The 222679-nt window shown below is 42.4% G+C and overlaps 3 protein-coding genes across 3 annotated transcripts; all 3 read left to right on the top strand.

Annotated features, from left to right (window-relative positions):
* Nucleotides 1-20117: 20117 nt before the first annotated feature.
* Nucleotides 20118-82256, top strand: LOC130479490 (cytosolic phospholipase A2 epsilon-like). The gene is made up of 20 exons (XM_056851889.1): nt 20118-20162; nt 31728-31803; nt 43201-43337; nt 45234-45359; nt 46261-46301; nt 46898-46956; nt 53431-53490; nt 55728-55897; nt 55996-56082; nt 59233-59270; nt 60942-61089; nt 62990-63126; nt 63820-64042; nt 65815-65929; nt 70698-70835; nt 77255-77362; nt 78285-78476; nt 79399-79565; nt 80233-80419; nt 82041-82256. Exons 1-20 carry the CDS (start codon nt 20124-20126, stop codon nt 82253-82255), a joined length of 2463 nt encoding a protein of 820 aa, XP_056707867.1. The 5' UTR covers nt 20118-20123; the 3' UTR covers nt 82256.
* Nucleotides 82257-89567: 7311 nt separating this feature from the next.
* Nucleotides 89568-137900, top strand: LOC130479489 (cytosolic phospholipase A2 epsilon-like). Its single transcript, XM_056851888.1, has 18 exons — nt 89568-89627; nt 100554-100626; nt 101313-101449; nt 104435-104566; nt 111772-111829; nt 112795-112964; nt 113083-113169; nt 115007-115044; nt 115589-115724; nt 119412-119548; nt 122739-122961; nt 127505-127619; nt 128178-128315; nt 130605-130712; nt 130947-131138; nt 133925-134094; nt 135573-135759; nt 137665-137900. Exons 1-18 carry the CDS (start codon nt 89568-89570, stop codon nt 137898-137900), a joined length of 2397 nt encoding a protein of 798 aa, XP_056707866.1.
* Nucleotides 137901-162287: 24387 nt separating this feature from the next.
* On the top strand, nt 162288-222004 carry LOC130479488 (cytosolic phospholipase A2 epsilon-like). The gene is made up of 21 exons (XM_056851887.1): nt 162288-162314; nt 163669-163755; nt 165832-165904; nt 186629-186765; nt 187161-187289; nt 191204-191244; nt 194216-194258; nt 195295-195367; nt 195959-196128; nt 196245-196340; nt 198194-198231; nt 208062-208197; nt 209127-209263; nt 209969-210194; nt 211516-211630; nt 212014-212151; nt 215127-215234; nt 216373-216558; nt 216994-217160; nt 217809-217992; nt 221739-222004. The coding sequence occupies exons 1-21, from the start codon at nt 162288-162290 to the stop codon at nt 222002-222004; spliced, it is 2577 nt and encodes an 858-aa protein (XP_056707865.1).
* Nucleotides 222005-222679: the final 675 nt, after the last annotated feature.

The raw sequence follows: 222679 nt of genomic DNA, 5'->3' as shown, positions 1-222679 counted from the left end.
CTGGTATTGGTTGCAATGTGGCATTGCTCTTGGCCATGGACTGTCTGACTTGCCACATGTGACCTTTGTTGTCCTTAATCTTTGTTAGGAGGCATAATTTGAGATTGCTTTGGCTATGAAATGGCTGAATTGCACTGCTGGCTGCTGCTACACGTTGGGCTTAACTTGGAACTGGTCTCAGGTCTGGCATCAGCATTAATTGCATGGATTTGTTTAACCTTAGTTGCATTAGTTTGTGCTATACCATCAATTGGGGAGCATGCTGCTCACACTTTTAGTGTGGGCATGATCCTGATTACAGCCAGGCTTGTTTTGCCAGGGCAATCATCAATGGGTGAGTATCTGATCTATAGTGTATAAGGTATGTATTCTCATTCTGATATGTGTCATTTTTTCAGGTGTGAGATGTGCAATGACTTCCATTAGGATGTTATATTGCAATGACTTGTGTTTTCAGGCTAGAGGAGGGTGCATTGTCCCAGCACTGGGTCTCAGCTTGACATCAGAGAGCTGGCCAGTATTGTAACATCATTGGCATGACAAGAGGGGCATGAGGTAGAACCCAGCTCATGCCCTGTCTCCACAAATGCCTTGGAGTGGGCTGCACCCACAAATCCTTGTTATCCTCCTTGGGAGTAACAGTCTAGGCAAAGTTACACTACGGCCCTTTTCCTCCAGATTTGCAAGGATCTGCAGTTATTCAGAGCTGTCAATCAGGATTACATCTGTCTGGCCTGACACAGTCAAATGAAGATTAGACAGGGTGCTGTTCATCCAGCCTGCATGGATGGTGCCAGGCACAGGGTTATGGGGACTTGAGGACAATGGACCATCGAACAATCAACATTTCCCTTCAGCACCTATATAGTGAAAATGAGGCACATCTATCTGGGAACGACTGTGACCTCTTCCTAGGAGATCTGAGCTCTGCCCTGTGGGATTTAATTGTAGGCAGGGGAAATAAGGAAAACAAACCCCATCCTGTAGGTAGAACAGTGTGGTCCTTTCCTTTGCTTAAGTTAGGGGTGTCTTGGCAAGCATCTTGACACACTTCTTGATGGGGGGAAGTTTCCTCAAATGGCCTCTTATGACTTACCAGTCAGTGGGGTTCTAACGGGTGAGCCTAGGGCTTGTGCTTCAACAGTTTGATTCTGAATGTTTTCCAGCATGGAATGGAGTTACAGCTCCCCTTGGCACAATATTGTATGCAGACTAGAATAAGCAAAGGGAAGTTTTAGGCCACCTTGCACATGGAGCCAGGGTGGGATAACCCTTAATGCTGGCATGTCTCCAGCAGCCTGTTAGGCAAGGTGCCCACTAGGGCTCCCATGTCTCCCCTGGCCACCAGTGGGGGATGGGAGGTAATGTTGCCAGATCCAGGTTGGGAAACTCCTAGAAATTTGAGGATGGAGCCTGAGGAGGTCAGGGACCTCAGTGAGGTACAATGCCATAGAGTCCATCCTCCAAAGCATCCATTTTCTCCAGTGGAACTGATACCTGTAGTCTGGAGATGAGCTGCAATTCTGGGGGATCCCAGGTCCCACCTGGAGTCTGGCATCCCTGGTGCCCACACTGATGAAAAGGCTTGGATTAGTTGCTAATGAATAAAATCCAGCTTTAAGTCAACACTTAAGTATCTTGAATTGGGTCTGCATGCAAAAAAGTATTTGTTTGTTTGTTTGCATTATTTATAATCTGCCTTTCTCACTTGGATTTAAGGCAGATTACACAGAGTGAGTCAGTACAATCTACAAGATAGGACATTCAGTGAACAATGAAATAGAATTAAGTTTATAATACCAACCAGAAGTCTAAAAACAGAAACTTAAACAAAGCAAAAGTGTTAATATGACACATTAAATGATGCAAAACTACACAATGGCTCCAACTCACAGCAAACTATACACATTAGTACAAATGACAGTCACCAATAATTTATCCAAGTAACTCCATGATGTGCAGTGCTATTCCCTAAGGCCATTCCATAAGGTGGGGGCCCCAACAGACACATATACGGGCAGTTGTTGATTTTGCCCATTTGCAGGTTGACACTTGCAGAAGGCCCTGCTGACAGTGGATCAGTATGGAACTTACTGCATAGTCAGTTCGAAAGAAAAATCAAACTACCACATTGTGGACTACTTGAAGTTTCTGAACTGTTTTCAAGAACAGACCCACATACAGCAAGTTACAGTAGTTAAACCAAGAGCTTGAGCATGCAAAAAGTGGCCAAAATATGCTTTCCTTGGCAATTATGTCACCTGAGCTTCCAAATATTAGGATTAAGAATACTCCTAAACTGTGAACGTATTCTTGTGGTGGTAATACAAAGAACATGTGTATCCTTTATACTATTCAGGATCTTTTGGAGAGACATATGCCCGCCTACGGTTGTCTTACCTGGATTGAGTTTCAGTTCATTTTCACTTAACTGAACTCAAATAGTCTTTCATGGAGGAACCTGCTGCCACACCTCAATACAGGGGAGTGAACACATTAATAACACTGTGCTCCAAACCCCCACATGACTTTGCATGACACTTTCATGTAGATGTTTAAAAAAACAAGGGTGTTGAGATAGAACTCTACAAGATAATGTCTACGGACTGAAGTAGTCTCCCAGCTCCACCTACTGGAAGCATCCTGCAAGAAAGGAAAAGAATCACTTCAAAGCAGTGCCCTCTGCCAGCTCACACAGACTGCCAGTCAGGATACCATGGGAGATGGTATCAGAACTGCCAAAAGATTTGTCAGGAGTACACTGCCCCATCCCTTTCCTGTTACATGTCATCTTCCAAGATAACCGAAGCAGTTTCTGTCCTGAATCCCAGACAGAAGCCATACTGCAATGTATCTACATGATACATTTTATCCTAGACTGTTTGGAACCAATACTTTTATTTATTTATTTATTTATTTACAATATTTATATCCCACCTTTCTGCCTGATCAGAGTCACCAAATATCTCCCCCCCCCCCTCAAAGAGGACTAGGGCAAGAGGTTTTAGGAGCAAACTTAACGTTAGCAACCTTGAGGGTAGATGGCCTTATTCTCTCGCAAAAAGATACACTCACAAGAGCTGTGATTGAATTTAGCAGTTGCCATGTGTGAAGACAGTTATGGGGCAGGGGATGATGGGCCCAAGAATCTGAGTAGAAGTAGTCATAAACCCACTCTGGGTCTATGTGTGTTTGCATGCATATTGTGTGTTTGTGTGCATGTAACATGTGTTCCTCTTCATTTTGCCATAACCTCAAGTGAAGAACCCAGCCTCCTACATTACCAGTGACTTGGGAACACTGGTATGCCTTTGAGCAAATACAAAGGGCATAGTTTCCCAGTTACTTCAGCCTGTCCCCTGCGCAGGTGTGTGTGTTTAGCGTGTTTAAGTCTAAGCAAGTGATCTAAGGCAAGCAAGGAGGATTCGAATCACAGTCTGCTCTCTTAAACAGGAAAAGCGCTGCTACAAACTGCGCCACCTTCTGAGTGGTTTGTAGCAGTGCAGCAGGGATTCCCCCCCAAGCCCTGTGAAAGCGTTTCACGGGGCTACCCAATGATTTTTGCAGGCACAAGTTCGTGTCTGCAAAAGGGCCATTCCCAGGACAAAAGGGCTTAGGGAGCTGACTGAAGACAGTCCCACCCCAGGAATGCCCCCCTGTGGCACTGGCGGGAAGACCTGCACCCGAGATACGCTGCTGGTGAAGGTCCACCAGGGCCCCCTCACTCACGCTGCCCCACCACTTCCTAGTAGGGCTGTCAAAAAAAAAATTCGGTACAGTTCGGATTCGGCCGAATTTGGCCCTTGTGGGTTCAGTACGTGCCGAAGTCCGAACTCCCCCACTTCGGATCCGTTCAATTCGGCGGGAATTCAAAGTTCGGAAAAAAATTCGGCCGAATAAAGCCATTAAAAACACAATCGTGCCTTTCCGCGGCTCTGGGGGGGGCATTTTTGGGGTTAGAGGTCCCAAACTTATGGCAGAGCTTCAAAGGACGTTTATTGAAAGACTCCCCAAGTTTTGTAAAGATTGGGTCAGGGGGGGCTGAGATATGGGCCCTGAAAGGGGTCCCCCCACCCTTAATGTGCATCTCTCAGCAGAGCTTGCCGCCCACACACAAAGCTCCCAGCCCCGACAACAGCTGACAGGTTTGCAAAACAAAACAACCTTGTTAAACAACACCTTTGCAACACACAACTGAAACCTCCCCCCTCAAACCAGGGAGCGAGAGACTCGAGGGGGAACACACACCCCATGCAGAACCGACGAAAGCCCCCTTTGGCTTCCCCCCCACCCACAGAAACTGCTCCCTCCCAACACACACACAGACTCTGCTTTCCCCCCCACACACACACATACACAGGAGAAAAATTATAGATTAAAGCCCCCAAAGGGGTCTTACTGTGGCTGTCTTCTGTTCCATCAAGAGGGGCTGAAGAGAGGACTTGTAAATAATCCAAGATGATTCCAATTAGGCACGGAACGTTTTGCTCTGGAGAAGATGCACAGGATCGGATCCATTCATCCCAATAGGGAAAAGGGGAAAGGGGAAAGGGGAAAGCCCATATCTCGGGACCCCCTGACCCAATGTTCACAAAACTTGGGGGGTATCTTAAGAACACTGGTCTGAAACTCCGCTCAAAGTTTGGGATCTGCACCCCCAAAAATGCGCCCCCTGCAGCCATGGAAAGAGAAAAGGGGGGAGGCGATATTTCTGCCCCCACTGAACCCATCTTTACCAAACTTGGGTAGTATCTTAAGAATAATTCACTGAAGCTATGCTAAAAGTTTGGGGGCTATATCCCCCAAAAAGCGCCCCCTGCAGCCACATAAATGGAAAAAGGGGGGAGGGAAAAGGGGGAGAGCCCATATCCTGAGACCCCCTGACCCAATGTTTACAAAACTTGGGGGGTATCTTAAGAACACTGGTCTGAAACTCCGCTCAAAGTTTGGGATCTGTACCCCCAAAAATGCGCCCCCTGCAGCCATGGAAAGAAAAAGGGGGAGCCCATATCTCGGGACCCCCTGACCCAATGTTTACAAAACTTGGGGGGTATCTTAAGAACACTGGTCTGAAACTCCAGTGAAAGTTTTGTGTCTGTACCCCAAAAAATACGCCCCCTGCAGCCACAGAAAGGAGCGAATGTGCACAAGCACCCCCACACACACACACGAGGATTTCGCTCTCTCTCTCTCTCTCTCTCTCCCTGGCCGGGCCGCACATCAGCTGATTCCTCCAGTACTCAATCCTGACTGATTGGCCAGAAGAAGACCCAGCTTGCCCACCGATTGGCCGGGGGAGGAGAATGCTGCTTACTGACGGTTATGCTGCTTACTGATGGCCGAATTTGCCGAATTTATTCGCGAACTCCCGAACTCGCTGAATTCGGCCCCCCCGGTTGCCCGTCAGTTTTGAGTTCGGTTCCTCCCGAACTAAAAACCACCGAATCAGGGGAAATTCGGCTGATTTTCAGTTCGGGCCAAACCGAATTGACAGCCCTACTTCCTAGCACTGGTGTAAGTGGCCCAGCACCAGCATCAGTGCCAGTTTTGCTGGTGCAAGTGGCACTAATGCCAGTACAAGGGTCACACTGGCTCCTAAGGGCATTCACCCCTCTTTGTGGATTGCTTCGCCCATTTTGTTTGTACTCCCAAGCATTCAGTGATGGCTGTTGGCTTTTCCTTCTGTGTTGTCTCATAATCGTAACTGCAGCCATCTTGTGTCTTAAAAGGATTTCTGCATGTCAGAATAAATTCCACTGAAATTCCCAGGGCTATCTTGGCCCAACCACATGCAATTAATTGGCTAAAGGGCTTCAAAAAGGTTGAGCCTAAGCTATCAACCAGATATTGCGGGGGGGGGGGGGGGTTGAAAACAAAACCAATTTATCAGCTAAATATAAAGCAAAACTCCAAACAACAAAAAGCAACTTGGAAACTTAATCCTGAATTACTGGAAGAACATATTTGTCAGAGAGCTGGAGTAATATTTTTGGAATGCTGGAGGAACATGGCAATGATACACTACAGAGCAATGCTGTACCTTATCTTTTATGTGTGGGTTGGTATATGTTTGACTATTTTATACATATATTTTGTATTTTCTCAACAATACACATTTTAACTAAACAATTAAATTTAACTAAACAGTTTAATCTCTAACCTAAGAACCAGTTTGGTTGGAGGAAGTGGGACATGATGGGCTATTTTGTGGCACAGGGAAAGAAGGAAATCTAACAGCAGACAAGAATTTCAGATCTATGCTTGGGTTAAATAGGACTGGATTTCACCTTCTTGTTAACTGGGAGGATTTTTTATGTCCATATTGATTTTAGACTTGGCAATAGACAGATTACTGTTTGGAGGCTAAATAGAATTTTGAGAACTATTATAATGAAGATGAAATGTAATTGTGTATAAGTAACACATTGGGTTGAACAAACAACACATTTTCCATTAATGGAAGTCACTTTGTGGGGAATGGAACTTTTCTGCCTCCCCCATTGCAGCTGATGTTCCTGAAACCCTGTTTTTCGGCAGTGGGCAGCCATTTTGGGGAGGCCAGTGTGCTGCAGAGGAAGGAGGGAGGTACAAAAGTTCCATTCAATCGATGCAAGTGCCGTCCATTAATAGAAGCTAAACTTTGGATTCAACCCAGTGTCTTTTATGAAGGTATTGACTGAAAGAAATCCATGTTGTAATATATTCAAATATTTTCAACTTTCTGTTTGCATGCCACTCTTTCTTCTTCTTTTTTCTCCTTTAGTGAAATGATGATTATTGCAAAAGCTGTTGCTTGGCCTTGTTTTTCGGTGTTGTTCTGCAGTAAACTGCAGAGTTCCCTCTGGTATAGCATATCTTGAGATTTCCTACTTTGCAGTTGTGATATACTGTGACCTGGGCAACATGGGCTAAAGCATCAGGAATGTTTAGGTGTGAGATACCATGCTGTAATGTTGGAATTTGGAAAAGAAGCAGGTCTAGTCTCATCTTCAGAGGTTCAGTTATTCTATGACTTGCAGGTGAGTCGTGCATGATATGCTAACCAATTCATATTTGAAATTAACATCTTATTATACAAACTGTTGGAAGTGAAGGACTTTGCGCTGTCTCTTAACCTCAGACTCCAGAGGGGGACAAGACTAGTGAGTCAGAGAGATAGAGGGGACAAGACACTGGGGCATCCTTTCTCTACTGCTCTGACCTATCCCTTTGATATGTAGATTGCTACTCTTAGGGAAACTTCCTTCCTGTTTCTTCCCCACCTCCTCACACACACTGGCACTTTTCTCCATTTTGCCACCATGAGGGAAGGACGCATGTCCTGGATCTCCCTCCATCCTAGTTAGTTAGAATAGATAGGCAACTATACTTTATCCTATCCAGAAATGGATTTCCTACAATAAATGAAGTATATTAGTTAAATAGACAAAAGGCTCCTAGCAGTTTTGTTCCCAAACAGAGGTTTGGATGGGCTTCTCTGCGCACAACAGCCTTTGTGCACTCTGCTAATTTAACAGGGATTTGGGCATAACAAAGCCCTCACAATCCAACACAAACTCTATCAATTATTCAGAATGAATCTGATGTATTTTAACAACAATAAATCAGAAATTGTCATTAGGTAGCTGCACTTGCAATTGAGATATATCTGGTAAATCTCAATTGCAAGTTGGTATAGTAGGTAGATTGAGTGGTATAGTAGGTGAAATAGGTGCTAGGGCTGGGGAGAATCAGGTTCAAATTTCCATGCAGCCATAAAGCTCACAAGATTACCTTAGGTAGGAAAACCAGGTTTCCCGCAATAGTGAAGGACCTCCTGCCTCCAGCTTCTGACCTCCCATTGCTGCCCAGTGCAACAGTGGAAGCAAAATAGAAAGGGAAGTGCCGTTGTGAAGACGCCATGATGTCACTTCCAATCACATAACTATAAGTTATATCAGAGCATTGCCACAATGCTCTAGTAATTCCCTAAATCTCTATGGTAAAACCAAATATTTCAGGAGTTGCTATTGGCCAACTGTCTTTCTGTCAAACCTACCTACAGGATTGTTGTGAGGATAATGGGAGGACAGTATATACTGTACTGAGATACTTGGAAAATGGGTATGATAAAAATGTGATAGACTGAAATAAAGAGAACACTTTTCAATCAGCCAACTTTCACTACAAAGACGCAAACCTGCGGAAGCTGGCTGATTGAAAAGTTCTCACAATAGGAAACAAAGGGGATTTTTCGCAAAGCTCCTGTGGGGGCATTTTTGGGGGCAGAGGTCCCAAATTTTCAGGGTAGCTTTCAGGCACTCTCCTTGCATGAACCACAAAGTTTGGTGAAGATTGGGTCAGGGAGTCTGGTGTTATGGGCTCTGGATAGGTCGCGTTAGCCGATTAGCAAACAAAGAGAGAATCTGACTCTTACCTTCCTGCTTGTGTATGGAGGCGGGAGGAGGCGACCTCTTCCAGACCCCATAACTTTGGACCCCCTGACCCAATCTTCACCAAACTTGGGGGGTTCTTGCAAGGAGAGTCCCTGCAAGCTACTCTGCATGTTTGGGGGCTCAACCTCAAAAATGCCCCCCCAGGGCTGAATTATTTTTGGGAAACCTGAAAATAAACCCAATTCCCATATTAACCGGTATGGGGATGTGGCTTATTTCAGGTTTCCTGAAAAAAATCGGGCCCAATAAACCCGAACCTGAATTTTACTGGATTTCTTTGGGGGGGGGGCACACTTCTAGGTATAAGGGCAGGAAGTTGTAATGGACAGGCAGGAATAAACAGAATAATCATGTAGAGACCACACATATTACAGAAATTACACTTTTATGCCACAATACTAGGAAAAAGTCATAAATTGGCTGCTTGAAAATTGAAGGTGTCATGGGGAAAGAGCAAGCGTACTTCAGGTTGCCACCAACATCACCTGAAAGCACAATAATAATTGCATGCATGATTGATAGCAGTTGTGCCACATTTGCCAGGTGTGGAACAATCCTTAAACACTTTATGTCACTGTAGTACCAACATATTTCTTGAGTGACAGCCACTTGTTTTAACCACACACTTGATTGTACTGTTGCATTTGACTCACACCTACCAGAAGAGTGCCCTCTGCAATGTTCCTCATTGACCTTCTGGAGGCACTGTTAGGCAATCATTTGAAGAAGTTGTGGCAGATACAGAAGAAGTGTTTAGAAAGTACAGGGGAATAGAAATACAGAAATGCAATAGTAAAGAGACGTAAAGGAAAGGGAATTCTGAGGAGCTGAGCTTTTTAAAAAGAATAAGGTAGAATGGGGCTATGACCATCACTCTTTTATTGAATTCGGGTAAAATTGAGGATATTTGTGACTGCCTCGCAAGAGCATGACTGTGTTGCAAGGTGGTGCAATGAATGCTGAAAATGATGAATGAGAAATTGGGAGAGGCAGAGATGAAAGAGAGTGATAGGAGAAATGAGAGCGGCGTCACTTCCATGAAGTGCCACTTCTATTGGGTGAGAACAAGTTCTTCATCCAGTATATTGCTGTGTCCCAACAGTGGCTAGATAAGATGGCTTGGGGAAAATGTGTTTTCACCTTCATCTGTGAAAATATGTTTTCACCATCATCTGTTTTCACCTTACATGTTTTCATATTTAAGGACATGCCAGAACCTATGTCCTCTGTGTTTACTGTTTTGTTTCTTGATTGAAGCCAAAGGAATGGAACTTTCCTGCTTTTTCCTCTCCCACTGCATCCCACTAAGATCCTCAAAATGCAGCTCCTAGGGAACATCGGGCCCTCAGAGACAGCACGAAGGGCAAACTGGGGATTTGTGGTGAGAAGGGGAAATCTGAAGGACTGCCCTCTCCCATATGAACCTACCTGTCCACTCCAGTCATCTTTGGAGCCCTGCTTCAGGTACCCCTGCTATCTGAGGCTGGATGGGTGACAACCTGAGAAAGGGCCTTCTTGGTCATAGCACCAAAACTTTGGAACTCCTTCCCCAAGGAGATTAATCTGTCTCCCTCTAGCATTGTCCTCTGCCAGAGGGTGAAGACTTTTTTCTTTTGTTTGGCACTCCCTCATAAAACTCTTATTAGCCCCCTCCATGTTTGTGTGTTTGTATGGGTTTTGGTGACATCCAACTCCATCATGGAGATACATTCTGACTTGGAGTCTAGTACATCTTCAGTGTTCTGTTGGCCTCCTGGTGTTGTGGGCCTGAGCTAAGAGTTAATAAGATGAGCTCAGAGTTAATGGGTAAAACTTTTAGAAGCAGATGAAAGAACCTTCAGATGTAAAAACTTCAGATGCTGCTGTAGAAGGCAAAAGATACCTAATGAATAATATCAGTAGTCTCCCACATATCTTGTTCAAGGCACACACTGTCTTTGTAATTTGCAGAGCCTAGCCAAGGACAGAGCTCGAGGCGTTACTTCATTAGAATAGTAAATTGCCCACCCTAAAGGGGAAATCACTTCCATTTTCTGAACATGCGATGTGTGAAGAGGTATGTTGTGGGTGTAACAGGGCAAAGTATGTACAAGGTGGAGAAAGAATGATGTATGTAATGATTGACAGCCTGATGAATATCTTAACCTTACGCTGAACTAAAAATAGTTGCTTCTGCTTTTGGACCAGAGCCTGTTATTCAGCTGAATAATAATTCTTTAAATAATTCTCCTGCTTGGTGTGCTTAATTGGGCTGGGGCACCAAGGAACGATCCTGTTTTAGAACCAACAGGATCGTCATTGGCCAACAGTGCCATATGCAAAAGAGAATGGGTGAATGTAGTATGTTCCTGGTTGTTCCCAGGAACTGCAGCTGCCTTCTCTGGTGGGCTATGCTGCTATCCTCTAGGTTTGCATCTGATAATGCTGCTACCTCCCCAATCTGTGCCAGGTTCCTTGGAGTTTCATAGGTCTTCTCTTAATGCACCCAGAGGTTAATACTGGGTACCACACAGGGGCCTGTATATAATATTGCCCCTCTTGTGACTTGCTGGATGGGGCTTTGTCAGTTTTGTGTACATGCTCCTTTGGGTATTTTACAGAAGAGGCAGGAGTGACTCCTGTATCTGTGGCCGTTACCGCATTAGGTATTCCGAGCGATGTTTCAAGAGTTTGGAAATGTTGTAAAAAAATCTGTTCGCACTTTCAATGTTTTCCCACCAATTTATTAAGAGTTTGAAATTGTTGCAAAAAATGGTGTTCGCACTTACTTTGGCCCCTTCAGCTGTGAAGACATCTTCCAACCGTTTATTGGCCGTGGTATCCAAAAACCCTTTACAAGCGGTGTATTGGTTTGCTCCGTTTAAGTGACGTCACTAACAACCCACGAGTCCAGCGGGAAGCCCTACTGCCCCCCTCCCAGCCCAGCCAGCCGCCCTTCTCCGGGGCACTTTTTGGCATGGCGGCAGGCCCCGGGAGTCCGGCAAGAAGACCCCCCGCCCCCCCGCGATCCCAGCCAGCCGCCCTTCTTTGGGGCGCCTCTCGGCATGGCAGCAGGACCAGCGAGTTCGGCAAGAAGCTCTCCCGCCCCCCCTCCATTCAACGTTTCGGAAATCCTATACCGTGCTGGAGTAGAAAGAATGAGGTAGGGAACACTATTTATTATATAACGTTGACCAACTTTAAAAAATGCCCTAGAAGGCTGAGTGCGGTAACCCTCTGTGTCTTGTGTAAAGAGAGGATATCACTGTGTCACCAACAGGGAATGCACATTCTTCCCATATGGGAACAGAACATACATCTTCCATCGGGGAAGGTGTGCAGTCCACCAACATCCCCTTTTCTGTAAGACGGGGAATTTTGCCTCATTTATGTTTCCACTCTCATCACTTCAGAAGAATATTCAAAGTAACCTAATGTTTTGGCAAAGGTTATTTTAGTGAATGCTGGTTGCCAAAGACAGGGGTTTCCAATCTACCACATCCTTGCAAGGATGATTTGATTCCATTCTCCCCAAACCTGGGACCCTGGAATAAATCTCTTTCTGATAGTTTGACCAGAACTAGGCATGGACTCTCACAGGAGCAGTAGAACACACCAATAAAAGCAACAGGCTTTATTGAAAAGATGAAAGAAAAGATTCAGGCTTAAGCATAAGGCAAAGGACAAGCAGGTTCAATAAAATAACAAAATCTAGTTTCCTGACATACACTCACATACTTGTAGGCAAGCAGGTTACAACATCTTCAAATCAACATTGGTAGCAAAGCAGCAGGAGATGCCGCAAGATGGTCCCTGGCCCATTACTTGTCCTGGGGGTATTACTGATACATGCTTGGAAAAACTTGTGCCAGATGGTTATAGGTGAACTTTATAGGAAACTGGACCACTGAACCCCTGACCAGTGTAAGCCAATCAAGAACATGATCCAAAAGATGATTCTCAAAGAGGAGCAAGATTCTCCCTTTCATCTGACATTGCTGAGAGCAGTTAAGTCAAATCGCTTTGACATGCAAAGATGCAATCTCAGGATCTTCATCTTATCTTGGGAACAGCAGAAGATTTTGTAAGCATTTGATATGGAACTTTCCCTGTGTTATTGTTTAACACTTGGACGACACTTCAGAAAATAGGCTATCGCTTTAAAGTTATGACATGGCCAATCGCTGATGTTTATAAACTGTCATGTTAATTGTTACAGAGGTGACCATTTCTCTTGAAATTGGAATAAGAAGTAACAAGGATATAAATATTTACTGTTGCAGACAATGAAGTTCTAGTCATACGGTAATACAGTGGCTTTCAGATTTCATACTATAGAATTTTTGAGATTGTTTTGGCTGTTCAGGAACCCAGATACATCAGCCATAGAACACATGCCTATTGCAGTGGATTTCGGGGAGTGTTCTTGGGTGCATTTGATTAATACAGGACACCAGACAGGCTTATTGGCATTACTTACAGTTTCACATGACTGAGAGTACACAACAGAATACATGTAAAACTCTCCAGTAGCTGCTCATTTGGGTAGGAAAGCTATTTTTCACACATATTTTCCCAGTGGCTTATGATACTCTAGGACCAAGCGGACAGAGCTAGGCAGAGCATTCAGATTACTCCAATTCTGCCATCACTCTATTGGCTGTTCATTAGTTAATGGGCACGGTTCAAGATAAAAGGTAAAGGTCCCCTGTGCAAGCACCGGGTCATTCCTGACCCATGGGGTGACGTCACATCCCGACGTTTTCTAGGCAGACTTTGTTTGCGGGGTGGTTTGCCAGTGCCTTCCCCAGTCTTCTTCCCTTTACCCCCAGCAAGCTGGGTACTCATTTCACCGACCTCGGAAGTATGGAAGGCTGAGTCAACCTTGAGCCGGCTACCTGAAACCAACTTCCGTTGGGATCGAACTCAGGTTGTGAGCAGAGCTTTTGACTGCAGTACTGCAGCTTAACACTCTGCGCCACGGGACTCACCCCCTTTTTTCTCATATACAACTATATTCAGATTCCAGTAAGGCAAGAATCCAACTTATATTAGACCAGGAAATAAAACATCAAAATAATACCTGGCTGTCACAAGATTTACAATGCAATATAATGCAATGCTTAGCACATAGCACATCTGTAGCAACCATCTAGCCATCCTCTTGAATCAATCATCATAGCAAACTCATATCCCGCCACTGTTAACTCTGTCCAAACACTCCCCATAATGTAATTTTGACTCTAGAAACTATCAAATAAGGTAACTTATTTCTCGGGTGTATTTGATTCTTAGAATGATCATATGACACCCCTAGCCAAAGGGCAGAATATAAACAATATACAATCCAGGACTGAGCCATGCAGGTTAGGTTTTCCTCTGGACCTTGCTTCTTCTGCCAGGCCAATACATAGGCTTCTTAATCAGGCAGAACATGACCTAAGATGTGTGTGTGTGTCTATCTCTGTCTCTGTCTCTCTCTTTTCCCCCTTTACAATCCTCCTTCTTGGCACCCTAGCCACTCCACCAGCCTAGTGATTCTATCCTTCTTCAACGCCCAGCCCTTTCTTCTACATTCACTGGGTCCATCTCAAAGCATCATCTTTCAGACCTCTTTCTCCCCTCTAAACCAAAGTCCAATGGTTCACTCAGCCTTGGAATCCCATCTCCAAATCCCAGAATACTGCCATACCTCTTCCCTACACCTACTCCTCCCCCTTTCCCACAATCTCAGCAAGGTCCTACCCCAAGCATCCCTAACTATTACCACTGTTTCATTTCTTTCTCACTCCCTCTCTCCCCCACATGGCATCTCATTCCTTTCAGTCCCTGCCAGGACCCCTCACATACTCCCCTTCACAAGGGAATTTAATGACGGTGTAACACTTGTCTAAACTACTGGGGAATGATCACCCTGGGATTGCATTTGTAATTGATTGCTTTTATTGATTGAATGTTAATGATGGCCACATATGATTGCCAGCCCAGAGAGAGCAACCCCCAGGAGACTCAGAGGGAAGAGTCCAGATTATGGATGTGCACTCAGATATATCAGGTCCAAATACTGTATATACCCCAAGAATACCTTATTAGTATTTTTTTGGATAATTTGGGATCCAGATCACTATATGGCAATATTGGCAATACCAGTAACCCAATCCCAAATATCCCAAGAGATATTTGGGAATACCTGAGGATGGTGTTTTAAAGCTCCAGTCATAGGGGGTGGCTTTTTGCAGGTTTTCCTGGCAACAGGAGGAGAGAGGCAGCCGTCACAGGCAAATGGGATCCCATGTTAAGGGGAGCTTGCCAGCATATTGGTTCTGCTGAGATTCTCTAGTTTGACAATGGTTCTTTTGGGCTTATGCTGCCACACTGATCTTGGTTTCTGCTTGGCTTCTGTGGTTTGCCATTGGTTCCATTGGGCTGGGAATATTGTCCTGTCCCTTTCTTCAGTTGGTTTGTTTTAGATTCTCTGGTTTGAAATGGGGCCTAAATAGTTTTAGAATAAAACCCAAATGTAAAAATAAACCCAAATGTGAACACTGAACTGGTATTGGAGAACCAAATAATCTGGAATACTGATAATGATGCCCTCCCTGAAACCCAGATTTTTTAAAAAAACAAACAGTTTTTTTGCTGTTGTACATCTTTAATCCAAATGATTGGCATCGCGCCAACACGACAACATCACTTTCACTGCCAACCCAGAAGTGACATTGTTGTATCAGGGCAATGATATAGGATTCACCCTAAACTCCATGGTTTTACCATAGCATTTCAGGTGAATCCTAGAGCATTGCCTTGATGTGGTGACATCACTTCTGGGTTCATGCTAGAAGTGGTATTGTGGTGTGGGCACATCATCAATTCTCCCCCACTCCACTGTTTGCTACTGCTGCTCTGAAGAGCAGTAGCAGAAGCCCAGAGGTCAAGAGCTGGAAGTGTCTTGCCAGAGTATGAGACCTAGCACCTCTATGGCCATTGAATCATAAAATTCTGTGGATGTATATGCTTCTACTTTCCTTTCTCTATCCACTTATTATTAATAAAAAAAAGTTCACCTTGATTTATTAGAAGTATCCTTCTTTCCTTTACCATTGGGGAAAGGGCACTCCAAACTAGCCAATGTATACATGATCCCAAAGACCCATATCACAGTGTGCACATGTGTGGAGACCTGCACGTGTCTACCCCAGGTTCTTGGTAACAGGAACGCCTGAGAAGCTTCCACTGTTCCCAAAACACTCTTCGAGAACCACATTAAATGCGCAGGCTACAAAACATTGATAAGGAGCATGTCACTTCCTGATGGTTCTTTCAGGAGGGAGTATAACTATTACCATCTTAAAAAGGTGATACATTAATGACTCATACCACCACGCACAATCTCTTTGCTAATCTTAACTAGCTGTGGTGGAAAAGGTTCCCAAGAGTATGGACTATTTCAGCCTGCAGGACCTACTCTGGATGACATTCTACAGTCATAATGACCACAAGAAAAAACTTCTTCTGCTCTGGACACTAGAACATTGTTCAATGAATAGTGCCAAACTTTCCTAAGTAGAGAAAGGGAAAGAAGTATTGACTGATTATACAAACACTCTTTTCTTCTTAGTTAATTGAGGCAAGGCTGTACTCTTGATGCCATCTTTGGTTTAGTTCTTCTTACTGAGGTGCTGTTTAAAGGGTTGCCAACCCCACTTGGGAAATTCCTGGAGATTTGGGAGCAGTGCTTGGGGAGAACAGTGTTTGGGGAACATGAAGAGCTCAGTGGAGATGTGATGCCATGGACTCCACCCTTCAAAGCTGCCTTTTCCTCCAGGGGAACTGATTCCTGTAGTCTGGAGATGAGTTTTAATCCCAGGAGATCTTCAGGCCATACCTGGAGGTTAGTAACCGTAGGTATTAAACTGGTTCTGGGTTGCACTTTGGGATCTTATGACTGAATGTTGCTGGTGCACACAAACATACAAAAATCCAACATAGAAAATTAGATGTCAGGAAGAAGGATTTAAGCATAGCTTTCACCTTGATATCTGTTTTTCGACATTTTGGGAATTCTTTTTGTACAGCGGAATATCCAATCTTTTGACCACTTTCCTGAAATTTGAAATGGTACACCAGAGGCATAGATTTACTGTGGAAATTAGTTTTGCTCAAATGCCAGCATCCCTGGCATCCCCAAGTGATGCCTGGACTTCAATTCTGGGTGCATGGGGGGTCACATCAGTGCATTGCCAGCAGGGGCCCCACCTGGCAATAGGGATAAGTCCTCCCATTGATTCCCAGGCCCCATCTGGCAATAGGGTTGCAGGCCCCTCTTCACCATTGGCAGGAGGTTTTTGGGGTGAAGCCTGAGGAGGGAGGGGTTTGGGGAGGGGAAAGACTTCAATGCCATAGAGTCCAATTGCCAAAGCGGCCATTTTCTCCAGGTGAACTAATCTCTATTGGCTGGAGATCAGTTGTAATAGCAGGAGATCTCCAGCTAGTACATGGAGGTTTGGAAATTAGTACAGGAGCGAAACACTACTTAAACAAAGTGCAAAATAGATTTATAAATAGCTACGTGCAATTACATACAATATGAGACATTATGTACACAAAAAGACCTACAAAAAGTCATTCATAGACATTCATATTTTTAAATGTCCCAAAAGCAGGGTACAAATTCTTCTTCCACAGACTAATCTCATGTAGTACAATGGATGCCAATAGTAATGGAGGATACGGCCGTTTCAAATTCTTGGCAATTTAACAATTCTTCTTCAGTCCTTCAAAAGGCATCCTGCAGCATTTTCTACCTAGTTTTCATTTCCAAATTGTAGGTTGTAATGTATGTCCCGCCACAGGTAACATTCAAATGCCGGTCCCAAGAAGGGTAAGGAAGCTCAGTGTGGAAATCATTGCCAAGAATTTGAAACTGCCGTATCCTCCATTACTATTGGCATCCATTGTACTACATGAGATTAGTCTGTGGAAGAAGAATTTGTACCCTGCTTTTGGGACATTTAAAAATATGAATGTCTAGGAATGACTTTTTGTAGGTCTTTTTGTGTACATAATGTCTCATATTGTATGTAATTGCACGTAGCTATTTATAAATCTATTTTGCACTTTGTTTAAGTAGTGTTTCTCTCCTGTACTAATTTCCAAATCTGTTGATAATTGTACAGTGGTGTCTATTTTTTCCTCCAGTACATGGAGGTTGGCAACCCCTCCTGACAACCCTATGTTCATCATGCCATTTTATTTGAAGTTTCAAGAAAATAGCCAAGACTATCTATTTGAGAGGCATGGAGGGGTAGGGAGAGGGGCACTAAAGACAAATTATTTTAATTAAACTTTACTTAGGAAGTGGCATTGCTGATTTTATGTTGATCATGTCTGTTTATTGTGTTCATTTGTATTTTTAAGTGCAGCCCACAATCAAATAACCCCCCATGTTTTAAAGTAAGGAGGGAGAAAACAAAAATGGCTGAACACTATGATCTTAGTCCAGTATTGTACAAATATCCATTTTCCCACAAATATGTCTATCTTTAGATTAGACTAGAGTACCTCTAATTTTAATTTAATTACAGATAATCCTAAACAGAGTTACACCCTTCTAAACCCAGGGCGTAACTCTGTTTAGGATTGCACTGTTAGATAGCTTTATCATACCTGTATTAATTTTTGAAGTTGCCTCAGGTGTCCCGTTGAGTCATGTGGCAAAGTAAAAAGTTTAAAAATAAACACAAAAGTGAGTGTTTTCATTCAGGAAAATAATAATAACTGTGTTCTAATTATCCAGCATGGATTCCAAGTTTCTTGGGATCTGTTGCCCCACTGCAGGCTCGTAGAGACACAACCCGGTTCCTCTAGGCAACGTGTCTCATTATTTTGCAGTTTACTGTAACAGGAATTACACAGTAGTAGGTGAGAAATGGGCTGGTATATCTTTTCCTGAAATCCTTCGCAATACAAAAGGGCGGGCCTTGAGTATAGTTTTTAAGACACCTTCTTAATGACTGCTGTCAGCATAGTTGCTGCAAGCATGTTCCAGGACCATCTGCCGATTCAACTGCCTTTTGTAAAAACACACGACTTGACTGCGGTTACAGCATCATGTTCCTCTTATTGCTGGGTAAGAAATGTTTTATGGCAAAAGGATATGTGGTTTTTCTAAATGGCTGTGAACAGATATAGCTTGGCAGGGTTGTTTTGTATTATTAGTTATTTCCCAGGCTATGCTCTTATTGGGCACTCAAAAGATAGCAGAGATCAGTGATGCCAGGAAAGAAAGTGGCTGTGAATCTGAGTTGTCAAGAACTTATACATCTGAGAAACAATTAGATTCTGAGGAAAGAAAAGGGAGGGAAATAGAAAATCAACTCTTCACTGAATAAATATCTCCTCAGTGCCATTTTTTGATTCATGCTCTTCCCACTTCAAACTGGGAACAGGTACCATCATAAAGTTGTGGTACAGCCAAACAATGAGTAAATGGGCAAAAAGGAAACAGGAGATGGACTCTTAATGTGAGGAAGAGATTGCTTCTTTTGGTACAAAAATGTCTCCTCAATGAGTGCCATGCTTTTTTATTCATGCTTTTCCTGAGTCTAAATAGAAACTTTAAAAAAGAAGAGTGATAAAAACAGGCACATGTATTTTTATATATTTATTTGAAAAGCCCCTTCCTCATTCATTATTTCAACAAGTGTAATGTCCATTTTGAGGGGGGTGGGATTTCTTGTCCTATAACTCATTGTTCAAGAACATATGTCTAAACTACTCTTCGTTGGCTTTTAAAAAAAATATTTATTTATTTAAGATAGGGGATACAGAAGGAAAAGAGTGGGATAGGGGATCCATCTGCAAATTATATATTATATATGTGTGTGTGTGTGTGTGTGTGTGTGTGTAAAGTGCCGTCAAGTCGCAGCCGTATATATATATATATATATATATATAAATTACAACATAGTTGCAGCATCTATATTTCTAATTAGTCAAGCAGACTCTCTCTTAACATTTTCTTTTTGACTTTTCTAACTTTTCTACTAGGAGTTAACTTCACTATGACTACCCCTATGTTTATAACATTTAATCTGCTACTATCAATATAAAGTTTCAACCATCAATTTCTATATATCTGTAATAGTTTCCATTTTTCATTAAACTGATTGAGGGTCTCCTCATTGGCTGTATTAATCATGTGAGTCATTTTGGCCATTGTAGCATATTCCATCATTTTGTCTTTCCAGTCATCTACATCTGGCAAAGCTGGTTGTTTCCATTTTCTTGTGATAGCAACTCTTGCCGCCGTTGTGGCGTATTTAAATAAATCTTTTAGTTGCAGGGACAGTTCCGGTGGCATTATACCAAGCAGAAAACTCTTAGGGTTCAAATTGAATTTTTGCTGAAACATGTTTTGTAATTCATTGTGGATCTTTTTCCAGTATGATTGCAGCTTCGGGCAGGTCTACCAAACGTGAAAATAAGAGCCATCTGACTCTTGGTTTTCCAAGGCTTTTTAAGTTTCGACTTCCATGTGTTATTTAACTGTTCTGCTTCAGAGTTTATATGTAGCAAATGATTACAGCATGATAATAATTAATAATATTGGTTTACATTTTAATAATAATATATTTTGTCCCTTTTTCCTTCTCCCCATCCCCCCAGAACCGCGGCATAAATATACTTCCTGTGGACATCCGTCAGCCAATGAATTTGCATGAAGCACAGAGCAATTCTCAAAACAAGGTAATATGAACTTTCATAATGAACCTAGTTTACTGGATCTAACACTTGTTAGAAGAAGTGTTAGAACAAGTATTAGAAAGATTTTGCTGATTGTCAAATTATGTGAGTAAATCATTAATGAAGTCAAGACCAGTAATGCTGTTTAATGTGTTTCCTTTGTTGATGCAAATGTCAGTTGCTAATACTCTCCAGAGTAGGCCTACAGCTGAACACATTTCTTTTCCTTTTGTTGTGAAATGTCTCTCATTCTCGTTCTCATCCATTGTGCCAGAATGTCTTGGCACCTATCCCAGAAATCAAAGGCGGCAAAACAAGTTCATAGACTTGCTTTGGGCATGTGCTATGTATATATAATTTAGGTGGTTAAAGATGTTACAGACTGATAGGGAGTTTAGTTTTTACCTTCATTCAATACAAGCTCATGAGCAAAGTATGGACTTCAATAGCAAAGGAAAATAAATGTGTCCTCCCAAATTCTCATGAAAAAAAATATTTTCCATTATAGATGGTGAATATTTCCAGGTGAATATTTGGAAAATCTATACTACATTAGAAAAGACTGTGCAAAATTAGTTCTGGAAGCTGTTTCATACGTTTCTGAATTAATAAAGCTGAGTAACCATGGGTTGCTCCAATATGTTTGCATGTGTATTGTGCCGTCAAATCACTTCTGACTCAAGGTGAATTTATGAATTAATGATATCTAAAATGTCTTATTGTTAATAGCCTTGCTGAGATCTTGCAGTCAATCCATCTCATATTGGGCCTTCTTTGCTGTCTGCCTTCCACTTTTCCTAGCATTAGTGTATTTTCCAGTGACTCTTGTCTTCTCATAATGTGACCAAAGTATGATAGCCTCAGTTCAGTCATTTTAGCTTCTAGAGAGAGTTCAGATTGATTTGATGTAGAATCCACTGATTTGTCTTTTTGACAGTCCACAGTATCCATAAAACTCTCCTTCAACCCCACATTTCAAAGGAATTAACTTTCTTTCTTTCTTCATTGCCCAACTCTCCCACCCATACAATATACGGATCAAAAAATCCTCACAAGGGGATAATCGAGGGGAAACACCAGGTTTGCAAAACAATAGAAAAACATGTTAAAAATGTAGTTTTAAAAACATGAAAAGCAGATAGATACCCCTAAAAGAAAGAGTTTGGGCTGTATTTTGGGTTGCTAAAGCAACCAAAATGACACTAACACTAAAGCAGTGGTGCTAGACAGCATCGGGGGGGGGGCGGGGAGATGGCGAGATGACAGAACAGAGGAAACTAGGACAGAAACATTGGCCATTTATGCAGGGTCGATTCTCCTCCTCACTCAATGCTGTTTTTTTAAATCCAGCCTTTAAAATGACTATTCACGGTCCCGATGCAAGAGGAGAAAATCAAACAAATTCCACCCCCAACTCGCCTGCTCCTTTGTTTGCATAGCCATTAGCATTAGCAATATTCGTTTGCATAGCTAAGTGGCGGCTGGGATTCTGCATGCTTCCTGCAGTGAATGCTTCGATGCAGGGGCGGAGCAAATACAAAAGGTCATGTTAAAGGGGCTCTTAAGAAATGCGAAACAGGTATGCACCAGCATCACAGTGACGTCTGGAATGACGGTTCAGCATGAAGAAATTAAAAAACATATGTGGGGCACTTCAGCCTGGAACCGCTGCTAATTACCAAACATAAACGGCCAGTAAGTAGTGGTTGGGAAACAGTGAAACCAAGAACAGAGAGATGGAAGGGAAGGAAATGGACCTGGACACAACTGGGGGGGGGGGGAAGGGTGCAAACAGCAGCTAAGGGATAGGATTTTGAGGGTGGAATGGAGACAGAGGGAACTGTAAAGGGACAGTGAAATAGCAGCTGCTAGAAGAGCTGGAAGAGTAGGAAGAGCCCTGTGGCGCAGAGTGGTAAGCTGCAGTACTGCAGTCCAATGCCTAGACTTAAATCTTTTGATTTAATTTCAACCCGTTGGTTCTGTTCCAACCTTCTGGGGCAATAGAAAACCACTTGGCACCCTCCAAGTTGACAGCCCTTCAAGTACTTGAAGATGGTTATCATATCCCCTCTCAGTCTTCTCCTCTTCAGGCTAAACATACCCATCTCCTTCAACCTTTCCTCATAGAACTTTGTCTCCAGACTGCTCACCATCTTTGTTGCCCTCCTCTGGACACGATGTACCCAAACTGAAAATATACCAAAAATTAGCCATTTTGGCAATATTTGGGTTTTGTCTCAGCTGAATATCAAAACCTGGGTATCTAATTAAAGCCAAATAGGCAATTCCTGAAAAGCCAAATAGATATTCAGCTTTTTTGGATTTTGGCTATTCACTCAGATGCAAGGCTCTGTGCTTTCTCCCATTTTTCTATCTTAGACTGGTTTGAGGTAGGGATTGTGTAACCTTCCAGGTTACATTACCCAACAGAAAACGAGTCTGCAGAGCATAAGAATAATTTTAAAAAACGGGGCTCACCCAGTCCCGTCCAGAGGGATATACCCTCCAACTAAAAAGCACCCCCTTCTATATCTTCTTATTAGGCTTCTGAAGACTTCTCACCTGCGCTGATGAGCAATCTCTTTCACAAGAGCTGCCTTGGTCATGACTTCGGCTGGCTCCAATATCATCCCTCGCCTCGAAAACCTGCTCTCAAACTGAGGGTCACCCCGAATAGTGGCTTCATTTCCCCACACCAGGACCATGTCTTGAAATCAGATTTTTTATGACTATAATAAAGGACAGTTCACAGGATGTCATTCACCACCCAAAGAAATGTTTTCCATGCCTTATTGCTCTTGCATTTAAATCATTTTCCTCAGTTTGGAAGCCAATTTGCATGGCCATCATGTTATGCACCTCAGATATGGAGCCCCCAGTCTAGTTTGGGGCACCAGCCTGCCAACTAGCTCTTTCTTCCAGTCCTTGGCAACGCTGACTGTCTGAACCTGAAAACTGACAGCTCAGCTCTCACAAATGCCTGGCGGATGGGGGCCTTTTCAGGCCCATAAAATTGGACCCCCTGTCCCTAACTTCACCAAACTTTGGTGTCTGTCTAAGGAGAGTCCCTTGCAGCTATGCTACAAATTTGGTGACTGTACCTTGAACCCCCCCATAGGAGCTTAAAAAAAAATCCCATAGACTATAATGGGCCCATAGACTATAAAGGGGAGAGATATAACGTGATCAGAGTTCCTCATAAAAGTGGCATTTCAAGAGGGCATGAGCTAATGAATCAATAGAGCCAGAAGAGCAAGGACAGGTCCTGTCTGGGTATGGTATATTCAGAATTCTGCCCTGCATAACCATAGAGGGGTTAGCATTCAATCTAGCTAAACAGAGGGCTCTAGAAAGACAAGGAGTTGTCAAATAATAAGTATAGGCGGGCAAACAGCGTGGTGGTGGTATTCCGAAAAACTGAGATGAACAAACACGGTGAGCACGAAAAGTAGTACTGTTATAATCAAGCTCTTTAATGCACTTTTTAATTTTGGTGAAAGTTTTAAGTTGAAAACCTGAATAGCCCCTGGGATATATTTGCCGCCTTTGGTATGGAAAAATTAGACAATAGCTCCAGCCCCAGGTTTAATTTTGTTGGACACTGCTTTTGATGGGCATTCCAATTTAGGTTATTGGAGAAAAGAATGCCAAGATAAACAAACTCCTTGACTTGGTCAACCTCAAAGCAGTCTAATACCCAGCGAAACGGAGGCTTTTTTCTCCACTTAGAGAAGATCATAAGCTTATATTTGTGATGGTTTATTTTAAGATCTTCCCATAGCAGTACTCAGAAAAGGTTTGTAAGGATCTTTTCAAACCAATTATTGTGCAGGACAAGAGAACAGCATCATCTGCATAGAGTAGCATTGGGGTGGGACGACTTGCAAGCTTTGGGGGATGACAAGACACTGAGAAATTGGTTGCCATATTGTTCAGATATAGATTAAACAAGAGAGGAGCAAGGAGGCAACCTTGTCTAACTCCCTTGGCCAGTTCAAAGGGCTCAGTTAGTTCTCCTTGGTTGCCACAGTGAACCTGAGCTGTAAGGTCAGTATGAAATTGTTGATTGAGCCATAGTAACCTCCTATGCTAGAATTTGATAGTTTCAACCATAGCCTCTCCCTTGGGATGGCATCAAAGGCTCCCTTAAGATCCATAAAATCCGCATAGAGGGTGCCATTTTTGGGGGAGGAATATTTCTCAGCTAAGTGAGAGAGCACTAAACAATGGTCCGCAACAGACCAACCCCTTCTGAAGCCAATCCCTTCCCAGCCAAGGATGTCATTACTCTCAACCCAATCCAACAGCCTCTTTAATAAGTAGGAGGGATAGTTTGCCTAAGCAAGACAAAAGGCTAAATAGGCGATAACAGCTTGGGTCAGAGCACTGACCCTTTTTGAAGATTGGGACAATTATAGTATGTCTCCAAGATTTTGGAATGGCTCCTGATGCATTAATTTGTGTAAATATAGGAGCAAGAATGTAGGCCCAACATTTACTATTCACCTTAAAGAGTTCGTAGGGGATTAGATCAGGACCTGGGGCTTTGAAATGTTTTAATTTTTTACATGTTTTGATGTTCACCACCCTGGGGGCCCTGAGTTGGGTCAAAAGGTGAAATAGAAATGTTTTAAATAACAACAACAACAAAGGATTTTGTCCTTTTATAAAACGTCTGATGGATTAAACTTGGTTAAAAAACAGAAAACAGAAGGCTAGGCGTGAATGACTAGGCTAGGCCTAAGGACTGGTACTGGGGCCAGTGCTATTTAATTTGTTCATAATTTATTTGGAATTGAGCAGAGAGCAGTATAATGGCCAACTTTGCAGAAGATATCAAATTATTCAGAATGCTGAAAACCGAGGCAGATTGTGAAGAGCTACAGGAGGATCCTTTAAATGGGCAAGGTGATTAACATTGGAACAAAAAATCCTAACTTTAGATATATATTGATGTGGTCTGAACTGGCTGACTGAGGCAATTAATGCATCTCTGTTTTGTCCAGTGAGTCTCCCGGGCATGTAGCGATTCTTGTCAGTCCACATGCATGACCGTCTCCATCTTGCGTGTTCGACCCACCCACTTCCGATACTTCCCCATGTTTTTCTGTTCTTGGTATGTCCCGACTTAAAGCTAAAGCACACTGCAAAAGTTAATTTGCCAGATCGTTTAGCATCCGGGCCGACTTCCTACCTGGATGACTTCCCGGCCGGAGGTAGCTACTTGACCGCATAATGGTGGCAGCAGCTACAGCGGCACCCTTCTGTCCCCCAAACCCCGTGCCCTCAATCTCCCCCTCTCTGATCCACCCACTCCACATGCTGCTGGCTTCCCCTCATCTTGCTGGGGCAATGGCAGAGCGATACCAGTCCCCATCGCCTCCACCTGGCTTCCCCTCACCTTGCCAGGATGACGGCAGAGCAACGCCAGTCACTGTCTTCACCTGGCTTCCCCTCACTTCTGATGCCAGTCACCACCACCTCCATCTGGCTTCCCCTCACCTTGCCGGGGCCACAGCAGAGCAACGCCGGTCACCACCTCCACCCGGCTTCTCCTCACTTCTGATGCCAGTCGCTGCCGCCTCCACCCGGCTTCCCCTCACCACTTTGCCTCTTGACTGTGGAGCTTCGGGCGGGCATGCTGCAGGCTGTTAGGTGGGCTAAAACCCTGGCTAGTGATGGGGGAAGGCAGAGGAGGGTGTGAGGGAGAGGGGGAAAGAGAGGTGTGGGGGGAAAGGAGCTACTGCTGCTGCCCCTTCTCATTCGTTTGTCCCTGTCCCCTCTCCCCATGGAAGGCGTGAAATAGGACAGGGAGAAACAAATTTGAATACAGCCATGTGTTAATAGCCTGAGATTGAAAAAGATCTTGGGGTTGTAGTGGATAGCTTGATGAAAATGTTGACCTAATGTATGGTGGTGGTGAAAAAGTCAACTAAATGCTGAGGAATATGAAGAAAGGGATTGAAAATTAAAAGGTGGGGTTGCTATTATAAAATGCTGCATGGTGTGGAGAAAGTTAACAGGGAGAGCCTTTTCTCCCTCTTCCATAATGCTAGAACGTGAGGTTACTCATGCAGGGGAAGTTTGTGTTTGGTTTGCTGCACAGTTTCTTGTTCCAAATTCTCAAACATATCAATGAGGGCTTCCCCCCGCTGAAGAAATTCCAGGAGTACCTTGTGATTAATTATGCATCCCCAGTGGATCCCCTGTTGAATCCTTCCCCCTGAAAGCACAGCCTTGTTGCAGTTCATTTGGAGGGGGCAGATCAGCTTTTAAAGGGACTGCTCCCTGTCTGTGCGTGTGCTTTTGCAAAACTGGGTATTCCTCTCTTCCTTTCTTCAACAGCTCCCTGCCAGGAGCTGCCTTCCAGCCTTTGCCGCCTATCTCTGATTGGTGTCTTCCTGCACATTTCATGAAGATTTCACTCCCGCTTTTGTGCTTCACTTTGAAGGAAGGGGTTGGATGGGCGGGCAGACACATGGGAGGGAGAAGCCAGAATGGGTGTGGGGAGAGAAACCTGAAGATGCATGGAACCTGAAGATGCATGGAAATGGCAGCGATTTGCCTTGCTCTTGCCTCGAAGCAGAATTTAAGTTCGTTATAAAACAGCATCCTTGAGCTGCGGGGAAAGAACAAGGTGGGAGCAAAGTCACTTCTGAAGGTCGGTAAAGTCATCAATAATGTCAAGGAAGCCTCAAAGCAGTACCGCAGGGATCGCGAGCTAAATACCCCTGCATAAATGGCCAGTGAATTAGTGGACAATAGGTTCAAGACAGAAAAAAATACTTCTTCACACAACAAGTAATTAAATTGTGTAATTTGTTGCTGGTGGGTGTAGTAATGGCCATGAGCACAAATGGCCACTGTGTGAAACAGAATGCTGGACTAGGTGAACCTCTAGTATGATTCAGCAGGGCTCTTCTTATGTTTTTTATGATGTTTCTCTGTTAAATGTAGCCACTTCCTGCAATGACTGAACCATTTCACTGGCTGTGAAAAGAATGTTTGATTCTGATTCTGTAAAAGTGCATGCCCTGTGTTTGCATGAGCCATTTCATTCTCTGGAACTGTAGCAGCTAGGCAATGACAAAGGTTTTCCTCGTACTTACTGGCATAGAGATAGAGAGACAAAGGGGGAAGACAGAGGTTACAACTTCCTCCTGATTGCCCTCCCCCATGTACCTCTTTGCTTTGTAAACAGAGTAAGGAAGAGGTAGAGGCAGATGCTCTCTTAGGAGGGATTCCGAGGATATGGGATGCCTTCACACAAACAGGTGACACCTTTCTTTCTTTCCTACAGGGGCAGAAATAAAAGCTTTGCTTCTACATGGAAGGCAATGCTGCAGCATTTTTTCAGGGGGCGGGATAGAGGGAGAAGTCCAGGCTTTATTCCTTAAAATTAGGCAGCCAACAGCCTGTCCTGCAGACTGGGAAGATAAATGTTGAGAAGTAAAGACGCCCATCCACATGTGATAGCGAAGAACAAACACACATACATACTTAGGACATAGGCACAAGACAGGTCTTTAATGACAAAGGATCAGATCATCTTTGTGTGTGAAACACCTGCTGATTCACAATATGAGATCACTCAGACATCTTTTGTATTTCAAGACTCTGGTGAAAGAACCCAATGTTTGTGAGAGCCAAAGTACACGTCAGGGCTACAGACAGTGACCCCCAGTGCCATTTCAGCTTTGGAAAACAGCATGGGGGTGGGAGCAGGACCCCCTGCTTCCCTGTGCTGTGGTCCAGATCCAAATAGGGCTCCCAAGTCATCTTTAAATGAAGTTCCCATGCTGGAATATGGCTGTGAGTAACATGTAGTTTGGCCTGAGTCTGCCCATTCGTACATAAAGCAGCATGTGCATTCTATTTTTAATGAAATCAAAACAATACACAGATGAACATATATGGACACATGAAGCTGCCTTATACTAATCAGACCCTTGGTCCACCGAAGTACCAATATTGTCTACTCCGACTGGCAGCGGCTCTCCAGGGTCTCAGGCAGAGGTCTTTCACATCACCTACTTGCCTAGTCTCTTTAACTGGAGATGCTGGGGATTGAACCTGGGACCTTCTGCATGCCAAGCAGATGCTCTACCACTGAGCCGCTGCCCCTCCTCAGGTGATAAGATTATGCCCCACTGCTTCCTCAGCTAAACTTGCTATGTTCTGCTCTTTGAAGCACATTTTCACCAAATGTGCTCCAATATCTGAGGTCAGCTGGAGAAATTGCATGCAGCAAGACAAGGTGCAGAATGAGCAGGGTTTAGTTCTACATCCACCTCTAGCACCCCCTGCTGCCCCCTAGCCTCCTAGTGCCCCCCTGGGTAATACCACCGCCCCAGGGGGTGGAACTGCCCACTTTGGGAATCACTGGTCAATATGGTAACAGTTGGTCATAGGCTTTGTCAGTAGTAGGTCTAGGGATGCCAGGCCGCTGTCTGTTACCCCTGGGAGGATTTGGGAGGTGGGGACAGGTGTGCTGGCATTGCACCAGCATGTGATATCACTTCTAGAGAAAAAGTGGAAGTGATGTCATGACATCAGGGGCAACACTTTAGGATTCACCAAAACTCTGTGATGAAACTGGAAGTCATGTGAAGCACTTGTGCATCTCATTTCCCCCTATTTGTTTCTCCCACCAGCCTTTGAGGAGTTGGCAGACAATGCAGGTAGGGGGGGATTGTCAGGTGGTCTCCCACCATTTCAGGAGACCTGGCATCCCTAGAAAGGTCCAGTCCTTTGAAGTGGCTTACCAAAATGGGTTCAGAAGGTGCCTTCGCTATCTGTATTCAGGAAGAGGTGTAAAACTGTTTTATTACAGAGGGTGTTTAATGGAGGGCAAACTGCTTCAGCAATTTTAGCAGTTTTTATCTTGCCATTAAGTTATCTTGTGTTTTTATCTTGTGTGCAATGTTAGCCACCTTGAGTCTAAGGAAAAAAAGGTGGGATATAAATATGAAAAATAAATAAATAAAATGCCTACTGTGTGGGAATCGGAAAGAGCGAGGCAAGGCAGTCAGTATGATACAAGCAGACCTGGCATGTATAGCCAGCTGTCTTTTATTTATATCCTAACCAAAGCAGCAGAATTCAGTGCAACAGGCAAAGTCAGCAATTAGAATAGCTTGTACACTGTAATGGTACAATGTTGCAGATAGAGTACAGGGAGGAAGAAGCCTTTCCTTTGTTTAAGCCCTCTAAACAAAGGCAGTTTGAAGTGACTTGGTTTCCCAGCGCCGCTTGACTGACTGAGGAATGATGCAGAGGTTTCACCCGAGATGACGTGGGGGATGAAATCCCTACACTACTGTGGTATCCATTGTGCAAAATACTGTCTCTAATTTTCAGATCCTCACATGTAGCTGAGTGGCCTACTTCATAGTTATCAGGACAAACCAGATACTGACTGTAAAGCATTTTTCCTCTTAGCAGTTAGATGATAAGCAACAATTAGATAATGGGAACACACCTGTTATCTTCCATGCAGTTAGAAACCCCACCCACAGGAAAGAGGTATGGAAAGATCATAGAGGTGCCTTATTCTACTAATGACTAAATATACTGATCATAGGAAATGATGGTTGCCATAGTAGCATTTCACCAACATGACTAGAGAATCGGCAGGGTTTTTTTAAAAAAAAGTTTGCACATTCATGAGTTGAATTGTTTCACATGACATTTAGTCACACTTTCAATTAAGTTCCACATGAAAATGTAATTAGAGGTGATTAGATGTGAATGGAGATGAAAAAGAATGTCTCGGCTCCTCGAATGGTACACCCTGACAATTGCAACATTTGTGATGTCCAACTAAGTTCAAAAAAGTTGTGCAAGCTCATGGAACCTTTTGATTCCTTTTAGCCAAGAAATGTAGGTTAATACCCAGGTGTTTCTAAACCACTAAGTCCAGGAAATGTAGAATGAATTATAGTGAGAAGGAGCATTTCATAAATGCCATCTTGGAAACTACTAGCAGCCTTAGGTTAATAAAATGAATGCCATGAGCTCAAATTCATGTCATATTCAAAGGAATGATATAAAATTTCTTATAGTTGAATCTACCTTGTCTAACTTAACTTCACAGTGCATTATTTTAAGTAATCGGGAAGGAAGTTGTCCAAATAGTGGGTACACTCTGGAAATTAAAGGTGTGTGTGTGTGTGTGTACGTAAAGTGCTGTCAAATCATAGATGACTAGGGGTGTGCACAATTTCCTCCTGACATTTTTCAGATTTGGGTTTAATACACCTGAAGTTTTGGGGGAAATCTGAAAAAAAGCAGAATTCCCATACTGATATAGCTTTTTTTTGGCTATCCGACAATTTTGGTGACCATTATACCCTATGAGGAATCTTTCCAGGGCAATATTTTAAGATAGAGGCACCACATTTTCAGCATAGCTGCAGGTAGGGTTGCCAGGTCCCTCCTTGCAACCAACGGGAGGTTTAGGGAGGCGGGGTGAACCAGAGTTTGGTGAAGATTAGGTCAGGGGTCCAATTGTATAGGCCTCTACATGGAGGGGAAATGGGTACTCATTAAATTGGACCCACTGATCCAAACTTAACCCAACTTGGGGGTTTTGTAAGGAGAACCACCAGCAGCTACACTGAAAATTTGGTGCCTCTACTTTGAAAACCCACCCCTCCCCCAGAGCCCAGAAAGAACTATTTCTTTCACACTTATTGATGTTATACACATCCTGAGGAGCTTGATATCATATACAAGGTGTGAGCTGGCAACCATGTTTTAACACACATAGACTAAATATTTCTATATAAAGCCACACAAAACAAAAGGCTTTTATATATTTCTATATAAAGCCACACAAAACAAAAGGCTTTTATATATCTTTTACCTTGTATAACGTTTATATAGATGTCAGGATGTGTATTATAAAAAATGTTTTGTGTATGACCACTGAGGAAGGCCTACATAAGGCCAAAATGCGTTTGATCTAAGTTTGGTCATTTTATGTATTGACATCAACTGAGTTTGTGTTGTTAATATTTGTTCAGGCTTTTCAGGTAGCCTACATTGTAGGCCCAGTGTTTTTAACATATATTTGTGCACTATATAATAAAAATAGATTTATTTGTTTATATTTTATGTAGTATTTAGCTCAACCGGTTTCCTTTGACTCCCAGGTTGAGTATTTTCTTCCCCTCCCCTTTTTTTCCATTTGTTTAAATGGCACCTTTTTTGGCGTCTTGGTATGCATACCCCGACAGCCAACTTATGGTGACCTCAGCAAGGGGCTTTCAAGGCAGGTGAGAAGAAGTAGTCTGCTATTGCCTTCCTCTGCAGACCCTTCCTTGGTGGTCTCACTTTTAAGAACTGACTCTGAAAAGTGTTAGTGTGATCTGAGCACTGACCTGGAAAATGTGTATTTTCATTCTGTAGCCTAGACAAGTATTTAAATGTCGTTCTGCAAAGTGACTAATGGTTTAGTTAATTTTCTTGACAGGACTCTTACTTTCTTGACAGGACTCATACTTACTCCTCTGAACAATTTAACATTTACTATTGTCTTCTAAACCGTGTCCATTGTTTTTCCAGCCAATGGACACATTTCCTTGCCACTTGCTTACGGTGCGAATAATACGAATGAGAAATCTCCGCAAAGCTGATGTCTGTAAGTGCCCTTCCCTTTCATAGCGACAATCTAATAATGCAATGTGCCACAGGATTTCATCATTAACTAGATTATTTCATAACAAACCTTATCCCATTGATCAAGTTGTTTTATTTGTTGCTGGGATGTTGCTGGGAAGTTGATTTTAAATATGTATTGTTTGTAGTTAGAAAAAGGAATTCAGAAACATCAGTGAATTGACAAGAATCATGTGAAACAGAAAAAAATAGGGTGCTAGGAATTGATTTGACTTTCTTCACAAGTCTACTAGATCCAATACATTAGCATCAAAGAAATTAAGGAGGCAATATTTACATACCAAGTTTACATTGTTTACATGAACCATGTTGAAATCCCAAGAAGCTTCTTTCAATGAGGAAATGTCTCGTTATAGGAGGTTTTTACTAATACATCTTTACTTGCACTAGTCCAATAACATGAACAAATTCATTTTAGTTCAGTACAGGAATGTTGAGAGTTTCACAGTGAACTTCTTTGGAAACCAAAGAGATGCTCACAATCAGACCATATGCCAAGCAGGGAGATGCTCAGCCTGTACCCAATAACTGACTACTGAACAGTATTGCAGCTAGCCTGTTGGTCAGAAGCCAGCTCTAAGCCAATCAAGGGACCCGCTGGGAGTTCGGTTCTGGTTGCTAAGCTCTTCCCTGAGATCCAGGCTTGCTGATGGACAGCAAAGTTTCGGAGGAGAACTAGAAGCTGACTCCCAGCTGATCAGAAGATCAGCTGGTAGTGGGCTTCTAACCCACCCACATCCAAGAAAAATTGCCACATAGCAAAGCTGAGAACAGAAGCTGTAGTTTTGGCCTCTGGCTTTGATGTTCTTAGCCATGCTGGGACCCAGTGATGGGGGCTGGGGTGTTTTCTGAAAAATCACTATATTCCCCTGTAAAAAAAAATCACTGCATCCATGCAAGATTGAGAAGCATGGGGAGATGATCCACGTTATATATCCCTACTTGGAAAAGGGAAATGAGATGCTGATTCCTTGTGTCCCCCTCCTCATCTTGGAGGAGGGAATGGCAATGAACTTCTCATCTCTCTATGCCAGTAGTGAGATGAGAAGCCTATTATTAATGATCTTTCCCCAACTGGGGTGTGTGGGTGGGGGGGAGGACAAAAGCAATTCATTTGTGTTCTCACCTCAAATTTCTTCCTGTGTCCTGCAAGGCAGGGACTCAGAAGCTTGGGGGGAGTGATCAGCTGAAAGTCAGAGTCTCTTCTATGCGACATGCTTCTCTCTGCAATACCAGCATACACAGACAAGTTTCGTTCATGCCAAACAGGCAAAAATAGCTAAATGGATTGACAAAAATCAGCTCCTTGGTCACTGCTGGTTGTCAGAAGGTGAACTGAACTGATAGGTGTTTAGGCAATCCTAGTTCTGCAAATTCCTAGGAGCCCCTGGAATGACAACTGCATGCAATCAAGCCCATACCCAAAATAATAGGACTACAAATGAGGCAAAATGTGCAGAACTAGGCACCCAACCCTGCTACCACATGGAACATCACCCATATGGTCGCGGGCTTGGGTGCCCATTATGAGAGGGTTATAATATTCAGCTCTATATGTCTACAAAGTTTCCTGAATCCTTAATTTTAATAAATTATTACAAGTTACACTGACATTGTCAGCCATGGTCATGCTTTGTTAAATTATCATACCTCAAGTTCTAACCTAAATAATAAGTACCTCATACATTTTGTATGTAGGAGGATACAAATCTGAGAATGGAAACAGGATAGGTTAGTTCAGATGAAAGTATCTCTTCACCGCTATAGTTTCCTTTGGATTATGAAACAAATCCTAACTGAATCAGATGGTATGATTTTATCACAAATAAAGAGGGTTGTGGAAACAGGTTACACAGGTCTTTTATGCATGGTTGTTTCAGTCGCCATCACCCCTATGACAACTTCAGGTCTTAGTTTGGATTATGCATGCCACTTCCAGCCCTGGCTCTCCCCCTGCATTTCCCCAAGTTTTGCCCTCATTTTCAAATTCGAGATAAAATGCAAGCAAAACGTGGGGAAATGCAGAGGGAGAGTGACCTCTGGGTGAGGCAACCTCTGAGGGTCGGAAACTGCATGCATAATCCAAACAAAGACCCAAAGACATCAGAAGGGTGAAACAGCCATGCATAAAACATATATATTGAGGCAGATTTGCTGGTTTGCTGACACCTCCATAAATCTTAGAAAAAGCATAGTCATTGTGTAGCAAGAGACAGGGTCGCTAGAACAAAAGGCTAGAAATTTGGAGTATTATAAAGGAAGTGTTACAGGGAGGGGTATTTGGGCTCTAGTAGCAGGAGATAGAAGGTGGGGGAGGGGTATTACATGCAGCAATGGAGAAGGAGTCAGAGGAGCAGGAGATCAGGAATGGTGCAATCTTAAAAACACTTTCCTGTGAGTAAGTCGCATCGAATAGACCTGTGTATGATTCTGGGTAGACTTGCTAAGGATTCCTCTCTAAGAAACAGCATGATGTTTACAAGACTACAAAACAGAAGGATTACATCTAAATAGGATTGGCAACTGGTCTGAAGAAAAATATCCTGACTTTTTAATAGAGGCATTAACATCCTATTAAGCTTCTATTAAAGGGGCAGGGCATTGTTCTCCAGGCCAGCTAACAATGTTACTGCTAAGAGAAAAGCCCACCCAGCTGCGGTAGAGCCATGCTTAGTTTATTAAAAGCCTGAATGAGCCACTGGCCAGAATTTCAGGAAGTGAGGCTCCATAGGGCACAGTAAGACACTGCTGTTACTGGACCAGAGACAGCAATAGTTTCCCAGCAAGGAGATTCTAGTGTGTATCTTCTATGTATAAATTAGTCCGGCACAAGCTGACCCTATTAAATTTTACTCTTCCTGAATAAAGTAGGATGTCTAGGTCAGATGCTACGAATCAAAGTTTCTTGAGGGGATGAAGGAAAGAGGACTCTTATTTGAAAAGTAATATACGTACTCTTCTAAATCTGGAACTTGTAGTCCATTAATTCTGATGAACATTGTTTACCATTTTTTACAGTCATAATAACTTAGTTATGTCTGAATGCATTCTTCCAGATACATTGGGCTTTATCATAGGAAAACATTCTTGGATAGCACTAGATGTGGGTGTGTTAAGTGCCATCAAGTCGCTTCCGACTCATGGTGACCCTATGAATCAATGTCCTCCAAAATGTCCTATCTATGACAGCCTTGATCAGGTCTTGCAAATTGAGCACTAGATAGGCTTACACTATTATGAACTGGGCACTGGTTAAGAAAATTTTTTTTTTAATATGCATAGATATGGGGAAAGCCTTTGACAAGATAGAGAAGCAATTCTTATGAAGATATTCAATATAAAAGGTGTATTTTCAAATATTGTGAAATCAGCTGAGAGTATACCTACAAACATATAATCTCTCTGGGTTCTTCACAATATCATGAGACATAACAGGGATATCCTTTATCTGCATTGCATTTTACAATCTGTATAGAACATCTTGAAGTGATATTAAGATTGACAAAAGATATTCAAGGAGTTGGATATGGAGTTAAACTTTATAACATCTAAAACACTATAACATCTATAACATCTAAAACACTGAACTCTCCAAGATTGTATTATCATAATACAAATTAGTATATTTATTACAAACAAAGTTAGTCACCATTAAGCAATGAACGTGTCTTAGTTTTGGTCTTGCCAAGAATTTCCACACATGTAAAGAAGAGGAAATGTTTCACTGATGTCCACCCTCCTACAGCAGCCTAGAACATCCCTGGAATGTTGATCCTGAAGGAATGGGGGACCCCTAGAAATAGCTTGGAAGGGTTTAGAGGTCTCTCACAGGAAGTATGAATCTGCAAAAATTCTGCACCCATGAAAATACTAGGTAGGATCCAAGCCATTGTATATGTTTATGGTGTACAAAGGAATGAGTATTATCTTATGCTGTAGATTGTAGGGGTGTGCATTCGACAAATCCAAACTAGGGCTGTTTGGGGGGAAAAATTAGGAAAATTCGGGTTTATTGGCCATTCCCCCCCCCCCATGCCGAATTCCCTATACTCGTAAAGGTAGGAATTCGGCTTTAAATTTGGGATTCCTGAAACATTCGGCCATTTAAACCCATTAAACCCATTTTGCAGCTTTTTGTGGCTCCTGGAGGGCATTTTTATAGGTAGAAGTCCCAAATTTTCAGGGTAGCTTGAAGGGACTCTCGCAAGAACCCCCAAGTTTGGTGAAGATTGGGTGAGCGGTTCCGAAGTTATGGGGTCTGGAAGAGGTCACCCCCCTTCCTCCATTGGAATGCATTGGTTCGAATGGAGAAGGGGGCGACCCTTTCCAGACCCCATAACTTCAGACCCCTCACCCAATCTTCACCAAACTTGGAGTTCTTGCAAGGAGAGTCCCTTCAAGCAACCCTGAAAATTTGGGAACTCTACCTGCAAAAATGCCCCCCCTCAGGAGCTTCGCAAACAAATAAGCCTATTATGCAGATACGTGAGAGAATTGTAATTTTCTGTGACCTAGTTTTCAGGGAGCGGGAGGAAACCACCAACTAATTGCTTTTTTTCCTCCAAACTTGGGGGTTTGTGAACAGAGACTCAGTAGCAGCTTTGCTGAAAATTTGGTGCCTCTACCTTAAAAAAACAGTCATCCAAGAGCCTCAGAAAGATTTCCCATAGGCTATAATGGAACTGGGTTTTTTTCGGGGTTCCTGAAAAAACCCATACCGGTATGGGTATTTGGGGAAATTCAGGAATCCTGGAAATTTTTGGATCCAACATACCCAAATCCGAAATTTCCTGAATTTTTTGCATACCTCTAGTAGATTGTCCTACATTAAAATCTTCCTGCTACACATTTTGAGTAACACTTGGTCCTAAATAATTTTTAGGTCCTAAATTTGGTCCTAAATTTCACTCATTCCAATACAGAAAAATATTGTGTGGATTTCTTGGTCAGAGTTCCCCAAAATTTCCAATTTTCTATTGTAAATTTTTGGGGAGGGAGGCCTTGGGGTAAAAATGTAGGTTTCCCCCTTAAATTTTCCACTCCACCACCCAGACCCTCACATCTTGAATGATATTACACAGATTGTTATAAGCACTCCACTTCACCAGTTGACATGAAGTTCTTGGGGCCAGTGCTTATGTACAGTTCTGGGGGTTAGTGGGTTGGTTGCCCTTGAAAGAGAAAACACTGGAGGTTTATGCCATTTTTTTTGGTAGTATTTCGTTTTCTTTTTGACTATATAGGTAAAGCTCAGCTAGAGGCCAGAGGCACTACTATAGATTAGCAGATCTGCCACCCTACATTAGATCCACAGAGAGAAAGACCCTGCACCAGCAAAGTGCTTCAGTCCACTCCATCTGTACCTCTCTCTCTGTCTCTTGCCAGCATCCCAGTGCTGTGCTTTCTTTTCACACAAATCTACACAATTGCTTCCTCCTTTCACTGGGAAGGGGGCCATTTCCTTGGTTTTAGGCCAACTGCAGGGGATTTCCTGGGAAATGTTGCTCCATAACATAATATGTCATCTTGTTCTCAACCTTTGTTGCTGAGCAATAATTATTGAGAAGACATCACAATGCCATGCAGATTTGCCACCTCTAAGGGCAACTGAAGTAAACTGAATGAGGGTTGTGTTTCCTGGATGTTTTGCTAATTTCTTAATAGTAACTGTTTGACAGCCCCATTCCTGAGCTGAAAGAACAAAAGTCCTTAGGAGGCCAAGAAGGGGCTGCGCTGGCGTTTGAGTATTTTCATTAGCAATCAGATTTAGTTATACAGTGATGGCAAAGAATGTTAACAAGAAAAAGAAAGAGCAATGTAAATAAATTTATGAAAAATAAAATTTCAACTGCCAGAATTGTAATGAAGCAAAGCAGAACAGATTGTTATGAGATGCATTTGTCAGCATGTCAGAAGAGGTCATATGAAGCAGAAGTTGCAGAGCCAGTTGGTTTGACACCTCTTAATTTGAGGTTACAAAGTTTATGGTGCATCTCTCTATAATTGTCTGTTCAAATGGTTTTGTACTAATTTTAGGGTGAACCAAAGGCATTCTAATGTGCCTGTCTAATTCCTTAATTTTATGATATATTGGATATGGTCAGTGACCCTAGAGATCTCAGTCAATTCAACAGTGACAAAACAAATTTGCAAAAACTATTGGCATATATCCTACCACTCCATTCAACAAAGTTTGAAGCCTTTCTCCAGCCTAAGGAGCACACTTCCAAATTTAAGTGGTTCTTCTAGAGGCAGAAGTTGGTTGAAGCCTCCTTATGTTGGAAGAAGACTTCAGACTTTGCTGATTGAAATGGGACAATGCATACCACAGGGAAGAGGGGGAAGAAGAAGAACAGTTGGTTTTTATATGCCAACGTTCTCTACCACTTAAGGCAGAATCAAACCAGCTTACAATCACCTTCCCTTCCCTATCCCACAACAGGCACCCTGTGGGGTAGGTGGGGCTGAGAGAGCTCTATCAGAGCTGTGACTTGCCCAAGGTCACCCAGCTGGCTTCATGTGTAGGAGTGGGCAAACAAATCCAGTTCTCCAGATTAGCCTCCGCCGCTCATGTGGAGGAGTGGGGAATCAAACTCGGTTCTCCAGATTAGAGTCCACCGCTCCAAACTGCACCACGCTGGCTCTCAACCTTGTCTAATATCTGAAGCTTGTGAGATAGTGTCACTTCTATGCAATCAGTTCCTCTGCTACCATACTATGTAACATATACATTAAAATAGCCTAACACTTCTTGTTGGTTAGGGTTGCCAACCTCCAGGTAGTCAGAGAACAAAAATTGCACTCGTACTAATATAGTCAAGCTGTGGAAAAGAATAGTACAAGGCTCACAGCTTACTGCAAAAACATATATTGAATAGTGAAAAGGTGAACGTGTCGACATACATCAAAGGAAACTTATCAAAAACTAAGGTAGACCGGGTATAGCAAACAAAGTAGCCAAGGGCTACAAGAGTTACAAAAAGCTACTATATACAAAGATTTGTAAACACGTTCACCTTTTCACTATTCAATATATGTTTTTGCAGTAAGCTGTGAGCCTTGTACTATTCTTTTCCACAGCTTGACTATATTAGTACGAGTGCAATTTTTGTTCTCTGTCTAACTTTATTGCACTATGGCTCAGAAAATACCAATGTTTTTTTTTTCAAATGCCGAAAGAGATAGAATACTTACCATGACTTCTTTGCATGATGCTGGTACAACAAAATTACCTGATTTTGACAAGATGTTTAATTTGAGCAAAAAGAAAATTCGATATGAGCATCATGGCTCTTCCTTAAGTGACTATGCCAAAGCTATGATTATTCCTAGAGGGCTCCGCATCCAAAAAGCCCCACCCCTTTTCTCAGACAATGCTTCCTTTAAAGAGAAACGGGCTGCAATATTAAATAAGTGCTCAATGGACCTGATGCTTTTAATAATTGATCAAGCTTCCAATGAGATAACATCTGTTGCCCAAAAGATAGATGAGGTCAGCAATGAATTATAAAAGGATCTTTTTGACCAGAAATTTAAAAACCACATTGACAAGCTAGAAGCAGATCTTAAATCTTATTCTGCCAATATCAAATCCTATAAGATAAAAAAGTTCAACAGAGACAAGGATGATTACGCGGGAAAAAAAGGGTATATCATTGGGAATATGCTGGAGATCTCCTGCTATTACAACTGATCTCCAGCTGATAGAGATCAGTTCACCTGGAGAAAATGGCCATAGTGGCAATTGGACTCTATGGCATTGAAGTCCCTCCCCTCCCCAAACCCCACCCTCTTCAGGCTCTGCCCCAGTGGCGAAGAGGGATCTGGCAACCCTATTGTTGGTAGAGATACAAGTTTAAGGGTTGGTATTAGGGTTGCCAGGTTCCCACTGGTGGCAGAGGATCACCTGCCCCCAGCAGGCCACCCCTGCTGCCACTCAGCTGGGCAGCTGTTAAAAAATAAGGGGGAAATGGGGCCAACAGGCACCACCTCAATGTTCTGAAATCACTTCCTGTGCAGCAAGACGTGATATTGATGTGTTACCTGGGATGCTGTAACATTCAGGCAAAACTCTATGATTAAATCACAAAGTTTTACCTGAATGCTACAGTGTCCCTGGCAATGTGCTGACATCATTTCTGGGTGTGCCAGAAGTTACATCAGCATGTCACTGCCAAAGTCATTACATCACTGTTGATGGCCCCCACCTCCTCTTGAGCCTGCTGCTGGTTGCCAGCCTTGTGCTGACAGCCCTAGTTGGCAGATATAAGGTGGCTGCCATGTAAAGGCTGCTTTAAATTGCTATCTGTGGCATCTGTCTCCAAAGGTAAGGCATTCATGGCCATGGTTGCTATGGGAATTGGAAGGGCCCCTCAATGCTGCACAAATTGGCAAAACAAAGAAAAAACTCTGAGCTGTTGCACACAAATGGCTTTTGCTATATAGAGGAAGCCACCTCAAGAGAACTTGTGGAGATTTTCTCTAAGAATTCTCCAAGAATGTTCGGAAAGAACAATTCCAGAGGGGCAGCTGTATTAGTCATTTATAGTAAAATAAATCAGAAGTCCAGAGGCACCTTAAAGGCAAACAACATTTATTTTGGCATGTGTTTTCATGAGTCAGAGCTCATTATGGCAGAGGGAATCGTTTGGGAATTTTTATGAGGAAAATTATAGAGGCAAGAGTAGAGACCGAGAGGGACGGTGTGAATCCCATCATATATTTCTCAGCGTCTACAGGACTGGAATAGATTTGGATGTAACACATAATAGATGATGCATGAGATCAGAGGTTTCAGCCTCTCGTGGGGTATAAATGAAGTAATTAAGTAATAAATGCAACTATTCAGGAAGAAGCAGTCTGAATCATAAGAAAATTAACTGACATCAGTAAAGCGTTGTTGCATGATGCGACATATTACGATGAGCCAATTCAAGTTCCTAAAAAGTGTATCTTGTTGAGCTATTAGAAGTTGTAATGAGTAAGCAAATCCAAGTCTCTATTTAAGCCAGGATGATAGGTAGCATTTAATCCGGTTCAGCAATTTCATGTTGTGTATTTCCTTTGAAGTTTGAAGACTGAAAAATCAGCCAGTTCTAAACAGGGATGCTGGGAATGTCATATCACACCTGTTTGATAGTTAAACTCACCATGTTTGAAGGTGTCAATCAGATGTGAGCCCGTCAAGCAGCCTGTTTGATTGTTGATGATTGACCATAAACAACTGCTGAACAGGTTTGGAGATTTCCCCCCACCCCCACCCCCAAAAACCCCTGAGTGTGTCCAAATGCTGTCAATCCAAACAGATTGGCCATAAACTAAGGACTACTTAGAGGAACTCCAAAGGATAGAATGTTTTTAAAACATAGCATTTATTTATGAGTGATTTATATGATTTGGGCCTTTTTAAACTATCCATGGATGAATCCATGCAGCAAGCCTCTGTTTCCCCTGCAATTTTTGCCTTTTGTGCCACCAGAAGGCTTTTGGAGGTTTTTCGAAATCTGCAATTGCCATTGCAATATTGCAATCGAATGTTGTAACAGTCTCTTGCCTTGATAGCTGAAGTTGCCTGCTTTTATTTTTTTTAATGTAAATCTCGAATACCTTCTATTGCAAACTCATAAGGAAAAAATGTGCTGCCCATACCTTTCCGCCTTATAATTCCACAAAAAAGGGGTAGAGACATACCTTTATTCTGAATGACAGCTGGGATTTTGGCAAACCATGGCAATAGATCATTCAAATGTTATATGGTGACAATTGCCAGTTTAAAAAATTCCAGAAAGCCTTCTAGTGGCATGCCTGGGAAAAGGGCAGCCATGGTTGAAGGAAAAACTGATTGTGCTCTATTAGGAAGGAATTCAGTGAAGCAGCCTAGTTTCAGGAAGGGAATCATGTTGGTCTGCAGTAGAAGAGCTAGATTTGAGTCCAGTAATACTGAGGTTGCCAGGTCCTTCTTCGTCACCGGCAGGAGGAGGAGGGTGGGGTTTGGGAGGGGCTTCAATGCCATAGAGTCCAATTGCCACTGTGGCCATTTTCTCCAGGGGAACTGATCTCTATCAGCTGGAGATCAGTTGTAATAACAGGAGATCTCCAGCTACTACCTGGAGGTTGGCAGCCCTAAGTAGCACCTTAGAGACCAACACAATTTTCAGGGTATACGCTTTCAAGAGTCAACGCTCCCTTAATCAGACAGTGAAGCAGCCCACTGAACACCTACAAACAGGTCAACCGTCAAAACAATCTTTGAAAAAATGGCTTCCTGTTTGCAACACGCGAAGAGGGTGTTAGCTGAATATGTGGGTGTTCAAGTATTCCTTGTTCCAAATTGAGATGGAGGCTTTCACCCATCACTAGTGCTGCACCCAGTCTTTGAGATGTTCAATTTTTTATATTATAAGTGGGCTTCTGAGAAATACAAAAATATCTTGGGAAAACCCTCTACCTTGCCTTTGCATTTATAACACCGTGTAGCTTCAACACTGATGTTAGGGTTTCTTTCTTCTTCACTTCATGACTCCATCCAGCCAGGGATCATGAAGTGAACATGATGACATGTGCCATGTGGCCAGTCAGATTAGGTTAGATGACCTCTCTGGGGATAAACAATGCTTTCCCCTAGCTCTCCCTTTGAAAAGAAGGAAAAGAAGAACATGTCTCGTTCTTGGGCAGCTGAGACAATACTCCCTGCCATGATCTAGTACATGGTATGAATAGTTCCATGACTGCATTAAGGCCCCGCACACTGAAAACAATGCAGCACCGATGGATTCTGTCCACATATAAATGTGTATCTGCACAACCTCTGTGAGTTAGGTTAGGCTGAGAGAGAAATCAACTGATTCATGAAAGAATGCGGTTTGAACCCAGATCTTAATTCAACACTCTAACCACTACACTACATCGGCTATTTAATGAATTAGACATGACTTAATAGAGGAAGGTGGCCTGGGTCTGGTAGACTTGACAATGGGGAAAGGTTCCATTTTCTCTCTGGCACCTGCCCCCTCACCAGCATTTGTACTCATTCTCAAAGGGGAGTAAAAGATAATCAAATGAAGGAACATTACAGAATGATCAAAAGGAAAGAAAGAAAGAAAGAAAGAAAGAAAGAAAGAAAGAAAGAAAGAAAGAAAGAAAGAAAGAAAGAAAGAAAGAAAGAAAGAAAGAAAGAAAGAAAGAAATCCTTCACATGGCCTGATCCCGTGCATTAAAAATCAGCAGGTGAATTTTTAATTGCCTAGAGATATTCCTTATTACCTGCTCTTTATTTCAGATCCAACTGTTGTTTAAAGGGGAAATCACAAGGGCTGGTTCAAAGAAGTCAATACTAGTTATTCTATTATTCTTTATACAGTAAGCCAATCTGACTGTTATGTGACCCTCTGGTTACCAACTGCTACACATGAAGAGCAGCAGACCAAAACTATTAACAATTGCAAGGACCCTGTTTGGAATGAAAGCTTCTATTACAGGATTCAAAGACAGGTCAAGGTGAGAAAATGATTGATACTCTTTTAACTGCTATTAGTCAGCACTGCTCCACCATTGACTTTTGACATGGCTTCCTTAAAGGGACAATATCTGTGCTCCATTATCTAATGTGCATACCAGTATAACTGCTTGCCTTCAACTTTGCCAGACCTTTCCTTGCTAGACCACTGTTGGCTGATGCATCAGCTGCCTCTGTTTCTGGATCAGTTAGATCTAGCTGCAGTGATCCATGCCTTAGTTACATCTAGACTGGACTACTGCAGTGCACTCCACTTAGGTCTACCCTTGAAGAGTGTTCAGAGGCTGTAGCTAGTGCAGAATGATGTTGCTAGATTGCTGGTTGGGACCAGCAATCAGGAGCATGTGACCCCAATATTACAGAAATTACACTGGCTACCAGTCCACTCCTGAGTCGAGTTTAAGGTGTTGGTTTTGACCTTTAAAGCCCTACATGGCTTGGGACTTCATGGCTACCAGTCCACTCCCGAGCCGAGTTTAAAGTGTTGGTTTGACTTTTAAAGTCCTACATGGCTTGGGACTCGAGTTTCAGAAGGACTGTCTTCTCTGATATGCTTTTGCCCAGGTATTAGGATCACAGGGTGAAGCCCTCCTGACTGTCCCATCAATCAAAACATTTATCTGTTGGGCACATGAGAGAGGGCCTTTTAAGTGGCTACTCCACAACTATCGAAAAACCTCCCCGGGAGGTGCACCTGGCCACCTCCTTGCCAATCTTTAGGAGGCAGCTAACAATGGTTTTACTTAGAACTGCATTTGGTTAATAGCAGCACTGAGTTGTGATTTTAAATTTTGACTTTTATATTTTAATGTACTTTATTTTATGTGTTTTATTTATGTTGGAAGCCACCTTGAGTTCTATAAGGAAGAAAGGCAGCTAATAAATGTTTTAAATAAATTAGACAAAACTTTATTTGTGCTTTTTCATGTTCACATGCAAGAAGAAGTAGTTTACTCTAGCAGTCACTTCAGTGGCAAAGTACTCCACTTTGTACCACTGAGTAAAGTACTTACACTTCTCAAGTGACTGTTTGAGTTAACTACTGATCTTTCAGAGTGAAGCTGGGCAAACCCTAAGGGAACACTGATCCAGACAGTCTTTCCCTTGAAATGAAATTAATAGGGGAATGTGAGAGGCATCCTATCCAGCCCCTCTATCATCCTGCCTGTCTGTTGCCCTCCGCTGCTGGACACTGGAGCATCCTCCATGTTGAAAGAGAAGCGGGTTGCCATTGGCTTGTGCCTTCTCCTCTGCGGCCTGGAGAGACACCAGAGGCACCTCCTCATTGGCCAGTTTCTCAGCCCTTTTGGAGACTGTGTGGCAAGCCCTGCATACCCCATTGCTGCTGCTTCCTCCTCACAAGGGCTGGCCGTCCTGTGAGATCTGAAGCCATGCAAACCACTTCTACTTCTCCCAGAGCCTCCCAGATGCTGCCAGTCAGCTGTGGAGGTGGTCATTTGTCTCCCACCACCAGGCTAGTGCCTGGCAAGTCCAGGGAGCTCTTTGCCCCCAGATGTAAGGTAGGTATGATGAAGGTCCTGGCTCGCACCACATGAACTGTTGTAAAATTGCACCCAAACTTCTAAGTTATAACTCCTACATTATCACTATAGCTCTGAACCTTGTAAAAGTCATCTACACCAATGAGACATGGAACATAATAAATGTAATATAACAAGTGCACTCATTAACATCAAAGTGTCCTATGGTATGTAATTAGATTAATATACTTCTCTATCCAATAGTTCTACATTTTTGTCTTCTTATTCCTATTGTCTTTTTTGCATGGACAGAATAAGAACTGTTCATTACAAGGCTCCTCTGCTTTTGTAAACACATTAGAGTTGGCATCTAATATACTTCTCTGGTCTTCACAGAATGTGCTGGAGATAACAGTGTGCGACGAAGATGTCACTTCAGATGACCACCTCTTCACTATACAATTTGACATTTCTAGGCTTCCAGATGGTGAAAGTTTCATGACCTTTAAGTGTGATCCTCAGGTGAGCTCTGGAATATGATGTCAAGAAGATGTGTAAGAATGACATATTCAAATGCAGACCTTCAGAAATTATGACAAATGAGCCAAAGACAGACCACCAATGATATCTGACGGTCCCAAAGGGTCTTGGCTAAACCTTCTCTATTTGCTCCCTGCCCAAGCTTGCAAAACCTGGGGGCTGGAGATCAACTCTATAGGTATTACCTTGTCCATATATTGTGTTATTCACTAGACCTACAATTTCTTTTTAAAAAATATATTGTTAGCAGATTGTAAGGCTATTCTATTTCCATTTCATGCATCCTGTGTAAGAGCCTGCCAGAATTTAACAAATGTTGGGGAAAGGTTGTATTGCTTTGGGTACTACAAGGTGACTCATTCAGGCTACCAAATAACCTCTGATTTCTAGGATATTTCCATTAACATATTACTTTTCCAGTTCTTGCTTTATATTGACATAGAAACTGATGGTAGTCGTGCACTATTTGTACACCTTTGAACATTGTATAGATCTCTCTTTGAGTTACTTACCTATCAACATTTTTAAAAAACACAATACCCTCCTGACACTACAAAAGTAAAAATTATAAAATAATTATGACAGTAATTCCTATTTAGAAAACTGGGCCAAAAGATCATCTAGAAAACTGCCATCTTACTTGTTCTTTATTGTTCTTAGGTCAGCCATAAAACTATCTTATTTGTGATTATTGTTGATGCAACTACAAGAAGTGTTGAGTAGGAAAACAAATAGTTTTGTTTAACAACTCATCTTTATACCCAGTCTGGTTTATTAACATGTGCCCTCTAGCAACTTTTAAAGAGATTTTTTTTCACAGAGAAGGAATTATCATGTGATCATCTCAATTTTTTGTTTGTTTGCTTTGTCTTCTTGGTGGTAGACACAAGAAGAACTGGATGTTGGATTTGTAATAGAACCTGCGTAAGTAAAATCTAATTATGAGATGCAGAATTAGCAGAACAGTAAATCAGAAAAAAGAACCATAATGTCTATCTTCTCTTGAAATAAAAGGACTGTTGGTGTCTTTTGTTTCCTGAATGCAATAAATCCCCTGTTAATCAAAGAGCTGAAAAAATGCTTTCCCAAAATAATTTTTTAAAATATTTTCAAACACAGAATCTTCTTTTATTATTGAAACATATTTCCATATGTGACCAACTCTTGTGAATTGCCTCCCTCTATACACAGTTAAGAAAGAGGGGTGCCTCAGTGGGAAAACATTTGGTTCTCTCAATGCTGATCAGTTGTTTGAGGGGCACTAAATTTTGGTCCTCACATTCTTTCTCCTAAAGAGATGAGCAGAAGCAATGATTTGATTGGCTAGGAGTACCTTTGCTGATGCATGTGAAAAGACCCTTTGATTGAGGGGAGGGAGATTTCCACTTTCCATTTTTACTAAGAAACATTTCTGGTCCTTATAATACACTTCTAGTCCTCACTATTACAATATAAGTTTACAACAGTTGTATAAAACCCAGAGGCATATAGATACATTCATGTTTCCCTTTTCTTTTTAGGCCAGGTCCTCCTGAAAGCATTATTACAAATGGAGTTCTAGTGGTAATTATTATTTTATGTAATATTTCTGCCATTTATTACTACTGATAGTATTTGTGTGATCTTGGAAACTGAGTTTGTATTGGGACACAGGAACCTTGGGGAATGGAAATGCTGTGGTTACAGTGCCTTTTTAATATTCCCTGAACCCAGAGGAAGAGGAGGGAGAGGTTGTGCCTACCCTGCCACAGAATAGGTTAAAGGGAAGAAAGGGGACAGTTGAAGGTGAGGTGAAGTGCAGCAGAATCATAGAGACTTTTTTTTTTTTTGCTAGCTTTTATGCAAGTGCTTCCCAAACTTGAGGAGATTTTTTAACACTCTCAAGATTGCAAAAAGTGAGTGTAAATCAAGCTGTGCTGAGGGGTTTTGCCCATCATTACTTGAAATCCCTGTCTGAAATCTGTATAATTGGATGAACAAATTAACCAGCCCTAAGGGTATCTGCTTTATGTGGTTGCCTTGAACTTGAGTTTTGTCTTCTGAACATGGGACACAATACAAGAATAGTTAGCCACTTTGAAGACCCTAGGTCCCTGTTGACTTCAAGTGGGAGAGTTGCCAACTTTGGGTTGGGAAAATCCTGAACAATTGTGAATAGAGTCTGAGGAGGTAAGAGTTTGGGGAGGGAGGGACTTCAGTGGGGTATAATGCCAAAACGTCCACCCTCCAATGCAGCCATTTTCTCCAGAGGAACTGATCTCTGTAGTCTGGAGATCAGCTGTAATTCAGGGAGATGTCTATGTCTCAACTGGAGGTTGGCAACCCTACCCTCTGCCATTGAAATCTATGAGACCTTAAAGCACCAATGGATTCAGCTACAAAGGGGACTGCTTGCAATAGTTGCTATCTGTCACAGTTCCTCCATAATTTATTCTGACTGGTGGTAAGGTCTTAACCTCTTGCAAAATGTTTGAGCTAGGGAGGCAAGCGGAAGCCTATTCCATATGGATAGTATTATATCTTTAGTATCTCACAAGTCTGCACCATCTTTTCTTCAGCAACAGTTTTTTATGCAACTTTCTAATTCCTTTCTGTAAGAGTTGAATGCACTCTATCGCCTCCTGTTGTAGTCTGAGAGAATGCGTTTTTAATTTGTTCTACACCAGGGGTGTCGAACTCATTTGTGAGGAGGGCCTTGTGGAGAGAATTCTTTTATATTAAACATTGGTTTGGCTTAAGAAGAACCAATTTTATTAATCTGTAGCTTATTAATCTGTAGCGTAGAAGCCATATGAAGACCTGACTTTTAGCTGACCCCAGCTCCAATTAGGATCCTGACCCTAAAGGGCCTAGGAGATTACATTACTTGGAGTTAATCACCCAAAACACATCGGATGCCATAAACTATGTTTGTGATAACAAGGTCATTTGAACAAGCAACAAATTGTCTGCTTACCTGGGGGGGGGGGTTGTTTTCCGTACACTGGTTGAGGGACGGAACAAGATTTATCAGAGACCTGGACATGGGAAACTTATTATGGAACAGGATATTTCCAAACAACTTATAGCCATGATTTGTGAAAATCATCTCCTGAAAAATTTGGGAGGAGGGGGCCGTTTGAGACCCTCTTTCTCATGATTAAACCTATAAAAGACTAGCCCGGCTGTCCAGTCGTCGTCCTTCTCAAGGAGAGACTAGGCTCCCCAACTGGTGGTGGCCTTTTCCTGTCTTTTCTTTTGAACGACCTCAGAGCGCTCTGATAAATTGTTTGTTGGTGTGTCAATTGTGTGTAGGTTTGTTAAGTTCTGTCTTATATATTTTCATAAACAGTGTTGTTTTCTTCTTTGCTTTATATTCTCTTGTAAGTACAATAAACTGCATGTTTTTACTGGTACATGTTTAATGTGATGTTTGAGCAAAGTGTGTGTGAAAGGTCTGTCTTTCCTATCACATTCTCTGGTCCTCGCTTTTGGTGAGTAAAGCAGGCAGAGAAATTCCAATTATAAAAAGAACCGAGAAAAGGGAGAAGCAGGGAAAATTCTCCCATCAGGCCTGATATAACATAAACATCATTTGGTCGGGCCGACCATGTGTACAAAATAAATAAATAAATACCTAGTCCCTTACATTATTTTTTTTTACATTTTAAACTGGGGGGGGCTGCCTTGGTTGGGGGGCTTAGATCTGGACGGGGTGGTGGCAGCTGCCTTGGCTGGCGAGCTCGCAGTGGGCTCGACAGCCCAGAGCTGGACGGGGGGGGGGGGGTTTGCCTTGGCTGGCAAGCCTGCAGTCCTCCCTCAGTCCAGAAAGACAGGGAGAAAGAAAGAATGAGAGAAAGAGAGGAGGAGAAAGAGAAATAGACAGAAGGAATGAAACAGATGAGAGAGAGAGAGAGAGAGAGAGAGAGAGAGAGAGAGAGAGAGAGAGAGAGAGAGAGAGAGAAAGAAAGAAAGAAATAGAGAGATAAAAAGAGAATGAAAGAGAGGGGGAGAGAGGGAGGGGAAAAAAAAGACAAAAGAGGTATGGAGAGGGTAGGTGGCTGGGCTCATGGGGCATTGTGGCCCTGCTGCACCCAGAACGGGAAAGGGAGTTGCTGGGGGGGGGTGAGCAAGGCTGAATGGGCCTCATTGCACCTGGGATACACAGGGGGAGGTGGCTGGATGGGGCGGTGAGGCTGTGGGGGCTTCACTGCCCCTGAGATGCACGGGGAAGAACGAGGGGAGGTGGCTGGACGGGGCAGTGAGGCCTCGCGGGCTTCGCTGCGCCCTTGATGGGGGGGAGGTGGCTGGATGGGGCAGCAAGGCCAGAGTGGCCCTGCTCAGCCCAGAATGGGACGGTGGAGGGTCGCTGGTTGGGCGAGCGGGGCCACAGTGGCCCCAGGAAACCCATAAAAGGAGGGGAGAGTGGGGGCTGGCTGCCTCAGCTTGTGGGCCGGAGAAAAGCCCTCTGGGGGTTGGATCCGGCCCGTGGGCTGTATGTTTGACACCCCTGTTCTACATATTAGAAACAAAACACATGGGCAGACAGATAGGTCCTCATAATGGTTTCTGTTATTAATATCTAAGTGTTCTGTAACACGCAGGCTGTTGGTTCTTCCAGTTACACATTTCCCTGATTATGTATGTTCAAAGTAATCTGGCAAATGATGCCAAAACTTGTTATCCTTGCTAATTTTGTCCCTTATATCTGTTGCAGTGTCGTGAGGTTTGCAAATTGGAAGCTGAGGTGAACCTGTCAAAGCAACACAAGTCAAGTTAGTTTATGGATTCTTTTACTATTTGCATTCCAATGATTATATTATGGTGTAGATATTATGGTGTAGATATGCCCTCTACTGATTTTTAAAATGGAGCTTTAAAAAGTTGTCCTGTAACAGCTGGGATAAAGTATATGGTTTGTATTGTTAAGTACATTGGCTACAGAACATACAGAATTAAAAACTCTAAACTAAAGATTGCTTTAACAACAAATAAATATTTAGGATAGGGTATGCAAATCACTTGTCAGTGTAGCAGAGGTGTTGTAGATCAATACATCCAAAGAAATGGTTCCAAGTATGAGGTAGACATCTGACTGTAATTTTGGAATCCTTTTGGAATTTTACTATATAACCAAAGACTTTGAAATTAAATCACTCAAGCCCTCCCAGTAAATTTTTGCATGTGTGAAAACTCAAATAATACATGAAGAATTGAAGGTATAAGAAGAGGATAGTTTCATGCACACAAGCTAGTTGTTAAAGGACCATTGTGTCAGCATCAGAACAAGAATTGGGGAACACCAGCAGTGTCTTGAGTTTGGCTTTAGTTTCATTTTTAGCATGACTATTAAAGAACTGATGACCAACATTGTACTTGCTGAAACTTGTACTTGAAAATTTAACAACTGAATATCTCCTGAAGGTTTCCTGTAGCTCCAGTAAGTTTATATTTCACTTCAATAACAGAAAAGTAGTAGAGTTACTTTAACAATAGTTTGTAGGCCTATTCAGACACTACATCCAAGCATACCAGGAGCCCAGGAGCTAAAAATATCAGGAGCGTGCACTAGCCACAGTGCTCTTGACATACAGTTGCTATGTTGTCTGAACAGGAGTGATGCATGTACTTTGCATGTGCATACAGCTTTGGTGAGAGAGAATCAGAACCCTGGAAAATCCAGTGGTCGGTTCACATGTACCAAAGCTGTATGCATATGCAAAATATCGGGGTCACCCGGCCTAATCAGACAATCTATGCATTTTGGGATGATATACAAAAAATTGTTGAGCTCCCAGTATGCATGGGAATAATGTCTGAAAAGGGCATGTGTCCGTTGTTGTTTTCAATTTCTGGGCATTGTTGTTTTCAATTTCTGCTTCTGATCTGCTTGTTTTTGAAAACTTGGGATGATAGTAATAAGGTTATGGAGTCATAGTATTAGAGTTCAGAGACACAGAAAAGATGATTATATGAGGCAGGTCACATTTACTACGAAGAAATTAATATCTAAGAAAGGGGCTGAAAAGTAATGAGGAAAGAAATGTTCAGCCCCTGTGAGAATGGAGTCAGAGTTGGGGTTTCTCCTGTCCTTCTGTACCAATGGGAGCAAGTCAGAGTCAGTATGAAGCTTGTTACTGGTTTGTGGTGATCCAGCGAAAAACTTTGTCCATTCTTGTAAAGCACATGCAAAAAGTTGTATTTGAATTCCTTCCTTATCCACTAGTTCAATTCCATGCAACAATTTATAGGTCAGTTCCACATTGTGTGGGTCAGGAGATGAAGCATCGTTTGCCACCGGCTCAGATGGATCAGCAAAGGCAAGAATTTTGGTGGCATTAACTCTGGTTAGGTGAGAACTCAACATAGGTCAGAAGCTAAGCAGGGTCAGTACTTTGAATGGAGACCACCAAGAAAGGCTCTGCTGAGAAAGGCAATGGCAAACCACCTCTGCTTCTCACTTGCCTTGAAAGCCCCTTGCTGGGGTTGCCATATGACAGCACTTTACACACACACAGGTGATTAGTGAATGGAGGAAGAGAAAGCAGAGTCCCGGGACAAGACAGAAGTACCATGCCCACAGTGCCCTAGGCTACATTCTCCACCTCCCACTGAGCACAGCTGTGAGGTGGGAGTAGATAATGGGAAGCAGCAATTATGCCACCTCCATACAACTAGAGATGCTTTGTGATGCAGTGGGGGTGGGGCATTTTAAACCTCTTATAGGAACCATACAAGATAAACCAGACTTCAATTTTTTTATCATAACGTTCAAATGGCTCAGTGCATACAAACTACTCCCCCTCAATGGCTTCCCTGGCAAAAACAGGAAATGTATTGTCAGAAAGCTTGATAGGGGCAAGAAACTAATAGACTGTGTTTGGAATCTGTCTCCTGGCAGGAAACCACTCAGTACCACATCTGTCTAAGTACAACAGAAAGGGGGGATCTTCTGTACAGAGTGAATGCAGTTGCAACATCACAAGCCAAGTGGACCATGAGTTTCTCGTTTCCCCATTTACAGGTCTCAAAATGCCATGCTCCATGTCTAGGGTTGCCAGGTTGCTGGAACCGGTGGACAATTGTCTGCCAATCCAGTAGGCTGCTCAGGGTGGTGACAGCGTGCAATGTGCTTACATCACTGCTGGGCTTAGTCCTGGAAGCGCCGCATCACGACAGAACACTTTACCACTCAAACCCCCAGGGTTTGAATGGTAAAGCGTCCTGTTGCAATGTAGCGCTTCTGGGAGTAAACTTGGCAGTGATGGAGAGGGAGGACCTGGCAACCCTATACATGTCCCAAGTGCCCCATGCTACAGATTTCAAAATGGATGTAGTATTACATTTCAGCCAGTGAGGCACTTTTAAGAGGCCTAGAACAACTGCTGGGGGTGGAGGGGGAGAGATGAAAAACTAAAGTGAGCAGAACACCTGTGAAAGAAAGCTGGGGCCCACAAGGCTGCCAAGGGGGTGGGATATAAAATTCCCAGGGACCAAGTCAGCTTGAGGTCTCAGTGAAGCTATAATCACAAATGCATTACAGGGAGTTTTTGTTTTGTTTTGCTTTGCTTTGCTTTTAGTGAAGTTCTGCACTGCAGCCATTAGGGGCATATGGGCAAGGCAGAGCAGAGCAAATAATGGGACTAACTGATGCTGTTGGCTTCAGTTCTGACTAACTGATGCTGTTGGCACCGTATTTTACAAGTGATTTTTATTTTAGAAAGCTCTGTATGCAAGCTGAGGAATTTCTTTTCCTATCGGGAGTTGTTCCTAAGCCCATCAACCAACCTAGTATGCCTTTATTTCATGCCAGCGTGGTATAGTGGTTAAGAGCAGTGGACTCTAATCTTCTGCTATTACCTGGAGGTTGGCAACACTAGTGATCCCTCTTCTTCCAGAACTCAGCCCATGCGCAGAACAAACTCTTAGGCTAAGCCCTAGTGAGATCTTTGCACAAACTGAGTACCTAGATAGGACAAATTCTACAGGGGTGGCCATGCTAGTCTGTTGTGGCAAAACCAATAGAGAATCTTAACATGTAATTCTAGCTTTCATGGTTACAATCTTTCATCAGATACTGCAGGAAGAAAAACAGATGTAACTGCTGACCAAGCGCTCAATTGGAGAGCAGCTGGTGAGGATGAATGAGTGGGGAGGCGAGTGAGGTCCCAAAGCAGGGAGCCGAGCAAGGGCCAAATATATATCCGGCTGGCGGATCCAAGTGAAGTCTGCCGGCTAGGCCCCGCCCCACCAGGCTGCCCCCAATTGGCCCCTTTGAATAGGAGCCAGTACAGAGAGGCAAATGGCCCGGCAGGAAGGTTCCTGCAGGGGAGCCTATGCAGCCACAGCAGGTTCCCCAGATGGCTGCCACCACTGGGGGGAGTGCCCTGCCAGACCCAGGGGAGCCAGGTACACTACCATGCTGCCCAGGTTGGCCTGATTCACCTTGTCCCTGCCCAGCACCTTCTCCAGCCACTCCCCATGCAGGCCAGCAAAGTGAGTCCCGAGCCCACGCTTCCCATGAAAACACATGCTATTGAGCTATGATACCGTCTAATTATTTCATATTAGATGTTTATGAAGAAGCAAATCCCATTGACTTCACTGAACTAACTTTGAAGTAAAACAGGCCTAGGAACTGGGCAACAACCAAGCAAAATTTGAAAGCACTTAATAATGGCAATTGGTTGTGCCCTTAAAGCACCGGAAGTTATTGTTACTTCCTGGAGCACTTTCCTGTCATTATGTTATTAATCTTGTCATTATCTTATTGTTACTAGACATTATCCTGCAAATTTAATGTGGTTGTGAGCCAATCAGATCATTATATCATTACCATTCAGAGATGATGGAGAATTACTAAGGCTGAAAGACATGAATCAGTGACATGAATAAAGCCATTGCCAAGCTGATCAGGATACTTATGGTATCCCAGGCAGGAATCAAAGTCATTCAGTTTATCGGATTTTTCTTGCCTTTAACAACCTTTCCTGCACTTTAAGGAATCTGACAAACTTTAAAGTATTTGAAGCCTATCAGCCTACCCCAGAACATTCATGTCTCAAGACAGCCTTCACAATGGTAGTTACAGAACAAAAGAACAAGAGAGAGATCACAACAGAACAAGAGAGAGTTAAAGAGGTCATGATTCCATGGGCAACAGATATAGGACATAATATTCATCTGGAAAATTGGGAAAGACTTTGGAAAAAAGAATTTAAATTTACAATTGCTAGTAGTATAAGAGGGAACATGTACAAGATGTTTTATAGATGGTATATAACCCCAGAGATATTGGCCAAAATTGACAAATCTATTTCTGATAAATGTTGGAGATGTAAAGAACAGAAAGGCACATTTTTCCATGCTTGGTGGACCTGTAAATTAGTTTTTAAAATTTGGAAAAAGGTTATAAGAGAAACTAACAATTTGATTAACGGAAACACAAAACTGGAACCGGAACCCTGCCTAATAGGCCTGTTACCAAAAGGAAAGGAGAAGGGAGACAAGATAATTTGCCATTATAGTTTTTCGTCTGCAAGAATAATAATAGCTAAAACCTGGAAGGGAGAAACAAGGCTTCTTTTAAAGGATTGGAGAGATAAAATATTTTATTTTGTACAAATGGCCAAATTAACTAATAGTCTATATGGAAATGATGTAGAAGAGTTTAAAAGGGACTGGAATAAGGCCTTTGTACATTGGGCTAACACGGCAAAGATTGATTTTACGAAGATTGTGAAAGAGTTGTAAATAAAATATTGTAGTAAAGGGAAACATAATAAATAATGGATTATATAAAGCTTAGGGGTACTTTTCCGGAAGTCACAACGGGGGGGGGGGGCACTTGAAAAGAGGGAGAGAAGGGGACTTGCACTTTCAATTCTATATTATTTTTCCTTTTTTTGTTAACTTGTTTGAATTTTGTTTAAGATTTTTTTCTTTTTTACTTTTCTTGTAATATCTTTATTGTTAAAAATTTTCTTGTCAATAAAAATTCTATAAAAAACCCAGTAGTATTTAAGATTTTGTGTTTGTTTAAATAGAGCATGCATGTGCCCTTAAATACCCATGTGATGTCTTCCTTCCCCTACAGAATTTGCTTTCCTACGTAGTAATGCTAGGCATCATTATGGCTGCTCTGCAGTTAGAAGCTCTTTGAAATCTGTTCTGATTTGGTTCATGGGTAGTTAATATGTGGCTGGGAAATTACCCCCCCCCCCCGAGGGTAACGTTTATCATGATTTACCAAGTGATTTGGAGCACAATATTTCCTGTAATGAAAACTAAGATTTTAAAATAATGTATTTTTTATGGGCACACATATACAAATGGTTACGTTTCTGTCTATGTTTTGATTTCTGTCCTTAGAGAGAGACCTTGCACTTACAGTAAAAGGATCCTGTGAAGGCAGTCACTGTTTTAAGCTGGGCTCTGATGCCATCATCATGCCCCCATGTCCCACTAAATTCCATTACATCAAATACAACGAGCCATCCTTGGATGTTATCCTGCCAAAGAAGAAACCACGTTTCAATCCTGTATGTTAACTGACTTTAATAATCATAAAACTAATACAGCCTAACCTTTATTGTGAAACCAGGCAATCCTTTTAACTGGAATTCTTTCTTCTCCTTAGTGTACTTGTTCTTATAAAACTCAACCAGGTGTTCCAAGTGTGATGCTGAATTCACTGCCAAAGGGAGAGAGAGTGCCAATAGTGGAGGTGAGAGCCGCGATTACCTAGCTTCAGTATGTGTTTGCTGTCACCCAGTGGCCAAGAGACAGATTCATTTGTGTCAGGCTGAGCATGCTTTTGTAGTGGAAGCAGAGCCTTTTTTTTCCTGCTCCCAAGAATGCCAAGTGTGGTTTTTTTGAACTGCAAAAATGAAATCCATTTTCATGTAGGCATGCTGGTAAGGGCTGCATGTGTTACAATAATATACTATGTTGTAAACATTAAATCAGTAATAAAAGATGGAGCACAAAAGGATCATATAACTGTAACTATAGTTCCATGTGGAGGTCCAAGATGGCCAACTGGTGCCTGTGATCCCTGAAAGCCTGAATGATCTAGCTATCACTGTAATGGTTCGGTACTGGGAAAGCTACTTTTTCCTTCTATAACAAAAACCTTTTTTTATCAAGCATGAACGATTAACTTCTACTCACCCACTGTTAATCTCAGGCCCTTCTGTGAGAAGGACCTAAGGCATCTCTTAGGAACTGTGTATGAAATGGTTCTCAAGTAATAAAAATATACAGCATCCTGGACTCAAGAAATTGGCCGCAATAGGTTGTTTATTGCCCCTTGTACTGGCCAGAAGCTGATTCTGAAATGGAGTACCAGTTAAGGTCATGCCCAAATCCATGATTAGATGGAAGTCTCATTCTAAAGTTTTATGTTTTGGATCATAAACTTGTGAGCTCTTGTTACCAACTTCAAGGTGGGTCCAGGAGTTCTCCTGGAATGATAAACTGATCGCAAGACTACAAAGATCACTACTGCTGGAGGAAATAACAGCTTCAGGGGATGGACTCTACAATATACAATAGAGTCTAGGAAAGGGGTGTCAAACTCAATTGTTACGAGGGCTGGATAAGACATAAATGTCACTGGGTCAGGCCGGGCCATGCCTCGCCAGCCCAGATCGAGAAGGGTGGTAGTGGCTGTTTCAGCTGGATTGCGGGCCGGATAAGAGCTCTCAAGGGGCCGAATCCGGCCCTCGGGCCTTATGTTTGACACCCCTGGTCTAGGAGAAACAGAAATCCTACAGTGGCTACAGAAGGTAGATACTCTAGGACTTCAGTTTCCCCTATGATAAACTATAGAGAACAGGAGAAAATTATTGTCACCCAGAGGCCAGTTGGCTGTTGAGCGAGATGGGACTGTTGTTGGGTGACATCCTCCTTTGGGCCTTCGAAATGGATTTTTCTGCTTAACACTGAGGAAAACCTAGAGAGGTTTTTTTTTTTTTTTAGGATGAATGGAACTTAATTGAATAGTAGCCAGTTAAACTAGCACAAATGACGGAACACAGACAGACAAAAGACTGCATGTGCTTTAAAGTGAGGGAAAGGGTGGGGAGAAGTGATTGGAGATAGGAAATTCCAATTTTAGGTTTGCATTTTGGTGGGAGGAGGCGACCTCATAGGAAGGGGAGAGTTGGAGGAGCCGAGCTTTGAAATGGATGCCACATTACAGGATGTGACATCCCTGCTGAGCTCTCTCCCTGAACTCTGCCCTCTCTAAATCTCTCCCTCCAAACCTCCAAGCCAGAGATGGAACCCAAGCTATATCACTGAGGTTGTTACAAATTACTATTTATAAGGCTATTACAGTATTCTAGGAGAGCTACAGGATATATATTTTGAAGTTTGCTTCTTCTTTTTCATTCATATCTACAAAGAGCTTTTGACTCTTTGAGAGGAATATTTGCATTGGACTATGAAAATGGAAAATACTGAATGCTATCAGTTAGTAGCATTTTAGCTAGATCAGGATATAGTGCATTTTATGCTGTTAAAATAGTAGAGTTGTGCCGGTAATTATTCTCAAAATGCCATTCTACAGATATTGTATTATATAGAAGAAAAAGGTAGGTTCCATGCTATGACCCACTATAGTGCCTCCCCCATTCTGTGATCCCAATAAGGGATTTTGGGGGAGGCCTAGATATGTATTGGAGAAAGCCCACCTCAGGGGGCTGCCAGAGACAAGCCCAACTCAGGGGCTGTCGAGGGACTTGCTCAGCTTGGGGGCTAGAGGCTTGTCCTCCTTCTAAGTGGCAGGGAACCACACAGCTGGCTTCTGTCCACATGGATTCCAGGTACTGCCATCTCATTATGCTCCCAGCAAGCTGGCTGGGAGGTCTGCCACACTGGCCTGCACCGGGTGAGCTGATGTTAAGGATCATGCCCCAATACCATGCCAATGTTTACTGCTGTAACAATAAAGTTGTGGCTATTTTCATCCAGCTATTTCGCTGTGCCTTAATGCAAAAGGGTCCCGGGAGCTGGGCTGGTGCTACCATTAGGCAAACTAGGGCGCAGGCATCAGAGGGGTGCAGAACTGGCCTGATGGGCACAGTTTTAAACAGATTAGTTTCTTGAAAAAAATGCAACTGACAATTTATATTTTTTATTTTAAGTTAAGTACCAGAACACTGCTATGGAATATAATTAATTATAATGTCTTATAAAAAGTTTTGTAGGAATGCATCAGGCTTTTACTTTTTTCTACAAGACATCTGTTTTTGAAAATTGGTTAGCAATTGGGGGGCACAAGTAGTTAGTCTTGCCTAAGACGCAAAAAAGACTGGCACCGGCCCTGCCTGGGAGCGGTTGCAGAGAGGCTCGGCCATTGCGGGGTGTCTAGTTTTGGGAGATGGCGGGCAGGCTCTGCCCTGCTCCTCATAAGCACTAGGCCAGCAACATTACTGCTAAATATGGATGTTATTCAAGATGTTTGGCTTAGCACAGGTACTGTGTGTAGCAATATAAAGTAACCTCTGTGGTATCTGTGATGTATATATTAAGCCTCAGAAAAATTGAATGGATAAAATTTAATTTTCCATTCCATCTTCTTGACTCCATTGTTCCTTCATATTTCTATACTTACACCTCAACTGTACAGCTAGTGAGTCATTCAGCATTAACAGATTTGCAAATCAGCCTAAACTGGAAAGTACATCCTGTTGGGACATAGTTCTAAATAAGTGTGTAGGATGGAGATGTCATATATAATTAGTTTCCTGGGTTCAACGTAAAGAGGAGGGTATTTAGAAATCAGGAAGCACCCCCTCCGTATTTGAATTAATGAAAATATGTTACTTTCTGATTGCCTTGTATGATATTTACTTCCTATTTTTTTTAGAAAAAAAAGTACAATTTGCACGTGACAGTGAATGACTGGTAAGAGCCTTGAATATTCCACCTCTTTGTTGTTTTCTTAGTGACAATGTCACTAGCTCTCATGGAATCATAGAGTTGAAAGGGGCCATACAGGCCATACAGTCCAACCCCCTTATCAATACTGGATCAGCCTCGTTGTTTTGTGAATCCCGGTGAATTTTTGGCTACGGCTTTTATACATCACATCATCGTTTACCATAGGATTTGACCAATTACTTACATTATAATTTATATACTTCCTTCTTGTTCTGAAAGGCAGAAATAGATCACCATATAGGATAATTTTAGTATTTATTTTAAAAAAAACAACCCCGATATTGTTGAGTAAAATGAAGAAGGATGAAAGTGATTTGTGTTGGAAGTGTGGAGCTCAAAAGGGTACATTTATGCATGCCTGGTGGTATTGTAAGAAAATTAGAAAATTTTGGAGGTTAATTATATTGAAAACTAATAAGTTGTTAAATACAGAGATTAAAAAAGATCCCGCATTTTGTTTACTGGGAATTCCAAAAAAGAATATGGATAAATCTGATAGAGTGGTATGTCAATATAGTTTTGCAGCAGCAAGAATTACAATTGCAAAGAAATGTAAACAAGTAAATAAACCATTAATAAAGGACTGGAGAGAGAAACTGTGGATGTAAATGCAGATGGCCAAATTAACAGATTCTTTACATGGTAAAGATATGGAACAGTATAAAATAACTTGGTCAAAGGCCATCGCATTCTGGGATGAACTGGCAAAAATGAATTTTAGTAGAATAGTTAATGAATTATAGTTAACATATTTTATATAGATAAAAATAGTATAAGTTTAAATACTGCCAGACTACTTCTCCGGAAGTCAACTGGTGGTGGGTTACACGAATAAGGTGGATGGAAGGTTCAGGGCACTGGTTAAGGCATAATATTATAATAGTAGATGTAGAACTGGAATATATGTGCTCTATTGTTATATTTGTTGTATTTTATAATGTTTTTTATGTTTTATGTTAAGTTTTATGTTATGTTATATGTTTTATGTTTAACAAAAATAATAAAAAATTATAAAAAAACAACAACAACTAAGTGACAGTGACATCATCTGCCTGGATCACAACTTCACCTAGTTGTCTGAATGGGCATGACTGCAGCGACATCAAGGCCTAACAGAGGCCCTTTTATGGTACCTGTTGCATGTTCTTTCCCCATCACTTGCAGGTACATTTGCAAAAAGGAAGGGAAGATGAGTGTATGTGTGTGTTTGGGAGAGGTCATAGCAGGAGGGGGGGAGAAAATTGGATGCCACCTTGTGCTCCTAATGATATCATAGGGCCACAGTTTGGAACATGGCATAATTCCATGGCATGAAAGTAACTATTTACAAATATTTGTGTATTTGAACCTCACAAAAATAATTCTTTATATCAGGCCCCATTCCTATTCAGAACTGTGGAGAACACCCTTCACTAGAGGCAACCATCCAACATAGCCCATTTAGTACTTTAGCTGAACTGACAGCTTAACAATGGATTTTAAAAATATTTTCTCGGTCACTATATAAATATTCTCCAGTTATTTCACCATATTGAATGTTCATACTCAGTTCTATTTCCTACTAATTTTTTGTACAATATAATCCTATACTTCTCTGTAAAACATATAATATGTGTTTGTATGTGTTCCCTTAAGTCATTGTTCCTGCCCAGGAGACCTAGATGTGCGCTTGGGATATGACCTGTGTCCACAGGAGCAAGATTTCTTATGTAAGCGAAAGAGGTGCGTGGCTCAAGCTCTGAAGAAAGTGCTCCATCTAAATTATGATTTGAAAGAACATGAGGTATGTGACATACCAGAGTGAATTAACTTTTTATTATAGGAAAAAGACATGGCATCTTTTTTATAGTTCTCCAATGGGAAAGCTTTCTCTGAATGTACCTTTTCTGACACAAACAGGACACAGGGTCTTATTCCAAGACACTGAAAGACTGGACAATTCTACCAACTATTTTGACAGATTGCACAGAGAAGCCATTGAAATTCATAAACATCAGCACAACTTTAACAGAAAAGAAGAGAGTTTAAGAATGAATAAGGCTTGGCTTCCTGCCCTGAAAAACCTCCAGACTAACAAAGGCTACAGTCAACAATAGCCATGCAGATTAGCTTTGGATTTCACACATTACCAGATCATTCCAGGATACAATGCTTCCATATTAACATACCACACTCTCATTAGTACATTATCTTGATACTTACAGGACAATGATTAGCACATTACGTCTGCAGGACAGTACTCAGCTCAAACCCAACCCCTCTCTGACTCTTCCTACACACTTGACACTGAGAGACACTGTCCTTCAGTGTTACTACTCTGAAGATGCCTGCCACAGCTGCTGGCGAAACGTCAGGAAAGAAAATTCCAAGACCACGGTTACACAGCCCGGATAACCTACAAGAACCAATACCTTTTCTTTGTTTGAGAAAAGGAGCCAGCGTGGTGTAGTGGTTAAGAGAGGTAGAGTCTGATCTGGAGAACTGGGTTTGATTCCCCATTCCTCCACATGAGCGGCAGAGGCTAATCTGGTGAACTAGATTTGTTTCTCCGCTCCTACACATGAAGCCAGCTGGGTGACTTTGGGCTAGTCACACTCTCTCAACCTCACCTACCTCACAGGGTGTCTGTTGCGGGGAGGGGAAGGGAAGGTGATTGTAAGCCAGTTTGATTCTTCCTTAAGTGGTAGAGAAAGTCAGCATATAAAAATGAACTCTTCTTCTTCCTCTTCTTCATTGCAGACTCCCTCTGAGGACGTCCAGACCCCCATAGGCTCAATGTGTGTGTGTGTGTGGGGGATACACATGCACACTGCGCCAGTCATGCAACATATTTATTTATTGTTTCAATTTAACATATTTATTTATTTAACATATGTATTTATTGTTTCAATTCAATTGTTTCAACATAGTATTCACCACTGTGAGAATATTGGTCTATGACATGGGTGGGGAACCTTTTTTCTGCCAAAGGCCATTGGGATATTTATAACATCATTCGCGGGCCATACAAAATTAGCAACTTAAAAATTAGCCGACCAAGCTTCAAGCAGGCAGCTACCCCAGATGACCCCCCCATGTGTGCAAGCAGGCAGGTATCCAACCGGTGGTGCACTCGCCCACCTGGTGGCACAGGATGGTCTGTTGCACCAACCGGGCATAGCCGTCCAGCCACACGCCGAAGTTCCTCCTGGTCCACATGGTTGGGGCCGGATTCTACAGCCGGCTCCTGCTACCTCCACCTGCAGGGATGAAATGAGGGCACACTGGCTAAGAACTCTCCCCCCCTGCGCATTCTGGCCCTGCCCCCTTTAACCCCTCCATTGTCGCCACTTCCGCCCCCAGCCCTCTTGTACAGAGGGAATACGTTTCTCCACGGCCCAGGTGGGAAAGGGTTAACACGGTTTCTTGGGCGGTCCCAGCAGCTCCATAGCTAATGCTGCAAGGGGGGGGGAGTTCCTTTTCTCAGCAAAACAAACACACATCCGCCTTGAATAGAGGCTATTCCTGTCCGCGGGAGGGGGCGGATCGCCATTCTTAGATCCTTCTGAGCTAGAGATCTGCCAGGACCGATGAAGGGCCAGACTAAATGATTCTGTGGGCCTTAAATGGCCCCCGGGCCTGACGTTCCCCACCCCTGGTCTATGACAATATTGTGCAATTTCTTATACTGATGTGTTATACAGGTTCCTGTGGTGGCAATCATGACAACAGGAGGTGGGACAAGATCATTCACAACAACATTTGGAAGTTGTAGGGGTCTTCAAAAATTAAATCTACTTGACTGCGTTACATATATATCTGGTTTGTCTGGCACATGCTGGTAAGTGGCGCTTAATGTGGATTTTCAGTAAAGATACTATTGCTGGGGGCAGCAGTGTGCTGATAATATCTCTTTAATGATAAAGAACATTTCATCTATTACTCCTATAAAGTTGAAACCTGCAAACACCTTTCAGTGGTTTGAGCTCCTCAGTGAGAGATGCTTCACACTTTCCATTTTTTTCAAGGTACACTCACAATAATTTACATGTCTTAAATGGTGGCCTTGCGTGTTTCCAGTTATGTGCTGTACACATGTACATGCTAGTAAGTTAAGATGCACGTTTGCTGCCCTTTAACTCGTGAAACCGTCCTGAGCTGTAAAATCATATTTATCAGAAAGATTTCTAAAAAATACTGTTGGCGATCAAAGGGAAAGATTGTCTACCCTTGCTCCCTGTACATGTTCATGCTACACATACAAGATGACCACAAGCCTGTTGGTAATTTGTATGAGACAGCTGCTTCATAGGGTAAAGAAAGGTGGATATATAAAGTATTTTGATGCTTTGCCTTTTGTACGCATGAGCCCCCTTTGGGATCGCCTCTAAGGAAACATGTGGGGGAAAGCTTGAAGGCCCGCTTGCATCTTTTGTTCTTTTGAATTCAAAATGGCAGGACTGTTGTTATGGGGTATTTTGTATTTTTGTTTTTATGCTTATTCTTTTTTCATTAATATATTGTGCTTCTTCAGGGCCATGGCACACATGTACAAAAATGCTTACTGGTCCCATAGGAATCTGGATGAGCTCATATGTGAGGCAAAGAAGCATGTAACCAAGAGCAAGATGGGTATTTTTTCCATCGATCGTATAAAATATTACCATCAGCAGTTGGATCAACGGAAACAAGAAGGATACAAAACATGTTTTATAGATCTCTGGGGACTCATGATTGAATATTTGTTAAACGATGAGGTACAGTATCAAATCTTTTTATTCCAAAGAACTGCAGGTATTTATTTAATTGAAATATTTATATTCCTGCCCCTTCTCTAAGGAAACCAAGATCCAAGATATGTAACAAAACAGAGCAATTCAAAACAATTGATAAAAAGGAACAATGTAACATTAAAACACCTATCGAAACAGCCAATAGAACACACAAATAACATCCCATTTAAAAGTAAGGACAGTATTAGGGGCAGAGGCCCCCACAGCCCCAAATGGGAGCAGTTGCTGAAGGTGGGAAGAATTGTTGACTTCACAGGGGGAGGCAGCAATAGCCTGGCCTTTTAAGGGCTTGCCATCTGCTATAAAGAGGTAGGGAGCAGACTGATGAAGAAGCATTGGTTACTTGTTCCTAAGCTTACAGTCAGAGTGCCAAAGACAGCAGAAGGTTCCAGGTTGCCTTGCCAATCCCCTTCCCTCTTCCTCCAAGGCCACATTGGACCCCCCCTCCCACACACACACACTAAGCCAGTGTGCACTCATAGGCACACTGACCCCTTGAAACACTGATAATGTTAATTATTATTCCACATGGGCCACACAATTATTCCACATGGGCCATACAATCCTGGGAATAAAGCTAGAAATACTGGCAAACAGGAGGGGATTTATCACTTGCTTTTACTGGCAATATCTTCTTATACTTCTCAAGAAAAGGAGAACAAATGAGAGAATTTGCAAAGGGGTTGGTACATAGCAGAGAATGATTTAAATTGGCCCCGTTTTGTTGGTGATCATGGGTGCAGTTTGTAACCTCTGGATTTTCACTTCATTGAAGTGGGCTGGGACCAGGTGTTTGTATACAGTACAAATGTAGAGAGTACACACATCCCGGAATCTGCATCTGACATTAAAATACATTGGGGGTTAATGCCACTAAATAATAGAAGCAGCGCCTATAGCTCTAAGAGATGTATGCCCTCAGTGACCACTGCTCGAAAACCACACAATATTGCCAGGTTTTAAGCATTTATTTCTGTCCATAAAAAGCAGGGAGAGGGGTAGGGCTCTTTCCAGAGATGTTTTGACCTATGAGGGAGGACTCACTGAGGCCGGGCATATCAGCATCCTTCAGGCGACTTGATACCATGTGGCATGACTCACAAGCCAGGTTGCTCACTATGGTTCAACAGCAGCCACCCTACACTTTTATTGGCATATAACCTAGGGGAAAATGAGATGCCCCTGCAAGTCCTTGTGGGTCCCCACTTATCCTTGTATATAAGATGAACTACTCGCCAGTCTTGAAAGGCCTGTAGATGGCACAGCCAGTCTTCATTAGTATGTGCATGGACTTTTACAGATAAGCAGAGTTTGGTGAGATTCGTGTTTTTCTCAATCATGGTAATTATTTGACTACAAAGGGTCTTCCCCCCCCCACATAATGAATTTGCACTGGAAAGATACATGAGGAATTCACCTTTTGCCTGTGTAACCTGCCCCATACGAAGCATTTGCAATTTGATTTCCTTACATATCTGAAGATGTGAGTGGAGTCTCACAAAAGCTCATATTGAAATAAATGTTGTTAGTCTTTAAGATGCCACTGGACTTTTATTAAAGTTCAAAACTACTCATGGTACATTCAGTCCTGTTTTTACTCATATAATGCTTGTCCTGGAATAATGAAACATCACTTAGATAAGCTTATACAGTCAATGAATTTTCCTACTTTTTGCTTATATGTCCATTTCATGGATTTCCCAATAACATTCGCCTTCTTTTTTCTTTACATACAGATAGATAACCACAAACTCTCAGATCAGAGAGAAGCTTTGACAGAAGGTCAGAACCCACTGCCAATCTATGTAGCTCTTAATATCAAAGAAAAGTACAGCACTGATGACTATAAAGGTAAAGGACAGACAACAAGGAAAGAGGATACAAATATTTATCTTTCATAGCAATGAAATTAATTTTGTATTAGAATTTGGTTAGACTCCACTATTTTTGAATTACAAAATTATATTAAGATGTAGGAGTCTTAGGGCTTCAGGCTTCCCTCCTACACCATTTCTGCTAGCAAAACTGACATGGGAGGGAAGTCTGAAGCCGCTTATCCCCTCTCACAGTGCTCTGGAGGCAAATGGATTGATGGAGCACTTTTAAGGTGAGTTCTCCAGTTTTAAAAGTGACTGTGAATTAGGTCAGATACCCTGACACAACTCATGTCACATGTAACATATAGTTTGACCCATGCTCTTCCCAGAACCAACTAAGAAGAAACAGAAAGGGAGTGTCTCTTATAGTGGTGTGCATTTCGGAAAGCTGAACTGGAAAAAATAGCAGTTTAAGCTGTAAACAGCAATCCTGATCCCAAAGAAGAAGAAAAAAATCAGCTTTTTTCCAGGATCATTTCAGGATCCCCAGCTACAGCAGTGGAAAGGGAAGAGATCCCTTAAAAAAAAAATCCCGCTTCAGCACATTCGTGCCGGCTTCGGCAGGGGTTTTAACCCCCCCTCAGCTCCATTATAGTTTATGGGGAATCTTTCTGGGGCTCTGGGGGGCTGTTTTTTAAGGTAAAGGCATCACATTTGCAGCATAGTTGATGGTGACTCTCCTTAGAAGAGCCCCCAAGTTTGATAAAGATTGAGTCAGGGGGTCCAATTTTATGGGCCCACAATTTTCCTCCATTTGGATGCCCATAAAATTGGACCCCCTGACCCAATCTTTACCCAGCTTGGGGGTTCTTCTAAATATCAGTGAGATATTCTTTGGCTATTTTTTTGGTTTGGCTTTCCCAAATGCACATCACTACAAGAGATAGGACAAGAGCTGTATTTTTTTCAGATTCCCTGAAATAAATGGGGGTGGGGGGACGACTCAAACTGTTATGGGAGTTCGTGAATATTTGGAAATCCCGAAAGTTTCCGGTCCAGTATACTCAGATCCAAATTTCCCTGAATTTTTTTGCACACCCTTAGTCTCTTGCCTAATTCTTGGCTTCCCTCAGGAACTACAACAGAACCATTATTTTCCCGCATTGTTACAGACTAGAGCCCATTTCATCAGTTGCATGCTCTTTGTCTGATGCAAGCTGCAGACCCCAAGCTCCTAGGGTAGAATAAAAACGTGTTAATCTTTAAGGTGCCACAAAACTGTTTATTTTTACCTAAAACTATATTAGAATAATCAGAATCTATATATTAATTTTGGGTTGAAATTTTACCATTGAAATCTGTACTTACCTTTTAAAATTCAGTACCATGTCCAGTACAAAATCCAGTAACATTGGCCATCTTAAAATGCCAATAAATATTATTCTGTTTGCTTAATTTCAAATTTAAAAGATTCAGATTTTGACTTTCAAAGTAGATCATCCATAGCATTCTTTGTTGGCCTCATAAACCACTTTTTAAAGATTTCATATAGATTTCATGGATGCATATATAAATTTCATATATGCAAACATAAGTCTGAGAAAAAAAATTAAAAAATAAGGCAGGCTCTATTTGTTCATGTAAATAAAGTCCATTGGGTCAGGCTAGCTATCAGTGGGTTGAATTGCTCACTGATTTTTTATGGTATTGTTGAGTGCTGGCTATAGTGGGTTTTCATTGCTTTGTAATTTTTTTAAAGATACATGGAAGTGGATTTTTGGAAATGTAATCTAAAAATAAGTATATAAACAAATAGTTTAATAGAAAAAGGGCTTTGAGTTGGATGGTTAACTGATACAGTATAGGAACCTAAATGATTTGTGTACATTATTTTTTATTGAGGTGATATTTTAGTTACATTGTGTCAAGCTCAGGTGTCCACCTCTCGATCTATGTAAAGGACTCACTCAGATAGATGTGGTCTGAAGTAAAACGCTTTATTCAAAGACAAGCAGGCTAAGACTAAGACTTGACCGCTCTCAGGCGTAGCAAAGCAGGCAATACTTTCCTAGGAAAGTCTACTAGACTATAAGCTCTTCTTCTGGGGGCCTGGGCCTGCATTGTCCGGCAATGACGGAGATAAGGATTCCCATGGTTGAAGACTCAACACGGCCCAGGTGCTTGGCCAGGCTAAACCAAAAGCACAAACACCAGAGAGGCCCTGGGAAGCGAGCCCAGGCCAAAGCCCTGACACATTGTTTACATTTGTATTTTATAGCTTGGTTTTAAGCTCTCTTTCTATTAACTGTATTCAGTAGTATCATGGCAATAGCAAAAAAAAAAAAATATTTTCTGAACTCTCCACAAGAGGTCTATGCACTGTTAAGTTTGCCCAGCTCTTCTAGTTAGGTAATTAGTAATAAAATGGTAGCTAGCGTTAAATAATTAATAAGAGGGGAATAATAGTATGTTTTGCTTTCGTTAGCAAATACCATCGTTATGGTATTACCATAATCCTTTTAAATGGTTCTTCATGTACTTTGGGCCTATTTGTATCTAGGGTTGCCAACATGCAGGTACTAAGTACAGGAAAGGCTGATGATATTCAATCAATCAATCACAAATTTACAAAAACAAGGTGTATTAAGTGCAGTGAATGACATACAACACACAAATCTATATACAATCCTATGTTAACAGTTCTAAAGGGTACAAGTCTCAAAAGTTCCACTATGAGTAATCTTCATAGAAGAATGGCGAGGGAATATGGTATAAACAGTCCCATACAGGTACAAGTATCCAACAATGAACTGCAACAAATCTTCATAGAAGAGTAGCAAGGGGGACAATCGTTTCTGTTCTTCCTCAGCCCCGTTTAGTCAAATGGGGAACACTACAAGATTTATTTGACATAGCTGCTTTTTTCATCCCTATGGGAGAAAGGAAATAATATGAGAGTTTTGAATGCATACAAATTGGCTTTGACTAAACGGGGCTGAGGAAGAACAGAAACGATCGTCCCCCTTGCTACTCTTCTATGAAGATTTGTACTTTCCTGTACTTAGTTCCTTACCTGTGGTAGTAGTACAGAGGTGTTTATTTTGGTTGCTTAACATCCAGGTACTATCTGGAGATCTCCTGCTATTACAACTGATCTCCAGCCGATAGAGATCAGTTCACCTGGAGAAAATGGCTGCTTTGGCCATTGGACCCTATGGCATTGAAGTCCCTCCCCTCCCCAAACCCCGCCCTCCTCAGGCTCCACCCCAAAAACCTCTCGCTGGTGTCAAAGAGGGACCTGGCAACCCTACTTGTATCACTAGAAATTCAGTTTATTTTCAGTCAGTAGCTGTTTCTCTGTTGGGACAAAGGACATGTTAATGAAACAAAGAACCATTTTTGTGGCAAACGGTCCACTGATATAATTATGGAGACGTGATGTAATTAAAGAAGGCCTTAATTAGGATCCAATCATGTTTTTGGTTTCTTGATAAGGTGTTCCCTTATCATACCTTCCTCAAGGTCTTTCTAGATATGGCCTGTTCTCTGGCCTGTGTGATCTGATTTGGTGCTACCCTTTCTCCATCTTTACTCCCTTTGTCCTCTGCAACCTAGATACTTTTTGTATTGCCTACACCATTAATGTGCCTTTACTGCATATGAAGGATGGTGAAGGCCTCAGTACCAGAACTGAATGTTGTGGTTAATGGTTCATTTAAGTTACTGAATAATTCCAAAATGGGTTGTCTACAAACAAACACCTTTTATTTTAGTATGCTAAGCTATATTATTTTAGTGTATTTCTGTGTTTATAATGTGACCTGTTTACTAGCTGTTTCGCCAAACTAGTGTGGGGTGAGATTATTTTAACAATACTGTAACATTATAACTATAATAACAATGAGATTATACAATTATAACAATGTAGTGCAAAAGGATTACTTGAGAGATTATGCCACCCTTCCTCCAGCAGACTGTCATTTGCCTAGAACTACCTTTCCATCTTCTATTAATATTTTTGCCATGAATTTGTAGAAGCTTTAATAATGGTTTGCTTTGCAACTTGCTCCTAATGAAGAAGCAAGAACAGAGAAAACCCCATTACCTCCTTTTGTGTGGTTCATTCTTTCACAGTTCCACAGAGTTTTCTGTTATTAAAATGATGAACTGCCCAAATACGCACACAGAGACAAGAGACAGGAGTTTGGAACTGAATTTTTTGCTCCATGCAAAACCCATAAACCAGAACGAAATTCAACATTTATGAGGATTATTTAAGACTAACTAAATTGACACAAATATGCTTTTGAGCTTTTCACCAGGCTGTATGTTACAAAATTTTAAAAAGACAGAAGAGTGAGAAACCTATTTTTCATGCCATGATGATCTGATCTTGCAGGAATCCTCTGTGAGATGCAAGTGGGCAGTTAGCTTAATTTTGTTCCTGGTGTTAAATTTACAGCACATTCTATGGGGAAGCTATATTCAATCCATGTCACCACAGAATAGAGAACAATGTATGCTTAGCCTCCTGGAGGAAAGGTGGAAAAATGTGACAGATACCAATGGGATGATTACTTCCTAGCGCTGACCCCATCCGATTGCTGCTGTCATAAAGGCAGCACACCAGGGTTCACAGGGAATGGAATACATGATCTCACTCTTCCTCTTTGCATGATGCACTTTTTTTTCTTTTTTCTTTTTTTGATGCGCATTTCTTGAGTTTCAGAGTTTCAGTTAAAATGTCTTTATTACATAAAACATCACTTAACGCTGAAATCTCTTACTGTCTCTGTTTATAGAATGGGTGGAATTTACTCCCTATGAGGTTGGGTTCCTGAAATATGGAGCATTTGTGTGTCCAGATAATTTTGGAAGTGAGTTCTTTATGGGTCGCATGATCAAAAAGCTCCCAGAGTCTCGGATAAGCTATCTTCATGGTAATGTATTAAATTATCCTATGGAACCAACTAGCAGGAGTACTCCCCTGTCGCAGTGTCCCTGACCTGCTTCCCTAGCCTTTCATAAGGAAATGGTTGCCTGACAGAGTTTGGAGGTGGGGGAGGAGTGAAGGAAACCTTCCTATCTGTTGATGAATGCTTAAATATATCAAGAATTCCAGCTAGGCCTAGGAGATGGATCTAATTCATGCATGTTGCATATATGAACCATATTTGCATGGAAGAAATGTTATGTATAGGCTTCATGATGCAGTCAGGTTCAAGTAAGTACCATGGCTAGGGTTGCCAACCTCCAGGTAAATTACAATAATGAGGAACACCTGTGCCAAGGTTAACGTAGTTGAAGAAAATGGTAGCACGAGGGCTCAAAAATATAACACCACACTGGGTAAAAAATACAAAATAATGATACAATCAATGAACATGCAAACTGTGCAAAAAATCATATAAGCACTTCTGAATGTGTAGACAATATTTATAGGCATAAAGTCAACAAGCACAATAATAAATGAAATGAAATGAAATGAAATGAAAAGAAATGAAAAGCATTACATCATGCAGTGGAGCAAGCAAATATATGGCACAAATTAGTGCTCTAGACTAAATACAATCCACAACGGGTATAGGAGTATCCAGTCCAAAACATAAAGTCAAACATCAACAAAAGGTTATAAGCTGTACCTAGGGAATGCGTCTATGTGGAATTCAAAAGCGCATGTATCCTCATGTGAGCGGTACTGCAAACAGGAGGTGGGGCATTTTTATAGCAGTCTGATAGCAGAAGGTGCATATTTAAAGAGATGGTACAATTATAAGTAAGATGGTACAGTTTTAGATAAAGCAGGACAAATCAAACTCATTATTGAGACCCAGGGGGGTAAGGGTCCGAAAGGCATAGATTAGACGAGCTTCTTGTTGCAATAAAAGTTTTTTGGCATCCTGAAGATGAAATGGTTTAGGTTTGAACTGCCATAAAACAAAAAATAGAATGTCAGTGTCAGATGATGAGAATTAATGAAATGTTGAACAAGCGGTGCCTCTAAATTGCGCGCCCTGATGCGCGTTCGGTGCTCACCGATCCTAAGGCGGACAGGACGAGATGAACAGCCGATGTACATCAAACGGCACGGACAGAGGACCGCGTAAACAGACATGGCCGTGCCGCAGTTGCTAAATTGTTTGAGAGTGTAAGAAAACTTAGAACTGTTAGAATGTACATCTTTGATGGGTAGACTATAGGGGCACATGGAGCAATGACCACACTTGTGGTGTCCCGGAGACATAGTGGAGGTAGATGGTAAAGAATCTGTTTTAATTAAGATGTCACGTATGGAACGAGTTTTCCTCATCCCCAAAATAGGGGGTTCTTTGCATCCAGGAATATCCTGTAACAAATGCCAATGGCGCATCAAAATGCGTTTGATGTCAAAAGATAGATGTGAGTACTGTAAGGAAGCTACTACTCTGGGTGCAGAGGAGCCATGAGTAGATGACGAGGAAGATTGGTGCAGCAGTTCTGATCTGGATCTAGAACGGGTTCTATCAAGCGCACTTTGAATGATGTCGAGTGGATATCCTCTTCTGCGAAAATTGGCCGCCAACGAATTGGCAGCTCTGAAGAAGTCTTCATCTCTGGTGGAATTTCTTTTGATGCGCAAGAACTGGCTGAAAGGTAAGTTGGAACGGAGGTGCAAGGAGTGGAAGGAGGAAAAGTGGAGATTGGAACCTGAATCTGTAGGTTTTGTGAAAGGCTTGACAGCCAATCTGTTGTCAGACCGTCGATAGATGGAAACATCAAGAAAGGAAATTTCAGAATTGTGATGGGATCCTACAAAAGTTAAAGAAGGGTGTAAGGAGTTCAGCCAAGTGGAAAAAGAAAGAAAACACTCTGAGGAATTGAGAATAATGCAAATGTCATCTATGTACCGTCTGAACCAGAACACGTGAATAGTGAAAAAAGTAGTAGAAAAAAGACAAGATTTTTCAAAATGAATCATGAAGATGTTGGCAATGGATGGGGTGCACGCAGCGCCCATCGAGACACCTCTGACCTGTAAAAAGAAAGTATCCTGATAACGGAAAAAATTATTCTCAAAAAGGATATCGAGTAAACTCATAAGGAAGTGAGTAGGCGGTGTTTGGTCAGGACGAGAGAATAATAATTCTTCAATAATACAGCGAACCTCATCAAGAGGTATATTTGTGTATAAGGCAGAGACGTCAAAAGTTGCCAGAGTGGCTTCAGAAGGAATCAGCAGATCTTCAACATCACGAATGAAGTGTCTTGTATCGGAAAGATAAGAAGAAGTGTCCTGGGCAAAAATTTGCAAAAAGGAGTCAAGGTATTTGGAAATGGGTTCCAGTAAAGAACCAACTAAACTGATAATGGGCCTCCCAGGAGGGGACACCAAAGTGAAGCAGTCCGTGGCAATAATTGGCTTGAGCATATGGTTTTCCTCTGGATCTAAATAAATAAAAAGCATTCCTTAAGACCTAATGCAGTAATGTGGGGTAAACGTCATGCCACTTACAGCTGTTTTGAAATAACTACACGGCTACAAGGTTAAAGGCACTTCATGCTGCCTGCTTGATAGTTGGGTCTGAAAAGTCGGCACTTGCTTATCTGAGGTGCTTTTCCAGGCATAGAATGGAAGGTCATCTCTGTTTTGGGGTTTTTGGTCTCTGCTCTGAGATACAGTGTAAAGGACGGAATTATGCCACTGTCCGATAAGACAGTACAGCAGTACAATAGACCTTGTACTGGTGACCTTGCACTTGTAAACCTGGTGACTTAATGCTTTCTCCATAGATGAGGTGGGAATGACACTGCCAGTCACTCTCCAGAAAGACCTAACTTGGATCCATGACAGAAGCCTGAAGCTTCCTGACTCAGCTCAGATAACCACTGATCTGAGAGGATATAAGGAAGCCTCAAACGGCCAAAAGGCAGGAGGACTGGTAGAGGACAGCTGAATGCTGTCTGGCTGCTGGATCTCCTGACATCCTCTAAGATGTGAAACTAGGAAAGCAGAGAGTTGATGGAAGTTGGCTGACGCTGACTGACCTCACTCCCTATACTTGTCTCTTGCGTGAGACACATGAAGTGAGTTACAGAGAGGGCAGCAAGTCTGTCTGGCCATAACTCATTTCCATTATATTTTATTATTTCATGTCTTGCGTGATATGAAACTATACCATTTCACAAGTTCTTTGTGAGAATGGGAAAGACTCTCTTTGAGAGGGATTCATTTCAAGATGACCTGCTAAGGCTGGATATCTGAAATGATTGCTGATAGACTATTCCATATAATGGAGGCTCTTAGCATTCCTACTAAATCTTACTGTGGGGTCTAAGAGTATTGGATCAGTTCCATATTTGGAAACACTGACATCTCATTAATTCTAGTAAGGAGTTGATGGGTTTTCACTGAATGATCTAAATAGTCTGACTTTCCTTGAGAAACATGGAAGTTGTGAAACCCAAATTACAGAACTGGTCCATACAGTTCTTAGAACCAGAAACAGGGAAGAAAGGAGTCAGAGGCTCCCCCAACATAATAGGGGAGGCTTCTGTACTCAGAATAAGAGGCAAGAGATGTTCCTGGGGGAAAAAGGAGAATCTCTTTTCTCTGTAACAAAGCTTAAGGCACATATAAAATGCTTACATAAAACATATACAAAATCTAGTAGGCCTATTCATGGAGACTCTTAGTTCAGGAAACATATTCACTGAAATTGACAAAGCTAGAGAATAGCTGAGTCTTCCATACAAACACTAATACAGCCTTAAGCTTGCACATAATAAATAATATATAAGCTCTGCATTGCTGACTATTAAGAGATACACATACCATCAGCATGTATGAAGCATTCCTGATCTTAAAAAGTGATCAGACATCTATAAACATAGAATGGTTTAAATATAAAAGATCATAGTATCTTATCCTCTGCACACTGCATTGGGTAAAGATACTACACTTAGCTGTAATAATTGACTATAGCTCAAATAGCTCTAATTTCAGCTTTCCCTGATAAATAGACTTCAGAATAGTATTTCAATGAACCTAAACTGGCATGAAATACTCAATAAGCTTTGGACTATAATTCTGAAATAAACTAAGAACCAGAGAATCAAAGATATGGTAAGGACATAGAAGCATGGGAAAAGTCTATGTCCTTACAGAAAAGGTTTGCAATATCCTAAATATCAGCTATGCATATGAGCTGGAGAGGTTTTAGAAATAATATAAGGTTGTACTCAATTTACTATAACTTATAGTTTATATTTCAGGTACTTTGGATAAAGAAGCTTTTAGCTATAACAGATCTTTTTCCCATTATATTTAACCATATCTTCTCTCTGTGAAACTAATCAGGTTTTCACAAGATTCTGTAACTATAGTATTCTGAATGAATCTAGAGATACTAGTTAGAATCTCATAAAGAGAAATGTATTAAAGGTTTAAGGTTAGGAAACCTTACATAGAGAAATTGCTTATAAAGATTGTATGAAACTGCTTGCATATGTTAACATAAACTGAACATGTTAAAGAATCATAAGGTTTGTACTTTATGACATGTTTTGAGAATGTGTATTCACATGCATATATATTTTATGTGAAATAAATGTTATTTAAAGGAAGTCCCTTGTTCATAAATTTTCTGGCACTTCTCAATAGAAAGCCTACAGTCCTTGTAGGAATTATCATTGACTTCTGGCTGTGAGGTCTCGCTGAATAGATAACTCCATTTCTCAGTAAATGGTACATTCTAGGAGTGTAGACCCCTTAACGCCACAAGCCGTGACAAAAGATTTGTGTACTTTAGGAAGACTGTAAAAAATCGGTACGCGTGGTAAAAGCTTGAGATCTCCCGCTATTACAACTGATTTCCAGCCAATAGACATCAGTTCACCTGGAGAAAATGGCCACTTTGGCAACCGGACTCAATGGCATCGAAGTCCCTCCCCTTCCCAAACCCCACCCTCCTCAGGCTCCACCCCAAAAACCTCCCACCAGTGGTGAAGAGGGACCTGGCAGCCCTAACCATGGCTCCAAGCCAAAGGTTTTATATTGGAACCTGAGAACACTGATTGATCATGCGCCATCTGGTTGCCAGGCAACAGAGGGGAGGGTTGAGGGGGCAGCATCTCAGGATAAATTTTTTAAAATAAAAATAAAGCCTCATCTATCTACCAAAAGTTCTGACCATAGAGTTCCTGAGGATTGCTAGAGTTACCTTTGCCACTTCTGGAGGTGACTAGGGTAGCTTTAGCAATTACCAGGAACTCTATGGTAAAATTTGTTCTGGTATTTTATAATGTTTGTTGATCTCTTTTCATTTGAATGCCAAATTCACATGATTGTGAATCATGTGTTATTTTCTTCATATTGTGGTTTTAGAATTGTTTAGATGTGTCTGCTGCCAGTATTATGGACATATTATTACTGTTACTATGTTAGGGTTTGGATGAGCTTTAATTATTATGTTACAAGAGATGTGACCCACAGATCTCACGGGAGAAGGGAAATCTCCACTTCCCTGCTTCCTCCTTTCTTCTTCTGCTTCTCCCCCCACCCATCAGCTGGTTTCTCCCTCTCTTCCACCCACACTATTATCTCCCCTCCCTGTCCAGTCCAGCCAATTGCCTGTTTTCCTTCCATTTCCCCAAATCACCTGGTTGCCCCATTTCTTCTGCCCTATTTAACCTGCCCAATCAACCATTCATTTGATGGCTTTTCCCTCCTAGCCAATCCCTTTTTTATATCTTTGTGTGGTATCATGGGTGGGTGGGCAACCCAAAATGTCAGCTTTGTGTGTGTGAGTGTGTGTGTGTGTGATAGCTGCAAAATGGACAGACTGCTTTTATTTTGGAGGGATTTTAACCCCTATTTTATTGAACTTTTCATGTTTTTATACAAACCTGAGGACTACCCCAAGTTAGCACAAAAATATACTTTAATCCTGGGTGGGTCGTCTTGCTGATTTTTTGATCTGCACAGAGGAGCCATCCATCACTGTCAGCTGTATGAGTGCATTTTGTATTGTATTGTATTTCCTGAGGGCTTTCAGACTTGAAAGGCAAGATAGGAATTTTCCAAATAAATAAATAATAGGCATTAGACATAGACCCTAGGCCATGCCTGAAATGAATATTCTCATATACTCCAATCCTAAACAGAGTTATATCTGTCTAAATCAGTTGTAGTCAACGGGCTTAGAACAGTTTAACTCTGTTTAGGATTGCCCCAATAGTCTTGCAGTCATGGTGCATGAGAGGGTGTGGTAGAGCAAGATGAAAGGAACACTAGTCCTCAACTGATTTGCCTTCAGAACTTTAATAAAATCTGTTCTTTATGAACTCATCCTAACCCTAATACCTCTCTCTCCTTTCTCAGGAATGTGGAGTAGCATATTTTCAGTGAACCTCATATATCTCTTGAACCAAGTTAGCGATTCAGAAGAATTCTGGCACAGATGGACTCGAGACAAAATCATAGATATCGGTGACTCATTTTCTTGTTTCTGCTTTAGACTTCTCTCTATTCTAAAATTGGTGTTTTGTGATTACGTGACATGTTGCTTAGCAGGCAGTTCATTTTCAACATTACAGGTCCAGTTACATGACCACTTCCCATATGTGAAGGCCTTCTCAATTGTTTATAAAAAGCACAACCTACTGTTTGGTGTAGCATTGTAAAGCTTCCCGAAATGCGTAGAGGCATGCCAAAGCACAATGTGCTGTCATAATACATTCAAATATACAGTTCGCCATGTATCAGTACAGGCAAAGCTAAAAGACATGATAACCAGCCTTGTGCAAAGTAGTTTTGTCAGGCAACGGAGGGGAGGGTTGAGGGGGCAGCTTTTTTAATATGTCTTTCCCTTTTGGTTCATTTGGGACTACCAGAGGTGGGCCCCTTCTTGGCTAAAAGGCAATGTTTTTTCCCTCACTTGTAATTTCCATTGGTTGTGTGCCTATGCTGTGTCTGTATGCACTACGAGCACGCAACCAATGGAAATAACACATGAGGAAAAAACCAATGAATACTCATAAAGAAAGTACAGATGTACAACAGATAAAAGGTTGCTATTCTATCAGGGTATCCTAATAGTAATACAGCTAGGAATGTATAGTTTAATCTGGACCCAAACTATCCAGTTCCACATGGGATGATAAAGTTTTTATATTGTTATGCAGATATCTATCGTTTCTTCCAAGCACAAGTCTATAATCCTATGTGTACTCAGTAATAAGGAAGTCCCATTCATCTAAGTAGAATTGTCAATATATGTGTGTCTTACAAAGTGCTCTTCTTGCTGGATGTTTGTGAATCCTTACTTAGCCAGCACTAAATTATGGAAAAGTGAAATGCAAGTTTGTATGCAGAACACCAAATCACTGTCATCTCTTTTGTTCTATTTCAGAGGAAAATCCTAATTTGCCTACAAGGCCTTATGAGTTGAAGAGCCACATGTATGTTCCTGCTGGAAATCTTTCCAGTGCATTCCGAGGGGTCTTAACGGATCGCCTTTCTGTTGCCCAAAATCACAATTTTCTTAAGGGTTTACAGCTGCATAACGATTACTTGGAGAATAAGCAGTTTCAGAGATGGAAAGGTAAAAAGGTGCATGCATTGGTTTATTGGGGCCAGAGTGCATTTTTGTGGAGTGCAAGTGACTACAGAAGGAAAAAAGTGGAAGGAAAAATGCTGTGGAACTGCTGTATACAGTTCCAAGGGACTATGCTACCACTTTTGCTGGCGTAAGTTCACGCCTGCAAAAGGTGGCATTCCTGGGGCAAAAAGGCTTAGAGAGTTGATTAAAGTCAGCCCCGCCCTTACATATACCCCCTTTGGTGCCAACATGAGCCCTTGGGCCAGAGGAACTCTGCCACCACAGCTGCGCTGGCACACATACATGGCGTTGTCGTGCCGCTCCCCACTGCACCCCACCGCTGGCATAAGTGGCACTGAGCTGTCGTAAGTGCCCATTTGGACTGGGCAAGTGTCACTTATGCTGGAACAGGGGTCATGTTGCCTCCAAACTCCTTTTGACATCCCCTTATGATTGCACTGTAATACTATACATGGCCACACTGAATGTTATTAATGCAAGAGAGAAATTGGGCGAAAATGCAGTCGCTTTAGCCTCCTTTATTCCCTGTTTCAGCCAGGATTCAGCCAGGATTAAATGTATGCGTTTTCGCCGAACTGCATTGGATCCTGGCTGAAACAGGGAATAAGGGAGACTAAAGCAACCATGCATTTTCGCCCAAAGAGAGTCAATTTAAACAAAGCATATTTTCTGGTAATATTTGTTTTATATCCAAATCATAAATGCAGGAAAGGAAAACATACATTCCTAAAATTGTTTACTCAGAAGTAAGGCCAATATAATTCAGTGGAACTTACGTCCAAATGAATATGCATAGTATTGCAGTCTGAATGGATTGTGTAGCAATTCCACACTGTTCAATTGAATAGGCTTGCAAATTAGGCAGCGGTGGTGTTTTCTTATGACAAAAACATTTCCCTTCCAGCCACTGTGTTGGATTGCTGCCCAAATCAATTAACAGAACATGATGACTATGTGGGACTGGTGGATGCTGGATTTTTCATCAATACCAGCTGCCCTCCACTTTTAAGAAAAGAGAGGAAAGTAGATGTCATTCTGCATTTGAGTTACAGTGCAGGCTCACAAATAATGGTAATGTATTCTGTATTGTGGTGTTGCTTTTACTAACAATAGGGTTTTTGGTTTTGGTTCTCCTAATAATTCTCTCTTTTTTAAAAATGATAAAATTCATCTGAAGTTATGTACTTTTGATACTCCTTGATTTCAGTGGGATATCTGGATGCATAGCTGTGTAGTTTGCTACAGCCAAATCAAATAGATTTATTGTGGTATAAGCTTTCAAGAGCCCACTTCATTTGGTGCATGTTTGACGGGAGATGCCAGAGACTGAAACCTGGGACATTCTACATGCAAAGCAGATGCTCTGACCACTGAGCCACATCTCTGCCTGATTTTGTGTAGTTCTGCTTCAAGAACACTTTATCCTGTGTAAAGTCATTCATTTTAAAATTCATACAAAATTATTCATTTAAGTGTCTACATTATAAAAACTATATCTAATTTATTGTCAATCAATTATTATGTTTTTGTATTTAAAAATATCCTCCTTTGTGTCTGCACTGAGTCCCACTTGGAATCTTATCAGCTCCCTGGGTCTCTTAACCACAAGCTTTCCCATAGGCTTTGTAGTGCAATTTGATGAACATTTTAAGGCAATGCAACATCAGTTGCTAAGCTGCAAAATGATTTGCTCTTAATTCTCATAGAATCTTTGATTTCAACTGCCCTCTTAATGCAGCCTCTGGAACAAGCCTGCAAGTTTTACACAGAGCAAGGTATCCCATTTCCAAACATTGTCCTTACTGAAGAGGATAAGAAAAACCCAAAGGAATGTTACTACTTCAATCAATCAGGATCTGCTGCGTGTCCAGATGTGCTTTTCTTCCCATTAGTGAATGATACCTTCCAACATTACAGAGCACCTGGTAAGTTATCTGAATTAGTCAAGCAGTTAGCTACTGCCTTCCTGAAACTTAGCTTTCATTTGACACCTACTTTTTATTCTACTGCTTGCTGAAGGAATCAAGATTTAACTAACTGTTTACCCTAATGTATGAAATGTGGATAGGGGTAAGATTAGGTATGGTTTATTCATGCACCTTGATATCTGCCTCAGGCACCCCAGCAACAAACTGAAAATTTTGGGCATTCTTGAATAAGAATGAGAAAGGGGTTGGTTGTCCAGGCCAGATCTGTAAAAGACTTTTTTCTTTCACCCTTCATGCCTTCAGCAGAACGATGAGTCATGAACGCTTTTGCAGGATGGAACGTATGAGTGGAATTGGTGTTTTTGTGATCTTTGTGCTAAAACTGGAGTCGTTTGCTTTAATCACCAACCTAGAGGTGAAACGCCTTGTAATTCTTTATCAATATAGTACTTTTAAAATGCTGCCTTCTAGCAAAATTTAGAAAATAAACCCCAAATACAACAACTGGTTTTAAAGGAAAATGATGATATGACCTCAAACCCTTCGATGTCTTCTCCTCCAGGCAGCAGTCAGGAAGGAATCCAATCCAAGAAGCAGGTAGTAATCCAGCAGGTCAGGATGAGGCACCAGGATCCAGGGAGAATCGGGCAGCAGGGTTAAAGCCAAGCTTTGCCACCAAACTCTCTCAGATCTCTGAATGGCCTGGTCTGCTAACCAGACCTGCTTTTATAGTCTTTGGCCAAGCACAGAAAAGTTTGAAAATAATTCCAGCCAAAAAACACCTTCTGTGATTGGCTGAAGAACACTGTTCTTTCTTACCTGGGTACCTATTGGCCACTGAGAATTCCTGTCCCTCATCCCTCCCCATCTCTAGGTTGTCCTCTGTTTCAAAAATTAAGGTAGACTGCACCAGCTGGCTTTGCAGCAATGCAAAATGCATGGCACCATGTGCCATTGGCCACATGGGTAGCTCCAGTGAGCCTTCCTTCCTATTGGCCACTCCAAGGTGCCTGCTCCCTCCCTCCTGCTGCCCTGGAAACCAGCCAGGGAGCAGGATTATGAAGAAAGGAGATAGTTCTCCTTGAAATGCAACAAGGGCCATGAAATGGAAATTCTGCTGAAGATGAATATCCAAAACCATAAAAGCCGAATATTTACTTGGCTTTTTCGGGAATCACATAACTCACAAAACAAAAAAATGGAAAATTCTTACACAGGTATCCATGGAGATAGATCACGATGGGTAGCTATGTTAGTCTTGTCCGTAGCAATAGAAATGAGGAAGAGTCTAGTAGCACCTTAAAGACTAACAAAATTTATGGCAGGGTATGAGCTTTTGTGAGTTGTGACTCACGAAAGCTCATACCTTGCCAGAAATTTTGTTAGTCTTTAAGGTGCTACTAGACTCTTGCTTTTTTCTACTGCTACAGGTCTCCAGAGTGAAATAGCATATCACCACATTGCCAACACCTCATTGCCAACACAGTCAAGATTAATGTGTTTTGTCCATTTTTAAAAAAATCCATGAACAAACAGTTCTAAGAGCTTTACTACTAGTGAAATACTCATATATTTCCAAATATAAAAACAATAAGCAACTTCTGTCTCTTTGTCCTAGGTGAAAAACGGAATGATGCTGAGATGGATGCAGGAGACGTTGATGTATCCAGTATCAGCAGCCCATATGATACTTACCTCCTCACGTACAGCGATGATGATTTTGACAAACTGGTGAACCTGAGTGAATACAACATCATGAATAACCAGCACCTGATTCTGCAGGCTTTACATGCTGCTGTGGCACGGAAAAGGCAACTCTACTACAGAAATTAATCCCTTTCCTATGTATTAATAGGTGGAATGGCTTGTGTGTGTTTTTTATATAACTCCCAGAACATGTGAAGCAAGCAGTTTTTAGAGATTACTCTATTGGCTGATGTTAATAGTTTGAAGGCACCAGTGGGAACAGTATTCTCCTTTTAAAAGATGGCTGCTTCACCTATTGAGAAAAGGCCTTGTCTCATATTTTAGGGGTGAGGAGAGAGATCTTAGTGGATATGAGAGGCCAAATTCATAACAAGATGCTAAGTCTCACTGTTGCATATATTAAAAATTAAAGCTGCAGTCCTATGTGAATTTACTCAAGAGTAAGCCTCATTGGACAAGTAGGGCCTATTTCTGAGTAAACATGCATAGGATTGTGCTGCACGCTGCACGTTGCAAAAAACAATGTTAACAACTGAGACACTGTCCTTCAGTGTTACTCCTCTGAAGATGCCTGCCACAGTTGCTGGCGAAACGTCAGGAAAGAAAATACCAAGACCATGGTTACACAGCCCGGATAACCTACAAGAACCAATGTTTACAACACTTGTAGTTACATTTTACAGCTCACAATTACTACAGCAAGAAATATCATCACACAGACTGTTTAACTGTGTGTGTGCGTGTGTGTGTGTGTGTGTGTATGTGTGTGTAAAGTGCCATCAAGTCACAGCCGACTTATGGTGACCCCATAGGGTTTTCAAGGCAAGAGGCACTCAGAGGTGGTTTGGCATTGCCTGCCTTCGCATCACACCCCTGTTAGTCCTTGGAGGTCTCCCATCCAATTACTTGCCAGGGTTGAGGATGAGAGCATGTGACTGACCCAAGGTCACCCAGCAAGCTTCCAGCTTGCTGGGTGGAAATTCAAACCTGGCTCTCCCAAATCCTAGTCCAACCCCTTAACCACTACATCATGCTGGCTCTTGAGGTAGTGAAACAGTTTGGAGAGTGAATGCATTGGCCAGAGATATAAGTGTTAGTGTGGGTCTTCCCACGGCTTACATGGCATAGCTGGGTATTGTAGGCCTCCTGTGACAACCGTGAACATCTAATCCTTGTGTGTGTGCATTGTATCTGACACAATAGTATATATGGATATAAGCCTTGGACATGAAGAGGCTAAGTTCCAGCTAGTGTCTTTAAGGTAAGAAAGAATAGAACATATACATTCTAGTTTCATGCCTGTAATCATTCTCATATGAAATGAAGCACATTAGATAAAGGACAGTTACAGGGTAAACTCTAAACAAAATCTATTGAAGTTAGTCGCTTTTAAGTCTCATTGCTTGTTAGGGGCAAAAGATAGCCCTAAAATCAGTGACATTGAAACATGCTTCACAACAGCTGGGTAAATGCCTTGTACTAGTGACAAAGCAGTAGAGCTTTTGTAGCATTAGGATTATATGTTATAGATTCAAATAAGTCTATGAATACTAATATACTGAATTCATTCATTACATGCCAGAAGAAGGCAGTTGGCTGTCATTTCTACACCAACAGCCGTTAGACTTTTTATGTTGTGGTTTTCTTTCTTTTTTAAAAAAAAAACCTTATATTCTTTCCTTTGTGTCATTTCACTACCAGTTTTCCACAAAAGACTGCTTACAGTATGTGTCTTAAAAGGTTTGATGTAGAGTATCCAGTCCTAGTATTAACCATAAAAGACTACTTCATTGGTGTCCAACAGAGTATCCCAATGAAAATGGCCCACATTTCCCTACTTTCAAAAGGTGTACTCAGAGGTGAAGGCTTGGTTTGGTTTAGTGGCAGTACCAACTCCATTGGATCTTCCAGGATCCTGTGAGTGGACAGGAGAAAAATAGGTGGTACGAGATCAAGGATGTAAATCTTGTTGGGATTTGTGAGATTTTGTTCTAGAGTTAGTTGGATATGCTGTTAATTTGGGTCCCATAGTAGTCCAAGTACAGGTACAGTGTTGCAAAAAAAGAACTCCCACAGGGCTCCCTACACAAATGCAATGATATCACAAGAGGACATTGTAGGTAAGACTGTGTTAACTCCCTTAGCCCTGACTCTGTGGTTTACCAGGGAGATGGGGGATATAAAGCATTTTGGAAGATGACTAGTGCAATGTTGGTGTAATGATGGATTAGACAGAACATGCCATCGAGTCCATTTGCAGGCCTATGAAGCGGCAGTGATGATGGCAAAGAAGGGTTTCTTCTCCACCACCATCAAGCCAGCAGAATCTTGTCCCACTCAATTGTTTATACTGGTTTATGACTTGGTAACACCTAAGTTCAACTTGGCTAGTGATGTTAATTTGGCCCCTAACTATGATGTATTTGTGAAGTTCTTTGCTGATAAAATCTTTTTCATTTGTTCTAAACTGGAAGCCAAGTTGAGAGTAGATCCAGTACATGAGGTGTCAGAAACTTGTCCTGTTGTTATGCATAGATTCAGATAAATCTTGCCTATGGATGCTGACAGGACCCTGGGGAGTGTGAGCTGTGAGAGCCACCACTTGTGCTTCCTGAGGGGAGACCCCCTGTTAGAGATCTTTTAAGAGGTGCTGCAAGGCTTATTTGTTTGCCAGGGCTTGTGAACGTGTATGAATGACAGCTATCTGTTATGGGTGGGAGGGAGGTATTTTGGGGGGGGGGTTGGTTTTAACGCACACACACATTTGAATTTAATCTGTACTGTTTTATTATTTACAAATTGCCTTGAGATAAGAGGAAGGTGCAATATAAACATTTTACTAAATAAAATAAATAAATATTCAGGAACTATCTTCGTTGCGTTAATTTGAATGTATGGATTTCACATAATGAATACCTAACAACACATTTACTAGGGATTTTCAATCACCTACCACTTTGGTTCTCATCTTCATCACTGGTCACAATTTAGGGAGATGATTGTTCATAAAAATGTTAGAATGTGGCAAAATAAATTTGGATGTGTCCATTTGCACTGCTTTCTTGCAGCTGCCACTCTCTTACCTCCATAATTTTTTAAAAATTCCTTTGGAGAATTTTGAGTTGAAACTTTTTACATAGATAACTCTGTGTACCTTCAGTGTCTACTTATGAACCTAAGTAACTAATGATTTTGTGATAAGTTCTTGTGGTCACTTCATAATATATGCTGCTGACTGCACGGGTACAAAAAAATCAAGCAATGTAAAGTTATCCAACGGATAAATCTGACTGCCGTGGCTGAGAGAGGGAATGAACTTTGACTGATTCCATGCTTGACAAATAGGTCATGTTAGTGAACCAACTCTTACACTGAGGGCTGTGTGAGAGACACAGACATCTGAATAGTAAGTTTTTAAAATCTGATTTTTTTAATATGCCTTTTGACAATTAGAGGTTGCAGCAGCAGAAGGGGTGGGGGCAAGGGAACAGCAGCTGTAAATAATCATTTCTCCCTAAGATAGGTGGCTGTTCTCCATTTCTCAAGATGATTTTGTCCCATAGAAAAGCAGCTTCAACCCCAAAAGAAATGTGTTGTTGGATCCATCCCCATGTTGTGCCAATGCTCCTGCAGCTGTATTCAATAAAGCTGTGGCCCTCCCCTCCCCAAATCTGGTGTATATGAGGTCATTCCCCCAAAACTCCCTCCCCGCATTATCCCTGGGGCTCAATCTTTAATTAAAGGTGCTTGCATGTGAGAAGAGCCCAGTGACATTCTGCTTATAGTGGTGCATCTAAGGTGTGGCACTAATTATAATACACACAAATACCAAGGTTTACATTGGAAAAACAAGCTTTGTGGCTCTGGAGACTTGTAAAACAGGTATTGTTTTCAGATAGTTCTTGATTAAATTACACCTCCACTTTTGAAGTAACAGGTTATTAAATAAAAAAGAGACTGCCAGTCAAACTTGTATCTGGCTATCGCTCACAAACTCAGCTTCTGAGACTTGTCATGTAGCACTGAATGTAAGAACAAAATCTTTTTCTTATATGTAGTGCTACTTAGGGCTGTTGAAAAAAAATTCGGTAAAATTCGGATTCAGCGAAATTCAGCCCGTTTTTATTCGGGAAATGCCGAAGTCCGAACTCCCCCGCTTCGGGTCCGTGCAATTCAGCATGAGGTCCGGAGTTCGGGGAAAAATTCGGCCGAATAAAGCCATTAAAATCACAATCACACCTTTCTGCAGCTCTGGGGGGGCATTTTGGGGGTAGGGGTCCCAAACTTTCAGCATAGCTTCAAAGGACCCTTTTTGCAATAATCCCCAAGTTTTGTAAAGATTGGATCAGCGGGGGCTGAGATATGGGCCCCAAAAGGGGTCCCCCCTCCTTAATGTGCATTTGCAATTAGCAGAGCTTGCCGCCCACTCAAAGCTCCCAGCCCCGACAAACAGCTGAGCGAAGGTGCGAAGAAGTTTGCAAACCATGAAAAGCAACACAACCGTGCAAACCATCACGTTTGCAACCATGCAAAGCAACACCTGACGCCTGGGAGTTTGCAAACCATGGAAAGGGACAGAAGTTTGCAAAACATGCAAAGCAACACAACCATGCAAAGCAACACGTTTGCAACCATGCAAAGCAACACCTGATGCCTGGGAGTTTGCAAACCATGGAAAGGGACAGAGGCATGCTAGCTAAGCATCAGGAGCAGGAGGGGGTGGAATTTCCCCTTTTGCATTGGACTCGGGACCAGGCAAATGCATTCTTTAAGTCACAATTTGAAAACAATTTTTGAGCAAGCATCAAAATAGACCTAACCAATCTTATGAATGAGGGAAAACCTGAGGACACACAACTGAAGCCCCCCCTCAAACCAGGGAGAGAGAGACTTGAGGGGGCACACCCACCCCAGACAGAATGGGCGAAAGCCCCCTTTGGCTCCCCCCCACCCACAGAAACTGCTCCCTCCCCACACACACATAGACTCTGCTTCCCCCCACACACACACACATAGGAGAAAAATTATAGATTAAAGCCCCAAAAGGGGTCTTACTGTGGACGTCTTCTGTTCCATCAGGAGGGACTTGGAGGACTGGGTAATCCAATATGATTCCATTTAAGCACGGGAGGTTTTGCCTTGGATTTGCCGCTGTCGAGATGCACACAGGATTGGCTGATCCCATTCATCCCAATAGGGAAAAGGGGGGACCCCCTGACCCAATGTTTACAAAACATGGGGGGTCTCACAAGAAGGGTCTTTTGACGCTCCGCTGAAAATTTGGGGTCTCTACCCCCAAAAATGCACCCCCTGCAGCCACAGAAAGGAGTGAATGTGTGCTTTAAATGGAATAAAAATGCACATTAAGGGGAGGACCCCTTTTGGGCCCCATATCTTGGGACCCCCTGACCCAATGTTTACAAAACTTGGGGGGTCTCGCAAGAAGGGTCCTTTGATGCTCCGCTGAAAGTTTGGGGTCTCTACCCCAAACAATGTGCCCCCTGCAGCCACGGAAAGGAGCGAATGTGCACAAGCACCCCCCCACGGGGATTTCTCTCTCTCACACAGATACTCTCTTTCTTTTCCCAGGCTGCACAGCAGCTGGGCTCATGCACTCAATCGCTCAAACTGATTGGCCAGAAGAAGACCCAGCCTGGCCACCGATTGGCTCCAGGAGAATGCTGCTTACTAACTGACGGTTATGCTGCTGCGCCGAACCCCGAATTTGCCGAATTTATTCACCGAACACCCCGAATTCGCTGAATCCGGCTCCCCGTTTTTCCGCCTTTTTTGAGTTCGGTTCCATCCGAACTAAAAACCGCCGAACCAGGGGAAATTCGGCTGTTTTCGGTTCAGGACGAACCGAATTGACAGCCCTAGTGCTACTGATTTGGGGGGAAGCTGGTGATCTTTCTGGAAAATTTCGGGTTTATTGGACCCAATTTTTTTGGGGGGGGAAACCTGAAATAAGCTGAATACCCATATTGGTAAATAGGTATTTCAGCTTTATTTCTGGTTTTCCCGAAAAATTCAAATCCATTATAGTATATATGGAATTTTTTTGAGGAGCTCTGGGGGGTGTATTTCAAGGTAGAGCCATCAAATTCTCAGAGTAGCTGCAAGGTCTCTCCTTGCATGAATCTGAAAGTTTGGTAAAATTTGGGACAGGGGGTCCAGTTTTATGGCCCCCAAATTTTACAATGCTTCCCTATGGAGAATTGGGTTGATCCTTTCAGGGGCCCATAAAATTGGACCCCCTGTCCCAAACTTCACCAAACATTGAGGTTCATTTAAGGGGAGTACCTTGCAGTTACCCTGAAAATTTGATAACTCTACCTCAAAAAATGCCTCCCCAGAGCTCCTAAAAATGTCCCCATAGGGAAAAGCATGGGGAAAGCCAAAGCCGGAAAAAGCCAAAAACCTATTCGGCTTTTTCAGTGATCGGCTATCCGGCTTAGACTTGATTCCCAGTTTTAATATTTGACCGAAATTAAACCCAAATAAATCTGGAAAAGGCCTTTTCCAGGTTTATTTTCACTTCAGTAAACCTGATATGCACAGCCATAATCCTGACCCAAACATAGCAGTCTGCAAGCTAACCAGCACACTTTATTCCAGAACACTGGAGTGGATACGTAATGCCATCAATTTGGAAGGAAAAGTTGCATCTAATCTCATTATTCTCATCAGCCCTGCACCTTCAAAGATATTTCTTCATTCTTACACAAGCTCCAAATAACCATGAGAACAATTTTTTTTGTTTCCAAAATGAGAGGGGGTGTGGCTCTGAGTCACTTTGGAAACAGCTATGCATCCACCTCTGTTGGGTTAGTCAAACGTGTTTCAATATATTTAAAGAGTCACCAGAAGCCCTGGGTTTCTGTCCTTGGCTGCCATCAGGAATGTCAGCACTTTCTTGCACAGAAAACACAATGGCTGCATGTGGAAGTTCATCACATCTGGTAAGCAGTCATTGATATTCCAGTTTAAGTAAATAAAGCTGATCTAGTGTGCCTTTTAAAAGTTGTACAATTTTATTATATTTGTTGCTGTCTATCATTCTTTCAAAAAATGGTGGCTGGGACAAGTTATATCTCTACTGCAAAGTTTATGGTTTTATTGTAGTTTAACTGTTATGGCTTTCTTCAAATAATTCTGGGAACTGGAGTTTGGCAAGAAGGCTCAGAATTTTACTGGGGATTGCTTCCCTATTTCCAAGAAGACCACAGATCCCAAAATTTCTTCAGGTGACAGAGATATGCTTGTAAAACGAGTTGAAATTCATAGGGTACATATATCCTCAGACTTGAGGTACTCACATTGAAAACTAAAGTTGTCCTATGACAATGTGGATTGAAAGAAAATCTGAATTTCTGCCAAAGTATGCTGGCTGCCAATTGCAAGTTCTGGTTTTAAGATGAACTGTTATGGTCCGTAAATGGCATTCACCAACTTTGAGATCTTTGCTTTGGCTTCTACCACAGATACAGGCAAGACAGTAGGTGACTGAAAACAGAAATTTCTTTGGACTGGTACCTTTCACATCGAAATCCTTTCTAACAGAGTCTCATATGGTCAGCTGGATAGATTTAAAATAGAGATTAGGAAATGTGTTTCCGACTACTCAGTAAAACAGATCATGTAGACTAGCTTGCTGCTGAATGTTGTAAAGGTTTTACACTTTTGATTGTTTCAGTGTTTAATATTTTAACCATCACAACAACAGTAATTCTAAAATGTATAGCACAAAATAATGTGACAGTTAACTATTGTGCACATTTAATACTCTTCTTGCTCAAAAATATTGCTAAATGCTAATTTGAGTTTGGAAACTGTTTGCAGTCTTGAGTAACTGAATATGGCATTTAGCTGTGGGTCACATATCTTTTCAGCAACAATACATATTGTGATAAAACAGATTTTGAACAATAGTTCAAAATATCTTAGTTTAGAGTAGGCAGATTATCTGGAGAGTTTGTAAAATCTGGAAATCAGACCTGGATTTTGGATGGAAGTGACTTTGATCACCCTCACTGATTATCTTCCCTGAGACAGTGATCCCTATTGATTCTCCTGGATAGGGCTCTGCAAAAAAAAAAAAAAAAATTTGGTACATTTTGGGTTCTGGTCTATTGGCCCCAAATTTTCTCAGTAAACCTGAAATAAGACAAATACATATACCAGTAAATGGCTTTTTGGCTTTTTTCCTGAGTTTCCCCCCCCAAATTGGGTCCATTATAGTCTATTGAATTTATTTTCGAGGCTCTGAAAAGAGCATTTGGGGGGGGGGTAGAGCCATCAAATTGCAGCATAGCTGCAAGGGACTATCCTTAGATGAACATCAAAGTTTGGTGAAGTTTGGGACTCCAATGTTATGGGCTCGCAAAGGGGTCACCCCAATCTTCCAGGCATCTTGACAGCCATCGATCGGTTTTCAGATTCAGAAGGTCAGCATTGACAAGGACTGGCAGAAAGAGCAGATTGGCAGGCTGGCCAATCATTTGTATCTGCGTGCTTTGCATGATGTCCATGCAAATTAGCTTCCAAACTGAGGAAAACTGCTTAAATGCAAGAAAAATAAGGCACGGAAAACATTTCTTTTTGTGACATAACTTTTTGTGAACAGTCCTTTAATATAGTCATAAAAAATCAAAGTTCAAGAGATAGTCACAGTGCTGGGAAAAGAAGCCACTATTCAGGACAACCTTCAGTTTGAAAGCAGGTGTTTTTTTGTTTTTGTTTTTGGGGGGGGTATCGGGGCCATCCAAATTCTCGACCAAGACAGCTCTTCTGAAGGAGATTGCTGATCCGTGTGGGTGAGGGAGTCTTCTTCAGAAGCCCGATCAGCAGCTGTTGAAGCTGGTGCTTTTAGTTGGAGATACCCTCCAGACGGGACTGGGTGAGCCCCATCTTTTAAATGACTCTTCTGCTATGAAGACTAGTCTTCTGATGGGTGATGTACCTGGAAGGTTGGTCAGACCAAGTTGGCTCCAATAACACAACCCCTAAGTCAAAAGGGCCCCAACTATGGGGTCCTAACAAAACTGGTCAAAGATAGAAAAATGGGAGAAGGCACAGAGCCATGCATCTGAGCACAGGCAAATAGCTGAAACCTGAAAAAGATGAATATCTATTTGGAAATTGCCTATTCAGCTTTGGCAGAGTCTCAGGTTTTGTTATTTGGCCAAAAATAAATCAGAATATTGCCAAAACGGCTAATTTCAGGTTTATTTTCAATTCGGGTTTATCAATATGCACAGCCCTACTCCTGGATTTCAAGAGCCCCGTGGCGCAGAGTGGTAAGCTGCAGTACTGCAGTCCAAGCTTTGCTCACGACCTGAGTTTGATCCCGACAGAAGTTGGTTTCAGGTAGCCAGCTCAAGGTTGACTCAGCCTTCCATCCTTCCGAGGTCGGTCAAATGAGTACCCAGCTTGCTGGGGGTAAAGGGGAGATGACTGGGGAAGGCACTGGCAAACCACTCCGTAAACAAAGTCTGCCTAGGAAACGTCGGGATGTGACGTCACCCCATGGGTCAGGAATGACCCGGTGCTTGCACAGGTGATGTTTACCTTTATCTTTTTTACTCCTGGCTTTCAGTAGCTTTTGATACCATCAACCATGGTATCCTTCTGGAGAGGCTGACTGGATTGAGAATGGGGGCACCATATTTCACTGGCTCTGCCATCAATAAGCAGATGACACTCTGCTCCATTTCTCATAATCAGCTGAAATGAGTGGGTCTGTGGAAGTCCTGAACTGGTGTGTGGGTAAGGTAATAAGATGGATGAGGATCAAACTAAAGCTCAGTCCAAAAATATTGAAGTACTGTTGGTCGTATTGTATAAGTTATTACAGTCATGGACCATCAAATAAAAGATGTTACATAATATATAGTAAAACCACAAATATTCACAATAAAACACAAATTCAACTATTTAAAACCATAGACATTACTAAAATAATCAATACAGAAAAATTCATAGGGTTAATACAAAATAACAATCTATAAGATTCCAGCCAATATTCATCCCATGCTTCCATAGCTCTGTATTATTTTATTGCTAACCAGGCAAATCTAGCAACTCTATTGGTTAAAACCTCGCTTGTATCTGACAGTAATAATTTAAGGCATTGTTTCTTCAGAGCCCTAGGACATTCTACAGATAATGGTGTTAATAATCCTGTACGTACATGGTCATACATGGCCTGCCCAGCCTCATCTTGTTCAGTTGCCCTGCTTAGCCAGGCATGTCATACAGCTTACATGCAAATAGCATGTGTTCAGTAGTTTCAAGAGCCAGCATGGTGTAGTGGTTAAGAGCAGTGGTTTGGAGTGGTGGACTTTGATCTGGAGAAGCGGGTTTGATTCCCTACTCCTTCACATGAGTGGCAGAGGCTAATCTGATGAACTGGATTTGTTTCCCCACTCCTACAGATGAAGCCAGCTAGGTGACCTTGGGCTAGTCACACTCTCTCGGCCTCACCTACCTCACAGGGTGTCTGTTGTGGGGAGGGGAAGGGAAGGCGATTGTAAGCCGGTTTGATTCTTCCTTAAGTAGTGGAGAAAGTCAGCATATAAAAACCAACTCTTCTTCTTTACAGATACATTTACATGCTTCCATCGGAAGTCTATTATATTTCCCATCTAAATATGTAGAGGGCAAAGTACTGTTGGTCAATGACAAAGTCACTTCAGGACTGAGGAGTCAGCCTGTCTTAGAAGGGGTTATGTTCCCCCTGAAGAAGCAGGTTCATAGATTGGGGCCCTGCTGGATCTTGTCCAGGGCGCATTACACACTTAAGCCATGAGGAAGAATCCAAGTGGGCTAATTATCTGAGGTTGCTCCCCCGCCCCACTGGGGTTACCCAGACCTGACAATCACAGCCCCAAAAAAGGGGTGGATGCTGGGGAAAGAGGGCTTACAATGGTGAATGATGTGCCCTCCAGGCCTGCACTCACTACAGTGAAGGATAGGATGTGCCCACCCTGCCCGGCCTCACCATGGCAAGGGACAAGGCCATTGGGCCTTTTGAGGGGTGGGGCTTGGCCTGTTTCATGGACAGTTTCTCCCCCTCAATCTGCCCAGATCCTCTCCTACAGCTGGATGCTCAGGTTTTCCCTGTACACTTAACACCTCTTAAGCGGATAACCAGCTACTGCCCTTCCTCAATAAGCACAAATGGCCACAGTGATCCCCGCTCTGATCACCCCTAGGTTAGGTTATTGTAATGTGTTTTCCATGCTGCTGCCTTTGCAGAAACTTCAATTGGTTCAAAATGCAGCAGGCAGGTTATTGTTGGTGGATGGATACAGGGATTGTATCACTCATGAAAAGATCTGCACTGGCTGCTCATCTGTTTCTGGGCAGAATTCAAAATGCTGGTTCTTACCTTTAAGATAATTAAGCGTGGGGTCTGGTAACTCAAAGGACCACCTCAACTTCCACAGTCCAGCCCACCAGTTAAGATCCTCCTCCTAAACCCCACTCTCTGTGTGTCCCCCCCCCTCGCAGACATGAGGTGAGTGGTGATTGGAGAAAGGGCTTTTTCAGTGCTGGCATTTCATCTTTAGAATGCTCCCTTGAGGCTAACCTGGATATCTTTTAGGCACCAGAACAAAAAAATTTTTTTACACCGGCTTTTAACTAAAGGGTTCTATCTCTTTAAATTGTTTTATGGTCTACTTCTGACCTGGAAACTATTTTATCAATATCATTTTAGGCTGCTAAGGGTTGGTTTTACCGATTTTTTTTGCCCTGGCTTGTTTTCAGTGGCCCGTATTTTTTTAAAATGACTCATTTGGTTTTTAATACCTATGTTTTAATTGTTTTGTTTATTGTTCTGTGGTGGTGGAAAGTGCCATCAAGTCACAGTTGATCTATGGCAACCCTGTAGGGTTTTCATGGGAAGTGATGTTTGGAGGTAGCCATTGGCCATTGGCCATTGCCTACCTCCACGTGGGTTGAGAGAGTTCTGAGGGAACTGTGACTGGCTCAAGCTCACCCAGCAGGCTTCATGTGGAGGAGTGGGGAATCAAACCTGGTTCTCCAGATTAGAGTATGCCACTCTTAACCACTATACCATACTGGCACTGTTCAAACCTTGTACAGATTTTCCCAGTCACAATTCAGGGAGAGGAATTTACACATAATCCTTAGCTATACAGAGTTCTTTGCATTCGTGTATTTATTTATTTATTATTTACATTTATATCCCACCCTCATTCTCGGCAAGCCGGGCTCAGGGCGGCTCACAACACAATATAAAAACATCAATTTTATATCTATATTAAAAACATCTATATTAAAACATAACTTAAAAATTCATACAGCATATCATAAAAACAAGATGGCATAATTCCATAATTTTATAATTTTAGCTGCTGGACAGGACTGCTGGACAGTCCTGAGCAGCCAGTGAACTCCACAACCAGTTGGGGGAGGATGTGGAGGCCAGCAATTTGTACCAATGGAAAGGCTTGTGGTTGCCCTCAGGAGTAGGCCTGGTGGGGTGGAACAGTTCTGTTTTGCAGGCCCTGTAGAACAAATTTAGGTCCCGCAGAGACCCTGATGTTATTTGGTAAACTTCCACCAAGACGGGGCCCTGGCCCTTGTTGAGGATAGCCACACACTCCGCAGGTCAGGGACCACCAGCAAGTTGTTGTTCCCTGAGCACAAGCCCTTGGGGAGATGTGCCAGGAGAGGCGGTCCCATAGGTACGATGGTCCCAGACCGTATAAGATTTTTAAGGGCAAAACCAGCACCTTGAACCTGATCCGATGCTCCAGCTGGAGCCAGTGCAGCTGTTTCAGCACTGGAGTTATGTACTCTTGCAGTGAGGCCCCAGAAAGGAGCCTCGCTGCGACATTTTGCACCAGTTGGAGCCTCCTGATCAGTTCCAAGGGCAGCCCTGGGTAGAGCGAGTTACAGTAGTCTAGCCTAGAGGTGACCGTTGAATGGATCACTATGGCTAGATCAGGGCGGGAGAGGTAAGGCACTAGCTGCCGGGCCCAGCAGAGATGGAAAAAGGTGGCCTTAACCACGGCTGCAACCTGGGCCTCCATAGATAAGGAGGCATCCAGGATCACACCCAGGCTCCTGACAGTGGAGGAAGGTGTTAAACTCATGCCGTCAAGAGCCGGGAGCCGGCACCCCATTCCCAAGCTGCCCCTGCCAAGCCACAGGACCTCCATCTTCGATGGATTCAATTTCAGCCAGCTTTTCCTCAACCACCCAGTCACGTAAAGGATTATAAGTAGGGATGATTTTGTATTTCTCATCCATGCTGTTTCTACCCCAAAGTCCCCATTCTGATTTTCCATCTCCCTTGTGTAAATCAAATCAACTGTTTTCATGCTGTTTCCTCCCCCTCCCCGCCATGTGTGTGTGTTCAGTGCCATCAAGTTGCTTCCAACTCATGGCGACCCTATGAATCAATGTCCTCCAAAATATCCTATCTTTTTTATTATATTAATATTTTATTGTCTTTAAACAGATCTGTTTAAAGAGCCCCCCACGCGCCTTCATGGAATCCCCGTGAAGGCACGTGGGGGCCCCTTTAAACAGATCTGTGCCTTCTGGCCGGGAGGCGCAGATCTGTTCCCCCCCCGGCGTGCCTTCAGGGGGCTTCTCTGAAGGCGCGCGGGGGGCCCTTTAAGCATCTGCACCTTCCAGCTGGAAGGCGCAGATCTGTTTAAAGAGCCCCCCCCACGCCTTCATGGAAGCCCCGTGAAGGCCCGCGGGGGGGGGGAATTTTCCCCCAAACTCCGGATCTTGCCCAAATTTCGGGAATCCGAAGCAGGGGAGTTCGGACTTTGGCATGGCCCGAATTTAAAAGGGCCAAATTTTGCCGAAGCCGAACTTCCCAGATTTTTTTCAACAGCCCTACAGCGTATCTCAAATTGTTAATGTTCCTCCCTCCAATTTTCACTCCACCTTCATCTAAATCTAATCCAGCTTTCCTAATTATATGTTCTGCTTATAGATTGAAGAGATAGACAAGGATGTATTTTATCTCCCTAACACCTTTGCCAATTGGAAATCATTCTGTTTCTCCATATTCCGTTCTAACTGTGTCTTCTTGTCCAGAATACAAGTTGCACATCAAAATGATCAGATGTAGTGGCACACCCATTTCCTTTAAAACCAGTCATAGCTTTTCGTGATCTACACAGTCAAAAGCTTTGCTGTAATCTATGAAACACTAGCTGATTTTCTTCTGAAATTCTTTCATATGCTCCAGTGTGTGTGTAAAGTGCCGTCAAGTCGCAGCCGACTTATGGCAACCCCTTATGGGGTTTTCATGGCAAGAGACGAACAGAGGTGGTTTGCCAATGCCTTCCTCTGCACAGCAGCCCTGGTATTCCTTGGTGGTCTCCCATCCAAATACTAACCAGGGCTGACCCTGCTTAGCTTCTGAGATCTGACAAGATCAGGCTAGCCTGGGCCATCCAGGTCAGGGTATATGCTCCAGTATCCAACGTATATTTGCAATATGATCTCTAGTGTCTCTTCCTTTTCTAAATCCAGCTTGAACATCAGGCATTTCTCATTCCATATATGGTAACTGCCTTTGCTGTAAGATTTTGAGCATCACTTTACTTGTGTGAGAAATTAATGCAATGGTCCGATAGTTGCTGCAATCTTTGACGTCTCCTTTCTTGGGAATTGGAATGTAAATTGATTGTTTCCAGTCTGTGGGCCATTGTTTTGTTTTCCATATCTGTTGGCATATTCTTGTCAAGATTTTGATGGACTCCGTTTCTGTGGCTTGGAATAGCTCTATTGATATCCCATCTGCTCCTGGTGATTTGATTCTCCCCATTGCTCTCTGTGCAGCTCTCACTTCACTTTCTAAAACTGTAGGTTCTTCTTCAAAAGCTTCTTCTTGGACAGAATCTGTCATCCTTTCATATCTGTCATCCTTTTCTGTCATCCTTTTCCCCCCATAGTGTGCACATTTTCAATGTTATTTGTTAATGAGCAAATCAACATTTTTATGTGTTTTTATGTGTGTTATAGATAGGCATACTGTACATATAAATGGCATAATACATAGCATTACTATGTCAGTTGCATGCAAAAACAGAACTACATACACACATAACACAAATAAATCTATAAAACCAAGAGCAAAAAGCAGAGAACTGAACTAGCTGATAAAAAATATAAAGAAATATTAGCAAAATTAAATTTAGACAGTATTTTTTCATCTGTAACTTATCTGATGGAAGGATCATTGGAGTGCATTTCTATAGCCTAGACTTTCAGGAGTACGATCAACTTGCAGTTATATGCACCATCAGGTCACTCTCCTTGGAAAGTGCTCTGTTGCTGAATGTGGCATGGGAGCACTGCTCAAGGGGAGGGCAATTCTTCCTGCCTGTGCTGTTTTCCAGAATAGCAATGGCTGCAGGTGCCCTGACCCGAATTGCCCAGGCTCACCCAATCTTGTCAGATCTTGGAAGCTAAGTAGGACCAGCCCTGGTTAGTACTTGGATGGGAGATCACCAATGAAGTCCAGGGTCATTTTGCAGAGGCAGGCAATTGCAAACCACCTGTGAACATTGTCTTGAAAATCCTACAGGGTTGCTGTAAATTGCCTGCGACTTGATGGCACTTTCTACCACCAACAGCGCAGGTGGCCTGTTTGCCCGTCCCGGGCTCCCTTGTCCTGGGATCATGTGATTTAGGGAACACAGAGCACGACAAAGGCACAAACAACCCCTCCACAGCCATTGCTACTCTGGAAATGGTATGGGAGGTACAGCAAAAGCCCCTTCCTCTTGCACAGCACTCTCAAGCCACACTGAGCAACAGAACCCTTTCTAAGGTGAGACGCTGAAGTATGCGTGACAGTGAGTTACACAGGACCAGCCCAAAAGTCTTGAGAAAAAACTGTTCTGACTCTTTAATAGATGTTTCATGGGATGTTATTTAGCAGGTGATGGTTGTTTACATTCATGGCATGAAAAGCTATAGCTGCCCATTTCTACACATCAAGAGTCTATTAAAAGAACAGGATGCTTTCCTCCAGGCCAGTTGACACCTGTTGAGAGAACTGAAAGATATTTGAAAGTGGAAATGGTATTCCAGGTACAAACAAACATTCCACTTCTGGTTCTAACAAACAGGTTTGGAAGTTTTTTGTATTGCTTAAAAAACCTGCAATAGTAGAGACACTAATAGGACAACAGCACTGTATGTGCACCCCAGAGGAAGCAGTTTCTCTCAACCCGCTTAAACTTTTCTGAAAACTATAATCCATATCTTACCTGAAATACTCACCTGAAGATAAAAAATGCTTGACAAATTTCTAAATAGGCTAGAACAAATGGTTGTAATCTTGCCACCACCCAAATGTCCATTTAAACATCCTGTTCTTGTTGCACTCTGAAAGTGGTGATGCAAATTGATTGGGAAAGAGAGGTCTAACTGGATGAATGAGCAGCATGTCATATCAGAGAATAATACCAATAAGTAGCTGAGAGAGATCTTTGAAATGAAACCATGTGAGGGGTTTTCTTGGGTGCTTCTGACGCAGGAAAAACCAGAAAAGCCACCTACTAGGTCTCTGTTGTCTGGGGTGTCCGGTCTCTTTTTGCTTTCTGGGCCATGGTATCCTTTCAGAGCTGATGGACTCCACATATAAAAAGAAAAGAGGGCTGGTTTGTAGTATTTTTAAACTATGGTGGGTAGGATGTGAGCGTCTAGTTCTGTGTTTCCAGTTCACCCTTCAGGTCTGTTCTTTGGTGAACACAAAAATAATTTTACCAGTTAGGGAGCCAAAATATCAGATTGTTTGATAAAACTCATTATTAAACCAATCTGGGCCTCGTGCTTTATTAGCTTTGAGATTTTGTATAATTTGCAATACTTGTAAAGTAGAGATGGGTTTATTAAAAAAAAAACTCTCAGTGTTCCACTTAAAGTCTAGGAATCTCTACTCCTTTTACAAAATTCCTTTATCAGAACCTTCTGGAGTATATAACTTTATGTAATTGCTCTGAAACGCTTCCAGAATGCCTGCAACAGTCTTGGTAACTTCTCCCTGATCTGTTTTTTATTTTTATTATTCCATTTCTTTTTCTTTCTTTTCAGCTAAAAGTCTTATTCAACGCCCCCGCCCCCAGCCAAATTTAGCATCTGAGATTATTCGAACAACAATATTTGTTTCCTTATACCAGATCAACAATTTAAATGGAAATATCCATCTATATTCAATTTTATCCGTTGCCACTCATCTTGTAAGACACCAAAAATCACTTATTTTTTATTAGTAACTGGAGAAATGTCTTCAAAGACTAACACATCTTGACCATCTATTTTTTACTCTGGATTGGCTCTAAAAAATTCTAAAATTTTATTTCTAATACCATCCACCTGAAGGCAGATGAAGGCAGGGATGTCTTCAGACCTGTGTGTCTTTTTGGAGGGACTTCTGGGAAAGACTAATTTACCGTATTACCAGGAGCAGCCAGGGGCAGTTTGAGTTACTGGAGCATATTATAGCTCCCACACCCATCTAGAGAGCATCCAGGCTGGCATTGTCTTTTTATCTCAAATTACAGCCACAGCTTCCATCTGAGAGATGGAGGAAGATGGGGTGTCATCAGGCCTGCTTACTTTTTCTGAGGGACTGATTTATTGCCAGGAGCAGCCAAGAGAGAGATTGAGATCTGAGAGATTTGTTCAATCGTTTATATCGAAATAGTTTTCAGTGGTCTATAGATAGTTATATTTAAAATAAATCTCACCCTTAGATTGTTGTAGTTAATTGGTTGATGGGTTTATTGATTGCTGTTTTCTAATTAGTAGTTTCAACATAGCTGTTACAGTTGTTACCAGTTGACAATAAATTAAAGAATAAAACAAAATTCAAATGTATTAGTGGATAGGATATTGATAATATTAACCATGCAATCCTGAAGGGGGTGCAAAGTACCATAGATACTTGATAAATCAATTAAAGGTTTTTTAAAAAGACATTTCACAAAGGGTGGGGGAAATGGAAAACTCAGATTATAAATTCCCAGAGCTGGAAAATAAAATTAAAAAGATAATAAATTTATTAGTACATCTAATAAAGTTGAAGAACTTACTAAACAAAACAAAGAGGTTAACGAAAAAAATAGAAAGTTTAGAAAGCCTTTTAGGTTACTAGAAACAAATTTTGGGGTGATAGAAGAAAAATAATAAAAAATAATGGGAAAAGTAGAAGAAATTGAGAGCCAGATGAAAAGATCAAATGTGAGATTACTTGGGTTTAAGGAAGAAGTAGAAGTAACTAATTTCTATAAAAAATACTTAACTGACCTTTTTATAAATTGCCTAGGATCTGATTTTGAGGCTGAAGTTAAAATTGATACCACCTTTAGGACAACTTACACTTTTTAACATTGTTTTGCATTACATTATTCTGCAGGTGGAGACATCACCTTGTTACTTGCTCACAGTAGAAGTGATAAGGGCAAAGAATCTCCGACGAGCAGATATCTGTGAGTATCTTTACTATTTTCACCTACAAGCTGGGAGCTTGCAAGGAAATGCATGGGAACGGATAGACAACCATTTGGAATTTTTCCCCCTCCAGAGCCTGAGAACACTGATTTCCTCTTCCTATCCCCTTTTTCTCTTTAATTGATATTAAGTTGTTGTCAACATTCTGTCCCTTCTAGTTCTAGTTCATATTGGGGACATGCAGAAAGAAAGCAGATCTTTCTACAAACTTGGGGGAAACCCCAGGTGTGCACAAAAATACAAAAAGTTAAAAAATGGAGGAGATTTAAATACTCCCAAACCAGAAAAGCATGGTCTGTGCTTGCACCATTGGCCAGCCTTTATCCATCCTGTTCACAGGAGAGGCTATAGGGTTGATGAATGGAGGAGGAGGAGCTAGAACCCCTACCTACTCCCACTACATGAACCACAGCTGCGGCAGTGGTGCAGGCAGGCAAAAGTGGAGCATAGAGGCCGTGGTGATGTGGGTGAGGCAGGAGTGGAAGTCACTCCCACTGCCAACCCTGCTGTATTGATGCAGGTGGCAAGTCTCCCCCCAAACGTTGTGCAGTTCCCCTTCTTGAATATACATATTAAGAAAAGAGATGCAATACCTGTTGTCCAGTTGCAAGCTATATTGTGCCTGCTATTACATTGTCATCTGTGGGTTTTTTCCCCCCAACAGTTAGCCACACTGATTGCTACTTAATGCTGTGGCTTCCAACTGCTTCTTCCATACATTTCCGAACAAAGGCTGTTGAAAATTCCAAAGACCCAGTCTGGAATGAAACTTTCCATTTCATGGTTCAAAGCAAAGTGAAAGTAAGAAACCAATTATTCCTAAATCCCGATCATTCCTCTGTAATCTATGATAAAACTGTTTTTTTTTTCAGAAATTTGAGGTAGGGGAGTGTCTGACCTTGAAAATAACGGTAATTTATTTTGACTGAACACATTTCATTTTCACTCTTAAAATCCTCCTGAAATACTTTTAATATACTGCACAATTTCCTCCCACAAGCTCAGATGTATATATTGAAAGGGTAGAAAAAATGTACCTATTTTTAAACTACTCTGTGAGCACAAGTATTCTAGTTAAATTGTGGAACTCCCTGCCCCAGGATGTAGTGATGGCTGAGAACTTGGAAGGCTTGAAGAGGGGAGTGGACACATTTTTGGAGGAGAGAGCTATCCATGGCTACTAGTCAAAATGGATACTAGTCATAATGCATACCTATTCTCTCTAGTATCATAGGAGCATGCCTATTATCTTAGGTACTGTGGAACACAGGCAGGATGGTGCTGCTGCAGTCGTCTTGTTAGTGGCTTCCTAGAGGCACCTGGTTGGCCACTGTGTGAACAGACTGCTGGACTTGTGTTCTAGTGTGACAGTTTTTGCATGTGCTCATCCTCTAGCTGGTCTGACAAGAAATAATCACACCTAGGCCAGAATTGACAAGTGACTAGCCATGGCTATCATACTTGAACATGAACACATTAAGCTACCTTATACTGAGTCAGACCAGTGGCCTATCAAAGTCAGTATTACCTCTTACTGGGAGTTTGAGTGGTATAAGGCCCCTCGCGAGGCAGCACTTCCGGGTGTAAACCGGAAGTGACGAGCATTGGTGTGTCAGCACATGTGATCTTCTCAACTCTGCCCCAAAAGGATCCCGCCAGAGGAGAGGGGGGATCTGGCAGCCCTAGCCACAGTGCATGCTCACAGGACTGAGAAGTAAAATCCCCATACTCTTATGAAGTCACAACAAAACATACAAGCACGACACAGGCTACTGTGGCTGTAATTATCCCTTGTACCTGCAGTAATCTCGAGCCTCTTCCCAAATAATTTGATCCTGACTAACAACTAGTGTTGCCATCCTCCAGGTAATAGCTGGAGATCTCCTGCTATTACAATTAATCGCCAGCTGATAGAAATCAGTTAACCTGGAGAAAATGGCTGCTTTGGCAATTGGACTCTATGGCACTAAAGTCCCTCCGCTCCCCAAACCCCACCCTCTTCAGGCTCCATCCCAAAAACCTCCTGCCGGTGGACCCTGGCAACCCTACTAACAACCCAGATTTTCAAATGAATAAGCAACAGGCCAGTTCCAGAAATTTGCTCTATATCTCAGTGACCAGATGGGAAGATCCCTGCCTTTCCCCAATCATGACAAGTACCCAGACTATCTAAAAGGGCAAGAGTCCAGTAGCACCTTAAAGACTAACAAAAATATTTTCTGGTAGGGTATGAGCTTTCGTGAGCCACAGCTCACTTCTTCAGATACAGCTAGAATGTGAATCCATCGGTCTTTAAGTAGAGGAACAGTATGTAAATGTGAATAGCAGGCTTGATGGGATTAGGTGTGATATGCAGAAGAGTCTGTGATGTCCAGGGGAGAGATGGGTGTGGAGAAATCAGCATTGGTAATGGGCCATGAATGCAAGGTCTTTATTCAGCCCAGGTAAATGCATTGACTTTAGTTTGAATATCAACTGTAATTCAGCAGTTTCTCTTTCCAATCTCCTATCTAAGTTACCTATCTAACTTCCAAATTTCCCCAAGGGAACATTTTGATACTCTCAAGGCACAAGGGGAAAACTCCCCTCCACAATACAATACAATAGAATCATAGAGTTGGAAGGGACCACCAGGGTCATCTAGTCCAAACCCCTGCACAATGCAGGAAACTCACAACTACCTCCCCTCCCCACACCCCCAGTGACCAGAAGATGGCCAAGATGCCTTCCCTCTCATCATCTGCCTAAGGTCACAGAATCAGCATTGCTGATAGATGGCCATCTAACCTCCTCTTAAAAACCTCCAGGGAAAAAGAGCTCACCACCTCCTGAGGAAGGCTGTTCCACTGAGGATACAAAGGATTTCCTTTCAGTCTGGTTCATCCTCAAAAGATTGGATTTTTATTACTCCTGCTTTCTACTGCCAACAACCCTTCTCCTCTGCATTCTCAGCAAAAGGGTATAAAGGGTTACCCCTCAACCCCAAGTTTTGTAGCTTGTTTGGAACACATCCTGTTACCCCAGCCTCTTGGTTGACTTGTCACTTTTATGTTCTATTTCTATTTAAGAAGCTTATTTCCCCTTGTTCTTTCAAGTGTTGGTTTGAATCTGGACATTGGAACACACAGGTTAGATGCCAAGTATTGAAGTATCCAAAATACATTGGTTTACTCTGTGCTAGCAAGGGGACGCCTTTGCACTTTTCAGCCTTGACATATGTAGACTGATTTTGGGTAACAATATGTTGAGGTAATTAGGTGCCCAGTTTTTTAAGAGTATGGAGAGGAAGGGATAAAGACATGTTGGACAGGGTCTGATGCTTTTTATTACAGCTTTCTAAATTAAAGAGACTTGTTTTAAGCCTTCTTGCACTCGAGTATTTCACACCATTTTTATAACATGGGGTATCCAGAACAAGAGCCCCGTGGCACAGAGTGGTAAGCTGCAGTACTGCAGTTAAAAGCTCTGCTCATGACCTGAGTTCGATCCTGATGGAAGTGGGGTTCAGGTAGCCTGCTCAAGGTTGTCTCAGCCTTCCATCCTTCCCAGGTCGGTAAAATGAGTACCCAGCTTGCTGGGTGTAAAGGGAAGATGACGGGGGAAGGCAGCGGCAAACCACCCTGTAAACAAAGTCTGCCTAGTAAACATCAGGATGTGACATCACCCCATGGGTCAGGAATGACCCAGTGCTTGCACAAGGGGGCTACCTTTACATATCCAGAACTGTACATGGCCCTTATGGTAGGAAAAGATCATTTATCTATGTCTTTCCTTTTCATCTGTCAGAACGTGTTGGAGCTCAGTGTCCATGATGAGGATAACATTTCCAGAGATGACCACCTTTTCACTGTGCGCTTTGATATAGCTGGACTCCCACTAAATGAAAAAGTTCTCATGCAGTTCAAGTGCAATCCAAAAGTGAGTATTAACATAATACTCTTTGCCTGAAGTATCCACATCTCACAGTCCAACAGTTTGATGTGCAATTCATCAAAAGAAGTATGGCTGCCACATTTGTGTTACAGGTGTTACAATTTAATTGGCTCATAAGCATCTATCCTGATCCTGATGCAAAACTATGTATACTGAATCAGAATTCCCAACCAGATGGGACATCATGTATGCAACTACAGACCACACATTGGTTCCATCTCTGATCCAGCAACTGGGTTTGAACTCATAGGGTTCATCTCCACATTACAAAGTCCTTGTGTTTGATGGGAAACGACACAAGAACTTTGTATCATGATTTTTGCAGTGGAGCCAACAGCGGTGCTATGGGATGGTTTGAGGCCATGAAAGCAGGGCGGGGGGAGCTAACAAGCATCTCCCTGTGAGCTGAGATGGCAACAACAAAGAGCCACTGTGCATATGGGAGGCACATTGCATGTGTGATCCAAAGTCCTTGTTTTATTCCTCAACAAACACAAGGACTTTGTAATGTGTAAATGGAGCCATAGATACATTTTTATAAAGCTAAAAATCCTAGCTATTGACTATTCAGGAAAGGAAGGAGGGGCTGGGTTCAACTCCAACACTTTTTCCCTTCTAAAAATGACTGGGCAATCCAGATCCACGTGTTCTGTTCATGTTCCATTGGATAAGGACAATTCATGAGTATAACCATTTTTAGTGAAATTGACGGCAATCTTCCATTGATTTTAATGGCTCTAGATTGCTTTTATAAGTTGAGGGAAGACCTTAATAAATTAGTAAGAGATAGAAAAAATTGTTATAATTTCCATGTCATTTCACCATCTCCTCCTTTGATAATTTCCCCCACTTGTTATCATCATATATTCTAATAGCAAAAGCGTGGCCCTATCTCTCTATATCTAAATCTGTAGATCAGGGCCACAGAGAAAGAAAACATATAGTTCTGCAAACTTGAGGAACCCCCAAACTTGAAGAAGGAGGAGAAGAAGAAGAGTTGGTTTTTATATGTCGACTTTCTCTACCACTTAAGGAAGAATCAAATTGGCTTACAATCGCCTTCCCTTTCTCTCCCCATAACAGACACCCTTTGAGGTAGGTGAGGCTGAGAGTGACTAGCCCAAGATCACCCAGCTGGCTTCATGTATAGGAGTGGGGAAACAAATCCAATTCATGAGATTAGCCTCCGCCGCTCATGTGGAGGAGTGGGGAATCAAACCTGGTCCTCCAGATCAGAGTCCACCATTCCAAACCATCGCTCTTAACCACTACACCATCCTGGCTGTGAAAACTTTAAAAAATACATTGGGAGGTTATGTGCATGTGTTAAGTGCCGTCAAATCACTTCCGACTCCTAGCGACCCTATGAATCAGTGTCCTCCAACATGTCCTATCATTAAAAGCCTTGCCCAAGTCTTGCAAACTGAGGGCTGTGGCTTCCTTTGTCGAGTCAATTAATCTCATATTGGGTCTTCCTTTTCCTGCAGCCTTCAACTTTTCCTGGCATTATTGCTTGTCCAGTGACTCTTGTGTCCTCATAATATGACCGAAGTACAATAGCTTCAATTTAGTCATTTTAGCATTTAGGGAGAGTTCAGGCTTGATTTGATCTAGAACCCATGGATTTTTTGGCGGACCATGGTATCCATAACACTCTCCTCCAACACCAAATTTAAAAGGAATTTCTTCCTACTTTCACCACAGCACAGAACAGATAGCCTCCTCACAGCTTCAACAATCTATTGGCAAACAACCTCCTCACACTTCTACCAATGAACCATATAAGGATGACTTAATAGCTCCCACTCAACACCATAGAAAGAAGGACTCCATGTGGACTCCTCCTGAAGACCACAATACTACACCAGACCTGTATATAGAATGCTTCCGCTGCCGGGCCCAAGCTAAAATAATCAACAAAAACCACCACTCAAGATCCAATCTCAGCCACACAGAGAAGTATGCCATAAACAGCCTGAAGAACAATCCAATTAGTATAATAAAACAAGCTGACAAGGGAGGAGCCATTGACATAATGGAAAAAACAAAATATACCCAAGAAGCTGAGCAACAACTCTCAAACACCAGTTTCTACAAACCGCTATCCACAGAACCCACACAGGAAAACCACCAAGAACTCAATAAAATCATGACAAAATTACCAAAATGTGTACAGGAACAAATTTATATGGATACACCCCAAGAACTTTGACCAGGCACTTTCTGCCTCCTGCCAAAGATACATAAACTTGGCAACCCTGGCCATTGTCTCAAGCATAAGCACCATCACTGTAGGAATATCAGGATATATTGGCTCGGGTGTGCATATTGATATGTAAAACTGTAAAAAAAACTCAAAAATATCTTTTTGGTATTTTGTTGGCAACCCTAGGAATCTATGATTAGAACGTTCCTCTCCTTGCAGAAAATTTCCACAACATGAGTATATTGGGCAAATACTGTTTTCTGTGATGTGCTAATGATTTATTTGCAGGAAGTTTTTCATTTGGAAAAGCATTCATAAACATAATCCACCACCTGCATCATGAAATGGTACAGTCCATTCTGCCTTCTCAGGGTTCTAACATTCAGCATGATTAGACCAAACCTTAATGGACTGTGGTCATACATTTTGCAGAGCCACAATGCAGAGGTTACGGTTAGAAAGCCATTAGGAGAAGGGCTTAACTCACCAATTTTTCTCTTATTTCAGGATCATGAAGAGCTAGAGGTGGAGTTCCTTTTATGTAATAGGTGAGTAAACTGAGTTACTTCAAAATCTCTAAGACAACATCTTTCACCCCTTTACACCCAGAACACGAATCTGTGAAATCAATTATTAGAATTTGAGGAACATCACCAACAGTATTTGGGGTTTATCTTGTATCTGGCATGCATTTTAACAAAGGAACATAAGAAATGTATATATTTATTTACAGCATAAGTAGAGGGTAGAACCAGCATACTTGAAAATGTGTATTGTAGTGTTCCCGTGCTGCGGCTGGTCTGTGCTATTGTTGTTCTCAGTATTTCTGGCAGTTGCCCTAAGACTAGAAGCATAAAAAGTTACAGTCATGCCATACAATATCGATGAATCATTAAATATGTATATTTCATTTTCTTTTAGTTCAATTGCTGCTGAAGCTGTCATTACTAATGGAGTTCTCCTGGTAACATTTATTTCTCTGTGCTTTCTTGCTCTGTAAATATCTAGTACATGCAACATTTAGAGTTTGTAATCTATATGCAAGTCAACAACTGAATGTATCAGATTTTTTGGTGAGATATGCATGGAATGAGATTAAGTGTTACTTTCTTCTTGATCTATCATGCACCATCTCCTATACAGGATGTCTGATAGTCTGAAGAAATAACCTTACCAAACACCCTTTGATGAACTGATAAAAGAATACAGATTGACAAACTTTACAACCTTCATAACAAAGCTTCCATCTGACTCGCAACACTGTACGATACCAAGACTATTGCCTGGTACAAATAACGTTTGGGCACCAATGTCGGCATATGTTGAAAGAGGGATGGGATCAAGCACGCTGTGTCCCCCATTTATGTGAATTTTCCTCAAATGGGCAGAGTGTTTTTATGCATATAAATAGTGTGTGCGTGTGCATTTTCACATGATCACAAATGCTGTTTTGTTAATGTTGCCAGTCATCAAAATAGAGCTCAGGTTGGTACATATGCAACAAGGCTGAGGGTAGGACCAGGATGTACATTGCCCAGTACATACAATGTATTGCATGAGCAATTTCTGTACACATAATTTCAAAACAATTCCTTGCAGAACAAATGGTGAGATTAGAAAAAGTAAGGCCATTCATACCCATTTCTTGTCTGCTCTGATTTTAAAAGCATAGAAATTATTTACATAATGCATTTGTACACCTGCATTATGTAACGCAGGAGTCCACAGCTGGAGTCCACAGCTATCTTTTGAGAACCGCCACTGTATGATGGCTAGTTACTTCAACCCTTTCTTGACAAGCTTTACAAGCACTTAATGCTGTCGGCATACAATATCCAAAGTCTGCGGAAAAAATTGAGAAAAGCTAAAATTCTATGCATATTTACTTGACAATATCTTTCTGAACATCATGGGATTTTCCTCCAAGCAAAAATATAGGTCTTTGTTTATGTTCTGTTCTAATAGGCAAGTGTGGGCCAATCTGTGGATACCTATATCGGGCCCACATTGACAGGATGGAGATTTTTCAACAAACTTGGGGAACCCTTCACATTTGCATAAAAATCTTAAACCTGCATTAAAATCTTAAACCTGCAAACATACCACTGCTGCAGTGGAGGAAGGAAAGAGAACAGGGAGCAGCAGCGCTGGAGATGGATGGCTGAGTGAGAAGAATCCTCTTCCCCCCACATACACCTCCAGTGCTGCTTTCTGCAGTCTCACCGGTTAGAAACCGATTTAGGGAGGGTGGTTCAGGCAGTGAGCGGGTAAGAAGGAGCCTCCTGATTCATCTCCATAGCCAACACCTGAGCCACCCTCTCCAAACTTTCCCATTGGTTTATAACTAGACAGACTGCAGAGAGCATTTCTGGAAGTTGGGGGGTGGGTGGGCTAGGAAGCTCCTTCTCACCCCACTCCTCCACAAGTGTAATGTTGGTCTCACTGGTTAGAAGCTTGTGAGAAAGTTTGGGAAGGGTGGCTCAGGTGGCAGCTATAGAGGCGGACAGGTGGATGAGGAGGCTCCTTCTCACCAGCCTGCCTCCATAGCTGATGCCTGAGCTGCCCTCCCTAAACTTTCCTGTTGGCTTCTAACTGGCGAGTGGGGCTGAAACCTCCTTCTTACCCCACTCCTCCAGTGCTGGAGCCTCGGTCTCACCTGTTGGAAGCCAACAGGAAAGTTTAGGGAGGGAGGCTCAGGTAGTAAGCAAGTGAGAAGGAGCCTCCTTGCCGGCCCACCTGCCCATCTCTACATGTGCTGCCTGTGCCACCTTCCATAAACTTTCCCATAAACCTCTAACCAGTGAGTCTATGAGGAGTGGTACTGGAGACATGGGGGGAAAGCTCACAGCACAATTCACAACTCTTTGTTGCGGGTTCTACTCCTAATGTATCTAATTCTCAACATGGCCAAATCTGTTGGTACTCAGATCCAGAGATTGGAGCCATGGACAGACAAGACAGATATTTCTATAAACCTGAGAAAAGCCCCAGGTTTGCAGAAATATCTGAAATTTTAAAAAAAAAAATACATTGTGGGTTTAAACAAAAACAGCAGCACCTGTAACTTTAAGAAACAAATGCCCTCTGTGGCGGTTGCTTGGCAACCACGATGGTACTGCCAATTGAAGTCTTCGTTTCTGTCTGTAAAAAGCAGGGGGAAGGGAAGAGCCCTTTCCGGGGCTGTTTTGTTCTTTGAGTAAGGACTTATTAGGAATAGGCTGGCAGCAGTCAATGAGCAACCTGGTAACCATGCAACTTGCATGACTCACCCAGAATTGGCTGCTTGCTACTATTCAACAGCACCCATCCCATAAAAGTCATTATGGTGTTGTGGTTAGAGTTTCAGGTTAGGATCTGGGAGACTCAGGTTTAAGTCATCACTCTGTCATGAAATCTTACTGAATGTCCTTGGACTATTCTCACACATTCAGCCTAACTTACCTCATAGAATTGTTGTGAAGATAAGAGAATAATGTAAGCTGCTTTGAGTCCACAGTGTGGAGAAAAACTGGATATAAATGTAGTAATTAAATAAGAAATATAGCTGAAGATTGAGGAAGGAGAGAAAAAAGGTTGGTAGGTTGCAAGCAAAGAAGGAAGGAGGGAAAGGTGAGGATATCATAGAGGTGGAAGGGACCACCAGGGTCATCTAGTCCAACCCTCTGCACAGTGAGGATTGCCAGGAGGAATGAAAGAGGAAATAGTGTGGGGAAGAGGATAAAGGGGAAATTGAGGTGCCTTTGCAAATCCTTGAAGGTTCCCCACCGTTCAAAAGGGTCTGGCTCAGCAGCCTGCCAGACTTTTCCCAGGGAGAGGCTTCCAGAGGTAAGAAGGGGGGGGGGGCTAAAAATAGGTTGACTAGTTGGTGGGAAGGAGATAATAGTTAGGAAAAGGGGAGATGCTATGGGGGCTTTCAGAGAAGGGAAAGAGGAGTAATGAGATTTCTGCTGAAAGTCCTTGTGTGACCATTAATTACATAATTTTAATTATAAAATATAACTTAGAAAGAGGTCACTGTGGCAGCACTATAGTGACAGAGGAAAATTCAACAGAACTGGTAAATATCTGTAATTTACCATTCATGGAAAATGTTTTGTTTTCCACTGTTTCTTGCAAATGAGCAAATTTTACCCATTCTACTTAGAATCACAGAATCATAGAGTTAGAAGGGGTCATACAGGCCAACTAGTTCAACCACCTGCTCAATGCAGGATAAGCCTAGAGCATCCCTGACAAGTGTTTGTCCAGCCGCTGCTTAAAGACTGCCAGTGAGGGGAGCTCACCACCTCCCTAGGCAGCCGATTCCACTGCTGAACTACGCTCACTGTAAAAAAAAATCTTAATGTCCAGCCAGTACCTTTCCGCCTGCTATTTATACCCATTCTGTCCACATCCTTTTTGAAGTGAAGCCTCCAGAACTGCACACAGTACTCCAGCTGTGGCCTGACCAATGCGTTGTACAGTGGGACTATGACATCTTGTGATATGGATGCTATGTCCCTATTGATACACCCCAAGACTGCATTAGCCTTTTTTGCCACTGTATCACACTGGCTGCTCGTATTTAGCTTACAATCCACCCGTTCCCCAAGATCTTGTTCACACACAGTGCTACCGAGAAGTAGATCCCCCATCCAGTATGCATGCTTGTTACAACAGATGTTCTGAACTATAATCCAGCAAATTATGAACCCTTGCCAGCCTATTTAGAAGTTTTCTTTTCCCTATCCATTTTTAAAATCCAGTTTCAGCAATCACTGCAACCAGACTGTAATAACTCCTTATACTGTAGTTCCCTTACCTTTCAGTTCTCATTAGGCAGCAATACTATTACATGGTGCTGCACAGTTTTTATAGGGAATGAATATTACTGCCCAAACCAGAATTGGCCTTATCATTGTCTTATCATTGTGGTAGTATTGATACCAATTAAATGAGATTGGAATTAGATTCTGAGCTCTGAATGTTCTTGTTGGATTTTCAGTCTCGCCAGGTTTGCTGTTTGGAATATGAGGTGCAGGGGAAAAAAGCTCAAAAATCAAGTAAGATGATCATTTCATTTACAACATTATATGGTATTAGAACAGCAACAATTTTTGGCAAGAATATTTAAAATAAAGGGACATAATAATTTTAAATAATTTAAAGGCGATTAAAACTGTATAACATCATTAATATATCTAGGCAACTATAACAGGTAGGTTGGCAAATGGGTGGGAAGGAGAGAAGGAAGCAGAAAAATGATGAGAGGCTGTGGAGGCTTTCAGGGAATGAAAAGAGGAAGTAGTGGGGGAGGGAAAGAGGAAATGCCATACGCAAGTTCTTGTGAATCCCGTTTGTAAAACCTAATTCTTTTGAGATCATATTTCAACTTACTGCATGTTTATTTACAATTTTCTAGTAATTAAGGTGTTGTTTAACTAGCCACCCCATAGAGTCCTATTTCTTTAAGGCGGATATATTCCATATGTATATTTATGACAGTCCATTTAGGAAAGTCTACATACTTGTAACAAATGAAGGTACACTTAGAGTTGCCAACCTCCAGGTATTAGCTGGAGATCTCCTGCTATTACAACTGATCTTCAGCCGATAGAGATTAGTTCACCTGGAGAAAATGGCTGCTTTGGCAATTGGACTATATGGCATTGAAGTCCCTCCCCTCCCCAAACCCCACCCTCCTCAAGCTCTGCCCCAAAAACCTCCTGCAAGTGGCAAAGAGGGATATGGCAACTCTAGATACAGTTCTGAATGTACGTTTATATCCATGCTATAGTGTTTGGTGAGGGCAACTGAACAGGCTGAATGTGTTTTTAAAGGTAGGGCACCCAGATTATTATGCAAAACAAGTTATGAATGGCTAGACCCAGATCAAGGCCTGTAAGTATTTCATAGGTCATATTTGGTTCATTTTAGAAATATTTAGTTTTATAAAAGCTTTTTGAATTTAGCATAGCAAATTCTTACAGATATTTTATAATCATTTTTCATTTTCTCTTTTTTTTAGAGCAAAAACTATCCTTTATGGTAAAAGGATCCCATGAAGGGCATCATGAGTGTAGTCTTGGTTCTGATTTTTGTATCAGTCCTGCATGTCAGTCTGCATTCCATTACGTGAAATATAAGCAACCAACACTGGATGTTAAACTACCAAAGAAGGATCTAGACTACGTCTTTGTATGTTGTTCAACAGCTTTCTTAGCATTAACCATAAAACAATGCCTGTATCTTTACAGATACATAAATGTGTGACTTATTAATCTTTCTTGTAGAAAAACGTATTTATTTTTTCCAGGGCCCATGTGCCTATAATAGAGAAGAAGGATCCTTGCAAGCACAGATCAGTTCACTTCCTACAAAGAAGAAGATAATGCTAGCAGAGGTGAGAGTATATGGCAAATATAAGCTGCCAATTTGTATAATGCCTTCAAATGACCTCATTTAGAATAGGCTAGCTGGTTCTTCTGTAAGAAAGGAGGAGTGCTGGAGGCAAAATTGTTACTGGAATCTCACCATGCCTCTTTGCAGCTGCATGAAAAAAATAACTGGAGGATGGTTTGTTTATAAGTTCCCAACATTTTGTATCTGCCCTACCAAAGACAGAAATTTTATGACTGGAACAATCATGGATAGGGTTGCCAACATCCAGGTACTAGCTGGAGATCTCCTTCTATGACAACTGATCTCCAGCAGATAGAGATCAGTTCACTGGAGAAAATGGCTGCTTTGGCGACTGGACTTTATGGCATTGAAGTCCCTCCCCTTCCAAAACCGCCCACCTCAGGTTCTGCCCCAAAAACCTCCTGCCAATGGTGAAGAGGAACCAGGCAACCCTAATCATGGATACCATGATCTTTGAGGAACGTGTAAGGAGCCTACATTTGGGGAAGTTCTCTGGATTAGTAGAAAGGCAGGCCAGGGACTTCAGATCACTCCTGTCTTGGATGGGGTTATACTCCTTAGAAAACCAGTGGGATTTTGCCCAGCTTCAGCTGGTGCATCAGCTGTGTCCATTCCTGGGTCAGTCAGATCTAACCAAGTCATCCATGCCTTAGTTACAATGAGATGACACATATTTATTTGGGGCTGGCCTTGAACAGTGTTTAGATGTTGCAGCTAGCGCAGAATGATGCAACTCGACTGCTGGTTGGACCAGTAATTGGGAGCATGTGACCCTGATATTACAGCAATTATACTGGCTACCAATCCACTCCCGAGCCCAATTCAAGGTGCTGGATTAAATGTTGAAGCTCTACATGGCTTGGGACCAGGGTGTCTGAAGGAGCATCTTCTCCCATATGTTCCTGCCCTCCAATTTAAAATTACGAGAAGCCCTACAGACCATGAGGGAGGGAGGAAGCAAACCTGTGGCCATTACTGACAACAAGTCTAAAATGGTAAGTACATTTAAAATTCTCCCCAGGGGGGCATTTTGGGAGGTAGAGCCCCAAATTCACAGCATAGCTTGAAGGGACTCTCCTTGCATGACTCCCAAAGTTCAGTGAAGATTGGGTCAGGGGGTCCAATTTTATGAGGTCCAGAAGGGGCTGCCCCCCTCCTCCATAGACAACCATTGCAAACTTCGCAATGGTTGTCTATGGAGGAGGGGACAACCCCTTCCAAGCCCCATAAAATTAGACTCCCTGACCCAATCTTCACCAAACTTTGGGTTTTTTGAAAAGACAGTCCCTTCAAGCTACGCTGTGAATTTGGGGGCTCTACCTTGAAAAATGACGCCCCCCCCAGGGTGATTTTTTTCAGGAAACCCAAAAATAAGCCAAATGCCCATATTTACTGGTATGGGTATTCAGCTTATTTCAGGTTTCCCCCAAAAAACTCGGGCCCAATAAACCCAAAATTTACCGATTGTTAAATATTTTTTGCACAGCCCTACTGAGGATACCTGTTGTAATGGATTACTAGAAATAAAAACACCAATAACATGGTGTGTGTATGTGCGTGTGTGTCAAGTGTTGTCAAGTCACATCTGACTTATAGCGACCCCATAGAGTTTTCAAGGCAAAACACTAATAGAAGAGTTTGCCTTTGCCTTCCTCTGCATAGTGACCCTGGAATTTCTTTGTGGTTTCCTATCCAAATACTAACCAGGGCCAATCCTGCTTAACTTCAACTATCTGACAAGATCAGGCTAGCCTGGACCATCCAGGTCAGGGCACCAATAACATTACCAAATTTATATCTGTATTCTCTGTTTTCAGAATAATGAATTTTCTTTGCATGTGAAGACAGAGGACTGGTAAGAGATCCACCATTTTTGGATGATAATGACTATAATCTGATCTATTTTCTCTCCTTATCTGCTGGGATACAAGTCCTAGTTGAGATCAGCAATGTGTGCATCCATTCAAAGCAGGGTGTTTATTCATTCTAGTGAAAATGAAAACTAATAATATATTGTATGCATTAACGATACTATACGTATAATCAGTGATGGTCACTGAATATCTTTAAATTTTACATCCATTTAAGTCACTTTTCTAGTGAGCGAGTTAGTGTATCTAACAGCCTGAGAACTGTTTGTAATTAGACTTTGGTGATGTCATTCTGTTTAATGTCAGCTACATTCAGAAGACACACTAGGAAAAGGTTGTAGTAGCTTTGTCTACTGCCATCATGATGTTGTTATAATTCTTCTTTTGTCATACTTTATATTAATATCTTATTGCAGATTGTTAAAAACATGTCTGTACCTTGATTATTTGCCCTTTCAAGTTGTGTACTGGATTCTAAATGCCTAGATTGAATGTGGAAGCCTGTTTATATCTTTGTTGATATTACAGTCAGAATGTCCTAGATGTACGGTTGGGGTATGACCTGTGTTCACAGGAGCAAGATTTCCTTGACAAAAGAAAGAAGATTGTGGCTGAGGCACTGAAAAAAGTTCTTGGACTAGAAAGGGACCTACAGGACCATGAGGTATGTGATGCAGAATTCTGAATGTCACTACTGACTTCCATCACTAGGGTTGCCAACCTCCAGGTACTAGCTGGAGATCTCCTGCTATTATAACTGATCTCCTGCCGATAGAGATCAGTTCACCTGGAGAAAATGGCCACTTTGGCAATTGGACTCTATAGCATTAAAGTCCTTCCCCTCCCCAAACCCCGTCCTCCTCAGGCTCCAACCCAAAAACCTCCTGCCGGTGGTGAAGAGAGACCTAGCAACCCTATCCATTAAACGGATGGCAGCATGTGTATTACCGTATATACTCGCGTATAAGCCGAGTTTTTCAGCCCCAAAAATGGGCTGAAAAAGCCGGCCTCGGCTTATACGCGGGTCAATACGGGGGGAGGGAGGGAGGAGGGAGGGGGAAAACTTACCGCTGCCGCCGCCGGGCCCGTGCCTCTTCCTGCCGCTGGGAGCGGCCTGGGGCAGCCTCCTGCAGCCGCAGGATGGCTGCCCAAGGCCCCCCCGCCCCCGCCGCCATTTTTTTGGGCGGGAGGGGCCATGGGCAGCCTCCTGGAAGGCTGCCCCGGCCCTTCCCGCCCCCGCCGCCATTTTTCCCGGGCAGGAGGGGCCTTGGGAAGCCTCCTGCAGCCGCAGGAAGGCTGCCCCGGCCCTTCCCGCCCCCCCCCGCCATTTTTTTCGGGCGGGAGGGGCCTTGGGAAGCCTCCTGCAGCCGCAGGATGGCTGCCCAAGCCCCCCCCGCCCCCGCCGCCATTTTTTTCGGGCGGGAGGGGCCATGGGCAGCCTCCTGGAAGGCTGCCCTGGCCCTTCCCCCCCCCGCCATTTTTTCCGGGTGGGAGGGGCCTTGGGCAGCCTCCTGCAGCCGCAGGAAGGCTGCTCCGGGTCCCCCTGGGCCTCGCCGCCGCTTCCTCCCGCCGGGAGCGGCCTGGGGCAGCCTCCTGCAGCCGCACGAAGGCTGCCCCGGCCCCCCCGGGCCGCGCCGCCACCGGACCCTCGCCGCTGGAGAGCCCTGTCAGGTAAGCCTGTGGGGGGGGAGGGGTTATAAGCCGACCCTCGGCTTATACGCGGGTGCCTAATTTTTCCCCATTTTTGGGGAGAAATTAAGCACCTCGGCTTATACGCGGGTCGGCTTATACATGGGCATATACGGTAAGTGCCACCATGTCACTTGCATCTTATGGTAACCCTATGATTTTATGATTTCCAAAATGTCCTAACACTAACAGCCTTGCTCAAGTCTTGCAAACAGAGAGCAGTGGCTTCCTTGATTAAAGTCAATCCATTTCCTTTTGGGCCTTCCTCTTTTCCTGCTTCCTTCAACTTTTCCTAGCATGATTATCTTTTCCAGTGACTCCTGTCTTCTCATAATGTGACCAAAGGACAATAGCCTCAATTTAGTCCTTTTAGCACTTAGAGAGAGTTCAGGCTTGATTTGATCTAGAACCCACTAATTTGTCTTTTTGGTGGTCCGCTGTATCCATGAAACTTGCCTCCAACACCACATTTCAAATGAATCAACTTTCTTCCAGTCAGCTTTCTTCCTTTTTCCAGAAAAACCCACAGGCCCAGGAGCCCTGGACTCGCCCGACCACCCCACACTTACCTCACAGCACAGAGGAGACATCCACGATGGGGTCGCTGGAATCTGCTGACCCCTTCACGATGCAGGGCACCCACATAATTAGGGTTGCCAGGTCCCCACTTACCTTCAGCAAGAGGTGCAGCATGGAAAGGGAGGCTGGAGCCTTCGAAGCCCCTCTGTGTGTACGCTCTGAAAGATCAGAGCGCACGCACAGCAGGGCTTGGGGAAAGGCTCCATCTTCCCTTTTCACGCTGCAAGCCCACAGCCGGGCAGTTGGCAACCCTACACATAATGTTCCAGAGGCAGGCAGCCATTCTGATGCTTTGCCATGCCTCGTTCCAGCTCACAAGGAAATTCAAGGGAGGTGTGGCCTGGAGCCGCAGGCTTGTCACCAAGTGGGCATGCCCCTTTCCCATCCAGGTCACACCAGCTTGGGAAGAAGCCAACAGATGCCCAAGAAGCTCCAGGGCTTCCCCAATGGGTCCCCCTGAGTCCTCCCCTGGCACCTTCCCATAGGAGGACTCACCCATCGTGCTCGTCCTGATACCTGTTGTGCTCTCCCTACTCTTATCTGATTGGTCCCATCCCCCGTCTCATCACCCTCTGATTGGTCCCATCCCCCGTCTCATCACCCATTGTTTTCTGCTCTGCTCCACCTCCCTGCACCACCTCAGGAGACACCACCTCTTTGCAAGTAGCTGGCACGTTACTCTCCAGCTGCTCAGGCTTTTCCCTGGGTTATGCTTCCACTCCTCCCTGACAGACTGTCTTCCCAATTACTATTGTGCACCGGGCAGAACATGCATGCCACATCCATTCTGTAGACATATCAATGATTACTGATCAGTTACCTAGTTCAATTCAATTCTTCCAGCTGTTTCTCCTGCTTTGCTCTGCTGTGACAGGTTCACTTATCTGATTAAAGCCTTCCAAAGGTGCCACCCTGCAAATGGCTAAGATCATCAGCTGTTCATTCACATTCATTTTCAGTGGCAGTTCCCACCTTGTAGAACAGCCTGCTTGAGGAGGTCAAGAAGGTTCCCACTATTCTGTCCTTCCACAAAACATGCAGAACAGTAATATCCAACAGGACTTTTTTTTTTTTTAAGGCATTAGATCTGTAGTAGAAGAAACAGCCCAGGAGGGCACTTTTATAATGGAACAGGATGGTAGTCCACATCAATTATTATTGTAGTTATCACCTGCTTTGTCCTAACCTGGATAGCCAAGGCTATTCTGACCTCATCATATCTCAGAACTAAACAGGGTTGGCCCTGGTATTTGGAATTGAGACCACCAAGGAATTCAGGGGCGTGACGTGGAGGTAGGCAATGGCAAACCACCTCTGAATATCTCTTGCCCTGAAAACCCCATAGGGTTGCCATAAGTCAGCTGTGACTTGACAGCAAAAAAAACAACACCTTCTTTTATTGTGTTGTCTTTACCTTTTAATTCCACTTTCTGTATTATTTAAAGTATGCCTTAGTCTGTTGTTTGCATTATTCTCTAATGTCATGCTAATCCTACTGTATTGTTCATTGGTTGCCTTATGCTGGTTGATTGCACTGTTTACATCCTGAAATCCTCCTTTAGTCTTAATAAGAAAGGAAAATTATAAATAAAATAAGTAATTAAATAGTATATGACTTCCCCATAAATCATTATGCAGAACGTATCCCATTATGATTCCTCAATTTCATATCTTGCACCCTTATAATATTTTTAATCAATGTGATACTCTTCTACCAGTTACCTGTTTCTTTCTTGCTAACAACTTGTAAGCATGTTTACATAATGCAGTATTTTTGACCCAGAAATGGATTGGCTTCATGATGACTTTATCAGATCTTATCATACCACAGCAGACAACCAGAACTTTAATTGGGTCACATATGTGCCATATGTACAGGGGATATAATGATGTACTTGCGGGATATCCCTAATCACACGTTTTTAAATCATGAAGTATTTTGTTCTCTTTGACATCTTTTGTGCCAGTATTTCTAACATAAACCAGGGCCAGAGATAGACAAGGCTTAACTTAACTGTTTATCTTCCTCCCAAACGTGTGTTTCATCTCTCTGTGCTCTACCTTCCTTATTTCTGTATTTTAGATTCCTGTTGTGGCAATCATGACAGTAGGCGGTAGTACAAGATCACTGACAGCATTGTATGGAAGCCTACAAGGTCTTAAGAAGTTAAATATAATCGATTGTACTACATACTTGACTGGTTTTTCTGGCACAACATGGTAAGCTCATGGCTAGTAAGCTGGAGTTGCAGAGGTTATATTTGGCAATTCTGAATGTTGCTGAGCAGCTTAACATGAAAAAAAATCTAGTATAAGATGTGTTTTTAGGTTCCTTCTAACTTAATATGAATTTTTAAAAGTGCCAGTGTGGTTCATTTTGCAGATATTATCAGGAGCCCTAAGTTCAAATTCTGTCCCTCAGCCATGGATTCAGGGACTATCCTTGTTCTCCTCCAAATTCCCTTTTCCCATGTGTGAAAGTGGAGATGAAATTTTCATTCATACAATGTTCAGGGGAATTTAGAGTATGAAAACATTACTCTGAAGCCCACTAGTCCCTCTAAGTAACTGCTCATGAGCACTGCTGTCTCCTTGCATAAGTAGTGTAACATCTGAAGGAAGAACACATCAAAGATTGCACCAGCTACTACTATGATTAGAAAAATTGCCTAGATGCATTTTTTCTAGAGACTGAAATAGCCACTCTGATCTTCCAAATAACCCACTTTAGATCTTAATGTACATATGAAAAAGGAAGCATAAATCTTCCATCAGCATCAACCTTTGTTGGAAACTAGTTTGTTTTGAAGGGTAGCAGCTTGGAAGTAAACCTGACTGAGCTCAAAGTGACACAACTATGCTTAAAATGTGCTACTTGTACATATTCCCTAGCACTGTTTAACAAGCGGGGACACTGCCAAAGGAGCATTCTTTGGAAGAGTATTCATTTAAAATATTTCTATCCTGCCTCTTCAAACAAGTACATGCAAGGTAGCTTACAAAAATAAAATTCATGCAGGAATCAAACCATAAAGCACAGTATAAAGAGCAATGGCAGCAGCAACAATAAAGAAACAAGGAAGTTGAAAATGCAGCAGAAGGCCCCAAAAAGGCAGTATCTTAAAAAACATCAACCGTTAAAAGAATTGCATCTCTCTCTCTGTTGTTTTAATCTTGCATCTGTTTAAACAGAGATCTGAAAAGGCAACACTGTATATTAATCGCTCAGGCAGAATATGTAACTCCACAGGTATAACAATCAATTATCTAAAGACTTGAGGAAATAGAAATGTCTTCACAAGGCACTTAATGGATTTTAGAGTTGGCCTGAGGTGAGCCTCTGTGAGCAGGGAGTTCTTGGAGCGACAACTGGGAGCCAAGCCTCTATCCCTGGTACCAGTGTTGCTACGCTCCAGTTGAGGACTGGAATCCCCCCTGGAATGACAAACAATCTCTAAACTATAGAGAGCAGTTTCCCTGGATGAAATCCCTGATGAGCTCCTTCCCCTCCCCAAACTTTGCCCACCATAGGCTCCACCCACAAATCTCCAGGAATTTCCCAACCCTATCTGGTACTTGCCCCCATCACTTCTGATCACGAAGGCCATCAGAGCCTCTGAGGACAATCTCAATTGAAGAACAGAAACATATACAGTAAAGATTGTTGAACATTTTGCTGAGGGAGCAGAAGGCTGGCCCATATTATCCAGAAAGAAACCTATCCAGGAGGATCCTTTGTAATGATCAGCCTTAGACTAGATAGGAGCTTGACTTGATTTTCCAAACTTCAAACTGGGAAGGTTATTTGCCATCATGGTTGGAAGAGTAGAATATGCATGTTTAAATATATAAATCATGAGCTGCAAGACCCCAGGTGTGGTTATGTACCATGGACCCCCCCCCCCATCTGGTGGTAGCTCCTTAAAGACTCATGGCAACTATAAAAGGCACAAGTGAAGCCGTGGGCTGGGATTCTGTCATTAGACTTCCTGTCACTTCTCTCAGACACACACTTGGGGAGGGGCTGTGGTTTATTCCTTTAATTTTTTATAGTCAGTCATTTTGGTTAAAGTACCACGTGTCATATCCTTTCATTCTAGTTCATAATTGGTGATGGTTTCTCTGACTTCAAAGAACTTGCTACACACATATTTATTATGTTAATTGTATTTGTAAATTGCCTTGAGCTCAGGATAGGCAGTATATACTAATTTTAATAAATCACTTTGTGGCTGCATTTGGATTATTATGTACAGTTGTGGTCACCCCATCCCAAAGGGACTGAAGAACATTTCCTATGACAAAAGATACAGCTTATGAGACTGTTTCAGTGAGAAAAAACAGATGACTAAGGAAGGAGGGATGTGACCGAGGTTTATAAAATTTTCTTGCACAGTTTAGACTGAAGCAAATACTTTTTAGTTGTATCTGCTGTCTAGCTATTAAAGCTGGAGTTTCCCAGTGAAATTTATTGGCAGTAGGTTCAGGACATATGTAAGGAATAATTAGAATGCTGCCCCAAGGTGTGATCAGAAGATGTTAAAGGGGGATTTTTATGCATTACCATGAACAACTCTTAACCATGATAGCCAGTGAAAATTCATTTTTTACAGTAGTATTATAGTCTGGAATACCAATTGCTGAGGTAAATATGATGGGAGGGTTGCCTTTATCCCCTGCTTGTAAACTGCCTGAAGGCTCCTCATTATCCACTTACAGGAAACAGGATGTTAGACTAGATCAGGGGTCCCCCAACTTTTTTGAACACGCGGGCAGATTTGGAATTCTGACATGGCATGGTGGGTGCAGCAACAACAAGGCTTTAGGGGTTTCAGTGCTAAAGCGGTTGCATTGATGTGGCACTTCTGGGAGTTAACCTGGAAGTGATGTAATCGTGTGAGTGCACAATCATCCCAGCCCCGCCACCTAAAACCTCCTGACGATGGAGAGGGGTGATCTGCTGCAGCCATTTTGTGGCATCCGTTTTGTTGCTGTGATCGCCACTCCAAGCAACCGGGTGGATTGATGGCCAATTGCCCACAGAAACCACCCATCTGGCAACCCTACGCAGGAGGCATAGCCAGACACAAAGTGATTGCCACAGCTTAACTTCAGTAAGACAGTGTAGATCCTTATGCTGTGCTGGCAGCTACTGCCAAAGCAACGTCTTTAAAAATCTGCACAGCCAATCAAATCTCCAATAGTTAATCAGAAGCTTTGTGAGCAAAAGCCTTGCCTAGCCCCATCCACTTCCTAAAAACACTTGGCCGGCACCAGAAAAAGTGTTGGTGGAATTCCATGGTGCCTACAGTTACCACGTTGGGGACCCCTGGATTAGATGGACCCTTGCTCTGATCCAGAGTGGCTGTTCTTGTGTTCTTATGTTTTTACTTTCATTTTTCATTCCCAGGACTATGGCGAATTTGTACAAAGATGCTTATTGGTCACAGAAGGATCTGGATGAGCAAATCAACAAAACTAAAAGAGACATGACCAAATGCAAGGCAAATGGCTTGTCCATAGAGTGTCTGAAATATTACAACAGGCAGCTGTGTCAGCGGAAACAAGAAGGACAAAAAACATCCTGTATAGACCTATGGGGGCTCCTTATTGAATATCTGTTAAATGATGGGGTACGTTATCTTTGCTACTTCCTGTATTTGCTTAAATGGCAAACATTAGAGTGCTATATAATTGCTATATGCACAAGAATGGTCATCCATGCAAGATGACAATGTATACATTTCATATCCAGGCCCAGGCAGAGAAAGGGAGTGTTGCTAGTCTGCATAAGCTGGATATATTTATAAGAGCATTGAACTTTAATGAGCGTTGAGAGATTCATAAATTCTTAGAGCATGTAAAGAAAACTGTTAACAGAGTGGGTGGTTGCCCCTGCTTTTGAAACAGGCTATAGTATGTCCACTTCTAAAGAAACCTACCCTTGTCCCAGGAAATCTTAATATTTATTGACCAGTCTCAAATGTTCCATTCTTGGGAAAGGTGATTGAACAGGGGGTAGCTGGACAACTCCAAGCTTTCTTAGATGAGGCAAATTGTTCAGACCCCTTCCAGTCTGGGTTTAGACCTGGTTATGGGACTGAAACAGCCTTTGTTGTCCTGGTGGATGACTTGTGCCAGTAGATAGAAAAAAGGGGTGTGACTGTTGATTTTCCTGGACCCTGCAGTGGCTTTTGATACCATCAGTCATGGTATCCTTCTGGACTTCCTATCTGGACTGGAACTGGGAGGCACCATTCTACAGTGTTTCTGATCTTACTTAAAGGGTAGGTTCCAGAAGGTGGTGCCAGGGGACTGCTATTCAGCCCCCTGGCCTTTGCCCTGTTGGGTTACACAAAGTTCCATCTTGTTCTCTATACGCTTTAACATCTACATGAAACTGCTGGGTGAAGTCATCCAGAGATTTGGGTTGAGTTGCAGATATGCAGATGACAGCTCTATCTCGCACTTCCAGCTGATCCCAGAGAGGCTGTAGAAACCTTGAAGTGGTACCTGGAGGCAGTTTTGGAGTGGATGCAGGTGAATAAAAGATGGAAGTGCTACTGGTGGGTAGAAGGCCTGACATGGGATTTAAAGTGTCATCCATTCTGGATGGGGTTGCACTCCCCTTGAAGGACAGGTCCATAGTCTGGGGGTACTCTTGAGCCCAGACCTACTCCTGGATAAGCAGGTGGCAGCAGTGGTCAGGAGTTGGGCTGTGCACATTCCACCACCCTGTATTTCTCAGGTTTGGGTTTAATAAACCAGGACATTTTTTAAAAATCAAAAAGCCAAATATAAGCAATTCAGCTTTTCCAATAAATTCAACATTTTTCAGGATTATTAAATCCAAGCCTGAAAAATTCCCAGTGTAGAGGTGAACACTAGGCTCAGCAGAGCCCAGCATTCAGTTCTGCGCTGCTGGGAGGTTCATATCCCCACTGCTTGCCAGCTTGAGCCGGCAGGCAGAATAGATCTGATCACTGGTGTGTTCAGAGGGGCTTTGGACAGGGCAGGGGGCAATCTGAAAGCAAATCCCTGCACCTGCAGTCTCTGAAGTCCACAGACTTCAGAGACTGCAAGCGGTGAGCAGATCCCTCCACCTGCAGTATCTGAAGTCCATGGACTTTGGAAACTGCAGGCTGCAGGGATCTGACTCAGATTGCTCTTCCTCGCCATCTCTGAAGTCCATTTATTTCAGAGGGGGCTGGGAGCTATCTGAACAGAGATAACCACTCCTGCAGTCTCCAAAGTACACAGACTTTGGAGACTGCAGGCAGCAGGGATCGGACTCAGCCATCAGGAAAGTATGGAGGGAGAGAGAGAGGGAGAGAGGAGAGAATGGAGGGGGCAAAATGGAGGTGGGACCAAAGCAGCCCTGAAGAATGCCAACAAAATTTGGCATTATTCAGTATTCACTTTTTTGGCTCCCTTTTATTGCCGCCATTTTTTACCAGTAAACCTCCCCTTCCCCCGTTTTTTTTTCTGGTTCGGGTTTACCAAATGCACACCTCTAGTCAGGAGTGCCTTTAACCACCTTCAATCTGGCAACTTTGGTACATGCCCTGGTTACATCTAGAGTCGATTTCTGTAGTGCCTTTTGTGTGGGGCTTTCCTTAAAGCATTTAGAAACTTTGATTGATATAGAATGCTGCAGCCAGGATGTTGACTGGAGTGAGTAGGGACCATATCACTCCAGTCCAGGCCTATCTACATTGGCCTGCAATTTGTTTCTGGGCACAGTTCAAGGTGCTAGTCTTGACCTTGAAAGCCCCATATGGTTTGGAACCAACATACCTGAAGGTCAGCCTAATGAACCCCTTATGAACCTGCCCAACCATTATGGTCATCTTTGGAGGCCCTGCTTAGGGTGCCCCCATCTTCTGAGATCAGGTAGGGGGGCCACCTGGGAGAGGGCCTTCTCAGTCATGGCACCAAAGCTCTGAAACTGTCTCCCCAGTGACATTCCCCCCCCCCAAGGGGAATCTGAATGCTGCCATTTTCTCCAGTTGTAATTGTGGGAGAGCTTCAGGCCCCACTATTAAGTCACGTGCCAATTTCCTTCATTGCTTCAAACAACCCTCACAACAGTTTTAAACTTCCATTACTGAAGTAGCTGTGATTTCTTTGCTCAAGTGGGCAAAGGTCCTCGGTGAAGCAAAACTCAGGATAAATAGTTGGTTCCCTCTGTCTTTAGACATTGCCCTTCTGAGCCAAACGTTTGAATTTTTTTAAAATCCCTTTTTTAGAATTTTGATTTTTAAAGTATCTAAATCCCAAAAACATTGTATTGTTTTAATTTTTCCTTTAAACAAAGAGCTCTCTCTCCACATAGATTCTATGTTCAGTTGGGTCAGTTTGCATCATGCATACTGGCAGGGCAGCAGGAGGCAAGTTTGGACAGAATCCAGCAAGGGATCTTTGAAACCTGGAACTTCATCTACCTTAATAAACATGTACTTCATGTACAGGCTAAAAACGTAGGAGTTAGGAATGTTTTGGTGGTTTTTAATTATTATTTCTGCTTCATAGAATCACGTTCTTCTTGATCTTCAGATAGTAAATGGTCCTTATAAATATATGACTGTTTCTGATTGGATTTAACGTTGCCCTTTACAAGCCAAACTACTCTTCTGTTTACTGTGGTAAAGGTATTTTGATTAGGAGGTGGTTGAAAACTGGTCCAGTTTGCTGATAAGGCTCAAAAACATCCTAGCAGCCACAGAGAAATCAGCGTTGGCAGGAAGCAGGGAGGGAGGGAAGTTTCTACTCTGACAGATTCATCTCTACCCAAATTTACCGAAACTGAGGAGCCATGCCATTATAGCAGCTTGAAAATGCAAGGTGAAACCTTTAGTGTAACCTGACCCCTGCTGAGCTGGTAGCTGTGATACTGCTTCATTGGTTTACCACTATAATATTCCACTGCTTGCCAATTAATTTCAAGACTCAATCCAAAATGAATTCTTACTTTCAGGACTGGTTCAAACCAGAGCACCCTCCTTCCCTGCTGCCTCCATTGGCTCCAACAGAGATACTCTGCCAGCTGCCTCAGAGCCCAACACCAGTGACATGAGTGGAGACAGCGTGCTCCCCCTCCAGTGATGCCCTAGTGGGTTCTGCAGCCTGTCTTGGACTCTTGTAGCAACGCAAGAGGAGAATCTGCCTCCTTCCAAGCTGCCCTCACCATCTCCAAGGGAGGCTGCAGCACCTCTGCAGCCTGTCTGGGACCTGGATGACAGTGGTATGAGTCTAGGAGGTGATGACTAGTGAAAGCCCCATCAGTCCATTCCTCCCACACATCACCCTCTGCTGGTTTGGTATTGCAAGTGGCTTCTTACATTGCTTGGCTGTTGAATGGCCCCTACTTACCTTTAAAGCCCTGAACAGTCAGAGAACATAAGAACATAAGAAAAGCCATGCTGGATCAGACCAAGGCCCATCAAGTCCAGCAGTCTGTTCACACAGTGGCCAAGCAGGTGCCTCCTGGAAGCCCACAAACAAAACGACTGCAGCAGCAGCATCCTACCTGTGTTCCACAGCACCTAATATAATAGACATGCTCATCTGATACTGGAGAGAATAGGGATGCATCATGACTAGTACCCATTTTGACTAGTAGCCATGGATAGCCCTATCCTCCATGAACATGTCCACTCCCCTCTTAAAGCCCTCTTAAAGTCTGGTGTCTTCCTGCTCCCACATTTGTCTGCTCCACAGTTACATTTCTTGAGACTCTGGTTTCGGTGCTGCTGCCTCCAGAGGCAAGATGGGTGGCTGCAAAGATTGGAGCTCTTAATGCTTATAATCCAGTTTTCTAGGAAACTTCTTTGGTCACGGTGCTTGAATCCTTCATTTTTTTGGCCAGATGTGTTGCGTAGAAATAGGTTAGTACAAGTCTCTGATTTCCTTTAACCTGAATAAGATTGTCTCTCACAAATCTAGGCTGAGCAATGAGGCAGAGCACATATCCTCTTTATTTCCCTATGCTGTATCAGTTGTAATGAAATACTAAAAGCTCAATATGCATTTGGATTTAAGCATTTGCTACAATTCCAGGAAAGGTTATGCTTATTTTTTTAACAGAGAATATCCGATGTTCAAGTATACTGAATACTGCTTTGCATATATTTGATTTGTACAAGAGGAATCTCTTATTTTTTTTAAAAAAAACAGGAAGACAACCATAAGCTCTCTGATCAACAGCAAGCAGTGAATGACGGTCAGAATCCTTTACCCATCTACGCTGCAATCAACGTGAAAGAGAATTACAGCACTATGGATTTCAAAGGTAGCAGTATATGCAGACATTTCTGGTTTAAAAACATCTATTTTGGCCCTCTGTGTGCCATGATGGGATATCAATTTTATACACACACACACATAAATTGATGATGCCGCCCATACAGATGTATAGACCCAAGTACCACAATTAGGCAACAGGTCACTCTAGCCTGCAGTTCAAATCCCTCCGCTCTGCCCAGTTTCAGAGTTGTGCAGCAGTGTTGATCCAACTGACAGGATGATTAGTATGAAAGGGTCCACCTGTAAAATGGCTAGATAACATGTTTCAACCAAATTTCAAAATTGAGGAGAAACAGGTAATTCTTCTTCATCAGAACCACTCTTCTTGGAACTTTTGCAGACTTTCATGACAGCGCTGGGAATTTTCAGAAGCCTGAAATACCTAACCTTTATTATAGAGCATTTTATGAACTTTTGAAATAATGAAATGAATAGAAAATGAAATAGTCAAACATCAAATGAAAGAAAAAGAATGCATCTTAATTTAAAGAACCACCGTTTGCATGTTTCACTGTACATGTGTATGTTATTCTTCTAACTACAGAGTGGGTTGAGTTCACACCCTACGAAGTTGGTATACTGAAATATGGAGCTTACGTTCGGACTGAAGATTTTGGAAGTGAGTTCTTCATGGGTCGCCTGATGAAGAAACTTCCAGAAACTCGGATATGTTACCTGCAAGGTTATATTCTTTTGGTCTTTTGATATTAACTGGCAATGACATAACTGGTTTTATCAATCAAGCCCAAGAGGTATGGTTGCCATTAATTACCGAGGCTAAATAGATAGTGGCTTGCCTAATACCTCCCAGTGAGTGCAAGGCTGAACTGAAATTTGTATCTGAGTCTTTCCATCATCTAATTTATAGTTTTAACTATTTTGGTATATTTATGCTTGGACTGACAGCCCATGATAGATCGCAAATGCTTGGAGGCAGGCAGGAGAGAGTATTTTTTTCTTTTATGCCCCTTTCATGAAGCCATGTTCCCTGTCTAGGCAGCCTTCCTCATCTACTCAGTTTGCATATCCTGTGACTCTCAATATTTTTCTCAATAGTCATGTAATTTTGTTATTTTCTTCCTTCCTTCCTTTCTTCCTGAAAAGAAGAGAGCAAAATGAAGGAGAAAGGGGACAGAAATTAAGGAGAAAAGAAAGAAGGGTTGTTTTATTTTGCTACAACACATTAACAGGGCTACCCCCCCCCTTTGCAAGATTTGCTGAGGAGACAAATATGTGGAGCTGGGTGAAAGGAAGAGGGAAACACTGCTGGAAACAACAACCCTGTTAGGAGGCTGCAGCCTGGCAATGACTGTAGCGGCCGTCAGCTGTGCTTGATGGGCTGCCTGGTTGCACTGCTGGCTTAGTTGATGGGTCACACAGCATCTCGTGACAGGCAAGTGTTCGGCTCAGCCTTGTTGTGGTAAAGTTTGCAGAAGGGCATGGTGAGCAGATAATCAGAGCTAGGGTGGTTTACTGTGTTTTGCCTTCCCTGCTCCTCTAGTGGCTGCAGTGCAGAAATGCATTAAAATAAAAATAAATTGAACTATAAAATAAATTGAAAAATAAATTGAAAATAAATTGAAAAATAAAATAAACTGAAGGGAGCCTGACTGTGGCTTCACAGGCCTTTGAGCTGACTTGTGCCTAGGGTTTCCAGCTCTGGATTGGGGATTTTGGGGGTGGAGCCTGAGAAGGGCAGGATTTGGGGAGGGGTGGGACTTCAATGCCATAGAGTCCAATTGCCAAAATGGCCATTTTCTCCAGGTGAACTGATCTCTTTCAACTGGAGATCAGTTGTAATAGCAGGAGATTTCCTGTCACCACCTGGAGGTTGGCAACCCTACTTGTGCCCATCCAAAAAACAAACAAACAAAAAACAGAAAAAGCAGTAGGATGAGGGAAGTTTGCGCACTGAGTTTACCTCCCTCTATCACAGGAGAGAAGAATGCTCCACAAACAAAACAGTATGTGGGGTGCTCAGTGCTCAGCTCTTGGGGTTCAAGTCAGAGCAATGTGCTGGCATTATCATAGAAAGGGAAGGCACCATTCCCACAGCATCCTCCTGAGGATGCGCCTCTTTAGGCACAGATACCGCTTGATAGATCAGGGCAAGTATTTTACAATGGCTGGGATTAGGGTTGCCACCTCCAGGTAGTAGCTGGAGATCTCCCACTATTACAACTGATCTCCAGCTGATAGAGATCAGTTCCCCTGGAGAAAATGGCCACTTTGGCAATTGGACTCTATGGCATTGAAGTCCCTCCCCTCTCCAAACCCTGCCCTGCTCAGGCTCTGCCCCAAATTTTCCACGTATTTCCCAACCTGGAGCTGGCAACCCAAGTTGTCAACCTCCAGGTGGGGCCTGAACATCTTCCAGAATTGCAACTGATCCAGACTACAGAGATCAGTTCCCCTGGAGAAAATGGCAACTTTGGGGAGGGGGACAGGACTCTATGGCATCATATCCCTGCTAAGCTCCCTCTACTCCCCAAACTCATCTTCCCCAGATTCCACCCCTAGATCTCCAGGAATTTCCCAACCCAGCGCTGGCAACTCTAGCTGGGTCCAAAGAGCTTTTTTAGGTAGGGTTGCCAACAGGCCTGTAATGCTCTCCACACAGGGATCCCTCTGTCATTGTCTTTCACCACTGGGTGAAGTCTTTTTTGTTTTGTTTGCCATATCCCAAGTAAACTCTTACTGGCAGCAACTCTCTGGTTGTCTATATGTCTATATGTTTTTGTTGTATTGTTAAATATATACATTTTAAATGCTATTTTAATGTTTTAAATGGGTTAATGATGTTTGCTACCTTGGAACCATATTTGAGTGAAAAGACAACATTTAAATGTTTTCAATAGCTAGATAGATTAGATCGATTCCTAATGAACGTACAACAGAAAATAATGACTGAAATTAAGAACATTTAACTGACTGGGCTGTATTAACTATTTAATTCTCCCTTTCTTTATAGGCATGTGGAGTAGTATATTTTCCCTGAATCTCATGTATGTCTGGAATTTATCTCATAGTTCAGAGGATTTCTGGCACAAGTGGACTCAAGATCAAATAGTTGACATTGGTTAGTTGTTTTGTTCCTGGTTGTTTTCTCATTATTCCTATTCTGATGAATACTTAGGAACTTTTGTGGTTTGTGTGAAAATGTTTGTCCAGTTTTTCCAGATGTATTTTATTTTTATTTATGATATAATTGAAATTATGGGAAACAAAGACTAATGTCCTTGACTGCTGACATAAACAAAAAAGAAGGCTAGACTAACCAAGTGTTCCATTGTCACTACTTTTTCCTCTGTAGGTGAAGAGGATCATCTACCTACAAGGGCACATGACCAAAAGTCACATCTATACACCCCTGCTGGACCCCTCTCTAGTGCTTTAAGAGATGTTATCACTGATCGCCTATCGGTTGCCCAGTACCACAATTTTCTCAGAGGCCTACAACTGGATAACAGCTACCTAGAGCAAAGCAATTTTCATAGATGGAAAGGTATTTTTGATTGTTTTTAAGCGAATGGGTACGTATAGGTAGTGTACAATTTTAAGGTGCCAAGACTCTCCACTGATACTTTCCAACAGAATAGCCAGTCAACCAGGATCATAAATATCCATTTTTCTTGTGAGGGGGACAGAGCACTGAAATATACCTCCCTCACTGTCATGGCCAAGCCCCTGCCGAGCTCCAGCCATGTTTGTAGAATAACTGAGCCCAGGTCAGTAAACTCAACACCACCTTTTAAAAAGCTGAAAAGACTTTATTAAGATAAATTCAAAAGTAGATTAAAATACAGATTACACAGTTTTAAAGCACACTGGCTTGAAAATTATAAATCTTAGCTGACTAGAATATACTTACTAACTGTTACATAGCTGCTGGCATTGCTAAAAGTACTTATGCTGGTTCAGGCCGCAAAACAGCCTGCTGGAGCTGAAGCATAGCAGAGGTAAAAGCATCACAAAAGGTGCTGAGGTAAGGAATAATAATGTAAGAATAAGAAGGTGTCCACCATGAGGCCTAGCTTGATTTACGGCAAAGTGAAGTCAGGTCAGATGACCCATAAGTTGCATGGGCGAAGTCTCTGGATGGTTCAAACTGGTTTAGGCCGGGAGAGTGTTCCCAGGAAGAAAGAGTGGCTTCATCCCCTTCCCTTATTCTCACAGATGAGCTACATCTCCCAATTAGGCTGGTATGCACTACTGTCCTTGAGGAGGTTATCTGCTGGGGTAACAAGCTGCAGGTGTTGCCTGTTAGCCAAGAATACTGCTAGGCCTCTGGGAACTGCAAAAGGAAAACTCAGCACACAAAATGGAGAATAAGCTGGTGTCAAGAACAAAATGGTTCTTCTGTCTTCATACTCACTTTGTACCCCACCTCTGTAGATCTTTGGGGGTTTTTTTAGATAAAACCAAAAACGACAGACAGGAGTCAAATGTTTATAAAATAACTTTTAAAGATAGACCAGAGCATATATATTGTGGAGATATTGACAACAGCTAGGATCTTGCAGAACATTTCACTGATGGAAGGGATTTCTTCCAGCGGAGTAGTTTCCTTGCCTCCCCCTTCACATGAACACATGAAGCTGCCTTAAACTGAATCAGACCCTTGGTCCATCAAAGTCAGTATTGTCTACTCAGACCCTTTTCCAGCTTCCTTCTCTCCTTTGTGGGTTGCCAACCTCCAAGTGAAGCTTGGAGATCTCTAGGGTTGCCAGGTCCCTCTTCTCAACTGGCGGGAGATTTTGGGGGCAGAGCCTGAGGAGGGCGGGGTTTGGGGAGGTGTGGGATTTCAGTGCCATAGAGTTCAATTGCCAAAGTGGCCATTTTTCTCCAGGTGATCTGATCTCTATCGGCTGGAGGTCAGTTGAATTAGCAGGAGATCTCCTGCTACAACCTGGCAGTTGGCAACCCCAGAGATCTCCCAGAATCACAACAGATCTCCCAACTACAGAGATCTGTTCCCCATTAGGGTTGCAAGCTCCAGGTTGGGAAATAACTGGAGATTTGGGGGAGGAGCCTTGGGACAGTGAGGTTTGGGGAGGGCAGCAACCTCAGCAGGGTATAATGCCATAGAGTCCACACCCCAAAGCAGCCATTTTCTTAATGGGGGAGGAGGAACAGATGGACAGTACACCAAACAATGAACCCACCTGATTTATCAGCAGCCTACAAACTTAGTTTCCTCCTCTAGGATTTACTAGAAGTGAAATTGAAATTGGGCTCAGCTTCCCTACTCTCCCCATTCACCTCAGCTCTGTCCAGCTGAACCCTACAACTCCCTCCAGAGCCGGCAGTAGTTCAGAACCTTTGCAGTTGGGGAATTATCTATTTTTATAAAATGAAGTTGAATTTTAATTTTTTTTCGGTTTTGCCTTTTATGCTCCTCTTCCTTGGTTTGCACTTGTACCACCCCCCTTCTTTACAACCCTGCAGTCAACAGCTTTGTCACTACATGGGGGTAGTGTGTTTTTGTGGAGGGTAAAAGGTACAACGCCCTGACCTGGATGGCCCAGGCTAGCCTGATCTCGTCAGATCTCAGAAGCTAAGCAGGGTCGGCCCTGGTTAGCACTTGGATGGGAGACCACCAAGGAATACCAGGGTTGCTGTGCAGAGGAAGGCACTGGAAAGCCACCTCTGTTAGTCTCTTGCCATGAAAACCCCAAAAAGGGGTTGCCATAAGTCGGCTGCCAGCCTCCAGGACGGAGGGAGAGAAGTGCCAGGACTCTAGGCAGGCAGGCAGGCAGGCTGCAAAAGGGATGGTATTCTTGTCCGAGCGCGAAACTCCCCCAGCCAATCACCGTTCTTGGGGGAGGAGAAAGGAGATGTCACGGGGAGGGACAGCGGAACTGAAGCAAACATTTTTTCATGGGCATCCGAGCAACAAAACGCGCTTCTACTGGAAAGTACGGCTCAGAAGTGGTTTGGTTTGCCGCTGACATAACGCGGCTTTTATACCTCTATCAGGGAAAAGCCTGATCTGCAGTGAATAACCAAAATCTGACTCCGACGCAAATCAGCGTCGAAACAGCAGCAAATCTCCGTGAAAAATTCCCCATAATGTCTAGATTTCGTTTGCCAGAAGTGAAATAAATTTGGTTCATAGAAAGAGTGATTGGCTAGGTGGGATTATTTAAGCAATTACATTATTGGTTTAACTTGATAAGAATTTCTTAGACAGAAGTAGCCTGTCCTGTATTTGTTTACTTGTTAGTTTTCAAGCAACTAACACATACTGAGTTCCACTTACAATGGTGTCCAATCTGGTCTGCATTTTAGATACTGTACTAGACTCTTCTTCACCTAACCAGCTGACCCAATCAGAAGAATACTTGTCTCTTGAAGATGCTGGATTCTTCATTAGTACTAGCTCAGCACCTCTGCTGAGACTAGAGAGGAAGGTGGATGTTATCCTGCATTTAAATTACAGTGCAGGATTACAAACACGGGTGAGAAATTTGCCTTTTTCTCCACTGTCCATCCTCTCTGTGGTCATTTAACACTTACATGGCTATCATTATATACATGGCTATCATTATATATATGTGTGTGTATGTATATATATATATATATATATATATATATATATATATATATATATATATATATATATATATATATATATATATATATATATATATATATATCCCCCCCTTGAATGTGTCTCTGTATCCCTTTCCTCCAATTGCTACATATATGAGGCAATAATAAATATCTGTCCTGAGGGAAGAGGAGAACAGGAAACTTGGGGTCTAGAGAGGAGGAAACAGAGAGAAGGTGGGTGGAGGAAATGATGTGGGAAGAACAGGTCTGAGGGTAAATAAGCTGAACAGGAGGTAAGTACTCTTTCTATGAATGCTTTTATGATATTGACTGAATTGCCACAATGTCACAGAATGTTCTGGAGGCCTGCACAAAGTATAGAGGAATTTCCTATAAGACATCTGTGTCACCTAATAGCTAGCTTTGATAGAGGAAAACCATGCACAGTTCAGACATCACATGAAACTTTGATTTTATTAAACTAACTATGGTTAGTGTGATTATCTGAAGGCATCCACTCCCCTAAGTGTGGTAACTTTGATTACATGAAAGCAGGAATTAAAGCTAGGATCTGAGGTTGATTTGTTAACCACAGTTAGTCTTAACTATCGCTTTGCCTGATGTACAATTGCAGACAGCCTAGCTTAATCCTGGCTGATCCTGATTTTTTCTTCTGTGGCACCCTCCCAAGCTACCAACATGAAACCAACATTTGTCTAAACAAAGCAGAATGTGTGATTAATCTTGATTTCAAAAACTAATCATAGTTGAAATAAACTGTGGTTTCATGTGATGTCTGAACTGAGCTACACTGTGAACCATGAACACATGATGTCTTGGTGGGAAAGTGTAAAGAGAAGTGACAAAGGATGAATTTAAAATACAGAAGAAGAAGAAGAAGAGTTGGTTTTTATATGCCGATTTTCTGTACCTTTTAAGAGGAATCAAACTGGCTTACAATCTCCTTCCCTTCCTCTCCTCACAACAGACATTTTGTGAGGTAGGTGGGGCTGAGAGAGCTCAAAGAGAACTGTGACTACCCCAAGGTCACCCAGCAGGCTTCATGTGGAGAAGTGGGGAATCAAACCCAGTTTTCCAGATTAGAGTCCACCACTCTTAACCACTATACCACACTGGCTCTTGTGGCTCTTTAAACCTTTCCTCGAAGTTTTGCAGACTTCTAGTTGTTCTAGTTTTGAAGTCTAGTTTCAGAATACTTAATTCTAGGTTAGCCTTTCCTTACAACTGTCATCTGCAACCTAAATGTTCATTAGTGTGATTGTTCAGTCTTCTTTCCCATCATATGTTCTGCCTGAAGTCCATTGCTGTTGGATCTGGCAATGTAATCCTCATATTCTTATCCGTATTCTATTTGTTTATGTAGAACCTGGAACAGACATGCAAGTACTGTGCAGAGCAAGGAATCCCATTTCCCAAAGCTGTACTAAGTGAAGAGGACAAAAACAGTCTTAAGGAATGTTATTTATTTGAAGACGCAGAGAATTCAGAAGCACCCATATTATTATTTTTTCCACAAGTGAATGACACCTTTCGCTATTATACTTCACCTGGTATGCTGTCAACTATTATTATTATTACATTGCTGTTGTTGTTGCACCATCACAGTAAATGGTGACTTACAAAGTGGCATAACAAAAAAGGCAGGTACCTGCTTGAGAAGCTTACAGTCTAAACCGGGGGTCCCCAATCTTGTTGAGCCTATGAGTACTTTTAGAATTTTATGAACAGTGAGTCAATGCTACCACAAAAACAGCTCTTGCGGGGAACAATCACAAAATGGCTACCATGGGGTCAGAGGCAGACAGGCCATTGTGTCCACCAGTAGATATTATAGTGCCCCCTCCACACACACACACACACACACACACACACACACACACCTGGGCTGGGCCAGCTCAGTGGCAGAAGTGCTGCTCCTGGCCTTCACCCAGTGAATGGCAGGACCCGCCCATCTCTCACAAGGCACTCAAATGATGAAGGGAAAGTGGCACCCACCTAGCTTTCACACAGTGTGGGGAAGGCAGTGCCTCCCCAGTCCCCTTGTATGGCTCACTCGTGACTTGCACAGTGAATGGGAAGCAGTGCTTCACTCGCCATCATGTGAGGGGCAGGTGATGCTTGCCTAGCCCTGAGCAACTCACCTGGTGAAGGGGAGGTGGCGCCCATCCAGCTGGGCAAGCATTTGCCTCCCTTTTCCTCCCTCCTTTGGGATAGGGGCTGGGAAGGCAGATTGCTTCTTCCCCCCCACCCTTCTGGGGGGGGGTGGGGGTGGCCAGGGCAATGTGGAGGGTTTGGCTCTTTTCCAGGGCCATTTTCCTTCCCATGGGGTGCTGGGGCCAATCACTTTGCAAGCCATGGGTCCTATTATGGAAGCAGCAGTTTTGATTGTCTTAAGTACTGGTGGGTGCTTGGGAGAGCCATCAAAGGTATGGGGCATGCTTGAAAGCAATTAATGTCTCTACTGTTCTTGTGCCAACAGAGAAATGTTTTAAAATGAATGTGGGGGGTTTGTAGCCACCAAATGGAATGCATTTCTCCACATTGGCTATATTGGGAATGTAATTTGGATAGTCTTCTTTATTGTGATCAGTAAAATTCACTGCAGAGTAGAAGTTCAGCATGGGTACAGATGGGAAAACTCACTTCCTTACTTTGATGCTGGGACCCTGAGAAAGCATCTCCCCTACCCACAGCAGGGTAGTAGCTACATGTCTCTTATACAATTTTTAAGGACCCTAATTTCATAACATTATGCATAGAAGCCCAAAGACTTTGGGGGACCTAGGAAGCAAAGACCATCCTGCTTGCTCTCATCTTCTGCCCCACTTGCTCTTGTCTCCCCTGCTCCCCTCACCGTGGTAAGGTGGAGCGCGCCCACCTTTTTCACGCTCCCATGTACAGCAGCACTGAGGCGAGGAATCACCCACCCTTCGCACACCAGGGCAGGGTAGGAGGTCACCATCTGCCATTCTCACCCTCAAGTGCAGCTGCAAGGGAAGGAGAAAGAGGGCCAGCCCAGCTCTCCCCCCATCACACACGCACAATGGAGGGAGGAAGAAAAGGCTCCCCACGGCTCCCCACTGACACCGGCGTGTGCCTCCCGGGCAACCATTTGCTGTGGCAGACCCAGACATTGTAGGGAGGTACGAGGTGGCAAAAGTGTGGTTGGTACCCTTACACCTCTGGCATCTTAGGTGATTGCCTAGGGCTGCCTAGTGGACCGGATGCCCCTGAATATAGTACAACTAACAATGCTCATTAGGCCTAAGAACATTTAGAAATTCAGCTTTTAAAGTGTCTTCAGTTAAACAGGACAATTTCACACATAAAAATTCCCCCTCCACAAATTTCTAAATAATTCTCTGTGTGTGTATTTGTGTGTTCTATGGAAACTTCATAAATGACCTTGAGTTCTTCTGATCCCATTCTTACACTTTATCACAATGTTTTCCTAGGTGTAAAACGCTCTGAATCACAATTGAAAGATGGCAAAGTTGATCTCTCTAGTGACTCTTCTCCCTATTCCACATATTCGATGACATTTCATCCTGAAGAGTATGATCGGCTGGTGAAACTGAGTGAATACAATATTTTGAATAACCAACATCTGATCTTACAAGGCTTGTGCTCGGCAGTAGAACGGAAAAAAAAAGTGCAAGAAATAAAACCTTCTGAGCATCGTGATGCATAGAATGAGAGTCTGGGATTTGGGTCAGATTTCTCTGATGACTGTTCATATGTCTAATTGAATTCCACTTCTGTCCAAACAATGAAGTATAACCGGTTAAGGCAAGGAGTCCCTATTAGGACACTGTCAGATCAGCTTCTTCCAAAACTTGTAGTGTTTTTATGAACAAATGGTTTCACTCAGTATGTCAAACACATGGAATATAGACATCAGCTGTGCTGGTTTCTCCATTTTGTTTATTGATGTTTTAAGTACAAGCAGGATTGGTTCATGGAAAGGGGTAGTCCTCATATGAATCCAGTGGTGTAGCCAGAGCAGGTTGGAATGTTAAAACAACCCAGGAGCAAGCTGAGCCAAGCTGTTTCTGCAGAGCTTCAAAGGCCATTTGACTGACTGGTAGTGCACAAGAGGAGAGGTGAACTGTTGTCATCACTGGTCTGTCATTGGTCTGTGTTGAGTGGCCCTTGCAGTGCTGCTAATGCTACTGGGGCATGGCTTGGTTTGCTCCTGACTACAAGCTGACCTACATGGCAGCAGCCCGCCAGGAACATTCCCAATGCCTCTGTAACTCTGAATGTAGCTTCATCCCCCTGGAACAACAGATATCTATTGTAGGTTTGCAGCTGTTATCACAGGGAAGGAAAGCATGTTGTCTGTCATGTACTCTCTATGGCAAATAATTTTGAAAATATCAAATAATGACCAAGGTAAGTAGAGTACAAGTAGGGTTGCCAGGTCCTTCTTCACCACTGGCAGGAAGTTTTTGGGGGCAGAGCCTGAGGAGGGCAGGGTTTGTGAAGGGGAGGGACTTCAATGTCAAATTGCAAAAGCACCCATTTTCTCCAGGTGAACAGATCTCTATCAGCTGGAGATCAGTTGTAATAGCAGATCTCCAGCTAGTACCTGGAGGTTGGCAACCCTAAGAACAAGGTCCAATATACAATAGGTGAATGAAAATTGCTGATTGACTGTAGTGAGAGAAAGGTTAGATTTAAACAATATGTGATGCTGCAGACTGTTCACCATTAGATAATTTTATGTTCTGCTTTGATTTGCATTTCAAAATTGCAGAAGGGGGAAACAGTAGATTTCACCTTATCACTACCTCATGAAACTTTACAAAACAACTGGTAAGGCTTATAGTCCTGGTCTGTTGGAATAAATATAAAAATTATTGCTTGCATTTATGGAGTACTTTTCCTGAATTGTCCAAACACAAGACTGTTGTGACCCTCATAATAACATTATAAGTTGTGGACACAGCAAAGCAGTAAGGGGGAAAAGAATGGCCAAAGATATGACACTAAACATGGAAAGAAAGCAGGCTGTAATGTTATTATTCTATTTACCAGACAGCAGAAAGTTCGGCAAACATAAATAGGGACAAATAGGCACCATTCTAGCCCAAATGTTTTTACTGGTGTGATTAGCTGATGACTCGTCCTGCCACCATGGTTGCTTGCAATGACAGGAAAATGGCATAAATAAAGAGGGAAGCACAGGCTGGACATTCATTCACCTTCCTATACTCTGGGAGTGTGACTTCATTTCTTCCTCAGTAACATAATTGGTTCGGTTGCTTAGCTGCTTCACCACCACCACCCCTTGAAGGTCATGGGTGACTCTCCCTGCCTCCCCCTCAGAAAATGGACAGTCAAACAACACAGGGAATTCAAATGCCAGTCTGAAGGAAGGGGAGCTTATGAGTTATATACACCCCATAATAGGTGGTGTTGAAGGGAAGCATGGGAGTTAGTCCACAGGTACAAATGCACAAGGAAAGTCCAGGAAATTAATTCTAGTAACAGGCTAAAACACTGCTGAAATTGTTCAGCTTGTGGCTTCTGAAGTGGTAGAACTGCATGTCCAATGCCACTGTGAGTAGATTTTTAATACTAAATTATTAACAGCGGTCTGTGTGCTGAAGTATTGCTTTGACTGTCGCTGTGTAGATTTGCTAATTAATAGTACATTGAAGTCAAGAGAAAATACGTGTTTGTTCATGTTATTTTTGTAACGTTAAGTAAAATAAAATGTATTTGATTTAATAACAGTCTTGATGTCACTATCCCTTTCTCTGAAATTGGACCAAGCTGGTTTCAGCAAAGGAGGCCTGCCATCAGGCACTCCACTGCAGCCCTGACATCAGCCCTAGCCATTTGGGGCCAGGCAGAGAACATTGCAAAGACAGGCATGGCTTGGTGGGAAAATACTGGGATAGCATGTCTAAGACTTCTGGTTTGATCGCCACATGGAGAGACAACCAGAGACAGGCAAAATGTTTGCAGCTGACACTTTGTCCCCACAAAGTGAACAGAGAACAGAACAATCCAGCTGATGGGCTGCCCCAGACATTTTGGCTGACACACCCCTTCACACTCCTTCTGTATCACACCCTTCCACCCCATTCACCCTGAGCCCACCTCCCGTGCTCCTGCACTATCAACTTGCATGAATCGATGCATCAGATGCCAGTGGTGCTGTGGGGGGGGGGGAGAGAAAGCCCTGCCCCACCCTTGCTGGAGCCAACGCATCTCCCCTCAGACTATCCCTTCCATGCGAGCTGTACACAGCAGCCAGCAAAGTGCATGAGTGGGAAGGGGGTGGAGACTGCAGAGGGGTGGTCATGTCAATCTGTAAAGAGGTGATCTGCAAAGCATGAAAGCTCCTAGTGAACTTCATGTCATCAGTCTTTAAGGTGCCGCTGGACCTGTGCTATATCTTGCAGCCAAACAAACCAGAGATCCAGTGGTACTGTGAAGACTGACAACAGTGTTCCCAGCATGAGCTTCCCTGAATCAGAGCTCAGCCTCTCAGATGTGTGTAGTGGAGGTAATTCCAAGATCGACGGCATCTGCTCTATCTGCTTCTGGAAAGGGCTCCAATCCTGCAAGGCAAAAGATGCCAGGGCTGCTTGACTAACAATTCCACAGAGATCGGTGAGGTGACTGCTGGTCACTCCCCCAAATTCCAGTTGTGCCCCCATCCCCCAATTCGGGAGAGGGGCACCCTGGCAAGGCACCATCCCAGCATCTCTGCCATACAAAGCTGGCATCATAGCCAACACTCCAAGGAACACTTTTAATCAGTTGTTAATCAGTGCAGCACATTGCCACATGCCTCATTTAATGGAAAAAAGCCAGAGATAGAGTGCTTTAATATAAAGTGCCCTGACCTGGATAACCAAGGCTAGCCCAATCTTGTCAGACCTTGGAGGCTAAGCATGGCCAGCCCTTGTTCATACTTGGATGGGAGACCACCAAGGGAGTTGCGACTCAGAGGCAGGCAATGGCAAACTATCTCTGAACATGACGGCACTTTCTACCTACTACTAAATGTAAAGTGAAGTAAAAATATGCTTTCTTTCTAGCAGTCCTGTGTACCAGAAATCTAGTCACTAGAAAGATCATTAAGGTGCCCAGATCACTCAGTTTCCTCTCTCTGGCACCTGCACAGTAAGAAGCATAATTGAAACTGTGAGCTTACTGCCAGCCTGCTATTGACAACTGCACAGTTACCAACATCTGTCACAAGAATTGTCACCTACAGCCATGGCTGCATCATGAACGGTTTTATAAGAAAGTGGTCTGAATACAAACAAACCAATCAATTCAAAGGAAAATGAAGCAATAACTTTAAACCCTTTGCATTCCCTGTTTGTTTTTTGAAAGTATTTCTCTCTCTGGCTGGATGATTGTATCCTCCTTTTAACATCCGGTAATGGTGTGCAGCAGTAGCAGCTGAGATTCACTTCACAAATACATGCCACTGACCCCACATGCACAGAGGTAGAAGGCAACCTGGCAAACAGGCTCCACCACCCGGCAAAGTTTCTGAACTAACCATCAACCAATGATCTCATCGCCACATGTAATCCTGATGCTAGTTGCTCAAGCATGCCTAATTATAATTTCTGCATGACTTCATGCATAACTTTGTGCATAGGCTCTGGATGCATAATCTGTGCTGCTGCATAGGATGCAGCACAAAATATATGATCAAAACAAGTCTGAAGACAGGGCAAGCTGACATTACCCACACACACATACACATACATTTCTACCCAATTTGCCCATATCTATAGGGCTAGAGTGAGCCTACACATTCCTTTAAAAAACTGATTTTTGTTAGGACATTGTTCCTATTGCCCGCATGAGAAATATCTTCCAGGATCACAAGCAATGTTTTTGTGCCCTCAGAAAAGTTCAATTCTTTATCTCTTTTCCATATGTCAAAAGTGCTCTTTCTGTCCACTAGTGCTTTTTTAAAGTCGTCAATTTTAGTTTTCTGCCTGAATCACTTGCAATAATAAAGTTGACTCAATATTGTGAGCATTGCCTAATCATTGCCTAGTAAAATGGAATGGAATATATAATGCTATAAGGCTTCTTTGAATAATACCTCCTGTTGTGAAGGCTTATGTTCTTCAATCACTACAACTTCTAGGTCTTTCTTAATTTGAATTTGATGGAGTCCAATTTTTTATACTGGTCTGGCTGTCAGACTAGAAATGGTATGAGCCAGGTTCAAATCTCCCCTGTGCTTCCTTTGGCCGGTGACCTTCTTGCTGCATAGCCTACCTTACAGGGTTTTGTGGGGTCAAACTGGATGAGAACTAGGTATCCTGACCTGAGCTTCTTGGAGAAAGGGTGGGTGTAAACTTTACAAATGCTTCTCTATGAAGGAGGGGGGGCGACCCCTTCAGGACCCCATAAAATTGGACCCCTGACCCAATCTTCACCAAACTTCAGGGTTCATGCAAGGATAGAGCCAGCATGGTGTAGTGGTTAAGAGTGGCGGTTTGGAGTGGTGGAGTCCGATCTGGAGAACTGGGTTTGATTCCCCACTCCTCCACATGAACGGTGGAGGCTAATCTGGTGAACTGGATTTGTTTCCCCACTCCTACACACCAGCTGGGTGACCTTGGGCAAGTCACCCTCTCTCAGTCCCACCCACCTCATGGGGTGTGTGTTGTGGGGAGGGGAGGGGAAGGTGATTGTAAGCTGGTTTGAGTCTCCCTTAAGTGGTAGAGAAAGTCGACATATAAAAACCAACTCTTGTTATTATTATTATTATTGAAGATATCCTAAAAATTTAGGAACTCTACCTCCAAAAATGCCACCCCAGAGCTCATTTTAAAAATCCCCATAGGGAAAAGCCTAGGGAAAGCCAAAGCTGAAAAAAGCCAAATACCTATTCGGCGATCGGAGATCTGACTTGGGCTGTATTCCCAATTTAATATTTGGCTTTAATTAAACTCAAAAGAAGCCCCAAACACCTTTTTCAGGTTTATTTTAGGTTCGAGTTTATCAATATGCACAACCCTAGCTTCCTGGTAATCCATATTCCTAAGCATAGCAAGGGAAAGGCCAAGGGACTCAACTCTATTAATTATGCATCTCTCCCAAGAATGTCTAAAATTGTCTTCATTCCCAAGATATAAAAGCCCTGCCTGGGTGTTAGGCACTGAAGGAAGAATCTTCAATCTCATGTTAAAGGCATTGATCCAAGGCCTAGACTCTTATGAGCACTGTGCAAAGTCTACTCTAAGGGCAGTTCCTGCTACACAGCTAGGCACTCCTGCCATCCTGCGCAGGAACTGAAAAAGTGTATGGTCCAGAGACTCAGAGACTCCATTTATCCAAATGCCTGCTCCATCTAAAGGGCACAGGAAGAACTCCACCCCAAAGACAAAAATGGAATGAATATTCTGCTATTTGTACCAATCCCTGTTTTCCCTATACCTTTAAAATGCCATAAATATTTATAAGTAAAACATAACGGTGCCTATGAGTCCCCCTGCTATTCCAATAACACAGTATTTCTTGTCCTGGTTTTGTTCACATGTTGAATCTTCTGCAAGCTTCCATGGAACTTCCTTGAACTTGTAGAGGAGGAGGATTCCTTTTGAAGGACTAATACAATTTCAGCCTCTATGCAGAACTTCAGGTTCTTACCAAAGAAGAAAGTATTTTAATTAATTAAAGCATTTTCTCATGATTCAAGGCAGCTTACAAGTCATAGTTGTGTGTGTGTCAAGTGCCTTCAAGTCACAGCCAACTTATGGCGACCCCTTTGGGTTTTCATGGCAAGAGACTAGCAGAGGTGGTTTGCCAGTGCCTTCCTCTGCACAGCAACCCTGGTATTCCTTGGTGGTCTCCCATCCAAATACTAACCAGGGCTGATCCTGTTTAGCTTCTGAGATCTGACGAGATCAGGCTAGCCTGGGCCATCCAGGTCAGGGCCAAGTCATAGTTAGAGCACGGCAATTTAAAACAAACAGACCCCCCCAAAAAACATTTAGGTTTAGTGGGTTCTCTGAATTCACAGCTTTCATTAAAAAAAAAAAAGTTAAGACTCTTTCCCCTTGAGGAGATATGCTTTTTTCCTTATAGATCCATGAGGGAAGGCAAAAAAAGAAAGTTAAATCTATCATTACAATTGTATATTAATACAGCTATATAAGCATGGATAAAAAATAAGTGCGTGTGTGCTGTGACTCCACTGATGACATCACCAATGATGACAACACCCACAATTGAAAATATGTAAGGCACATGCAGAAGAAAATAAATGGTCTCTACAACTGTGAAAATGCAGAAGAACCGTGCCCACAGTGATTCCAGTGCTTGTGGATCGACTGCCAAGGAAATCAGGAGTAAGAAGCATGTGGAAAAGCCTAATATCCCATTAAAAGCCCTGGTGAATAAAATGGCCTTGCAGTGCCTCCTGAAGACTTCTACAGATAGTCCTCCCCTCTAGGGCTGTCAACAAAAAAAAAAATTCGGTACAGTTCGGATTCGGCCGAATTTGGCCCTTGTGGGTTCGGTACATGCCGAAGTCCGAACTCCCCCACTTCGGATCCGTTCAATTCGGCGGGAATTCAAAGTTCGGAAACAAGTTCGGCCGAATAAAGCCATTAAAAACACAACCGCGCCTTTCCGCGGCTCTGGGGGCGGGGCATTTTTGGGCTTAGAGGTCCCAAACTTTTGGCAGAGCTTCAAAGGACGTTTATTGAAAGACTCCCCAAGTTTTGTAAAGATTGGGTCAGGGGGGGGCTGAGATATGGGCCCTGAAAGGGGTCCCCCCCACCCTTAATGTGCATCTCTCAGCAGAGCTTGCCGCCCACGCACAAAGCTCCCAGCTCCGACAACAGTTTGCAAAGCAACTCAGCCTTGTAAAACAACACCTTTGCAACAGGGAAAAACCAGAAGACACACAACTGAAACCTCCCCCCTCAAACCAGGGAGCGAGAGACTCGAGGGGGAACACACACCCCAGGCAGAACTGACGAAAGCCCCCTTTGGCTTCCCCCCCACCCACAGAAACTGCTCCCTCCCCACACACACACAGACTCTGCTTTCCCACACACACACACACACACAGGAGAAAAATTATAGATTAAAGCCCCCAAAGGGGTGTTACTGTGGCTGTCTTCTGTTCCATCAAGAGGGGCTGTAATCCAAGATGATTCCAATTGACACGGAACGTTTTGCTCTGGAGAGGAGATGCTCACAGGATCGGCTGCTCCATTCATCCCAATAGGGGAAAGGGGAAAGGGGAAAGGGGAAAGGGGAAAGCCCATATCTCGGGACCCCCTGACCCAATGTTCACAAAACTTGGGGGGTATCTTAAGAACACTGGTCTGAAACTCCGCTCAAAGTTTGGGATCTGCACCCCCAAAAATGCGCCCCCTGCAGCCATGGAAAGAGAAAAGGGGGGAGGCGATATTTCTGCCCCCACTGAACCCATCTTTACAAAACTTGGGTAGTATCTTAAGAATAATTCACTGAAGCTATGCTAAAAGTTTGGGGGCTATATCCCCAAAAAAGCGCCCCCTGCAGCCACATAAATGGAAAAAGGGGGAGGGAAACGGGGAGAGCTCATATCTCGAGACCCCCTGACCCAATGTTTACAAAACTTGGGGGGTATCTTAAGAACACTGGCCTGAAACTCCACTCAAAGTTTGGGATCTGTACCCCCAAAAATGCGCCCCCTGCAGCCATGGAAAGAAAAGGGGGGAGCCCATATCTCGGGACCCCCTGACCCAATGTTCACAAAACTTGGGGGTATCTTAAGAACACTGGTCTGAAACTCCGCTCAAAGTTTGGGATCTGCACCCCCAAAAATGCGCCCCCTGCAGCCATGGAAAGAGAAAAGGGGGGAGGCGATATTTCTGCCCCCACTGAACCCCATCTTTACAAAACTTGGGTAGTATCTTAAGAATAATTCACTGAAGCTATGCTAAAGGTTTGGGGGCTATATCCCCAAAAAAGCGCCCCCTGCAGCCACATAAATGGAAAAAGGGGGGAGGGGAAAGGGGGAGAGCCCATATCTCGAGACCCCCTGACCCAATGTTCACAAAACTTGGGGGTATCTTAAGAACACTGGTCTGAAACTCCGCTCAAAGTTTGGGATCTGTACCCCCAAAAATGCGCCCCCTGCAGCCATGAAAAGAAAAAGGGGGGAGCCCATATCTCGGGACCCCCTGACCCAATGTTTACAAAACTTGGGGGGTACCTTAAGAAGGTTCATCTGAAGTTCCAGTGAAAGTTTTGTGTCTGTACCCCAAAAAATGCGCCCCCTGCAGCCACAGAAAGGAGCGAATGTGCACAAGCACCCCACACACACACACGAGGATTTCGCTCTCTCTCTCTCTCTCTCCCTGGCCGGGCCGCACATCAGCTGATTTCTCCAGTACTCAATCCTGACTGATTGGCCAGAAGAAGACCCCGCTTGCCCACCGATTGGCCGGGGGAGGAGAATGCTGCTTACTGACGGTTATGCTGCTTACTGACGGCCGAATTTGCCGAATTTATTCGCGAACTCCCAAACTCGCTGAATTCGGCCCCCCCCCCGGTTGCCTGCCAGTTTTGAGTTCGGATCCGTCCGAACAGAAAAGCACCGAATCAGGGGAAATTCGGTTGATTTTCAGTTCGGGCCGAACCGAATTGACAGCCCTACTCCCCTCATCTAACATAACAAACATGGCAATCTTTCAGACGCTAGAAAAACTCAGTCACATAGTACAACAGCCCTTGACTGCATTCTGGCAGCTTCATCAGACTGAGGAAAGCACCAGTGACCCAGGCTAGACCAAAACTCCACAAGATACTTTTCACTTGCATTTTATCTTGCAGTGCTTTCAGGACAGAACTTGCATATGGGGAAGGGTGGTGGCATGGGTTGTGCTCAGTATGTTGGACTTTGAAAGGTATTTCTGGGTGGAGACATTAGAACAACGTACTCTATTTCAACTAGGTGCTGAAGGGTGGGAGTGGGAAGCTATAGCTGTTGTTCTCAATAAAGCTTTTCAATTATGTTTTATTGGAGTCTTGGAGATGCATCATTGTGTACAGTGTCCCATTGTGTGGCAATTGCCTTTCTTTTATATTACGATCTTGAAATTTGTTCATTCTCCCTCCCAGTAAGCAACCACTCAGAGCATCTTCATGTGTGTTTGCACGCACAAATCGATATGACTTCATTTGCAGCCTGGAAATAGGAGAAAATGTCAAAAACCCATAACAAATGCTGGGTTCTATGGACTTTCACCCCACTTAAATCTCACCTTAGAGGCTTAGGAAAAAAGTTTGTTCATGGCCAGGTTTTGACCAATCACCCGGTCTGGAATTAATTTTCCTGTTTCAGATTGGCAGCTGTGTGGTTTTGCTGGCTTACCTGACTAACCTAAAGCATTTTACTCTTATTTTTTACTTGAAAAGTAAGCACTTTTTAACATTGTATCTCGTGTTCCTCACTATTTGCTCCCTCTGCCTAGAGTGTAGGATGATCAAAGCATTTCTAGTAATTGGATGTTCCTTCTTTGAAATAAAAGTCGCTTCTTTCCATAACAATGAGTCTATTTTTCTTTCTGCAGTTACCCAAGTCAATCTTCATGTGCCAAATTCTGGAGATTGTGATGACATGTTTGTGCAATAATGGAGGCAATTTCACAGAGAATTTTGAACCCATAATGGGAGGACAGCATGATTTTTAACCCCTTCTAAAAGAATCTCCAGAGATAGAGATTCTACAGCCTCTGCAAGCAGTTGGTTCTCTGCAATGTTTTCCTACAGTTTTCCTAATCTTCAACCTTAATCTGTGCTGCTACTATAATATAAAGAAATGATTTATTTCCCTTTTTCAAATGATGATTATTGCTCTCTCTTGTCTTTATGGTAAATTTTTTGGTATTATGTTAACTGAAAATCACACATACTTACCTTTTCTCGGTTCACAGGGAAAACTCCTTCCCAGAAGGAACGAGAGGCCCATTGGCTAAGCATTTTTCTTTGCTATTTTGTCAATAGTGCTCTTCTGCTTTCTATACAAAGTGATTACGTCAGTCTCAACTTTTTTTAGTCAAAACATGGACTTCTTCCATTTCATGACTCTTAACTATGCTTTTCACAACTGTTTTTCTCCACATCGTGTGTTTTCTTGTGTATGTAATTATATGTCTGCCAACTGAAGATCATCTTCTTTGGAAATTTTTAAGCAGAGGCTAGATGGCCATCTGTCAGCAATGCAGAATCTGTGAACTTAAGGAGATCATGAGAGGGAGGGCAGGAAGGGTTGTGTCACTGTTTGGCTCTTGTGGCCCTCTCTTACAGGGAAATGCCGATCATCACTTTGGGGTCAGGAAGCGATTTTCCTTCAGGGAAATTCTAGTGGTTTGTTGTTTGTTTTTGGCCATCTTCTGGGCATGGAGTAGGGGTCACTGGGAGTGTGGGAGGAAGGTTGTTGTGAATTTCCTGCATTGTGCAGGGGGTTGGACTAAATAGCCCTGGTGGTCCCTTCCAACTCTATGATTCTATGATTCCTTCTGCATCTGTGGAAGTAGAGTCTACTTCACAAAAGCTTTTGTTGGAATAAAAATATATTAATTTCCTGTGCAATTTGTTCACAAAGACAGTTTTCAAGAGCTGATTTTCAGGCAAAACAGGGTGGATTTCCAAGTGATCACTCTTAAAATGAACAATGTGGAGCCTTTAAAATTGGACACATTCAAAATATTAAATTGCCTTTTTACACAGATATCTATTACTTTTATTTTGGTTTGTAAAATTTATACCCCACCTTTGTGCCCTCATAAGGTCCACCAAGGTGGCTAACAAATTTTTTAAAAATATATAATAAAACTGCATCTTAAAATCCATTAAAACCAACAAAACCGCATCCTTAAAACCATAAAAACCAGGGCTAAATACACACAGAAAAACATAAAAATAACTATTAAAACATTGGACAGGAAGGAGTGATTACCCTGGGAATGCCAAACAGAACAAAAAAAGTCTTTACTAACTGGTGGAAGATGCCAATGGGATTCTCCATGGGGAGAGAGTTCCAAAGTTCTGCTTGTGCTCACACCATTTGTATGCGCAACCAAGGTTTAGGGTACGTGCTAATTTTCAGTGCTATTTTGCCGATATTTTTTTTCTGCATTTTGCAGTGCAGTGCTAAGCAGAGTTATACCCTCCTGTGTCTAAGGATGTCAGTGTTACTTGTTTACATTTATTTTTACTTAGAAAATTTGTATGCTGCTCTTCCAGACCTGCTAAAAATGTTTCATCAACAACAAAACAGACAACAATAATAAATCATGTCAATAAAACTATTCAAGTCATTTAAAAAAACATACCAATAAAAAGAGCTGGCAAATGCAATCCAGACTTCAGTAGATTTCAAAGGGCAAAACTCTGCTGAAGATCAGCTCTTCTAGTAAAGCAAACTTGCAATGGAGGAAAACAGTAGGTAATAACGCAGGAAACCCTATTGTAAAAATTATCTTGACTTCATGCATTGTTATGGTTGCCCTGCTCCTATACCATTAACAGCAGACACACACATGAATTGGCCTGTGTTTTTTTAAATGAGGCAGAATTCCATATATGTATTGAAAGCACAATGCAATGGGGAGAGCAATGCAATTTTCCCTAGCACTAAGGAAGTGTCACATTCCTGGATTTTCCAGAAAATTTTGTTGATAGTATATGTATTGTTTGAACTCCAAGAGTCTCCCCACTTACAGAACAGGAATGACGCTCCTTAGCTATTTCACAATACTATATAAAATTAAATTAAGTAAAATGATTGCAATGTGTGTGTGATGTACAGGTAAAATAATATATTCTGTTTCTCAACTTCAGGAAATCCTCTGACCTATGCCATAAAGAATTGCCTAGCCATCATGAGTTTATTACATCATTTAAAACTGAAAAATCCAATAGCTATGCCAGTCATCTCCAGGGTTCAGCACTGAGGGACACTGACAGATCGGCAGGACACAAACCTAAACATCTTCAAGAAATCTGTCTTTAATTCCTCTTATCTAAATATAATTAACTGGTCGTTGCCATAAATTGGTTGGGGCGTGACAGCACTTAATTAATATTGTGTATGTGTCTGTATAGAAATCAAATAGATTATATAATTGGAAGCAGAAGATGGAGAAGCTCTATTCTCTCGGCCAAAACAAGACCAGGAGCCGACTGCGGTACAGATCATGAATTGCTAATATCGAAAATAAAGATAAAGCTTAAGAAAAACACCAAAACATTCATAGCACCAAAATACAATCTAAGCAATATTCCGGAAGAGTTTAAAGACCATGTAAGGAACAGATTTGCATTACTAAGTTCAAGTGAATGTAAACCTGAAGAACTATGGGTGGAAACTAGAGATATTATCAAGGAAGAATGTGCAAAGACTATTCCTGTAGCCAAAAGAAAAGAAAAACCTCGATGGATGTCTGAAGAAACTCTTAAAATTGCCAGAGATAGACGAGAAGCAAAAGTAGAAGGTGACAGAAATAGAATCAAAAGTCTAAGTGCAACGTTCCAGCGACTAGCACGTAGAGACAAAGAGACCTATTATAATAACCAGTGTAAAGAAATAGAAGAGAACAACAAAAAAGGAAGAACAAGAGATCTGTTCCACAAGATCCAAGAAATCAAAGGGAAATTTAAAGCACGGTTAGGCATGCTGAAAGATCAGCATGGAAATACATTAACTGAACAGGACAAAATAAAGAAAAGGTGGGAACAATACACTGAAGAACTATACAGAAGAGATGAAAGAGATGAAGAACCTACAGTTTTAGAAAGTGAAGTGAAAGCTGCATTGAGAGCAATCGGGAGAAACAAATCACCAGGAGCAGATGGGATATCAATAGAGCTATTCCAAGCCACAGAAACAGAGTCCATCAAAATCTTGACAAGAATATGCCAACAGATATGGAAAACAAAACAATGGCCCACAGACTGGAAACAATCCATTTACATTCCAATTCCCAAGAAAGGAGACATCAAAGATTGCAACAACTGTCGGACCATTGCATTAATTTCTCATGCAAGTAAAGTGATGCTCAAAATCTTACAGCAAAGGCTGTTACCATATATGGAACGAGAAATGCCTGATGTTCAAGCTGGTTTCAGAAAAGGAAGAGGCACTAGAGATCATATTGCAAATATACGCTGGTTACTGGAGCGTACGAGAGAATTTCAGAAGAAAATCAGCTTGTGTTTCATAGATTACAGCAAAGCTTTTGACTGTGTGGATCATGAAAAGCTATGGCTGGTTTTAAAGGAAATGGGTGTGCCACTACATCTGATCGTTTTGATGCGCAACCTTTACTCTGGACAAGAGGCCTCAGTTAGAACAGAATATGGAGAAACGGAATGGTTTCTAATTGGCAAAGGTGTCAGACAAGGATGTATTTTATCTCCCTATCTCTTCAATCTATATGCAGAACATATAATTAGGAATGCTGGATTAGATTTAGATGAAGGTGGAGTGAAAATTGGAGGGAGGAACATTAATAATTTGAGATATGCTGATGACACTACATTATTGGCAGAAAATAGTGAAGATTTGAAACAACTATTGCTGAAAGTTAAAAGAGAAAGTGCCAAAGCAGGACTACAGCTGAACATCAAGAAAACAAAAGTAATGACTACAGGAGAATTACACAACTTTAAGGTTGACAATGAGGAAATTGAAATTGTTCAAGACTTTCTATTCCTTGGCTCCACCATCAACCAAAAGGGAGACTGCAGTCAAGAAATTAGAAGGAGATTGAGACTGGGAAGGGCAGCCATGAAGGAGCTAGAAAAGATTTTGAAGTGTAAGGATGTGACTCTGGCCACCAAGACTAGATTAATTCATGCCATCATATTCCCTATTACTATGTATGGGTGTGAAAGCTGGACAGTGAAGAAAGCTGATAGGAAGAAAATAGATTCCTTTGAAATGTGGTGTTGGAGGAGAGTGTTACGGATTTCGTGGACTGCCCAAAAAACAAATCAGTGGGTTATAGATCAAATCAAGCCTGAACTGACCCTAGAAGCTAAAATGACTAAACTGAGGCTGTCATATTTTGGTCACGTCATGAGACGACAAGAGTCACTGGAAAAGACCGTCATGATAGGAAAAGTTGAGGGCAGCAGGAAAAGAGGAAGACCCAACAAGAGATGGATTGACTCAATAAAGGAAGCCACAGCCTTCAATTTGCAAGATCTGAGCAAGGCTGTCAAAGATAGGACATTTTGGAGGACTTTCATTCATAGGGTCGCCATGAGTCGGAAGCGACTTGACGGCACTTAACACTCACACACATGTGTCAAGTGCCATCAAGTCAGTTCCAACCTATGACAACCATGGTTGTTTATGCTTGGGAGTTTTACCTGAGGTTTGTTGCTCGCTGGACCCACACTTTCCTGTTGGGAATCTATGCAGCAGCAGTCTCCAAGTTTAAATAAAGGCCCCGTCCTTCTTACTTTATAGAGCTTACTGTAAGAGAAAATTCCCTCCCCCCAAAACCCAATTGCTGCATAAAAAGCATTTTAAAAAACGGAGCAATCTGAAAGGGGCGGGGGGAGAAATCCATGAATCTTTTCTTCTGCTCAGAAAGAGCTCCCAGGAAGCAGGAAGCATTTGAATCCCCACCTTTGTAACTGATTGTGAGAAAAACCAAGCTTGCGTGTCCCATGCTTTGCCTTATGCATGGGGATTTCACCCAGGCTGAATTCAGGGAAGAGGGAAGAATCGGGTTAATAGAGGGACAAGAAGTGCCAGGATTTTCTAGGGCTGGCAGCAAGGTCATCTCTTATTGACAGAAAACTCATGCAAAACTCCAAGGAACAACCAAGACAGACTGGGGGCAAATGTGAAGTACCCAAGCATAAACGACCCATATGAATTAATGACCTCGGAAGTGTCCTATCATTAACAGCCTTGCTCAGATCTTGCAAACTGAAGGCTGTGGCTTCCTTGTTTGAGTCAATCCATCTCATGTTGGGTCTTCCTTTTTTAACTGCTGCCTTCAACTTTCCCCAGTATTGTTTTCTTTTCCAGTGACTCTTGTCTACTCATAATGTGAACAAAATACAATACCCTCAGTTTAGTCATTTTAGCTTCTACAGTGAGTTTAGGCTTGATTTGATCAAGAACTCACTTATTTGTCTTTTTGGCACAAAAAGTAATATATGGCCCATCCATTCTGGCGCTAGTTTGAATATGTGTGGTGATCAGAATTATTTGAAAAGCTATATGAATGAAAGAAAAATTAAATGTTGCAGATGGAAACAGCATCTTGGCTGAAGGGATCGGCTCTGGGATAACAAAATGCAAGCTTCCCAGCAGTGAAATCTGAGAGGTCCTTGTCACTAATTGCTTGTATTTGCCAAATCTAGTGAATAAGGGTAAAAGCATTGACAAAGAAAGGAATTATAGCTTCTTTTGGAAACAGATGTTTCATCAGTCAGAGAGGCAAATTAATTGCAACTGGGATTGTGACAAAAAATGGCAATTGGTGCAAGGGAAAAATTAAATTGCCCCTACGCATTTTGCATACGCTTCCTCAGGGGGATCTTTCTTAACTCAAACATCCAATTGTTTGCTTGGGACCTTTGAGTTAATAAAGATTCCCCAGAAGAAGCGTATGTGAAATGCGTGGGGACAATTTAATAATTAATTTTTCCCTTGCACCAATTGCTGTTTTTTGTCTCTGGTTTGGGGCGGCCCTCTTTTTTTGTTTGTTTGATAACCGGGATTGTAAACCAGGATTTGTACTCACTTGAAGCTTATATGGAGAAAGGAGTGTGGCCATCAGAGCTGACTCTCAAGGCCTGAGCAGCATCAGGAAACGTAGGGTTGACAGGTCCCTCTTCACTACCGGCGGGAGGTTTTTGGGGTAGAGCCTGAGGAGGGCGGGGTTTGGGGAGAGGAGGGACTTCAATGCCACAGAGTCCAATTGCAAAAGCGGCCATTTTCTCCAGTTGAATTGATCTCCATTGGCTGGAGATCAGTTGCAATAGCAGGAGATCTCAAGCTAGTACCCAGAGGTTGGCAACTCTGAGGAAATGTCAGACAGCCTGACTGGAAGACAAGTCAGCTGGGCTGTCAAGGGTGAGGAGATGCGAGCAGAGAGATGGAACCTGCGTGGGCAAAGCCGCACATTTAGAGGGAGACAATGAACAGGTGTGTGTGGGGGGGGGGGAGGAGACGATAGCAGGAGATGCTCAGGAACCTGCCTGTAGCTGGGAGAGCAGAGAAACAGCTGGGAACAGTGACACAGCTCTCAGCTGCCAGCTGTTGGATGGGTGCCAGCTACAGCAGAAAAAGCCTTGGGAAGGGCAAGGAAAGACGGCACTGGAAACTGATGGCACCAGGGCTCTCCCAGAAAAGGCAAGCCAGGCACAGATAGTCCTGGGGACTGAGGTCTAAGAGGCAGCGTGGGTGAGAATGCCTGGAAGGAGAGCACAGTGCAAAGGCCAAGGGGGACAACCTGGGGCACGAAGCCCAGGTTTAAAGGGCCAGCTCCCGGCCTAAGGCCACAGCACCTTTGTCACACAATCCAATCCCAAAAATTGCTCCAGGTTGTGGCACTGGAGGTTGGGGCACAGGGACAATTATGTAATTACTCAGTTTGAGAGCCAGAATTTAACCAAAGGCATGCAAATGAGCAAATGTACTGAAGAGAAGTATGTGTGTGGCCTCAAAGCGAAAGAAACCAGACTTAGCTTTAACAAGCAGTGTGGCAAAAGCCAAACACAATGTCCTCTACAGCTGATGTGTGTGTGTAAAGTGCTGTCAGGTCGCAGCCGACTTATGGTGACCCCTTATGGAGTTTTCAAGGCAAGAGACTAACAGAGGTGGTTTGCCAGTGTTTTCCTCTGTATAGCAACCCTGGACTTCCTTGGTGGTCTCCCATCCAAATACTAACCAGGGCTGACCCTGCTTAGCTTCTGAGATCTGACGAGGTCAGACTAGCCTGGGCCATACAGCTGATACACAGTGATATTTGTGGACCAATGAAAACTCAAATCCCTATGTACTAACCTTTATTGATGGCTTCTCAAGATACACATGACCTACTTAATTAAAGAGAAAAGTTGTGCTGGAAAAATTTTAAGCATATGTGGCAATGGTCAGTAACAGATTTCAAAGAAAGACATTAATGGAGGGGAATACATGGGACATGTATTGTTAAATACTTGTTAAAATAATCTAATGTAAGTATTGTGTCCTTCAATTTGGTTGTGTCTCAAAGTTGGCAACTTTTGGAATCAGAACTGAATATTTGGGTAAGGCCTAGTGGTAGACACCTCTGACTCAGGACAGGGAGCAAGAACAGCTCTGGTATGGAAATTAGGCCTTGGGAAGGGCAAGGTTGGGAAATTCCTGGAGGTTTGGGGGTAGAGCGTGGGGATGATGGGGTTTGGAGAGGGGAGATACCACAGTGGGGTATTATGCCATAAAGTCCACCATTCAAAGCAGCCATTTTCTCCATGGGAAGTGATCTCTGTAGTCTGGAGAACAGTTGTAATTCTAGAACATCTCCAGGCCCCACTTGGAGGTTAGCAACTTTTATGGAAATGGTGGGGGGGTAGCTCAGCAGGTTCAGGGGCAGAGACAAGGCATTATGATGGGTTCAGTGGTAGAACGTGTTAGGCTGTGACAGATCTGTGAATGGAACCTACCTAGCACTAAATTTGTGTGTTCATGAAAGGTGTACAAAAACTGGTTGCAGGGGAGCCTTGTGTTTTGGTTTTGTGGCAACTAGCTAAAAAACAACTACAACTGGTCAAGTTAAGGTTTTTCCCCCTTATTCATGTCAACTCTATATAAGGGCACTTCATGAGATCAAATCAGTAAGGTAGTTTGGAGCATTAAGCAACCTGGGCTGTTGTACTCAGACTGTAGTGGTCATATGATTGCTTCAGCAGTAGCAAATGTCAGTCTCTTCGCAACAAGCGTTACTCAATTTAGCTTTCCTGAGCTTGTATTTTCAACACATTTGGGTGGTGAAATCAGCTCACAGGAAAAATTAAAAGAGGAACCTTAAATAAATATGTAGGAAGGTGATACAGATGGTGACTAAAGGAATTTTCATACATAATACCAGAAGCACATTTTTAAAATTTCTTGAATAATTTCTGAGCAATTTGTCAGTAAACACCTACTTTGGATAGAATGTATCCATTATTTTAAAATTACCCCCTTTCTTTATATCCCACAGTAACAATGTTCACATGTAGATAGATCACGATGAGTAGCCATGTTAGTCTGTCTCTAGCAGTAGAAAAGAGCAAGAGTCTGGTAACACCTTAAAGACTAACAACATTTCTGGCAGGGCATGAACTTTCATTAGTTCCAGCTCACGATGTGAAGAAGTGAGCTGTGACTCACAGAAGCTCATACCATGCCAGAAATTTTGTTAGTCTTTACACTGCTACTGGACTCTTGCAGTATTCACATGTGCACACAAAAAAGTATAGCAGTCTCAAGGGAGCTTTTTAGTGTCTTTCTTGAGTGAAAATGCAAAGTAGGAGGGAAATAGGGATGTTTCTGAAATGTTCCTTATCCAAATTTCTCCCCAAGCTTTGGAATCCAAAATACTTGACCTTGTTTTAAAAACTGAACCAACAGAACAAAGCTAAAACTTAGTGTTACATATAAATGAAGAGGCAATGACCATGAAAGAGATATGGTCATGGTAGAAGCTCAAAAAAATTTCAATTTAGTGTGCAGTAGTGGTGAAAAGGGCAAGTGCTATGCTAGGGATTAATAGGAAAAGAACTGAAAATCAAACAGCCAGTATCATAATGCCCTTGTATAGATCTATGCTCCAACCCCATTTGGAATTCTGCATATACTTCTGGTCACGTCTATTCAAAAAGAGCATCACAGAGCTGTAAGAGGGGCAGAAAAGGGCAAAGAAATGACCAAGGGGTTGAAACACTTTATGAGGACAGACTAAAGAGTTTGAGGCTTTTCACTTCAGAAGAGGAAATAAGAGGAAACATGATAAAGGTTTATGAAATTAGGTAGGGTTGGAGAAAGGAATAGCTTTTTCCACTCCCTCAAAATGCCAGAACTTGTAAAGGCCAATGAAATCAACAGATTTACAGATTCAGGACAGGCCAAAAACCAAGTAGGGTCTTCTTTTAGTAGGAGGGTGGTCTTGATTGTTGCCTCTACTTCAATGTAATGTTGTGAGAAAACACCATATCATTCTGTCTCAACACCACTTTAGTAAGTGGTCCTTCATCAACCTCAAACTAAGGAGTGGGAGGGGCTGTTATGATCTTTCTAAATTATTATGGCAGAAGTAGATAGCTCACATACATGGTAAAATTTATACTCTGGGCCTCCTACTTCATACTGAACAGGCTTCTGGTAATCTGGTAAAGGGATTAGGAAGTGAAATCCTTGTCTAAATCAGATCATAATCTATCGAAGGCATGAGCAATCTGTCACCTTCCCTTCACAAGGGTACAGGCATTTTACAATGGTCCATTCTCAGAAACTAATGGATCCAAATGGTTTCCAGAATCTTCTTAGGATCTTTGAGAATGTCAACAGATACTTGGAGCACTGGTGGGTCCTGAAAGTCTAGGTTTAGTTAAGAAATTAATAGTTACTCTCTGGGTCCTCTCCCTTTGGTTTACCAAGGAGCTGAAGGAATTTAACATGACATAGATTCATTGGAAAACCTATGAGGGGTTGTTGTTGTTGGTAAATTGCTGTTTCCCTTTGTTGCCATTGTGTCTGCTGAATCTTGTCCAGCTAGTTTGTTGACTCCTAAGATCCATTTTATAAAAGAGGGTAATCTGACCATTAGATATAACATTTTTGCAAGTTTTTGAAGATAACATCTCTCTAATCCAATCCAGTTTGGACTCTGGTTTGAATGCAGATGAAGCATTAAAGGTGTCAGAATCACTAGTTAATCAGGTTGTTATGGTTAGTTTCAGAATCAACCTTCCGATGGATGTTGATAGGATTCTTGAATTGTTGAAGGCCACAACTCAGGTTGCCAACTTCCAGATAGGGCATAGAGATCACCCAGGATTACAACCGGTTCCGGATTACAGAGATCTATTTCCTTGAAGAAAATGGCTAATTTGAAGGGTGGAGATGACATTATAGCCTGCTGAGGTCCCAACACTCCCCAAACTTTGTCCTCCCCAGGCTCCACCCCAATCTCCAGGAATTTCACTAGCCAGAGCTAGCAACCCTATGACCTGCATCTTTTGTTTTGTTAAATCTTGCCAAGATAAAATTTCCTACTGAAATTATAAATATCCCTTTGGTAGAATTCAAAGTTTCCCTGCCCTTTCAAAGGTGGAAATTATTATACCTTATTAAAGAAGACAATCTAAATAATCATAGGGTAGTGGCAAATTTGACTTTTGAATGGACATTGGCAGAGTAGCTTTGGGTTTTTCTGGATGACATATCTGTCCATGACGCATTTCATTTTAGTTTTAGGCCTGGTTTTGGGGTGGAAATAGCACTATCCAGTAGAAGGATGAAAGCAAGTGCTTTTTGCTGACTATGCCTGCAGTTCTGACACCACCATGAACCCCTATTCTGTTGAATTGTTTGAAGAATTGAGTAGGTATGAAGGAAGTGGTTCTGTAATGGTCTGAATCATTCTTGTCTGGCTGGACAGAGTTGGATAGCCTGAATCAGTTCCCTGGAAGTTGACATGTAGCATGCCTCAGAGTTCTGTCCTTTGCCCTGTTTAACAATTATGACACACTACTTAGTAAGATCATCTGTAGCTTTGGAGCTGTGTGCTATCAGCTGGGTTTCATCAAACTCCCAGTTCTGTATTTATTAACTAAAAGTGCCATCCTGAATAGAATCACATCCTTCTAAATCCATTAATGTCAAGGGTTTAGAAGGGTGTCACTCTGCTTAGGATGTCCTGTTATTTTATGCTGGCCAATAAATGGTAAAAATGGTAATGGTTTAGGATGTCATTGTAAGCCCCCAAAAGCAGTTTTCATCCTCACCTGTTGCCTAGATACCAAAGTCATGTGGATATGAAGGAATATGCTGAAATTGAATCCAGACAGGATGTAGGGGATGTACAGCTGCATTACCAACTTTGAATTGAGTAGCTCCATCCTTAGTGGATTGTTTGAAGAGTCTGGAGGTGCTTTTGGACCTGTTGATGGAAAAGCTTGTCAGTGCAATTGCTAAAAGTGCCGTCTTTTAATTACATCTGATCAGAGCTTACATATTTAATTACATCTGATCAGAGCTTAACTTCCCTAACATTTTCATAAATATTAAATAACTTGTCTATAATGTATAATAAATATAATAAATATATACATATATTAAATATACATATATAACATCTACAAGTAAGTGAACACGCAGGTGAATATCAATACAATAAGTGAACAAACAAGTCCAAAAGAGGACCACTGAACAAAAGTCTCTTCAAAGGTAAATATGGATTCTTATCTTTGTTTCTTCTTAGAGCCTTGACTCAAGGAAGGTTGAAGATGGAACAATAAAAAGTAATGCCGTCCGGATGTCATCAAGCGTTTTCACTGCAAAATTGCAGCTTCATCAGCTAACATCTTCATAAATATTAAATAACTTATCTATAATGTATAATAAATATAATAAATATATACATATATTAAAAATTACATGCTGTATAAAAACTATATATCATTATTCTCTTACAAACTTTTCTTATAAACAGAACCCTTCCTTAATATAATATAATATAATTACATATTAGATTAACATACCTTAGTAGATGCAATAATAGCAAACTTATGCAGAAAAATGAGTTCATTCTAACTGCGCCAGAGGGCTGCTCCAAATGGCTGTAGCTAAAGTTGCATAGCAAGTGCTAACCAATTTATTCATTCAAAGTATAAAAAGAAGTGGCAAGGGACTGAGTCTGAGAAAACTTGCTACTAGCTTATAAATAGCAAGAAATGTCTAATTCATTATTAAGACCAAAGGGAGAATAAGATTTAAATAAATAAATGAACTTGCTTTCCTGTCTCAGTAAGATCTTCTGCACAATTCTCCAGCTTTTTCTCCACCTGGAGCTGGCAACCCTAGTGTTCATTGCTCCTCCCAATTTGGTGTCATCTGCAAATTTAATGAGTAGTCCCTCCACACCCTCATCAAGATCATTTATAAAAATATTGAAAAATACTAGGCCCAGAACTGAGCCCTGTGGCACTCCACTGGGCACCTCCCTCCATTCAGATGAATTGCCATTGACAACTTATCTTTGTGTGCAGTTCAACAACCAGTTCCTTATCTACCCAACTATTCTAGAGTCCAGTCCACAGACCTCCAGTTTACCCATCAGAACATCATGGAGAACATGATCAAAAGCTTTACCAGATAAACAGGGTTGTTGAGTGTGGTTTAATGGTTACAGTGTTGAATTAAGACAGGGAGATCCAGGTTCACTCAGACATGAAACTAATTGGGTGACTTTGGGCTATTTGGCAACAATCTCTAGCTCAAAAAGAGTTGTTGTGAGGCTAAAATGAAGGACAACAGGATCACATCGGCTATTCTGAGAGCCTTCAATTAAAATGAAACACATTGATAGATGTTTTTATTAAGGAACTCTCCATTGTTCCATTTTTTATCTCTAGATTTTTTACATAGCAATGTGCATGTGCAGATTGCTTTAACTATCAGTTCCTTCCTTTCTCATGCATACCCCTCCGCCTGGATCTCCCAGTCCTAATCCAACATTGTAACCATTAAACCAAACTCAACAGCTACAAAATGGCTGCCTCAAGAAGTGGAGCCACCATAGAACGGCTGCTGCAGGAGGCACAGCCAGCCACAAAATATCTTCTACAACTTACCTTCAGTCGCACAAAGAAAATGTTTGTGCTGTGGTGGCAGCTACTACTGAAGCACCATTTTAAAATATCTGGACAGTCAGTCAAACCTCCAATGGCCAATCAGAAACCTTGCTGGACAAAAGACCCACCTGGCCCCACCCACTTTCCAAAAATACTGGTGGGCACCAGAAAAGGTGTTGATGGGTGCCATGGCATCCACGGACATCACACTGGGGACCCCTGCTCTACAGTAATGACCATGCAGTGATGGTGTTTCCAAAACCATAAAGGCTTTTCTGAACTCTTAGCAGAAAGGCAAGATAGGAGTTTGGGACAGCATACAAGGTACTCCATTTCCCACTTGATTCCTAGTACAGCCTATGAGATAGGTTAGGCTGAGAGAGAGAGAGAGAGAGAGAGAGAGAGAGAGAGAGAGAGAGAGAGAGAGAGAGAGGCCTGGCTTCAGGCTTACCCAGATCAATTCCTGGCTTAATGGAGGTTTGAAACTGGGTCTTCCTGATCCTAGACCAAAATATACACTATACACATAACATAGTGTAAAGTATAGACCAACAGCAAAAAAAAAATCAAAAAAAAATCAAGAGGGGATAAGTGCAAACATGTGATTGGAACCCCATTGGAAAAGAGATTTGGAGCAAAATGTTAGACAAGGAAAGTGTTTATAGCCCATTTTCCCATTTCCTGTTTGTACACCTGCAATTCCAAAAGGAGAGGGGAGATATGCAACTACATTTATACACATTTATGAGTAATGTATATCTGACTCTTAAATAAGCATCATTTTAAAAATGAAAGAGTTGAAAGTCAGCTAAATTTATTAATACTTTTTAACATTTATCTTTAGTATTTGCAATAACTGCACAAAAAGAAAATCACCAAGTATTAACTTTAGGAAATGCAATTGCAAGTCTGTCAACACTTGCTCATGACTGCCTTTTATTTCACTGGTCCTCTGCTGTGGAATCTACAGAATATGGATTCTCTCTGGTTTCAGTTCTACAGTCACCCAGTGAGAAAACCCTCTCTTGCAACAGGCTTTTGCATGGTGCAAGCTAAAATGGGTGGGGATTCTTTCTGTTTCTGAAATCCCAAAGAGGTGGGGCTCTGACTCAGTGTTTATAACACCTGTGCAACAGCTCTGATGGTTTCAAACTCTGTTATACACTTTAGGAGCCACGGCTACATTTTAGATGTACTCTTACTAGCATCTGACTGGAACGCAGTGAAGTCCACAATGGGATCACCCACCACTTCCCCCCAGGTAAGCTGATTCAAACTGAACAATTAATTTAGAGAATCTAAATACAATGCTAAAATAAACTGAGGTTTAAGGGCACTGTGTGTGCGCGCGTGTGCTCTAACCCTGTAGGGTTTTCAAGGCAGGAGATGTTCGGAGGTGGTTTGCCATAGCCTGCCTTTGTGTGGGCTGAGAGAGTTCTGAGAGAACTGTGACTAGCCCAAGGTCACCCAGCAGGATTCATGTGGAGGAGTGGGGAATAGAACCTGGTTCTCCAGATTAGAGTCCACCACTCTTAACCACTACACCATGCATAAATGTTTGCGGACTGAAGCCCACCTCATCAGATACAAAGTAAAGTGTGTATTCTTCTGTTCTTATCTGGCCCTGCGATTCAGTGATACTGACAATCTGTTGTTCTGAAAGTAATGCTTCTACCACAACGCCCATGCTTCTTTTGTCACACAAGACACCTTTCCTTGAATGCTTCTAGCTATTTTCAGTTCTAAGAGACAGCAGGCAGGCTGGCTTGAGGGGTGGAACAGGAGGAACTGTTTAAAAATGAGGTGAGTTTATGTAGGTAGCATCGTTTGTACATCAGCAGAAACCTCTGTTATTGCTGCCTCAGCTCTTGGGAAACAAGAAATGAGGGAGTTTGGCAACAGCAAAGAGATCTAGCAAACTATATGCAGTCAAGGACTGAAATGGAATCAAAGATAGATTTCTAGCAGTAGACAGCTGATGGTAGTACAGAGATGGGAAGAAGGCAGAACAGTCATTTGGGTGACGACACTTTGGTGGAAGAGATCCTTGGGCATGTGTCTGGCTGTTTATTTTCCAATGGTGTCGGTGTTTATCAGGTCAAATTCTAATGTGCTAGTAGACCAGTCCCATCTGTGCACTGCATGACAAGCCAAATTATGATTTAGAAAATACCTGAAATTTATCTGAGAAATGAACATGAATTTTAAAATGTTTTAATAGTCAAATATTTCTATACCATCTTTTGAAATATTTTTAAAAGCTCAAAGCAAAATTTTTTAAAAATGAAATTATATCAAAGAACATGAAAACCATACACAATAAGAATCAAATTAGCAGTTGAGACAAACAAAAGTTAGTGTCAGGAGAGCCAGGCAAATAGATTGGGTACCAAATGCTCTCTGAAAGCCACCAATAACAATGTGGTGTTATGAATTTCCCTAGGAAGGGAATCCCGTAAATTTGATGCTAATACTTAAAGGCCCCTGTTATGTACATTGGGGGTGTATGCAACAGGGCCTCCCACAGAGATCTTAACCTCTGGATAAGCTAAAACGTGAAGCAATGGTCCTTTGACAGTGTATTTTTCAGTGCTTTTTTTGATTTATTTTTAAAGGTTCTAACCAGCAAAACAAAACCACTGGGAATACTGGAAATGCCATGGATGCATCCCCAAACAGTTCAGCAAGATGCCAACTGTAAGGTACTGTGCATGGCAAAGAGTATGAAACCAAATTACTTAACTGAGGATTTATTTTGATTTTGAGACTGAGGCACAATAAGTGTGTAATACAAATTGCAAAAAATGGGAACCCTGTGCAGATGGTAAAATGCAGTCTTCACCAGCATGGACACATGCTCGGCCAGGGCAAGGGAACAGTCAAGCCATACCCCCAAGCTCTTTATAGCATCCACTGTAGTCAGTTGGACCCGGCCAAGCATTGGTAATAAATAGGGTTGCTAGCCTCCAGGTGGTGGCTGGAGATCTCCTGCTTTTACAACTGATCTCAAGGCGACAGAGATCCTTGGAGAACATGGCTGCTTTGGCAATTGGACCCTGCCTTCCTCAGGCTCCATCCCCAAAATCTCAAGCTATTTCCCACCCTGGAGCTGCAACCCTAGTAATAAAGGCCACCCTTTTGCCATGCAGGACAAATAACAATTCCAGTCTGTATACCCTCCCCAATCTGGCAACTATTAACATGATTTTAAATGAAAGTTTAAATAATGACTCTGTTTTGGTAAGTTTACATCAAAAGAATAGTTGAGATACTGGAAGTTATTCCAAAATGTGATCATGCTGACTTGACAATTATAGAAAATGTTGACAAATTATGAATTGGATGTGCAATCTAAGAGCAAAAGCTTAAATTGTGGTTTTCCAGGGGTGCAAAAATTTTGTTCCCCAGACAGAAGTAGTTTAATGGCCAGAGTGTTATTATGGCTTCTGCCAAGCCAGCTGTCCCCTCTAGGGTTGCCAGTCTCCATGTGGTAGCTGGAGATCGCCTGAGATTACAACTGATCTCCAGGCAACAGAGATCTGTTCACCTGGGGAAAATGGCCACTTTGGAAGGTGGACTCTATGGTATTGAAGTCTCTCCTATCCACAAACTCTGCCCTCCTCAAGCTCCACCAGGGATCTTGGGGTAGTAGTAAATAGCTCGATGAAGATGTCAACCCAATGTGCGGCTGCTGTGAATAAGGCAAATTCCATGCTGGCCATAATTAGACAAGGAACAGAGAATGAAACTGCTGCTATCATACTGCCCTTGTACAAATCTAAGTGAGACCACACCTAGAATACTGTGTACAGTTCTGGTCACCACACCTAAAAAAGGATATTGCAGAGTTTAAGAAGGTGCAGAAAAGACCAACCAAAATGATCAGGGGGCTAGAGCAACTGTCCTATGGGGAGTGGTTAAGGAGAGACATGATAGAGGTCTATAAAATTATGCACGGTATGGAGAATTTCATAATACCAGAACTCGGGGTCATTGCTGAATCTGGAGGGTGAGAAAACTGATAAAAGGAAGTATTTCTTCATACCACGCATAGTTAAATTGTGGAAATCCCTGCCCCAGGATGTGGTGATGGCTGCCAATTTGGAAGTCATTAAGAGGGGACATGTTCATGGACGATAGGGCTATCCATGGCTACTAGTCAAAATAAAAACTAGTCATGATGCATACCTATTCTCTCCATTATTACAGGAGCATGCCTATTATATTAGGTGCTGTGAAACACGGGCAGGATGCTGCTGCAGTCATTTTGTTTGTGGGCTTCCTAGAGGCACCTGGTGGGCCACTGTGTGAACAGACTGCTGGACTTGATGGGCCTTGGTCTGATCCAGCATGGCTTTTATGTTCTTATGTTCACCCCAAAAATATCCAGGTGTTTCTCAACCCAGAGCTGGCAACCCTAGTCCCCTCCCAGGTTGTTCAAAATTCAAGGGGGAGGGGGGAGGAAACTAAGCATGAGTTGTGAATAAGATGTTGGTGCCATATTGTAATCTTTTAGAAGCAAGGGAGAACTGTAATCCAGTGAAATTTAAAAGTATTATTCACTTATTGGAGATTACATAGATCATGAATGGTTATCATGTTTGCTAGGAGACATGGTAGACAAGATGCCACCTTGTGGGATCTATTTGAACTAAGAGTTTTCTAGTATTATTCATTTTATGTTCAGACATTCTCCATTTGTAATATAGTACATTGTTTTTCAAGTATAAATTCAGTACTTTAAAGAATCACCTTTCTATAAATGTCTTGTTTTCCAGAGGGTGGCATCCCCTTGCTATATACTCACTGTAAGAATCATACGAATGCGAAATGTCCACCAACAAGACTTATGTGAGTATTTTATTCTTCATTGTGTTTTTTCATCATTCTAAAATTATTGTCTGAATAATAATTTCAAGGGGGAGCAGATGTTGTTGCCCATTGCTTTATAAGGTTGCCAACAGCTAGAGAAAACATGTCTCGCCTCTTTAATAGTGGCTTGATGCATGGAAATGGGCAGATGTAGCTTTTAATAGCATGGAGGTAAATAACATCCTTTTAAGCCTTTTGAGGAGCCCCGTGGCGCAGAGTGGTAAGCTGCAGTACTGCAGTCCAAGCTCTGCTCACGACCTGAGTTTGATCCCAATGGAAGTTGGCTTCAGGTAGCCGGCTCAAGGTTGACTCAAGGTTGATGAGGGAACTAGCTTGTTCTCTGTTGCTCCAGAGACTAGGACACGAAGTAACGGATTTAAACTAAGAGAAAAGCGATTTCACCTAAACATTAGGAAGAACTTTCTAACGGTGAGAGCTGTTTGACGGTGGAATGCGCTGCCTGGAGTCCCCATCTTTGGAGGTCTTTAAGCAGAGGCTGGATGGCCATATGTTGGGAGTGCTTTGATTGGGGGATCCTGCATGGCAGGGGGTTGGACTGGATGGCCCTTGTGGTCTCTTCCAACGTTGTGAACTTGTGACTCAGCCTTCCATCCTTCCGAGGTCGGTCAAATGAGTACCCAGCTTGCTGGGGGTAAAGGGAAGATGACTGGGGAATGCCCTGGCAAACCACCCCATAAACAAAGTCTGCCTAGGAAACGTCAGGATGTGACGTCAACCCATGGGTCAGGAATGACCCAGTGCTTGCACAGGGGACCTTTACCTTTTTAAGCCTCTTTTAAGAATATTTTCATCCAGATTATTAGCAACGGTATTGCTTTCTGAAGGGTGCCAGTGTAGTATAGTGGTTTGAGTGTTAAACTAGGACTGCGGAAAGCGAGATTCATACTCCTGCTTCCCAAGAAACAAACTGGGTGGCCTCAAGCCTGTCATTTTAGTTATTGAACCGAATTTGTGCCATTACTAAGATTTACATGAGAGTGGAAAGCTTGCAAAATAACATTATTCTTTACCATCCTAAGTCTGTAAACAGGTTTAGAAGAATAATTTGTATGTGATTTGTGTTTTAGCAATTACACCTTACTTTGACTAATGCCTGACTATTCTTAATGCATGTTGAGGGGGAGGACATGATTGCTCTCTTTAAGTATTTGAAGGGCTGTCACTTAGAGGAGAGCAGGGAGAACTGTTCCTGTTGGCAGCAGAGGATAGGGCTCACAATAATGGGTTTAAATTACAGGCAAAAAGGTAGTTCAGGGAAAAAAATGTTTATAGTAAGAGTTGTTCGACAGTGGAATCAGCTACCTAGGGAGGTGGTGAGCTCCCCCTCACTGGCAGTCTGTAAGCAGAGGCTGGACAAACACTTGTCAGGGCTGCTCTAGGCTGATCCTGCATTAAGCAGGCAGTTGGACTAGATGGCCTGTAAGGCATTCCAACTCTATGATTCTATGAGTCTATGTTCACAGATAGTTGGGCTCTAGTGTAGTGTAGGAGCTTAGGGCCAATTTATACATTGCAACGCCCTTGTGTTCAAGAGGTCTCTGAATCAAATATTCAGTGGGAGTTTTGTGCTTCCCAGACTCATGCATGCCGTTTTCTCCTTGTGATCAGAATGCATGAGTAGAACTGGCTGCAGCTTTCCCTTCCATGCTGTTTTCTCCTTCCCAAAGCACCCCATGGAGCTAGGATTGCTAGGCTTGGCAAGCAGAGGGAGGCTGGGGAGGCAGAGACATGGGGAGGTTGGTCATCAGTGACACGGTGATATCACTTTCAAAGAAACCCAAAAGTGATATCATACCTGTCTAGGAATTGTAAAAATTCTATGGTAAAAACATAAAGTTTTCAGCGATACCCAGAGAGGTGTGACATCACTTCCAGGTTTTTCCTGGAAGTGCTGTCACACTGTTGCTGACAGCATTTAATTCCTCCCCCCTCTCCTGGCAGCAGTTGGAGTGCTGACTAGCAATGCCTGCTTGCAAATGGCAACCCTACATGGAACTAATTGCTCCACTGCAAAACATATCTGCAACCGTGAGTTTGCAAACTGAGCCAATAGCAGCACCACAAGGTGGTTTAAGGAGCAGAAAACAGTGTGGAGGAGCAGAAAGGGGCATGCTTGAGTCTAGGAGGCATATCTGATTCAAAGTCCTTGTTTGCTGCTCAGCAAATGCAAGGACTTTTAAACTTATTAACTGGTCCTTAAATTTTTAGTGCTGATGAACTAGAGGTGCCTGGTTCACATCTCACCTGCTCTGAACTCTCTAAGTAGCCTTGGGTATATGTGTTAAATGCTGTCAAATCGCTTCTGACCCATGGCAACCCTATGAATTAATGACTTCCCAAAGGTCCTATCATTAACAGGTCTTGCAAACTGAGGGCTTTGGCTTCCTTGATTGAGTCCATCTACCTTCTGTTGGGTCTTCCTCTTTTCCTGCTACTGTCAAGCTTTCCTAGTACTATTGCCTTTTCCTGTGAATCTTGTCTTCTCATATTGTGACCAAGGTATGATAGCCTCAGTTTTGTCATTTTAACATCTAGGGAGAGTTCAGGCTTGATTTGATTTAGAAACCATTTATTTGTCTTTTTGGCAGTTTTTGGAATCTGTAAAACTCTCCACCAACAACACATTTCAAATGAGAGATTTTAGCATCACATTTCAAAGTAGATTTTCAAGTCCTTATTTCTCTGCTTCCCATGCAGTATGGTGATATAACAATATATTGATACTAAGAATTAGTATTATAATGTCTTACTCTGGAATAATAATTCCTTTCTTCACATGACAAAGTGAAATTAAAAGTAAAAGTAGAGTTGCAATTTGCCTTTCAGGAATCAAGAGTAAAAATGATTTTGGTCTCATTTTTGGCAGTAGACGTGATTATGCAGGTGTGCTAAAGGGGGGGGGTAATTATGTTAGCCCTGTATAGGTAGCATGTGAATGTTGCCAACTAGCCTCTCCTAAATTAGAGATTGTAACAAACAGATGAATTATTCCCTAACGGCGTATTATTGCATCAGCTCTGGTATTGCACCATTAGTTCTTAACAACTTAAGCCAAGTTTGTAGATGACACCAAATTATTTAGGGTGGTTAAAACAAAATCGGACTGTGAAGAGCTCCAGAAGGATCTCTGCGTACTGGAAGAATGAGCATTAAAATGGCAAATGAGATTCAATGTGAGCAAGTGTAAAGTGATGCATATTGGGGCAAAAAATCCCAACTTCACATATACACTGATGGGATCTGTGCTGGCAGCGACAGACCAAGAAAGGGATCTTGGGGTGGTAGTGGATAGCTCAATGAAGATGTCAACCCAGTGTGCGGCTGCTGTAAAAAAGGCAAATTCCATGCTGGCCATAATTAGACGAGGAATAGAGAATAAAACTGCTGATATCATACTGCCCTTGTACAAATCTGTGGCGAGACCACACTTGGAATACTGTGTACAGTTCTGGTCACCACACCTAGAAAAGGATATTACAGAGCTTGAGAAGGTGCAGAAAAGAGCAACCAAAATGATTAAGAGACTAGAGCAACTGTCCTATGGGGAGCGGTTAGGACGCTTTGGGCTGTTTAGCTTGGAAAGAAGGCGGCTAAGGGGAGTCATGATAGAGGTCTATAAAATTATGCATGGTTTGGAGAGAGTGGACAGGGAGAAGTTTTTCTCCCTCTCCCATAATACTAGAACACGGGGTCATCTGCTAAAGCTGGAGAGCGAGAGATTCAAAACAGATAAAAGGAAATATTTTTTCACACAACACATAGTTAAATTGTGGAACTCCCTGCCCCAGGATGTGGTGATGGCTGCCAGCTTGGAGGGCTTTAAGAGGGGAGTGGACATATTCATGGAGGAGAGGGGTATTCATGGCTGTTAGTTGGAATGGATATTAGTAATGCTGCATACCTATTCTCTCTAGTATCAGAGGAGCATGCCTATAATTTTGGGTGCGGTGGAACACAGGCAGGATGGTGCTGCTGCAGTCGTCTTGTTTGTGGCTTCCTAAAGGCAGCTGGTTGGCCACTGTGTGAACAGACTGCTGGACTTGATGGGCCTTGGTCTGATCCAGCAGGGCCTTTCTTATGTTCTTACATTCTTATGTTCTTCTCTGAAGCACTTAAATTAGTAAGGTCAAGGGTGAGAAATCTTGAGTGTGTTAGCACCACATTCCGTACTAGGCGCGTATGTTCTACCCTTGCACTGGGGATTCCACCACCTGAGACCGTGCCCTCTTATGTGAACTTGCTGACAATACCAGGCCATAGACGTGCCTTTATGCTTGCTAGACTAAATGCTTATCCAACTGCAGAGATGTCAGGTCGTTTTGTGAAAATTCCCTACTCAGATTGAGTTTGTGAATGTAAATCTGGAGAGATTGGGACTCTACACCATCTCTTATTGTTTTGTCAGCACTGGTCAGCTCCTCGGTTGCATTGGATCACCCCAATATCGTCTAAATACAAACTTCCCTTGGAGTCCTGGGTGATATCCCACATAATGGGAGATATTCACCCTGATATCACTAGTTCTGTTGCAAGATTTTTGGCGGAGGTGATGTCACTCAAACGTCAAAATAAAATAAGCATGTAAGCTGCAAGTTGAATGTTGAAACAAATTTTGTGATTTGAATGATTTCAGTTCAATGCGGCTGGTTCAGGGGGAATATATTGTTATGGTATTAGTGATGCTATGTTTAGTAATTGTTTTCTACTGTGTTTTAACCTTAAGTATATGTTGGGTATTGTAAATTGATTATTTGGTGTTGTATTATGTATTATTGTTATGGTTAAGCTCAAGACCTTTGGTCAAAGGAGTTAGTAAATAAATGGAAATGGATATTGCATCAGCTCTCTTTAATGTTCAGCTAAGTAGATTACATTCACCATATATTCGTATATCTTATTAAGGACAACACGGCATAATTGGGAGTCTAGCATGCTAAAGATTTAGCAATCCGTTTAAAATTATGATGTGCTGAATGCTGGCAAAATAAGTGCTGCTTTTTGCCATTGTTGGTTTTATAAACAGACTGCAAGTTTTATCTTAAAGTTTTGGTTTAGATGCCATGCCAAACCATTACTTCGACTAAAACAAACAGAAAAACTTCTTGTCTGCTGTCCTTTTCAGTCTGCACAACATTCTCTTTTGTAAGCGCCGAGACAGAGCAACGGCTGTAATCATGGTTTCTCAATTCAGACATCACAACAAACCATAATTAGCACAAATCATAGTTTGCAAATTCACTTGTGATTCTGCTTTACAGGCTAATTGCAAACTATAACTAGGCAATTTAGGAATTTGCCAAACCAAAGGTAGCTTCCAAAACCATTGCTTGGCATCATGTCCAAATTCAGCCAGAATTGGTTAAAGCATTGAATTCCTATTTGAAATGGTGTTCTTGGTGATATTGGTATGTTATTCCAACCAGCTGGCATAAGAGTAGTGATAGGTTGTCTCAATGCAGCCAATTCAGATTCAGTTTGATTCGGGCTCATTTCTTAACTCATTTAAGTTTGACACATTCCAAGCCAAAACCTTCACACATCTTCATCAGAAATACAAAGGAACCTAGAGGTGTCCTCACTTCAGGGTAGGGTTGCCTCTTCGCCACCGGTGGGAGGTTTTTGGGCCAGAGCCTGAGGATGGCGGGGTTTGGGGAGGGGAGGGACTTCAATGCCAGACAGTCCAATTCCCAAAGTGGCCATTTTCTCCAGGGGAAAAGATACACACGCAGTCTGGAGATCAGTTGTAACTCCAACCCCACCCGGAGGGTTGGCCACCTTAACTTCTGCTGAAAATTACCTGAGATGCTATTCCAGATACATGGAGCAGCATGACAAGAGAAAAGAGGGTAACACAAATGTATTCTGTAAAGGGAGAAAGAAGGGCTACCAGGCAATGTGAGGTAGGAGATATTAGAGTTTCAGAGAGTGACTGAGAGGCAGTGCAGGTCCAACCTGTGACATACATGTATAGCTACTATGGAACCTGTGTAGAAGTTTTTAATGGGGAGGAACAGCATAGACCAATGACATCACCCATCAGCACAGGCCGGTAGAGTGCTCTCTACAAGCTGCACATAAGCCCTTCTCGCCAGTCATACAGAAGCCTGGTAGCATGGCAGGCATGCCCAAAGCCTTACAGTTAGGCTGGAGAGCAGAGAAGATACTCAGAAGCCTGAATTTGACTGAGGAGTCCTGGAGTGCACCTTGTAACAAATCGAGTAATGCACACTGAGGATATGCATGTGAATAGCTCTCCTGATGCTTAGGTGTAAGGTTTGTTGGGGAGGGGGGTTGCTTTACTTTTTTTTATTTTCCAAACTAAACATACATACAAACAAAAAACAGATCATTACATTATATTGGAACTTATTTTATGGTTACATTTCAATTATTACCTTCTTTAACTTCCCTTTTCTATATTCTGATTACTTAAATTCTTACGTTCAATTTCTATTATTAATTTTCATCTGTATAGTTAAAGAATGCATTCCAAGATTTTGCATCTGTTTTACAGTCTTTTACTCGCTCTGTTTTAGTCTCATATTATAATAGCAGTTTATAAATTTTCCCTAACAGATGTATTAAGTCTCCCATTATTAAACGTTCATAAGTCATCTTTTCTTTTAAACATCCATCTTCCTTTTTAATCTGTTCTTTCATTATTGAAGCCAGTTGTTAATATAATAGCCACTGAATATTCTTTCCTTCATCTTTAATTGTTTGCCAAGTTTTTATTTTACCGCTTTTGTCCATCATATTCTCAAAAGCTATATAATCTGTTTCCCTTCGTGTAATATTAACACAGTGTACATCAGTTGGTGACTTCAGTGGCGAAATTGGATGACTCATACTGCTTCTGCATTGGAACCATTTCTAAGCAGTCTGTCTCTTAAGATATGCTTCCCATCTTGCTTTTGAATTGTTTTTAATGAACTCTTAATACACAAGTAGTCATGAATTCCTTAATATCAATTATTTCCAGTTTCACATCTCTGTGTCTCAGATCAATAATTACACCTGTAATCCAAACTAATGTTTTTGCTTAATGATAACGATTTCATATTTGGGAGTGCCAACCCTCCTTTTCTCATCTTGTAACAACTTAAACGTTACCCTTGGTCTCTTCTCATTCCATATGAAATTATTTATTGTCCTTTGCCATTTTTTTAGAATCTTTTCCTCTATTAAAATTGGTAACATTTTGAATAGAAAAATAAATCTTGGCAATATATTCATTTTGACTGTCGATATTTTCCCCAACCACAATTTTTTAAATCTTTCCCCATCTTTTTATATTTTCATTTATGCTTGTCCAGACTTTTTTTGTAATTACTTTTAAAAACATAAATGCATTTTTTCTCTGTATCTCTTAAAATATTCAATTACATTCAATAAATATCTGATATTGTCTTTCATATATCTTCTTGGAACAAATCCTGTTTGATCTTTATGTATCACATCAGGGATGCATTTTCTTAATCTTTCCACCATAATTTTATAATTTTTTATAATGTGAAAATTTTATAATCATCAGTTAGAGAAATTGGTCTATACCAGTGGTCGGCAAACGTCAGCTCACGAGCCACATGCGGCTCTTTGGCTTCTTGAGTGCGGCTCTGCCACAAATGACCACGTGCGGGCGCGCAGGCACGCTTGGGGGTGTCGGTTGGTTGGGTGATGGGAGACGTGTCGCCATATTGCAAGCTCGGAGGGGCCAAGGCCGCCCGGAGGCATGAAGGCGTGTGAGGAAGGGGGAGAAGGAGGAACACCCCCCCTCCCCGTCGACCATACATTTCTTCCCCTCCGGAAGGATTTGGGTTTTTTGCAAAAAGGATCCCTCAGACCAGACTGGATCCCTTCCTCCTCCGGCCTTTGCAATGGAGCAGCGGCATTTCCTCGGGAGGGGAGCCAGGAGGACTGAGAAGCTTGGAGAGGAGGAAGGGGGGGCTTCTGTTTTTTTTCCCTCTCCTCCCCCCCCCATTTGGGGCAGGAGTCTGGGAAAAGGGGGAGGGAGGGAGAAGAAGCCCTCCGGCCTGCCCACCCGGCCCTTCATTCATTCTGTGTTTGCATTCCGCATTTTGCGTCTCTCCCGACTGGCTGGCGAGGGCTGGAAGACGACTTTGCGAGGCAGCGGCGGAGCCGTCGCGCACGCTGGGGAGAGGGATCCTCTTTTTTTTTTTTTTGGGAGGGCGGAGTTTCCTCCCTCTTGTCCCATTGATTTATTCCACCTTTTCCCCTTCAGAAGAGAGCTGGGTGCGTGGATTCGGCTTCCCTCTTCGGTGCCACCATTTTAACTGGGTGCCGCTGGCGTCCTGTTTATCTCCTAATGCCTGGGTGCCCAGAGAAAACATTTCATTACTGTGGTGGCAGATCCTGCAAAATCGTATGCTTAAAAAAAGGGGGGGACAGACCCCAACTAAGGTTGCCAAGTGGAGAGGAAGAAAAAGCACTATGTCTCTTTAACAGGAATTTAATGAGTGGAAATGGGCAGTTGAAGCTTTTTATGGCATAAAGTTAAATAACAGTATCTAATAATTGTTGGCAGAAAAAGCTAGTATCTAAGAGAGAACTAGAAGGTCTGGTTTAAAAGTTGGAAGTCCCGATGAGGTTGCTTTCTTAAGGTAATTCCTACCCCAAATCCAAGGATGTTTATCAGGTTTAGGGTTTGTTTTGGTTTAGACAAAGATGCTTTCAGGAGAATTTCTAGTAATGGCAGATTCTTGGAGTTGTAGGTCCATGAGACTACTTCTAGTTATATTATATATTAACAGTAAAGCCAGGCAGTATGGTTGATTAGAATCCTTTTTGAAGAGAATTAAATCAGTGGTTTAAAGAATTGAGTAAGGAAGGAATCTGAAATGCCAGGTCACAAATTCTTTCCAAAGAAGGGTGTGTACCTAGAAGAAATGGAAGGATTGATGCGACAACTCTATGCTCCAGAATTCCTTCTAATTATGTGGACTTAGTGGAGTCATTCAGGTGTCAGCAATCAATGGAATTCTGCAACTCAGAAACACAGGGTGTACAATTTCAGGTAGCTGGTAGTTTGAAAAGGGTAAGAAATTGAATTATTGGGATTAGATATTTCTCTGATATCAGAAACTGAAAATTTTGAAGACCTCTGGGAGAAAGACACTGGAGGAGGAGAAAGTCCTGTTAAAATGTGTGAAAGGTTATTACACTTTTAAGTTGTAAAAGTTGATTGTATGTGTGAAAGGTTATTACACTTTTAAGTAGTAAAAGGTGATTGTATGTGTAAAGTGCCGTCAAGTTGCAGTCAATTTATGGAGACCCAGTAGAGTGTTCAAGGCAAGAGACTAACAGAAGTGGCTTGCCATTGCCTACCTCTACATAGAGACCCTGATATTCATTGGTGGTCTCCCATCCAAATACTAACCAGGGCCAACCCTGCTTAGCTTCTGAGATCTGACAAGATCAGACTAACCTGGGGCTATCTAGGTCAGGACAAAAGGTGATTACACTGTTGCTTGTAAACAGAAAATAGAGCATTCAGAATTTCTGTACCCACAGGTGATGCTGTCATATACTGAAAGTATTGAGAATTGGCTTTCGCTTTGCAGCTGGAAATAGATCTGAATTAATAGATGCAGAATATGATTAAGTGTAGGCCGACAATCTGAGAGGCAAAATGGTGACCAGCATGTAGCTGTGTTATGCTTTCATCCAGCGTTTTAAAGATTTAGTGATTTAATTTATCTCATTTTAATTTTATTCTAACTGGAGAGGCTTTGGTCTATTTAAACCGTTCTTGTTAATTAATAATGAGACCTGGAAACTTCACTAGGAATTCCATTTTAGCCTTCTGGCTGACTAGTGAAAAGAGAGGGCAAGACGAACTGTGAGAAGGCCTTCTGACTCTAATTCACCTTTGAAGGCATCTAAACAACTCCGAATTAATGACTGCTTACTAAAAGAGACAGTAAGTGAATTTCCCCCTTATCTTTCATCAAATAAGTTTAACATTCTGACTACTGAGGAGGAACCGCTAATAATGCTCTCTCCAGACCATAGTTTTACTAATGGAAATAAAACTGATAATGTAACCGAAAAGGCGGCCTCTCAGCCGACCTCGAATTATAGTAAAGATATTTCATTTGAAGATGAAGAGCCTGGCATTCAGCTTACAAAGGACGCTTTGCTGAAGTTTATAGGTGATCATTGCCTATTAACGGGAGACTGCAATAGCAATTTTCCAGAAGCTTAACTATATTTCTAATATAATTGACTTACTCTGCAATTTATTCAATGATATAAATGCAAAAGGATGTGATTTTCTACAAGGGAATGTCATTTCAAATACCCCAAAGCCAAACTCTCAAGCTTTTAATTTAGCTTCCAACCCAAAGAAGCCTGCTTCTCCAGTCTCCCCCGTAGAGGGAAGTGATAACCAGACAAGGGGAAATGCTGGCTCAAAACTCCGCCTCCAAACAGACCAATTGGTACTGATTATTCTCTCCAATTATATGAATCAATGCTGCTGGATAAACAAAAGAGCCAGCCTTCATTCCTTAAGTCAACTTTTACGTGTAGAAAAACATCTTATCAACCTCATTAAGATAGACAGACTGCCGAATCATCATCATGGAACCAGATTACTTCTAACCTTCAACTGCTCCACAATACCTCTGATGCTATTAAAAATGCAGAGATTTCTTTCTTCCTTTGGAATTATTCCCCTCAGAGTGTTTAAAGATGAGATGGTTCAACTATTGATATTAAAACGTACACCTGCAGTGCCTGAGTGCTTTTATAGAGAACCTACAAGTAATAAAGAGCACGCAACCCAAATTCCTCCAAGTAAAATAAACCTTTTAAGTGAGCCTGCTGCCAATGTGCAAGGAAGAACTCTCTCCACCTTAAGTAAATTAAGTAATTCCATTCAGAATCTACACTCTACAATGACCTCTTTTAAATCTTTTTTACCAACGAGGCAGATGACCCAGAGCCATCCAAGAACACATAGCCAACACAACTCCAAAATAAATGCCAATTCAGCCTATGAGAATAAAGCAACTCTGCTCATTGACGTTACCGAGAAAAGCCATCATACTGATCCAACTAAGGTCCTAATTCTGTCTTTAATACACACTGAAGCATCTTCAAGGGCAACTGTACTATCAAAAGAAATGTCTCTTATAACTTTGGGGGTTACTGCACTTTGTATTCCCAGCGACGTATTAAGAGTTTGAAAATTTTATAAAAAACATCCCTTTAAAAGGGTTTTTGGATACCACAGCTTATATATGGTTGGAAGACATCTTCACAGCTAAAGGGGCCAAACAGAGTGCAAACAGTATTTTTTATAATGTTTTCAAACTCTTAATACATCAGTAAGAATACACAGAAAGTGCAAACAGTATTTTTTATAAAATTTTCAAACTCTTAATACATCGCTGGGAATACAAGTGCGGTAACCCCCAAAGACTCCCTAAGTGAGCCATTTAAAAGACCTTATTATGCTCACAAAGGGTGAGATGAATCATATTTTTGTACCAAGGAATCTGAGGACATAACGCACTCTACTACATCATCAGTAGAGCGTGAGGCCATCATTATACCAAGTTTGCAAAAGATGCCATTGGATTATCAGTCTGAGCTGAATAAGAGACCACCTAGCCCCAGTATGAGGGCCTCCTTGCAAGATGTGTTCAAGCCTGCTTCAGATTCCTTATTAAGAGAAGAAAATCATACATGAATTTTAGAATGACAACCACAGCCCTGGGGCATCATCAGAATAACTTCTTGGAACATTGCTGGTTGGACAGCTAGGAAAACTGTTCCCACCTTCATGGAATATTTATCCTCATTTGACATTGTTTTGTTGCAGGAGACATGGTCCTTGGTTCCAATGACAGCGAATGGATTCTCCCTGTTTGAACTATATGCCCTGCCTCCGGACAGAAGGGGCAAACCTAGGGGAGGTCTTGCTATTCTAGTGTCTATGAAGCTCCAGGCCACGGCAAAAGAGCTTGAAACCTATGACCAATATTCTCAGGCTATGATTATTCAATTTAATAGATCTAGACTGTTAATTATAAATGTCTATATAGCCCCACAGGTAAACAAGCTTAGGCTACAGGATATTTGGGGCAATTTAGAAAAGTATATAACTAGCTTACTGCTTAAGTTTCCGGAGGCCAACATCTTGGTGGCTGGGGATTTTAATGCCAGAGTTGGCCCTTCTGATGAAATACTGTATCTAAGTAATAATGCTGCCCCTCCTTATGATGAAATAGCATTTACCCTGTTACCAAGATACTCTAATGATCGGCTGGTGAGAAGATTAGATCTCCATATTTTGAATGGCTCAGTCAGGGGTGACAGACCAGGAGGGTTTACCTATTGGTCTAGTCAAGGAGCTAGCACGATTGATTTTATGCTAGCTTCACATAATCTGTTAAAAAATGTAGTCTATTTCAGAGTTGGAACTCGACAAGAGTAAGTGTACCTGATGCCACTGCGAAATTTTATGCAGATTATAGTATCATTTTCCCACTGAGTTCCAATAATATCAGGAATTGTTTGTCATTTACTGAATGAAATTGCAACACTAGTTTCACTACAATGCCATGATAGGTTACCATACTTTATTATGTTGCAATAGTGTTGTTGTTGTTTTTAGGTTCAGGATGGGTAACCATCTTGCCAAAGCAAAAGCACTCTCCTATAAATAGAAATTAAATGTAATGTGCAAAAACACTATCAGAAGAACCCTCCTATGACAGATTGCTCACACATGTTATGGCAATATCTTATGCTGATCCGGAATCAGTTACCCCCTACTTACTGAACATCACATTTTCATGGCCTTTAAGGGATGGAGTTAGATAAATTACTAAGCCCAGCTGAGTATTCTTCCAAGGATCTCACCACAACATGAAAAAGGCACCTAACTCTGAAACATTTTTCAGGATTTAAATGACAAATAGAAACTTGCTTCTATCTGGCTAGCCATTCTTTCATCTGCCACGCCTGTCAAAGTTGCAGCAGTGCCTTCCTTATCAGAAAAACATGAACATGCCATCATGCTATATGTAAATGGAATAATATGTTAATGACAATACTATATGCAAAGTCACCCAAAGTCTGTCATTATTCACTTAGCACACTGTTAATTTAAGAGGTCATCAGGACATCTGTGTCCTAGTCAGCAAGATGAGGTCTTCAGGACAATCTGCTAAACATGTGATGACAGCCATCTAAATTATTTGTTTCATATTTATACCATTTACACATACAATATGTGTGTGTGTGTGCTGGAGGTCTAATTTTAATGTCTTAAAAAGAGGCACAAAAGAGGCTCCCACCTCCCTATAGACCGCACCCCGTGGACTTTTCTCCCAATTTGATTCACTTTTGGCATCAGAAGAGAGCTGAGAGAGGAAAAGGAGCTTGGATTTGGTTTCAGTGTGGAGAGAGACTTCATTTTATGCAAACTTTTATAACCCCCCCACTGCATACACTGCACTTCAGTGGAGCAGACATATGATTAAAGTGGCGGCTACAGAAGATGGAAGGTAGCTGGCTCGGTGAAATTCTCAACATGTCCATTCAATTCACCATCATGCAATGTGGAAATGTTGTCAGAGAGGAGGAAGGCAGGCCGCTTATCAATATCATATAGGAAAGCTGATATACCTGATGCAAAGGGATCTGTAGAATAAATGTTGATGTTTGGAAGGCAATGAGAGAGTGGAGCAGTTGGGCTGGAACTGGTATGGAATGTGGTAAGATTTGGGGGGAAAGGCCAGTTCCACCGCCTTAACTAGTGTGAATGGGGAAGCACTAGGGTTGCCAACCTCCAGGTACTAGCTGGAGATCTCCTGCTATTACAACTGATCTCCAGCTGATAGAGATCAGTTCACCTGGAGAAAATGGCCGCTTTGGCAATTGGACTCTATGGCATTGAAGTCCTTCCCTTCCCCAAACCCCTCCCTCCTCAGGCTCCGCCCAAAAAACCTCCCACCAATAGCAAAGAGGGACCTGGCAACCCTATTGGGGGTACAGGGGCTGGCTGCTCCCTGTGACATTCTGCATGGCTGTTCCCTGTGGCATTCTGCAAAGTGGGTGGTGAAACTCAGGAGTGGGCCTGGCTGCATGGGTAGGCTAGGCTTGGCTATGATTGGAGCTGCTAATTGCACGGCATGCTGCTCCATCGTTGGAGTTGGTGATGGACTCCAGCATGAGTGTGGCCAGAACCTTGCTAAGGGGTGTTTCTTTTACTACTTCTCTGCAGAATGCCTATAGGATGCTAACTGGTGGCTCCAGTGCCATGCCAGAGTTGATGTCATAGAATGAGATGGCCCAAAAATGAAGGGGATGATCCACTCTGTCTCTGGATCAATTCTTGTATGTACGTGTGTGCTGCCTTCCTGCTGCTCTTGCACTGTTGCGTGCTGAAGGAGAGACAGCACACTAGATTCAATTTCAGATCAACAAAGGCAAAGGAGAGTAGGAGAAAGAGGAGTCAAAGGCCCCTCTTTTGGAGATTGTGCTTTCTAAAGCCCATGGATTGGGTCTGTAGAAAAGATCGGCATGGGCAAGGGAGAGATCCCGACTTCTGTTGCAGCCTTCCAGATACCCTCTCATGTTGCTCCTGGGGGTGCCCTGCTCCCCAGAAGCCAAAATTCAGGGGGCATATGGTGCTGATTTGGAGGGGGTCACTGGTAAGTTGTACATCCATGCATAGAATTCTGATGGGATTGAAGCTATGCACAGCTGAAATAGTTCCACTTAATATTCTGACCTCTGCCACTACTGCAGGCTGAAAGCTTATTAAAAATCCTGAAATCATTTGTATGTTATGCAGTCCAATTTATGGAGCTACTTCCAAGTAAATCCACACAAGACTGAAGTCCTGTACATTTAGTTCAAATCTCCCTCTCTCCAATATTGATATGAAATATTAACTATGATAAACTTGGGAAACAGAGAGTGCTCTGCCAGTCAAGCGTGGTGTAATGCAAGCCAGCATGGTGTAGTGGTTAAGAGCGGTGGTTTGGAGCAGTGGACTCTGATCTGGAGAACTGGGTTTGATTCCCCACTCCTACACATGAGCAGCAGAGGCTAATCTGCTGAATTGGATTTGTTTCCCCACTCCTACACATGAAACCAGCTGGGTGACCTTGGGCTAGTCACTGCTCTCTCAGCCCCACTTACCTAGAATCATAGAGTTGGAAGGGACCACCAGGGCCATCAAGTCCAACCCCCTGCACAATGCAGGAAATTCACAACTACCCCCCCACACCCCTAGTGACCAGAAGATGGCCAAGATGCCCTCCCTCTCATCATCTGCCTAAGGTCACAGAATCAGCATTGCTGACAGATGGCCATCTAACCGCTTCTTAAAAACCTCCAGGGAAGGAGAGCTTACCACCTCCTGAGGAAGCCTGTTCTACTGAGGAACCACTCTAACTGTTAGAAAATTCTTCCTAATGTCTAGACGGAAACTCTTTTGATTTAATTTCAACCCGTTGGTTCTGGTCCGACCTTCTTGGGCAACAGAAAACAACTCAGCACCCTCCTCTATATGACAGCCCTTCAAGTACTTGAACATGGTTATCATATCCCCTCTCAGTCTTCTCTTCAGGCTAAACATACCCAGCCCATTCAACCTTTCCTCATAGGACTTGGTCTTCAGACCCCTCACCATCTTTGTTGCCCTCCTCTGGACACGTTCCAGCTTGTCTACATCTTTCTTAAATTGTGGTGCCCAAAACTGAACACAGTACTCTAGTTGAGGTCTAACCAGAGCGGAGTAAAGCAATACCATCACTTCGCGTGATCTGGACACTATACTTCTGTTGATGCAGCCCAAGACTGCATTTGCCTTTTTAGCTACCACATCACACTGCTGACTCATGTTCAGTGTTTGGTCTACTAAGACCCCAAGATCCTTTTCACACACACTACTGCTTAAACAAGTCTTCCCCATCTTATAATTCTGCATTTGATTTTTCCTACCTAAGTGCAGAACTTTACATTTGTCTTTGTTGAAGGTCATTTTATTAGTTCTAGCCCACTTCTCCAGCCTGTCAAGGTCATCCTGCATCTTGGCTCTGTCTGCTACCGTATTTGCTACCCCTCCCAATTTAGTATCATCTGCAAATTTAATAAGCATCCTCTCTATTCCTTCATCCAAATCATTTATAAAGATGTTGAACAACACAGGGCCCAGCACAGATCCCTGAGGAACTCCACTAGTCACTTCTCTCCAAGTGGATGAGGAACCATTAACTAGCACTCTTTGGATACTATCTGTCAACCAGTTGCAGATCTACCTAACAATAATAGGATCTAACCCACATTTTCCCAATTTGTCAACTAGAATACTATGTGGAACCTTATCAAAAGCCTTACTGAAATCTAGATAAACTATGTCTACAGCATTCCCCTGATCCAGCAAGGTAGTAACTTTCTCAAAAAAGGAGATAAGATTAGTCTGACATGACTCACAGGGTGTCTGTTGTGGGGAGGGGAGGTGATTGTAAGCCAGTTTGATTCTTCCTTAAGTGGTAGAGAAAGTTGGCATATAAAAACCAACTCTTCTTCTTCAAGGAGCAAAGCAGTTGCTACATGAACACAAGAAGCTGCCTTATACTGAATCAGACCCTTGGTCCATCAAAGTCAATATTGACTACTCAGACTGGCAGCGGCTCTCCAGGGTTTCAGGCAAAAATAATTCACATCACCTACTTGCCTAGTCCCTTTAACTGGAGATGCCGGGGATTGAACCAGGGACCTTCTGCATGCCAAGCAGATGCTCTACCACTGAGCCACAACCCCTCCCCTCTGTGTGCAGTGTGCTTTGCTTTTGACACTCACCTAGATCCCATTAACAATTTGCTGCTACGTTGGGTGTGCCTGCTGCTTTGGCTTCATCAGCCTTGTTAACCAAGGAATGAAGGTCTTTCCAACTAGGTGTGCCACATGCATCCCACTAAAAGCAAGGAGTTGCTTTGAACATAAGGGCCTGGCCACTGTTTTGCAAGTCAAGACATGCTGTGCTTTCTGCACCCACCTGGATCTCACTAAGAGCTGGCTCCTGCTTGGAACGACTGGGCGTGGCTGCTATTTTGACTTCATCAGCCTCTTGCCCACAACAACTGCCCAATTATTTATGCTTTGTTTCCTACCTTCTGTTGCTATCTGCTTTGGATAATGAAGATTAACTACTGCTTTGACATCAGTCAGTTGCCAGAGTGGATATTAAGGGCATTCCTTCTTTAGTACCCACGTGTAACCGGCTGCTTCACCTGGTGAACGAAACCTCATGATATCCCCCTTCTTTGACCTAGCCCATTGCTCTTCCTCTTTCCAGTTTATCCACTACCCTCCCATTTTACTCAGCCTTTATATGATTATTTCAAGCATTATGGCAGCCTCCTATTCATTCCATCCCCAACAGCTGCCATGCCTTCTCTTCTCCAGTTTCCTCTGCAGTTGCCAGTTCCTCATGGAGAAAATTGTCATTGTCCATGACCTCTTCCTTTTTTGCTCCATTTCCTTACCCTCAACAGAACCTGCTATCCCAATCCTGCCATCCCTCCTGCTTTTCATTCAGTGCTTCCTCGGGTTGCCAGGTCCCTCTTCGCCACCGGCAGGAGGTTTTTGGGGCAGAGCCTGAGGAGGGCAGGGTTTGAGGAAGGGAGGGACTTCAAGCATAGCTGGTTTTGCCTTGGTGAATGAGCCATGCATACTGATTGGCTGCTCCACATGACCATAATTTTGGCTGGTGAACTCCCACACACCACTGCCCTTCTGCACTCGGGCGTGCATTACCACTGCTCCCTGTGGCCTGTTTGCTCTGTCTGTCCTCACCTGCCCCCCTTAATGAAGCTGCATGGCTTATCAGATGCCAGCCTTGATGTAGGGGAGTGTGCAACCTGGGGATTCTTCCTCTCCTACTAGCAAAAGCATACCTGTGTGCCCCCCTTGGACCACTCCCTCAGATCCCTCCCTGGGTGAACTTCATGATGAAAACTGCTGAGCTAAGGAATGAGCAGCTCCATGGGGCTCTCTCTGTTCCCACAAGGCAATAGGCATTGTAGATGTTTGGGCAGCTGTTGCACCGAGCTGGGAGGCCCCATTCTGCAGTTTATTTCACTTTGAGGCCATGTGAGCAGCCTAGCAGAGCTTGGGCAGAATTGGGGTACTCCTGATGGTCTGGCTGGAGGACAAGATGGCTGGGCCAGAAGAAGCACTGGAAGGCCAGCTAGGGGTGGGGCCCACTCCAGCTGCCTGGGCTATCAAAAGGCAGCTGTGAGCCAGATGAGGGGGTTGCTGTTGGAGGTAGGGTTGCCAGGTCCCTCTTCGCCACTGACTTTTGGGGCAGAGCCTGAGGAGGGAGGGGTTTGGGGAGGGGAGGGACTTCAATGCCATAGAGTCCAATTGCCAAAGTGGCCATTTTCTCCAGGTAAATTGACCTCTATTGGCTGGAGATTAGTTGTAATAGCAGGAGGTCTCCAGCTAGTACCTGGAGGTTAACATTCTAGTTGGAGGAGAAGGTGGCAGGGCAGCAGCACAGGAAGAAAGGAGCGGCAGTGGCCCCAGGAGGGGGTAAGGCACCCGACGCCAGAGTGGTCACAGGGCAGCAGTCTCCAGGACTAGGGGAACTAGGGCCAGGGAAGGCCCAGATGAGCAGAGAGGTAGCGACCCTGCTGGGAGGCACAAAGGCCAGCAGAGAAAAGTTCTGGGAGGAGCTGCCAGCGTGTGTGAAGAAACTGCAACTGGGAGGTCAAGGAGAGTCAACAAGGGACCAGGTCTGATGCCGCAGGCATTTGTTGTGGCACACCCTGTTTGTTTAGAACCAACCATAAATGGCATAAAGTTACGAAACTGTATGAAACTGGTACCTCCAAATAAATATGCTTTGGATTACAGGCTCTACCTGAAGTCTCATTCTCTGCTTCTATGAAAGTTTCGTAGCAAATGAACCACATTAGTTGCACAAATTAAGAAGTTACTTTGCAATGTGCTCTGCTGCCCCAGATTTGTGAGATGGCAGTGATGCTGGCCTTGTACACATAGTTTGTGTAATATCAGCCACCACAAGATAAGCTTTTAAAGAGGACATCAGGTTGTCTGTTTCTCCCACAAGTATGATTTAGGAACTGCACCTATCAGGGACCCACTACTGGGGTTTTCTTCCCTTGGCAGTCCCATAGCCCTACTATTAGGACTGTCTGGCCATTGTGTTTTTCTCAATTTCAAGATGATTTGGAGTGTTGCTGAACTGTATCACTACCTACCTTGGCCGTGGCACTATGAATTGCCTACCTCCAGCCAACTCAGAGATCTAAAAAGGAATCACTATGTTTCTATTCTCCTCATAACCAGTGCTTTGGATTTAAGGAAAAGATTGGAATACAAGTGATCATTCATGGTTAGAAACAGCTGCTTGTCCCTGAAGTTCTTTAAACGGATTCACTCATGGTATATCTGTGTGTGTGTGGGGGGGGGGTCTTTGTCTCGTGACATGTTTGATCTGTTTCCAGATAGGCTTACATTTGCAAGGAAGCTCTACTACAGGTGAATAACATTTGTGTCATTCCACAGCAATATTTTTTCTACAGTAATGAATAAACTCACCTTTGGTGAGTAAGAAGTGAAGTCACACCATTACCAGAAACAATTCTATTGGTGAGAGGAGAAATGAGTTTCAGCATTCCATGATAGCTTTCTCCAGTTGCATACACTTATTTGAATGGCTGCTCCCTATCTGGACAGAAGTATGCATGCTTCTTGCATAACATTTGTCAGTCCTGGACTAGGGTTTTTTCCAGAAAGTCAGCAAAAAGATGCCCTTAGTTTCCCACGTTTGATTCCTTACTCCTCCACATGAATGGCAGACTCTAATCTGATGAACCGGGTTCATTTCCCCATTCCTCTACATGAAGCCTGCTGGGTGACTTTGGGCTAGTCAAAGTTTTCTCAGAAACCATAGAGTTTTGGCTGAGATTGATACAGCGTCCGCGTCGCTTCCGAGTAAAACCAAAAGTGACATAGGCGCATTGCGTGGGTCGCGAATGCGCATTGTGTGGGGCGTGCACACCATTGCGCAAGTTGTGTGCGCACATCACACACTGCTGAAGAGCTCCCGCCGGTGGAGCAAAGGGACCTGGTAAACCTATCCTAGACCATTTAAGATTTTAGCTTGAGTCCTTTAGAAACTGAAAATGGAGACTTAAAGAACAAATTTTCCTTTTAAGTCACCTTGAGCAAGACTCTGGAGAGGGAATATAAAAACCTTTATAAATAAATGCATAGGTTTAAATCTTGGTCATCTCTGTTCTGAGCCAAAGATGTTTATTTTAGATGTGAATGCATTGTTTTGATTTTTCCTGTCACTGGAGAAAACCAGTAGTGCAATCATAAGCAGAGTTCAATGGATTTCACCTTCAATGGATTTAGAATGGTGTAACTCTGTTTAGGATTGCACTGTATATTTGCTTGACTTTCTCTAACATGCAGGTATGAAAGATTGAGAGTTGAAAGCATTATTCAAACCCAGCTGCTTGTGAACAACTCTAAACCCACAATGTCTCCAAAGGTCAAACGAGAAATGGCTGCTGCTTCCTCTAGATTAAATGGTCACCCTAGTCTACCATGCATGTTTCTTTTGCCCATAAATTCACAAAGTATTCAATATTTTTCCTCCAGTAAGTGCAACCGATTGTTATGTGACCTTGTGGCTGCCTACTGCCACATCTGAAAAGGTTCGGACTAAAACAGTTGCCAACTGCAATGATCCAGTGTGGAATGAAACCTTCTACTTCAGGATCCAAAGTCAGGTTAAGGTAAGGTAAAATATGGTCCTTACTTGGGTTCTGCGAGATGAAGCAAAGAAACAAGCTTGAGGCCTTTACTAATGGTTTCCTCTTCTTTGGTTAACATTTTGCCTTTCTCCATAACTCAGGGCTACTTTTTCTGATCAGCAGCAACTTTCTCCAGGGGTTTACCAGAGAGATCTTTTCCAATTCTGATACTTGAGATCTTTAAATTGATTGTCAGAGAGGGAACCCAAGATCTTTGGCAGGAAAACCAATTGTTCTACCACTGAGCTTTGAGTTTTTCCCTTTGGCATATTGTGGCAGTCAGATGTCCTTCTCTGAGATACTAAATTGGACAAAGTGGCTTTTGATTCACTTACATCTCTGTTATGTTGTGCTTCTATAATGTATTTCCATTTCAGAATGTTTTGGAACTGATCGTCTGTGATGAAGACATTATTCAAGATGATACGCACCGTGTCATTTTTTATGACATAGCTGAAGTGCCTCTTGGAGAGTCAATTTTTAAGACATTTGAGTTGAATCCACAGGTGAGCTTGTATAGTTAGCCATCCTGCTGAGTGTTAACGGAAGGCTTCCATGTCTTCTTTCTATCAAAAGTAAAATCTTAATATTATAATGAGGGACTTGGATAGATCATTTCTATATGGGTACACGTTCCAACTGTAACATCTGATTATCTACAGTTAAGCCCTAAGTAGAGTTATACCCTTCAGGGCCCATTGACTTTAATAGAATTAGAAAGGTGTAACTCTTCTGAGGATAGCACTTCTAGTCTAGGATGGGAAATCTGAAGGATGTATTCTACTCCTCACGTAGCAGCATATGGCCAGAGGTTAATTTTACCACACAACCTGACCTCTCCAAAGGCAGTTAGCCTCTATAATAATGCTGGCACACCACTAAACACTACAGACTTCCCAATTATTAGGGTTGCCAGGTCCCTCTTCACTACCGGCAGGAGGTTTTTGGAGCGGAGCCTGAGAAGGGCAGGGTTTGGAGAGGGGAGGGACTTTAATGCCATATTGTCCAATTGCCAAAGCAGCCATTTTCTCCAGGTGAACTGATCTCTGTCAGCTGGAGATCAGTTGTAATAGCAGGAAATCTCCAGCTAGTAGCTGAAGTTTGGCAACCCTTCCAGTTACGAAATACAATGCACTTGGGTCATAGCATTAAAAAAATCCAGAGACAAATGTAATATTAGTGGGTCAAATATCTCTCATTTGTTAAAAACAATCTTCCTTCCCTTATGAGTAAAACAATGTTTCTATTAAAATAATTACTTAAAATATTCATATACTGTTTCACCAGTGCTATCTTAACCAATGTAATATTCAAAGTGACTCAAAACAATAATTACTACATTGAAAACGGGTTAGAGTTTAAAATAAATCAAATTAAACCAGCAAGCATTATAATATAAAATGGCAGCACAAACCATTAAAAACACATAGGTAATGGAGAAAAAGTCTAAAATTCAGATGGTTAGAAAAAAGAACTGCTTTATATCCACCATACTGAAAGGTCTAAAAGTAGGGTTGCCAACTCCATCTTGGGAAACCTCTGGGTATTTGCAGGCAGTCCCTGGGGAGGGCAGAATTTTGGGAGGAGAGGGAGCTCAGCAGGATGGTAATGCCAGAGAGTTCACTCTCCAAAGCTGACATTTCCTCCAGAGGAGCTGATTTCAGTAACCTGAAGATAGGGTAGCCAGGTCGTCTTTGTCACCAGCGGGAGGTTTTTGGGGTGGATCCTGAGGAGGCCAGAGTATGGGGAGGGGAGGGACTTCAATGCCATAGAGTCCAATAGCAGGAGATCTCCAGCTAGTACCTGGAGGTTGGCAACCCTACCTGGACATCACTCTAAGAACTCCAGGGCACAACTGGAGGTTACCAACACTAACTAAAAGCCACACATGCAGGGGTTGTTTTTTAAATTAAAACCATAACAAAACTATCAGTAATAAAATACTTCCCTATCAGTAGAGAGTACAAAGAGAAATTTGACTCAGTAGAGAGAAATTTGACTCAGGGACAGATACAATTGCCGCAGGGACCACATCTATCCCACACAGGGTTCCCAACTTCGGTTTGGGAAATTTCTGGAGATTTGGGGGCAGTGCCAAGGAGAACAGAGTCTGGGAAAGGAGCTCAGCTGGGATGTGATGTCATTCTAAGGCTTCCATTTCTCTTTGGTATACTGCAGTCATGTCCAAAGTCTGGCCCTGGGGCCAATTGCGGCCCCTGGGCCAGTTTAATACGGCCCCCCAGCCTGTTTTACAGAGAGAGAAAAGGGGGCGCCTGGGGGCTGCACCTGTGCTTTGCATCCCTGACCGAGGGGGCGACGCTTGGGTGGAGGGTCGCCTCGATTGGCTGTCTCAGCCCCACACCCCGGAATGAAGGCCAGCAAGTCTGAAACCCTAGAGAGGCCACTTCCTTCCTACCCAGAGCCCGTGCGTGGGGACACGGCCTTTGTTGTTCTGAAGCATGGAAAAACAGCAGCAGCTCCTCCCGAGTGGGTCAAGGGGGATCCTGAGGATGGTTGGGGGGGACTCGAAGGTGGGAAAGATGGTGGGGGGGGAGGGAAATGCAAGGGAGGTCAGAGGCTGGCCCCAATCCGGGAGAGGAAAGACACCCCCCCACACACACACACACACACACACAAACACCTAAAAGCCTGGGAGTGGGGGAGGGCTGCTCCGTCTGGCTCTCCTCCTTCCTCTCTGCAGAAGGCTGGGGTGGGGGGAGATGCAGCCCCTTCCCTGCATTGCGGAGGCCTCACGAGGGATCCAGATTTGCAGGGTGGGTGGGAGGGAGGAGGGGAGAGACTGGATGGGTCTTGGGTGGGGGGATTGTGAGTCAAGGAAAGGCAGGGGGCAAAGGGGGCTGGATTTGGGGGCAAGGAGTGTTTGGAGTCAGACCCCCCCAGCAGGTTCTCTCCAAGGCAAGTGGCTGCTTCGAAAGAAGGGAGGGGGTGGGGAAATAAATGACTCCTGGCATGTATCGTGTTTGGAAATGAGGCGCAAACAGACAGGGCAGAGTCTGCAGAGGACACCCGTGTTCATTCCAGAGGTCAAAGCCCCGAGCAGAGAGCAAAGAGGTCAGAAGGAAAGAAGAAGGGAAGAGTTGGTTTTTATATGCCCACTTTCTCTACCACTTAAGGGTGGCTTACAATCGCCCTCCCCTCCCCACAACAGATACCCTGTGAGGTAGGTAAGGCTAAGAGAGCTGTGATTAGCCCAAGGTCACCCAGCTGGCTTTGTGTGTAGGAGCGGGAGAAACAAATCCAGCTCACCAGATTAGCCTCCACTGCTCATGTGGAGGAGTGGGGGAATCAGACCCGGTTCTCCAGATCAGACGCCACCTCTCCAAACCACTGCTCTTAACCACTACACCATGCTGGCTCTCATGGGGAGAAAAACTCCACATTCCTCCCTGCACTGGAGATGTCAGAGTGTTTGAATCTTGGACTCCATGAGAATGAAAACCAGTTTATTTCCTGGCTCAGATGAGGGGAGGACAGAATACCCCCGGCATGGTTGAAGGGAGAGGGTCCACAGTCCCAGAGAGGCACATGAGTGGGGTGGGGGGAAGAAGAGTTCCTGCTCCCTCCCTACAGAAGGAAGGTTGGAGATTTAGAAGCTGGGGGGCGTCCGGTGAGCTGAAAGGGGCTTTGGGGAAAGGAAGGAATGTAGCCATGGTTTTTGTGGTGCAGTCTGTGGTTATGGGCATAATAAGTATGCCGTTTGCAATAAGCTTTGCATAAAATAGTTAATTTGCATTTAATTAATTTAATTAAGAATGTCAGGCAAAATGGTCGGCCCTCACGCATGTTCACTTCATCAAATCTGGCTCTCTTTGAAAAAAGTTTGGACACCCCTGGTATACTGTATAGTCAGCCTTCTGAAGCTGCCAATTCCTCCAGGCCCCATACCTTGAAGTTCATAGCCCCATTTATATTAGGAAAAAGCAACTTGTCTAAACATGAAATGAAATGACAAACATTTCAAAACAGTGGGCATGATCTATCCAAAGTAATATGCTTTTAAATTCCATTTATTTCAGGCCTTTACAGCGCAATCCTGTAAAGAGTTATATCCTTCTAAATCCATTGAAGTCAATGGCTTTACAATGGTGTACCTTTTCTTTGGATTGCACCATAACATTTCCTTTGATATAAATGGAGCTTAAAGGTACCAAACTTTGGCTGGATTGTGGCAAATGTTTTAATGCATTGCAATATTATAAAGGAAAAATCTGTTTTGATGTTTCTCAACTTCAGGTTTCAACTTTCAATTTTAATTTCTATAAAAGATTGAAAAGATGTATCTCTGATATTCCACTTTCATTTAATCTGTACACGTCAACAGAGAGTAACTACTGTGGGAACCGGTGGTGTGAACCATTGCAGAACCATTGTTTCATTTATGTTACATCTTAATTTTCAGAAACGTGAAGAACTGGAAGTTGAATTTTCATTGGAGAATATGTGAGTACTCCACATATTCCTATAGAAATTAATTCTTGTTGTTATTTTGAGGGCCAGTGTGGTCCAGTTGTTAACATGTTGGGCTAGAATCCTGAAGATTTAGGTTTGAATCCCCACTTGGACTCTTGCTGGGTAACGTTGGGTGATCACACACTCTCACCCTAGCCTACCTCCCAGGATTGTTCTGAGGATAAAATGGAGAGGTGAATGATATAAGCCATTTTGGGTCCCCATTGGGTAGAAAGGTGTGACAGAAATGAAGTAAATAAATAAATTATGAAGCTTGTAATTAATAAAAAATTGCAGCTCGTAGACTAACAAATCAACCACGAACTCTATTTTAGCCACTTGCTGTCTCTTACTATAGAAACTCTTACCATAGAAACTCTTACTAGAGAAACTATAGAAGAATTCAAATCAGCAATCTTTAGCCACGCCCTACGCATTTGGTGAAGTAGCTAGGAAGTGATTAGTAGCATGGCGGTTTCCTTTATTCCAACACTTGTCAGAGTAGTTATTCAGAACTAGTTTAGTGTACTTCCAGATGTCAGATTTCCCAGTGATAGTTGCCACAAACCTGAAAGCAAACAGGAACCTGTCATCAAAGGCAGTCAGCTATGGCTGTTGGTTTCGCATGATAGTAGCTGCTTGCCATGAGCAGATGCTTTTCTACTAGCAGAGGTCAGCAGGGGTATAGGCAGGTGTTTCATGTGCTGGCAGAGTGTGCTGGTCTCCCACAAAAGCATTATAATAACTGGAGAATGGTCTGTTGAATCAGGAAGTAATGTTTTTTATCAAATACAATGGTTTGACATTTGCATAATGAACCAAATATTTCCTCCGGTTATTTACTTTAAATACAAAAGAACCAATGAGAAATTATTTAGCAATGCAATTCTGAAACAATTTTCTGGTATTAGCAAAAGGAATTGTTCAGTTGCCAATCCCAGCCAGAAGTTAAGGATGGGCCACCTCTTCACACTGCTTCAGGGATCTAAATTTCCTTCTCCTAGGAATTTTGCAAGAAGAGACCAATGGCTGTGTGTCATGCCAATCAGTCAGAGAAGCATGGTGGTGGCAGCAGCTATAAGAAAGAATAGCACAATTGTGTTGATCAGAGATGCAGACAATTTGGTAACAGAGGATACCAACAGTGAGAGCACTTAACTGGATTAGTCTTGGCAAATCTTGCCATCATAATAAATAGGTTCACTATCCATACCCAGGGCCAAACATCCTTGTCATATTACTCTCAGTGCATTCCTATGGAATTATACACTGCAAAGTCTATTGAAGTCAAAGGGAGTAATGCAGAATCTAAAAGAGCCTGCAGGTTAATTGTTGCCTAAATGACTTCACACATTCTGGACATTGTATTTTATGCCAGGTTCAGATCACACACACACACACACACATACATTGAGGGGAAAAAGTATTTGATCCCCTGCTGAATTTGCCCGTTTGCCCTCTGACGAAGAAATGACCAGTCCATAATTTTAATGGTAGGTCTGTTGTAGCTGTGAGAGACAGAATAACAACAGGAAAACCCCCAGAAACTCAGAAGACAAAAGTCAGAGATTGATGTGCATTATAATGAGTGAAATAAGTATTTGATCCCTTTGCAAAAGATGACTTAGTACTTGGTGGCAAAACCCTTGTTGGCAATTACAGAGGTCAGACGTTTCTTGTAGGTGGCCATCAGGTTTGCACACATCTCAGGAGGTATTTTGTCCCACTCCTCTTTGCAGATCCTCTCCAAGTCAGTAAGATTTCGAAGCTGTTATGTAGCTACTCGAACCTTCAGCTCCCTCCACAGATTTTCGATGGGATTAAGGTCTGGAGACTGGCTAGGCCACTCCAGGACCTTAATGTGCTTCTTCTTGAGCCACTCCTTTGTTGCCTTGGCCGTGTGTTTTGGGTCATTGTCATGCTGGAATAACCATCCTCGACCCATTTTCAATGCCCTGGCTGAGGGAAGGAGGTGCTCACTCAAGATTTGACGATACATGGTCCCGTCCATCGTCCCTTTGATGCAGTGAAGGTGTCCTGTCCCCTTAGCAGACAAACACCCCCAAAGCATAATATGTCCCCCTCCATGTTTGACGGTGGGGATGGTGTTCTTGGGGTCGTAGGCAGCATTCCTACTCCTCCAAACACGGTGAGTTGAGTTGATGCCAAAGAGCTCGATTTTGGTCTCATCTGACCACAACACTTTCACCCAGTTCTCCTCTGGGTCATTCAGTTGTGCATTGGCAAACTGCAGACGGGCCTGTACATGTGCTGTCTTGAGCAAGGTGTTACCAACTGTTTTCATGGTGACTATGGTCCCAGCTGCCCTGAGATCATTGACAAGTTCCCCCCGTGTAGTTCTGGGCTGCTTCATCACCGTTCTCATGATCATTGCAACTCCACAAGATGAGATCTTGCATGGAGCCCCAGACCGAGGGAGGTTGACCATTAGGGTTAGGGTTGTCACCTTCTCACCAAGCTGCTTGGCAATAGTCTTGTAGCCCAGTACAGCCTTGTGCAGGTCTACAATCTTTTCCCTGACATCCTTGGACAGCTCTTTGGTCTTGGCCATGGTGGCTAGTTTGGAATCTGATGGATTGATTTCTTCTGTCAACAGCAGAACCCTAACCCTAACCCGGCTGGTTGTTAGGGGATCAAATACTTATTTCACTCATTATAATGCACATCAATCTCTGACTTTTGTCTTCTGGGTTTCTGGGGGTTTTCCTGTTGTTATTCTGTCTCTCACAGCTACAATAAACCTACCATTAAAACTATGGACTGGTCATTTCTTCGTCAGAGGGCAAATGGGCAAATTCAGCAGGGGATCAAATACTTTTTTTCCTCACTGTGTGTGTGTGTGTGTGTGTGTGTGTGTGTGTGTGTGTGTGTGTGTGTGTGTATATAGGAAAAATTGTAGATTTTTCAGATTGTGACTTCTATTTCTGTTCATGTTTCCTAGAATGGGTTGTCCTGAAATGATCACAACAAATGGAGCAATAGTGGTAACTTTCATTTTAAAAAATTTCTTGTATTGTACAATTACACATGTGTATGATGCCACTGGAGAATCTTTAAGCTGCCTTGTACCTTGAGTGTATGAGAGGCTGAGAGAGAAGGGAAAGACACCATCTGTGAATTACCATGATGCTCATTATGGGTTGTGTGAAGGGGGAATTAGAGCCGATGTGGTGTAGTCGTTAGGAGCAGTGGACTCTAATCTGGAGAACCAGGTTTGATTCCCCACTAGTCTAATCCGTGAACCGGTTTGGTTACCCCACTTTTACACATGAAACTACCTGGGTGACCTTGGGCTAGTCACAGTTTCTTAGAGCTCTCTCAACCCCACAGGGTGTCTGTTGTGGGGAGGGGAATGGAAGGTGATTGTAAGCCTGTTTGATTCCTCTTTAAGTGGTACAGAAAGTTGGCAGATAAAAACCTACTACTGCTGCTACTACTACTCCTTCTGGCTGTCCTGAAAGCATCACGCATAGCTGTAAACACTTGGGCTATATAACCCCCTTCTCTCCTGGTTTCCACTTTCCTGGCCCGCATACACACAAGGACCAACTCAAGTTTGTGTCTGCTGCCCAAAATCTCTTTTGTCCCAGTAGGGCTCCACAAGTAACTAGTACCCACATCAGCCCCTCATCTCCTATGCTGCTGAAAGAAAGTTTGAATTGTCTCGAGCACACAGACACGTGCATGCTACACCAGAAGAATCTGATCTGGGGAAAACTGGGACTAATAAATATTTATCTCACAAAATAGCTATAGCAATCATGGCAGTATTTATTTAGTTAGTTTCTTATTATCTGCCATTCTCATTGAGACCTCAAGGGGGATTACAGAATTACAAAATGATGCAATAAAAACAGTGTGATACATAGTGTAAACAATAAAATAAAACTGAGTTACAAATTAGAGAATTTGCGGGCATCTAGTACATTATTCTCATAATAAACGGTGAGATTGAAAACCAAATCCAGTGCTTTTTGGGCCTTTGTTATTTACTATTTTGTGGATTATTTTCACTTACAGTGTCGTGAACTTTGCTGCTTGGAGGTTCAGGCAGACCGAAGGAAAAGGAAGAAGAAGAAAAAGCATTCTAAACGTGAGATTATTGTTTCGTTAAATGTTTCTTCCTAGTCTGGATTATAGGTTAAATGTCCAACCTGTGCCTCATTTGAATTTAGAAGGGGCTGGGACAACAGCACCCATGGTCCCCATGGATGAAAGAATTTTTCAGGTTGAGATACTTTTTTTTAGCCATCAAGTCACAGCTGAGTTATGGTGACTTTGTAGGGTTTTCAAGGCAAGAGATGTTTGGAGGTGGTTTGCCCATTGCCTGCCTCCACGTCACCCTGGTATTCCTTAGAGATCTCCCATCCAAATTTTAGTCAAGGTCAGGGCTGAGAGTGTGTGACTTCTCCAAGGTCACCCAGCAAGCTTCCATGTTGTGAGTGGGAATTCAAATTTCCCAGGGTTTCCCAGGTCCGAGTCCAACACCTTAACCACTACACCACACTCACTCTCAAGCATACATAGAGCCAGTTAATAGTTAAATGTCAGATTAAGGATTGGGACACTCAGAGTCAAATCCCCACTCAACTATGAGATTCAAATGCACACATTATGGTGTTGGGTCTGGGTTGGTGGTGCTAGTATCATTATTATTTTTTTGTTACTTGCTCTCATTCTTTAGAACAAGATGCCAAGTGTATACTGAAAGGATCCTTTGAAGACACCCAAAAGGTTTCATTGTGCTGTAAATCCTGCTCACATTGCACAGATCCCACCATCTTCCACTATGCCAGATACAAGCAAGCAGAGCTGGAGGTTCTACTCCCCAAGAAGAGGTCCCTTCCTTGCTTTGTATGTTATAAATGAGCATGGTAGCTTTCTAGATGAATTACAATTATCATGTCTGTAATTACTAGAGTCACTTTAAAAGTTTTTTTTTTAATTTTAAGCAATCTTGTTTATTTCAGGGTGCTTGCATGTCATGTGGGGCCAATGTGCAGAGGAGCAGAAATATGACCTTTCCTTTAAGTTCATTTCCCTTGGATCAGGATGTAATAAATGATGTAAGTGATGTCACGTTTTCAGGCAAGGGGAAAAGTCAAGCTCTATAAACTGTCTATCTCCCATACACACTATATTTATTTTGCACACTGTTGGCCTACCTTTCTCCAGTCACTGACTCACGGAGAATTAGGATATTGTCTTGTAATATAGCATCTGTTGCCTTACGCTTAGGTCTTTTACTATCAATAATAACACCCAGACTAGAACTGTATAAGAAATGTATGGTGCAGCTTTTCCTGGGCTGTTCCTAACAACTACAGATAGATGCATATTTGAATTGAATCATTCATTTAATTAATTGTTTTAAATATTTCTGTCTTTCCGCCCAAATAGGGTCCCCCATATAAAAACACAGTGTGTGAAATGAGTGAGTTGACAAGAAATATCAGTGTTCCAAAAGAGTTTGCATATAGTCTGAAACACACAAAATATGATCTGATTCTACCTTTTCTAAATGGCACCCCAGCCTTTCAGCTGTGGTATTATTTTATCATTTGTTTGTTTGATTTTGAAATGTATATGCCAACTCTCTAGAGACCTGCTTGAGGCAGCTCAAAAGTAAAAACGGTACCATAAAACGAGCACTATACGTTATCAAAATTAAAATCAATACATTTGCAGAAAAGTGGCATAAAACAACCATTGAGCAGCCTAAACAACATCCATAAAACATTCCTCAGCCTAGTAAGGGACCATAAAACAGCTAAAAAAGAAATGTTTTCATTCATGACAAGTATTTGTAAAAATAAATGTTTTGGCCTAGCACCTAAGCAACAATAAGGCAGATAGCAGGTGTGCCTTAAGCACAAGGAATTCCAAAGTCAAGGTACCACCCCTGAAAATATCCTGTTTCTAGTTACTACCCACCTACCTTTGCTGGCTGGGGCATAGATAGCAGGGCTTGTAAGGAAGATCTTAATTGGTAGTCTCTTTAGTTTAGGGCTGTTGGGAAAACAAAATTAGGTAAAATTTGGGTTCAGGTTTAAATGGCCTTTTTTTATTCAGGAAAACCCGAATGCCAAATTCCCCTATACCGGTATAGGTGGGAATTCGGCTTTAAATTCGGGATTCCTGAATAATTCGGCAATTTAAACCCATTTATACGCATTCACAGTGTTCCATGGCTCGGGGGGGGGGGCATTTTTACAGGTAAAAATCCTAAATTTTCAGGGTACCTTGAAGGGACTCTCGTTGCAAGAACCCCCAAGTTTGGTAAATATTCCTATGCATTCCTATGGGGGAATGGGGGCGACCCCTTCCAGACCCCATAACTTCGGCATCCTTCACCCAATCTTCACCAAACTTGGGGGTTCTTGCAAGGGCAGTCCCTTCAAGCTACTCTGAAAATATGGGACCTCTACCTGCAAAAATGCCCCCCAGGAGCTGTGCAAAAAACCTCCCTATGCTTCTCAATGGTGGGAACCAGCTTGTTAGCATTTCCTCTTTTTGTTCACACCTAGCATGTGATCTGGGTCACTGCAATTAAGCTGGCTACTTTCCCCCCCACACACACTATTGAGACGCATTGGGAGTTGTATTTTTTTGCACAGCTCCTGGGGGGGTTTGCAGGTAGAGGTCCCAAATTTTCAGGGTAGCTTGAAGGGACTCTCCTTGCAAGAACCCCCAAGTTTGGTGAAGATTGGGTCAGGTGGTCCGGTGTTATGAGTCTGGAAGGGGTCACCCCCATTGCATTGGACTGCATTCCGATGCATTTCTATGGGGGAATGGGGGCAACCCCTTCCAGACCCCATACCTTCGGCATTAGAAAACTGTGGTTATGATTCATGGAGGAAGATTAGGAACGCTTTGATAATATGTCGGAATTTGTGATGTGTACATTCTTGATTTGCAGGACTCTGAATTTGATTTACACTTCAAAGTAAAGCAATGGTAAGATAGAATATTTATATGAATATATAAGGCCTGTTCTTTTTTCTTTTTTTTGAAAATTTTATTGGTTTTTATAATATAAATTTTCCATGTTAACAAACAACAATAAAAGAAATATAAAAAACTAAATCATAAGTAATGTTGTTATAGTTATTTAAGTGCTAAATAAAAATAAAAAATAAAGGAAAATTTATTGACTTCCCCATCACCTCCGTCCGCCTCTTAATAAAGTATTCTATCCCATCGTGATATGGTCTGATCTTAATTATTCTTATATCTCAATTAAGTTTCAATCACAATATGCTATTAATATAATTGATTACACTTCTTTATGTTAGCAATGTCATCTAGATCAGATTAAAAAGTACTCTTCCATTTTCCCCAGTCCTAATTCACATTCACAATATTTCATCCAGGCCTCCCATTCCCCCATAAATTGAACATTGTCTTTTTGGTTTAAAGTAGCTGTAAGTTTTGCCATTTCCACCAGTTCAAACATTTTCATAATCCAGTCTTTTTTCCCAGGAGTGTCTGCCCCTTTCCATTTTGCTGCATAAAGCAGTCTTGCAGCTGTTGTCGCATAAATCAAAAAAGTCCTTTGTATTAACAAGTCATCAGGTATCATACTTAATAGCATCATTTCTGGTGTTTTGGGTATATTTTTTGTACTATTAGTCTTACTTCATTATAAATCATATCCCAAAAATCCTTAGCTTTGTCACAAGTCCACCACATATGATAAAAAGAACCAACTTCTTTATTACATTTCCAGCATTTAGGGGATGTCACTTTATAAATCCTTGCAATCTTCTTAGGTGTTAAGTGCCATCTATACATCATTTTGTAGATATTTTCTCGAATTGACTGCGCATTTATTCCTTTCAGGTCTTTCACCCATAGTCTTTCCCATTTGTTTAGGGCAATATCATGTCCCACAGTTTGAGCCCAATTAATCATTGTTGGTTTGATTATTTCCTGCTCACAATAAATTGTTAAAAGAAGATTATACATTTTAGAAATCAGTTGAGTGTTATTATCTAATAGCATCCTGTGAAAAGGCGATTTTTCTTTAGAAAATCCATTCTTCATATCTTGTGTAAATACTGATTTAATTTGATGATATTGAAGCCATTGTAAATCGTCTTTAAGTAACTGAAAGTCTTTTAGTGAGCTTTTTTTTCCTTCCCAGTTAATTAACTCTTGGTAGGTGATAAATTTGTCCAATCTAAGTGGGCGTAATGTCAACATTTCTTGAGGTGATATCCACATCGGTGTTACTGGTTCAAGAATATGTTTGTATCTCATCCAAATATGAAATAAGGAGGACCTGATTATATGGTTACGAAATGATGCTTGTATCTTAATTTTACCATACCACAAATAGCCATGCCATCCACTTATATTGTTAAAACCTTCAAGATCTAACAAACGCAAATTAGATAAGTTCATCCAGTCCTTTAGCCATACTAAAGCGGCCGCTTCAGCATAGAGTTGAAAGTTGGGTAATGCTAAACCTCCTCTAGCTTTAGAGTCCACCAAGTGTTTATAAGCAATCCTCGGCTTTTTCCCCTGCCAGATGAAATTTAATACATCTTTCCTCCAAGTATCAAAGTATTTAACATGTGATATTATAGGCAAATTTTGGAATAAGAAAAGCATCCTTGGTAAAATATTCATTTGGACTGTTGATATACGTCCCAAAAGTGACAGTTTTTTATTTGACCAAATGATCATGTCAGTTTTTATTTTGTCCCATAATTTAAGATAGTTATTAGTTATCAATTCTTTATTCTTTGCAGAGATCCAGATTCCCAAATATTTGACCTTATTAGCCTTCTCCCAACCTGTATATGATATAAATTCCTGTTATTCTGTTTCTGATAGATTCTTAAATATTGTCTTTGTTTTTTCTTGGTTAACTTTAAATCCCGATACATTTCCAAAATCGTCCAAAGTTTCCAGCAATATCTTCATTGATTGTGTTGGGTTCTCCAAAATTAACAGAAGGTCATCCGCGAATGCTCTCAATTTAAATTCATGTTTTTTTATTTTTAATCCGCGAATGTCCTCCATACTCCTTAGCTTACAGCATAATGATTCCAACACCAACAAAAATAATAATGGAGACAGGGGACATCCTTGTCTGGTTCCTTTCTTAATTGAACAATTGTCAGACATCGATTCGTTCACCAAAATTTTTGCCTGTTGGGATGTGTATATGGCCGATATACCTCTCAAAAAACGGTCTCCAAAATTTAATTTTTCCAATATTTTTTTCATAAAATCCCAGGAGACCATATCAAAAGCTTTCTCTGCATCCAAAAATACAAAGGCCGCCGTTTGTTGAATATTCTGGACATAATATTCCAATGACTCTAATAAAACTCTTATATTATCTTTAATTTGCCTTCCTGGAACAAAACCTGCTTGGTCTTCATGTGTAAGGTCCTTAATAAAATGTTTTATCCTATTTGATAAGACCAAAGCATAGATCTTATAATCCACATTTAACAGCGAGATAGGTCTATGATTTGAAGTTTTTTCTGGATCTCTTCCTTCCTTAGGTATCAACGATATAAATGCATGTGACCAAGTCTCTGGGGATGCTCCCTTATCCAAAATTGTATTACAAAGTAATACAAAAAAATTAACTAAATTGTCACTGAATGTTTTATAAAATAGTGCAGTAATTCCATCTGGTCCTGGTGTCTTATCCGTTTTTTGTTTCATTATTGCTTCTTGTATTTCCTCCTTTGTAATTGGAGCATCTATCCATTCTTGTTGGGGCTTTGAGAGGACATTCATCTGTATTGAACTTAAAAACTTGTCTATTTTCTTTTTTGAGATATTTTCTTTCTGATATAACTTAGTATAGAATGAAACAAATTCTTTTTGTATATCCGTGGTTGTATAAACTGGTCCTTTAGTAGATTGAATTTTTGTTATAATCTTCTTTTGAAATGAATCTTTCAGTTGGGTTGCCAAACATTTTCCAGGTTTATTAGCATGTTCAAAGTATTTTTGTTTAGCAGATTTTAAATTTTTGTTCATTTCCTCCATTATTATCAAATTTAGTTGGTGTTTAGATACAGAGATCTTCATTTGTATGTCATTTTCTCTTCTTCATGTAGAGCCATAACCAGTTTTTGCTCCAAATTTTGTAAATCCCAGAGTATATTATTGGTAAATTGTAGTTGGGTTTTCTTCCACGCCATATAAGGCCTGTTCTCATGTTGTAGAAAACATATTTCCTGCATATATGTGCATACATCTGTTTGTAAATAGGAAACATGTGTTCACATTAGAAATGAAAATACAGACCAGTACTTGGATAAATGTGGGTTTTAAATAAGATGTTCAGCTATACACGCAATGAATGTAATATGAGAATTACTCAATGCGTATATAAAGAAAAATCAAGTGTACATTGCACATATATTTTGTGTCCAGGACCGACGCTGGGCCTGGACTTCACCCTCCTGCCTGCAGCTGCAGCAGGGCTCTCCCCACAGTAGGGTTGCCAGGTCCCTCTTTGCCACCAGTGGGAGGTTTTTGGAATGGAGCCTGAGGAGGGTTGGGTTTGGGGAGGGGAGGGACTTCAATGCCATAGAGTCCAATGGCCAAAGCAGCCATTTTCTCCAGGTGAACTGATCTCTATCGGCTGGAGATCAACTGTAATAGATCTCCAGCTAGTACCTGGAGGTTTGGAAATTAGCACGGGTAAATGGTACACAAATGCACAGAGCCAAGTTATAGCAAACAAGTCTATAATACGTGATGAAGCCAAAGGACAAACAATGTGTAAAAAGAAACCTAACCAATGTGTGACTAATATTTACATTAAAGCACAAAGATCACAGTGTAATTTCAACAGGCAAAAATGTCCTCTTCTTAATGTTTCAAAGATGATCAGTTCCATAGGATATCCCTTAGGTATAAATCCAAAAGATGGGGGACAGCCGTTTCACCTTGGTTTCTTCAGCCCCACATTATAACCTACATATAAATATTACATTAAAATGGATTTATGCCTATTTAACCATTAATAATAATTGTATAAAAATACATACTTACATCTATTCCATAGTAATTCCAAAATATTACAAAGTCCACTAAGGTTCAATATTAAGCCACAGCAATGTCAACAGGTTCCCTTGGGATACTAGTGTGGTTAAGTCCTTTCCTCGTTACTTACATTTAAATACAAAACAGGTGTTAATCAACAGCTCCTACATGCGTCTCTCTCCTGAGTTACCGTATATACTCTATCAGAGCAACACCTACTGTTTGGCAGCTACCGTATAACACTTAAACTATATGAAGCACGAAAGATCATTTTCAAGGTTCAAGCCTCTTGGTTTAACAGAATCAAAAAGGTGGATAAAAAATGCCTCTTTCTGTCTTAAAATTCTTTCTGTGTTTCTCCTGTCATAATGTTTACCCTTAAGATGCCAGATAACAAAAAAACGGAGATTGTTCTCTGAATGGCGGGCGGAAACAAAATGGTCTACGACCGGGGCAGTGAGGACCTTTGAGCGTATGCGCGTGCGATGCTCCAATATTCTATTTTTAATGGGTCTAATACTGGAACCAATGTACAAAAAGCCACACGGGCAAAGAAGGCAATAAACAGAGTTTTTAGAGTTACAATTGGTGAAATTAAATAGCTTGAAGGTAAATTGTTTGTCAGTCCGCTGGAATTCTTTTACCTCCAAGCACAAACTACACGCCAAACAGTTATGGCATTTAAAGTGACCCCTACTCATATCTCTAGGTTCAGATACTCGCATTATGTCAGTATGTACCAGCCTATCTTTTATAGAGGTGGTCTTTCTATACCCAAATCGAGGCATATTTTCACAACCGGGAATGCCCGAAAGCATATGCCAATGCCTTTTAATAATACTACTGATTCGCCCTGAAAGGTGTGTATGTTGGAGTGCAAAGGTGAGCCTTGGCTCAGCAGCAGTTGGTTTTCGATTATGATAAAGTAATTCCTGTCTGGTTATCTTTTGAGCACGATTGTGTGCAGTTCTAATTGTGAATGCTGGGTAATTCCTTTTATTAAGTGCATCTGATAATCTATTGGCTGCCTGTTGGTAATCTTGGTCATCTGTGCAATTCCTTTTGAGCCTGATGTATTGTCCATAGGGGAGATTTTCCCGTAAATGCCTAGGATGGTATGATTCAAAATGCAATAACGCATTCTGATCAGTCGGCTTGGTATAAATGCGAACTGCTAGTTGGTTGTATGAACGCCGATACACTAATGTATCCAAAAAAGGTATGGCGTTACTGTCGCATTTCCCTGTGAATTTGATAGTAGAACATGAATTAAGCCAAGCCATAAATGCTTCAAAATCAATATCAGCTGAAAAAACAAAGACCAAATCATCTATAAAACGTCGAAAACCAATAATATAATGTGAAAATGGATTATTATTATAAATGTATTGCTGCTCAAAATTGGCCATGAAAATGTTAGCTATGGTGGGGGCGCTAGCTGAACCCATAGCAATACCATATATTTGCAAAAACAATTGGTTATCAAATCTAAAGTAATTCTGTCTCAACACTATCTCAAGAATTTTCAACAAAAATCCACTGTCAGGATAGTTATCTATGCAAGACTCCAATAGAGCCCGTATAATCATGATTGTGTCATCAATAGGAACATTTGTATATAGTGCTGTTACATCTACTGTAGCCAATTTAAAGTCACATGAAATGTTTAATTTTTCAATATACCTTATAAAATCACTTGTGTCTTTGATATATGATTCCGTGTTTATTGCAAATTGCCTGAGGTGATAATCAAGGTATTTAGCAAGAGGTTCAGTAATGGATTGGGACGCTGATACAATAGGTCTCCCCGGGGGAATCTTTCCTGGCTTGTGGATTTTGGGTAATGTGTAAAATATAGGGATACAGGGATGTTTGTTAATCAGAAAAGCAGCAGTAGATTGATCTATATGTGCTGCATCTAAGGCATTAGTTACAGTAGTGGCTTAATATTGAACCTTAGTGGACTTTGTAATATTTTGGAATTACTATGGAATAGATGTAAGTATGTATTTTTAAACAATTATTATTAATGGTTAAATAGGCATAAATCCATTTTAATGTAATATTTATATGTAGGTTATAATGTGGGGCTGAAGAAACCAAGGTGAAACGGCTGTCCCCCATCTTTTGGATTTATACCTAAGGGATATCCTATGGAACTGATCATCTTTGAAACATTAAGAAGAGGACATTTTTGCCTGTTGAAATTACACTGTGATCTTTGTGCTTTAATGTAAATATTAGTCACACATTGGTTAGGTTTCTTTTTACACATTGTTTGTCCTTTGGCTTCATCACGTATTATAGACTTGTTTGCTATAACTTGGCTCTGTGCATTTGTGTATCATTTACCCGTGCTAATTTCCAAACCGTGAAGGTATAGGCACGGAGGTGCCCTTGTTTTTGTTTTGCTTAGTACCTGGAGGTTGGCAACCCTACTCCAGAGCCAGGGAGCCCATATCTGCCATCATGATTGTTGGCATCTTACTTGGGCCTGTGCAGTGGTCAAAGCTGGGGAGTCCAGCTGGAGCTGTGAGAAGGTGGCCTGGGGCTTCCCTGCAGACGCAGGGAGGGACACTACCAGCTGTCTTGCTGAAGCCAATGATGGCAGCAAGCAGTACCAGCCAGGGGAGGCCAGCAGCAGCTGATTTCTTCAAGGCCACCAGGGAAGTAGTGATCATTCCCTCCAATGGACCCCTCCACAGCCTTGCCCTAGGCAAGGAGGCAGGGACCACAACAGGCAAGGTTGGGCTGTGAGAGGGGCCAGAACCGAGCTTCCAGCCAGGATGGGCTTGGGAGTGCCAGTGGGGGATGGGGAGGGTAAATGAGGCAGGAGAAGGCCAGAAACTGGCTAGTCAGACTAAAAAGCTTACAAAGGGGAAGGGGCCACGATTGGGTCCTGAGGCAAAGGGAGGCTCGCTGTGTCCTTAAAAAGGAGGCTTCTCATCCAAGCCAGAAAAGAAGCAGGGAATGGAAACTTCCTGAAGAAAGGACGGGCCGTCCCAGGAAAAGGAGGTGGTGTAACCTCCTCTCCTTCCCATTCTGAGACGTGGAGACACCTACCCCAGTTGAGGACTCCACAGCTGAGGGCAGAAAGACAGGAGTACTGGGAGTATTCTATGTGCATTCACTGTAACTTGTGAACAGGACTGTAAATAAAGATTGGCTTTGAGCACATCTGATTTTTTCAGGGTAAAAGATGTGCCTCACTGCATTTTTAAAATTTATTTTTGCATCTTTTCTCTGTAAGCCTCAACTTTTTGTAGGTTACATTCTAGGAATGAGGTTTTGGGGCATGAGAGTTTGAGAAAACTTATCTCAAGCTTCTGCATATGATTGTGACTGGACAACTTGGAAATAGGGTTGCCAGGTACCTTACCTCCTCCGGTGGGAGACTCTTCTTGTTAAGTGCATGTGCTTGTGCACATGCGCACCGATGCATTGATGCGCGCATCATTTCCAGTTTAGAACTGGAAGTGCCGCATCACAAAGGGCCTTTACCACTCAAACGAAGAGGTTAAATTCCCCTCGCGAGGCAGAACTTCCAGTTCTAAACCAGAAGTGATGCGCATGGTATGCACACGTGCGTGCACGTCTGCCCGCCAACCCTCAGGTGGTCAGCAGGCAGAGGGGGAAATTGCTGGGGGTTTGCTCACCACCAGCAGGCACCTGGCAACCCTACTTGGAAAACTTCAGGCTAATATGTGTCAAGAGGAAGTATAGGTAGAATCATAGTGTGGGTGGAACATGTTTATTCTCTGCCACTACAATCCTTGAATGGTAGCTTTTTCAACCTTTTTACTGCTGATTAGTTCTGCTGTGCTGTCTAAGCTGTGATCACTTGTATTTTGGACTATAGTACTGTACTCTTTAATTCTGTACTTAATAGGGTTCCCAGGTCCCTCTTCACCACCAGTGGGAGGTTTTTGTGGCAGAGCCTGAGGAGGGCGGGGGTTTGGGGACATCAGAACCATAGAGTCCAATTGCCAAAGTGGCCATTTTCTTCAGGTGAACTGATCTCTATCGGCTAGAGATCAGTTGTAATAGCAGGAGATCTCTAGCTAGTACCTGGAGGTTGGCAACCCTAACTTAATGATAAGTTCTCACATGCTTTAGAGCAAAGCTTCTTAAACTGTGGGTCGCAACCCCATAAGGGGTTGTATAACTGAATGTGGGGTTGTGAAAAATTTGGCACCAGTAAAATTTCTTTATTATTTATTATCAGTAAATATTTGATTTGTATACCTATTTTATATACCTATATACCTAGGGTAGCATAAACATTTCTCGGGCGAAAAAGGGTCGTGAGTGGAAAAAGTTTAAGAAGCCCTGCTTTAAAGTAGCATTTGTTACAGTTTTTCATATCTCTCCATGTAATTTTGTAACAACTAAACTATAACATTTTGGAATCACCTGTCGTTCATTCCAGAGGACAGCATTTTTATATGTAACCAAATTAGATATGAGGGATTTACATGTACTTAGAGACATCTTCATCCATCCACATCTAAAGTAGGTGGGGCTATTTTAACAAAGACAGAGCATGTGGGCAAGGGGAAGGCAAACTCTCTTCCCTGTCTCATTTTGCAACTCTTGTTTGCAACCCAGCTCCAATACTAGAAATGAGCTGGCCTGGGGAATTTTCTGCATGTGTTATTTCCATTGGTTATGCGCTCTTAATGCATCTGGGTCCCACCCCCACCCCCTGTGCATGTGTTTTGCTCCCTATAGGGGTCACTTTGATTTTTCAACCATTTTTTTCTGTGTGTTCTCCAAGTACTTTAAAGATGCCTGTAAAAAAACTTGGAGAAACAAATAGGAAAGATCAAAGTGACCACCAGAGGGAGCAAAACACATGTGGGGAAAAATGACCGTGTACCAGCATACAACCAAGGAAATAACACATGCAGGAAAACCCTGGAAGGAAAGTGCTGAATGCTACAGAGCACAGTACAATATGATTATGACAGAGTCAGGATTTATCTCCCCTCAACTAAGACTTCAGATGTGAGTGGGTAGACCTATAAAAATATTAGTGTTGCCACCCTCCAAGTGGGGCCTGGAGAGCTCCCAGAATTACAACTGATCTCCAGACTGCAGAGATCAGTTCCCCTGGGGGAAATGGCTGTTTTGGAGGGTGAATTCTATAACATTATATCCCACTGAGGTAACTCTCCAGGCTCCAATCCCAAATCTCCAGGGATTTTCCAGCCTGGAGTTGGCAACCCTAATAAATGGACCAGACAGGATCTACCTGTCCCGTCTGGTCCATAACTGCATTGTGCAAGATGGGTTTGAGTTTTGAGAAGCAAAACCAGCCCTGGGTGTAGATCAGCCCTTTTTCAACAGGAAGCTCCACCCCCGTGGCCTGATTTAAGGCATGAGCAAGGCTTGATGCAAAACAATGAACAAGAACGCAGACTGAATCCCTCATGCATAGGATTGCCAGCTCCTGGTTGGGAAATACCTGGAGATTTTGGGGGCAGAGCCTGAGGAGGGCAGGGCTTGGGGAGGGGAAGGACTTCAATGCCATAGATTCCAATTGTCAAAGTGGCCATTTTCTCCAGGTGAACTGATCTCTGTTGGCTGAAGATCAGTTGTAATAGCAGGAGATCTCCAGCTAGTATCTGTAGGTTGGCAACCCTACTCATGCATGGTGGTGGGGAAAAAATGCCTTTAAAAAACATATTTTTTTAAAGTCTGGATCTAATTACTCAGTATATAACTGTAAATTGTGATGCATGGTATATTTGCCTGTATTACAGCACAGCAGGCCTAGATGTTCGTTTGGGTTTTGATCTCTGTCCTGAAGAGCAGGAATTCCTGCGAAAACGGAAAAAAGTGGCTGCCGCAGCTTTGAAAAAAGTTCTTCATCTTGAGGAAGATCTGCAGGATGATGAGGTAAGAGGACAAGAATATCTTACTTATCTTCCACGTTTTTATCCTGCTTCTCCTCAAAGCCCTTATGTGGGCGTGTATGGTTCTCTTCTCCCCTCCTCATTTTTATCATTATGAGACATGAGTTTGCATATGATGAGAGTGAGTGACTGGCCAAGGTCACCACAAGATCTTAATGGCAGAGTGGAAATTTGAAGATGGGTTGCTGTTACCTAGTCTCCAGCCTAGCAAGATGCCATTCTTCATGGAATGGCCTTCCCTTCTGCAATCCTGAAGAGGGGGGTTAAGCAAGTGAGGAAGATGAATGACCCGTATGGTAGCGTAAGTGCCACTTACACCATCCAAACAGGCATGGATGCCAGCGCAGGGGAAGTTGCGCCACTTCAAAGATGCTGCGCAGCACCGTGAGCCATGGGCACCGCCGCAGCCTCACCGGCAACGTATCTCCAGTGCAATGGCTCATGCCGGTGCCGAAGAGGGCATTACTGGGGGCAGAGCTACCTTTAGGCAGCCCCCAAAGCTCTTGGGCTTGGGAATGCTCTTTTTTGCAGCGCCGAATTATGCCTGCAAAAAGGCAGGCGTAGAACTGTGAAATGCTCTGGAAAGTATCATGAAGTTTTCATTAAAATACCATTTTCAGCTTGCTGTGCGTGTCTGTGCCGTTCTCGGGCGCGTCACAACTATCCCCCCTTCAGGAATGGGCTATATATGTTGGTACTCTGCAGAGTCTGGGCTGTGTGCTGTTTTGCTGGGTGAGCTGAGCTCTATATGACTGCGTTGTGAACCAACAGGAAGTCATTAACCAGTATGCCTGCATGTGTACATGACAGCTATGAGCAGATGTTTTTCACCCTTTCTCGTCTTGTTGCTCATATGTTGTCCTGATCTGTTAATCTTCACAAATGTTTTCCTTGTGTGTGTTTTCTAAACAGGTACCAGTCGTGGCCATTATGACTACTGGTGGAGGGATGAGAGCCCTGACATCAATGTATGCTCATTTGCTGATTATCCAGCAGTTGGATATTTTGGACAGTGTTTCATACCTCACTGGCTTATCTGGCACAACCTGGTAAGGAAACGGGAAGGAAAAGACTTGTGCTGTCTATTTGGTCTTTCATGCGCCCCAAACATCTCCAGGTATTCCCCAACCGGGAGCTGGCAACCCTAGCTCTGCCTTTTGCAGGCACTGGTCTCAAATTTCCTGGAATTTCCTCAAGCCAGAGTTGGCAATTCTACTTTCTCGTGCTTTGGCCTTTCATTCCTCTTCCTCCTGCCGTGCCATTCCTTGGTTCTCATTGCTTACACATGAGAAGGCCTTTACTTAGGGTTGCCAACCCCACCCTCCTCATGCTCTGCCCCTCTCAGACTCCGCCCCATAAATCTCCAGGTATTTCCCAGTCCGGAGCTGGCAACCCTACCCCTTCCCAAACCCCGCCCTCCTCAGGCTCCGCCCCCAAAATCTCCTGGCAGTGGCAAAGAGGGACCTGGCAACCCTTCCTTTACTCCCAAGGAGGTCTGTACTTCTGAAGCAGCCTTTACCGCTAAGAAGGAAAACACTGGCAATTTGGGGCCCTGCCTGCCTTTCTATCACTGGTAAATTATTTCGCCGGGTGTCCTCTGTGACCCAGTGCTCTCAGTGGGATTCACATAGACTTCAAAGTATAGAACTCAGAACAATTGCCACAATAAAGTAAAGAAATGACAGCAAAAACATCTATACTTCATGTTACTCCTGTTCTGAACCCAAGTTTGTCTTTATTGTGTTTCTTTCCAGGACAATGTCAAAGTTGTATGATGATGCTAACTGGTCAAAGAAAAATCTAGAGGAGCTAATCACTGATGCCCGAAGACATGTGAAAAAAAACAAGTTCCTTGCCAGTTTTTCCCCAGAACGTCTGATATATTATCTAAAGGAACTAAAACAACGGCATCAAGAAGGCTACAGTATATCTTTTACTGATCTGTGGGGGCTCATCATTGAAGCCATGCTACGTGATGGGGTACTCTTATCAATCACTCTCTAATATCTCCTTTTTCATTAATCCAAAACTCTGATTAAAGGCATAATCCTGCAAAATTTAAGCATTTTCAAGTTAGGATCTGATGTCTATGCCCCCACTGACAATACACAGGATAATTTTAGCTGTTGCATATGCCACAGAAGCTGACAAAACCGAAAGGAGCAATACCCCTCCTTTGTAGTTGCTAACTAGCTTAGTATAATTAGTGGATGATCTTTGAACCATTCCCTTCATTAGATTTAAATTTTACATATTTGCATTTCACAGCCCCTTGGTCCTGCTTTTTTTCCCTCAGCCCTAGCGTTGCCAACCTCCAAGTACTAGCTGGAGATCTCCTGCTATTACAACTGATCTCCAGCTGATAGAGATCAGTTCACCTGGAGAAAATGGCCACTTTGGCAATTGAACTCTATGGCATTGAAGTCCCTCCCCTCCCCAAACCCCGCCCTCCTCAGGCTCCGCCCCCAAAAAACCCCACTGGTGGTGAAGAGGGACCTGGCAACCCTACTCAGCCCCCCTATATAAAATGTCTGCATAGTGGGTATCTAGTCATTGCATCTGAAGAAGTGGTCTTTAGTCCACCAAAGCTTATGCTGCAATAAGTGTTAATCTTTCAGTTGCCACAAACCTTCTGTTCATAGAAGCTGAAGTACCCAAAGACAGCAATCATAAATGAGTTTCCCTTTTAAAAAATGTTTTCCTTCCATATATGTGTAAACTGAGGTAGTGGCAAAATAGTCCTCAGGATTTCCAGCATGATTCCAAGGAGCTCTTATTTTCCAGCAGGGTAGTCGCTATGCGAAGGTGATGTTAACTTTTATCGTTGGTGCATGATATCTGTAAAAGAGAGATGTACACAGCCAGGGCTTTGACTCTTACTATGTATGTAATACATGCTTTGAACCTGCTGAGATACTATCCAGTTTTTAGGCTTCTCAATTAAGAAATGGGTTGTTATGGGAAATTGTAATCATCTAATGTTCAGAGCTATCCCCATTTTTTAGAAATTGCATACAGTTCAAAATGTGTACCGAGTGCCTATACAACATTTTCTTGTGCAAGGACGTTTAAATTGATCTTTTTGAGAAACGAAAACCTTAGTGAATGTTCATTTTGAACTGAGCATTACAATTTCATTACAAACCTTCTTTATTTAGAATGATTAAATGCAGCAGTGTAGGTTATTCCTGGCATATTGATTTCAAGACATAGTCCAGGGTTCAGATTGCTAGACTTATAGCCACTACAGCTGTGTATTTTTGCAGCTACTTTAACTGCTATCCCCAATTTTCACAAACAGGAAAATCCGCATAAACTCACAGACCAGCAGCTAGCATTAACTCATGGCCAAAACCCTATGCCTGTATACCTTTGCCTCAATGTGAAGGAGAAAATAAGTAATCGGAGTTTCAGAGGTAAGAACTATATTCTACAGCTTTGTCACCCTTTTAAACCTCAAGAATTATCATTGAGAGCTATAAAGTCTGACCCAGAAATACTCAATGACCAATAACATTTGTTTTTGAATTTGATGTTCCTCATTTTCAAGAAAACTAAAACTTCAGAAGCAAATTTATGAAAATAATACCACAGATTGCATTCATTCATTTATTGTTTGTTCTTGCTATTTTTAATATGCCTAGATGTATAACATAATGTTATATTTTTATATATGCTTATAAAATCTGAGATCTAGGAAACAAATTATACTAGTTAGTTTTGTTGTACCTTAATATAACAGAATTCCTTTATTGGTGAATTATGACTGTAGCATAACTCTTTTATGCTTTCTTTTTAGAATGGTTGGAGTTCACACCATATGAGGTTGGACTCCAAAAATATGGAGCCTACATTCATGCTGAGCATTTTGGTAGTGAATTTTTCATGGGTCATTTACTTAAAAAAATCCCAGAATCTCGGATCTGCTTCTTGGAAGGTGAATTACTAATGAAAACTTTGGTGGTCAGGTACACTAAATGCCACTAGCACTCAGTTATTGAAACTTGGGTCAAGGGTCCAAAGACACAGAATCACATGGCAGATTATTTAGATTTCAGTTTCAGAACCTGAATACTGTTCTTGTCATTGATATTTGCTACTTTGGGTGCCCCTACCATCTAGGGCTAGATGGGTGGTAACCCAAGAAAGAGCCTTCTCGGTCGTGGCACCAAAACTTTGGAACTTCCTCCCCTGGGAGGTTTTTGTGTCCCTCTATCATTGTCTTCTGCCAGCCAGTGAAGATTTTGTTTTGTTTTGTTTGGCATTACCCCACTAACTGTTATTGGCCCTCCTCCCTTGTTGTGTCGTTATGTGTGTTTGTGAGCTAATGTGTTTTATTGAATTATTTAAATATTTTATATACACTTATATTTTAAACGCTATTTTAATGTCTTAATGCTTTAATGCTGAAATGTTTTACTATTTTGATTTTCACCACCTTGGGATCCCTATTTGGGTGGAAAGCATAGAATTTTTTCAAATAAATAAATAAATATTTGGGTATTTTGAAACAAAAATGCACAACACTAACAGATTATAAACAATATAGTTCTGACACAAACCTTCTGTGTTAGCATCAGAAGTCACAGACCTGACCCTTGTTATGCCTCAGTTGTATGCCCAATTTCTTAGCTCCCAAACATGGCCTAGAACATGGGGCTCACCTTCTCCTACCCCTAGAAAGTCAGTTTCTGGGGCCCAGGATTGGCCCTCCCAGCCAGTGTTGTTATCTTTGCACAATGCAAGTGTCCCTGCTTCACTGTTCCTAGGACAGACTGGTATCCCCATTTGCAGTCTTGTCCGCTTCCTTGGATGCCTTCCCTTGTCCAAACCGATGCTTGGACCATCCTTTCGTGACCATCACCAGACTTTTAATAACCTTCTGATTGACATGGGAACTTCTGACGGCCATATGAGCATCTGTTCAGGCCACCAGCTCCATGCACCCGCTGCAGAGCTCCACAGTGTACACATCCTGACACACTGACCATAACTATGTGACTCTGTCATACCCAAAATATTGGGAACCTAGCATATGACATGTCACTCCTAAAGCATGTTAAGAGCATAATTCACCTCTAGCAAGCACATTTAAGTTGCCTTTCAATTTTGGTGCTTAAAAGTTCTTAAATATGACTGGCTTGTGCCTTCAGTTTTTCATGGAGTTGGGCTAAGAACAACATGCAAGACATCTTCTGTTCATATCAACATATAGATTTTCTCTCATTCTGTTGCCATATGCATGGAGTCAAGCAGAAAATATAAAATGCATTTGAGAGATCTACAAACAATGTAAAACAAATGACAGTAGTAGTAGTTTTTAAATTGCAAACTTTGAAATCTTATCAAAATTAGAGAATGCCCCAGTTACTTGGTGGTGGAAAGTGCCATCAAGTCACAGCTGACTTATGGCAACCCCACAGGGTTTTAAGGCCTTTGCCTGCCTCTGCATAGCAACTCTAGACTTCCTTGGTGGTCTCTCATCTAAGTACTAACAAGGGCAACCTCCACTTAGCTTCCAAGATCTGATGATATCAGGCTAGCCTGGGCCATCCAGGTCAGGGCCCCTGATGAGTGCTTAAATGTTATTTTTAATCACATTATATGCCCTGTTCCTATGTACCGGTGCATAGTACTGTTTGTTCAGAAAGTAACTACAAATTTAATGGGTAGTATTATTTCGTTTGGTGTATTCACATACATTCTCTCTGTAATCTCTAAAAGCCTTGTAAAATAGGCCAGCATAAGAAGAATGTAATGGTGATGATGATCATGATGATGCTGGATAAGAAGAGCAGCTTGCCTGAAATCACCTGGGAGTTCATGGCTGGAGCAAGGTCTGAACCAGCAAGTAGGGTTGCCAGGTACACCCGCCCCCCCCCCCCCCAGCAACCGGCAGGGATGGGGGAGAACTTACTGGCAGCAACCTGAAGCCTAGGCCTCTGTCGCCAGTGACACATCAATGTCACCGGCAACATAGACAAGCTCTGGTATTTGGTGTCTATGGTAGAAGTTGTTCTTACCATAGAGTTTTTGCCCAAATATCAGAGCGTCCTCACATTGCCGGTGATGTAATGACATCACTTCTGGTGAGTGCTGGAAGTGTTATTGATGCGTGACCGGCAACAGAGGCCTAGGCCTCAGTTTGCTGATGGTAGGTCCCCCACCCACTGGCTGAACTGCTCCAGGGGGAAGGACCCCAAGTGGGGGTCTGGCAACTCTACCAGCAAGTTTCCAATTCACACATTTTTAGTCGACCCACTGAAAAGCATCTGAACATAAACCTTAGCATTGTTATGCCTCCCAGTATTCTTAGCACTTTATGTAATTATCCTGTTGCAATCCCTGTAACAACTCCATAAAATAGGTTGCTATTGTGTGTGTGTTAAGTGCCACCAAGTCGCTTCTGACTCATGGCAACCCTATGAATCAATGTCCTCCAAAATGTCCTATCTTTGACAGCCTTGCTCACATCTTGCAAATTGAGGGCTGTGGCTTCCTTTATTGAGTCAATCCATCTCTTGTTGGGTCTTCCTCTTTTCCTGCTGCCCTCGACTTTTCCTGTCATGATTGTCTTCTGACCAGATTGTCTTCTAATAGGTTGCTATTACTATCCCCATATTGTGGGGGGAGGGGACTGACAGAGTGGCTCACCAAAGACTGCTAAAGATGTTTGTGATAAAGGCAACATTCAGTCTGGGGACTTCCTACCTCGTAGCCCAGTCTACTCCAGTCTACTGTGCTACTCCAGGTGGCTCACAGCTAGTTAATCTTCTCAAATACAGTTGTTTTTTTTTCCTGAAGGTGACTGAGAAGCCAAGTTTCCAGGAATGGGGAGAGATCACTTATTTAGTAATAGTGTTTTTTTTAATAAAAAAAAATTCCCAAATGTCTCCTTTCTCCCTATCACAGGAATTTGGAGTAGTGTGTTTTCCGTGAATATCATGGATGGCTGGTTTCTGTCTGTTAGTACAGAGGATTTTTGGCAAAAGTGGACACAAGACCGAATAACCGACATTGGCAAGTTACTGTCATGTTTTGTTTCTGCTTGGTTTACTAGTGTGGACAGAGTGTACATCTCGCTGAAGTGGCATTTTGCAATTTCTATAAAGTACTACTACGAAGAAATATTTCTTACATAATTAATGTTTGTGCCTTTTACACAGTAATCAACACATGCTTCCAAAATACAGCACATTCAGAGTACACAGTAGAGTATGCAAATATCTAGGTCTGCAGTCCAAATGTCCCTGTACTCTACAGGGACCTGCAACCCATCATACCTCACTCAGTATACTTGTCTGAGACACTATTTGAAAGATGTGTTTGTCTCTTTTACACTTTACATTTTTAAGTATACTCTTTATTTAAAAGTCATAGGTGTATATCCCCCAAAAGTGAGAAATTAACCACAAACATCTTTAAAAAAAACCCACAGAATAATTTTGCCAGCTTCTGAAGCTTGCAAAATGTTGCCTCCCCTTCAAAATCTGAAAGTATGTTCTTGAATACAAGATCATATTGGTGCAAAATATGCCTTTTGTTTTCTTGGGGAAATGATTTTGGGACCCAGATCTTAGGTAAAAGATGGTTTGTCCCAATGACTTATATGCATTCAGTATATGCACATGGATGGGGACACAAATACTACAGTAGCTAAACTGAGTAGAAGAATATGGGGTGGATTAGCACGGAACACAGCCTGTGCTGGCCCTGTTGATCATTGCTGAGCCAGAGACTAACACTCAGCATGAGTGTTTCTACTTCAACAGCAATGATAGAGCGAATTCCTGGATAATAGTTGGTACTACTTCTGTGTAGTGTTGGGATATGGAAATACTTGCTGTGATGTAGAAAAATGACATGATGTACCATTTTGCGTACCATGGCAATGGGCTGGGAGAAACCATCATGTGAAGTCTGTTTCCAGTTGCACCATCATGTGAAGTCTGTTTCCAGCTTTCTCCACATAGTCAAGGCAACCTGTAGACCAGCCTTGAAACAGTAACTTGAAACTTTAGTCAAGGGGCACTTGTAGAAAGCTGTGTAATAAGGACAGGAAGCTCATGGGAATTCCACATATCATGTAATCAATTGTTACTACTAAGAAGGACTAAAGTTAAAACAAGGATGCACTTAACTGTTATTTCTTCTGCAGACGACTATGTTTTGTATACACACATGAATAAACTACCTACTCGTATGGAGAGTCCCCCAGATAGTCTTGCTAGTATTTTTCAAGATATTATCATGTGGCGACCAGCAGTTACTCGGGTCCCCAATTTTTTGCATGGATGCCCAATGCACAATAAGTACCTGGAGAGTCAGTTTGCACAGTGGAAAGGTACAGTGACAACTCCTCTTTTTTATGGATGGGACAGATTGTACAGATTGAACAGCTGGTATGAGCAATGCACAAAGCTTTGGTAAGGCAGGAACCCTTTAAAAAGACTGAATATTTGCCATTCTTCCAGAGGGAAGGGTTTGAGCCATCAGATTGTCTTTTATTCCCAGAGAAATAGCTATCATTTGGGGATGGATTTTGAAGCCTTTGTAAAATTCAGTATGAGCATTGAGACTGAGAAGGGCAACTGCTTTAAAGATCTTGTATAGGCAGCAGGGCAGAGGTGAAGCGTTTAAATAATTAACAGTGTATTCCTAAGCAGAATTACACCTGTCAAGTCAATGGGTGTGACTCTGTTTAGGATTGTGTTTTCTGTTTCTTTCCCCACAATTAGCTGCATTCACTACTGTTGACAACCAATTATTTTTATTTTAGACTGCGATCTGGACAGTTTTCCTAATCAGCTGATAGGAGCTGAAGATCAATTGTATCTGGTTGACAATGCATTTGCTTTTGATAGCAGCTACCCGCCGCTCATGAGGCCTGAGAGGAAAGTGGATGTTGTCATACATTTAAATTACAGTTCAGGACCACAAATGAAGGTGAGAAAATGCAAACCATGACTTGACTGCAGTGACAACCATAATCACAACTTACTCACTTTGAATGTCAATTACTGTTTTATGATATAAAGAGAAACTTGGTTGTTAAAACATACTTTCTGTGCTTCCTTCAGCTGCTTCCTTCTCTGCCATTAGCAACTCCAGGGCTAGAAGAGAGGAAGTTTAATAAATGTTGTTTAGTAAAAGTATGTAACCATCCCAGTTTTGATTAAAGTGAGATGTTTAAAGTCATAAAAGTGAGATGAGAGGGGTGTTCTTCACCCTTTATTTACTTTGCACTATGGGTGTCTGGAAGTAACAAGCTCCACCAAATCAGTCTCAGTTAAACCTTGGTCTTCTTGTTAATTTTATGCATCTTACCAATCAGAAATTAATATTTTTGTGTGTGTGGGTGTCTGCATCATGAATTAGTCATATTCTAGAAGTTATTTCAGCATAACAGGATTGCTTTTGAGCAATGGATGTTACTGTGCATGTTGCTGGGGTATCACAAGCATATGGGTGAAACATCACACATTCCCAAAAATATCCAGACTGCTGATATATAGAAGCATATTTGAATCCATTTCTAGTTTCAAGTAGGACTTCTAACAACCTGTTTGGATTTCTCTCCCTGTAATTACACAGCCCCTGAAACAAGCCTCAAAGTATTTCTTAAAACAGGGAATCCCATTCCCCCAAAATATCCCAAATGAAGAAGAAACGGATATAAAGGAGTGCTACCTCTTTGGAGATCAAGAAGGCCCCGAAACTCCTATAGTGGTTCTTTTCCCCTTAGTTAATGACACTTTCAGAAAGTACAAAGCACCAGGTAAGTCTTTGCTCTTTTTTTATCTCATTTAAGACATAGCACAAAAGAAGACATGAAAGATTCATGATTGTATTGCCATATATTTTTTAAGATTAAAAATCAGCAATGTGGGAGAGCAATGTGAATTGAGACCACAGTGTAACAGGAGTAGTTAACAACCTACACACACACACACACACACACACTTTTGCTCAGAAAGAAATAATCCTCAGCTGTTCTTGGTATAATATAGGTTTCCTAGTGGGGCTCCTCAAGGAAGCTGATTTCTGCCAGGAAACAGCACAAGGGGAAAGGGTAACCTTTCCTTTTTGCCATGCTAGGGTCTAAATCCAAACGAATGTTTCTGCTGAAAAAATATTTTGAGAGCCAACCACATATCTCCCATGTCTCTTCTACTTGCATCCATTGTTATCTAATTGGCCAGGTGAGAAAAGGATTGTTATGATAAGAGTATTTGCAGATGAATATATGATGGTAAGATGTTGGGAAAAGAGATCATAATTGGGGGGCATAAACAAGGCTGGATCTTAGGGGGGGTCTGGGGGGGCACTTGCCCCTGGCACAAGGAGAAAGGGGAACCAGCACAGGCATGGGGAATGTAGGCGCAGCTGCCCTCCCATGGCCTGGCTGGTGCATGCTCTCCCTCTCTTTTTGTTTCTGCAGAGGTGGCTGCTGCACATCCCACCCAGTGCGTTTGTTTTTGCCCCAGTGCCTGGATCTAGAGCACATGTGTGCCTGTGCAGCAAGCCCTCTCCCTCCCCCCAGTCCCGGGTGCTCCTTTTTGTAGCTCTGAGCCTGGCCATAAAGGAACAGAAGGGATACAATGAAGAAGCATGAAAAGAACAGAATTTGTGGCCAGGCGCAGGCCAACCCAACAACTACATTTCATGATTCAGGTTATGCAGACCAGATTTCTTTGCAACCTTGCAGAGGATTTGGGATACATCTCTCATATCCCTTGCTGCTTCACTGGCATCCCAAAACATGTTACCACCCTAAGCAACCATCTGAGTTGGTTCTGCAGATGTGCTGTCCATATTCGGGCAAGGAAGTCACACACATCTTCTAGTTACTGTTGAGTTCTGACACAGCATTTGAGGCAAGATTTTTGGAGTCATTATGATTAACTGGATAAAACACTGACCTTGGAATTTTAAGTTTTAAAGTCCAGCACAGCCATACAAATTAGGAGAGATTACTTATACTATTTCTGATAAATGGAGCTCTGGCTCATACAAAAGCTTATGCCACTATAGGGTTGCCAGGTTGCCCTGACTGCCAGCAGGGAATGGAGGAGTAGGGTTGCCAGAACCAGATTGGGAAACTCCTGGAGTTTTGGAGATTGCGCCTGGGGAGGACAAGGACCTCAGTGGGGCATAATGCCGTAGAGTCCACCCTCCAAAGCTGCCATTTTCTCCAGGGGAACTAATCTCTGTAGTCTGGAGATGAGAACTAATGCCAGAGAATTCCCAAGGTCCTACCTGGAGGCTGGCATCCTTATGCCACTATAAATTTATTTCTGTTTAAGAAGCCACAAATATTTTGCCTGCAACAGGCTGACACAGTTATGTCTTCAGAATGTGTTGTTGTATCTATATTTTAGTTTATCTAGTCTGTAGAAAGGAGGGATGATTTTTCAGAATAAATCGATTAAGGGTCACAGTGTATTTTCAATAGAAATGATTAACAACCGAGGTATGCCTTGACTACAATTAGTCCATAAACTCTTTTTTCTCCTCACTAAGGCTGCAATCCTAAAAGGGGGGTTAAACTCAATAGGCGCTGGCATGACCCAGCGGCAGTGTAAGTGCCCATTTAACCCGGGGAACCTTACACCGTCAAAGGTGGCATCCACTCCAGCGCTGGGACACAACACAGCAGTGCGGGGTTGGGGTACCGGCGCTGCTTCCTGGCTGCATTCCAGCGGCACAAGTCCCTGCGCTGGTGTCCTGGGAGGTGTTCCCTGGGTGTTGCTGGGGGTGGAGCTGCCTTTCAGCAGCTTCCTAACCCCTTTTGCCCTGGGAATGCCCCCTCATGCAACAGTGTTGCCATGGCACCCTTTTTGGTGGTACAGCCTTCCTGATTTCAATGGGCCAATTTGGGGGGAATTTTTATTTTTCGCCAAATTTATTTTCCTTTTTTGCAGTCGGGAAGTCTCTGAGGAGGAGGCACGGCTGCGCTGCTCCTGGCCGGGGCAGATCTACCCCCCTCAGGATTGAGCTGTAAGGAATAGCTTTATTTCCAGACAGCTTAGCTATACATCAAGATGTAATTTTACATCCACAAAGAGCCATGTATGATCTCCCATTAGAAATCTTAATCATCTAGTGCATGTTCAGCACAACAGATGCTTGTTCCTGTTAAGCATTGGGCAGTAGCTGTAGAATGTAAGCATGAATTTGCTGAATTGGCAAAGGAAAACTGTCATGCATCGTGAAATGAAATGTGGTGGTGTTAAGGCCCCTTCTTTTCTTAAAGTGCCATTCCCACTGTGATTTCTCATTATCAATTTGTGTTTCAAATATATTCAAATAAGTGTATGTAGATCCCTCACTTCAACAAATCACAAGGCTAACTTCCACAAATATATTATGAGGCCAGAAAGCACAAGCATACAAAAAATCTTAACATCACAACAAATAAAAAATGTGTATGGGTTGCTTCCACATTGAGATTTTTCTCCAGATCCCCTCCAAAACATCAGCATTTTTTATTTCCACATGACACCATCATGCAATTGTTCACTTCCTGAGTTTCCTCTTCCCTCATAGTATATTTTGCCCATTCTGCTTTGGTATGATCTTTCCAAAAAATTTTTACGCAAAGCAGGTTTAGTCACAGTGTGGATAGGAAAGTATGGATTTTCAGAACTCCCTTACCATATCCAGGACCATTTCTTCTCCATTTCATCTTGTGCCAACCATTTCTCAACCCCACCACCAGCCGGCTTTTTTTCATTTTAAAAAAAATCTCTGGCAGGTATATAGTAATAGTATCATAACACTGTAGCAATAGACTTACTATTATTTTTTTGCAAAAAGCACTTTGGTGTGGGTTTGGGGAGGGGCTGTGGCTGTGGCTCAGTGGTAGAGTGTCTGCTTGATATGCAGAAGGTCCCAGGCTCAATCCCCGGCATCTCTAGTTAAAGGAACTAGGCAATAGGTGATGTGAAAGACCTCAACCTGAGACCCTGGAGAGCCGCTGTCCGTCTGAGTAGACAATACTGACTTTGATGGACCAAGGGTCTGATTCAGTATAAGGCAGCTTCATGTGTTCATGTGAAGGAAAAAAACAGGATATCCCTGTGTGGAGGCTCTGTTGTTGCAGCTATATGAGCACAATGGGGAATTGACCCCATGTGGAAAGAGCCACTGTCTTACAAGACAGAAAACAATATTAACAGTGTGATCAGAGATATTTTTAAGTCCACTGAATTCTCAGTCTGCCATGGAAACTCACTGTATGACCTTGGGCCAGCCACTGTCTCAGCCTAACCTAACTTATAGGGTTGTGATTGTGAGGATAAAATGGAGGAAGGGAGAACGATGTTGTGAGCCACTTTTGGTTCCCATTGGGGAGAAAAGCAGGGTATAAATACACAACCTGAAGTCAATGGGCTTAGGTTGTAACTGTGCTTGGGATTGCACTGTCAGTCTGTGACCTGCTACTTAGTTTTGACACAGACAATCTCAACATGAAAATTTTCTGTCAGTAATAATAAGACCATTTTCCCCCTTCAACAACAGGTGTGAAACGTAGTCCCGAGGAGATGGAAGATGGTATAATGGATCTTACTAGCACCTTTGGCCCTTACAATATAAATGCTTTACGATATTCAGAGGAAGACTTTGACAAGCTGATAAAACTGAGTCAGTACAACATCATGAATAACAAGGATATGATTATTAAAGCCTTGTGCCTAGCAGTAGAACGGAAGAAGCAATGTAAAAACAGTCTGCACTGTAGATCAGAAGAAGCATTTAAATCGGGAAGGAAAGGGAACAAAATCTAAATCACAGTGTAGGCCATCAAATGAATACTAAATACAGTGTTCAACCTCTTCCATGAAACCACACACTTATGGATTTTAGAAAATCAGCTGGTCATAAAGGCAAGAGCTCTGTCAATCAAACAGGAGTTCTGTCAATCAAACAATACTTACTCATTGCCAAGTAAGGCAGTGGCAAAATAAAGAATGGACACAGAAACGTCTGTTCACCCTGGCTGTTCACTGTTGATCTACCTTCCCTAGTGTACATTATCTTTTAGATTGTAAGCCTGTTTTATTTTTAAATTTTTGTATAGCACCCAGTGATTTTAAATGTTTTATAAATAAATATTTTTAAAGCTGCTAGGAAGTGGTGTAAACAAGTTATGGTAGAAACAACGTAAATACTGTTGATTGTAGCTGTTAATGTTCTACACACTTTATGCATAAAGAAATAAGACCTTACTACTAAAAAAAACACCATGTTTCTGGTAGATTTAGATTGGTTGGTTTGCTTTCTTTTTAAAGTATTATTTCATGGGTTCCGTGCAAACAATGGATGAACCAGAGTTCATTGCAATAAAACTGGTGCTGTTTTTTAAAATAAAAACATCTTGTGTTAAACAAGCTCTGCTAGTAGTTATAATCAAGAGTCTTCCTCTGCAGGGATGGGTTCCATGCTTGCTGTGCATGAAAATT

Source organism: Euleptes europaea, chromosome 6 (genome assembly GCF_029931775.1).
Source record: "Euleptes europaea isolate rEulEur1 chromosome 6, rEulEur1.hap1, whole genome shotgun sequence".
Classification (NCBI taxonomy): Eukaryota; Metazoa; Chordata; class Lepidosauria; order Squamata; family Sphaerodactylidae; genus Euleptes; species Euleptes europaea.
Note: the sequence above shows the minus strand (reverse complement) of the source record. Positions and strands in the feature narration are given on the sequence as shown.

What these genes read in the sequence shown, in the direction of transcription:
- LOC130479490 (XM_056851889.1), top strand. Translation starts at nt 20,124, where the DNA reads ATGAATTTGCATGAAGCACAGAGCAATTCTCAAAACAAG. An exon ending in GGATTTGTAATAGAACCTGC is followed by an intron (nt 46,302 to 46,897) that starts GTAAGTAAAATC and finishes TTTTCTTTTTAG; the next exon opens with GCCAGGTCCTCCTGAAAGCA. An exon ending in AGACAAAATCATAGATATCG is followed by an intron (nt 77,363 to 78,284) that starts GTGACTCATTTT and finishes GTTCTATTTCAG; the next exon opens with AGGAAAATCCTAATTTGCCT.
- LOC130479489 (XM_056851888.1), top strand. Translation starts at nt 89,568, where the DNA reads ATGGCATTCACCAACTTTGAGATCTTTGCTTTGGCTTCTACCACAGAT. An exon ending in AGAAGATAATGCTAGCAGAG is followed by an intron (nt 113,170 to 115,006) that starts GTGAGAGTATAT and finishes CTCTGTTTTCAG; the next exon opens with AATAATGAATTTTCTTTGCA. An exon ending in TCGCTATTATACTTCACCTG is followed by an intron (nt 135,760 to 137,664) that starts GTATGCTGTCAA and finishes ATGTTTTCCTAG; the next exon opens with GTGTAAAACGCTCTGAATCA.
- LOC130479488 (XM_056851887.1), top strand. Translation starts at nt 162,288, where the DNA reads ATGGGATCACCCACCACTTCCCCCCAG. An exon ending in ATCAGGATGTAATAAATGAT is followed by an intron (nt 196,341 to 198,193) that starts GTAAGTGATGTC and finishes CTTGATTTGCAG; the next exon opens with GACTCTGAATTTGATTTACA. An exon ending in GGCTTATCTGGCACAACCTG is followed by an intron (nt 209,264 to 209,968) that starts GTAAGGAAACGG and finishes GTTTCTTTCCAG; the next exon opens with GACAATGTCAAAGTTGTATG.